This window comes from Loxodonta africana, chromosome 9 (assembly GCF_030014295.1).
Source record: "Loxodonta africana isolate mLoxAfr1 chromosome 9, mLoxAfr1.hap2, whole genome shotgun sequence".
NCBI classification, from domain to species: domain Eukaryota; kingdom Metazoa; phylum Chordata; class Mammalia; order Proboscidea; family Elephantidae; genus Loxodonta; species Loxodonta africana.
In genome coordinates this window covers 84,265,375-84,553,732 of record NC_087350.1, presented here as the reverse complement: position 1 = coordinate 84,553,732, position 288,358 = coordinate 84,265,375, and the positions used below count along the sequence as shown (strand labels likewise).

At 42.5% G+C, this 288,358-nt stretch overlaps 4 protein-coding genes across 8 annotated transcripts; 1 reads left to right on the top strand and 3 right to left on the bottom strand.

Moving 5' to 3' along the window:
- Positions 1-134,465: 134,465 nt before the first annotated feature.
- Positions 134,466-149,822, bottom strand: APTX (aprataxin). 4 transcript variants are annotated; one of them, XM_003407318.4, is made up of 8 exons: positions 149,414-149,822; positions 144,501-144,637; positions 142,748-142,794; positions 141,943-142,245; positions 141,244-141,303; positions 140,220-140,446; positions 135,714-135,817; positions 134,466-134,748 (listed from the first exon to the last, which is right to left on the bottom strand). In XM_003407318.4, the coding sequence occupies exons 2-8, from the start codon at positions 144,631-144,633 to the stop codon at positions 134,594-134,596; spliced, it is 1,029 nt and encodes a 342-aa protein (XP_003407366.1). In that variant the 5' UTR covers positions 144,634-144,637; positions 149,414-149,822; the 3' UTR covers positions 134,466-134,593. The 4 variants fall into 4 exon arrangements, with proteins under 4 accessions (XP_003407366.1, XP_010586180.1, XP_023400974.1 ...); XM_010587878.3 differs by having other exon boundaries at positions 142,159-142,245; positions 149,414-149,821; XM_023545206.2 differs by lacking the exon at positions 141,943-142,245 and having other exon boundaries at positions 149,414-149,819.
- A 13,816-nt stretch (positions 149,823-163,638) lies between these two features.
- Positions 163,639-180,858, top strand: DNAJA1 (DnaJ heat shock protein family (Hsp40) member A1). 2 transcript variants are annotated; one of them, XM_003407317.4, is made up of 9 exons: positions 163,639-163,770; positions 164,876-165,017; positions 165,374-165,551; positions 167,839-167,943; positions 168,592-168,819; positions 171,108-171,222; positions 172,522-172,637; positions 172,958-173,058; positions 173,757-180,858. In XM_003407317.4, the coding sequence occupies exons 2-9, from the start codon at positions 164,886-164,888 to the stop codon at positions 173,973-173,975; spliced, it is 1,194 nt and encodes a 397-aa protein (XP_003407365.1). In that variant the 5' UTR covers positions 163,639-163,770; positions 164,876-164,885; the 3' UTR covers positions 173,976-180,858. The 2 variants fall into 2 exon arrangements, with proteins under 2 accessions (XP_003407365.1, XP_023400972.1); XM_023545204.2 differs by having other exon boundaries at positions 163,652-165,017.
- Positions 165,322-202,264, bottom strand: SMU1 (SMU1 DNA replication regulator and spliceosomal factor). Its single transcript, XM_003407316.4, has 12 exons — positions 202,131-202,264; positions 197,777-197,987; positions 194,724-194,876; positions 193,449-193,559; positions 191,629-191,757; positions 190,105-190,224; positions 188,352-188,468; positions 187,639-187,766; positions 186,943-187,069; positions 183,780-183,947; positions 182,560-182,712; positions 165,322-181,314 (listed from the first exon to the last, which is right to left on the bottom strand). Exons 1-12 carry the CDS (start codon positions 202,154-202,156, stop codon positions 181,216-181,218), a joined length of 1,542 nt encoding a protein of 513 aa, XP_003407364.1. The 5' UTR covers positions 202,157-202,264; the 3' UTR covers positions 165,322-181,215.
- Positions 202,265-222,050: 19,786 nt separating this feature from the next.
- Positions 222,051-280,727, bottom strand: B4GALT1 (beta-1,4-galactosyltransferase 1). The gene is made up of 6 exons (XM_003407315.4): positions 280,158-280,727; positions 247,189-247,424; positions 231,133-231,320; positions 227,412-227,534; positions 225,223-225,327; positions 222,051-225,021 (listed from the first exon to the last, which is right to left on the bottom strand). Exons 1-6 carry the CDS (start codon positions 280,561-280,563, stop codon positions 224,889-224,891), a joined length of 1,191 nt encoding a protein of 396 aa, XP_003407363.2. The 5' UTR covers positions 280,564-280,727; the 3' UTR covers positions 222,051-224,888.
- Positions 280,728-288,358: the final 7,631 nt, after the last annotated feature.

Below are 288,358 nucleotides of genomic sequence, written 5' to 3'. Positions count from 1 at the left end.
CTGATCAAAGGCTTTGCAAGGTGCATGGAGGTCAAAGTAGAGGAGCAGGGTTGTTCCATGTTTCTGGTCAAGAGCATTACAGGACTTGGAAGTGAGGTCACATCACCGCTCTGTGACCCAGGGGTACACCCTCCCTCCCTGAGACCACAGCATAGCACAGAGGATTGTCAGTTATGGACCATGGACCTCGTTGGCCTGGGACAAGCCTAGATTTGAATTCCAGTTCTGCTACTTACTAGCAGGGCGACCTCGTTACCCGACCTCTCTAAGCTTCGGTTTCATTATTCAAGCAGAGCTATCACTACTTATTTCACAGGTCTGTGGTGAGAATGGAAGAAGAAACCTTCCGGAAGTGGCTGGTCTGTAAGCACTCAGTAAGGGGCGGCAAGAAACAGGCTGAGAATTCTGAGCATACAGTCAAAAAATATTAGGAAAACCTTTTTATATCAGTTTTCAAAATGTGGCATCTGAATTCCTGTATCCTTAGCCTAACTTTCGAACTATTCAAGTGCCCATTATGTAAATCAAAAGAACCACTATAAAAGTTAACAGATTGGGGAGGAAAGGAGATAAAAGACAGGTGGAGGAGGGAGAGTTACTTTTCCCTGCTTATAGCCTTTTGTACAATTGGAAAATTTTTCCAGCTTTATTTTTTTTGAGGTACAATTGACATGAAATAAAGTTCACCTATTTTAAGTGTACACTTAAATGATTTGGGGTTACTTAATTAAGATATACAACAGTTCTATCACCTTAAAATGTCCCCCGTGTCCCTGTGTCCCTTTGCACCCTCCTGCACCCCAGCCCAGGCAATCACTCATCTGCTTTCTATCATGATAGTTTTGCTTTTGCTAGAATGTCATCTAAATGAAACCATACAGTATGTAGTCTTCTGCATTTGACCTTTTTACTTACCATGTTTTTTATATTCAACCATGTTATTGCATGTATTAATATTTCATTCCTTTTTATTGCTGAGTAATATTCCATAGTATAGATATATCATAATTTGTTTAGCCATCTTGAGACAGGACTTGGCTAGAGCAGGGCAGTTGGGCCCCCCCAGCACATAGGCCAGGAAAAGGTCAAACAGGACAGAGAGTAGAATAAATAACCTGACCTACTGGCAGTCGTGCAACCATAACCCACCTCCTGGAGATTAGAACAGAACGCACAGACCCTGTGGGGCAAAATATTCCAGCTGTGGGGTGAAACGAACTGAAAGGTTCTAGGATGCTCCAAAACAACTGTTGATGTAGACCTTGCAGGTCTCCACAGGTGCAGAGCATGCGCAAAAGAAGTAAGAGTGACCGCTGTTTGACCTTCCCTGGAACACCGAAGGGGGTAATGTGATGAAGGGAACCAGTGCGCCTGCGTCACATCCCATAATGAATCACGTCAAAGGGAACCAAAGGACTTCCATCTTGAAGAAATCCTGCGTGCGCACCTGCATTTACATACCCCAACCCCTTCTCAGAAATCTCCACCCTCTCCCCCACCCTCCCCAAAACTTCATAAATAAACATCGAGACGCCTCCTTTTGGAAACCTGTGAATTACTGGCTCTTAGATAAATCGGGGAGACAGTCTCTCTGAAGGTTCTAGCCCTTAATATCAACTTTGGCTAGCTGCTGGCAAAACAAATGTGCTTGTGTGACTCCAGCCTGCCTCAGTCTTACTGGGCGGCGCGACTCCGGTTGGGTTCGCCCAAGGTAGGGGCCCTCAGTCACGATTTGGGTTGATGGACATTTGAGTTGTTTTTTGGCTACTACGAATCGTGCTGCTTATATTTGCATATAAATCTTTGTGTTGTACCCTTTAAATTTTGTTCGAAACGCATCATATATTCCCACTTTTAAAATTACAAAGTCAGAAGAATCACCTGTCTGAATAAGAAGGGTCTGGACTAAATAAATATGATTACAATTTGTCTGGTCAAAATTTATATAAGTTCTCTCCACATGCAACACGCAGTGTCTTTTTATGTATTAGGTATGTAAATACACAAGAATTATTTGGCTTCCTCTAACCAATTTTTTTTTTTATACATCTGGTTGATTTTCCCAGCAGACAAGATGAATCAAATCACTGTGATGATGTAAAATGCTTCCCTGTGCCCTTAAGGGTGTTTTTCTTTTCTTGTAAAAATAATCTTTAACAGCTACTTGCAACAACACAGATGCAATTCATAAATACTAAGTTGAAAAGGAACCAGACACAAAAGATACCTAAATTCGAAAACAGACAAAACTAATCAATGGAGATAAAAGTCAGACCACTGGTTACCTCTGGCAGGGGTCAGTGGTATTGACTGGGGTGGGGAGGTGGACAGGCAGGGTTGATAAGGGAGCCTTCTTAGGGTGGTGGAACTGTTCTCCACCTTCATCTGGGTGCTGGTTCCACAAGTATATGCATAACAAAAAATCACCAAGCTGTGCAGTTAAGGTTAGTACACTTCGCTATATATTTGTTTGCTTCAATAAAAAAGTAAAAAGCCAAAACCAACCTTTTTAAACATCTTAGTATTGGTGGTTCAGTCAAATGAGATCATACATATGACTTCTCGGCATCATACCCAGCACATAATAAATGGTGCTTAATAAATGTTTTAGGAATCCTGGTGAGACAACAGTTAAGAGCTCAGCTGCTAACCAAAGTTGGCGGTTCGAACCCATCCAGCAGCTCCACAGAAGAAAGACGTGGCAATCTGCTTCCATAAAGATTACAGCCTAGAAAACCCTATGGGGCAGCTCTAATCTGTCACATGGGGTTGCTACAAATTGAAATTGACTGAATAGCACCTAACAACAGTAATAAATGTTTACTTCTCTCTCTTGCTTTCACTTCCAAGGGAAATCATTGGCAAATGTTAACATGACCAACATAGAGTTTAAGTATTCACCCTTTTTTTTGCCTAAGTAGATGGAGTAACATTGCCTCTCCTGAAGACTGCTGCATCATGGGGTAGGACTGGGGGTGGGGGGAGGCGCTCATCACACATTCTACCTTGTCTTACCTGAGTGGATCCCAGTGCAGATATTCAGCTACACATTGAGCTTGTGTGGAATCTCAAGGTCTTGCACACTACCACCAGGTCCAAGGCCATGCTTGCTACTTCCTGAGCATGGAGAATCCCATGGGCCTCGGACACCCCCAGATACTACCATGTCTGAAAATACATGAAACAATAGCACACTTGAGTGAAGTAAATCAGATTGTGACTTTTAAAGGCTACTGACAGGGGCTTACCATCCCAAACCTTTATGTGAACCTTCCTTGCAGCTTAGAAAGTTCATATAGGGCAGAGGGAGCCAAAAACACTGCCAAGAATAGGTCTTTGAGAGCAAAAGTCACTGCAAGCTTGGACGATCTGAACACAAACTGATCCAATAAATCTCTTTGTCCATGATGTAAACAATTGCCTCTTGGAAGCTCTTGGGCAATGCTTCTTACCTTCAAGTAGCATCGTTTTCTTTGTCTTTCTGAAATAGCATTGTCCTCTCATACTCAGTTTCAAGACAAATAAGAGGGAAACAGTTGGGGGCAAACAGCCTGTATGAATCAATTTTTTATATGTGTCTTTCACACTGAGAATAGGGAGTCTGGGCTGAAGCTACTGAGGGCCTTGAGAAATAATGGAAAGATGCATGGAAGCATCGAATGTTAGTTCTTTGGCTTCCACAAGATCATTTAGTGCAGGAGAGGATATTTGTGGAATAACAACCCAGTAGCTTGAAAGAGTCAATAGTTTTCCAAAGATATGGGAAGTTTATAAAGATCAGGTTCTGGGCTCATGTGCCGAACTATGAACAAAACGAATTTCTTGGCTCAAACCTGAATGATGTATCTTGAAAAAGCTGGCCTTGTTTAGAGAAATATGACACGACCTCAGAAGCTTGAAACAGTATAATCTGTAAGTGGTCCTCCAGAGCGGGGGATACAGGGTGTTAGAGGTTCCTCCAGGAGATGAGGCTAGAGAAATTGGAGGGGAGAAAGTTGATACGGTGGAGTGAGCAGGATCAGAACATTGTCAAATCATAATGGGCATTGGTGCAATACAGAACGAGAACTTAGAGGCTTAGGCACTGGCCTTGAAGTTGTATGACTGCTTTGTTCTGCTCAATACAATAGCTGATTGGGATATTAACGGAAAGAAAGATGCTGAATGATGTATTCAATCTTTTCTGCTATCACAGTTAAAATGGATGGGGAGAAACCCTTTGCTCTGCACACCCACTCTGTTTCTGCTTGGATGCTGAAGGTGCTGCTTCCAGACATCACTCAGCTCGCGCATGTGTGCACACACACACACACACAGTTGTCATGACAATTGAGACATGGTATAAATAAAATACACATTGAGGCCATGTCTTAATGGAGCCAGTAATTCACGTATTTTGGTAAAAACATTTCTGTTTTCTTGGGATTGGGGGAACTTGTTTATCTAGACAGCAACAACAAAAACCTATCTGTCTACATCTGTCCTGCTCAACTACGTGTTGAATCCTGAGATCTTAAGATACTAAAATTGGTACTTAAGGCATCAATTATTTTTCAAAAAAACCTCTCCAGATGAGGTCTACCCCTCTCTTCTAGGTTCTAACCCACCAGGGGCTTAGAACTAGACCACAGTAAAAGTAACTGCCCAATCGGTCTAGCACAAGGACCTGGTTTCAGGGCAACATTTCTGGGCCTCTTAAGGTCCACAAATGTTAACCCACCACTTGCTTTTTCACTTGTGAACATTCTGAAGTTCAATTCTAATTTGATTGCCTTGGGGTTAAAATTAATTTGTCAATCCTTATTAATAAAGATATGAGAGAAACCAACACTATTTTAGCTACCCTTCATGTGGGTGTACCATTCTGTATTCTACTGTGACATTCATTATTGTCTGATGCTGTGGTAATGTGTACAGTAAGCACACAAGTTCACACTGACATAACCAAGTCGTGTAACAACAATAAAACAAGCAATATTAAAGGATGAAAATTCAATATCACGTCAGGCCTTAACTAGAATGCAGCTTAATAAGCACTCCCATAAAGCAAAACAAAGCAGAACTTTGGATACTGCTAGTCCTAGATGCCTAAGTCATCCATTTTTTTTTTTCAATTGTGAGCAAAATTTACTTAAAATTTAGCCAAAGGATTATTTCCTTCATCAGATATAATATTATGACCCATATGTCTGTGTAATGAGTTTACCCTTGGTGAAAGAAGCAAAATCCTTTAAATCATTTGAAAGTCAGCATCTAAAAAAAAAAAGTCAGCATCTAGCACCCTATATTTACCCTTTAACTGTGAGATCTGTTAACAATCATCATCTTGTGCTGGGAGCACATTTGGTTCTAAACACCTCTTCATTGGTTCTGAATTAGAAGGCCAGGGAAGAAAAACCCAACCAGAGATGAGAATGAAATGCAAAGTAAATGTTGTTTAATTACCCCTTGCCATTGAGTCGATTGTGACTCATCGCTACCCAATAGGACAGAGTAGAACTGCCCCTTAGGGTTTCCAAGGCCAATTACTTTACAGAAGCAGACTGTCACATCTGTCTCGTGTGGAGTGGCTGGTGGGTTCAAACCATTGACCTTTCAGTTAGTAGGCCAAGCACTTGATACCACTGACCCACCAGGACTCCTTGCCGTGTATGATGTTTTTGTTGTTAGGTGCCGTCGAGTCAGTTCCAACTCATAGAGACCCTATGCACAACAGAATGAGACACTGCCCGGTCCTGCACCATCCTTACAATCGTTGTTATGCTTGAGCTCATTGTTGCAGCCACTGTGTTAATCCACCTCGTTGAGGGTCTTCCTCTTTTCCACTGACCCTGTACTCTGCCAAGCATGATGTCCTTCTCCAGGGACTGATCCCTCCTGACAACATGTCCAAAGTATGTAAGACGCAGTCTCACCGTCCTTGCCTCTAAGGAGCATTCTGGCTGTACTTCTTCCAAGACAGATTTGTTCATTCTTTTGGCAGTCCATGGTATATTTTTTATGGTATATTCAATATTCCTCGCCAACACCACAATTCAAAGGCGTCAACTCTTCTTTGGTCTTCCTTATTCATTGTCCAGCTTTCACATGCATAAGATGGGATTGAAAATATCATGGCTTGGGTCAGGTGCACCTTAGTCTTCAGGGTGACATCTTTGCTCTTCAACACTTTCAAGAGGTCCTTTGCAGCAGATTTATCCAATGCAATGCGTCTTTTGATTTCTTGACTGCTGCTTCCATGGCTGTTGATTGTGGATCCAAGTAAAATGAAATCCTTGACAACCACAATCTTTTCTCCATTTATCATGATGTTGCTCATTGGTCCAGTTGTGAGGATTTTTGTTTTCTTTACGTTGAGGTGTAATCCATACTGAAGGCTGTGGTCTTTGATCTTCAATAGTAAGTGCTTCAAGTCTTCTTCACTTTCAGCAAGCAAGGTTGTGTCATCTGCATAACACAGGTTGTTAGTGAGTCTTCCTCCAATCCTGATGCCCTGTTCTTCTTCATATAGTCCAGCTTCTCGTATTATTTGTTCAGCATACAGATTGAATAGGTATGGTGAAAGAATACAACCCTGACGCACACCCTTCCTGACTTTAAACCAATCAGTATCCCCTTGTTCCATCCGAACAACTGCTTCTTGATCTATGTAAAGGTTCGTCATGAGCACAATTAAGTGTTCTGGAATTCCCATTCTTCGCAGTGTTATCCATAGTTTGTTATGATCCACACAGTCGAATGCCTTTGCATAGTCAATAAAACACAGGTAAACCTCCTTCCGGTATTCTCTGCTTTCAGCCAGGATCCATCTGACATCAGCAGTGATATCCCTGGTTCCATGTCCTCTTCTGAAACCGGCCTGATTTTCTGGCAGTTCCCTGTCGATGTACTGCTGCAGCTGTTTTTGAATGGTCTTCAGCAAAATTTTGCTTGTGTGAGATATTAATGATATTGTTCTATAATTTCCACATTCAGTTGGATCACCTTTCTTGGGAATATGTATAAATATGGATCTCTTCCAGTCAGTTGACCAGGAAGCTGTCGTCCATATTTCTTGGCATAGACAAGTGAGCACCTCCAGTGCTGCATCTGTTTGTTGAAACATCTCAATTGATATTCCATCAATTCCTGGAGCCTTGTTTTTCGCCAATGCCTTCAGAGCAGCTTGGACTTCTTCCTTCAGTACCATCGGTTTCTGATCATATGTCACCTCTTGAAATGGTTGAATATCGACTAATTCTTTTTGGTATAATGACTCTGTGTATTCCTTCCATCTTCTTTAGATGCTTCCTGTGTTGTTTAATATTTTCCCCATGGAATCTTTCACTATTGCAACTTGAGGCTTAAATTTTTTCTTCAGTTCTTTCAGCTTGAGAAACGCAGAGTGTGTTCTTCCCTTTTGGTTTTCTATCTCCAGCTCTTTGCACATGTCATTATAATATTTTACTTTGTCTTCTCGAGAGGCCCTTTGGAGTCTTCTGTTCAGTTCTTTTACTTCATCAATTCTTCCTTTTGCTTTAGCTGCTCCACGCTCAAGAGCAAGTTTCAGAGTCTCCTCTGACATCCATCTTGGTCTTTTCTTTCTTTCATGTCTTTTCAGTGACCTCTTGCTTTCTTCATGGATGATGTCCTTGATGTCATTCCACAACTCATCTGGTCTGCAGTCACTAGTGTTCAATGTGTCAAATCTATTCCTAAGATGGTCTCTAAATTCAGGTGGGATATACTCAAGGTCATATTTTGGCTCTCGTGGACGTGCTCTGATTTTCTTCAGTTTCAGCTTGAACTTGCAGATGAGCAATTGATGGTCTGTTCCACAGTCGGACCCTGGTCTTGTTCTGACTGTTGATATTGAGCTTTTCCATCGTCTCTTTCCACATATAGTCAATTTGATTTCTGCATATTCCATCTGGCGAGGTCCATGTGTATAGTCACCACTTATCTTGGTGAAAGAAGGTATTTGCAATGAAGTCATTGGTCTTGCAAAATTCTATCATTCGATCTCCGGCATTGTTTCTAGCACCAAGGCCATATTTTCCAACTACTGGTCCTTCTTCTTTGTTTCCAACTTTCGCATTCCAATCGCCAGTAATTATCAATGCGTCTTGATTGCATGTTCGATCAATTTCAGACTGTGCCAGCTGATAAAAAATCTTCTATTTCTTCATCTTTGGCCCTAGTGGTTGGTGGGTAAATTTGAATAATAGTTGTATTAACTGGTCTTCCTTGTAGGCATATGGATATTATCCTATCACTGACAGCGTTGTACTTCAGGATAGATCTTGAAACGTTCTTTTTGATGATGAATGCAACACCATTCCTCTTCGAGTTGTCATTCCCAGCATAGTAGACTATATGATTGTCTGATTCCAAATGGCCAATACCAGTCCATTTCAGCTTACTAATGCCTAGGATATCGATGTTTGTGCGTTCCATTTCATTTTTGCCGATTTCCAATTTTCCTAGATTCATACTTCGTACATTCCAGGTTCCAATTATTAATGGATGTTTGCAGCTGTTTCTTCTCATTTTGGGTTGTGCCACATCAGCAAATGAAGGTCCCAAAAGCTTTACTCCATCCACATCATTAAGGTCGACTCTACTTTGAGTAGGTAGCTCTTCCCCAGTCATCTTTTGAGTGCCTTCCAACCTGGGGGGCTCATCTTCCAGCACTATATCAGACAATGTTCCGCTGCTATTCATAAGGTTTTCACTGGCTAATGCTTTTCAGAAGTAGACTGCCAGGTCCTTCTTCCTAGTCTGTCTTAGTCTGGAAGCTCAGCTGAAACCTGTCCTCCATGGGTGACCCTGCTGGTATCTGAGTACCGGTGGCATAGCTTCCAGCATCACAGCAACTCACAAGCCCCCACAGTACGACAAACTGACAGACATGTGGGGGCCATGTACGTTAGCAACTTTAATTTCAAATGCAGTGTTTTCCAGTAATGAAAGGGAACAGGAGAACTGGATGAGCACAATAGTTTCATCAACATTAACTTCACAATGCAGTATTGTTCAGTAATGAGTGAAAAGAAAAGGGCTTGTGTGAGATGCAGTGACTCATGCAGAGACAGGTTGTGTAATAAAGGAGAAATGGCAGAAGCACCATTCTTCTTTAATGTGGTTATTGGACTCAGTCCTCCTGTTCATTACTAGACTGTAAGCTCCCTGAGGGCAGAGATCCTTTCCATCACACTCAGCCTTATAACCTTCAGAGCTCCCATGAGCCCAGTGCCTGGTAAATAATAGGTTCTTAATAATTATTCACTGGATAAATGACTCCTAAGTATTTTCCAATTCTATTTTCAATTTGGAAACTCTGGTGGCGTAGTGGTTAAGTGCTACAGGTGCTAACCAAAAGGTTGGCAGTTCAAATCTACCAGGTGCTCCTTGGAAACTGTATGGGGCAGTTCTACTCTGTCCTATAAGGTCACAATGAGTCAGAATCGACTCGACAGCAACAGGTTTGGTTTTTTGGGGTTTTATTTTCAATTTGCCTTACGGCTAATGAAATGTTTCATTGTGCCCTTCAACTTCCACTTCTCAATTTGCACAATTAAATCTGAAATTAGACATTGTAATGATTATTGGTATTATAATTTTATCCAATTATTATTCCATATTTTCTATCTGCTCTTTCAAGATTCGTCTCACTGGCCACAGTGAATGGAAAATACCAATGTGGATAAACGGAGGGTTAGAAGTCATTGAGCTAAGTACCTGTGAGTCTGACCATAAAAATGAAAGCCTAAAACCAGTTTGTTCTCCTTATTATTAAATAAAACTGGCTCTAAAGTCAAATCGGTAGATATTTTCTGGGTGCCAAGCGTGAGAAAATCCATAGTGACAATAGAGAGTACTGTTACCGCAAATTGCGGGCTGGAGACACCTGCCGCAAAGCCAATACTGAGACAGGAGGAGGCAAGCAGAAAGAAGGCTTTATTGAATGCTGGTATTCAAGAGACAGAGGGGATTAAATTCCTCCCAAATTCTGTCTGCCCTAAAGGGTTGATGGGAGGGTTTTATATGGGAAAGATCAGGGTTACCTAATGTTTTGAGCACGTAGTCCACAGATGGTCTTATACATCACAAAACAACTACAGAAACACTTTATTAAACTAAAGATAAATATGTCAGGCATCTGGACTCTAATCAGCATATTTGTAACAGGCTGAAAAACTCTCATAAGAATTTTTCGGCTAGTGGAGATGTTTTGCCAAGTCCACCATGGCTGAAATAGGGAGCAAGAAAGAAAGCCTTCCTGTCGGTTTGCAGGCTGAAGGCCATTTCTCAAGAGAACAAAAAAAGAAGAAAACAGACCAAGGCCACAGGAGCTGAGATAGCTCGCACCCCTTTGGAAGAGACTTGTGCAGCTGGTGCAATTGAAAAATGTTTAGAGATTACTTACAGCATCATTATGGCGTTAGTCATGTCAAGCTCTCAATCATCCATTTTGAATAGGGGAAAACATGTTGTAAGGTTTTAGGGTGTTTGTTATGTTTAAGAGTGGAACAGTCTGCTCAGCTATATTTTGAACAGAGCCTGCACCATTTTCCAAGGACTGGAGATTAATCACAGCTTATACAGCTATACTAAAACAAAGGAGAAAATATATCCTCTCTTTGTTTAATGTTAAAACACTAAAGAAAATGCATTTTCACTACTTCACTACCAAGAAGATTTGCTTTCAAGGAGCTTACAACTTAGAAAAGTTAGAATTTTTATAAAAATCATTTTAAAAGAAGTTAGTATCAAGTCAATTCTGACTCATGGCAACTCCATGTATGTCAGAGTAGAACTGTGCTCCACAATGGCTGATTTTTCAGAAGCAGATTCCTAGGGCTTTCTCCCAAGGCATCTCTGGGTGGACTCATATCTCCAACCTTTTGGTTAGCAGCCGAGCATGTTAAATGTTTGCCCAACGCAGGGGCTCTAATATAAATCGTTAGCTTCCGTTTATTTTCAGGTTTGTGTCCACTGCAATTTAATATTTTTCCATGTCTAATTCCACCCATGCATTGACAATGACTTACATGCATTCCTATCAACTCTCCCTTTGTAGACATCATCAAACCCCTTGGCATCAAGTGGATTCTGACTCATAGTGACTCTGCAGGGCAAAGCAGAACTGCCCCACAGGGTTTCCAAGGCTGTAATCTTTACAGAAGAAGATCACCAGGTCTTTCTCCTGCAGAGCAGCTGGGGGGTTCAAACTGCCAACCTCTGGGTTAGCAGCCAAGGGCTTGATCACTGCACCACCAGGGCTCCTTGTGTACACATCACCAAACCAAAAAACCAAACCCAACTCATAGCAACCCTGCAGGACAGAGTAGAACTGCCCCATAGGGTTTCCAAGGAGCATCTGGTGGATTCAAATTGCCAGTCTTTTGGTTAGCAGCCAAATTCTTTAATTACTATGCCATCAGGGTTTCGGTACACATCACAGTGATCTATAATTTCTGGTAAAGGTGGTTGGTAAAGGGTTTGTTCAAGAAGTCCATCACGTAACACGGGATTGTGGTGCTGGAAAGCTGAGTGAAGCCTACAATGTTGCTGGAAAGGGGCAGTGAGGTAGAAAAAAGTTGAATCAGGCAAAATAACCGGCAAGACCTGATTAAGCAACGGTACATCCTTGTTCAGCACAATTTTTTGAAGCTCTCGGAAATCTGAGCCAGGGAAACCAGAAACTGACAGCCCAGTTAATTGTTTTAAGAAAATATTCTTAGTTGTTTGTTGCATGTTTGGTTGGTTTTGTTTCTGTTTTGCTTAGCTTTGTTTTAGACTGGGCTGGTATATTCAAAGCTGGAGCAGACTGCTTGATGGGCACGCCTCCTCTAACATCTGGACTGTCCCTGTTTCTGTCCATCAAGTGAGTGGATTTATATAACAAGAGATTTACATGGATTGAGAGAGTTGTGCAAAGCTGATTGAGAGAGGTCTCAGGTCGAGGTAAATTTGCTTGCCAGTTATCCTGACTTGTACCTGTATCTTAGATCTTTTATTTCTTGATTGTTAGTGGTGCTTTTGGTTCTTCAAATAAGTTACTTTGAGTTTTTATGTGTTTCTTTGCTGGGAACAGGCTCCTCTGCCTTTTTCTCCCCTAGGAGTGGGTCTTCATCAGTGATGCCACGTGGCTTTGAGCCTGTCTTTTAAAGTCTATGTATGCCTCAGTTTCTCCATCAGAAAAAGTCCCTTAAGCCCCAGTTAGGGACTGACAGTTTGAGCGCCTGCAGCAAACTGTTCTTGTGCAAATCATTTCAATGCTTCAACCTTGCAGCTTACAACTTCAATGTATGGGTTTTTCTCTGAACTTTCAAAACTTACCCCTAGGCAAGGCGACCTCAAGTTCTGCCTCTTGGCTGATGTGGCCATTTTTTTTTCCTTTGTTGTGGAAGGGCCTATTTACTTCAGGTTTTAAAACACTTTTCTCTGAGATGAAGTAGTACACCTTTCTAAAGCAATTTCCTGCTGTTTTGCTAAACTGTATGCCTTTTAGCTCTAAGAAATTGGTTTGTGTTTAAAAGAAAAGTGATGGGGGGGCGGGTGGAGAGAGGACCTAACTAAATCACACCAGCCTATTTTATTAACAGTGTGCTTAAGTGGTAAGCTTGCTGCCACTTTACTCAAAAGCCTGTATTTTCTTCTTCGTTTGCAGATATTATTTACTTTCCACCTACTAAGAGTCATGCACAAATTGTATAATACTGCTCCATCTCTCTTACTTTTTGAGATAAAATCCTAACTCCAGTTATGTTAATTTACCTGTAAAAGATGGTGGCATTTAGGTAACTCTGAGCCTGGCAAGGTCTGCCTTGTTGTAAGTTATCGACAACTTGTTTTGGTAACATGACTGTTCTCAGGTACGAATTAAAACATTTAATTATAGTCAAGGAAAAGGACACACCTATCTTCATGTCTGCAGTATCATTAGTCGCCATGGGCACTCTCGATTGTTCTGTCCTCCATACACAGTAAGTAGGGCACTCTGTACTGTTTGCCGTAATGGATTTGTACCAACCTATGCACATTCTATTCTGTGATGCACATTCCCTAGCCCGGGCTCCCCTGGGCCCAGTGCTGAGAAGGGGTCAAGGGGGCTGCCAGGGGCAGGGAAACAAGGGGGGTTAATTGGAGGGATGGAAACCATGCCTGCAATCTCATTGGCACTGGGCTTTACTGACCAGGCACTTTGGTCATGAAGATTGATGCCTCCCCTAACTGGAGACACTATTATGGGAACCGGCAACTCTCAGGGTGAGGGAGCAGCCTCGCTCTTACCCTGCAGGGATATGCAATTTAGTTGATGTTAGCAGAGGCAGCATCCTTAGTTCCTTGAGTTCCAGGGGCGCTTTGCACTTTGGTGGCGCCTTTTGTTCCCAAGAGGCTATTACCTTCTCCACAGGGAATCTTTCCAAAACACGAAGTGGTGCTTGTAAAGTTTTACCAGGTCCTCCTCTAGTCTTGGGAATTAAAATCTAAAGTTACTTAAATATTTAGTCTGTTGAAGAAGCAAACCAGCTAAGACCTCCATTCTGTCTACAGGGTAAAAACAATCAGAGTGGCTTACTGAGCACATTTAGCACTTATTTCACTTGTAAGACCCTCCTCTGGAGGGATAAAGGATGAATATTTATTGGAGTCTAATAATAGTGGAAATTTCGATTTTTTTTTTCAGTGAAAGAAATAGGGCGATATTTTTATATTTCCATCAGGAATTCCTGTCTCTGTAGGCCATTTTTGATATACATATTCCTAATCTACCCTGGCACCCTGGTAATATGCTAAATACTTATAAATGCAGCATGATCTGGCTATATTGCTATTCATTGTTAATTGAGGAATATGCAGTCAGCCTTTCAACAAGTATTTACAGAGTACCTACATGTCCCAGGTACTGGGCTAGGTACTGGGAACCCCAAAATGGACAAAATTCAGTATCCCCCCACCCAAGTATATAATTAATTATAACCACAGGTGCATGCTCATTGAATATAAAACCCTGGCCTGCTATAGCCAGGGAAATATTTAAAGGATGACACAGGAAGTATGTCTGTGTGTCTTAGGCTGTGTTCTCTAGATAAGCAAAACCAGTAAAGTGTATAAATGTATAGATATAGAGAGAGAGATATCAAGGAAATGGATCACACAGTTGTAGAAGCTGTAATGTCGCAAGTCATGGGTCAGGATAGAGGCTTCTCCCAATTCATGTAGCTACAGGGGCTGCTGAACCCAAGATCAGCAGGTCAGAGAGGAGGGCTGTTGCTCACAGGCTGTGAAGATCAATGATTCCCAAGATCGGCAGGAAAGACCACAGGTAAGCTGCTAGCTTACCCAAGGACTGGAGATCAGATGGACAGGAGCCAGTTGCAGGATACAGAATGAGCAGAAGCCCCCAAGCCCTGTCAGAACATCTGCCCACACTCAATGTAGGCAACACGCCCAAGGAAACTCACCTTCAACTGATTGGCTACTCACAGCAGATCCCATCATGGGGGCGATCGCGTATCCAGTCTCAACAGGGAAGTGATCACAACATTATATGACTGCCAAAACACTGAGAATCATGGCCCAGCCAAGTTGATACAAAATCTTAGCAATTGCACTGTGCCTCAAAGAGGATACCTTTTCACTTCAGATAGATTTGGTAAGTTAGCCATCCCACCAAGAGGAAGAGAATATCCCCTCCGTGTCTACAGAGCAGGACTGGTAAAAACCCCAAAAGCCGATGGAAATGAACTGCTCAGATAAGCTTGGTTCTTCATTCTTGAGTCCCTTTTAAGAATATGATGAAAATTATGGACCCTGTACCAGCAAATGCACATATACACGTACAATCTTGCATACAATTTCAAGGATTTATGAACTACCTGAATCCAGTTCAGTGAGCAGACTTTTTTTATCAAAGTTTTTAATAATGTCAATGAGGGCAAGGACTGAAAAGTAACCCTTGGCATAAGTCATGGCCTTGGTGAGGGCAGTACTGGTGGAAGGATGACGGTGGGAGCAGACAGCAAGGGGTTGAGGAGTGAATGAACAGTAAAGAAAGTCATTGAGAATACACTACTTTTCAAGAAGGTTTTGAATAAGAGGAGAGAGAACAAATTAACTTCAGGATGAGGAAGTTCCAATTAAGAATACCCCTCCTCCTTCTTTGTAGGAAGCTTTGTGGAACTTCTATTATGAAACAGGCAGAAGTTCCTTATTATTTATTATCCTTCTTAATTTTCACACTAATCTTCCACCAGTTGTTGCCTAGTTACGAGTTACCTAGTGCTGCCATAACAAAATATACCACAAGTGGATTGCTTTAAAGAACAGAAATTTATTATCTCACAGTTCAGGAGGCTGAGAGTCTGAATTCAGAAAGTGGCTCTAGGAGGAGGTCCTTCTTTGTCTATTTCAACATCTAACAGCTGCTAGCAATCCTTGGTGTTCCTGGGTTTGTCGATGCATCTGCTTGCATGTATCTGTCTTCTTTGGCATCTTTCCCTTTTTGTGTCTCGGTGTCTATTCTGCTCTTTGTAACTCAGAAGTGATTAAGTTTAGGGCCCACCCTACACTGGTATGATCTCATTAACTAAAAGAAAAACCTATTTCCAAACAAGATTATATTTACAGGTACAAAAAAAAACCCTTTACCGTCAAGTCTATTCTGACTTGTATCTAACCTATCCGACGAAGTAGAACTGCCCCATAGGGTTTCCAAGGAGCAGCTGGTGGATTCTAGCTGCTGACCCTTTGGTTAGCAGCCAAGCTCTTAACCACCGCACAACCAGGGCTCCATTTACAGGTGCAGGGGTTAGGATTTCAATACATATTTTGGCGGGACACAATTCAATCCACAACACCTTGTTAGGGTTATTTCCCTCATTTTACAGATGAAAATACAGAAGCTCAAAGAGATTGAGCCACACAATCAAGAAAGTGGCAGAAGCCAAATCTGAACTCAGGGCAGTCTTCCCACCAAGCTCTTGAGATTTCAACTACATGAAGATAAAGAAGGCTGCATATATTTGTAAACTGAAGAGAAGAAGCTAGAGCCAAAGAAGAGACAGGAGGTAGATGGAAAGAGGAAATAACTAATGGACAAAGATCCTTCAGTTTTTTCCTCTGTATTGGATTTTTCTATTAGCTATAAACAACTGGACCAGTAAACAACATTACGATAAATGGAGAAAAGATTGATGTTGTCAAATATTTCATTTTACCTGGATCCACAATCAACACCCATGGAAGCAGCAGTCAAGAAATCAAATGATGTATTGCGCTGGGCAAATCTGCTGGAAAAGACCTCTATAAAGCAAAAAACCAAAGCTGTCATTTTGAGGACTAAGGTGCACCTGATCCAAGTCATGATATTTTCAACCATCTCATATGCATGTGAAAGCTGAACAATGAATAAGAAAGGATTAATGCCTTCAAATTATGGTGTTGGCAAAGAATATTGAATATACCATGGGCTGCCAGAAGAACGAACAAGTCTGTCTTGGAAGAAACATAGCCAAAGTGCTCCTTGGAAATGAGGATGACAAGACTTTGTCTCACATACTTTGGACATGTTATCAGGAGGGACCAATCCCTGGAGAAGGTCATGCTTGGTAAAGTAGAGGATCAGGAAAAAAGAGAAAGACCTTCAATGAGATGGATTGACACAGTGGCTCAAATAGAGCAACCATTGTAAGAATGGTGCAGGACCAAGCCATATTTTGTTTCTGTTGTACATAGGGTAGCTAAGAGTCAGATCCAACTCCATGGCACCTAACAACAAATTGGGTTTTTCTATTAGCTATAAGCATGCTATCATATCTCTTAAATTTAATAAATAGCCCCTTGCCTCCTCCAGCTACAGCCTCATCTTCCTACTCACCTTTACAACAAAACTCCATGAAATAGTTGCCCATACTTGCTGACTCCAATTCCTCGTCTCCCATTTTCCCCTAAACACATTCCAAAGCGGGCATTCCCTCCTGCACACTCCACCAAAACTGCTTACATTACCAGACTGTGGGAACTTCCACAGTCCCACATTCAATGTTTGGCTTAAGAAACAACCTCATCTCACTGACCAGGACAGCATTTAACACTGTTTTTATCACTCCCTCCTATGGAGACACTTTCTCACCTGGCTTCCAGACACCTGTTAGTCTGAATTCCAGTTGCTCCTCCTTGGCCCCTTTGCTGGCTTGTCCTTGCCAACTTGGCCTCAACAATGGGGGGCCACAGAGCTCAGTGTGCAGATCTCTTCTCTTTTCCATCCATACTCATTGTCCTAGGGGAGTTCGTGCAGTCTCGTGGCTTAAATATATAGTCTAGATACTAATGACTCTCAAATTTGTATTTCCAACCTGGAAGCCCTCCCCAAACTCCAAATTTGTATACCCAACTGCCTATTTGACATCTTCACAGCAACTAGAACATTCCTTTTAAAACAGAAGTCAAATCACATTATTCCTTGGTTCAAATCTTTCAAGTAATTCTCTGAATAATAACTACAGTCCTTACCAAGGCATTCCAAAGCCATGCCTAAGGTTGTCCCTGCTACCTTATCTTCCACTTCTCTCCCCCACTGTCTCAATCCACTGCTCCCTGGCTGTCCCTCAAACTCATCAAGTATGCTTCTATCGAGCACCCCTGTCCCCTTTGCCCACAGACATTCCTCACTTCAATCGAGTTCTGACCACACCATAGAAAATGGCAGCCCCACTTGCTCACATGCCTTATACTGCTTGATTTTTCTTCCAGCATTTATCACCACTTGATATATATTCATCTACATATTTTCTGTCTTCCTCTACTAGACTATAAGCTCCACAAAAGCAGAGACTCAGTCTCTTTAACAAATGGTGCTGGCATAACTGGATATCCATCTGTAAAAAAAAAAAAAAAAAAAAGTGAAACAGAATGCATACCTCACACCATACACAAAAACTAACTCAAAATGGATCACTTACCTACATATAAAATCTAAAACAATAAAGATCATGGAAGAAAAAATAGAAACAACACTAGGAGCCCTAACACATGACATAAATAGTATATAAACCGTAACTAACAATGCACAAACACCAGAAAAGAAACTAGATAACTGGGAGCTCCTAAAAACCAAACGCTTATGCTAATCAAAAGACTTCACCAAAAGAGTAAAAAGAGAACCTACAGACTGGGGGAAAAAAATTGGCTACAACATATCCGATAAGGGTCTAATCTCTAATATCTACAAGATACTGCAACATCTCAACAACAAAAACAGAAACAATCCATTTAAAAAATGGACAAAGGATATGAACAGGCACTTCACCAAAGAAGACGTTCAGGCAGCTAACAGACACATAAGGAAATGCTCACTATCATTAACCATTAGAGAAATGCAAATCAAAACTACAAAGAGATACCATCTCATCCCAACAAGGCTGACACTAATCCAAAAAACACAAAATAATAAATGCTGGGGAAGTTGTGGAGAGATGGAACTCTTATGCACTGCTGGTGGGAATGTAAAATGGTACAACCACCATGGAAAACAATCTGGTGCTTCCTTAAAAAGCTAGGAATAGAAAGACCATATAATTCAGCAACTTCACTTCTAGGAATATACCCGAGAGAAATAAGAGCCATCACATGAATAGACATACGCACACCCATGTTCATTAGAGCACTATTCACAATAGCAAAAAGTTGGAAACAACCTAAATGCCCAAGAAATGGATAAACAAATTATAGTACATACACACAATGGAATACCATAAACGATAAGAAAGAATGACGAATCTGCAAAACATCTCACAACATGGGTGAATCCAGAGGGCATTATGCTGAGTGAAATTAGTCACAAAAAGACAAACATTGTATGAGACCACTATCATAAAAACTCAATGAAAAAAGCGTTCTTTGATGGTTACGAGGGTGGGGAAGGAGGGAGAGGGGAATTCATTAACTAGATAATAGACAAGGATCAACTTTAGTGCAGGGAAGGACAGCACACAATACAGGGGAAGTCAGCACAACTGGACCAAAGCAAAAGCTAAGAAGTTACCTGGGCACATCCAAATACTTTGAGGGACAGAGTAGCTGGGACTGGGGCCTGGGGACCATAGTTTCAGGGGACATCTAGGTCAATTGGCATAACAAAGCTTACTAATAAGATGCTCTACATCCCACTTTGATGAGTGATGCCTAGGGTCTTAAAAGGTTGCTAGCAGTCATCTAAGATACATCAATTGGTCCCATCCCACCTGTAGCAAAGGAGAATGAAGAAAACCAAAGACACAAGGAAAACATAGCCCAAAGGCCTAAGGGACCACAAGAACCAGAGACTCCATCAGCCTGAAGCCAGAAGATCTAGATGGTGCCTGGCTACTGCCAATGGCCGCTCTGACAGGGAACACAACAGAGAGTCCCAGACAGAGCGGGAGAAAAATGTGGAACAGATCTCAAATTTATGTAAAAAGACTAGCCTTAATACTCTGACAGAGACTGAAGGAACCCTGAAACTATGGCCCCCAGACACACTGTTAACTCAGAACTGAAAACATTCCCAAAGCTCACTCTTCAGACAAAGATTAAAAAAAAAAAAACTATTAGACAGGACTATAAAACAAAAATAATGCACTTGAGGAATGTGCTTCTTAGTTTAATGAGATATAAGAGAGCAAATGGGCAGCTCCTGTCCAAAAGCAGGATGACAAGGCAGGAAGGGACAGGAACTGCTTGAATGGACACGGGGAACCCAGGGTGGAAAAGGGGAGTGTGCCAAAAAAAAAAACTAGAAATAGAAATACCATACAATTCAGCAAACCTACTTCTAGGGATACATCCTAGAGAAGTAAGAGCCATTACACGAATAGATATATGCATACCCATGTTCATTGCAGCTTTATTCACAATAGCAAAAAAGACAGAAACAATCTAAGTGCCCATCAACAGATGAATGGATAAACAAACTATGGGACATACTCACAATGAAATACTACACAACTGTAAAGAACAATGATGAATCTGCGAAACATCTCACAATATGGATGCATCTGGAGGGCATTATACTGAGTGAAATAAGTCAATCACATGAGGGCAAATATTGTATGAGACTACTATTATAAAAACTCATGAAAAGGTTTACACAGAGAAAGAAACAATCTTTGATGGTTACGAGGGAGGAGGGGGTGGGGAGAGAAAAACACTAACTAGCTGATAAGTGGTAACTTTGGTGAAGGGAAAGATAATACACAATACTGGGGAAGTCAGCACAACTTGACCAAGGCAAAGTCATAGAAGCTTCATAGACACATCCAAACTCCCTTAAGGACCAAATTACTGGGCTGAGGGCTGGGGACCATGGTCTCTGGGGACACCTAGCTCAACTGGCACAACATAGTTTATGACGAAAATGTTCTACATCCTACTTTAGTGAGGAGCATCTGAGGTCTTAAAAGCTTGTGAGTGGCCTTATAAGATACATCTACTGGTTCTACCCCATCTAGAGCAAGGGAGAATGAAGAAAACCAAAGACACAAGATTATTTGAAACGGCTAATGGATCACAACTACCACAGACTACACACCAAACTGAGTCCAGCACAGCTAGATGGTGCCAAGCCACTACCACTGACTGCTCTGATAAGGATGATAGTAGAGGGTCCCGGACAGAGGTGAAGAAAAATGTAGAACAAAATTCAAATTCACATAAAAAGACCAGACTTACTGGTCTGACAGAGACTTGAAAAACCGTGAGAGTATCACCCCCAGATTCCCTTTTAACTCAGTACTAAAGTCACTCCTGAGGTCCACCCTTCAGCAAAAGATTAGGCAGAACTATAAAACAAACAATAGCACATGTAGTTCAACCATGTATGAAGGACTAAATGGGCACACCAGCCCAGTAACTAGGACTAAAAGGTAGGAGGGGAATGGAAATGGGGAACCCAAGTTTGAGAAAGGGAGAGTGTTGACACGTTGCGGAACTGGCAACCAATGTCACAAAACAGTAAGTGAATTAATTGCTTAATGAGGAACTAATTTTCTCTGTAAACTTTCACCTAAAGTACCATTAAAAAAAAAATTCCAATTGCTGAATCTTTCCCCAAACAATTATAGCAGAATCTCTGAAGGGTAGACCCCAGGCATGAATTTTTTCTTAAAGTCCCAGAAGGTTATAGTGTGCAGCCAGGATTGAGAAGAACTGTGCTATAAGAGGAAATCCTTGTGGCGCAGTGGTTAAGAGTTTGGCTGCTAACCAAAACGTCAGCAGTTCGAATCCACCAGGCCCTCCTTGGAAACCCTATGGGGCAGTACTACTTTGTCCTAAAAGGTCGCTATGAGTCGGAATTGACTCGATAGCTACGGGTGTTACAAGAAGATGGGCTTTCTACAGTTCCACAGGGGGAGCGTCCATGCCTGGCAAATATGCGGCAATCTTCTCCTACCCAACAGGATTATAAACCAGGACAGAGGAAAGAAAACTGTGGTCCTTGGGATGATGGGTACAATCTGTTGAGATGCTGGTGGACTTTGCCTAGACATCTGAGTCTTGGGATGCGATGGCCACCCTCTCTGCCTAGTATTTCTTACTGCCCACTTGATTCCTTGATTTGGAAAATCCTTAAAACAATGATTCTGGTCTATTCACTTAATAAAAATAAGATTAACAGTATCTATTGAACTCATTTCTACCAAGCACTTGCTAAGAGTGTTATCTGTATTATTCCATTTACTATGAATGACAGTCCTACAAAATAGGTAGTTTTAATGTGATTAAGAAACAGACTCAAAAAGTGACTTGCCCAAGGGTCATGCAGCTAGAAAAAGACAGAACTGGGACACTAATGTAGCGCTGGCTCAGCCCAGAGCTCAAGCTTGGAACCATGTCTCTGCCATGCTGTTCCTCTTCACTGCTGGGGAGGGAGTCCCCTACCTGCCTGACCACCTTTCCCTGAAGCTGCCAGGAAGGACCCCTCTCCCAACTCTGCCTTCACATGGTCCAGGCACTTCTTGCAAGACTCATACTCAGCTGCTCAAGATCCAGTGCTGATATTAAATCCTTTCCATGGCATTACAGATAGGGATTTGTCTTCTACCTGAGACTGACACGCAGTAATTTCTGTTCAAGGAACTCAGAGTTGAACAAAACTCTTGTGCAAATGAGAACTGACCCTTAAAAATCTATGCAAGCAGAACATAGGAATTTAAAACAAAGGTGTAAGATTATTATTTCCATTGAAAAGAGCATTTCAGAGAAACAATTTAAATAGAAATACATGAACTAGCCAAATCAGCCTTTATTATTGACATCATTTCTCAGTAAGTCATTACTTTCATACAGCAGGCAGTCAGCTTTTTTGTTTTTTATGCATTAGGCCCTAGGTCCTTTCTGCCACAAGTACTTCCAGGTGTTTACTGTACTTCTCCAACTAAGCATCTGTCACAAAGAGAAATGACTGCATGGGAACATTTTGCTCCCTGTATATTATGTAATTTCTGACTCTGAAAGCTCCTAGAAGGCAGAGGGATCTCCTTAGGGGGCCCTTGGGTTTGTAATTATCATCCCCTTAGATTGCAGTAACCAAGCTCTGTATGAGGGGGTGCACCACTGAGCCTTGCCTTGAGTGCTCTGGCAAATCCATAGCTAAACTGGTAATTCACAATCTGCTTGTTCCCAATTAGTGAGGACTGGGAGTCACCCAAGCTTACCAAAGACATTACCATGTCCACAGGACTCTGCTGGGATTCACCTTGTGTAAAAGCTTCTTTACTTGCTCAAACATAGGTCTTTGAGATGGATTGTTTCCCCTGCACCTCTTGATTAACTGCAGTGATCAAAGGCAACAATTATGCACTGATACATTGATATTTTGAATATAATTGCACCTACTCCAGGGTTTTCTACCTTTTTTAACCTTAGTCCTACCATCCAGGAAGATTTGGTTGAGCTTTACTCCCAGTAGCTTGAACTACTAAATCAATATGTATGGTTTTTGTTCATTTTACAAATATAAAAATTGATTGTAAAATCTGATATTGCTTTTTTAGATTACATACAGTGTGTGCTCTTCTAGGGGCCTGTGAGGGTTAATTTTATGTGGCAAGTTAGGTAGGCTATGGGTCCTGGTTGTTTGTTCAGACACTAGATATTGCTGTGATGGTATTTTGTAGATGTGATTAACACTATCAGTTGACTTTAAGTAAAGGATATGATATGAGTGGACCTAATCTAATCAATCGAAGGCTTAAGAACAAAAACTGAGGTTTCCCAGAGAATAAGGAATTCTACCTCAAGACTGTAGCATAGAAATCCTGCCTGAGTTTTCAGCCTGCTGGTCTGCTCTACAAGTTTTAGATTCAAAACTGCAAAATCAACTCTGGGCCAAGTTTCCAGACTGCTGGTCTGCTCTATAGATTTCAGACTTGCCAGCCCATAATCTCATGAGCCAATTCTTTTTAAAAACAAAAATCTATACGATTTATAAGAGTTATGATGAACTGCACTTACAACCATCCATTTTCTTTTGTTGTTGTTGTACATCTTATCGTTAGTAATATGTACTACATACAATGTTGCTGCATGTAATTTGCTAATGTCATCATATCTGCAGATTTATGTGTAATGTTTCCAACCCCCAAAGACAAATAAAGATCGATTTATAAAGATACTGATAATAAAAGGCAATAATAAAAACTAAAAAGAAAAAATGAGGTATTCAACTTATGTCAAAACCAGCTAACAATGGAGTCATTGGAGCAGAACCCCGATGTAAGTCAGGGACTACCTGTATCTACATCTACATATCCTATTTGTTCTAATTCTCTGGAGAACCCTGTCTGATACAGGGACAATCCCCAATTCTGATATACTACCTGTATCTGCTCCCATGGACTCACTGATGTAATATTCCTAGCGTCCAGAGATGCTAGGATGCCAGAGGTCTGGGGAATTCAAACTCAAAAAGGCAACTAACGCCTCAACTGGCACCAGATCAAAGGGTTCTATAACCCAACTGGCTGGTTCTTTCCACTCTACCACTCACTCCTGAACTGCACCTAACCCTTTTGGTGTCACAGTTCTCATTTCATGTTTTAATAAATTAATTCCTGTTACATAAATTATCATAAGCCCATATGCATGTCTAAATCCCAAAGTGATGGGTATCATGGCACCAATGCTGTATCTGTGGGTGAAGCACGCTCCATATGAACATGCTTGTTTTGTCTTCATCATCCTGTGTGTCACCTTGTCACCCTATTTGTACAGCACTGGAGTTCTAGAGGAATGCTGGGCTCCCACATCCGGATTCTGCCACAGCCCCTCTCTCTGCTCTTTTCTCTCTAGTGTTCATCCAGAAGACTTCATCTCCATCCATTGCTACATTATACCCCTATAGTGATGGTCCCCAAATTTCTATTTCCATTGGAGCCTGTGTCCCAGGCTCCTGACACGTGTCCCATTTGCCTACTGGATTATCTCCACTCAGAGGTAGATTCTGAAAAGCCAGGAAAATGCCATGAAGTTGTTACTTGAGGAAACAGGTTACTCTTGTTCCTATGTCACTTTCCAAGACATAAACATGAGCTCCTGATCAGTAGATGTGATGGCCTCAGAGTCAGAACTCATCAGGTTCCCTTTCCTCCTCACCCCCTTACCTCTGTATACTCTCAGGGGCAAGGACAAAGGTTCTCAGGCTTCCCTGTAATCAGCTCCTGAAGAGGGAGACACAAGGAATGCTCCATAGGGGAGGAAAGAAATGAAGAAAAACAGAAATAACTTAGCACTAAAAATAATCAAAACAGAAGCATGTGCCCAACTGCTCCAGAGCAAAAATATGATTTAGCCCCTCCAAAAGATACTTTCATCTTCACTAATTTATTTCTGTATTCAGTCAACTAATTATTTTTTGAGTACCTACCATAGGCCAGCCATCTTCCAGGCTAGGGATATAGCAGAGAGCAAGGCAAAGTTCCTGCTTTCAGGGCGCTTATAGTGCAGAGGAGTAAGACAGGCAGCAAACCACCAAACATAATTTGTCAATTGGTGATAAAATGACAGAAGAAGAATGTGTAGGCGAATGTGTCAGTATCAATGGGGCAGATGAGGAAGGAAGAGTCAAGGGAGGGAGTGAGGGTTGGTAGGGTAGAGTTGGGCATCTCAACCTAACACATGGATGGAGTTGAGAAACGAACGGAAATTCAGTAGAAAAACAGGAGGTGGAGGTCAAAGAGTGAAATGTTGACATTGAGATTAGGGAGGGGGGCGAAAGAACTGACGGGCCACATCCTGGACATATCATCCTTATGAGTGTTGAAATCACCCAGCATGATAATGGAAATGTTGGAGAGAGAGACACAGGGAGCCAAGGGCTAAATCTCTGTCCTTCCACCAGAGAACTAAGTGGGAGTCGAAGAGAGAGTCGGAGCCTTAAATAAATCTGTTAATCTCTCTTAGTCTCAGTCACCTAATCTGAAAATGAAACAGCACAACTAAATCATCTATAAGGTGACTTCCAGCTAACAGCTCCAGTTCTGAATGCCCCCAAAAGGGCAAGACGAGAGGGTTGGTTCAACCCTCTTTCAGGTAAAAAAGAGTCAAATTAGCAAATGTTTCAATTTATCTGTTAAACAGCATTTAGAAATACACTGTGAGTTAGGCTATCCTTTATGCGCTCCACTCAGGAGTCCTTACTAAGAGCCTTAATTAACCACAGAGGAAAGAAATCCAATTCAGTCACCAACACCTGTTTCTCTTTTCTTTCTTCCACATCATTCCCGCCATTTAAGAGCTGACAGTGGCCCCTTTCTGATCAAGTGTGACTTCTTCAACCTGACACTTAAGAATCTCTACCAAAGGGCCCCTCTTAGACTTCCAGTCAGTCATCCCCAGTGCTCCCAGCATAGACTGAGCTACTCTTAATGCTAGTGGGCCCTTCGGTCCCCACTGTCCCCCACAACCCACGTACTTCCTCCGCGGAAAGACACACACTGCTCATCCTAAGGAGGAGAGAGTCCTGTCAGCCTAGTCCTGCCATAGGCTAATTCCATACATGGTTACTGCCCAGTACAGAAATGAGCTTGCTCATCTGCCCTCATCTGGGAAAATCCACTTTCAGATATGGATGACAAGCAGTGGCTAATATACGATAATCCCTGTGAAGGGTGGTAATCTTTTGTTTGCTTTGTTTTTAGGCTCTGTGGGATTGCACTTAAATTTAAAGGTTGCTGTTAAAAACAAATTTACTTAAAAACTTATTAAAACTGGGTGGTAGATAATAGGGGAATATGGAAGTAGTGTATGAACTAGAAAGCTGTAGTTATTGGCACAAAAAAAATCCCCCACTATAGTCAAAATGTCGTGATTCCTCTGATCTGAGAATTGAGGCAGATTTTCCTACTATATACTTTCATCTCTCCTTCTGCTCTTGTTTGCAATTTACTGCATTTATTTAAGACTACCAAGATTAGTCTATAAAATCTAATTGTCCTAGTTGAGATTCTCACATCCCTTAATTTATCTGTTAAGCAGCATTCACAGGCATATGAAAATATTGGTCTAAGTACACAATTCCCAAGGCGTTTACATTTGAGATAATGAAATAAAAAAAATAATTTCAAGTAGCCATTCCCATCCTTAATCACCCCCTATTTCTCTTACAGACCATGTATTTTTTACAGTTTGGGCCCATGTTGAAAATGTGTGTGATTTTTGCGACCTATTGGAATTTATAAGCCTGAGGGGAAATTTCCTAACCAAATGAAAAACCTCAGGGTGAAAAGCATTTACTTGAGAACTGACTTCCCGGGAAACAAAGTCCATGCCTAACATCATCATAATTGGAATGTAGTCAAATGTAACAAATCCCAAAGAATTGCCATGCTCCAGATGCAGCCGGAATATTTTTAGTTCTTCTCTACTTCAACTCAGCACACCCAGATTTGGGGAAAGGAGGACTCACCCTAATACCCGGAAGGCCTTATGGTAGGGGGTTTTTGTTCAATGCTTTCCCAAACTAAAAGCATATGTTACTCAAAAATATAGCTTATTCTCTGTTAAACATACAGGAACAAATCAGACTCAACATTGCTCTCTGGCTATGGTAAGGCACACTGTTCACTGCTGAGCAAATAGAGAAACAGGCTTCCCAATGTTCACTTAAAAATATGTTAACTAGAGTCCTACCAAGACAGGGTCACTTCTTGGGGCAACCTCCAACAAAATGATGGCACAGCTGCAAAAAATGATGCACAGATCATTTTGATGTGAAAGCTCTCATCCGGAGCAAATTAAAAACTCCCACAATTTCTCTTCCTCTGTGAAATACAGAGACTCTCAGCAGAGACACCAGGGACATTATTTTAGGTAAGCTGGGCTATACTCACATTTGTGAATTCTATGAGGCCAAACTATTCAGAAGAAAAAGGTATTTCTTCCAAACAAATACGATTCACTTTTTTGTGAGCCACATGTAAAAATAAATTTGAATGTTCATAGACTTGATTATAATTACAGGCTAAAAGTTATTTGTTATGCTATTTGCATTGCTAATATCCACTGATCTGTGGATACCAACCCGAACTTGAGTCTCTTTTGTCAGCTCTATTCTATAAGAGATAATGTTAGAAATACTTTCCCCAATTCCTCATGTGCCAGTTAATTTTCACTGTAGTGTTGTGTAATTACATATGGGTAACTGAAATGTTGACAGTTCGGAGCCACAAAGTGCTCCGCAGGAGAAAAGACCTGGCAATCTGCTCCCAAGAGATTACAGGCTAGGAAGCCCTGCAGGACAGTTCTACTCTGTCACAATGGGTCGGTAGGAGTCGGAATCAACTTGATGGCACACAACAACAGTTCCTACTCGTGCTTCTAAAGTTTCTTTTTTTATATTTAAAATTTAAAGCTATCTCTAATTTTAGTTAAAGGTGTGTGTTAAAGGTCTTAGGTTACTTTTCACCAGGTGTTTAGGCAGTTGTCCTGAAACCTTTATTTGAACAATCTCTCCTTCCCTTATTTATTTGAAATTCCATTTTTATCAAATACTAAATTATCATATCTACTTAGGTCCATTAAAACAAAAAACCAAACCCAGTGCCACTGAGTCGATGCTGACTCATAGCGACCCTATAGGACAGAGTAGAACTGCCCCATAGAGTTTCCAAGGAGCGCCTGGCAGATTCGAACTGCCGACCTTTTGGTTAGCAGCCATAGCACTTAACCACTATGCCACCAGGGTTTCCTTAGGTCCATTAAAAAAAAAAAAGTCCATTAGAGACTATTTATTTGGATCTCTTGATCTTTCTATCTACCTGGCACCGGTATCATACTAGTTTTTAAACTTTTTATTGGCATATAAAGGTCCCTGGGTGACTCAAACTGTTTACTCTTACTAACCTGCAGGTTGGTGGATCAAATCCACTCAGCAGCACCACGGAGAAAAGGCCTGGCTGTTTCCGTAAAGATTTGTTGTTGTCGTTGTTAGGGGCCATCAAGTTGATTCTGACTCATAGGGACCCCATGTAACAGAGTAGAACTAACTGCCCCATAGAGTTTTCTTGGCTGTAATCTTTACAAGTCTTTCTCTCACAGAGCCGCTGAGTGGGTTCAAATCGCCAATCTTTCAGTTAGCACCCAAGCACTTAACTGTTTGTACCACCAGGGCTCCTTCTGTAAAGATTACAGTCAAGAAAGCCCTATGCAACAGTCGTGCTCTGTAAGAGAAAAGAAGCATGGCATCACCCCTGTATATTTTTGGCAAACTCCTTGAAGCCAACTTTCTTAAGCTTTATTGGGTTCCACCTCATCTGCTTCCTGAAGATGAAGGGTTTCCATAAAACTGTTGCCTAGAAGAGCAGCCAACAGGATACACCTGGTTCCTTCCGGTTCCACCCACTGCTAAGAATTTGCATTTCCACTCTGGATATACTGAATCCGAATCTACATTTTAACAAGACTGCAGGTGATTCTAATGCACAAATATAGTCTAATGTACAAATAAGAATGAACAGGTTCAAAACCAGGCCCTGGTCCAAGGCAGAAGGGATTTCAAGACCTCCAACCTAACACGGTTGTTGGATTCCCCAGGCTAGATGCTATTCCCATGCACCTAACACATGCCCCTGATGCTACACCCTGTGACGCCCCATCACTGTTCCTTAACTCTGCTTATTTGTCTTTCCCATCAGACAAGACGTTCTTAAAGACAGGGACTATCTATTATTTGTTTTTGCCATCTTCAGGGCCCTGCACAGTATTTGCTGGACAAATTAGTTAGACCTAGCCAGTGCCTACTCCAGAACTGCTTGCTGTTGTCTGTAGCTGTACCCTTTAGATGCTAAACAGGATCTTTTGGCAGTATCTCCACCTATGTCTCCACTGAGCACCAGTGGGTGGGCCTGCTTCAAAATCCTGTCCCCTCCCTTTCTCTCTTTCTGGGTACAATGACCAACCCATTCCCATCCGTATCCCAAGATATAACATGCATCCTCTTCCAAGATAATGCATTCAGATGGCAACAGATCCTTATAAACGTTGATGGAAGGAGGATTTGGTTACAGGAGTTTACCGGTTGTATCTCCTACCATTCAGAGGCCTGGCTTTTACCAGAAACCTCAGCTGATAGGAACGTCAGCATTGAGCAGAACGTCCTCCAAGCCCTTTGGGCGATATTCCATCAGAACAGCCACGTCTGGCACTTCTGTGCAGTCCCCAGTGTATCTGCAAGTGTTTGGATGATCTAATTCTCTGGGAAAATGAAGCAGACCAGAAGGGATTTATTTGGGGCATGATCCCCTAATTCCCACTTAAAAATTTGCCCTAGTTTTCCTGACCACATTTAAAAAAAAAAAAAAAAAAAAGCTATCCTCCTGGATTTAGTGCTATGCACAAACAAAGCTTACAAATCCACTCACTGCTTGCAGCTCCAAAGAAGAATATTTAGAAAAAAATATATCGTCATCATCACCACTCTGTGTGGGCCAAGCACTTTACATCCAATACCTTTAATCTGCACACCACCACCAAGTGGTAGCTATGATTTCCCCACTCTAAATGAGGAAACTGAGGCTCAGAGAGGTGAAGTAACTTGGCCAAGGTTACCCATAAGTGAGAAAGATTCTAAACTGAATTTACCTAAACCAAAGTTTATTCATGTTGTTTTTGTTTTTTACTTTCTCATAGTGCATTCCAATACAAAGTACAAATACAATTCTAAAAATCCACGTTGTGAAAAGTTTCATTTTTCTCAAGACTGTTGTTGCTCTGGGAACAAAACATAATTTTCACAAGCCAAGTAGTCACAGATTTTTCAAGAGTCTTCCCACACCTGCCTCTCATATGTTTGTTTTTCTTTCAGTCGGAATCCCCCGAGCCCCACTGCCGGAGAAGGAGAACGCTCTCCCTAAGTCTCAGGCGTGTGGCTGGCATTTTGGCGTGGTTAATTACTACATCTGCTCTGTCAGCAGTGAGGCACAGGTGCTGCTTTGCATAAATGAAGAGCTGACTTTCAGATTATCCATGGGGAGTTTTGCAGTTGTAACATTTTTCTCCAATCAAAATTCCATTATCTTTTCAGTTTAAAGTATGTTTCCACGATTATCAACTCTTGGATTAGATCACACTTGAGACATCATCCAAGGGATAGCTCAACAGTGTTACTTTGCAAAGCTGATGCTGGTACGGGAAGGAATATATATATATATATATATATATATATATATATATACACGCCTGAGTACAGACCAGCTGGAGTCCCTGCTGGTGCAAATGGTTAACACATTTGACTGCTAACCAAAAGGATGGCAGTTCAAGTCCACCCAGAGGTATCTTGGAAGAAAGGCTTGGTGATCTACTTCTGAAAAATCAGCATTGAAAACCCTGTGGCGCACAGTTCTGCTGTGACATACGTGGGGTCAACACGAGTCAGAGTCCACTTGGCAGCAACTGGTTTTTGTACAGTCCCAGCTGGTAGATGAAGAGTTTTCTGCCCTTTCTCCACCTTCTTAGGAGTATTGGAGGGAATGCTTCTGGTTTCCCTCTACCTCTTACTCACTTTCCACCAAGGGAGTGGCTTATCTGATCAGTGAGAGCCTCACACGCGTCATGCCACAATTACTAGTGGGCAGTATCGCTGTATTAAAGGCCAGCGGTCACATGAAGCACATTGCTTTGCAACCTCTTCCATTTCTGCTCCCACGTATTAAGTACCCTTGGACAGTCCCTCCTGGGTGAGGCAGTTCTGCCATTCTTCTTGTAGTCCTGGTGGATGGTTAGATAAGCGACTTTATGTCTACCCTGCAGCCCAGGTCACTCGCTCACTCTCTCATGGGGCTGAGTGTGTGAGTCTGATGACTTAGATTTGGGCTGACTGAAGGAAGCACATGCTTCAACCTCAAGTCAGTGTCAAGCTCTCCAGTCCAGCTTTATCAGAGTGGGCTTTGGGATCAGGAGCTTGTCTTATAAAGTGCTCCTTTCCTCTCTGGCTATCATTCGGTGCGTGTCACCAATGATCAGATACAGAAAGAAAGGAGAGGTAAGTGTTAATGTGAACATCTGACAACTGAGAGTTCCTGGAAACCAGGTTCTGAAAAATATTCGCCATCAACATTAGAATGGCATCAAGTCAAGGGCACACAAGGAAACCCCTTCTGACTGCAGGATGAGATGCTTCAGTATTAAAAAACAATCCTTTGTGGCCTGCTTTTTAAACTACAAAATGCTTTTTGCATACTCATCAATTCAATGGTGCTTTGGTTTTTTTTTTTGGTTTACTGAGCCTGGTAAGTAAGCCACAGAGCCCTTTGCAAAGGTGAAGAATTGGGAGTGAATAGTACAGGGCTGCAAGATACTGCTGGCTACTTTCTTACCTAGAAGACTAGTTTCAATATCAGAACTATTTTGCAGAGCTGCAAACTTTAATCAAACCCAGTCCCCCCCCTCTCCTAACCAATATAAAGTGCTGCCAGCCAATGTCTCTCCGTTCATCCTCTACCCTTTTTTATTTGGAGGAGAGGAAAATAAAGGCTGACATTTTGTCAGAGGAGTCTTTTAGAGTAAGAGAGGGGGGAAAAAAGGGGCAATGTGCTTACTCCCCTTCTCTCCTCCCTCTCCTGAATATAAAGCCAACCAGATGGGGTAGGGAAGAAGGGGCAGGGAGTTGGAATGAAGATGAATCGTTAAAGGAAAAAGCAATCATTATTTCCGTGATGGTTAAGTTTCTGGTATAACCATTCACAAAATCAGGCCTTAGATATGTAAGAAAATGAAACCCGTTGCTGGCCAGTTGATTCCAACTCATAGTGACCCTATAGGGCAGAGTAGAATGCCCCAGAGAGTTTTTAAGGTTGTAATCTTCAAGGAAGCAGGCTGCCATTATCTTTCTCCTGCAGAGCGGTTGATGAGTTCAAACCTCTAGCTTTCGGTTAACAGCCAAGTGCTTAATCACTGCGCCACCCGGGCTCCTTAAGAAAATGATGACTGAAGAAAAAAACGAACTCTAATAGTGCAACGGTTAAGCGCTGAGCTGCTAACCAAAATGTTGGCAGTTTAAACCCACCCAGTGTCTCTGCAGGAGAAAGACCTGGCGATCTGATTTCGTAAAGACTACAGCCAAAAAACCCCATGGGGTAGTTCTACTTGGTCACATGGGGTCATTATGAGTGGAAAATAGACTCAACACCACCTAACAACAATAACACAATTTATCTGGTTATGTAACCCACTGGTGTACATACCTGCCTGCCACTACCGTGGTGTGCCTGCTGCACCCAGATGTCAGGCTGGTAGGCTGGGATCAATTAGCAATTGTAATTAAAGCTGAATCCAGTTAACCATACAATAGTGAGATGTTCTTTTTTAATTTCCTGAAGTTGGGAGACTATGAAGTTCCTGACCGAAGATAAATATAAATAAATCTCCCAAATTCAGGTGCATACTTGAGTCACATCATAGTGTTTGCCCACCAAGCCATTGTTACCAATTAACAATTTACTTGGCCCACAAACATGTAGATTAACGATTTTGTGACCCACTACCAAAAGACTTTAAATGTTTAAAAAAAAAATGCTTTAAAAAAAGATAGCATAGGGTTGAGATAAAAGTACAGGTGTTTGAGCCAGTCAAAAAGGAGTTTAAATTATGGCTGTACTGCTCACTGGCTCTGTGACCTCAAGCAGGTTGCTGAACATCTCTGAATCCCAGTTTCCTCTTCTGCAAAAAGGGGGCAATAATGCCTACCCATAGAATGAGATGGTAAATTGTTGGGAGTAGAGATGACGTGTTAGGAAGCAGCCCAGTGAGTGCTATGTATTGTTATTAAAGAGCTGGCAGCTGAGGCTGGATGGGTAGAAGTTACAGGAAGACCCACTGGAGCTCAAGATAAGGAAGATTTGCTAATTCAGAGCTGTCTAACAATGGACGAGGCACCTCCACAGAAAGACTGACACTCTGCAAAACTACAACCCTGAAAACCACAGCTATGGAGAAACACACAAGCAGGAACCAAAGGTTCTCAAACAATGTTTCACTCCCCAAGACTGAGGCTCCCCAGACGGGAATTCCATAAAATGAAGGGGTCAACTGATAAGAGCAAACAGTCATTATGCAGCATACGCCTCCCTACGGGGGTCATTCCTCAAGGCCACCGAAAAAAAAAACCAGTGACCGTCAAGTCGAGTCTGACTCAGGGAGAGTCCCTGTGCATCAGAGTAGATCTGTGCTGCCTAGGGTTTTCGGTGGCTGATTTTTTGGAAACAAATCACCAGGCATTTCTTCCAAGGCAACTCTGGATGGATTCCAGCTGCCAACCTTTCAGCTAGTAGCTGAGCACTTAACCCTTTGTGCCTCCCAGGGACTAACTTCAAGACTACCAGCCCCATGTTTCTGCTTGACTTCCCTATGGATAGATCACCTTAGAGAGAATGTCTTCTTCCTGATTCTCTTTATGGCCACGGTCCTACCATCAGACTCTTACTTATGGGGGGTCAGAACTGTGTTCCCCCTCTCATCCGTGGAATCAGTTGAATCAGTGTCCTCCCAGGACAAGCTGGTTTGACAGGCACAGCGATTTAGTCAAGAACGTGAAAGCCACTCACTGGAGGAAGGGATCAGGAAGTTGGAACAGCTACAAGGTGTATTATCGAAGCTGTAACTCCTCTCTCTGAAAATGAAGTAACATAAATTAGCTCTGTGCTACTTTCATTCTCAAAAAAGTGATGGACACCTTTGCAGTGAAAATACAATTGGGAATAAATTACAATTTGCACTTCTGTTAAAGCTAAACAACTCTAATGATCTAAATTCTAGCATGCTCATGTGAAAACTGGGTTAAAGAGAATTTGAATTGGCACCACCAATGGAAAGATTATATCCTCCTGTCAGAGACTGTATGTATTTTCACCAAATCATGCCACTTTGTAGTGTGCATAGCATTTTAATATACATTAATTATTAGATATTTTCATCTTTTAATGCAGACAAATCTATCAATATTTTCCTTTCAAGCATATCCATTGCTTTCAGCTTATAAACTGTTTTCTAAAAATTCATTTCACTTTTTTTTTTTTTTTTTACAGTGGATTATTTAAACCATCCATGAGTTGGAATCAACTTGACCACAACTAACAACAGAATTATTTTAGAAAATTGAGTGTGGTGAGGCTATAATTTTCGTTTTCCAATATAGCTGATCTGTTGTTCAGCACAAATGATTGAATAATCCTTCTTTCCTTCACTGATATTTGAGTTTTCATCCCGCATTTATTTCCTGCATATCCATTTGTCCATTTCAAAGTTTTCTATTCTATTCCAAATCAATCCACCCAGTCTGTTTTCAGTAACATACTCTTTTAATTACCTTAGTTTTCTATTATTTTTTATACCAAAAAGTAAAAGTATTTTGGAACTATTTTTCAAAAAAATTTTTTCTAGTCATTTTTATGTGTTAATTTTTCCAAATGAAACTTAGAATCATTTTGTTAGCCTGGCCCCAAGGCCTCAGAGGATGGGAGCAGGCAATGGGGGAACTACAAGGTATCTTCCCACCTTCTCTCAGGTAAGCACCACTGCTCTTTGACATGCGTGAAACAAGGGTGGACTTTGAAATCTTTTTCTCAGCCCTCCTTCAGTGTTCTTACATCTGTCGAGTTCTATATTTTCAGAAGCTTCTCTCATGTCAAGCAGAAATTAGCAAAACCTGTTCTAGCTAAACCTGTGCTAGGCCTATTAGAAAGGGAACAGTTGGTTATGATCAGTGCAGGGGCTGTCTCATAAATATCATTCTCAGGTGCCGTCGAGTCAGCTCCGGGTCACAGTGACCATCTGTGCAACAGAACGAAACACTGCCTGGTCCGGCGTCATCCTCAGAGTTATTGTTATGTTTGAACCCTTTGTTGCAGCCACTGTGTCAATCCTTCTCATTGAGGGGCTTCCTCTTTTTCACTGACTAGTTGAGAAACAGTGCTGCTTAACTACAGGGTCTGTGATGCGTGTAGCAGACAATAACAAAATTACTTAGAAATCTAAAGGGAAATATTGTCAGAGCTCTACCTTTTATGCGAATCGTTTCACCATAAAAACCTGACTGTCTTGTCTTGGGATAAGAGACTGTTTTTAGTTACATGGACTTTGTCCCCAGTCATTGTTGGAATATTGGCCAAATGGTCTCTGTAGCAGATTTAAATCATACTAAAAACTGTCCATTTGAGCTGTGAATATTCATCTTTTTCTTTGCTTTTAGATATTTTCTTTGGAAGCTGGGTAAAGATGCATCAGGGGCTGTTTGCCACTTAAACCAAAAATCTCTTCATGAGTCTTTTGGTGGCAAGTTGGGAGAATGCACGTGGGGTGCTGGTAGTCTGCTACCATGTGACCCAAAAGTCCGAGATTTTCCAAGTTATATATGCACCATTTTTAACCACCTTGGGAAAAGTCTGGCTTAATAGTAAAGGAATGGGCTTAGAATTCAACAGACTTGGGCTCTAATCCTGCTCCACTTTATGCTATCTGAAAGCCCTGGGAACACTTATTTAACAGCTCTCTGCTCCAGTTTCCTTGTATATAATGTTAGGAAAATAAAGCTTACCTTGTAGAATTCAAGGATTAGAGGTAACACATAAAATGCCTTGCACAATTAAAAAAACCGTTGCCATGGAGTTGGTTCTGACTCATATCAACTCTAAAGGACAGAGTGGAACAGCTCCATAGGGTTTCCAAGACTGTAATCTTTACAGAAGCAGACTGCCACGTCTTTCTCCTGCACAGTGGCCCGTTTGAACCACTGACCTGTTTGGTTAGCAGCCAAGCACTTTAGCCACTGTGCCACCAGGGCTCCTTTTCCCTTCCCTGATATTTGATATAAAGCACATACTTAATAAATGCTAGTTATTTAATGCCAACAATAGTATGAATAGTCCACATTTCTTTATTATTTCTAGTCTAAGAGCTCACCCAGAAAAATTAAGAGGATATCAGCTACACTGAGTAAAGGAAAAAGATTCCAGGTGCTTCTCTGAGTCTACAGGGCTTCTGCCTAAGAAACCAAGTTCTTGCCTCTGGCTTGAAAGGCATCCAAGGGAGCCCACCGACTGCAGCTGAAGCTTAGCACAGTGGTGGGAACATCCCCCCTGCCCTGCACTGAGACACACACTCAGGAGCCAGCCCAGTAGATCCCAGTCTGGGGGAAGTACTGCTTCCTAGAAGATGCAAGAGCAGCTGTGCAAATGCTGCCCCCAGTGCCTCAGGTGGCATGGGGCTCCTTGGCCACTGCTGACCTTCAGCCCAGCTCCCATCACAGGCCACTGAGCCACATCCGAGTGGAAGAAACAAAACAGCAAATTCAGTTTGTGCACCCAAAAAAGGAACAAACACATCAGCAGATACTCACAGAATAAAAAAAGAGCCCCTAATGATAATAATGGCTGCCATTTATGCGTCAGACCCCTGCCTGGGACTTTTCAAGCATCTTCTTATTTAGTCATCACAAGAACCCTGTGAGATAGGTATTTGCCTCATCATTTCACAGAGCAGGAAATGAGGCTGAGAGAAGTTCAAAGTAACTTGTCCAAGATCTCATAGCTGATAAAAGTCAGAGATGGGTTTCCAACCCAGGTCAGCCTGACTCCAAAAGCTCAAACTCACTCTACCATACCATGCTGGCTCTCCAAGAATCCACGTGCAAAGAGCCGAACTGTCCTCTGCATGGAATTCAGAACCTGAGTCATGGACTCAAACCTGGAAGGAAGCTTAGGGATTATACAAGTTATTAAGCTGTTGTCGCTCAGCTTCAAGCCCACCATCAACACCTCTGCTTTGTGATGCTGGGGACAGGACTCTGCATACTCCATTTCTCCTTTGCTGGCTGCCTGTTCCCTATGAGGGTCCCCCAGTGGGGGGGGGGGGGGAGCGCTAGAGGGAGACTGAAAGGAAGGCGAAGGGAGTGTTACTTCCTGCCTACTTCTCAGTTAGGTCAGCAAGGTCCCAGCAGGGATTCTTCTTTACTCTGGCCACAGCAGTTCCTACAGCAGAGCAGTTTTCTCAGAACCAGCCACATCACATCCCCTCACCCCCAGAGGCACCAGCACCCACCATAGCACTCCCTCCTGAGTTCTGCCAAGCCACTCCTCTAGGCTTCTAAATGTTAGTAGTCCCAATGTCTTAAGTCTGTCCCCACAGCCCTAAGGGTAGTAGCTGCTTCCTGCAGTTGCTACGTCTCTGGACCCTTAGTGCTCCTGTTTGCCTTTCCAGTTCTCTAATATCTGGTTAAGAATTGTTATGTATTAACTTTCTGTTAAAATAACTGGTATGATTTCTGTCTGCTGACTGGACCCTGACTGACATAAAGAATCATCTACTCTAATGCCTTTCAAATGAGGAAACTGAGACCTAGAGAAGTAATGTGACTTGCTCAAGTTTGTGCAGCTAGTTAGCATTATAATAACGTGCTACAACCCAATGCAGTACATACCATCATTCCTATAAAACAGACATGGAAGTTGAGACTCAAAAGATATGTGATTTCCCTAATTTCATCCACCTTATGAGTGACAGAGATACAATTTGAATTGAGTTACTTACCTCCAAAGTCAGAGCTCTTAGCCACTTCTCCCTACCCAGGGTCTTGTCTCTCCACCCCACTAGATTGGGTAAACATCTGCATCGTCAAGGCTGAGGGAGCTCCTAGCTGTGGTCTCACTCTGCTTCTAGAACTGCTTACTCTTGAAGCCGGTAATCTTCTCTTTGCGCTCCTGGCAAAGAATAAAGATATAAATACCTTTCCATCTATTAACATTTCTTTAGCCAAGTCCCCAAGCCAAAGCGAAGAAAGTAGCTATCTTTTACATGCTATGATGTGTCTCCCAAGCCATCTTCAGGATGACTGAAGCCCATCTCATAGTCAATCACGATGACTCTGAGTCCTGGGTGATTCACATGAAAAAAATGTAGCAGGACTACCTGACAATTAGAAAGGAGTAAGATCACAGGTCCGAAAGCTATAAATACCTATCATATGCCTCCTGTAGACCGGGCTGCAAAATGAGAAAGTGGCAATATGCTATTTACTGGTCATCAAAAAACACAAAGTTACACCTCAAAAGTAACAATGAGTCTTTCTCTATTACCTCTTGACAGGTGGAACCCAATTAGGCACTTCCAAGGAGCCAGGTTTGGAGCCCAGCCACTCCCTGGATCGGGGGAGCTCTGCTGACCACAGCAATGCTACAGTCGATTAATCATGGAAGCACACTGGATGGCTCTTATGCCAGGGATGCTGCAGAGCCATGGCAGGAGGAGGGGCTGCTTATTGTCTCCTAATAACTCAAACTGGACGGGCAGAGGGCTCTTGTTGGGCTCGATCCCCTTGTTTGTAGGAGGAAATGTGTAAGAAACACCTCAGAGGGATTCATCTTTGTTCAAGCTTAGAGAGGAGGTTAAGGCAGGAGCCACCAGAGCATGTAGGAGGCTTTGTCACCATCCCAGGGTTGAACCCATCTACGAATCCAAAATTAGAGAACATAATGAGAAAAAGTTACAGGCCTTTTAACATGTCCTGAGCTTTGGTGGACAGCTCCCTGAAGCCCTTGGAAGTTGTGCTGCTTTCATTCAATAAATGCTTAAGGGCCACAAACTAGGTATCAGGCACTGATGGCATTGCTTTGTTCAAGTCAGCAAACATTTGCTGAGCACCTATCACGTGCAAGTGATTTACCAGAGAAAAAAGGACTTATAACTGAAAGAGGTGGCCTTCTGAGCTCACATGTGACTTCCTGCTCATCTCAGTACCCTGGTTTTCACAGGTTTTCTCACTGCCCCACAGCAGGAGGCGTCTGGTTTACTAGAAAGAGCGCTGGACTAGAAGCCAGAAGGTTCATGTCTGGACTCTGCCACTCATCCCTTGTGTGATTTAGCCACTCCACTGCAGTTTCTCGTGTGTAAAAAGGAGTGTGCCAGGTTAAGATCGAATAGGATAAATGTAAGGGACGGTTATTATTGAAATCTGCGGGAAGGAAATGGGATGTATTTTAGTTCTACTTAATTTAACCATATAACAGGCAAATAAAATTCCCTGGTGGTTATTAAGAAAGACATGTGGTTGTTCTTAGGTACTGTTGAGTCCAGTTCCAACTCATATCGACCCTATAGGACAGAGTAGAACTGCCCCATAGGGTTTTCAAGAAGTGACTGGTGGATTTGGACTGCCAAACTTTTGGTTAGCAGCTGAAACACAAAAATCATCCCCAGGAAAATGTGGCCACAGATGGGTTTATCTTCAGGGCTGCTTTACCTTCCTTTTTTGTGTCCTATCTTTTTCAGTGCCTAGTCTCGACATGGAGAAGAGCCCAAGTGCCACCCTTCCTGAGTCACTGTATCTTAGCAGTGGGAGGGCCCTCAGAGCCCACCTCACCTGGTCTCCTGCTCCCATGGGACTCCAGTCACCAACATACTGGTAGAGGCTTCCCAGTCTTTGCTTCCATACTTTCAACGGTAAAGTGCTCATCATTTGCCAATATACCACTCCAGTTCTGCTCAGCTCCGATGGGTAGAAAACATGGAACCCAAAACCTCTATCTACTTTCACTGGTTCTAGTTCAGCCCCCGCCTAAAGCTACCCAAACTCACCTGACCCCTATTCCCCAGGGAAGCCTTTGGCACAGCCCCTCATTCTCCTTCCTTCATAAGAACTCTTGCCTAGAAAACTTTTGGGGTTTACAAAGCACTTCCTTATGGGTCATAAGCAAAATGACATTCTAAAGGAAAACACACACACCCTCTGACATTGACAATGCTTGGACCCTATTAACAGAAATGACTGCTTCATTCTGTTTATTTGGAAGTTAACATTAGGCATAAAAAATAGGTATGACCTTTTCAGCCAGATCCCAAGAAGGAGATACTAAAAATATGTTTATGTCCTCAGGCACCATGGTTAGAGCCGATACTATGAATAACCCTCTGTGCTCCCTGGAGACTCAGATAGGCAAAAAGAAGGGGCCTTTATGGGGGTGGGGGAGTAGGGGGACAGTCACCAGCCAGGGCTGGCCTTTGTCCTCTAACAGATGAGGCGTGGCCCAGAGCAATGGAGGCCTCATCCTATCCTGAGCCCAAGGCAGACAGGGGCCATTAATGATAAAGTCGGAATTTGGCCATATGCAATCCTTTTCAGGGGTAGTCCAACACTTAAAAAAAAAACACTTACATTTCCCTCAATATTTGAGATTTATGAGCAGGGATTTGGACTCAAACCAATTTATGGTTAAATTCAAGTAATGTTATGGTATTGGTGATTAAAATGAAACATCTGGCTATACTAAGCCTAGGTCACTTGGTAGTACCAAGGCCATTGTGGTCAAGTCGATTCCTACTCATACCAATCCTATAAGACAGAGTAGAACTGCCCCATAGGGTTTCCAGGGAGCAGCTGGTGGATTCAAACTGTTGACATTTGGCTAGCAGCTGTAGCTCTTAACCACTGCGCCAGCAGAGATCCCACTTGGTAGTAGAAGGTCTTAATCCCACATAATAATTATCAGTGGATAATAACAAGAATAACACTTACTGAGCTAGTCACTCTGCTAACTGCTTTGTCTGTAAGATCTCATTTAATCCCCTCAAAAACCTTATAAGGAGGTGCTTTTATTATCTTCATTTTACAGATGAGGAAACTGAGGCTTATAGCAGTTACATAACTTGCCTCAGGTCGTATAGCTAGTTAATAAGTGGCTCTTTGGCCATGTTACTCAGAGCCTGAGCTCTGAACCACCATGCTGGAAACAAGTTTAAAAAAGAGAAAGACTGAGGCCAGCTCCATCACCAACCAGTTATAAAGCCATTCAGACCAGACCAGGGTCTCTATTTAGATTCCCTCCACCCCTACACATAGACTTCTTCTAAGAAGAGAGCAGACGCTTTAGCGAGAGGAACAAGTGCCTATGCTAGGTCAAGCAGGCACAAGTGACAGCAGGTGGCAGGGAGCTTGGGGATCCAGGTATGGCATGACTGGGCAGCTGAAGTAATGCCTAGATTGCAGGTGGCAGAGCTTCTGGGACCAGAGTTACCCAGAGACTCCACATCAGTCAGAGGCCCACCAAGCAGGGTGAGTGTGGCACCCATGGAGGGCTGACTGGTAAGGAAGAACAGATGGGTTGTGTTTTTCCAGGTAGACCTGCTCAGTTTAGGGTCACAACATCTGCCTGCCCCTCATCACCTGCACCGAACTCACAGATCTGCAGGCTGCATTCCCATCCCCATCTAGGACCTTAAAAAAAAAAAAAAGGACCTTAAGAGGCTGTAAATCACAGTGGTTACCAAACTAATCCCATTGCCATCAAGTCAATTCCAACTCATAGTGACCCTATAGGACGGAGTAGAACTGCCCCATAGGGTTTCCAAGGCCGCAAATCTTTACAGAAGCAGACTGCCGCATCTTTCTCCCACAGAGCAGCTGGAGGGTTTGAACCACTGACTTCCCAGCAAACAGCCAAGCTCTTAATCACTGCACCACCAGGGCTCCTTACAGTGGTTACAGGACAATCGAATTTAGGTTCAGGTTCGCCATTTTATTTAGTAGCTGAGTGACCTGGGGCAAAGTTCTTAGCCTTAGCCTCAATTTTCTTATCCATAAAATCAGAATTAAAAAGATCTATTGCAAAAGATTACTTTGGGGATTCAACGAGGTAGAATATAAACTGAGTTGAATGTACTTGGTCTTCAGTAAATGTAAATTCCTGTCTCCACGTTCATTTAAACTTCACTGACTAAGCCAGTCCTGACCCAAGTCTTTCCTGATGCTTCCTACTCAGATGCTGCCCAAGACCTAGCTCTGAGCCGCTGTTTTATTTTCAGTGGCACCTTACAAAGATAAGCTTCCCTGAACTGACTGGTAACCCATAATATCAAACCACATTGGAGCAACCCAGTTAGCCTAGGGCTTGTTCACAGAGACCTAGAGGGCAAAAACGCCTTAGAGAACAAGCCCTGCTTTTCAGATGCCACAACTTCCCCGAGATCACACACCTGGTTGGTGACAGAGCTGAAACTAGAACCTAGGTTCAAATAATTTACCTACTTGCAGCTACAGTCTAAAACAGATTTAAAAATAAACAGCACAGATTTAAAAATAGAGGTATAGTTTCTTGGTGAATAGATACCATTTATACACGCTATTAGCCATGGTCCTCAGAAACCTGAAGGACGGACCTTCTAAAATCTTTTTCCTTCATTTTTGTTACATTGCATTAGGTTTTGGTTAGGCTGAGACTCAAATTAATTTGAATTCCCTGAGCATGTATGAAACCAAAACTAAACCCAAAAACCAAGCAAACCTGTTGCTGTCAATTCTAACCGATAGCAACCTTATAGGACAGAGCAGAATTGTCCCATAGGGTTTCCTAGGAGCGACTAGTGGATTCGAACTGCCGACCTTTTGGTTAGCTGCTGAGCTGTCAACCACTGTGCCACCAAGGCTCCAAAAGCAAACCAGTTGCCAATAAGCCAACGCCGACTCATGTCAACCCCATGCATGTCAGGGAACTGTGTTCTATAAGGGTCTCAATGGCTGCTTTTTTGAAGGTAGATCAATCACCAGGCCTTTATTCTGAGGTTCCTCTAAATGGGTTTCAACCTCCAACGTTTTGGTTAGCAGTCAAGTGCGTTAAATTTGGTTCCCCAAGAAAGGCCTGGGTGGCAGAAGAAAGCCAGTTAGGGATTCTATGTTGTTGAACATAATGACCAGTAATTGAGAAGTGACCATAGACTACTTAGATTCAGTGGCTTTCAGAGTTGCAAGGGACCGTGGAGGTTATTGGTCTGTTCCTTACTCTGGTGATTCCCAAGCACCAGTCGGTCACGTGCTACCATCACACTTTTTGGTATATCCGTATTATCTACTTAATGTTTTCTGTAAAATAACATTTATTTTTACATAGCGTTGTCTAAGAATAATATCTACGAAATCACTAGTTAATATAATGGTTAATTATTTCTAATATGCATTCAGATAAATGTATAACTATTAAAGTTTTTTTAAATTTGCTATCAGTAATACTTAAACCAATCCTGGCAAAAACTGCCTTATCAGATGCCCAAATTCATCCACAATACTGTAAACATGTGATCAACCAACCTCCCCTTTAATAATGCTAGTGAGAGGCTCACCACTTTCTAGATATTCCCTAAAGAGCCAAATAGCAGGAAGCTGTGGAAGGGCACCAGGCAGTACTAAAATGACCCATGGAATAATGTGAAATTTTTGCATTTTTCCAGAAGGAACCTCATGAGCGAACATGAGGCTTTGAGGTCAAAGACGGTTAGACAAAGAAAACTACAAAGCTCTACTACAAGAAATTAAAAAGGACATACTTTAGTGGAAAAACATACCTTGCTCATGGATAGGAAGACTTAACATAGTAAAAATGTCTATTCTACCAAAAGCCATCTATACATACAATACACTTCCGATCCAAATTCCAATGTCATTTTTTAAGGTGATAGAGAAACAAATCACCAACTTCACATGGAAGGGAAAGAAGCCTCGGATAAGCAAAGCATTACTGAAAAAGAAGAAGAAAGTGGGAGGCCTCACTCTACCTGATTTCAGAACCTATTATACAGCCACAGTAGTCAAAACAGCCTGGTACTGGTACAACAACAGGCACATAGACCAGTGGAACAGAATTGAGAACCCAGATAGAAATCCATCCACATATGAGCAGCTGATATTTGACAAAGGCCCAGTGTCAGTTAATTGGGGAAAAGATAGTCTTTTTAACAAATGGTGCTGGCATAACTGGATATCCATTTGAAAAAAATGATACAGGACCCATACCTCACACCAAGCACAAAAACTAACTTCAAGTGGATCAAAGACCTAAACATAAAGACTAAAATGATAAAGATCATGGAAGAAAAAATAGGGACAACCTTACGAGCCCTAATACAAGGCATAAACAGAATACAAAACATTACCAAAAATGACGAAGAGAAAGCAGATAACTGGGAGCTCCTAAAAATCAAACACCTGTGCTCATCTGAAGACTTCACCAAAAGAGTAAAAAGACCACCTACAGACTGGGAAAGAATTTTCAGCTATGACATCTCCGACCAGCGCCTGATCTCTAAAATCTATATGATTCTGTCAAAACTGAACCACAAAAAGACAAACAACCCAATCAAGAAGTGGGCAAAGGATATGAACACGCACTTCACTAAAGAAGATATTCAGGCAGCTAACAGATACATGAGAAAATGCTCTCGATCATTAGCCATTAGAGAAGTGCAAATGAAAACTACGATGAGATTCCATCTCACTCCAACAAGGCTGGCATTAATCCAAAAAACACAAAATAATAAATGTTGGAGAGGCTGTGGAGAGACTGGAACTCTTATACACTGCTAGTGGGAATGTAAAATGGTACAACCACTTTGGAAATCTATCTGGCGTTATCTTAAACAGTTAGAAGTAGAACTACCGTACAACCCAGAAATCCCACTCCTCGGAATATACCCTAGAGAAACAAGAGCCTTCACACAAACAGATATATGCACACCCATGTTTATTGCAGCACTGTTTACAATAGCAAAAAGCTGGAAGCAACCAAGGTGTCCATCAACGGATGAATGGGTAAATAAATTGTGGTATATTCACACAATGGAATACTACGCATCGATAAAGAACAGTGACGAATCTCTGAAACATTTCATAACATGGAGGAACCTGGAAGGCATTATGCTGAGCGAAATTACTCAGAGGCAAAAGGACAAATGTTGTATAAGACCACTATTATAAGATCTTGAGAAATAGTATAAACTGAGAAGAACACATACTTTTGTGGTTACGAGGCGGGGAGGGAGGGAGGGTGGGAGAGGGTTTTTTACAGATTAGTTAGTAGATAAGAACTGCTTTAGGTGAAGGGAAGGACAATACTCAATACACAGAAGGTCAGCTCAAATGGACTGGACCAAAAGCAAAGAAGTTTCCGGGATAAACTGAATGTTTCAAAGGTCAGCGAAGCAAGGGCGGGGGTTTGGGGACTATGGCTTAAGGGGACTTCTAAGTCAATTGGCAAAATATACTATTATGAAAACATTCTGCATCCTACTTTGAAATGTGGCATCTGGGGTCTTAAATGCTAACAAGCGGCCATCTAAGATGCATCAATTGGTCTCAACCCACCTGGATCAAAGGAGAATGAAGAACACCAAGGTCACATGACAACTATGAGCCCAAGAGACAGAGAGGACCACATGAGTCAGAGACTTACATCATCCTGAGACCAGAAGAACTAGATGGTGTCCAGCCACAACCGATGACTGCCCTGACAGGGAGCACAACAGAGAACCCCTGAGGGAGCAGGAGATCAGTGGGATGCAGACCCCAAATTCTCACAAAAAGACCTTACTTAATGGTCTGACTGAGACTAGAGGAATCCCAGCAGTCATGGTCCCCAAACCTTCTGTTGGCACAGGACAGGAACCACTCCCGAAGACAACTCATCAGACATGGAAGGGACTGGACAATGGGTTGGAGAGAGATGTTGATGAAGAGTGAGCTACTTGTATCAGGTGGACACTTGAGACTGTGTTGGCATCTCCTGTCTGGAGGGGAGATGGGAGGGTAGAGAGGGTTAGAAACTGGCAAAATTGTCACGAAAGGAGAGACCAGAAGGGCTGACTCATTAGGGGGAGAGTAAATGGGAGTATGGAGTAAGGTGTATATAAGCTTATACGTGACAGACTGACTTGATTTGTAAACGTTCACTTAAAGCTCAATAAAAATTATTAAAAAAAAAAGACGGTTAGAATTTCAGCTCAGCTACTTGTTATAAGGAGCCCTGGTAGCACAGTGATTAAGAGCTATGGCTGCTAACCAAAAGGCTGGTAGTTCAAATCCAGCAGGTGCTCCTTGGAAATCCTATGAGAAAGTTCTGCTCTGCCCTATAGGCTCACTATCTGAGTCAGAACTAACTTGATGGCAATGGGTGGGTTGGTTGGTTTTGTCTTTTTGGACTTGTTATAAGTTCCTTAGAATTTTAGCTCAATTACTTGTTAGAAGCAAGTGACAACTTTTTCGAGCCCCAGTTTCTTCATTCTACAAGAAGACAAAATTATCTGCCTCACAGAGTTGTGGTATGGATTAGATCACATACTAGAGCATCTAGCTCAGCACCTGGCATAAAGTAATCACCCAGTAAATATCAGATTCCTTCTTTTCCACACAGTAGTGAGTAAAATAAGGAGCTCTGGTGGCGAAGTGGTTAAAGCAATCGACTGGTAACTGAAAAGTCAGTGGTTTGAAACCACAAGTGGCTTCACAGGAGAAGGATGTGGCAGTCTGCTTCCACAGAGATCTACTGCCTTGGAAACCATATGGGGAGGTTGAGTCGCAGTCAACTTCACTGCAATGGGTTTGGGTTTGGTTAGTAAATAAAATAACTTGGAAACGCTGACTCATGGCTTTCATTATAAGAATTTGCCTGGTTTATCTCCTAGAGGCGTTCAATCACTCACTGCTCTGTATATGAATTGAAGCACTATTTTAATTCAGACTTGTCTGGGAGCCTGATTATCTTTCCAGACTATAACGGGGACATGGTCATTCCGAATATCAATTAGATTTCTGACTGAAATGGCAGAGCCCTCACTATTGATTTCCTAAGGTCAATGGGTTTCCATGATCCCCAGGGAAAAATTGGCCTGCCTTTGGGAGGCACCTGCGGACTCGTTGGGGGACAGGGGTGGGCTCTAACCTGGGAGACACCCACTCTAAGCCCGCCTGGGTGCTTCAGCTGTCAGAATTTCAGCAGAAAAGCATCAACCATCACTGTCAAGAGTGCTAAAGCCTTTGTACCGAGGATAGGCGGCTCACGGAAAAAGCAGAGCTGGAGCTCAGACAGTCCTAATGAGTTGGGATGGTGCTCAAAGCCTTATTTGCATCAGTTTTCACTCATTATGTGGCATTAAGAAAATTTTATGCTGAGCAGAGTGACCTTGACATGTGATTTCCTGTGCTCTTCTGGGCATATGCAGAGCGTTTTAAGTAATGATTCCCGAAAGTAATGATTCCCAAAGAGCCCAACTAATATGACAATTTTCATCAGTCTCGAAAGGGAGATTCTACCTTTTGTCCATTTCTCCTTTTTTTTTTTTTTTGTATGTTACTATAAAAAAGAGAGAGAAAACAAGATCTATGACCTTCAACAGTGCCCTTGCAGAAATTTAGAGGTGTGACATAAGTGTTACCTGTCCCTCATCTTTACTCCTGTCAGCGTTTCTCAGCAGGTGAATTAAATATACATGTGGCAGAGCTCTCACCTTTCTCTAAATCTTGGTGGTACCCTCCAGGCCCTCATGTGAGTTTGGCTTAAGAACCATGGGCACTAGAGTATAGAACCAAATGGCATGAATCTACACTGTCAGGTCCTGACTAATCTCAACCAATTTTGAGTTAACATTTGGGAATATGGGTTATGAGGAAGTGGATTCTGATCCTGGTCATTTACAAACCTTGTTAAATATGAGTAAAATCTATTATCCAACTTTCATCCCAAAACATCTTTTTTTCTGATACTAAACCACTAAAAAGAACAAGAAAAGAAAAGAAAAATACGACTTAAATGTTTCATGGTAAAAGTTAATTAAAACAATAGCATTTTGTACAAAATCAATACTTAATTATTCACCATTTGCAACAATAAAAATACCAGTAAGATCGTAGTACTTATGAGTAAAATTGATTCCAATGGGTTTAATAAGGATTTCAATTAAAAAGTCATATTAGGCAAAGAATAATCTGAGAAGAAAATTAAGAAAACAATTCCATTTACAATAGCTTCTAAAAGAGAATAAACTACTTTGGAATAAATTTAACCAGGGAGGCAAAAGACTTGTACACTGAAAGCTATGAGACAGTGTTGAAAGAAATTAAAGATCTAAATAAATGGGAAGACATCCCGTGTTCATGGATTGGAAGACTTAATATGGTAAAGATGTGAACACTACCTGAAGTGATATACAGATTCAATGCAATCTCTATCAAAATTATAACAGCCTTTTTTGCAGAAAAAAAAAATCCCCAAATTCACATAGAATGTTATTCAGTCATAAAGAGAAATGAAGTTCTGATACATGTTATGACATGGATGAACTTTGAAAACATTCTGCTAAGTGAAATAAGTCAGACTCAAAAAGGACAAATATTGTATGATCCCACTTATATGAAATATCAAGAATAGGTAAATGCATAGAGACAAAAGTTTATTAGTAGTTACTAAGGGTGAGTGGGTTTCTGGTTTAAGGGTGAGTGGGAGGGAGGGAGAAATGGGGAATTAATGCTTAAGGTATATTGAGTTTTGTTAAGGGTGATGAAAAAAATTGGAAATGGATAGTAATGACAGTTGCACAAAATGGTGACCATAATTAATGTCACTGAATTATATGCTTCAAAATGGTTAAAATTGCAAATGTTTATCATATATATTTTAGCACAATAAAAAATCATATAAATGTCATAAAACAATATATGTACTGTTTAATGAGAAGCTCGTTTGTTCTGTAAACCTTCATCTAAAAAACAATAAAAAGTAAAAGAAAAAATCACATAAATAAAAAGCTGAAGATTTAAGAATTTGATACAATTTTTAAAACATTATCTGACTATTTCATATTTATCAAAATCCTTAATTTTGATAAATTTCAGCTTTGAAATAGACAAATATTTTGTTTTCCAGCCCTTAATAGCTATTGCTATGCTTTCTGTCTACTCTGCCCTATTTCTTGCAATCATCCTTTATTACTCCTGTGAGCTTCCTTCCATTCTCTTACTAAAGGCTCTAAGAAACTACTTCTCTCACACACACATCCCCCCACACACCCTGCCTCCAGAGTCAACAATCCCAAAGGAGAAAAAGCATTAGCATCAAAAATCCAAAACAACGGAAAATGCCAAACCATGGACTCTTGGGTTCAGAATATACTATACAATTTGAGGCGACATAAGTGTTGTCTCTAATAATAGTGTCTGGAATAATAGAACTTTGTCAATTTTCTAGATACACACACCAAGCAATATGAAGAGCAGGAACTCACACGTTAGAGTATGGCTGGTAAGAATTTGGGATTATAAATTTGCCACACTGTGGATGAACTTAAAGTTGGTTTGACAGAGAGGGAAAACGCATTAAGTATCCCCAGTCTCTTCCCCAAACCACTCTCTGACCCCTTTCTAAGGAGAAATTATCTTAATTTCTGGGTCAGCTCCTGGGCCTTTCTTTATTATGCAAAATCAAGATAATGGGGGAAGAAGGAAAATTAATGTGGCCAAAAAGCCTAAACTGACCTATAAAATGAAAAGATGAGCAAAGCAGGGAGGGTGGAAAGACAATCAAGTCTATGTGGCCTCCACTGGAGTGAAGATTTGGGGAGTAACTCAAAGTGTAGAAGAGAGATTCTAGAGCAGCTTCAGTGTTAGGGAGATCCTTTGAGATCGAATGATGGGATTTTTAAGAAGTTCTGCTATGGCATTTTCAGGAGAGATAGCCAGAGCGTTTTAATTCCTATCAGCTGGCCCGTTATTCATTGAATGAGACTCCAGGCTGCGCTGGACCACAAAGTGAATGAGTTTTATATACGTCCCATAGATTATTCCTGTCTGCATAATATCAAGTGTCAACAAAGATTCTAGTTAACAGATTAATTGGCAATCACTTATATGGTGTGCATGTGTATGTGTGTGTGTGTTCGTGCGTGTGTGTTGTTCTATTAACATAGGGTTCTCCTCTCTACTAGACATTAAACTCTTTGAAGTCATATACTTTGCCTTTTGTAAAATAAGAATAAAAAGTACAGAGCACTATACACAGTGTGGCAGGATGTGGGCATTAAAGTTTATTGCTTAATGCAGAGAGAGGATTGAGGTCATTTAGCTACAAATTGAATGTACTGCAAGCCCTGTTCCCTCTCTGAATCTCTGGAAAAGGTGGAGAAGTTCCAGCTGCCAATTCTGAAGTCCCTAGGTACTCCACTCCCATATTATTTTAACTGTTATGAATTACTGGCACCTCACAATGCATTGCTCCACATTAAAACATAGGGTTGCCGTGAGTCAGAATCAACAAGACAGCAACTAAAGGCAACAACAGTGCATATTACTAGCACTGTTGAGAACTATGGATCTAAACATTTGCTTCAGTTCAACCAAAGAACCTACTTGAAAGCCAGAAATGTATGTAGATCTTGATCCCATTGGCCAGAGAAACAGTTCCCAAAAAAATAGGTCCAGAAGGTGATGGTCAAGCTTACTGCTAGCCTTTCCAAAGCCTCTGCCTTTCTCCAGTCCATAGGGGAATTAGGGCCTGAGACTGTCTTCTCTGATCAAAGCTAAAGTGTGGTAGGAAGAGCATTAGACTTGGAGTTCATAGAACTGGATTCAATCCAAGCTCTGTCACCATCTTACCAAGAGGCAACACTGTGGGAATGTGGTGTGCAAAGAAATGGACTTTGGGGCCAGAGGACCTGGATTCAAATCCCAGCTCCATCACCTACTCCTCTTGTGACCTTGGATAAAGCACTTCACTTTTTTGTGCCTCATTTTCCTAATCTGTAAAAAGGGATAAAATATCTACTTATGAGAATATGTTGTAAGAATTAAATGAGATATATGTTAAGTACCCAGTTACGGTCAATTTCAGCTGCGTAGCTTTGGGCAAGTTACTTAACCTCTCTATACCTCAGTTTTCTCACTTGCGAAGTAATGGGGATGGATTTGATAATTTCAAAGACTCTCAAAAACAAGGAACCCTGAGAAGATGGGAGATCTTGGCAGATAATCATAAACATAAGGAACAAATAGCTAAGGAAAATTCAGCATGAAATGTTGGTTAAATCTTACCAGAATGGTCAAGGTGAAGGCGGTAGAGACAAAGCAGATTGGAAAGGCAATCGTTACCTAGGTGTTTGCAGGAAGTGAACATTCCCCATGGTAAGCTGGGCGCATGGAGCAGTTTTTGCTCACCTCAAAAAGGCCATCTCCACAGACTGTGCAAATGGAGAGAAAGAAAATGAACACTAGACCAAAAAAAAGAAAAAATTTCAAGACTAAAAGAAGTAAATTCAATTAAAAAAAAAATTTTTTTTTGATGGAGGAAAAAGCAAACTGATCTAAAACTGGGTTCCTATGCTAGTTCTGTCACTAGGTTGGTTCCTAATTTTGTTTTGTCTACCAGGAAGCTCACAGCCTACTTTATTACTCACTTTTAATAACTCTGTAGAATTCTGTGGACCCCTGGTGGCACAGTGGTTAAACATTCAGTGCTAACCAAAAGGTCAGCAGTTCGAATTTTACTCCTTTGAAACCCTATGAGGCAATAGAACTCTGTGACCTACATATTTTCACTGTAACTCCTCTCCCCCTTTACTTTGACATTATACTTTAACTTTATTTTCCATAATCACAGCTTTGTTTTTATTTCAGATTTTTCTATTTCTTTGTCTTTTTTTTTATTCTTATAATCCACTTGAAATTCTTTATGAAACAACAAAAAAAAAACCTATTGTCGTTAAGTCAATTCCGACTCCTAGTGACCCTATAGGACAGAGTAGAACTGCCCCGTAGGGTTTCCAAGGAGTGACTGGGTGGATTTGAACTGCCAGCCTTCTGGTTAGCAACCGTAGCTCTTAAACACTATGCCCAATAGGGTTGCCTTATGAAACAAGTTAAGGTATAAATAAGTAGAAATCATTTGGCAAGTCACTTATTAACTTCACATGTCATTTCTCCATCTATAAAACAAGAGTTTTGAACTTAATTTCCAAAGTCCCTTTCAGTTCTAACCCTGTTAATGCTAATCTTTCATTTCTATAGGTCAAAGGCCTTATTAGGCTACCCATAGAGCCTTGACTTAATAAATGTAGGTACCAATAAGTTTTCCAACGTGTTTTAAGTTTTCCTTACATTTTTATCAGGGGCCATTTACACTAAGGAAGAGTCTCCTAGCAGTAGAGCTAATAAATTTTAGTTGGCTTATTTTGTAGATTCCCTCCCAATCTATTACTATTAGGTGCTCTAACAATATCTTGGGGGTCACTGTACATTAACAGCACTCTAGAATTGGAGGTAGAACTCTAACACTTGAATAGAGCTTAACATTTGTATAGAACTTATCACCTTGACTAAGAGTTTGATTATGTCACTTTGACCTTCAGCAACACTGTGTGACAAGTGAAGCAACGACACATCTCCGTGTTATAGACGAGGAAACTAAAATACAAAGGGACTTGCTCAAAGTCACGTAGGTAATGACCTGCACAGGGACTTGAACTCTGATTTTCTGACTCTAAGTCCTTGGTCCTCTTCAACCCCCCAGCTCCCCCTAAACATTTCCAGGCCACACATCTCCTGGGAATGTGGCTTCTTTAATATGTTGCTTTGGAATTAGTCTTATCCCTCTTTGATATAACAGGTCTTCTAATGTTTGAAAACAACTGTCCTGTACCATTTAAATCTTTTATTCCTGATCCAAACATCAGAGTCAAATTCCCTCTGATTTTTGCCTCTAGAATAAAAGATTTAAAATGTACGGGGCTGTTATGCACAGGGCTGTTAGGCCCAAGAGGCCCAGTAGCTGGGGCCCACAAGATTTCCAGGGGCCTATTTTTTTTTTTAGGAGAAAAAGATGAATTGGCTCCAAACTACAGAACAGCAAAACTGAAGTTAGTAAATGTTTAATTAACTGCCTGCAAAATGTAACATTGTCAACCTCACTGTTAAATTTATTACTCATAAAAATGTTGTTACATTTGAGAACAATTTGTGGATTAGATTCTTTCATTTTGCAAGAAATTCCTGAGCAGGCACAATGATTGATTAGAAGATATAGCCAATTATAGTCATTCATCAGCAAATAATTTCAAAGGCACAATTATAAAGCTTCGACATTTTTGTGGAAAATTTTTACACCTAATCCGAGATGTGTGCTCATTTTAATATTTGATATGATAGGTGATGAGGCCTCCAGAAGAGCCGAGGATATTCGAAAACCTTAAAAGGGTCCCAAGCCTCCCACTGCCTAAATTTTTCCATGCAGGCACCAAGATATCCTTTAATAAGATTGTTCCCTGTGGCTTCTAAGTCAATTGGCAAAATAATTCTATTATGAAAACATTCTGCATCCCACTTTGAAATGTGGCGTCTGGGGTCTGAAATGTTAACAAGCGGCCATCTAAGATGCATCAATTGGTCTCAATCCACCTGGAGCAAAGGAAAATGAAGAACACCAAGGTCACACGACAACTAAGAGCCCAAGAGACAGAAAGGGCCACATGAACCAGAGATCTACATCATCCTGAGACCAGAAGAACTAGTTGGTGCTCGGCTACAATCGATGACTGCCCTGTCAGGGAGCACAACAGAGAACCCCTGAGGGAGCAGGAGATCAGTGGGATGCAGACCCCAAATTCTCACAAAAAGACCATACTTAATGGTATGACTGAGACTAGAGGAATCCCGGCGGCCATGCTCCCCAGACCTTCTGTTGGCACAGGACAGGAGCCAGCCCCGAAGACAACTCATCAGACATGAAAGGGACTGGTCAGTGGGTGGGAGAGAGATGCTGATGAAGAGTGAGCTAATTATATCAGGTGGACACTTGAGACTGTGTTGACATCTCTTGTCTGGAGGGGGGATGGGAGGATAGAGAGAGAGGGAAGCTGGCAAAATTGTCACGAAAGGAGAGACTGAAAGGGCTGACTCATTAGGGAGAGAGCAGGTGGGAGTACGGAGTAAGATATATGTAAACTTACATGTGACAGACTGGATTTGTAAACGTTCACTTGAAGCTTAATAAAAGTTAATAATAAAAAAAAAAAAGATTGTTCCCTGTGGCCTAACCGCTTATATCCACCACCACAGCTGCTATGGAGTGGATTCTGACTCTTGGTGACCCATGTGTGTCAGAGTAGAACTGTCCTCCATAGGTTTTGTTTTGTTTTGTTTCGTTTTTAATGTATTTTTTAAATATATATGTACAAAACATTTGACAAAAATCTTCACACATATAGGTCAGCGACATTGATTATGTTCATCATGTCGTCCACAGGGTTTTCAGTGGCTGATTATTTGGAAGTAGGTCACCAGACCTTTCTTGCAAGGTACCTCTGATGGACTCAAATCTCCAACCTTTTGGTTAGCAGCCAACGTGTTAACCATTCTAACAGGTTCTTCTATTTGCTTAATTTGCCCAGTAAATGAACCCCGTTGGTTTGGAAAAAAATGAAGTTGCTGGGGAGCACTGTGGACCCTACCACAATAGGAGCCGACATGGATTGCAATGTGCCAGGGATGGCAGATAACCAGAAATTCAAAAGAACCCCATCAGAAGCTTCCTCTCTCCACAACAATCAGCCTCAACCTCTACCAGACATGGTGAAAAAGTGCTCTAAAAAACCCAAACTCTGGCAAAAGAGGAGCTGCAGGCTGCCACATTGCCAAGGGCATGGTTTTAATCGCCTCGGGGAGGCTTGAGGTGCCCGGGCATAAACCTAAAAATATTGTAGGTTAAAAACTGTCTTGCATGCAGGCACACAGACTACTGCTAATTCTGTTCAACTTCTTGTATTTAAGCGATACACTTGGCATCCAAAATGGGCAATTCTTTAAAGGATCAAAGGCTCTGTGAGCACCTCCTGCACAGAGCCTTAGGTGGGACCATCTGGCAGGAAGTCTTTATCCTCAGTGCCCTCGGATGCCATCAAGGGGAAAAACTGTAGGGATCAGCTTATGAATCCCGAGGGCTGGTAATGATGACAAACCAGCTTCCTGGGGGGGCGGAGCCTGTGACTCTTGGCATCAGTGTCAAACCTTCAGGGAGTCCTGGGGGAACTGGAATACTGAGGCAACATATTGATGGTACCTGCTGAAGGCACAGCCAATTCTAGAACTTGCTTCCCTGCAAGTTGGGAAAGGAAACCCTGAAACCTATTTGAGTTCTACGGAGACTTCTCAGACCTAAGCCAGGAAATAAAGCAAGCTCCTGAGAGCGCTGGGGTACAGGACATGTATGTAGAGAAAGTTTTTACCCAAAGGGACTCTGTGTCCCCAGAGGCTGAACATCTGGATGAAGATGAATTTGCCTCATAAAAACCTCTGCATCCCAAAAGAACATATATCATATGATACCACTTATTTGAAATATTTAGAATAGGCAAGTGTATAGAGACTCAAATTTATTCATTGTTACCAGGGGCAGGCGGGAGGGAGGAAGAAAGGAGAACTCAATGCTTAGGGGACACTGAGCTTCTGTTAAGGGTGATGGTATAATTTAGGAACAGATAAGGATGGTGGTTGAACAACATGATGAATATAACTAAAGTCACTGAACTCTACATGTGAAGATTGTCGGAATGTCAAATGTCTTGTTACATGTATGTTTAACCACAATAAAAAATAAATTTTTTTTAATCCTCCTGTGTCCATCTAGGAGCCCTGGTAGTGCAGTGGTTAAGAGCTACAGATGCTAAGCAAAAGGTCAGCAATTAGAATGCACCGACCACTCCTTGGAAACCCTGTGGGACAGTTCTACTCTGTCCTATAGGGTCAGGGACAGAATTGACTCCATGGCAACAGGTTTGGTTTGCTTATGGTTTGATGTCCATCTGGCACCTCGGGGACTCTGTCCAGGGATGCCTCCTACCCAATAGTCCAAGCCCACTTGGTTCATCTCTGTGTTTCTAGTTGAAGTCTCATTGCCTCAATACTGAGTTTGCCTCTCTGCCCAAGTCCGTCAGATTGATGTCCAAATCATCTTGGTTCTTGGCCTGGCTTCCCTGATACTGTCTGCAGACTTCCCTTGTCTGAACTCCTACAGCCAATCTTGGCCCCAGGACCCAGCCAGGGTTGCAGAGCCACACCTCTGGTTGTCCAGGCAGTCACTCTGGACACTCTATTGGAGAGATCACTAGTGCTTAGGTAGAGACTCAGACAAGGCCACGGAACAAGAAACACCTTTAGTATTCCATAGTACTTATTGGATGCCTATATTGTGCACATAGGGTTCCCGTGAGTTGGAATCGACTCGACAGCAACGGATTTTGTTTTGTTTTTGTTTTGGGGGGAGGGATTTGGTACCATACAGTGCCTGTACAATGTACTAAGGATACAATGAGGAACAAGTCTGACCTGGGCTTTACCCTCACAGAGCTTCGAGTTACCTTCTGACCTGCCGAGCAGACATTCTGCTTCCTTTACCTGTTGGTGGTAGCACAGTAGTTTTGGCTTCCAGAGCAGCTTACTCCTCTCCAATTCTGAAATGGGCCAACACCACTTGGAATAGCAACAAAGAAAGTAATCTGCACAGCTAAGGTTGTTAAGTCATTCCATCCTTTCTAACAGAGTCCCTTCCGTTTCATGTATTGCTGTCCTGGGATACCCGTGATCTATGGGTACCTCCTGCTTATATAAATCAGTCACTTCAAGTTGTAGCTCTAGTACATTGTTGTTGGGTGCCATCCAGTCAGTTGTGACTCATAGAGACCCCATGTACAACAGAACGAAACACTGCCCGTTCCTTCCCCATCCTTAGAATTGTTGCTATGTTTGAGTCCATTGTTGTGGCCACTGTGTCAGTCTACCTCACTGAGGGTTGTAATGGATTGAATTGTGTCCCCCCAAAATATGTGTCAACTTGGTTAGGCCATGTATGGTTGTCCTCCATTTTGTGATTTTCCTATGTGTTATAAATCATAATTTCTGCCTGTGGTTGAAAGGATTAGGGTGGGATTCTAACACCAGTCTTACTTAGGTCACCTCCTTGATTCAAGGTAAAGGGAATTTCCTTGGGATATGGCCTGCACCACCTTTTATCTCTCAAGAGATAAAAGGAAAGGGAAGCAAGTAGAGAGCTGGGGACCTGAAACTGCCAAGAAAGCAGCACCAGAAGCAGAGCGCGTCCTTTGGACCTGGGGTCCCTGAGCCTGAAAAGCTCCTCAACCATGGGAAGATTGAGGGTAAGGACCTTGCTCAAGAGCTGACAAAGAGAGAAAGCCTTCCCCTGGAGCCAACATCTTGAATTTGGACTTTTAGCCTACTTTACCGTGAGGAAATAAATTTATCTCTGTTAAGGCCATCCACTTGTAGTATTTCTGTTATGGCAGCACTAGATCACTAAGACAAGGGTCTTCCTCTTTTTTGCTGACCCTGTACTTTACCAAGCATGATGTCCTTCTCCAGGGACTGATTCCTCCCAATAACATGTCCAAAGTATGTGAAACAAAGTCTTGTCATCCTCGCTTCTAAGGAGCATTCTGGCTGTACTTCTTCCAAGACAGATTTGTTCATTCTTCTGGCAGTCCATGGTATATTCAATATTCTTCACCAACACCAAAATTCAAAGGCATCAATTCTTCTTTGGGCTTCCTTGTTCATTGTCCAGCTTTCATGTGTATATTAGATGATTGAAAATACCATGGCTTGGGTCAGGCTCACCTTAGCCCACAAAACAACATCTTTGCTTTTCAACACTTTAAAGAGGTCTTTTGCAGCAGATTTGCCCAACGCAATGCATCATTTGATTTCTTGACTGCTGCTTCCATGGCTGTTGATTGTAGATCCAAGTAAAATGAAATCCTTGACAACTTCAATCTTTTCTCTGTTTATCATCATGTTGCTTATTGATCCAGTTGTGAGGATTTTTGTTTTCTTTATGTTGAGGTGTAATCCATACTGAAGACTGTAATCTTTGACCATCATTAGTAAGTGCTTCAAGTCCTCTTCACTTTCAGCAAGCAAGTTTGTGTCATCTGCATAATGCAAGTTGTTAATGAGTCTTCCTCCAATCCTGCTACCTCATTCTTCATCATATATTCAGGCTTCTCAGATTATTTGCTCAACATACAGACTGAATAAGTATGACAAAAGGATACAACCTTGATGCACACCTTTCCTGATTTTAAACCATGTGTTATCCCCTTTTCTGTTGGAACAACTTCCTCTTGGTCTATGTACAGGTTCCAAATGAGCACAATTAAGCATTCTGGAATTCCCATTCTTCTCAGTGTAATCCATAATTTGTTATGATCCACATAGTCAAATGCCTTTGCATAGTCAATAAAACACAGGTAAATATCTTTCTGGTATTCTCTACTTTCGCCCAAGAGCCAAACTCTAGTACAAAGGATAAAAATATGGTAGCTGACAAATAACCGTATGGCTTTTCAGTGTAGTACAAGTTGAATCTGATCTTTGTACTAGAATAAGTATAAGCAATTTACCTCTTTGAAGTATATATGACAGCAAGAAAAAATATAGCTCATGAAACCGTGTTTGTTTTCTATTGATCATATAACAACATCCATCATCCAAATTAAAATACTCAAAACCAAGATTCATAGTCACCTGCAGTGCATATGACTGATTAGAAACAATTATCCCCGAATCATGGCTTTGATTCCTTGAAGGCCAAATATGCTGGAGACAGACTGTCTGCCCTCTTCTTATAGATCCCAAAATAAGGCTTCTCCCACCTGTGGACACGGACACTGGTTTATCTGAACTTTTCGAAGCTTCTCATGTCCTACCTAAATCGCTGCTAAATACCATTTAATCTTTCCCCCTCTAGTAAACTTTAAAGATCGAATATATACCATTTAAACAATATAACCTAATAACCAAGAGTTTGATTTCACAATTTTAATGTGGGGTATTTTGTGGTCTTCCCTTATTTGCTGCAATCAAATGCACCCCCTTTATGGAATAAATGCATCCCAGAAGGCTCACCTTTAAAGTGAATCTTCCTTCTCTGAACATTATGTAAGATTGGTCTCAAAACAAAATAAAATCACCTTTAAGGATGCAGAAATCCTTTTTTAAATCACACATTTAAAGGAGAAATATTTCTGATAAAATATCCATAATGCACATATGACGGCTCAAGTTTCCGTTGTTTGGCAGAATTACTTGGAGAGTTAAGGGAAAACAGCAATTATAGCTAAGAACAGAACATCCTAGACTAAAAATTCGTTCAAGCTTTTATCAAATCTCTTTGCCATCATTTTACAGGAGAATAACAGGAGACTGTCTTTGGGTGTCCAGACCTTGTTTCCTAGCAATTTATGGATGCTGCAGGCCCCCTAAAAAAGAAAAAAAAAATTATTTTTTTTCTTTTCTTGCAGGCCCCCTAGGAATAAGCAATTGAGCTAAGGCTGGAGGAGAGTACAGACCACTATTTTGAATACCACAGGAAGTGGATCATAAGGGAATTATGGAAAAGTAGGGCCTCCCTTATATGTATTCATACTGCTACCCCGTTACCCAATTTAAAGCTAAGCTTTAGAAAACACTTAATAAGTCCTTTAATCAACCAAAATCCATATGTATCTCCTAGCTATCTAGTGCTGGTACAACATATATACCACAAATGGATGGTCTTAACAAACAGAAATTTATTCTCTCACAGTTTAGGAGGCTAGAAGTCTGAATTCAGGGCACCAGCTCTAGGGGAAGTCTTTCTGTCTGTGTTGGCTCTGGGAGACGGTCCTTGTCTCTTTCAACATCTATAGGCCTGGTGTTCCTTGGAGATCTCCATGTGTCTTGGCATCAATCTTCCCCTGGGTGTAGGAGGTCCCCAAGACAGGGATGCTGGATCCAAATAACATTCACCTCTCCCAGCTCTCCTTTCTTGGCGGTAGTGAGGTCCCTCCTCCCTCTGCTCACTTCTCTCTCCTTTTATCTCCTGTAAGATAAAAGGTGTGACTCAAGCAAGGGCATGACTCAAGTAAGTGTGTGACTTAGGTAAGGGTGCTTGACTTAAGCGTGTGACATGAGTAAGGATGTGTCTTGAGTCACACTCTTTTGTGAGGCTGTGACTCAAATACACCCCACACTGATCCTGCATCATTAACATATAGAGGTCAGGATTTACAACACATTAAAAATAGAGAATAATTACATCAGATCACAAAATGGAGGACAACCACACAATGCTCAAAATCATGGCTTAGCCAAGTTGACACATATTTTTGGGGAGACACAATTCAATCCATGACAGTGTCCTTAAAGGTTTAGAAAGGCGAAGGGAACAGGGACAGAAGTTAAGAAAAAAAAAAAAAAAGTAACTATCTAGAAAAAGGGGGTCAAAATGTAGAGTGTTGTGACTCAAGCTGTGAAGTGGCCAGAGGTTCAGCACTTGGTCCAAAAATACCAAGTAGACAGTGTGTGTATGTGTTGGTATGTGTATATGTACATGCGCATATAAGCACAAATAGCAATGTAATAACAGCATCATGACTTTGCTAAGGGTTGGTACAGAGTCAATCAGAAGGAAAGATAAGGGGGGATCAGAATACAGATTTAAATATACATTATAACTGCGATCATGTGAAAGTGAAGGAAATTTACCAAACTTTGTGATTATTTCCAGAATTGTGGATAATTGTCGAAGGTTCTTTGCAGTTTTTTTTTTATTTTATTAATTTCCACAGTAAGCATGCATCTTGATCTCCATGTAAGTTGAGAAAATGTTTTGTCTAAAAAAGAAAGAAAATATTTGGGATCAAGGAACAGCAACCAAGGAGAAATTTTCCTGACAAGCGAAAACAATAGAAGAAAACTCCATCAGGACACTGTGGATGGAGGTGGTGGAGAAAATGTTAAAATCCGCCTGAAAGGCTGCAAGTAAACAAAGGCCAGCATTTGGTTTAAAGATGGCTCTGGGAGTGAAACAAAGCAGGGGCTGTAAAAGCAATGGACTAACTAGTGAAGCTCTATACTGTTGCACATGGTCGCTATGAGTCGAAATCGACTATGTGACACCTAACAACAATGATACTGTCATTTACCCACCTGTATGTACTAGTATCTCCAAAATTGCCTCACACTGTAACAAAACAGATTTTTTTTTAATCAGCTGAATATGTGAACTAAAGACATGCTTCAGAAGAAGGTCATAAAAGGAGTGGAGGAAAAAGACAGTCATCCCAAAAGGTGCCACATACTGGGGATATCCCTGATGCCTGTGGGAAAGAGGCCAAGACAAACACATCCCAGGATCAGATTGGCAGGAATCCAGAGCCAGTTACCAAAACACATGGCCCAGAGCACCAGCTCTAAACTCAGAGAGACACAACAAGGAGCATCAGGAACCCAAGGACAGACCCGGGTGTGGGTGAAGGAGGTTCTGCAGAGTGAGAGGCTCCCCAGTGAGACAGCTGCAATCCAACACTTTCCACAGTGACTGCAACACAATGCAGTTGCAACCCACCAGATTCGACAACCTGAAAATGAATCTTTAAGAGATGTGCTTGATGTAGTTCATGCATGTTAAATAGTGAAAATAGTTGACGTGTGTCAGTTGCCAGCATTTCTCCTCCTCCCATGCTTATCCCACCTATGGATAGTCCTGCTGTGCTAAATAAGTTCTCTTGGGGCTTGTAATGTAGAGGAAAGGGCTGCTAAGGAAGACAAGAAACATAAGAGTGAAAACAATAGGTTGGAGGGAGGGGTGAGGAAGAAGAGGGAGTAGCAGATTCAATGTCAGAGAAATGGATGGAAGACAGAGGACATTTTAAAGAAGTATTGAGGTGATCTCATCTCCCCTTGCAGAGTTCAAGAAAGGCAAATCAAGGGCTGCAATCTTTGGAAATTACTTTTGAATGCTGGACTGCATTATTTTAACAACAGACAGTCCCATGAGGGCACAGGCTTTATAAAAATTATACATTGATGAGGCACACCTCACTCCTATAGGGACCTTGTGGCTCAGGTATGAGGCTAACTTCAGGTAGAGTCCAATAAAACCACAGCAAACAGCTTTGCTTCTTAATGTTCTTCTGTGAGTTGGCTAAGAGTCTTTAGCCTTTACTGTTTCCCTGTGGGGTTTTTTTCCTAGCATAATTGTCCTGGAAGCTTCTAACTCTGAAAAAAAACATTTCCATCAGGTTGATTCCAACACATAGTGACCCCACAGGACAGAGTAAAACTGCCCCAGAGGGTTTCTAAAAAGAGCAGCTGGTGGATTCAAGCTACTGACATTTTGGTTAGCAGCTGAGCTCTTAACCACTGTGCCACCAGGGGTCCCTAACTCTGAAAGCAACTCTGAAAACTACTCAAATTTCCCTGACAGTACAGAAGGTATAAAAGCACAGAGTGTTAGAAGTGACAGGGAAATAAGTGATAATATCTTGCCTAAGCTTGAGCTGTCCAGGAATGTCTACTGGTTTTTAGTGGTGGGTATGTTTTAAAGAATGAATGAACAAATCTGAAATATTCTTTGTATCTAGAGCACAGTGTTTGACACTTTCATACCTTGGTGCTCTATAGCAAGTCTCCCTAATGAAAGCCCTTTCATGGAATCAATTAAACGTAGCCTAATCGGTAGAAACAGTGAGCCATTCTGTGTACACCAAGATGGTGCTAGTAATCTTATATGCATAGTCATGGTTATATTGCATAAGGTGCACACTGGTACCTGTTGTGAGTCCTGAGAATTCAATAGGAAACCCTCAGCCTTGGTGAGCAATTAAGAGATAGGGCTAAATGATGACAAATGACTTTCCTGATATACAGCAGGGATATTCACTGCCATGGCACAATTTGGACAAAGATAGCAATTACATGGGATGTGTGCTAAGATCCCACCTCCAGTGACCATGACAGACATCACTAATCAATATATTCTTTCCCGTTGAACCAGGTGTGCCCCCAGAAACCTTCTCATTATAGTGCTCCCAGCAGTCACTCCCAATGGACTTGAGCTGTCATATAAGGTGAAATTTATTTGCCATTCCTGGTCTTCAGGAGAGGAGACCCTGGTGGCACAGTGGTTAAAGCACTCAACTGCTAACCAAAATGTTGACACTTAGAACCCACCAGTTGCTTCATGGGAGAAAGATGTGGCAGTTTGCTTCTATAAAGATTATACCCTTGGAAATCCTGTGGGGCTGCTCTATTCGGTCCTATTGGGTCACTATGAGTGAGAATCGACTCAATAGCAATGTGTTTGGGTTGAGTTGGTTTTGGTCATTGGGACAGCTAGGGCCAAAACTTCAGCTTGGGTATGAGTGTCCAAAGTTCCTAACCCCAAGGCTCACAAGAGGCATTAGAGTTAATGGTGCAGAGAGAAGCTGACAGCAGAGCTGGACTTCTGCAAAGGACAAGGAGAGAAGACTTACCAGGGGCCAGAAAAGCCCTCCTGCCCGTAATCAACCCTTGTAATCTCCAAACTTCTTCCACTCTCACTTCTTGGTTTTAGGCACATAAGCACTGCTATTCAAACAAGGGCATATTCAGGAAAGAATAACATTTTGAACCATTATCTTTCATAATAAACACTTTGGTTCCGATTAATTTTTCTACATCAACAAATCAGACACCCAGATAGACCCTGAAAGGTTAGGGTTCAAGCTGGATTGGGTATGAATAGACAAATGTGATCAGGGATTATTTAAAGAAGGTGCCAAGGCTTGGGTAAGAGGACCAGCCCTGTGACCAGGACCTTCTCCTTTCCTAACTGAGGAACAGATCCTCAAATAGGAACAAAATCCCATAGTAAACAGATGGGGAAAAACATTTGATTTGGGCTTTAACTTTAAAAAATGAAAGTAAAATTCATAAAAAATATTTATGTTGGGGGGACACAACTTTTTCAACAAATAGAGTATAATAGCATTATGTGTTGGCGAAGAATATTGAATATACCACGGACTGCCAAAAGAATGAACAAATCTGTCTTGGAAGAAGTACAACCAGAGTGCTCCTTAGAAGCAAGGATGGAAAAACTGCGTCTTACATACTTCGGACGTGTTGTCAGGAGGGATCAGGGTCTGGAGAAGGACATCATGCTTGGTAAAGTACAGGGTCAGCGGGAAAGAGGAAGACCTTCAAGGAGGTGGACTGACACAGTGGCTGCAACAATGGGCTTAAGCACAACAACGTTCATAGGGTTGCTATGAGTCGGAACTGACTCAACAGCAGATAACAACAACAACATAATATCCTTCACTTCCTACTTGATTTTTCCAATATGATCATAAAGACGGTCACTTCTGCAAAAATACCCAAAGGCTTATTAATTTATCAACATCAACATCCTTTGACATTCAAATAATCTGAAGATCTGTCATGTCACAACTCTTGTTGGCTATCTCTTCTTCAGATGTTAACTAACCTGACTTTCCCAAGCCTCATTTTTGTGTAATTTGAACAATACTCCAACATCATTTTCTTCAACTCCATGAAATCCTGAAATTTTTGCAAGAGTGACAATTTCACTTCACAACTTATCGACATTGTGTTTGCATTTATACTGGCAGATTTTACAACATCTAGCAGTGAAACTGACTGGAAAAATATGTTGATAGGTGAGGTGAAGTAGGTGCTAGCATTAAGCAGTGTGGATACTTCCAAGAAGACAGATTTTACAAGCTGATTTTCTTGTGATGATAAATTTTGTTTCCCTATGAAATCTTATCATTGTTTTGACTGGATAATGAACATTCAGATATTAAGAATGCCTGTAGTATTCTACCCTCCTCCCTGGGCCACAGGTTGATTAGATCAGAAGTGGGCCTGGCATTGAGCCACAGTTAGGTGTACAGAGCATAATCGCTCAACTTTTTTTGATTGATCAGTAAAAAAGTTTAACTATATACTTTGAATACATACCTTTTTATTTATAAACTATATTCATAAATTATATTTATTTGTAAACTACATAAACATAATTTCTAAATCTTTTGTAATTTAAAAGATGAGTTAGAATATTTCTTCAATTTTTTATTTTATGACTAAAAAACCTTTTGATCGCCTTTAACAAAAATGATTAATTAAAATATTTTAATTTTTATTTTTCATTTATTATTTGTTGTTTTAAAAGATTTCATTCAACCAAAAATTCACATGTCTAATCTCTATTCTTTTTATTCCCATACTTAGCTGTAATGGAGGAACAGCTGAAAATCTAACTGCAAATGACGTAAACAAAGTCACTAAATTGTACATGTAGAATTGGTGTATGTTCTGCAGTGCATATTCTCAACAGTAACAACAAAAATAAATTATATTTAAAGAAAAAAGATGCATCATTGCTCAGACTTTCAACATCATGATTTTTTAAACCCCAAATACCAGTTATGCAAAGGCTGTTGTTAAAATTAGGCTTGTAAACTCCTCCTTCTCAGATGTCAATCAATTCTTGCAAATTAATCAAACCCGCTGACATTTTGTCCTGGAAATTTTCAAACCAGTTAGAAATTCAGTTTTTTGAAGTGCAGAACTATCAAGAATTTTATGGGTGAGACACATCATTTTCAACAACAGAATCCCACAATGATGAAAATATTTACAACCATTTTTAAGATTTTTGTGTATGTCTGCTTTAGATGAAGGTTTACTGAGCAAATTAGTTTCTCATTAAACAATTAATACTCACATTGTTTTGTGACATTGGTTGCCATCCCCACGGCATGTCAACACTCTCCCCTTCTCGACCTTGGGTTCCCTGTTACCAGCTTTCCTGTCCCCGCCAGCCTTCTCACCCAAGCCCCTGGGATGGTGTGCCCATATAGTCTCATTTTGTTTTACGGGCCTGCCTAATCTTTGGCTGAAGGGTGAATCTCATGAGTAACCTCAGTACTGAGTTAAAAGGATGTCTGGGGGTCATACTCTGGGGGTTCCATCAGTCTCTGTCAGACCAGTAAGCCTGGTCTTTTTTTGTGAGTTAGAATTTTGTTCTACATTTTTCTCCAGCTCTGTCCAGGACCCTCTATCGTGACACCTCTCAGAGCAGTCAGTGGTGGTAGCCAGGCACCATCTAGTTGCACTGGACTAAGTCTGATGGAGGCTGTGGGGTAGTCAGGGTCCATTAATCCTTTGGACTAATCTTTTCCTTCTGTCTTTGGTATTCTTCATTCTCCCTTGTAGTAAGAGTTCTTTGGAAAAGCAGATAATTTCTCTCTCATTGATAAAAACGTCACCTTTACCTTAAAGAAGCAGAATGAAATTTTTTAGTATGACAGATGTAGTCACAAATTGACTACCTCTGTAGAAAGAGACGATGGAGAAGCTCTATGTCATCAGTCAGAACAAGGCCAGGGGCTGACTGTGAAACAGACCACCAATTGCTCATATACGAGTTCAAGTTGAAGCTGAAAAAAATTAAAACAAGCCCTCAAAAGCCAAAGTATGACCTTGAGTATAAACCAAAAAAAAAACAAACCCAGCGCCATCAAGTCAATTCTGACTCATAGCGACCCTATAGTATATCCCACCTAAATTTAGAGACCATCTCAAGAATAAATTTGATGCATTGACAACTAATGACCAAAGACCAGACGAGTTGTGGAATGACATCAAGGATATTATACATGAAGAAAATAAAAAAGGTCATTTAAAAAAGGCAGGAAAGAAAGAAAAGACCAAGGTGGATGTCAGAAGAGACTCTGAAACTTGCCCTTGAACATAGAGTAGCTAAAGCAAATGGAAGAAATGATGAAGTAAAAGAGCTGAGCAGAAGATTTCAAAGGGCAGCTCAAGAAGACAAAGTATTATAATGAAATCTGCAAAGACCTGGAATTAGAAAACCAAAAGGGAAGAAAACGTTCAGCATTTCTCAAGCTGAAAGAACTGAAGAAAAAATTCAAGCCTCAAATTGCAATACTGAAGGATTCTATGGGCAAGATATTGAATGAAGAAGGAAGCATCAAAAGAAGGGGGAAAGAATACACTGAGTCATTACACCAAAAAGAATTGGTCAACATTCAACCATTTCAGGAGGTAATGTATGATCAAGTACAGACGGTAGTGAAGGAAGAAGTCCAAGCTGCTCTAAAGGCATTGGCAAAAAACAAGGCTCCAGGGATTGATGAAATACCAGTTGAGGTTTCAATAAATGGGCGCAATGCTGGAAGCACTCACTCATTTATGCCAAGAAATTTGGAAGACAGCTACCTGGGCAACTGACCAGAAGATACCCATAGTGGTGCCCATTTCAAAGAAAGGTGATCCAACAAAATGTGAAAATTATCAAATAATATCATTAATATCACACACAAGCAAAATTTTGCTGAAGGTAATTCAAAAATGGTTGCAGCAGTACATAGACAGGGAACTGCCCAAAATTCAAGCCAGATTCAGAAAAGGATGTAGAACAAAGGATATCATTGCTGATGTCAGATGAATCTTGGCTGAAAGCAGAGAATGCCAGAAAGACGTTTACTTGTGTTTTATTGACTATGCAAAGGCATTCAATTGTGTGAATCATGACAAATTATGGATAACATTGAGAAGAATGGAAATTCCAGAATACTTAACTGTGCTCATGTGGAACCTGTACATAGACCAAAAGGCAATTATTTGATCAGAACAAGGGGATACTGCATGGTTTTAAATCAGGAGAGGTGTGCATCAGGGTTGTATCCTTTCATCATACTTATTCAATCTATATCCTGAGCAAATAACCAGAGAAGCTGGACTATGTAAAGAAGAACATGGCATCAGGATTGGAGGAAGACTCATTAACAACCTGCGTTGTGCAGATAACACAACTTTGCTTGCTAAAAGTGAAGAGGACTTGAAGCACTTACTGATGAAGATCAAAGATTACAGCCCTCAGTATGGATTACACCTTAACACAAAGAAAACAAAAATCCTCGCAATTGGACCAATAAGCAACACCATGATAAATGGAGAAAAGATTGAAGTTGTCAAGAATTTCATTTTACTTGGATCCACAATCAGCACCAGTGGAAGCGCAGTCAAGAAATCAAACAACGTATTGCACTTGGCAAATCTGTGAAAGACTTCTTTGAAGTGTTAAAAAGCAAAGATGTCACCTTTGAGGTCTAAGGTGCACCTGACCCAAGACATGTACTTCCAATTACCTCATATGCATGTGAAGGCTGGACAACAAATAAGGAAGACCAAAGAATTGATGCCTTTGAATTTTGGCGTTGGGGAAGAATATTGAATACATCATGGACTGCCAGAAGAATGAGCAAATCTGTCTTGGAAGAAGTACAGCCAGAATGCTCCTTAGAAGCAGGGTTGCCGAGACTTCGTCTTACATACTTTGGACATGTTATCAGGAGGCACCAGTCCTTGGAGAAGAACATCATGCTTGGTAAAGTAGAGGGTCAGCAAAAAAAGAGGAAAACCCTCAAAGAGATGGATTGATAATGTGGCTGCAACAATGCACTCAAACATAGCAACAATTGTGAGGATGGAGAAGGACTGGGCAGTGTTTCATTCTGTTGTACATAGGGTAGGTATGAGTCAGAACTGACTCGATGGCACCTAACAACAACAACAGTATCACAGAAAAGGTCAGTGAATTTAGAATACTTTGCTTCTTAAAAAACCTATAATTCCACTTTACAAGGGACCACTCTTTTGTCACGAGATGGTCAGTAAACTTCTTGTGATACAAAAGATTTTCATAGTCGCTTCCTTTCTTTTTACAAAGTGTTGTTATGATTGTACTATTCAAAGTCCTTGCTTGTATAACAACTAACCATGTCAATGAACTCTTGTGGCATTTTGTACTCTTCTAATTTCAATTCTTTCCTGCAAAGATTGTCTATCAATATGATGCAGTGAATGAATTTCACGTGTGGGGCTAACGCTCTATTCTCACCCCAGAATTATTTTCATTCCATCCAAAACGAATGCTCCGTTAGGGGTTGCACTTAGGTACACATTTATTTTTTTTAATGAAGTCATTTCCTGTGTGACTATGGCTGACACTTGCATCACCTGTGCAGTGTATTCAAGCAGTTGCCTTATGCCTTGGATGTCCAGTTTCACTGGGTCATTTTGCCAGCAGCAGAGAGGGTGTGGGTGAATATCTGCCTATCATCAGGAATCCAGGGGCCACATATTCCACCTTTCCCCTTAGCAAAAAGAAAGAAGCTGTTTTATTAACAACAGAGAGAGAGGATAAAGCCTTATATACAATGACAAGGAAGTGCAGAGCAAAAAGCAGGTGAGGAAAAAAATGATCGCTGGTGGGATTATTTCAACCCTGTCTCCTAATCAAGGCTACTCCACAACAAATGTCCTGTAATGGTTCTGAAGAGCTCTGAAATGGGTTATTTTAACGCCCTAGTCTTAAAGTCTAATGCAACTGAATGGAATTCATCTTTTTAAAGGAAAAAAAAATCCTTCTCTGTGTCTTTTGTTCTCAAGGAATATCACAATAATAAGCTGGCCACCCAAAGTATAGCTATTATTTTTAAAGCTCAAATGGCTCAGCCTACAGATGCTCTGAAAATTATTTGATTCACTGGAGGGAGGAATTAAGAAAACATACTAGGTGTGAGAAGGGATTTCCAAAGGAATCACATTTTCACCTCATATCAGAGACTCTTGACCTGCCATAACGACAAGCTTTGGGTCTTATTCTCACCTTATACGAAATATGTTGGATGTTTTTTGTGGTTATAAAAATTGGTTAATTTCAAGCAGCTGCACCTGAATGATATTTACCAAATTAAAATTAAGCACAATCTTCAGACAAATATCTTCTTATCTTAAAATTAACCAAGCTCCTCTAATTTCAAATGGAGTTTAAACCAGAAACTAGTGCCATACCCTGGTAGGTCTGTCTTTCTTTGCCTTCACTGAGGGAGTGGAGTCTGGTAAAGGTTATCAATCCTGTATATATTTCATTAGCACAATAGCTTTCTGTTTCTGAGGATAAACCAAAAACCAAAGCCGTTGCCGTCAAGTGGATTCTGACTCACAGTGACCGTGTAAGACAGAGTAGGAATGCCCCGTAGGGTTTCCAAGGAGGGCCTGGTGAATTCAAACTGCCTACCTTTTGGTTAGCAGCCTGAGCTCTTAACCATTGCACCACTAGGGCTCCAGTTTCTTAGGATAAGGTGCCTAAAAACTTTATTTCTCATGCCTGTTTGGAGGGTGAGAACTTTCAATTCAGCAGATGTATGTTGAGTTCCTGCTTTGTGCAAAGGCTTGATCTTAGTTCTTGAGGGGTTCAAAGATGAAGAGGTCCCTACCCTCAAGAGCTTCCTCAGGGAAGAAGAGGTATGCTCATTTTTTTTTCTTTTTTTTCTTTTATTGATGCTGAAAAGCTCGATATTACAAGTATTTACGGTTGTAATTAAAGTTTTAAGTATTAAAGTTATAACTGTCTTAAAAGTGCTTAGTTCCAAAGTTGTAACATTTAGTTAGCAGAATAATCCAGGCTAAGACTAAATCCTCTTTCCTCCTTCCAACAAAGCTAAAGTTTCTGTAGGTTGAAAGTATAGAAGAAAAAGGTATAAGGAAGCAGAAAAGAGAAGGAAATGGGATAAGTATACCTAACTGTTAAACAAGCTTTTAACCCTTTAATGAATATCAAATTCTGTGGTTGCATTTCAAAGGAATAAAAAGCAGGGATGGGGGGAAGTGTCTAAGAGGGGCTGACTTTTTAATGACAAGACCTCAAGGGCAGCCCTGCAGTTGAATCATCGAAACCCATTGTCTAATCCTTCTAATCCTGAATCAGTCAGATCCAGAAACTGCACCCATGATGAGAAGCCTCTCAGTGACAAGTTCATACTAAATGACCAGACTAATTCCTAAACCCAGAAAGCAAATCTATTCATTCTTCACTCAAACCACACCTTACCCCAAACCAAATTTAAGGCTACTTAGAAAGATGCAAACAGATTTTAAGATAAAATAAATCTAAAAGAAGAAGGAAAATGAGACAAAAAGGAAATAAAAATAAGATGGAGCTGGGAGTGAAGCAAGACCATGAAGTATAGCAGGAGGCCGTATGCTCTTGCTTAAACAGCGCTAGAATAAAGAGGCAAGAGTAGTGAGGTCCATGGTGTGCCATATCTGTAAGGGAAAAACAGCCAGTTGCTTAAGGAAAGCACAACTCTCTCATGTCCTAAGGCCACAGAGAAATATCTGAGAGGTAGGTACTTACAGAAAGGACAGTGTAACATAAAAAGAACTGTATTCTCAACAGCCTTCACACTGAAAACCCAGTGATGATCTCATTGAACTGTTTTAATAGCAAGCCAGGATCCAAGATACCTGAGAAGCCAAACAACAATCCAAAGATTGTTCAGAACACAGGAAATGTAATGGGTTGAGGATAAACAGTCCCCTAAACTCTAGGAAAACCTGCTATTTCCATCATTAAGCAAGACACATAGCCCCAGTTACTCGGTTACTGAGTCCCCCATATCCAGCGTCTCCTCCCTGGTCCAGAGATGCAGAGCTGCTGCTCTGCACCCACTTTCCTGTGCTCATACTCGCCCTCACTGATACACGAATTGTCGTCACTGAGGACATGTGTCCACAAACATTTCAATTAAGTCCTATGTGATTCTTAGACACATTCTGTCTGGTCCCGTTTTTACCCTTGATTTCATCAGACCTACAAATTTATTAAGGCAAAACACACTAGCAGTGAACTAGATAGATCATTCCCCTAAAGGCAGCACCAATGCTTTCAAGCCATCAGAGATCTTGGCATCAGATTAAACTAAGAAGAATGGTCTCAGCTACAAATTCTTTTTAAGAGATCCTACTGCAAACAGCATGGCATACTCTAAGCTTCTGCAGAAAAACAACGTACAAATTCAGCCAGTGTGAATGGGTTCTAATGAAGAATGTAAGACATAAAAATAAATAAATAAATACGTCCAAAGGTATTCATTGTTCTATTGTTTATAAAAATAAACAACCTAAATGTCTAAGAATTCAAAATTAATAAGTAAACTATTGTGTTAACTCAATAATACATTATATACTGTTATAATGATGTTTGAAAAATTCTGTTGCACAGCTGACAATGGTTTATGAAAGTCTTATAAAAAGGAAAATAGAAACCTGGTGTACACTAAATTGCAGCTTTGGAGAAAAGTTTCTGTACACAAGATGAAAAGGTTGAAAGAAAAATCAACCAAATGTTAATGATTGCCTTAGAATGACGGGATGAAGGGTGATTTTCTTTTTAATTTTTACTGTGCTTTAAGTGAAAGTTTACAAATCAAGTCAGTCTCTCATATAAAAATTTATATACACCTTGCTATATACTCCTAATCCCGCTAATGAGACAGCACACTCCTTCCCTCCACTCTCTTTTCGTGTCCATTCTGCCAGCTTCTGACCCCCTCTGCCCTCTCATCTCCTCTCCAGAAAGGAGATGACAACATAGTCTCATGTGTCTGCTTGATCCAAGAAGCTCATTCTTCACCAGCATCATTTTCTATCCCATTGTCCACTCCAACCCCTGTCTGAAGAGTTGGCTTTGGGAATGGTTCCTGTCTTGGGGTAACAGAAGGTCTGGGGACCATGACCTCCGGGGTCCTTCTAGTCTCAGTCAGACCATTAAGTCTGGTCTTTTTACAAGAATTTGGGGTCTGCACCCCACTGCTCTCCTGCTCCCTCAGGGGTTCTCTGTTGTGTTCCTTGTCAGGGCAGTCATCCGTTGTAGCTGGGCACCATCTAGCTCTTCTGGTCTCAAGATGATGAAGTCTCTAGTTTATATAGCCCTTTCTGTTTCTTGGGCTCATAATTACCTTGGGTCTTTGGCATTCTTCATCCTTCTTTGCTTCAGGTGGGTTGAGGCCAATTGATCCATCTTAGATGGCCGCTTGCTAGCGTTTAAGACCCCAGATGCCACTCTCCACAGTGGAATGCAGAATGTGTTCTTAACAGATTTTATTATGCCAATTGACTTATATGTCCCCCGAGACCATGGTCCCTAAACCTCCACCACTGCTACACTGGCCTTCGACACATTCAGTTTATTCAGGAAACTCCTTTGTTTTTGGTTTTGTCCAGTTGTGCTGGCCTCTCCTGGATTGTGTGTTGTCTTTCCCTACACCTAAAGTAGTTCTTATCTACTATCTAATTAGTGAATACCCCTCTCGCTCCTCTCGCAACCATCAAAGAATATATTCTTCTCCATTTAAACTATTTCTTGAGTTCTTATAATAGTGGTCTTATACAATATTTTTCCTTTTGCAACTGACTAATTTCACTCAGCATAATGCCTTCCAGATTCCTCCATGTAATGAAATGATTCACAGTTTCATCATTGTTCTTTATCGATGTGTAGTGTTCCATTGTGTGAATATACCATAACTTACTTATCCATTCATCCATTGATGGGCACCTTGGTTGGTTCCATCTTTTTGCTATTGTAAACAGTGCTGCAATGAACATGGGTGTGCATATATCTGCTCGTGTAAAGGCTCTTATTTCTCTAGGATATATTCCAAGGAGAGGAATTGCTGGATCCTATGGTAGTTCTATTTTCTAGCTTTTTAAGGAAGCACCAAATCGATCTCCAAAGTGGTTGTATCATTTTATATTCCCACCAGCAGCATGTAAGTGTTTCAGACTCTCCACAACTTCTCCAATGTATATTATTTTTGTTTTTTGGGTTTATGCCAGCCTTGTTGAAGTGAAATGGAATCTCATTGTAGTTTTGATTTGCATTTCTCTAATGGCTAATGATCGTGAGCATTTCCTCATGTATCTGTTAGCTACCTGAATGTCTTCTTTAGTGGGAAAAAAAAACCTGCCATCAAGGGCCTGTTTATATCTTTTGCCCATTTTTAATTATATTATTTGTCTTTTTGTAGTTGAGTTTTTGCAGTATCATGCAGATTTTAGAGATCAGGCACTGATTGGAAAAGTCATAGCTAAAAACTTTTTCCCAGTCTGTAGGTAATCTTTTTACTCTTTTGGTGAAGTCTTTGGATGAGCATAGCTGTTTGATTTTTAGGAGCTCCCAGTTATCTAGTTTCTCTTCTGCATTGTTGATAATGTTTTGTATACTGTTTATGCCATGTATTAGAGCTTCTAACTTTGTCCCTATTTTTTCATCCATGATCTTTACCGTTTTAGATTTTATGTTTAGGTCTTTGATCCATTTTGAGTTTGTTTTTGTACATGGTGTGAGGTATGGTTCTTGTTTCATTTTTTTGCAGATGGATATCCAGTTATGCCAGCACCGTTTGTTAAAAAGACTGTCTTTTCCCCATTTAACTGATTTGGGGCATTTGTCCAATATCAACTGTTTATATGTGGTTGGATTATGTCTGTATTCTCAATTCTGTTCCATTAGTCTATGTATCTGTTGTTGTACCAGTACCAGGCTGTTTTGACTACTGTGGCGGTAGGTTCTAAAATCGGGTAGAGTGAGGCCTCCCACTTTGTTCTTCTTTTTCAGTAATGCTTTACTTATCTTGGACCTCTTTCCCTTCCATATGAAGTTGGTGATTTGTTTCTCCATCTCATTAAAAAATGTTGTTGGAATTTGGATCGGAATTGCATTGTGTCTATAGATGGCTTTTGGTAGAACAGATATGTTTACAATGTTGAGCCTTCCTATCCATGAGCAAGGTATGTTTTTCCACTTACGTAGGTCTCTTTTAGTTTCCTGCAGTAGTGTCTTGTAGTTTTCTTTGTATAGGTCTTTTACATCTCTGGTAAGATTTATTCCTAAGTATTTCATCTTCTCGGGGGCTACTCTAAATGGTATTGATTTGGTGATTTCCTCTTCGATGTTCTTTTTGTTGGTGTAGAGGAATTCAACTGATTTTTGTGTGTTTATCTTGTATGCTGATACTCTGCTGAACTCTTCTACTAGTTTCAGTAGTTTTCTTGAGGATTCTTTAGGGTTTTCTGTGTATATGATCATGTCATCTGCAAGTAGAGATACTTCTACTTCTTCCTTGCCAATCTGGATGCCCTTTATTTCTAGCCTAATTGCTCTGGCTAGGACTTCCCGCACAATGTTGAACAAGACTGATGATAAAGGGTATCCTTTCTGGTTCCCGATCTCAAGGGAAATGCTTTCAGACTCTCTCCATTTAGGATGATGGTGGCTGTTGGCTTTATATAAATGCCCTTTATTATGTTGAGGAATTTTCCTTCTATTCCTGTTTTGCTGACAGTTTTTATCATGAATGAGTGTTGATCTTTGTCACATGCCTTTTCTGCACCTATTGATAAGATCATGTGATTCTTGTCTTTTGTTTTATTTATATGATGGATTACATTGATTGTTTTTCCAATGTTGAACCATCCCTGCATTCCTGTTATAAATCCCACTTGGTCATGGTGAATTATTTTTTTGATATGTTGTTGAATTCTATTGGCTAGAATTTTGTTGAGGATTTTTGCATCTAAGCTCATGAGGGATATAGGTCTGTAATTTTCTTTTTTTGTGGTGTCTTTACCTTGTTTTGGTATCAGGGATATGCTAGCTTCATAGAATGAGTTTGGGAGTATTCTGTCCTTTTCTATGCACTGCCATACCTTTAGTAGTGGTGGTGTTAACTCTTCCCTGAAAGTTTGGTAGAACTCTGCAGTGAAACCATCCGGGCCAGGGCTTTTTTTTGTTGTTGTTGGAAGTTCTAAGATTACCTTTTCAATCTCTTCTTTTATTATGGGTCTATTTAGTTGTTCTACCTCTGTTTATTTAGTTGTTCTACCTCTGTTTATTTAGTTGTTCTACCTCTGTTTATTTAGTTGTTCTACCTCTGTTTGTGTTAGTTTAGGTAGGTACTGTGTTTCTAGAATTCATCCATTTCTTCTAGGTTTTCAAATTTGTTAGAACATAATTTTTTTATTTTAATCTGATATGATTCTTTTCATTTCATTTGGGTATGTTGTAATATCACCCATCTCATTTCTTATTCAGGTTATTTGCTTCCTCTCCTGTTTTTCTTTTGTCAGTTTGGCCAATGATTTATCAATTTTGTTAATTTTTCCAAAGAACCAGCTTTTGGTCTTGTTAATTCTTTCAATTGTTTTTCTGTTTTCTATTTCATTTAATTCTGCTCTAATTTTTATTATTTGCTTTCTTCTGGTGCCTGAGGGTTTCTTTTTTGCTCTCTTGCTATTTGTTCAAGTTGTAGGGACAATTCTTTGATTTTGGCCCTTTCATCTTTTTGTATGTGAGAATTTATTGATATAAATTGACCTCTGAGCACTGCTTTCACTGTGTCCCAAAGATTCTGATAGGAAATGTTTTCATTCTCATTGGATTCTACGAATTTCTTTATTCCATCCTTCATGTCTTCTACAACCCAGTCTTTTTTTGAGCAGGGTATTGTTCAGTTTCCAAATGTTTGATTTCTTTTCCCTGCTTTTTCTGTTATTGATTTCTACTTTTATGGTCTTATGGTCAGAGAAGATGCTCTGTAATATTTCGATGTTTTGGATTCTGCTAAGGCTTGGTTTATGGCCTAATATGTGGTCTATTCTAGAGAATGTTCCATGTGAACTAGAAAAGAAAGTATACTTGGCTGCTGTTGAAAGGAGTGTTCTGTATATGTCTATAAGGTCAGGTTAGTTGATTGTGGCATTTAGATCTTCCGTGTCTTTACTGAGCTTCTTTCTGGATGTTCTGTCCTTCACCAAAAGTGGTATGTTGAAGTCTCCTACTATAATTGTGGAGCTGTCTAGCTCACTTTTTAGTGCTGTTAGGGTTTGTTTTATGTATCTTGCAGCTCTGTCATTGGGTGCATAAATATTTAATGTGGTCATATCGTCTTGGTATATTTTCCCTTTAATCATTATATAGTGTCCTTCCTTATCCTTTCTGATGGATTTAACTTTAAAGTCTATTTTGTCAGAAATTAATATTGCCACTCTTGCTCTTTTTTGATTGTTGTTTGCTTGATTTTTTTTTTCCCCATCCTTTGGGTTTTAGTTTATTTGTGTCTCTAAGTCTAAGCTGTGTCTCTTGTAGGCAGCATATAGAAGGATCATGTTTTTTTATCCATTCTTCCACTCTCCGTCTCTTTATTCAACGTAATTATGAATAGGTATTAATTACTGCTGTCATTCTGATGCCTTTTTTGTGTGTGTTGTTGACATTTTCTTTTTCCCATTTAATTTTTTGTGCTGAGTAGTTTATCTTTGTATATTGTCTTTTCCTCTTACTCATTGTTTTTGCTGAGTCCCTTTTTTCTTTCCTAGTGTTTTATTTTATGAGTAGGACAGTTAGTCTCCTTTGTGGTTACCTTAATATTTACCCCCATTTTTCTAAGTTTAAACCTAACTTTTGTTTCTTTACATCACCTTGTCTTCCTCTCCATATGAAAGATCTATGACTACATATCTTAGTCCCTCCTTATTGTTTTAATGTTGCCTTTTTTTTACATAATAACATTGCTGTTTCCCTGTTTTGAGTACTTTTTTATCTTAATTTATTTTTGTGATTTACCTGTCTGGGTTGACATCTGATTGCTCTGTCCAGTGATCTAGCCTTGGGTTGATACCTGATATTATTGATTTTCTAACCAAAGAACTCCTTTTAGTATTTCTTGTAGTTTTGGTTTGGTTTTTACAAATTCCCCAAACTTCTGTTTATCTGGAAATGACCTAATTTCATCTTCATATTTGAGAGACAGTTTTGCTGGATATATGATTCTTGGCAGGCAATTTTTTTCCTTCAATGCTTTATATAAGTCATCCCATTGTCTTCTTGCCTCATGGCTGCTGACGAGTAATCCGAGCTTATTCTTATTGACTCTCCTTTGATAGGACTTTTCATTTACCCCTAAATCAAGACCAAACCCAGTGCCATTGAGTCAACTCCGACTAATAGTGACTCTATAGGACAGAGTAGAACTGCCCCATAGAGTTTCCAAGGAGTGCCTGGCGGATTTGAACTGCCGACCCTTTGGTTAGCAGCCACAGCACCTAACCACTACGCCACCAGTGTTTATCCCTAACTGCTCTTAAACTTCTCTCTTTATCTTTGGTTTTTGCAAGTTTGATTATAATATGTCTTGGTGACTTTCTTTTTAAAATCTACCTTATGTGGAGTTCAATGAGCATCTTGGATAGATATCTTCTCATCTTTCACGATATCAGGGAGTTTTCTTCCAACAAATCTTCAAGAATTCTCTCTGTATTTTCTGTTGTCCCTCCATGTTCTGGTACTTCAATCACTCATAGGTTATTTCTCTTCGTAGAGTCCCACATGATTCTTAAGATTTCTTCTTTTTTGTTTTAATTATTTTACCTGATTTTTCTTCAAATATATTGGTGCCAAGTGCTTTATCTTCAAGCTCACCAATTCTGCTTTCCACTTGCTCAGTCTACTCCTCTGACTTTCTATTGTGTTGTCTAATTCTGTAACTTTATTGTTAATTTCCTGAATTTTTGATTGCTGTCTCTCTATGGATTCTTGCAGCTTATTAAATTTTTCATTATGTTCCTGAATAACCTTTTTAATTTCTTCAACTGCTTTATCTGTGTGTTCCTTGGCTTGTTCTGCAGATTGCCTGATCTCTTTCCTGATGTCTTGAAGGGTTCTGTATATTAATCTTTTGTATTCTGACCCTGGTAATTCCAGGAAAGCACTTCCATCTAGAAGACCCTTTGATTCTTTGTTTTGAGAGCTTGTTGAAGCAATCATGTCTGTTTCTTTATGTGACTTGATATTGACTGTTGTCTCCAAGCCATCTATAAGTTATTATATTAGTTTATTTTATATTTGCTTACTGTATCCTGGCTTCTTGCTTTGTTCTGTTTTGACATGCCCAAATGGGTTGCTTGGGTGAGCTAGCTTGATTATTTTCACCTGTGAAGCTCCGATGTCCTGTCCTCAGATAGCTAGAGCTGTTATCAGGTATATCAGTCTAGGAGTTCATTCACTTTTCTTGTATGGATTCAACTCAGGTGTCCAGGTAGCTGGTCATCAAGTGTGTGGCACAGGCTTTGTCCTACAGTCTTAGAGGGTCAGGGGTGATTGGTGTAGGGACCAGTATCTGGTTGCAGCAGGAGGTCATGCTCTGAACAAGGCAGGGCTGAGAATCGCCCCCCAAGTGTCTCTGAGAGAGCGCGTCCCTCTTCCCCAGAGTGTACAGGTGGTTGGGTTCTGCAGACAGACCATGGGCACCTAATGCTTTTGGTTGTAAAGTTTGGGGGATACCAGTTATCCTTGGACCTCTGTCGTGGGTGGCTGGGTGACCTGAGTGGAGCCACCAGTCCTTAGGCCCCTGATGTGGGTAGGTGAGGACCCTGTTTAATAGGCAAAGTGGTGTCAATCATCAAAACCCACCCCTCCACCACACAGCTGAAACAGTTGCAGTCTGCCAATAAGGACCTATTCTCCTGAAATAGGCCCACACAAGTCCATGAAGGGGAGAAAGGTATTCAAAGTCCACAGACCATTTACGCCTGGACAGGAGCAGCTTCTGTCCTGAGCTCCCCAGGTTAGTGGAGCTGGAAAATTATCTTTTCCCCCAGTTGCATATTTATTCCTTCTCCAAGGCAGGGAGAATGGTTCCGGCATTCAACAGGACCTATCTTAGGCCCAGGGAAATCGACAGCCCCTGAAGCTGGCTTGTGGGCGGGGTGCATGGTAAAATGTATGCAGGTACTTAGCTTTTGCCGAGAGCGCCGTTCTTCTCTGGTTCTGTAGGTATGAGTAGGCCGTGTGGCTGGCTGCTTCCCCCTGAGGAAACTGCAGCTGAACGCTACTAGCAGCCCACTACAGCCACTTCTGGGAATGGTGCCTGAGGGATCCTGGTGATTCAGGTCTGGCAACCCCTCTCTGCTTCTGAAACATCTCTCCTTCCCCCTACCACTCAGTTCATTTTCTAACTTTGCCTTTGATGTTCAGGGCTTCTAGCTTGTCATAAATATAATCGTTTTTCTTGTTTTTTCAGGTCTTTGTTGTAAGAGGGCTCCTAGGAAGCTTCTGGTTATTCCGTCATCTTGGCCCCGCCCATGGGTGATTTTTTTAATCTAGCTGCTAACCAAAGGGCCAGCAGTTTGAATCCACCAGGCACTCCTTGGAAACTCTATGGGGCAGTTCTACTCTGTCCTATAGGGTCGCTATGAATCGGAATTGACTCAGCAACACTGGGTGTGGTTTTTTTTTGGGGGGGGGTTATTTTCCAAATTTTCTTTTATTGTGGTTATATTAGTTCTATCATGAAATATATGCACACAAATAAAAACATCCAAACTTACTTAAAACTTATAAAACATATTGAACAGGTCTTTAAAGTATTTGGAAACCCTGGTGGCGTAGTGGTTAAGAGCTACAGCTGCTAACCAGAAGGCCAACAGTTTGAAACCACCAGGCACTCCTTGGAAACCCTATGGGGCAGTTCTACTCTGTCCTATCAGGTCATTATGAGTCGGAATCTACTCGACAGCAGTGGGCTTGGTTGGTCGTGGTAAAGAGTTTAGGTAGATAGGTAGGTAGATGATGGATAGAAGTATAGCACTAGAGATCATGAGAAGCCTGTGTTCGTGTGGACATAGAAGAATCTCTCCCTAGGAATCACATGAAATAGGGAGGAGGGATAATGAAGATCATATCAGGGCAGGAAATCCTACAAGAGCTGATGGGGGGCAAAAACAGATATATACTTACTGTTCTATTACCACAACCATATTTTTTCCTGAACATTGATGAGACCAAGCTCCAGCTATAGACTGTACTATTTAAAATCACTGCTTAGACTAGACAATAGCAGATATCTGTCATTTCCAAATCTCTCTCCAAGGTTTTTTTCTCAACATAATCTCTACTAAGCCCTTAATTGCATCAAAGTGAACCAGAAGTCCTTCCTCCACTTCCCTCCAAGGACTTACTTATGAAGGAGTTGAGATCTTCAGATCTAAAATAAAAGATTAATAAATTTGAGATCCCATCTGATTCCGCCGACTTGATTCCTAGACCTTAAATACCATAAAAATAAAATTAAAAAAATTATTGCTGTTCAGTCAATTCCTACTCATAATGACCCAATACTTGCCACTAAAAGGAGGAAAAAAGAGGTAAAAGTAAGTTCTGTCCATCTGTTATATTTCTACCTGCACCATTAAATGCATCTATTTTAGTATGGTTTTGAGACAGGGCACTATTCATTGAAATTTAAACAGGCCTGAACCCTGACTTCTAAGAAACTAACATAAACTAACATGGGATGAACAAAAATCTAACCAAGTAAGCACTAAGGAACCCCTGAACTGTGTTGCTTTGGGGTGGAATTAACGTTAGTTTTAAGTGTTGGAAACCCTGGTTGCATAGTGGTTAAGTGCTATGGCTGCTAACCAAAAGGTTGGCAGTTCAAATCCGCCAGGTGATCCCTGGAAACTCTATGGGGCAGTTCTACTCTGTCCTATAGGGTTGCTATGAGTTGGAATCAACTCGACGGCAATAGGTTTGGTTTGTTTTGGGGGGGGTTTACATGAGACTTTCATTGTGTGCAGCTGCCATGGATTTGCCCTCAGAAAATCTGAATCATATAATGAATGTCACAAAAGAGTTCTTGGAGTCACTGCTTTTCTGTCCCCAAATCCAACCTCATGACATGGCTGGTGTGAGTTCATGGATGCCCTTTGTTGGGCCCAGAACATGTCTTGTAACTAATACTTCATTCTCCCAGAGGGGACTTTAAAAACTGTTAAAGAAGGCACAATTTAATCATTCCACAGACACTTATACATACCTATTGTGTGCATAGAGAAATCCCTGGGTAGTGCAAACAGTTAACTCACTCTGCTGCTAAATGAAAGGATGGAGGTTTGAGTGCACCCAGAGGTCCTCAGAAGAAAGGCCTGATGGTCTACTTCTGAAGAATCAGCCATTGAAAACTCTATGGAGCACAGTTCTACTGTCATACATGTGGGGTCGCCATGAGTCAGAATTGACTTGACAGCAACTTGTTGGTTGTTGGTGTACATAGTAATCTCTCCTAGGAGCTTAAGGAAACAAAAGCAAGACTGCTGATGGATTTGTTTCTGCCTTCAAATACCCCTGAGGCTGCTCAGGAATAACAGCAGAAGGGAGAAGGCTACCATTAGGTGTCTACTGAATCCAAAGCAAAGCAAAGTTATTGTAGATGAAACAAAATGAAAGGAAAAGACATTCAATGAAAAGAAAAGATGGCTGTCCCCAGCACTTAGTATCCCTCTTCTTTGACATCTCTTTCTAGTTTTTTCAGCAGGTAGGTAGAGGACTTGACAGCCTGGATCGTATCATATCTATTCCATTAGGTTTCATGCTTTTCCTCTCCAGAGAACAAGTTACAAGAATGTTCATATGAAATACCTTTTCCCAAGTCTCATTGCCATATTTTTAAAAATACTAATCCTTTGTTTTGACTGCAAAACTTCTCCACTAATAGATGGCTACCACATGTTTCCGCCCAAAAATATGTGTCAACTTGGTTAGGCCATGATTCCCAGTATTGTGTGGTTGTCCTCCATTTCGTGATTGAAATTTTATGCTAAAGAGGATTAGGGTAGGATTGTAATACCACCCTTACTCAGGTCACCTCGCTGATCCAAGGTAGAGAGAGTTTCCCTGGGATGTGGCCTGCACCACCGTTTCTCTCTCAAGAGATAAAAGGAAAGGGAAGCAAGCAAGAAAGTAGCCCCAGGAACAGAGCATGTCCTTTGGACCTGGGGTCTCTGAGCCTGAGAAACTCCTCAACCAAGGGAAGATTGATGATAAGGAATCTTTTCCAGAGCCAACAGAGAGAGAAAGCCTTCCCCTGGAGCCAGTGCCCTGATTTTGGACTTTTAGCCTACTGTACTGTGAGGAAATAAATTTCTTTTTGTTAAAGCCATCCACTTGTGGTATTTCTGTCACAGCAGCACTAGATGACTAAGACAGATGGCTACCACATATAAACCAAATACTTAAAATATTGACTTAAACAAAAGATATTTTTGCCTGTAAACTACCCATCATTGAAAGCATCCTCAACAAGCTGTCTGAATTTGTCACTCTATTAAAAGGGTACACAATATGAACCTTTCCAGAGCAAGTTTTCTTCCCTTCCACCCAATCCAGTATCACTTCCCCCTGCCCACCCCCAATTTATCAATTTTCATAAATAAACCTATGTGTAAATCAACGTATACCTGTAGCTTGTTTTTTCAATCACTGAAGCAAAAAGTGCTTGTTAAATGCTCCCTCTGTGCCTAGCCAGGTTCTAAGTGCTTGGAGGCACACAAAAGAAACAGAAGGAACCTCTCTGGATCCATTTAAAAACCAATGCTGTTACACTGAAAATGTCCCAAAGATTTTGAAGAAAAAAGAGACACAGCCTCTTTGGGAATCTTTTCATTTGTGAGCCTTTGAAGCTCATATTGAATACTACAGAAGAGTTTTCAAAATGTAAGATTTTTAAAGGGGAGAAAACAAAACATGTTAGTCCAAGGTTTGAAAGACAGGCTGTAACGGCTTCAGGAGGCATTCTTCAGGGAAAATTGTGCTTTCAGTGTTTATGAGTTATTCATTAGAAAGGCAGGACCTAGCTGGCTGACACTGTGGGTGTCAAGGCAAAACTTTCATCCTGGCTAGAAGGTAAGAGCTATGAAGTCAGGTTTGGGCTGTGTTTCTGGAGAGCAGTCCTAAATTGCAAGAACATAGAGAGAGGATGGGGAGGGAATCAGAAGTAGGGAAGTCTTTGCTGTTTTGTCCATGAAAGGAAATGATATATATCAGAGGAAGAGCAGGTAAAGGCCTCATTAGTGGAAGTAGCAGGCAAGCAGGAGACCTCATTTTGAGAAGACAAGTAGAGGGATCAGAGCAGCTGCCATAATTTTAAACACAAAACAGAACAGCCTCAAGACTCTGACTGAAACAAAAAATTCAGAGTGAGTCTGTGACCCAAGATTATTAAGTAGAGAATTATAGTAAGATAGTGTATTTGGCATTTGTATTCTGTTTAAAGAAAAGTGGTTCATTGAAATAGATTACAGGCAGCCCTTACTTAGCACAGCTCTGATATGTATGAATTTCTGTTACCCTGGTTTAGTTAAATAATACCAGTTCCCCAACAACATGGTTCAAATTTCAGTTACCATGGTATATTAACTCTGTGTTAATATACATAAAATATACATAAAGTACATAATATACATAAGTAGATACACATTCATAATACGTAATATACATAAAGCACCAACTTGACTGCAAACCCTTCAGTCCACAATTCACTATGAAACTAACAGATGTACATCATGATCAGTGACCAATCACATCACTTCTTTTAAAGTCTGTTGGTGGTGGGTCACTGTACTTCTGTAATTCAGTTCATGCTTCATGCACAGACCATAAAGCATATAGTTATGTTACCTCCTTGTCTCCCAGTGATAAACTCATGCAACATTTTACAACAATGATTAAACTGCAGCCAAGAAACAAAAAATGATAATGCTGGAAATAAAAGTGGTTGTGATGAGAACATAGAAAAACGAAAACAGAAAAGAGAAGCTGGGGTGAAACTTAAGCCTCTATGAAGCTACAGTATAAACTATATTGACAAAGTTTTATGAATATAAAAAACATGGTAAGTCAGATGAGGATGCCAGAGCAATTAGGCTAGATAAAGAAATAAAGGGCATCCAGGTAGGCAAGGAAGAAGCAAAAGTATCTCCATTTGCAGTTGACATGATCTCATACACAAAAAACCCTAAAGAATCCTCAAGAAAACTACTGAAACTAATAGAAGAGTTCAGCAGAGTATCAGGATACAAGATAAACATACAAAAATCAGTTGGATTCCTCTACACCAACAAAAAGAACATCGAAGAGAAAATCACCAAATCAATACCATTTACAGTGGCCCCCAAGAAGATAAAATACTTAGGAATAAATCTTACCAGAGATGTAAAATTCTTATACAAAGAAAACTACAAAACGCTTCTGCAAGAAACCAAAAAACGAGACCTCCATAAGCAGAAAAAACATATCTTGCCCATGGATAGGAAGACTTAACATTGTAAAAATGTCTATTCTACCCAAAGTGATCTATAGATACGGTGGAATTATGATCCAAATTCCAATTACATTTTTTAATGAGATGGAGGAACAAATCACCAACTTTGTATGGAAGGGAAAGAGGCCCTGGATAAGTAAGATGTTACTGAAAAAGAAGAACAAAGTGGGAGGCCTCACCCTACCTGATTTTAGAGCCTATTGTATCACAACAGTAGTCAAAAAAGCCTGGTACTAGTAAAACAACAGATACATAGAACAATGGAACAAAATTGAGAATCCAGACATAAATCCATCTACATATGAGCAGTTGATACTTGACAAAGCCCCAAAGATCAGTTAAATGGGGAAAAGGCAGTCTTTTTAACAAACGGTGCTGGCATAACTGGATATCCATCTGCAAAAAAATGAAACAAGAACCATACCTCACACCATGCACAAAAACAAACTCAAAATGGATCAAAGACCTAAAAATAAAATCTAAAACGATAAAGATTACAGAAAAAAAAATAGGGACAACATTAGCAGCCCTACTACATGGCATAAACAGTATACAAAACATTATTAACAATGCAGAAGAGAAACTAGATAACTGAGAGCTCCTAAAAATCAAACACCTATGTTCATCCAAAAACTTCACTAAAAGAGTAAAAAGACTACCTACAGACTGGGAAAAGGGTTTTAGCTATGACATTTCCGACCAGCGCCTGATCTCTAAAATCTACATGATACTTGAAAAAACTCAACTACAAAAAGACAAATAACCCGATTAAAAAATGGGCAAAAGATATAAACAGGCCCTTCACTAAAGAAGACATTCAGGTAGCTAACACATACATGAAGAAATGCTCACGATCATTAGCCATTAGAGAAATGCAAATCAAAACCACAATGAGATTCCATCTCACTCCAACAAGGTTGGCATTAACCCCAAAAACACAAAATAATAAATGTTGGAGAGGCTGTGGAGAGACTGGAACACTTATACTCTGCTGGTAGGAATGTAAAATGGTACAACCACTTTGGAAATTGATTTGGCACTTTCTTAAAAAAACTAGAAATAGAAGTACCATAGGATCCAGCAATCCTGCTCCTTGGAATATATCCTAGAGAAATAAGAGCCTTTACATGAACAGATATATGCACACCCATGTTCATTGGAGCACTGTTTACAATAGCAAAAAGATGGAACCAACCAAGGTGCCCATCAATGGATGAATGGATAAATAAATTATGGTATATTCACACAATGGAATACTCAGCATCGATAAAGAACAGTGATGATTCTGTGAAACATTTCATAACATGGAGGAATCCGGAAGGCATTATGCTGAGTGAAATTAGTCAGTTGCAAAAGGAAAAATATTGTATAAGACCACTATTATAAGAACTCAAGAAATAGTTTAAATGGAGAAGAATATATTCTTTGATGGTTGCAAGAGGAGCGAGAGGCGTATTCACTAATTAGATAGATAAGAACTACTTTAGGTGTAGGGAAAGACAACACACAATCCAGGAGAGGCCAGCACAACTGGACAAAACCAAAAACAAAGGAGTTTCCTGAATAAACTGAATGTGTCGAAGGCCAGTGTAGCAGTGGTGGAGGTTTAGGGACCATGGTCTCGGGGGACATATAAGTCTACTGTCATAATAAAGTCAATTAAGAAAACATTCTGCATTCCACTTTGGAAAGTACTGTCTGGGGTCTTAAACGCTAGCAAGCAGCCATCTAAGATGCATCAATTGGTCTCAACCCACCTGAAGCAAAGGAGAATGAAGAACACCAAAGACACAAGGTAATTATGAGCCCAAGAAACAGAAAGGACTACATAAACCAGAGACTCCATTAGCTGAGACCAGAAGAACTAGATGGTGCCCGGCTACAACGGATGACTGCCCTGACAAGGAACACAACAGAGAACCCCTGAGGGAGCAGGAGAGCAGTGGGGTGCAGACCCCAAATTCTTGTAAAAAGACCAGACTTAATGGTCTGACTGAGACTAGAAGGACCCCGGAGGTCATGGTCCCCAGACCTTCTGTTACCCCAAGACAGGAACCATTCCCAAAGCCAACTCTTCAGACAGGGGTTGGAGTGGACAATGGGATAGAAAATGATGCTGGTGAAGAATGAGCTTCTTGGATCAAGTAGACACATGAGACTATGTTGTCATCTCCTTTCTGGAGAGGAGATGAGAGGGCAGAGGGGGTCAGAAGCTGGCAGAATGGACACGAAAAGAGAGTGGAGGGAAGGAGTGTGCTGTCTCATTAGCGGGATTAGGAGTATATAGCAAGGTGTATATAAATTTTTGTATGAAAGACTGACTTAATTTGTAAACTTTCACTTAAAGCATAATAAAAAAATTTTTTAAATGGTAAGGTTGCTTCAAAATCTTCTAGTTTAAATTGCAGTAGGAATAGAAAGCCACTTTTGGGTAAAATACAGTGCTTACTTTTACTTTGGATTGAAGCCCAACTAAAAAATAATGCCAATCACAACTAGATGGTGACCGGCTACCACCACCAACTGCTCAGACAGGAATCACAGTAGAGGATCCCAGACAGAGCTGGAGAAAAATGTAAAACAAAATTCTGACTCAAAAAGAAAGACCAGACTTGCTGGCCTGACAGAGACTGGAGAAACCCTGGGAGTATGGTTGCTGGATGCCCTTTCAGCTCAGTAATGAAGTCAGTCCTGAGGTTCACCCTTCAGCCAAAGATTGGACAGACCCATAAAACAAAACAAGATTAAAGGGGCACAACCAGCCTAGGACTAGAAGGCAGGAGGGAACAGGAAACCTGGTAATAGGGAGCCCAAGGATGTGAAGGGAGAGTGTTGACATGTTGTGGGGTTGTTAACCAATGCCACAAAACAGTATGTGTACTGTTTAATGAGAAGCTAGTTTGTTCTGTAAACCTTCATCTAAAGTACAATAAAAAAAAAAAAAATGAGACTAACTGGGCATACTAGCCCAGGGGCAAGGACCAGAAGGCAGGAGGGGTCAGGAAAGCTGGTAATATGGAACCAAGGTCAAGAAGGGAAGAGTGTTGACACGTATGGGGTTGACAACCAATGTCACAAAACAATGTGTGCACTAACTGTTTAATGAGAAGCTAGTTTATTCTGTTAACCTTCATCTAAGATACAATAAAAATAATAATAATAATGCCAATCAGTTTGGCTTGCATTCAGGTCAAAGTTTTGAAGGTAGTTGGCATATGGAAAGGAGATTGAAGAAACTATTGTTTCCAGTAAAGGCTGGTTTCATCACTTAGGGCAGGCAGTTAAGTTATAATGACCCAAAATATGAAAGTGGTTGTGACGAAAGGATGAAAATGTCCAAGAGAAAGTGACACTGGCAAAAAACTTCATGTTAAAGGAACTCTCAGCAATATTTTATGACATTGAAAGTACAAAGGATAAAATGTTGAAAGTTTACCCAAACTTAGAAAGGATTATGACAATTCATCAAGGCATAGAAAAGATTCTCCAATCAACAAGAGGAAGGGAAGACTGTCCAAACTCTCCTTGATACATTTTTACAAAGAAACAAAAAACTTTAATTCTCAATGTTTCTAATATTTTAAATTATACTACTTTTATTTAATGTAATAAACATTGGTTTTACTTTTTTTTCCTATACATTTATAGCCAATAGTAAGGAAGTTTTTAATGTTTTAACAAATAATTTTAAAGATCACGGAACAACCCTAATTTTTCCCATTGATTGTTAAGATCACTTGGCATGGTTTCTACTTGCGCAGCCATTTTTACAACTGCACACTAACACACAAAGTGAGGACTGTCTGTTTTTCCAATCCCCCTAAAAAATCGAATTATTTCATAGTATGTCATAAATGCTTTTAAATGAAATTCATTTTAATTCCATTTAATTTAGAAGAAAAAATGTCACCACACTATCTACATTGCACTCCCCAGAAAAGTGAAGACAGAGGTGTTTCCAGTCTGCCAAGAACAGACCTCCTTGGTTCTCAAACTCAATGTGGTAAAGAAAACTGACAGATCCATACCAAAACAGCAACAAGTTTCTCTCCAAATGAAGAGCCAGGAATTGCTGAAAGCAATGCTGTTACCACATACCTAGAGCCACAATAACAAACTCTTAACTAAAGAAGGTAAGACAACAAAATCAGGGTAAGAGAGATCTACTCACAGCTCATTAACAAAGCTAAGTTTGCATCAAGAACGCAGACTGAACACACTCATCTACTTACCTCACCCTGAAATCACTAAAATTATACTAAAAGGATTCCCCTCCTTCCCTTAAGGCACAATTCCATGAGGATGGAGAATAGAAAAGTAGATAACAACAAAACTTTGGAAGCTTAAAAGTAGATGGTCTCAACAAAATACTAGAAAACCAAATTCAGCAACACACGAAAAGGATTATATACCATCATCAAGTGAGATTTACCTTAGGAATGCAAGGTTGGTTCAATTAATGCAATGCACCATATCAATAGAATAAAAAGCCAAAAACATGATCATCTCGATAGATGCAGAAAATCTAACACTCTGTCATGATAAAAACACTCAACAAACCAGGAATAGAAAGGAATTTCCTCAACCTGATAAACCCACAACTAACACATTTAATGGTGAAAGACTGAATGCTTTCCCTCTAATATCAGGAATAATTATATTTAACATTGTACTAGAAGTTCTAGCCAGGACTATTAGGCAAGAATACAAAATAAAAGGTATCCAGATTGAAAAGGAAGAAGTAAAACTATATTAACAAATGACGTGATCTTGTATATAGAAAATCCTAAGGGATACACTAAAAAACTATTAGAACTAATAAATAAGCTCAGTAATATTATAAGACACAAGATCAACATGCTAAAAAAATTATTTCTAATACTAGCAGTGAACAAACGAAAAATGAAATTAAGAAAATAATTCTATTTACAATAGTTTCAAAAAGAATAAAATAAATAGAAAAAATTTAACAAAAGTAGTGAAAATTTATATTCTGGCTCTTAGTTATCTAGTGCTACTATAACAAACACCCAAGTAGGTGGCTTTAACAAACAGAAATACATTTTCTCACAGTTCAAGAGGCTAGAAGTCCAAATTAAGTGTGCCGGCTCCAGGGGAAGCCTTTCTTTCTCTGTCGGCTCTGGAGGAAGGTCCTTGCCTCTTTGAGCTTCTGCTCCTGGGTGACCTTCATGTGACTTGGCATGTTTCTTCAGCTTCTATTTTTTGGGTACAAAGTGATAAACACGTGGTGTGGCATCTATTTTTCTCCATCTCTGGATTGCATCTCAAAAGAGGTTGATTCAAGACACATCCTACACTAATCCTGCCTCATTAACATAACAAATGCAACCCATTCCAAAATGGGACTATACCCACAGGCATAGAGGTTAGGATTTACAACACATATTTAGGAGCGGGGGGGGGGGGGTGCCTGGTAGTGCAGTAGTTAAGAGCTATGACTGCTAACCAAAAGCTTGGCAGTTTGAATCCAACAGCTGCTCCTTGGAAACCCCATGGGACAGTTGTACTCTGTCCTGTAGATTCATTATGAGTAGAAATTGACTCAAGAGCAATGAGTTTGGTTTGGTTTTGGTATTTTGGGAGGACACAATTCAATCAATTCAATCCATAACACTCTGAAAGCTACAAAACATTGAAAGAAATTTAAAGAATACTTATATAAATGGAAAGGCATCCCATGTTCATGGATCAGAAGACTTAATATTGTTAATAGGATAATATTCCCCAAATTGATCTATAGATTTAATGCAATCCCTGTCAGAATCCTAGCTAACTTCTTTATAGACATTGTCAAGTGGCTTCTGGTGAGCATCAGAGGGCCAGAATTTGATGTAGCACATGTACTAAAGACTGTTAACGCCTCTCTTCTACCACTGCATCACTACATAAGTTGACTATTTGAAAAAATGATTATAAATATAACAATGGATTATTAATGTCTTTAATTTAGAAGGAACATACGAATATCAATCCAGAAGACTTCTAAGATCCCAATATACAAATAGTCAATGATCCTAAACAGAAATTACAGAAAAGCTATTAATATAAATGTCCAATAACCATCTGAATACGGTTGCCCGCAGTAAAATTTAAATTTAAACGAGTTACCTGTTTTTTGCCAAACATATAAGCAAAGATCTTTTTTTAAAAAATAATCACTTTCAATGCTGTTAAGAGTAGAGTCACCCATGTGTCTGTCAGTTTGTCATATTCTGGGGGATTGTGTGTTGCTGTGATGCTGGAAGCTATGCCACTGGTGTTCAAACACCAGCAGGTCACCCATGGCAGACAGGTTTCAGCTGAGCCTCCATACTAAGACAGACTAGGAAGAGGAACATGGCAGTCTACTTCTGAAAACAATTAGCCAGTGAAAACCTTATGAATAACAGTGGAACATTGTCTAATACAGTGCTGGTAGATGAGCCCTCCAGGTTGGAAGGCACTCAAAAGATGACTGGGAAAGAGTTGCCTCCTCAAAGTAGAATAGCCCATAGAGAAGTGAATGGAGTCAAGCTTTCGGGACCTTCATTTGCTAGTGTGGCATGACTCAAAATGAGAAGAAACAGCTGAAAACATCCATTAATAATCGGAATGTGAAATGTACAAAATATGAATCAAGGAAAATTGAAAATTGTCAAAAATGAAATGGAACACATAAACGTCGATATCCTAAGCATTAGTGAGCTGAAATGGACTGGTATTGACCATTTTGAATCAGACAGTCATATGGTCAACTATGTCAGGAATGACAGCTTGAAGAGGAATAATGTTGCATTCATCATCAAAAAGAACATTTCCGTATCTATTCTGAAGTACAATGCTGTCAGTGTGGTAGGATAATATCCATATGCCTACAAGGAAGACCAGTTAATACGATTATCATTCAAATATATACACCAACCACTAAGATCATAGATGAAGAAATTAAAAATTTTTACCAGCTTCTGCAGTCTGAAATTGACCAAACATGCAATCAGGATGCATTGGTAATTACTGGTGATTGGAATGCAAAAATTGGAAACAAAGAAAAAGGATTGGTAGCTGGAAAATATGGCCTTGGTAATAGAAACAATGCCAGAGACCCCATGATAGAATTTTGCAAGACCAATGACCTCTTCATCGCAAATACCTTTTTTCACCAACATAAACAGTGACTACGCACATGGGCCTTGCCACATAGAATACACAAGAATCAAATTGACTACATCTGTGGAAAGAGACCATGGAAAAGCTCAATATCATCAGTCAGAACAAGGCCAGGGGCCGACTGTGGAACAGACCATCAATTGTTCACATGTGAGTTCAAGTTGAAGCTCAAAAAAATTAGAACAAGTCCACAAGAGCCAAACACGACCTTAAGTATATCCCACTTGAATTTAGAGACCTTCTCAAGAACAGACTTGATGCACTGAACACTAATGACCAAAGACCAGACGAGTTGTGGAATGACATCAAGGATGTCATACTTGAAGAAATCAAGAGGTCATTACAAAGACAGGAAAGAAAGAAAAGACCAAAATGGATGTCAGAAGAGACTCTGAAACTTCCCCTTGAACTTCAGAAGCTAAAGCAAAAGGAAGAAACAACAGAGTAAAAAGACGGAACAGAAGATTTCAAAGGGCAGCTCAAGAAGACAAAGTAAAGTATTATAACGACATGTGCAAAAACCTGGAGATAGAAAACCAAAAGGGAAGAACACGCTCGGCATTTCTCAAACTGAAAGAAGTGAAGAAAAAATTCAAGCCTCAAGTTGCAATAGTGAACGATTCTATGGGGAAAATATTAAACGATGCAGGAAATATCAAAAGAAGATGGAAGAAATACACAGAGTCATTACCAAAAAGAATTGGTCAATGTTCAACCATTTGAAAGGGTAGCATATGATCAGAAACTGATGGTACTGAAGGAAGAAGTCCAAGTGGTACTGAAGGCATTGGCAAAAAACAAAGCTCTAGAAATTGACAGAATATCAACTGAGATGTTTCAACAAATGAATGCAGTTCTGGAAATGCTCACTCGCCTATGCCAAGAAATTTGGAAGACAGCTACCAGACAACCAAATAAAAGAGATCCATATTTATGCCTATTTCCAAGAAAGGTGATCCAACTGAATGCGGAAAATATTGAACTATATCATTAATATCACAAGCAAGCGAAATTTTCCTGGAGATCATTTAAAAGCACTGCAACAAGATAAAGAAATAAAGGGCATCCAGATTGGTGAGGAAGAAGTAAAAGTGTCTCTATTTGCAGATGACGTGATCTTATACACAGAAAAACCTAAGGAATCCTCCAGAAAACTACTGAAACTAATAGAAGAGTTCAGAAGTGTATCAGGATACAAGATAAACATACAAAAATCAATTGGATTCCTCTATGCCAACAAAAAGAACATCGAAGAGGAAATCACCAAATCAATGCCATTTACAGTAGCCCCCAAGAAGATAAAATACTTAGGAATAAATCTTACCAGAGATGTAAAAGACTTATACAAAGAAAACTACAGTACACTTCTGCAAGAAACCAAAAAATGAGACTTACATAAATGGAAAAACATACCTTGCTCGTGGACACGAAGACTTAACATTATAAAAATGTCTATTCTACCAAAAGTAATTTATACATTTAATGCAATTCCGATTCAAATCCCAACGAAGTTCTTTAATGAGATGGAGAAACAAATCACCAACTTCATATGGAAGGGAAAGAGGCCCCGGATAAGTAAAGCATTACTGAAAAAGAAGAGCAAAGTGGAAGGCCTCACTCTACTTGATTTTAGAACCTATTATACCACCACAATAGTCAAAACAGCCTGGTACTGGTACAACAGATACATAGACCAATCGAACAGAATTGAGAACACCAACATAAATCCATCCACATATGAACAGTTGATATTTGACAAAGGCCCCAAAACAGTTAAATGGGGGAACAGACAGTCTTTTTAACAAATGGTGCTGGCATAACTGGATATCCATCTGCAAATAAATGAAACAAGACACATACCTCACAGCATGCACAAAAATGAACTCAAAATGGATAAAAGACATAAATATAAAATCTAAAACGACAAAGATCATGGAAGAAAAAATAGGGACAACGTTAGGACCCCTACTACATGGCATAAATAGTATACAAAACATTATCAGGAATGCAGAAGAAAAACTAGATAACTAAAAAAAAAAACTAGGATCTCCTTAAAATCAAACACTTATGCTCATCCAAAGACTTCACCAAAAGAGTAAAAAGACTACCTACAGACTGGGAAAAAGTTTTTAGCTACAACATTTCTGATCAGTGCCTGATCTCTAAAATCTACACGATACTGCAAAAACTCAACACAAAAAGACAAATAACCCAACTAAAAAATGCACAAAAGATATGAATAAACACTTCACTAAAGAAGACATTCAGATAGCTAACAGATACAAGAGGAAATGTTCGCGATCATTAGCCATTAGAGAAATGCACATCAAATCTACAATGAGATTCCATCTCACTCCAACAAGGCTGGCATTAATCCAGAAAACTCAAAATAATAAATGTTGGAGAGGCTGTGGAGAGATTGGAACACTTCTACACTGCTGGTAGGAATGTAAAATGGTACAACCACTTTGGAAATCAATTTGGGTCTCCCTTAAAAAGCTAGAACTAGAACTACCACATGATCCAGCAATCCTACTCGTTGGAATATATCCTAGAGAAATAAGAGCCTTTACACCCATGTTTATTGCAGCACTGTTTACAATAGCAAAAAGATGGAAGCAACCAATTGCCCATCAAAGGATGAATGGATAAATTATGGTATATTCACACAATGAAGTACTATGCAACAATAAGGAACAGTGAGGAATCTGTGAAATATTTCATAACATGGAGGAACCTGCAAGGCATTATGCTGAGTGAAATTAGTCAGCTGCAAAACGGCAAATATTGTATAAGACCACTATTATAAGAACTTGAGAAATAGTTTAAACTGAGAAGAAAACATTCTTTTGTGGTTACGAGATGGGAGAGGGAGAGAGGGTGGGAGAGGGGCATTCACTAATTAGATAGTAGATGAGAACTACTTTAGAAGAAGGGAAAGACAGCACACAATACAGGGGAGGTCAGCACAATTGGACTAAACCAAAAACAAAGAAGTTTCCTGAATAAACTGAATGCTTCGAAGGCCAGCATGGCAGGGGCAGGGGTCTGGGGACCATGGTTTCAGGGACATCTAAGTCAATTAGCATAATAAAATCTATTAAGAAAACATTCTGCATCCCACTTTGAAGAGTGGTGTCTGGGGTCTTAAAAGCTAGCAAGCAAAGAACACCAAGGTCACACGACAACTAAGAACCCAAGAGACAGAAAGGGCCACTTGAACCAGAGACCTACAATATCCTGAGACCAGAAGAACAAGTTGGTGCCCGGCCACAATCGATGTCTGCCCTGTCAGGGAGCACAAGAGACAACTCCTGAGGGAGCAGGAGACCAATGGGATACAGACCCCAAATTCTCATTAAAAGACCACACCTAATGGTATGATTGCGACTAGAGGAATCCCAGAGACAATGCTCCCCAGAACTTCTGATGGCACAGGACAGGAACCAACCCCGAAGACAAATCATCAGGCATGAAAAGGACTGGTCAGTGGGGGGGAGAGAGATACTGATGAAGAGCGAGCTAATTAAATCAGGTGGACACGGGAGAGTGTGTTGGCAACTCTTGACTGGAGGGGGGATGGGAAGATAGAGAGAGATGGAAGAAGGTAAAATTGGCACGAAACGAGAGACTGTAAGGGCTGACTCAATAGGGGGAGAGCAAGTGGGAGAAGGGAGTAAGATGTATGTAAACCTACATGTGACAGACTGATTGGAATGGTAAATGTTCACTTGAAGCTTAATAAAAATTTAAAAAAAAAAAAAGCTAGCAAGCAGCCATCTAAGATGCATCAATTGGTCTCAACCCACCTGGATCAAAGGAGAATGAAGAACACCAAGGACACAAGGTGATTATGAGCCCAAGAAGCAGAAAGAGCCACATGAACCAGAGACTACATCATCCTGAGACCAGAAGAACTAAATAGAGCCCGGCTACAACCAATGACTGCCCTGACAGGAAACACAACAGAGAACCCTTGAGGGAGTAGGAGAGCAGTGGGATGCAGATCCCAAATTCTCATAAGACCAGACTTAATGGTCTGACTGAGACTAGAAGGACCCCAGTGGTCATGGCCCCCAGACCTTCTGTTGACCCAGGACAGGAACCATTCCTGAAGTCAACTCTTAAAGACATGGATTGGACTGGACAATGGGTTGGAGAGGGATGCTGGTGAGGAGTGAGCTTCTTGGATCAGGTGGACACTTGAGACTATGTTGGAATCTCCTGCCTGGAGGGGAGATAAGAGGGTGGAGGGGGTTAGAAGCTGGCAAAAAGGACAGGAAAAGAGAGAGTGGAGGGAGAGAGCAGGCTGTCTCATTACGGGGAGAGTAATTGGGAGTCTGTAGCAAGGTGTGTATGGGTTTTTGTGAGAGAGACTGACTTGATTTGTAAACTTTCACTTAAAGCACAATAAAAATTATTTTTAAATTTTTCAAAAACAAAGAAAAAAGCACTGCAGCAGTATATCAACAGGGAACTGCCAGAAATTCAGGCTGGATTCAGAAGAGAACACGAAACCAGGAATATCATTGCTGATGCCAGATGGATCCTGGCTGAAAGCAGAGAACACCAGAAAGATGTTTACCTGTTTTATTGACTATGCAAAGGCATTCGACTGAGTGGATCACAACAAATTATAGATAACATTTCGAAGAATGGGAATTCCAGGACACTTAATTGTGCTCATTTGGAACCTATCCATAGATCAAGAGGCAGTTGTTCAGACAGAACAAGGGGATACTAAAAAAAAAAAAAAAAACCTACTACATGGTTTAAAATCAGGAAAGGTGTCTGTCAGGCTTGTACCCTTTCACCATACCTATTCAGTCTGTATACTAAGCAAATAATCTGAGAAGCAGGACTATTTGAAGAAGAACGGAGGATCAGGATTGGAGGAAGATTTCTTAACAACCTGCATTATGCAGATGACACAAGATTGCTTGCTGAAAGTGAAGAGGACTTGAAGTGCTTACTAATGAAGATCAAAGACCACAGCCTTCAGTATGGATTACATCTGAACCTAAAACAAAAATCCTCACAACTGGGCCAATAAGCAACATCATGATAAACAGAGAAAAGACTGAAGTTGTCAAGGATTTCATTTTACTTCGATCCACAATCAACAGCCATGGAAGCAGCAGTCAAGAAGTCAAAAGACGCATTGCACTGGGCAAATTTGCTGCAAAAGACCTCTTTAAATTGTTGAAAAGCAAAGATGTCACCTTGAAGACTACGGTGCGCCTGACCCAAGGCATGGTATTTCCAATCCCATCATATGCATGTGAAAGCTGGACAATGAATAAGGAAGACCGAAGAAGAACTGACGCCTTTGAATTGTGGTGTTAGCAAAGAATATTGAATATTCCGTGGACTGCCAAAAGAACGAACATATCTGTCTTGGAAGAAGTACAACCAGAATGCTCCTTAGAAGCAAGGATGGTGAGACCACATCTTACATTCTTTGAACATGTCTTCCGGAGTGATCAGTCCCTGGAGAAGGACATCATGCTTGGTAAAGCACAGGGTCAACGGAAAAGAGGAAGACCTTCAAGGAGATGAATTGACGCAGTGGCTGCAACAATGGGCTCAAACATAACAATGATTGTGAGAATGGTGCAGGACGAGGCAGTGTTTCACTCTGTTGTGCATAGGGTCGCTATGAGTTGGAACCGACTGTATGGGACCTAACAACAACAAGAGTAGAGTGAGATGGGCACTCTCATATCCACTGGTGGCAGCTTATTGATAAATCTTCAAAATCTGTATTGTAAGCCCACTTAAAAAAAGCTTAATGGACAAGTAGAAGACCCTGACAGGATAATTCTAACCTAAAAGAAACAAATGTTGGGGTGGGGGTGTAGATGTAATATATTCTAGTCCACCTCACATCTAAATAAATTGAAACAGCCTTTACTTGAAATAAGTACTGCCCTCCAGCTATAGCCAGTAGGAAGACCGGCCTCTTCATTATGCTGTTGACCTGGTTTTTCACTCATGATTCAGGAATAAGTGAGAGTTGAATCTGCTTGAACTTGTTTCAGCATTCAGATTAAAAACACTCCCAAGACAGCACTCCTGTGCTACTGTTTCCCTCTTTCTCTTTGTCTCTCTTTCTGTCTCACACACACATTTTCTGAAATTCTTTATTTTCAAAACATACCTCTCTCTTCACCCTTCAGCTTCTTCTTTGATCACTTTCCCCTCTCTGCCAGCTAGTTTTCTTCTGCCTGCCACTCAGGCTCCCAGAAGGTTTCCATCCTTGGCTTCCTTCACTTTCAGACTTACACCTTCTTGCTGAGTGATCTCAGACTCTACTGTTGCTTCAGTAACTATCTCTACACTGACAACTTCCAAATCCATATCTCCAACCCTTCATGTACTTTTCTCACAACTACTAGATCAATATCTTATAGTGATATTTATATATCTAAAATTGAAATTTCTTTTTGACCCCTACCCTACCTACTTTTCCTCCTATAGTTATTTATTCCATTCATTCATTCATTCAATAAATACTGACTACGTTCTAGGCATTATTCAAAACTCATTCTGAACCTTAATTCTTCTCAACCCTTGTTCAGGTAACCTATGTACTCTATGTACTCTAACTCAGATCTCTTAGATGCATCCCTTCTCTTCACTTTAGCCCCAGTCCTCAACATCTCTCACTAGGATGCCTGCAGCAACCTCCTATATATTTTCCCTACCGGTGAAGTCAGTCTATCTTCCACGCAGTTGATAGAATTATTGTCCTAAAAAATAAATCAGGTCATATCGTTCCCTGTTCTTAAAAGCCTTCACTGCCCATAGCAATGATGGGGTCTGTGGACCAATCACATTAGAATCAACTGAGGAGCTCATTAAGCTCTCAGTTCCTAACCCCAGACCTATCGACTATCTCCTTTGAGATGAGCCCATTTTTAATGAGCTCCCCAGGTGATTCTTGTGCCCACGAAAAGTGGGTTCTCCACTGGCCTGCAGGAGAGAATCCAAGCTCCTTAGGCAGACAGAAATATAAGACCTTTCACCCTCTGGGCCCAGCTGGTTCCCTCCAACCTCTACCATACACCCTATACATAGGCACTTCTGACCCTCCATGCCTGTCTCTGTTTTATTCCTCAGCCTCCTTTACCACCTAGCAAAACACTGTTCTTGGTCTAAATGTCACCTCCTCTGTGAATCCTTCCCTGATCACCTACCTCTGTCCCATTAGAGTTGTCTCTTCCTCATTCGTTCTTCCATAACCCTTTTCTCACATCTTCATGCTAGCTTGGCACCAGCCCTTCTGTTCACAATTTAGGCTTATGTGCCAGTCTTACAAATAGACTGGGACCTAATGGCATTATCTGGCAAATTAAAAGAATCTTTATCAATTTCTAATGATCAATAAATTAATTAATTTCATTCAACAGGTCAATTAATTCATTTATCTGGATGGTAAGTAATTTGGGTAGGCCTACTGGCTTCAGCACTACTTAAACTCGAAAGTTCTGTAAAAGCCAAGCACATATCAAGGGGCAGAACTTATTACATCCACTCAACAACATTCTTATTGATTTACTGATTTCTCATTGATTCATGGATTGATCATTCTCATAACCACATTTTGGTTACAGATAAATGAGCCAGGGTCTAGAGAAAATTGTCATCTTCCTTTAGAGAATTCGATGAAGATTTGTTAGAGAGTGAGAAGGCAGAAGTAATCTGCACAAAAAAGAGAACTTGACTTGGTGAGTTGGACGGGAAGTATACTGCAGACACAGCTGACAACAAGGCTTAGCAACAGAAAACCTAGAAGGGGTGAAGAGTTCTACCAGAAAATTTCCCTGGGAAAAACTGACAGGTAGAAAGTGAAATAAAGGAGGGAAAGTAATTTGAGGTTCCTGCAGGGTGAGAGGGGGTTGAGGGAGTCCTTAAAGGTTGAAGATACTGATGCAGATCTTGCTGGAGAAATAATGAAAGACTCTTGGTCGAGTGGATCAGAGTGAAAGGAGGTGTGATGAATTTTGGATTTAAAGGGATGTATGCAATAGAAGCTTTCATCATTAGTACTGAATGAGGACTAACTGGAGTGGGGACCCTGAAGATGTCCCCTTAATCTATCTGCAGCCTAGACTGAGGTTAGAGCAGACAAGATAGAAAAAAGTAGAGAGGGGGTGAATTCTGTTTCAGCACCCAGAACTTTCTAATGGACACTGTGCTCAGACATTAATGTCTACATAGTGGCCCAGAAATAGCAGGGACAAAATGTAAAGTTTCATCTGAAAATTGTCCCAAATAACTGCATGTTAGTCAGAGTGACTTATATAACACATCAGACTTTTTTTTTTTTTTCTTCAATGTTCTCAGAATACAATTCTGCTTTGCTGAGATACCTTTTCCAGAGCAGGAAACAGATACAAGAGCAGTTCTAACATACGAAGGAGAGCACATTTGCTCAGAGGACTTTTGCTCTAATAATGGACCGGGCCTAGCCCCACTGATGTCTTCAAACACCCTTGTAAGCATTCATTAAGTGGCACCTTATTTACCTACCAACCCGAGCAGGCTGCACTGATGCAAAGCTGAGAGGTTACTCCTCAATCTAATCAGCATAGGCAGGCCAAGACGAATAAATTCACAGAAAACCTTGGAAGAAATGGTCCACCAATGGCTTCTACTGCCCTCTTCTTTATACCTGTAGAGGCACAGCCATACCCATACAAGATGCCTGCCATCATCAAACCACACGTTCTTTCAATATTTACCATGTTCCAGGCACTATGTTTACATCATCTCATCTAAGGCTTCCAAAGGCCCTCCAGGGTAGGTACCAGTATTACCTGCATTTCACAGATGAAGAAGCTTTCCAAGGTTAAGCCCTTGCCCAGTTGGTGAAATTAGCATTTGGACCTGAGCAAGCTGACTCAAGAGTTCCCATTCTTAGCCTCTAAGCTACACTGCTTCCCACAAGATGGCACAGGCCCTGATGGGGGGAGATGCCAAAATGAGGCACATTTTCCCAAGCAACCACCTCTGAAGAGCAAGGAATGGTTGCATCTGACGAGGAGAAATGGATTTACACATCAGAGGCAGAGGAGATGGGCCCTCTTCAAGCTCTGAATATAATAACTCTGAAAATAACTTTGCTTGCTAAATTCGACTACAGTTGGCTGAAATTACAGCAATGCAGGAGCCCCTTTCACTTTGATCTAGTTTATAATATTTGAGGTTTTCTCCTAAAAAAACAAACATTTGGTCTTAAGAAACCACCTCCCAAATGATCTCTGGAAAGATGAAACATTTGGAAAGATTTTACAAATTGATCTCAATGCAGAGATGTTTTTAAAACAAAAACTCTTCTTAAGCCTTGGATCTTGGATCTCTGCACAAGGCCACACGCACACACTAGCTGCTGTTAAGTCAATTCTGATTCATGGCGACCCCATGTATTGCAAAGTAAAACTGTGCTCCATAGGGTTTTCATTGCTGTGACCATTCAGAAGCAGATTACCAGGTCTTTTTTCCAAGGCACCTCTAGGTATGTTTGAACCACCAACTTTTCAGTTAGTAGCCCAGCATTTAACTGTGTGTGCCACCCACGACCCACACATATACACACACCACATATTTATCACATGCACATCACAGCTGTGCACATACTAGACATTTCACGCATACACACATGCCACACACATACACATACAGCACAAACATATACACCATACATAATATATTTACACCACAAAGACACACATGCATACACAACCCACGCACACCACGTATTCATCACATACCAAACACACGCAATGCATTTATACGACAAACACGCAACCCATATGCACATAACATATGCACATCACATACTTACAATTCATCACACATAGGTACATCATAAACACATTCACACACAACACACACACGCCCAATATGTATTTACCCAACACACAAACCACACATACAACACAGATATACACATACACCACACACACAATCCACACAGACCCCAGGAAGCCTTTTAACAGTAAGGTGGCATGTGCTGCCTCTAGCTGCGATCTCCTCCCATATTCTTTTAAGGTATAGTTGCCCCTTTAATTTTCAATTTGAAGCCTACAGCTCTGTAGGGACAAATATTTTAAACTTAACAATACCTAAATTAAATGATAATTTTTGTTAACTTATCGTTGAAAATGCATTTTACATTAACCAAAAAGAAAAGGTATGGGGCTTCAAATATCATGCCCTTAAGCTGCTGAGTCATTTACCTAAGCTTACTGAATAACCATAATTTTAAATCTTGAATCTGCCATTAGGGGGAAAAGGATGTCTATTTTGCACTCTGGCACATTCTTAGAATGAGTTTCTACTGTGACTCATGCCATAGATGCTTTGTGCAAATGTTAAATACATACATATCGAGACTGATATGTAAGAAGAATTTCAATAATGGGAGAGAAGCAATTTGGGTGAATCAAGCCCTTCCTGGCCTTTGCTGACATTGGGCTCCAGGAGGACCACCTACACCATGCCAAAAAATAATATCCTCACAGAGTGGGGAAGAACTGTGTGAACCATCAGTTTAAAAGGGAGAAGGTTTTTAAACTTGCCCTGACCAACACTCTCTGTGTCTACTAAAAACACCCTAAAACCTAAGAGCCCATTCTTTGTTCCTTTCCCCCCTCCCCCCCCAATGTAAAACATTTATGGCTAAATGTAGCATGGGATCCTGAATTGGAACCAAAAAAAAAAAGACATTAGTGGTAAAACCTGAAAAAAATCTATACTGCAGTTAATAGTGTTGTACCAATGTTAATTTCTTAGTTTTGACAAATATACCATGGTTATATATTAACATCAGGGAAAGCTGGTTGAAAGATATATGGAAAATCTCTGTACTATCTTTATAAATCTTCTAAAACATAAAATTATTGTAAAATAATTTTTTATTATTTATGGCAGAGAATGCTTTCCCTCTCAAACTGTACTTTCTTTATGTAAAGAGAATACCTGGAGCAAAAATGATTTTGATGAAATTTATAGGATATTTGAGCATAGTGTGAACATGGCCTATTATTTCTTGGATAATTTAAAATATCTGAATAAACTATTTCAAAAGCCTTTTTTTAATTCTACTTTTATGCTCTTACTCATTTCCTATGCAAACTCTCTTACCATTTAAAATGCGAGTTTTATTTTCACACACGAGAGCCAACAAAGCGCAAAGTACATTACCAAAGCCCCAGTGACCATTTAAATGAATTTCACATGAGGACCCAGAGAGCCATTGTGCCCAGACAAACCACATAGGTATTTGCTTCTTTTTTCTGAATTGGGCACCAGCTCCAATTAAAACATATACACAGTTTATCCTTATTTCTAGAGAACTAACATCATATTGGAAACCCTGGTGGCATAGCGATTGAGGGCTATGGCTGCTAACCAAAAGGTCGGCAGATCAAATCCACCAGGTGCTCCTTGGAAACCATATGGGGCACTTCTACTCTGTCTGTAGGGTCGCTATGAGTCGGAATCGACTTGAGGGCAATGGTGGGTTTTAACATCATATTTCAAACTTTTGTCACTCATCAAAGCCAAGGGTTGAATTTAGGTTGTGTCATTGTTGTTAGGTGCCATCAAGTCAGCTCTGACTCACAGCAACCCCATGCATAACAGAATGAAACATAGCCCGGTCCTACCCTATCCTCATAATTGTTGGTATGTTTGAGCCCATTGATGCAGCTATTGCACCAATCCACTCATAAAGGGTTTCCCTCGTTTTCACTGACCCTCTATTTTTTTTTTCTACATTATCAGGAGCCCTGGTGGTGCAGTGGTTAAGCAAAATGTAGACAGTTCGAATCTAGCAGTGACTCCTTGGAAATCCTATGGGACACGTCTACTCTGTCCTATGGGGTGCTATGAGTCAGAATCAACTCAACAGCAACAGGCTAGGCTACATTATCAAGCATGATGTTACTAACTCATAATACAGGATCACAATATTTTAAAGTTTTAGTTCTTTTTTATACAAACATATATTGGAGAAAAATTTAAAGAGACAAGAAGAAAAAGAAATATAATCTTTTTTAAAATGACCATCATCTCACCACCCAGAAATAACCCTGGGTAACACTTTGTTGAGTAACCATACGGGTTTATTTTTGCAAACCTCAAGTTGGTTGCATATTTTCAGCAGCAATTTTAAAGACTCCCTGCACCTGGTGAGAGATATAAAGAGTTGCCGGACTGTAGAAACTTAGCCCTAGAAAGTAACTTAGAGATCGACTAGCAAAATTTCCTCATTTTACAAGGAAATACGAAACAAAAGATGAAAGAGTCTAAATAGATAGGTAATAAGAAAACTAGACATTGAACATGTGTTAAACAATTCAAAGGAGAGAATTCTGAAGACCAAATAAATAGAATGTTGGATTTGTTCTGTCCTAGAATGGTCTAGTGGTTAAGAGTACAGGCACTTACTTCCCCCAGCTACCTGGGTTTGGATCTGCTGTCCATTTATTAGCTACTTGACCTTGATCCATTTGTCCAACCTCTTAAGCTTCATCTGCAAAATGGGGAAAATAACAGTGTTTATTTATAGACCATTAGGATTAAAGAAAATAATTTCATTCATGCACAAAGTAAGCACTTATAAATGCTAATTATAATTACTGTTATCAATAAGTCATCCTCATAACCAAGGATAATAAAGAGTGAATCTTTCTCACACCATTTTCCCTACTTGCCCTGAACTCTGACTGTTCACCCAAGGCTCTTTGAGTACATAGAAGCAATGCAGCCTGTTGGGGGAAAACTGAATTGTCACCTCTTCTCAACTTCATTTCTATAAGTGGGTCATTCTTTCACTAACAGAAGATTTGGACTGTCACAGCACAGGTAAACTCATGACACTTGGAGAGGCCCTGGTGAGGTCATACCTGTAGAGGAGGATTTCAGGCCTGACAGCCCAGGTGTACAAGTCGTCTGAAGCAAAGACTGTGTAAGTCATGTTGAAGGGCTCTCCACTGACCACGCTCTTGAGGGGTAGGCCTCTAAATCCAGGCAATCTCTAAGCCCGGAAGAAAGGTTGAGCCAGAGTGGGTGTTTTATTTTACCTTGTACACCAAAACAGGATAATGAAGTGTTGAGAAGAGGATTTTTAATGATATATCATGTGAGAAATTCACCACTCATCTGTTAATTTATTGTACTCTAGTGGCTTGAGTGCTACCATTATGCTGTAAGCTATATGTCTTAGGCTGGGTTCTCTGGAGAAGCAAAACCAGTGAAGTGTGAGTATATAGAGAGAGAGAGAGAAATTTATATCAAGGAAATGTCTCATGCCATTTGTAGAGGCTGGAAAGTTCCAAGTCTGTGGGTCAGGTGTCAAGCTGGAGGCTTCTCCTGACTTACATAGCTGCAGAGGCTGACGAACCCAAGAGCAGCAGGTAAGACAGCAAGCTGCTGGCTGAAGTCCCAAGAACTGGAGGTCAGATGATAATGAGACAAATGCAGGATCCAGATCAGAGCAAAAGCCAGAGAGCTTTGCCAAAGTCCGTATATATTGGATGCAGGTCACACCTCCAAGGAAACTGCCTTTCAACTGATTGGTTGCTCATAGCAGATCTCATCATGGAAGGGATTACATTATATTAGATCTCATCATAGAGGTGATTACACATTATATAACTGCCAAACTGCATCATAACTGCCAAACTACTGAGACTCATGGCCCAGCCAAGTTGACACACAACCTTAACCATCACACTATGCAACAAGTATTTCAAATGCCAACACTGGAAAAGTTTCAGTGGAGCTTCCAGACTTAAACAGACTAGGAAGAAAGGCCTGGAGATCTACTTCTGAAAAGTAGCCAATGAACACTTTGTGGATCACAACAGAATACTGTCCAATGTAGACACATTATCAGGAAAGAGCAATCACTAGAAAAGGGCATCATGATTGGTAAGTAGACGGCAAAAAAAAAATGGGAAATCCTCAATGAAATGGATTGACACAACAGCTGCAACAATGGACTCAAACACACCAACAATCCTGAAGACAGCACAGGACCAGGCAACATTTTGTTTTATTACACATAAGGTCACCATGAGCCAGAGCCAACTCATTGGCAACTAACAACACCAATATGGGAAATCACTGAATATAAAATGTTACTGCACTTCTGGGGTCTTAAACACTAGCAAGTGGCCATCTTAGATGCATCGATTGGTCTCAGCCCATCTGGAGCAAAGGAGAATGAAGAACACTAAAGACACAAGGTATTTATGAGCCCAAGAGACAGAAAGGGACACATAAACCAGAGACTACATCGGCTTGAGACCAGAAGAGCTAGATGGTGTCTGGCTACTACCGATGACTGCCCTGACAGGGAACACAACAGAGAACTCCTGAGGGAGTAGGGGAGCAGTGGGATGCAGACCCCAAATTCTCATAAAAAGACCAGACTTAATGGTCTGACTGAGGCTAGAAGGACCCCGGTGGTCATGGCCCCCAGACCTTCTGTTGGCCCAGGACAGGAACCATTCCCAAAGCCAGCTCTTCAGACAGGGATTGGACTGGACAATGGGATGGAGAGGGATGCTGGTGAGGAGTGAGCTTCTTGGATCAGGTGGACGCCTGAGACTACGTTGGCATCTTCTGTCTGGAAGGGAAATGAGAGGGTAGAGGGAGTTAGAAGCTGGCAGAATGGACACAAAAAGAGAGAGTGGAGGCAGTAAGTGGGCTGCCTCATTAGGGGGAGAGCAATTGGGAGTATGTAGTAAGGTGTATATAGGTTTTTGTGTGAGAGACTGATTTGTAAACTTTCACTTAAAGCACAATAAAAATTATTTTAAAAAATAAAATGTTACTCCACATATCTGTGCCATACCCATTCCATTAATTTACTCTGAAAATACTGCTTTTGTAGGAGTGGTGAGAAGGCCAGCCAGCCACATTTCCTAATACCTGATATCTCTCCTCCACGTGCCACCCTAGTTTCTTCCATTTATTAAAAGATTAGAATTACTGGCCCATGGAATTTCATTGATCACAATCAATTCCCAATTTTCAGAAAGGCAAAGTTTCTTTACATGTCCCCTAGAGAACAATTGCTCCAACAGTGCTCCTTACAGGAAAACCTCACAGCTCATCTTTGGAATTACCAAAATAAGAACCAAAATTATTTCCTCTGGGAAGTTTTAAAGCTGACATCAGAGATGCCATCTAGTCTTTGAAATCACAATGTGAAGCACAGGGTCACAGTCAACATTCACTCAGCCGAGACCACATGCCTGGCATGGTGGTAGCTCTGTGATTTCAAAGTTAATACACCAATGACTGAAGGTATAACTCAAATAAAATTAACATGCCCACTGTTAGCCTCCAGGTATAAACCTGGACTGATATAAGCCATTCGTGAATATTGGAGATGTGTTACAAATCATTTTTAAAATGATGTTCAACTCAAAAAGCATCTGGCAAACTAACCTGTAAGATGTCTCAACTACCTCTAAGCTTAAATCTGGGGAGATCAAGTGGAGGAGAAGGAAAAGAAAGAAGTCAGGAAACAGGCTGAGTAGGTCCCTCCACGAGATTTCTCGAAAGGAGAAGCAGTAGTGGAGAAGGGAAGAGGAAAAAGCATCAGGCTGAGGAAGGTGGGAGATGCACATAACGTAAGTGTGCACCTATTCCAGTCGTTATGTGTGCCAAATACGTTTACGTAAATCTATTTTGTATACTGTCTTGTCTTGGTCATCTAGTGCTGCTCTAACAGAAATACTACAAGTAGACGGCTTTGACGAAGAGAAATGTATTCTCTTAGTCTAGTAGGCTACAAGTCTGAATTGAGAGTGTCAGCTCCAGGGGAGGGCTTTCTCTCTCTGTTGGCTCTGGAGGAAGGTCCTTGTCATCAATTTTCCCTTGGCCGAGGAGCTTCTCAGCACAGGAACCCCAGATCCAAAGGATGCACTCTGCTCTAGGTGCTGCTTGCTTGGTGGTATGAGGTCTCCCTGTCTCTCTGCTCACTTCTCTCTTTTATATCTCAGAAGAGACTGGCTTAAGACACAGTGTAATCTTGTAGATCCCATCAACATAACTACTGCTAATCCACCTCATTAACATCATAGTGATAGGATTTACAACACAGGAAAATCACATCGGGTGACAAATTGGTGGGCAATCACACAATACTGGGAATCATGGCCTAGCCAAATCAACACATATATTTTTGGGGGACACAATCCAATCCATGACATGCCTTAACAGGTTTCGTTTGCATTGTAATTTGGGGTTATCCATGACTGCATGATGATCTCACCTCATTATTCATTGCATTGTGTGTAGGTTTCTGGGGGCAAAACTGTGAAGAATTATGTCTTCTTTTGTTTTTTTTAAATCTACTATTGTAGAAGGAATCAAATGTATGCTTTTATGTAAATGGTGATTACAATCCACCTTTATGGAAGGTCTTAGAAGTTTACTGTGACTCATTTACATCCACTGAACAATGTTTGAGCCATTTATTATTCATCTTTATAATAGCCACTACTAAAATAATATAATTTATCTAAATAATATTTCATAAGTCTTTGAGACAAGTAATTTAAACAAAGGGTCTATTGTGTGCTACAGCAAAGAGCAGAATTTTTTAGTACTAAAAAAATTCTTATCTTCTTGGGTGTTAGGAGCTGCAGAACAGTTAGTTCAGTCAAAGCAAGTGCAGACTTAAACCTTCAAAATCGAGCTAACAAGCACTTTACTGATAAGTTAACTTCCATTCTGAAGGGGGAAAATTGTATTTCTGTTCTTGTAATTTTCTTTCTTTCTGAAGAAGGAAATGTGTGATTTTCTTCCACACCCCAGTTGACATAATTTGAAAATAACACACTTCCAAGGTACAGATAATTTCCATGTTCTGCCATCCATTCCAGAGTATTAAACTTATGAAACAGTTTCCTACATTTAACAAAACTCACATTTTCCTGAACAGAAAAACAAAATGAGAAATCAAGCTTCTTACAAATATAAATATACGTTTTTAGGATCAAGACAAGGACATTCAGCACCACAGAATTTAATGTTGTCCTGCATATTTTAACAAATGGAGGGAGGGGAAGGCAATAAAAATAAGTAAGCATAACTATCAGAAAGGAGAAAGAATTATCACTTGATAGTCTACCTAAAAACTTCAAGAAATCAATAGCCAAACCATCAGAACTAATCAGAACATTTGCTAAAATGGTTGGCTATGAAATAAATTACCCAAATCACTGATTTTCTTATATATGAGCAATAAGCCAAAAATATGATAAAAAATATAAATCCCACTCTAACGGTAACAGGATCTCTTCCCAGGTAAAGAATAAGAACCTAGGAATAAACTTAACAAGAAATGTGTAGGATATAGACTGAGAGAACTACAAAGCTAGGCTGCTAAACATAGAGGAAGATTTAAATCAAGCTGTTTCCAGGGATGACCAACTAAAGTCCACCTAGGCCCACTCAGACCCCACTCAAGGTCAAAGCCAGTGACTATGTGATGCCCAGCCCAAGAGAGCTGGGCTATCTGCAGGTTCCTAGTCATCAGTCATTGGACAATGGGGAGAACAGTATGCCAAAAGGTGTCAGCAGGTCCATTTGTTCCATGTTTTAGTATATTACAACTTCACACAAAAGAATACAAACAAATGAAGCTGGATTGTCTCCACAGATTTTCTTGGGGTAGGAAAATGTTGCTCTGTATTAGTGAAGGTAATGCTAGCAAAGTAAAAATAAACTCCATCATCTCAATGGCTGAGCAAAATAAAAATGACTTTATTCTTTATTTAAAAGCCCAATCAGCCTGGGGTAGGGAGAAAGGAAGAGACCAGGTCAACAGGGGCCCTCCATCTTCAACACAGAACTTTTTAGGTTGCCATGTTTTTTTTTTTTTATGTTTCAGGACACTGATGGTGCCACCAGCAGAGGGAGAAGAGTGTTTATGGGTCAGATCTGAATAAGGTGCCCTTCTCTTCTGCTTACATTCCCCCAGATACAACTCAGTATCATGGTCAAACTAACTGCAGGGGAGCCTGGGAAGTGGAGCCACACTGCTTCCTCACCCCTGACTAACAGAATGGGCTGTTGGATTTAGCTGCTCATTTATGTTCTTCATATAACTGGAGCTTGCCCTTTAAATGCTTATTTGCTTAATTTTACATACTGTAATAAAACTTTTCCTAAAATACATACCTGTTTTCTCGCTTCAACAGAATGGGCAATAAAGGTCCTTTTTCTCTAGCTTACGTCCTTTGTTAAGAAGAACATCAACTCCTTTACTGGGCCCACCTTCCCGAACCCTTGAGGAACTGCTGATCCCTTGCCAATACACTAGAAGATCCTGGATTGCTGTATGTTTTTTGGTTTCTCTGTTTTTTTGTTTTGGAGGTGTTTGCTTATTTGTTGTTTGTTTGTTTTTAACTCTTGGGTCTTCTGAAATGCTTTTTTTCTGAATCTTTCCTCAGAGTCAGAAGCATCTGTCACTTCTTGCTGCTGTCATCATACAGGCTTCTAGCAGCTCCTTTTCCCCCTCTCATGTCTTGCTTTCTACCAAGAGTTTCTAAGGACTGCATTTAAACTGAAAGCAAAAAGTTGGCTCAGACTCCTAAGAGTATGAATTTTTATATCCAGTATCTTTTTAAATATTTTTCCAAGTTTTTACTATTTTCAGTAATTACAAATGAACAATTATGTTGATTTATGATACAACACTAGAAAAGAGAACAAAATTATACCTAAGAGGGAATCACTTTGCAAATAGTTCTCTCTCTGAAGAAAATTCTAAAAAATGAAAAATAACAAAACTAGAATATTGACTAACAAGGAAAGAGGCGTGAAATGCACTGTTATGTAAAAAAAGTAAGCTGCAAAATGGCATTTCTAATGTAATCCTATTTTTTGTTAAAAATACATATGCTTGTATATACATAGAAAAAACCATTCACCGGGAGTAGTTCTCTCTGAGGTACTGGATTAACGAGAACGTTCACTTACGTGTCATTTATGTAATGTTTGACTACCTTACAGAAAGCAGGTGTTATTTTTTGTATGCATAAAAAAACAATTAAGATTTAAACATACGGCTAATAGTGTGTTCTCTGAGCATAAGCTCCTAGGAGACGTGGATGACAGATGAGCACTCCTCTACGTGCTGCCTGCTGCCACAAATGACAGACCTCTAAATAAACACTGATCTTACAGACCGAAAAAAAAAAAAAAAAAAAGCTAGGGTGCAGGTAGTCCCCAACTTGCGATGTATCTGAGTTATGACGTACCCCACTTGTAACAGTCCATTTTTGTTTTTTGGTACATCTTATATTAGTAATACGTACATCTGTAACTTTCTATGTAATGTTTTCAACCCCCAAAGACAAATAAAGATCAGATTTATGAAGATACTGATAACACAAGGCAATAACAATGAAAACTAAAAAAAAAAAAAAAGAAGGTATTCAACTTATGTCAGAACAGACTCAACAGAGTTGTCAGAAGCTAGCCCTGTCCTAAGTCCATGACTATCCGTATTGAACTCAGAGTCAATCTCATAGACAGGGCAAGTTTCAGGAATGCGTTGATGACTTCCCCCTTGGAAGATTTCTGCCTAGAAACCTGCTCGATACCATATTAAGCAGTTTCAAGAGCCCATCAAAGCCCTGGTAAGCTTGTAATAACCACAGACACACTAACCCATACTAGCATTACGAAGAAAGTGTACTTAGCTGGGAAAGGATTCAACTATACTGAGTTAGAAAGGCTTTTCAAAACTGACTTCACTTTTCTAAAAAAATGTTCATCACAAAATCACTACACATTTTAGGTTTTTCCCTTCTGGTGTGTAATGAGGGGACCCCACAAGACACCATCTGCCCAGGATTTTTCTCCACTCTGCATAAATCTCTATAAAACAGTCACGTCAATTAAGGCATGAACTCAAGAATGCCCTAGTTTTAATGAAATACATTCATTGGTAAAAGTAATGTACCAGTTAACTGCTGTCACAAAAGTGCTTCTCAACAATTACCAGAAAATTCAGGAGCATGCAACGAGAGGCGTTTATTCTTTTTTTTAATTGTGCTTTAGGTGACAGTTTACAGAGGAAATTAGCTTCTCACTCAACAATTTATACACAAATTGCTTTGTGACATTGATTGCAATCCCCACATTGTGTCAACACTCTCCCCTTCCCCACCCTGGGTTCCCTGTTTCCATCTGTCAATTCTTCCTATTCCTTCCTGCCTTCTTGCCATTTCTTTGGGGCAGGTGTTGCCCATTTGGTCTTGTATACTTGATTGAACCAAGAAGCAAGTTCCTCATGTGTGTTATTGTTTTATAGACCTGTCTAATCTTTGACGGAAGGATGAACTTCGGGAGTGGCTTCAGTTCTGAGTTAAAAGGAAATCCAGGCAATGGGTTGGAGAGGGATGCTGGTGAGGAGTGAGCTTCTTGGATCAGGTGGACACTTGAGACTATGTTGGCATCTCCTGCCTGGAGGGGAGATGAGAGTGTAGAGGGGGTTGGAAGCTGGTGAAATGGACACGAAAAGAGAGAGTGGAGGAAGAGAGCGGGCTGTCTCATTAAGGGGAGAGTAATTGGGAGTATGTAGCAAGGTGTATATAAGTTTTTATGTGAGAGACTGACTTGATTTGTAAACTTTCACTTAAAGCACAATAAAAATTATAAAAGAAAGAAAGAAAATATACATTAAAAAAGAAGAAGGATATCTGGGGGCCATAGTCTTGAGGGTTCCTCCAGTCTCTGTCAGGCCGCTAATTCTGGTCTTTTTTGTGTGTGAATTTGAACTGTGGTCTACATTTTTCTTCCACTCTGTCCGGGGCCCTCTATTGTGATCCCTGTCAGAGCAGTCACTGGTAGCCAGGCACCATCTAGTTGTTCTCGGCTCAAGTTGGTGGAGGCTGTGTACTTGTGGTCCATTAGTCCTTTGGACTAATACTTCCCTTATGTCTTTGATCTTCTTCATGGTCCTTCACTCCAGTCGGGATGGGACCAGAGAGGTATCTTGGATAGCCACTCTAAAGCTTTTAAAACCCTAGACATTACTCACCAAAGTTGGATGTAGAACATTTTCTTTATGAACTGTGTTATGCCATTTGACCTAGATAACCCCCCAGCCCTGGTAAGAAGCATTTATTCTTGTGCTCACAGGTCTGCAGGTTACTGGGTGGCTCAGCCTCAGGCTCTGGGTCTGTAGATTAGCTGAAGCAGCTCTGCTCCATCTGTCACTCACTCTTCCGGGACCAGCAGGAAACTCAGGAAATGTTCCTCTCGTGTCAACACAGATGCACAAGAAGACAAGACAAATAAGCAAACACAATTGAGTCCTTTGCTGTCATCATATCCACTAACATTCCACTGGCCAAAGCAAGTCACATGGTCAAGCCCAACCTCAATGGGGCAGGAGAGTATACTCCATTTTCAGTGGGAGAAACTGCAAAGCCATCTGGCAGAGATTGGGGATACAGATAGGGCTAAAAATTGGGAACAATAATGCAATCTTCTGAAGGTAATATTAACTCGCTGTTATCCAATAACACAGTAGCACATCTGTTTCTTATTTAAGGGATCTTAAAAGGAGGACACACAGGAATAGGACAGAAGAAAGGGGGACATTTGGAATCTGGAAATTTGTAGCGTATTGGGCTTTAGCCCAGGAAGGAGGAAGGCCTGGAGGAGCTGCCACAGTGGAGGTCTCTGGGAAAGAACAAAATAAAACAGAGCAGCCTCATGACTAAAATCCATTGATAAAAATTCAGAAATGAAGAAAAACAAGATAAGCCAGCAGGAAGACACTGATAAACGAAGGGTAAAAGAAAATCACAGAGAAAGAAAACTTTTAAGAAAATTTCACCATGAAGCTGTTCAAGCAGAATGTATTTGTCCATTTGAAACCGGCATGTTTTGTATGTTGTTGTTGTGTGCAGTTGGGTTGATTCCAACTCATAGTGACCCTATAGGACAGAGTAGGACTGCCTGATAGCATTTTCTAGGCAGTAAATCTTTACAGGAGTGGATTGCCAGGTCTTTTCTCCCCAAAGCAGCTGGTGGGTTCAAACCGCCAGCCTTCTGGTTAACAGCCAAGCATTTAACCATTGTGCCACCAGGACTCCTTATGTTTCATATGGTGAACCCTATTCTGATTACCTATGGCTTATGATTTGTAATCTGAAAGAAGTCATGAACCCCTATAAGAATCTCTCTGCAAGAAAAAAAAAAAATGTGTGTGTGTACCTACACAGAATTTTTGTTTTTTATTTCAAACCGAACAGGTCAGAAACTCCTTGGAATTTGAAACTTGAGCATAAGGACACAAAACTGAAAATGGTAACAGCATCCTTTTGATAGTCCTGAAGACGTTGTCCGTGATCACTGCTCCCCAGATCCTCACACTTACTCCATGTTCCTGGCTCTTCCAAAGTCCACCTCTTCCACTTGTCCTTCAACTCTATGAACCATCCCCAGATCCTACCAGTAAAAAAAAAAATTTTTTTTTTTTTGCATAAGTGAGCCAATATTGATTTATGTTGCTTTCAAAGAATTGTATCAGATACAGGTCCCTTTCCCATTTTCTTTTCCCCAAGAAATAAGGGGCAAAGAGAGAGAGAAGTAAAGATGCCTCAAAGCAAAGGAGGCAAACCATCACTCAACAATCTAGCAACTAAAATATCTAAAATCACTTCATGAAAACTGCTGTTACTATGGCAACCTTTCAGTGTGCATTCAGTGACTTTATATTAATTATACTTTAATTTAATTCAAACTGTATGTGCTTATTTGGCTTGGGTTCCTTTTTAAATATAGATTGTTTTGTCTGATTATAAACATTATCAGAGATTCTAGTTCAAGATGGCTGACTGAACCAGCAAATTTACTTTGACCTCTAAAATTCCCATTGCAATGTCACAGAGATGAGATTATATAACAAGAGTGTGTAGAATAAACAGAGTAGTTGATTAAGAAACACCGTAAGTGGGAAAAGGAAGCCCAGGCAGTGAAAAGAAAAGGAACAGCTAGTTTCAAGAGGCAAAAGAGTGCAATGTCACAGAACCTAGGGAAGTAGGAAGTTTCAAAGGAAACAAGGAAAAGAAAAATAAAAGACTAAAAACATCCGTTGGATTAAGCCATTAGGGGGCCTTTGGTGACCTCAGTAGGAGCAGTTTCAGGGCAATGAGGGAAGCAGAAGCTAGAGGGGATCATGGGTCAAGCTTCCTTGACAGTACTTGTCATACTGTTATTGTTGTTTCGGATGGAAAGAACTTTAACAAGTTTATAGGCCAAGAAGAAATAGCCAGTAGAAAGGGAGGTAAAAGAGAAAAAGGTGGTGAAACCTATGAATCGAGTTTCAAGCAAAAAAGAGAAAATGAAGTTAAGAGCATAAAGTAAGGAGTTCGATTTGAACAGGAAGGGGAACCCTCCATCCTCTAGAAGAAAGCCAGGAACGTCGTGTGTGTAGATGAATGGTAATAAGGGGGGTGGAAAGTTGAGCAAGAAAATGCCTCTTTTTTTTGTTGTTGTTGTTGTTGAAGTAGGAAACAGTGTAGTCTACTAAGAGTAAGGGAAGTGAGCACTTAAGAAAAGTGGTATAGACACAGCATATTTGTTGAGGGGAATGAAGGGGGAACCTGACGACAGCCAGGCAACAAACTAAAGGAAAGTGAAGAGAGCTCAGAAAGAGCCTAGGTCGTGAATGTGTAGTGGCACCGATCTGCAAAGTTGTTGTTTTTTTTTTTTTTGGCATCAATTGGTTAATCTGAAGATAGGAGTTGTTGTTGTTGGCTGCTATAGAGTCAATTCCAACTCATGGTGACCCTTTGTGTTACAGTAGAACTGCTCCGTAGGGTTTTCTTGGCTGTAGTCCTAAGGGAAGTAGATCGCCAGGCCTTTTCTTCCACAGAACCACTAGGTAGGTTTGAATCACCAACTTTCAGGTTGGCATTCAAGTGCGAACCATCTCAGCCACCCAGGACCTGAAGATAGGGGTGTTGTTGTTGTGTGCCATCAAGACCAGTCATTTTCGACTCATAGTGAGCCCATGCGACAGAGTAGAATTGTCCCACAGGGTTCTCTTGGCTGTAATTTCTACAGAAACAGATTGCCAGGTTTTTCTCCTGAGTTGCTGTGAATTTGAACTGCCAACCTTTCAGTTAGTAGCCAAGCGCTTAACCTTTTGTGCCACTAGGACTCTTTGAAGATAGGAGTAACCAAACCCAAACCCAGTGGCGTTGAGTCAATTCCGACTCATAGCAACCCTATAGGACAGAGTAGAACTGCCCCCACAGTTTCCAAGGAGCGCCTGGCGGATTCGAACTGCCGGCCGTTTGTTTAGCAGCCGTAGCACTTAGCTACTAAGCCACCAGGGTTTCCTTGAAGACATGAGTAGAGGAAGCAAATTGTAGCATTGCTCCAGGGTTGAGATATAGTAAGTAGGGTGGGTTTGGCAGTAGAAACGAATTAAAAAGATCCCCCAGGTGATTCCTATGCACACTAACGTTTGAGAAGCACTGGTGTAAATACCACTGTATTATCTGTTCTTTAAAGGCAGGTAGAACTCAGCTGTGAAGTCATGTGGTACTAGCGCTTTTTTAGTGATGGAGCTTTAATCACTTTTCCAATCTCTATTATGGTCACGAGTCTGTTCAAGTTTTCTGCTTCTCCTTACATCGCTTTTGTTCATTTATATTTTGCTAAGAAATCTTCCCTTTCCTTGAGGTTTCCAAATAGCTACCACAGATTTGAGGTGAATATTCTCTTAAAATCATTTTAATCTCTTCTATTTCTATGGTTATGTCTCTTTTCTCATTCAAAATAGCATATAATTATGCTTTATTTTTTCTATAACGTGGTGAAGCAAAGCCAAACCCATTCCTATCAAGTCAATTTCAACTCATAGCAACCCTATAGGACAGAGTAGAGCTGCCCCATAGGGATTCCAAAGGCTGTAAATCTTCACAGAAGCAGACTGCCACATCTTTCTCCTGTGGAGCAGCCAGTGGGTTCAAACCACCGACCTTTCGGTTAGCAGCCAAGCACTTAAACCACTGCACCACTAGGGCTTCTCTTAACCTGGTTAGTGATGGTGTATTTACTCTTTTTCACAACACCAACTTCTGGATTTATTTAACCTTCTAATAAGTCACTTCTGTTTTCCATTTTCTTAATTTCATAACTCCCCTTTTCCTAGTTTCTCTTGGTTAATTTTGTTTGTATGTATTATATTTTTCTCTTTCTAATTTCTTAAGATAAGTCTACGTTATCTTTAAATAACTTGTCTGTATAATGAAGGCTCTGAAATTAATACATTTTATACTGAGAACAGCTTATGCTGTATCCTATAGATTTTGTGTAAAATGTTGAAGTTTTCATTGCTTTCTTAGAATGTAATTTCAGCATTGATTTCTTTAATAATCCAGCATAAGTCTTCATTTCCAGGTGTTTAAGAACTTTAGAAACTTTTTAAAGAACTTCAGACACCTTTTTAATTATTAATTTATAATCTTAATTGTGGTCAAAGAATGCGGTCTATACCAGGGCAAAGTCATAGAAGCTTCACAGACACATCCAAATGCCCTGAGAGACCGACCTTCTGGTCTGTGGGCTTGCAACCATGGTCTCGGGGGATACCTAGCTCAATTGGCATAACAGTTCCTAATGAAAGTGTTCTACATCCTACTTTGGTGAGTAGTGTAAGGGGTCTTAAAAGTTTGGGAGCGGTCATCTAAGATACATCTGTTGGTTCCATTCCACCTGGAGCAAAGGTGAATGAAGAAGACTAAAGGCATAAGGGAAAGATTAGTCAAAAAGACTAATTGACCACAACTACCACAATCAGTTACCACCACCAACTGGTCTGACAGGGATTGCAAAAGAGGGTCCCAGACAGAGCAGAAGAAAAATGTAGAACGAAATTCAAATTTACAAAAAAAAAAAAACCAGGCTTGCTGGTCTCACAGAAACTGGAGAAACCCCAAGTGTATGGTCCCTCAGGCACCCTTTTAACTCAGTACTGGAGTCACTCCTGAGGTTCGCCCTTCAGCCCAAGATTAGACAGGCCTGTAGGGCCAACAATAACACACATGAAGGACTTGCTTCATAGTTTAATGATGCATATGAGACTAATGAGCACATCAGCCCAAAAGCAAAGACAAGAAGACAGGAAGAGACAGGAAAAATGGATAAATGGAAACCGGGAACCTGGGGTGGAGAAGGGGGGAGTGTTGACATATCACGGGGTTGGCAACCAATGTCACAAAACAATTGTGTATTAACTGTTTAATAAGAAAATAATCTGCTCTGTAAACTTTCACCTAAATCACAATTTAAAAAAAAAAAATGTGGTCTATAATACCTCTTCGCTTTTTTTTTTTTTTTTTCTTTTTCAATGTATTTAGGGTCTTTTTTTTTTTTTGTACAAATACAGGACCATTTTAAATGTTCCAAGAACATGTGGGGGGAGTATGTCTTCTCTATTCAAGGATGTAAGGATCTTTCTCCCACCTATATGAGTTGCATATGCACCCTTACATATATAGACACACACACAGACACACACATTTATTTGTTGTATTGTTCAATTCCCACATGTCCTTATTTATTTTTTCTTCCTGGAGATGCCCAATTTATATATATACATACTAAAATCTCTCACTATAATTATTTTGTTTTATCTCACTAGTGAATAAATTTGAGATTAAAGAATCCGACAACAATGAACAGAGAGGCAAAAGCTAAATCCCTTTGTTAAGCACCAAATGAATCAGAAAAACATTAAACGAATTCTGTCAATAGAACTGTCTATATCTAGACACATTGTTGATTAAATTACAAGATTTTTTTTTCCTTCAGAAAAATACTTTTTCTGTTGATGTCAAAGTAAATCCCGCGAGCACATGAGCTACGTATCAGATCATTTACCCCTTCCCAGGCTGTAAGACACAATGACTTCCTTTGACTCATTTTTAATGCTGGCTTTTGTAGGGTTGAAATTGACTGTGCAATTAGGTGATTTTGTTAAAAAGACAAAAATTTGGCTTTTCTCTCAAGAAACAGACGCCATCATGAATACAGTGGTGAGAAACTAAAAAGCAGTCCAGAAACGCTTTTAATTATAATGCAAAGTCCTGTTATATAAACCTACAAATATGGTTGTAAGCAAAGAACCTGCCTGCATTGTTCATCTTTAAAGGTCCTTTGCTTTTCTTTTTGTTAACTCTTCTTTGGGATTTTAATGAAGGAGTAGGTAATGTACAAAACACAATTATGTTTTGTCAATAGAGTAGCACCACACAGAAAGAAATCAGCCACAGGAGAGAATTGTTACTATTAGTCACATTGGTTTAAAGCCTGAGAGGCTCTGTGGGGATAGAATAGGTAGAAAACTGTAGGAAAGGGCCCAGAGTTGGACACTACAATAACCATAGCTGTTTATAATTACTATTATCATAATAGTTATTTAGTGATCATCCACCAAATGCTTTACCCTCATTATTTCATTTAATTTTCATAGTAATCCTATAAAGTAGACGGTATTACAGTGTCTCTGTTTTACAGATGAGAAATTCGAGTATCAGAGAGTTTGAACAACTTGCCAAGTGTAGCGCAACTGCTAAATGGTAGATCAGGGACTCGAACCCAGTGACTCCAAAGCCTCCGGTGTGGCTGTAATCTGGGGCGTGGGTGGCTTTGGTTAATCTGAGAGACTAAAAAAGATCAAGATTGGTCACTGCGGGTGGAAAAGGCACAAATATTTCGCCACCAGGCCACGGAAAAGCCACTTTTAGACTGGCCACCTTGGAGCCACGAGGATGAGGAAATGCTGGTTTCCTCCGGACCCAGCCCGCGAGCATTCAAGCCTGCGGCTGAAAGACGCAGTGTAGGAGGGCAAAGGCGAACCCCTCGGCAGCCGCGCGGCGAGTTGCAGCGCCGCCTGCCGGACGCACGGAAAGCCTTCCGCGCTCCACCCGAGGGGCCGCCCTCCTCATCGTCCAGCGTGTTGCGGTGGTGCAGGGGCTGGCAGTCGTAGTCGTCGTCCAGACCATGCCAGGCCCGGGTAGGAGCCAGAGCCTCTCTGAGCCGGACCCACGGGGCGTCCGGATTCCAGAACCCCAAACCCCGGGCAAGTCCCCACACCAGCCGCCTCAAGCGCGCGAACTTGGCAGTCGAAGGTTCCTCGAAGTTTCCTGCGGCCACTTGGGGGAGGGCCAGGGGTTTATCCTTGGCTGTCCCCGCGCCCTAAGCCCCCCTGGACACCCTTCCGCGCCTACCAACCAGTCAGAGAGCCCGCAGGGCCGGGTGCCGCTCTGGTGGTGAGGATCCCGGCGGAGGCTCCGGCAGCATCTCCCCCACTCAGGGCAGCCAACCTGCGTCCGTTCTCGGGTCCGTTCTCGGCGGTCTCCGCGGGGCAGGAGGGGAGAGGAGGCGGGCAACAGCTCCACAGCGGGCTGGACCTGCAGCCCGTCGTCCAGTCACTCTTCTCCCCGGGACATTGCCACACTCAGCGCGGTGCCACTCACACCTGCCTGCACCTTCTCCCAGGCAGGCCCGTCCACTCCACCTCGCCCTCATCACTGTTTCCCCGGCCCAGGGAAAAAAAAAAAAAAAGGAGAGGCAGAAATTAAATCCACTGGGCCAGGCCCTGTGGTGGGCTCCTTACTTTATTCCATTTACTTCTTACAGCACCCGCCTGATTAACGTCTGATTTTACAGCGAAGAAAACCGAGGCTTGGAAAAGCCAGCCAGAACAGGGAGGCCCCAAACCTGCTGTCTCTGTGCTCTCCTGACCTTCCCACTTCACCTCGCTCAGTGGCAACGGAGATTTTACAGACGTCAACCATTTTTAGCTTACATTTTCACCGTCCTCTCTGAATTTGATGAAAATTGGACCATTGCCTTCCATTAGGAGGAAGCATTTCCCACAGTTTATGAAGCGGACTGAGGGAAGAAGACCTGTTTTCCAGAAAACGTGCCCGAGCTTTCAGAGTTCTTGCCCTTTAGCTCTGGGGCTTTGTCATTCTCAGCTCGCCTTCTAACATACTCTGAGAGAAATTCAAGGCTTGGTAATCAGTTTAAGGGAGATGTTATACGTGTGTACACAAGAGGAGGCATCTCGGCCTGTGGGAAGAGTTCTATCTTCTCATTTCCGGACTCTTCTTCACTCGTGGTGTCACAAGGGTTGGTGTCATCCAGTGCGATAACTCATGTTGTCACCTCCCCATGGACCTCTTCCCATACTGGACCATACAGAATCCTTGTAGTCATCGTTAGGTGCCCTGAAGTCAGTTCCGACTCATAGCAACGCTTTAGGACAGAGTAGAACTGCCCTGTAATGTTTCTTGTATTAATGTTTCTCGTAAATCATAATTCCTGTATATCACTCCTTCTTTTGCTTTAATTACTACTTCATTCTCAAAAAAAAGTTATTGATATAGGTTCACAAATACTAATTACCACAATACTGTAGCTAAAACACCAGTAAATTTGACAAAATTAGTGACTATAAAATCACAGGCAGCAAGGAAAACAACATGTCATTTTATTTGGGTAATGACAGCTCTGACCGCAGTGCATCAGAAGGTTTAAACAGTAAATTAGCACAGAGTGTTAGCCTTAGGTATATTGATACATGTAAGCTGGGCTTACAAAAAATGTTTTTGATGTTATAACTAACTACAGGGATATTTTTATAGACAGTCATTTTGGTGTCACCCCCTCTGACAGTGTCACCCAGTGCCATCTGCACCCCTCACCCCCCTAATGACATCACTGCCTTCACCTTGACCTGTGAAATAACCACTCTGAATAGTAAATTCCACAAGCAAAGTGAAACTAAAGCTGCCCACCTCATAGCGTTGTTGCCAGGGTTAGTGACCGGCACAGAGTTAGCCTCGGGGCTGTTTAGTTAGTGCCTCTATACCCGGCAGGCAGTCCCTGGGTGGTGCAAAGGGTTAAGACACTCCCCTGCTAACCAAAAGGTTGATGGTTCGAGCCCACCCAGAGGGGCCTCAGAAGAAAGGTCTGGTGACCTATTTCTGAAAAATCTGCCATTGAAAACCCTATGGACCACAGCTCTGCTCTGACACACATGGTTCACCATGAGGCAGAATCAACTCGATGGGAACTGGTACTGGTAATAACCCGCAGACCCTATTTCATAGGCCTCAGCAGGGGGTAAAAATCTCATCTTGAAGAAAACAGTTTCTGTATCTCTTGACAACCCTAGCATGGAAATTACTTTTCTCCTTGAAGACCTGCCTGTTCTCACTGCTGGTCCACAGCCAGGGCAGCCTAACACTCTCTTTACCCTGCTCCCTTTCAGGAATGAGTTCCCACCTCTTTCTCAAAAAGTAGATGTGGCTCTGGCATTCCTCCCACCATCAGTAACTGAAAAACAAATGCTAGGCCTTTACAGAACCCTGTGCTCAGCAGGTCAGCCCAGCTCCTAGGAATGCAAACTGGAGTTTCAAAAAGATTATTGGAGGATTTTCCAGCGTTTTGGAGAGTCCCTCTGGGCAGATCACACACTGTAACAAGTTCTTTCCAAATTGTGACAATTCAATCACACCTTCCACAAAGAATTGACTTTTCACACTTAGCGCAGGTGGTGGCTGCCCTTGCTCACTTTTCCCTAAATCTTGAAGTGGATTTGGAATTATGTATGATACTGAAGCGAATGCAAGGTACTCTGAACACTGCTCCCGTTCTGTGGCTTCTGTGCACAGGCAGGAGGGGAGGGTCCTCTGCAGAAGGTTACTTTGCAGTTAGAAAGTTTGTCGCATCCAGCCACATCCACCCAGAAAAGCCAGTAGCCCCTGCAATCCCACCCCACCGCCAGCTGTTAGGGAAAGAGAAACAAGCAGCTGGACAAGGGGCGGAGGCCTCACATCCTAGGCATGGCTTTCTGCTAGCAGTTGTATTCTTTTCTCTCGAAATTCTCTTTAACCGCAATTATCTTTATCAGGAAATCGGATATTGGGAGGAGGAGAGAGACATGTACTTCACGTAAAAAAAATTTTTTTTCCCCATCAGGCAATGCTTGAAAATCCTTTGACTGGGGACAAAGCCTTTTGTTGTACAAGTATCAGACTTGAAACGCAAAGTCCTATCTGGGAGAGATAATAATGAGATTTAAAATCATACTAAAGTATAAAATATAAAAGACCGATGGCAGATTCTTGCCTCAGACAGATTGTTCCATTGTTATTGCTGGAGAGGGAGGGAGAAGAGTGTACTTGTAAGAAAATAGGAAGAAAGAATATTTGTGACGTGTGCAAGGAACAAAGCCTTATCCTAGGGATAAACATCCCACTTTTACTTTAACATTTGACACGGGGCTTCTCTGATGGACACAACGAAACCTGATGGCTCAAGTCTTGAAACTAAACTAAATATTTCCTTGTTACCAACAGCCAAGGCAGTCTCTGTTTAAGTCTCAGGTTCAACCCAGCATTCAACTCATAGCCTTAAATATGTCCATCATTTTAAAAATTCAGTTATCAATAAGAAAGAGTAATTTTAATATTAAAGTATATGAACTCAATGTTTGGCTCAAAACTCTAGAAAAAATAATAAGCAAAAAGAAAAAGATAAAACAAAAGAATTATCAAGACAATTGTAAAAAGTAACTAATAAATTCAAGAATTACTATTCCAAAAAAAGAAACCCTACAATACAAGCAAACCTCTATCAAATGCAATCAAGAAAAAAAAAGAAGAAACATAAAATGCAGTAAATGAGAAATGGGAAAAGAACAACAGAAATCAAAATTTCAAAAAGAATTCTATGATCTTTGCTTTCATTTCTTTAAAAAAATTTAAAGAGTGTCCTGTTTATGTTCTCTAAATCCCCTTCCTCTCTTCAAATTCCCTACCACTCCAAGATTCTCACTTCCCAAATCCCTCAGAATCTTCTCAAATATTCCCCTCACCCGTCTTTTTCAGTCTTTTTCCTCCCTATTATGTAGATTGGTTTGGCTTCCCTGGCTTCTTTTTGTAGCCTTTCCACTTCTTCCATCATTTGAATTTTCCACCGCAAAGGATAGCCCAGGAACTGACCCAGCGAGCCAAAATTCTAACCATTCTCCTCCTGATTTTCAGGTCCCATTTGCTCCTCCCCTTCTCCTCATACTTTGTCAAAAGTCTAGGAGCCTAACCAAAGCACTCACACCTGAACCAATCTATAAATCTTCTCTCTGGCACCTAACCCCATCACAAATATTTCCGAGTTGAAGTCAGCATTGAAATAGTAGCCCTAAGAAACCAAGAAGATTCATCCCCAGAATTCAAGGGTGGTTCAGTATTCGGAAATCTAATATAACATGCTGCAACAATATAACACCCAAAGAAAATCACAGGCTCTCCACGGGTGGTGGACAGCATTTGTAAGTACAACTAGGAAGTCACTATGGACAACAATTTTGAAAACTAAAATATAGTTGCTGAAAGAGGCAGAGGTTGAGAGTGGGGACAGAGACTCTGCTACTTTTCTAGATACAATGATAGGGAACTCAGATCCAGAACGTGAATTACCTTAGTTTACATCATCCTAAATTCCAGTTGAACCTGTTAAAAGTTTAGGGTTTGGCCTTGCAGAGTGCCTATTTGTTTCTGAAGGGCTGGAAAAAACACAAATGGAGCCAGCATGACTTTCCCAAATAATTCAGAAATAGGCAAAACAGCTTAACAAAATTTAAATTGCCCAAATTCTTGCATCCAGAGAGAACCACTAATTAACATTTTAGCATATTGTCTCCCACCATGAACTTGGAAATGTAAGCACTCTTGATGATTGGTAAGGACAAAAGTTTTGTCTCTGAGGCTATAACAATCACTTCTGTGTCCCCAACCCCTCAATGGGATACCACAGACTACTAGACTTGGGAGTTTGAATAGTTTCCTAAGGCAAGGGATTAACCATTTGTCTATCCCAGTGGCAGGAGGGATTAGATGCACTCTCATCAGTAGCAGAGCTACTTTCTGTGTGTGGTTTTGGGGAAAAAAAAATACTATCAGATGGGGGCCAAGGGGGCATACCTACACACACACACACACACACACACACACACACACACATATACACACCAATTGAGAACTTCCCTAGGGAATCCAGGGATGATTGGTTGTGGGGCATTTTCCTTGGTTTTGTATGCAAAATGGATGGGGAGAGGGTCCTCACCTTTCACTAAATTCTGAGAGTCTGTGATTCTCTCAAAATGTCAGGAACCCCTATTTGTAAAGTCTTTTCCAGCTCTAATACTCTAGCACTGTTTGGGGTTAGGGCATTTATTCTGCCTGGTCACTAGACGGAAGCCTTGGAAAAGCTGGAGGACAGAGAGAAAGCTAGGGTCTTACAGCAGAGGGAGGTTTGGGGAGCAGGAGCTGGCCCATGAAAAATGCACACAGACCTTAACCTTCTTGATGTCATTTGTCTTGCTTTTACAGCATTTCCTCTAATATTTAGCCATCAGAGGCTTAACAACAATTATGTCAACATAAAAAACACATCCCTTCTCGATAAGATGCCTAAGATAAGTCCCTGCTCCCAGTGCTACTCCTAGTTATACTTGTGACAAGGAAAAGAGTCACTAACCTTGGGGTCAAATTATGAAATAAGAGGAGACAAGAGCTAGCATGTATTCAATGCCTACCATACACTTGACTTGCCCCCAAACCCTCATCTGATCAGTGCCAGAATCAGATTTCAACCTCAGCTCTAGCCAATTCCAGGGTCTATTTAACCTCTAAGCTGAACTACTTCCCCTATCAATCAATTTTGTCCATTTTGTATTCTTACCTACACCCTGGTTTTCTCTCAAATTTCTATACTCATGTGAAGCACACATTAACTTGATTTAAAATCCCCTTACATACTTTATTTGACTCTGAAACATAAAAGAATTATGTAAAACTTTGAATAAGACTCTGTAAAAAACGTTCTGGATTATAAAAACAGAAGAATTTATTGTTCAAAGGCTGCCATCAGGTGGCCAGAGATAGCAAACCCAGAAAACAGACCCTTCACAGAAAAGACATGGGAAACTCCAAAAGCCTTAATCACATTTGTTAGCAAAGATTGATAATAGGAAATATCTGGAACATTGTGTGAGAAAATGTTAACATGCTCATGTTCCACTAATTCTGACCTGTCAGAGCTACTCTGCCCATAAGCAATGGCAGCAAGATGTTTATCAGAATCCGAACCAACACACTTGACAGTTGATAGCTCTAACAGAAAGAGTTCTGTTTTCTCTATGCTTTCAAAATGTATGGCACAGTTTTCAAATTTACCCATCAAAATTTTATGGAGATACTGCTATGGCCCAGGCTCTCTGAATTGTACTCGGTATGTGATAGAAAAGCAAAGAACAACATCTGTCCTAGACAGCCTCAGTCTGGTGAGAAACAGGGTCCCCACCCTGTAAAGTGATATACACTCTGTATTCTTACTTACTCCCTGGGGCAGGGAGGAGTTTTCTGGGAAGGTAGAAAAGAATGGTGATTATACAGTCGTAAAAATGAAAACACTTAAAATCTGTGTCCTTTACTGCACATAGATTATACAACCACTTTAAAAATGAGAAAAAAGTTTAAAAACATGAATAATCTGGTAGCCATGAATGAAATTGATAGTTAGGAAAAAATTCCCGCCCCCCGGAGAAAGAAAGTGGCAACCTCACTTGGTTTTCATAGGCCAGTAACATCAAGACATGTATGAGTATACATAAGGGTAACTATGGATATGGATATATATATGTTATATATAAGAATAACTATGGGTAGGTGGTTTAATAAAGTGAGGATTACATTCTTGGAGTGCAGAGAGGACAGAAAACAGAGATGAAAGATATTGGGTCGTGACAGATAGACAAACCAAAAAACCAAACCCACTGCCGTCCAGTCGATTGCAACTCATAGCGACCCTCTAGGACAAAGTAGAACTGCCCCATAGAGTTTCCAAGGAGTGCCTGGCAGATTTGAACTGCCAATCTCTTGGTTAGCAGCTGTAACACTTAACCACTACGCCACAAGCATTTCCACAGATAGACAAAAGAGGTATTAAAGACCTCAAGGAAATCGATGAAACCCCATAGAAAGCTTTTGGTTAGCACAGCTCAAGGCCCCTGGGGTTTAAGATCCCTGCTGGTTAGTACTGCATTTATATTGTTCAACTCTTGGAGAAAATAATGAGTTTGATGCACCAGAGCCAAGACTGACTTTGGAACAAGGGACCTTTTATAGATTATTATACCCTTATCCATAAAAGGGGGAAAACAAAATTATGTATGATAAGGATTAAATGAAATTATTTTAATAAAGTCCTTATCATTATACCTGGCACATAGGATTTAGACAAATGTTAGCTGCTATTATCATTAACTATTACTAGTTATTACTACACACACGTTCACAAGCAATCACTGCGGCATCTCATTTTTGAAAGGCAATAAGGTCAAATGTGGTCTCTAGGATAGATGTTTCCCCTCTCTAGACGTAAGCTTGTTAAGGGTGTTTTATTTTTTTGTTTTTTTACAAACTCAAGAATAAAAGAAGACACATTCCCAAATAGATCGACAATTTGATCAAAAACAATTTTTTATTTTCCCTTTACCTTCAGTTTGATATTATCCAAAAATTGACTTGATTAACCATAAAGACAAGTGAAATTCTGATACATGCTATGACATGGATGAACTTTGAAAACATCATGCTGAGTGAAATAAGTCAGTCACAGAAGGACAGATATTCCTTGATCCCACTTTTGTATCCTATTTATACATAAAATATCTAGAATAAGCAAATACATAGAGACCAAAGTTTACCAGTGGTTACCAGGGACAGGTGGGAGGGACAAACAGGGAGGTATTGCTTAAAGGGCACTGAGTCTCTGTCAAGGGTGATGAAAAAATTTGGAAACAGTGGTGATGGTTGCAAAACAGTGAGCATAATTATTGTCTCTGAATCACACACATGAAAATGGTTGAAATGGCATTTCGTTATATATATTTCACCACAACAAAATTAAATTTATAAAAAGTCAACTTGATCCAACCGTTGCATCCAAGGTTGTTCTGAGGGAAAATTGAGGCTTTGGTTCTGTGCAATCTTTTCATTCAATAGCTACCTTTTTGTACCTCAGAACTCATTTTGTGATTGCCAGCTGAATTTCCAATACTTTTCAACTACTTAACAGAGATGCCTCAAAGGAACTTTATTTTCAAGCAACAGATCCAAGCAGGCCAGCAAGACTTTACAGCTGAACTGTGAACATATGGCTGAGTATTTCCTCACCAATCGGGAACTTTATTAGAAGTTCCTATATTAGAAGAAAACTCCATTCCCCCGCCCCCTCATTCTAGACTCTTTGCTCAGAGTGAAGGAGAATTAATGACACAGGCTTCCTGAGAAAGGAACATTTAGGTGGTCTTGGATAGGAGGGAATGAAAGGACGAAAGAGACTAAGCCTCCCCACAAAGGAGGGAAAAAGAAAGTTACAGAACAAGTTAAGGCCAGTTAAAACCTATCAGCACCTTCGGAATAAAAAAGAGACCATTCAGACTGCTCTGATGAAAGGGTGCCACATAACCCGAGGGAGGAAGGGTAAATGAAAAGTAAGGAATAGAATTACTATATACACAGCCCTCTGTTTCTATACTCTGCATTAGGTCAGTTTGGACACGGCTTTGCTCCCATTAGTCAGACCTGACATGGAAAGACCAAATTAAGTACAATAAATGCTAACTATATGGTCTGAAACTAGAATTGCTTGACACATTTGAGCAACTTTTACAGATCAGGAAGAGGGCCTGCTGCAAGTACGAGGGTTGATAACTAAAGAATAGGCCTGACCCGGTACCATGTGGGATTATTTCATGAGGCTGAATTCCCATGCCCCTTTTCAATGGAGATAGCTGCTCAGTCACACACACTTTGGCTACATGGGGCACATGCAGAGTAGTGCAAATCCACCCCTCAATACCAGAAAGCACAATTATATATGAGTCCCAGCTACGCTCACCAGAGAACACATTCACAGCAAATTCAAATTTCTAATTCCTGAACTATTTCGAGTCACCCCACATTGTGGCCACTCAAGACTAGAACAAGCAACTTCTAGAATAGAGGAATTTAGCAAAGTTGCAGGGTACAAAGTCAACAAAAATCAGTTGATACTATAGATTGAGTTATGTTCCAAAAAAATATGTGTTGTAAACCCAAGCTTCTATGCCATTTGGGAATGGGTTGTCTTAGTTATGTTAATGAGGCAGGATTAGTGTAGGGTGTATCTTGAGTCAATCTTTTTTAAGATATAAAAGAGATTAAACAAGCAAGCAGAAGAGAGATGGTGGCAGAGGAAAAGACAGATGCCAACCCACATAAAGATCACCCAGGAGCAGAAGCTCAAGGGACAAGGACTTTTCTTCAGAGCCAACAGACAGAGACAGGCTTCCCCTACAGCCAAAATCCTGAATTTGGAGTTCTAGCCTCCTAAACTGTGAGAAAATAAATTTGTTAAAGCCACCCATTTGTGGTATTTCTGTTATAGCAGCACTAGATAACTAAGACAGAATTTGGTACCAGGAGTGGGGTGCTACTTAACGGATACCTAAAACGTGGAAACCGTTTTAGAATTGAGTAATGGGTAGAAACTGGAAGAGTTTTAAGATCCATAATAGTAAAAGCCTAGATTGCCTTAAAGAGACTGTTGGTAGACTTATGGACATCAAAGGCAATTCCAATAAGGGCTCAGAAGGAAGCGAGAAGAGCTAAAGAGAAAGTACCCTCTTAGAGAATACATATGGCACCAGCAACAGAATGTTGCTAGAAATGTGCACCTTGAATGTACTTCTTGTGGGACTTTAAAAGAAAAATGATGAACATGTGTTTGGACAATGGCGGAAGGGTGATGCTTTTTATGCAGTCGCAAAGAACTTGTCTCAATTATGTTCAAAAGTTGGTAGAACTTGTAAGTGATAAACTTGGATATCTGGCTGATAAGATTTCTAAACAAGTTGTTAAAGGGGCCGTGTGCTTTCTCCTTGCCACTTATAGCAAAATGCAAGAGGAAAGCGATGGACTTTAAAAAGAACCGTGAAATCTGAAAACAGAACTTAAAGATTTGGGAAATTCTGTTGTTCAAACTGAGGACACCTGTTCTTGAATATTCACCAAGGACATGGCTACACAACCTATTGTTAAAGAGATTAAGCCTGTGAGTAATGGATCTAACCAGCTACTACAGCAGAAAACCCAACAGCCAAGACTGAAGGGGACAGAGAAAAAAAGGGAAAGAACTCTGTCTGCTTCTTCCTCTACAGGCAGGAAACAGCCCCAAGGAGCTACACCTGTTGTCCTTCAAGAAAAGAAAAGGACCATCCCTGGAGCAGCTCAGAGATCAGTAGAACTGTTGGAAGGAGCACAGGAAGTAGAGCTGCCTCAGTCTCAAAGGGTGGGGCCATGGCCTCTAGGATTTCAAATGGTGGAGTCCCAGTCTCCTGGATCTCAAAGGATAGGACCACAACCTCCTAGGTTTCAGAGTCAAATCTTCACCAACTCAGCTCTGGAGTGTGGGGCTCCTGGTAAGGTGTGCCGGTGGATGGGGACGTTGCCCAAAGCTGAGGGGGCAGGGCTTCCATGCCCATGGGGCAGAAGAATGGGCCTGTCAGGCCCAACAGGGTGAGGTAGCCACTTAGATGGACTAGGAGAATGGGGCTGCCTAAAGCTGAGGGAGCAGAGTTTCCAACCCAGAGGGCCTGGAAGGTGGAGCTGAAACCCAGTGCAGAGGGGCCTCCACCTAGAATTCAGAGGGCATGGCCAACACCCAGAGTCTGGAGGGTGGGGTCATTGCCCAGATGGTCTCAGAGAACTAATGTAATTTGTTCTGCTCAGTTTTGGACTTGCTTGATGCCTGTTATCCCTTCTTTCCCTCCAATTTCTCCCATTTGTAATAGAAATGTCTACCATGTGCTTGTTCCACCATTGTATTTTGGAAACAGATAAACTCTACATTTCACAGGTTCACAGATGAAAAGGAATTTTGTCCCACAATGGAATATGCCCAAAGTCTCACCCATATTTGATAAGATGATTCAGAAGATGAGAATTTAGACTTGAAATGGATTTAAGACTTTTTGGATGATGTGAGGGTATAAATGTTTTGCATGTGGCAAGGACATGAATTTGGGGGGGATCAAAGGGTGGAACGATATGGATTGAATTATGTCCAAAAATATGTGTTGTAAATTCTAACCTCTATGCCTGTGGTTATTAATTCCATATGGGAATGGGTTGTCTTTGTTATGTTAATGAGGGACTGCTAGTGTACAGTGTATCTTGAGCCAATCTCTTTTGAGATATAAAAGAAATCAAACAAGCAGAAGAGAGATGAGGGAAGAGAGATGCTAAGCCACAAGATCTCCCAGGAGCAGAAGCTCAAACAGACAAGGACCTTCCTCCATAGCCAACAGAAAAAGAAAGTCTTCCCCTAGAGGAGGTACCCTGAACTCAGATTTCTAGCCTCCTAAACTGTCAGAAAATAAATTTCTGTTTGTTAAAGCCACTCACTGGTGGTGTTTCCATTATAGCAGCACTAGATAATTAAGACAGGTTTCTATACATCAGCAATGAAAAATCTGAAAGGGAAATTAGAGAAATAATTCCATTAACAATAACGTCAAGGAGTATAAAATACCGAGGAATAAATCTAACCAGGGACATGAAGGACTTATACAATGAAAAACTATAAAGCACTGCTTAAAGAGATTAAAGAAGACTTAAATAAAGGGAAAGGTGTCCCATGTTCATTGATCGGAAGACTTAGTATTGTTAAGATGTCAATACTACCCAAAGCAATCTAGAGATTCAACACAATTCCCAATTAAAATCCTAATAGCCTTCTTTACAGAAATAGAAAAACCAATGCTCAGCTTTATAAGTAATGGTACCAAAACCCAAAACAAACCCACTTCTGTTGAGTCAATTACAACTCATAGTGACCCCGCAGGACAGAGTGGAACTGCCCCACTGGGTTTCTAAGGCTTTAAATCTTTATAGAAGCAGACTACCACATCTTTATCCTGTGGAGGGAATGGTGGGTTCGAATCACCAACCTTTTGGTTAGCAGCTGAGCACTTTAACCACTGCACCACAATGGCTCCTATGGAATCCCAAGAGGCCCAGGATAGCTAAAGCAATGTTGAAAGTGAAAATCAAAGGAGGAGAACTCAGACTTCCTAATTTTAAAACATACTATACAGCTACAGTAATCAAAACAGCTCAGTATTGGTATAACAATAGACACACAGAACCATAGGATAGAATTCAGAGCCCAGAAATAACCCCACACATCTATGATCAACTGATTTTTGACATAGGTGCTAAGTCCATTCTATGGGGAAAGAAGTGTCTCTTCAATAAATGGTGCAGAAAAACTGGATTTCCACATGCAGAAAAAATGAAACAGGATCCATGCTTCACACCGTTACTAAAAGACAAATTCAAAATGGATTAAGGACCTAAATGTGCAAACTAAAACCATAAAATTCTTAGCAGAAAAAGCAGGGGCAACATTGTCAAGCCTCGTTTTTAACAATTTTATAATAGCAAAAGCACAAAATGCAAAATAATAAATGGAACCTCATAAAAATTACTAACTTTTGTTCATCAAAAGACTTTGCCAGGAAAGTGAAAAGACAAGCTACCAACCAGTAGAGTATCTTCAGAAACCATATATCCAACAAGAACCTAATAACCAAAATATATGTATCAAACTTTGACAACTTAACAAAAAGACAACTCAATCACCAAAAACAACTCTTCACCAAAGAGGATATTCAAATGGCCACCAAACACATGAAAAGATGCTCAGTGTCAACGGCCATCAGAGATATAAATCAAAACCACAATGAGATGCCATTTCACTTCCACTAGGATGGCTAAGGTAAAAAAAAAACAGAAAACAACAAATGTTGGTGAGGATGTAGGGAAACTGGAATCCTTACCCATAGTTAGCAGGAATGCAAAACGGTACAGCCATTGTGGGAAAAAAACCACCATATGACCCAGCAATTCCACACCTAGGTATATACCAAAAAAACTTGAAAGCAGAGATTCAAACAGAGATTTGTACGTGAATGTTCACTGCAGCACTGTTCACAATAGCCTAAAGGCAGAAACAACCTAAATGCCCATTAACAGATGAATGGCTAAACAGAATGTGGTACATATATACAATGGAATACTGTACTACTCAGCCAGTACATGCTACAATATGGATGGAGTTTGAAGAAATTACGCTGAGTGATATAAGTCAATCGAAAAGGACAAATATTATATGACCCGACTCATATAAAAGAAATGACAAATGTATAGAAAACAAAGTTTATTAGTGCTTACCAGGGGCAGGAAGAAAGGAGGAAGAGGGGAGGTTAACGGTGATGGAAATACCACATTATTTGAATAAGGGTAGGGTTGTACTGCCGATTATTGTAACTGCTGTCAATAAGTTGTACACCTGTAAAAAGTTGAATTGGCAAAAGTTGTGTAATAGATGTATTTACAACAAAGACAAAAAAGGAAGAGGAGCTCCTGAAGCTGAACATGTAAAACCAAAAACCTCATGGGATTTGGTTTCTTGATTTGGAGGTTCAGGGTCATGATTTCATGGGACATCCCAGTTAATAGGCCTAATGTAACATGTTTAGTGCCTCTGTTCTACCTCCTTGTTCGATGTGTAGTCCTGGGGTCTTAAAGCTTGTAAGCGGCCATCCGAGGCACAACAATTGGTCTCTATTCTCCTGGAAAAACAGAGGAAGAAAGACAGTCAGGAACACAGGGAGGCTATGGACTGTGTGGCTAATTGCCTTCATTCACAACCATCTCCGTTGTCATAAGACCAAAAGACCTAGATGACGCCCAGCTACCATTACTGAACATTTTGATCAAAGATTCCATAGAAGAATCCTGGTCAAAAGGGGAATATGCAGAACCGAATTTCAAATTTCCAATGATCTCCAGACTTCCTGGAGCCAGGAAGGTTGGATGAACAACAAAATAAATAATATTAAAAATAAAAAGACAGATAATAGAACAAACTTTCTGAACAAGCTGCCATGTTTTAATTCAAGAAATAAGTAAAAGTTCACAAGCAATCCAAAACAAGTGCCAGGAGTTCGTGCCAAAGGATTGGCCACACTTGCTGCAGAAGTTCGGTCTCCTCAGAGTCACTTCGGCCAGTGCTTCCTGAGATGCTCCTTCAGCTGAGGAATAGAAGGTAGCAGCTGCCGACACTCATGACAACGAAGGGGCAGCTTCAGGAGCTCGGGCATCCCATCTCCAACAGTCACTCTGCCAGCCTCTTGTACCATCTCGATCACAGCTGCAGGCAAGAGAAAAAGTTCAGATTCCAGCTACTCTGGAAGGCTGGTATATCAAAAACAGAAAATGTGCCTCCAAATCAAGATATGCCAGATACCTTAAAGTTTTGAAAATCACATTGAGTAAGGGTAGGGTTGCACCACCGATTATTGTGAACTGTTGTCAATTACAATTGACAATTGACTCCCTGCTAGGAAAACGGGCTTGATGAGCTTCTAAAATGAACAACCTATCTTGAGATGACTCCATGTCTTCGGACACACCCTAAGCAATCCATGGAACTATGTCGAGGGCTTATCACAGTGCTTTACCCCTGCTGGCCCTTGGTAAATGGTAGCTATCATTGTTAATACCCCAGCATACTCAAGTTCTATAATATATAACCAGGAAATGTCACCTTCTACGTGTGTAATGGTTAAGCACTACGGCTACTAACCAAAAAGTCAGCAGTCGGAATCCATCAGCTGATGGGAACCCTTTGGAGCAGTTCTAGTCTGTCCTATAGGGTCGCTACGAGTTGGAATCAACTCGACAGCAACGAGTTTGAGGGTTTTTTTGGTACATATACACAGCCTTCCCCTGTCAAAGAACCACTTTGGACATGAGGTAACCCCTGAGCTCCCACCCAGCTGATGGCAGAAGAGACAAAGGACTGTTGAGAGCTTTCCCATCTGTGAACTCCAATAATCCTCAGGACAACTTAAATCCCCTCCTGTTACAATAGAACACCATTTAGACCCTGATGAAACAGCTTTCTCAGTCACCCAAGAAGGCTGTTTACAGCAAAATGGCAATTCTACTACAATCCAAATAACCCGGTTTCTCTTAATGGAGCTCTCTTTACAGAGAACACAGAGTTGCACATGGGTTTTTGAGGTCAGGTTATTATTTACAAAAACAACTGAATCAAATAGAAGAACAGCTGAGAAAGTGAAACAAATGTGGAAATCAAAGAACACGGTTTACCTTGTGATTCTAAGAAGTATTCCGTATTGAAAGAATTCCAATGTTTTTTGTTTTTAAGGCAGGGGGAATCAAAGTCCTGGCTGATCACATGAAGGTGCACATGGCTAGTTGAAAGGAAAAAAAAACTGACCATTAAAAACTACGGTTAAATCAAAATGACAAACAGCAGAAGTAGGGGTTCATACAGTATGGATAGTATGAATCCAATTCATTCATTCATTCACTTAACAGTATTTAATACTTAAGTACCTACAAGGTGCCAAGCACTATTCTAGGCACCAGGAATTTAGCAATGAGTAAGACAGGAAAAGCCTCTGTCCTTATAGAAATTACATTCTAATGAAGGGAAAAATACAATAAGCATATAAATAAAGGAAATTCAAATCGTTATCATTGCTAAGAAATAATAAAACTAGGAAATGGGACAGTGAGTGTCTGGGGTTGAAGTTGCCTCTTTACTAGTTAGTGTGTTCACAGAAGGCCTCTCCCAGGCAGTGATTTCAGCTGAGAAAGTAGCCAGGCAAACAAGGTCTGAGGGAGGAGTGTTTCATGGAAGAGGGCAGGACAAGCACAAAGGCCCTGAGATGAGAAAAAGCTTGTTGTAATCAAGGAACATAAAGAAGGTTAATGTGGTCAAGCGTGGTAAATAAAAAAGAGAATGGTTAGAGACTAGGTAGAGGCCAGATCATAAAGGCTCTTACAGACAGACAAGGGATTCGCATTTTATTCTGATCACAGTGGGGAGCCACTGAAGGATTTTAAGCAGAGGAGCGCTGATATATGATTCATACTTTTGAAAGATCACTGTGGCTGTGGTGTGGAGTAAGGACTGTAAGGAAGGTAAGAGGGACACAGGGAGACCAGTTAGGAAGCTGTTGCAGTAGCCCAGGCCAGAAAAGAGTGTGGTTTAAACTAGAGCTGTAGCAGCTGAGAGGGTGAGAAGCAGTCCAATTTCAAATATATTTTGGAATAGATCCAGCAGGGCTTACTAAAGGATTAGTTGTGGGTTTGGTCTAAAACACTGGCTGGTCCCACTTGCTGAGATGGAGAAGGCAGGGAATAGCAGATTTGGAAAAGCACATCAAGAGTTGTGTTCTGGGCTTATTAAATCTGATAGAATGCTTTTTTGTATAGTTTTGACTCTTGGAATGATAGTAATGTTTCACATTTCCCCAGTAAGTTATCAAAATCAACCAGTATATGGGGGAAATCAAAATGGAACGTAAGCAGTAACAAATAAACTTAATTGGATTATAAATGAATAATGAAACCACACTGAAAAGGATGGGAAAAAAATAGCTAATCTAAGTAACTTCAGAAAACAGTATTAGAACTGGATACTGTAAGGCTAAAGACAAAAAGAACTGTACACAAATTATGTACTAATTAGTAATGTCTTTCTCACAGGTTAGCAGTTCTGTAACTATTTTATATGTATACTAAGATTGAACAAATAAGTGAATCTATTATAGCTAATGAGAGCCAGGTTTCTCTGTTGGAGAAAGAAGTTACAAATAGGGAAAGGGGGAAGACTAGAATGAACCCTGTGGTGCTGGTCTGAAATCAATGCAGATGTGCTATTTATGTTTTAGTATTCACTCATATATTTCCTAGCTCTATCTGCTGAGAGGGCCTATGAGCAATGATACCCCAGAATCAACCACTTCTCTCATTACAGAAACCTAGTGCCCAGGTCTTGGTTTATATATAAATACTACTCTCCAATAAAAGTAACCAGGGCTCCTTGGAGAAGTGGTCCATCCCATAGCTGGGACAGGACGAATACAAGATGAGCCTGGACATCTTGTGGGGCCAGAAAATAAGGAAGAGCTAAAAATATATAGGATGATCATGTAACTTGGGAATGGATAAGGGTGATGGTTGAACGATATGATGTCATTTAACTGTACATGAAAACAATGTTGAAATGGGAAATGTTTTGTTACATATATATTAACCACAATTAAAAAAAAAAAAGTTGTGGGGGCATGTCAAAATGACACAGGATCCAAGCTTAAGGAGTTCATAACGGCTAAGGATGAAACACTTTGACTAACAAAGTAATGATGGTAATGAATTATAACCTATGTAATAAGTATTCACGAGTCCATAGTGATAAACAAACAACTGAATAAATAATGGAGAAAGGACAGTGCTATCATACAGAAAAATTCCAATTAATAATCAGAAGGAATGAGAGAAACAGAAAATAATCATTGGGCAAACATCATATTAACAATGTTGCGGGCAAGATCCACCAAGAGATACCAAAATCACCGGGCAAAAGTTTAGTGAGAAATAAGATAATAGTGTAATCTCAAAACATATCTCCTCCACAATATTTATCAATTACAAATGGAAAAATAGTAACTTTGAATGGAGAAACCTGGCAGACACCACCTTAACCAAGTGATCAAGGTTAACATCACCGTACCAATGGAACACACTTCTAATAGGATGCACCGAGAAAGACATAACATCACTTCTATGGAGTTTTCGGCTAAAAAAAAGCGCAACCTCAGTCTAATCATGAAAAAACATCAGATAAGCCCAAAATGAGATACCGTACAAAACTGGCCCAAACCAAAACCAAACCTGTTGCCATCAAGTTGATTCCGACTCATAGTGACCCTACAGGACAGAGCAGAACTGCCTCACAGAGTTTCCAAGGAGCAGCTGGTGGATGTGAACTGCCAACCTTTTGGTTAACAGATGTAGCACTTCATCACTACGCCACCAGGGTTTCCACAAAACTTGCCAGTACTCCTCAAAAGTCTCAAGGTCATTTGAACCAGGAAAGAAAGCAAAACTAACACCAATTGAGGGAGACTAAGGAGATGTGAAAAATAAATGCAATGTGTGATCCTGGAGTGTATCCTGAGCAGAAGGACATTAGAAGAAAACCAGTGAAATTCAAATGAGGTCTAAAGTTTCAGTTATGAAGACGCTGTGGAAGATCTTCGTTTTGCTACATACTTTCCCCTATTATGTTTTCAAATTGAAAACATATTACTTTCACAATAGGAAATATTTGTTTACTACGTTTTCTTTTCTATAATGTCTATTCAAAATCACATCCTGAAGAGTGATCATAAAAGGGTAGGTAAGTGGTAGCTTACTGACTTACTGCTCATTTTGCTTCCCACCCACACCTGCCACAGCGCTTGCTTTTAGCATTCTCCCTAACACAACAGCACTCATATGAAAAAAGGTACAGATGCCACGGTTACTACGTGAAAACAGCTAACTAGTCATGGGCTCTGCTTTTACAGAAATAGGAATATGGGTGAGTTTTCTTCCTAAAATTTCAAATACAGTTTAACAATGTAAAAATATCTGTCTGTCTGTCTGTGTCTGTCTGTCTATCTATAAAATGAGATACAGCATACATCTACCCTATGACTCAACAAATCTACTTCTAGGTATTTAACCAACAGAAAAAAAAGTCTGTCCATGATATATGCAACAACATGAAGGTCAAAATTACACTGAACAAAAAAAAGCCAGACACAAAAGAGTGCACATTGTATGAGCCCATTTACATGAAGTTCTAGAATAGACAAAACTAACCTATGCTAAAAGAAATCAGGGCAGTGTTGGGGGGTGGGGGAGGACTGACTGGCAAGGGGCACAAGGGAATCTTCTAGGATGAGATGGTGAAAATGTGCTGTATCTTGACCAGGGTGATAGTTACATGGGTGTACACGTTTGTCAAAACTGATCAAACTACACACCTTAAGCATTTTACTGTATGTAAGTGATGCCTCAATTTGAAAGAAAGAATTTGATGGGGAGGATGGCAAAAAGGTTCCACTTGGTTAAAGCAGTCAGTAATCTAAGTCATAATTACCTACTTAAATAAAATGTAAGAGTATCGAGTGGTTAAAAAAAAAAAAAAATCAAGGTAAAAACTCTGAAATCCCATTAGTCTGATGATCTTGTTGATGCTTAGCTCCAAGGAACTGTGGAGATCCTCCTTGCCTGCATTCTCTGAAAAGAATCCATCAGTCCTTTCCAAGTCCTTCTGGGAATGAGCCGAAAGGAAACCAACTCTACACTTCTCTCTCGTTTTATTTTAAATCTGAGATCTACGAAGCTGCCGTTATAGAAATCTATGGTGTTTGTTTCCTTCAGAGCCATGGTCCTTAAGCATTTTGGAGTTATGATCTATGGGCTCTTTTGAAACATCTGACAAAAGTCACTGACCACCATCCTTAACCTGAGTATGATGCAACTGCTTCATCTAGTGCTACGTCAGGCCCTCAAAGGTTGAAACTTCTGAGAGGAGCAAATAACCACATGTGATTGAATTACAATTAGAAGTAGAAACTCAAGGCTTGCCAGGAAGTCAGGCAGAGGGTGGAAACTTCAGCCCATCTGCCTTAGAACCATCCCACCCTACTTCCCTGGGCCTTGGGGCTATCAGCACACTCAGCAAGCCCAGCCTGTTTCCACCTGTCCACCTTGGCAGAACCAGGAGGCACCAGCACTACCCACCAGGTTTACCTCATGCTGGGGATGGCATGGTAGCCCAATCGAAAGCGGAGTTTGCTGGAGCCAGCACAATCTGCAATCACCTTTTCCCCCACAGTGTGCATGTGTTTGAGGAGCTCAAGGTGTTCCCGGGTCACAGCCTTCAGACTGGAAATGGAGGCCCATGGTAAGACCAGCCAGTGATGACGCGCCTTGGGATATTTATCCTTAATCACCACCACCTGCTCATCTTTGTAAACCTAGCAGAGGCACAGAGAAGGAAACAGACATCTACTGAGCATCTTCTGGGTGCCTGGTGCTGTTATATTCATTAATTTGCTAAATCTCCCCCACAATCTTGTACAAAAGGTTTTAGTATCCCAATATTTTTAGATGGGAGTGCTGAGACTCAGATAAGTTGAATGTCTTGAGCAAAGTTACCAAGTGGCAAATCTAGGACTCAAACCTAGATCTAGCTGACTGCAGAGTCAGCGTTCTCAACTATCATACTATACAGAATACACAGAAGATACGGAATACAAAATAGTTCCATGGAGCTGATGTGAAATTGCCACAGGCATAAATCTGAATATACTCTTCTCTACTCCAAGGGTAATGTGATGCACACACCTGTGTTCCAAGAAGCCCTATCAGCCCTGGCCCCTCACTAATCCAGGATATAATTTAAGAACTCAGAGTTCCTTCCAGGATGATGCCTAACTATTAACCCCAGGGTAACCCAGTAACTACAGTCACGATACAAAGCTCCCTTGAAAGGGACCACACTAAGGTTAACACAACTTACTAGTACCCAGAAGTTTAGGAGGGACAAGGGGAAGGAAGATTCATTTGAAGTATTTAGCTTCTTTCCAAAGAATTCCAGTTGCTACCATTACTGCCAATGGGAAAAGCCATTTGTTCTCACAAAACAGCCCAAGAAAACAAATCTCATTCAAAGAACTGATCTCCTTTGATTTCATTTGTAGTGTAGATATGACCTCTGTGGAAGGGTCATTTAAAACATGAAATAGACTTTAATCCCGAAATTTATTCTTACCTGCATTTTGGGATCCTGCATAGAAATCTTCAAACCTTGACTCCAGTGGCCTATTGATACCTAAGACATAAAAAGGGCGATGTAAATTACAAAAGCCAACAGCTAAATCTGGCATTAGTTAATCTAGGGGGTAACAGCAAAGTCCCAGCAAACTTGGAAATAAGGTTAGTTTTTGAAATTAAACTAGCTGCCTTTGCTTTCATCGACTACCTTGTAGGACTAAAAGCCCTCCCCACTCTCTTCCTATTTTGGAGCTGGGTGTCATGATAGAGGCCATAAACGGTACACAATGTGAACTGCGTTATCTTCTTTGCCCTCTCACTTCTATCTACAGCCTGATTAAGTTTCCACTTTCATATCAGGATGGGAATTATACGACCTAGGAAATCTTTTCCAGTGCTAAACTTTTATACGTATATAAACGATCGACCCATTTTTAAATGGTTCAATGTTAACTCCACTGCCATTATCGCTCTACCTTCAAGTGGCTTACCTCAGGAATTCAAGAGAAAAATAAATAAAGGGACATTCACCCAAATGATTTTCATCCCACAAACAAGTAACTCTTTCATCACGGTTAATAACCCTCGTCGCGGTTAATAACCCCTTTACATGACTGGGTTTTACAGTGTACAAAATGCTGGAACCGTCATTGTATCTTTTAATCTCCACATCATCTGTCAAAAACCCTACCCTCACCTTTTTGGTAGCTGCATCTTCCTCCTTCTCTGTGGGCACAGAGCATTGGGTAGGGCTGCTCTTGGGATCCAGTCCTGTCCCTGGCTCAGCTTCCTGGGCAACATCCCTTTCTACAGAATCACTGTCACCTGACCTCTTTCTCTTCCTGTGTGTTTCCAGGCCAGGGCTCTTTGCCTCTTCCTCAAACTCTACAATATATGGATAAAGTTCATTCACCATGTGGAGAACCTGGCCAGGCTGCAGCTTCACCTCTTGGTCCTTCCCAATTATGACTGAGTCAATGCTGGTGGGATTGACCCCTACCTATAGAGTAAATCATCAGAAGATAGTTTTAACAACAGCAGTAACACCTTTTATAATTCAGCCATTTACAAAACAGGGTCTGTTTCCAAAAGTTCATTTGTAAACTGGCTACAGGAAGTTTAGAACACATTTTCCCCACAGAAACAGTTTCCTAAATCAGCTATAATACCAAGCTGACCCACAGAACCCTTGTTAATCTGTACTGTGGCGTGCTACCATCGCCCATTTTTCTGCAGAAAATCCAAGAGGCTGGAACACATCTCCCAGGCCATGGTCCAGGGTCAAAAAACAATTTCTCCCTTTCCCCTGCCCTACATTCCTTTGACAGAAGCAACTCCTCCCCCATTTCCCAACACTCCCAGAATTTAGGTTTGTTGGGAGAAGCCTTCAAAAGGCAGGAGACCTTTCCACACATGAGAGAATAGCCTTCATTGGCTGGCACAGACACTCTAAATTCAACAGCATAAGAAAACCATCAAGTGTAACATCGAAATACACATACCTGCTTTACCTTGACATATCCCTTGTTACACTCTGCTTTCAACTGTACTGAAAGAGATTGGGAAAAAAGTTAAACTTAAATGTTACTTAGAAGAAGCACCTGCTTCTGTTCTCCCTACAAGACAGTGAAGCCTCACTCCAGAGAGCAACTTGACAGATGCTCCCCCAAGGCCTATGAGCGTGTTACACAGAGGGCTGGGGCTCCAAACCTCACCAATTTCTAAGAGCTTCAAATCCTCCATAAAATGTTCAACAGTGTACATACTCCTTTAGCTACTGCTAATATTCCAACGGGAAACCCTGGTGGTACAGTGGTTAAGTGCTATGTCTGCTAACCAAAAGCTCAGCAGTTTGAATCCACCAGGCACTCCTTGGAAACTCTATGGGGCAATTCTACCTGTTCTATAGGGTCACTACGAGTTGGAATTGACTCAACAGCAATGGCTCTCTTGGCTCTAATATTCCAATAGGCAAGCTTCATCGAACCCCCACATATCTCCCTATTCCAGAGCCCCTGACCCACCTGGGATCAGACTCAGCAGTCAGGAAAGATGACCCACCTCCCTCACAAGCTACTGACTCAGGATTAAATCCGACTTCCACTATTATATGAAACTATCAGATGCCTTCAACAGACACCCTGGTGGCATAGTGGTTAAGAGCTATGCCTCCTAACTAAAAGGTCGGCAGTTCAATCCACTAGGTGCTCCTTGGAAACCCTACAGGGCAGTTCTGCTCTGTCCGATAGGGTCGCTATGAGTTGAAATCGACTCAACGGGAATGGGTTTGGGTTTTTTTCTTTTTTCGGTTCAACAGACAAAGAGGTAAAAGATACATTCCTGGTAAACAAGCTCAGCTGGTCCTGGGTAGGGGAGTGGAGGGAATGTTCTGGAAAGAGGATTGTAGTGGTAAAACAGATGTAACATTAAACGTGCAAGTTTAGGTAAGTGTCTGGGGTGAGACAGGGAGAAAAGAAGAGACCCCACAGCTGCTCACCAGGGAGAACAGCAGAGGGCAGACCTGCATGCATGTAGGTCCCATGCAGCTGATGCTGTGAGGAGGGGAAGAGAGAAATGCAGCGTCTCCATCTGTCTCTTGGGCCTAACCACTCAACCGTGGCTTTACTCCCATTTACATTAACTCGTGGGAAAGTCTGTAACCAGTGCTGCAGACTCCAACTCTCAAAGTCCAGAACGCTTGGAAAACCCTGCTATTGGGGTCACACTGCAGATGTGTTAGCAGTGAGTACATGCAACTATCAAAAAATGAGGTACATGGTAAGGCTTTTCCTGAGAGCAAGGACTTTCATTTCATTAAACCCCAGGAAAGTCATTTCAAGAGCTGGAAGCTATGGTCTTACTGAGACACCAGCCTCTTGCGGGGCAATATGTATAGGACAAAACCACTTCATCACTTCTCAGACACAGTTTCAACCTAAAGACCTCAGAATTCATCTTGCCCACTGCCCAGTGAGGAATTTCCCTGGGCAAAGCAGGATACAGGCCTCAGTTCCATTATCCCGTGCTAACAGGATGGAGTCTGCCTGCCTCTAACATTCACCCAACCCATCCTGAATATCACCACGTGGGAAGGCAGAATTAGGAATGAATGGGGCCCAGGTGTTGGCCAAAAGAGTTCAGTCCCTGAGTTTTGTTTATGGCAGGGGACAGGTTTTCATCAACAGCACCCAGGAAATGTGCATCTTATCCTGGGGAACCAAGCATGGTCATCTCCACATTTCTATGGCCAGCTACCTTGCTGTCGAGAACATTTCTTATCAGTGATCTTGGTCTCGGGGCTGCGCCCAATCACAACTGCTTCCAAATGTGGGAGCCTGATTCGCTGGTGCCGGCTGTCCTGTCTCACCAGCCAGCACACCCGCATCATTACCCTGAGACAAAACAGAAGAATAAGAGAATCGCTGGAAAAACAACTGCACCAGCATGGCAAGTCCTGCAGGGCCACACCCCAGCACCATCTCACACACCATTTACCAGCTGTTCATCTTAAGGTAAGTGACTTCACCCCTCTAGTCTCAATTTCCTCCCCTGTAAAATGAGATAATGACAGCCCTCATGAGGCTGTTGTGGAGGTTAAATGAGATACTATGGGTATTTACCTGATATTGTGCACATTTACCTGTGTCTGAATCATGCTAAACAATCAAATATTTGTAAAAATCAAAAAAACCAAATCTGTTCCCGTCTAGTCAATTCTGACTCATAGCAACCCCACAGGACATAGGGTTTCCAGGGAGCGGCTGGTGGATTCAAGTTGCTGACCGCTTGGTTAGCAGCCATATCACTTAACCAATGTGCCTAGGTTTGGTGATATACCCTATGTACTGGATGTTGGGCTCCATGCTAAGAATCAAAGGATGAATAAAGGTGCAGCCACTGTAGAAATCTGTTGGCGGTTCCTCAAAATGTTAAAGATAGAATTACCATATGACCTAGAAATTCCACTCCTAGGTATATACCCAAAGGTACAGAGCAGGGACTCAAACAGATATACTTGTACACCAACATTCATTCCATAAACAGATGGATACACAATATGTGTATATATGTGGTATATATATGCAATATTTTTCAACCACAAAGAGAAATTAAGTTCTGATATACACTATGACATAAATGAACCTTGAAAACATTATGCCAAGTGAAATAAGCCAGACAACAAAGGACAGCTACTGTACGATCTAACTTTTGTGAAATATCAAGAACAGGCAAATGCATAGAGACAAAAAAATTAGTGGTTACCAGGGGCTAGGGAAAGAGGAGTTATTGTTCAATGGGTATAAAGTTCTTACGGATTGAATTGTATCCCCAAAAATGTGTGTCAACTTGGCTAGGCCATGAGTCCCAGTATTGTGTGGTTGTTCACCATTTTGTCATCTGATGTGATTTTCCTGTGTTGTAAATCCCACCTCTATATTAATAAGACTGTTATGTTAATGAGGCAAGACTCAATCTACAAGATTAGGTTGTATCTTGAGTGAATCTCTTTTCAAATATAAAAGGGAAACTCAAGCAGAGAGATGGGGGACCCCCTACCACCAAGAAAGCAGAGCCAGGAGCAGTGCACATCCTTTGGACCCAGGGTCCCTGTGCTGAGATGTTCCTTGACCAGGGGAAGATTGATGACAAGGACCTTCCCCTAGAGCCAAGAAGACAAAGAAAAACTTCCCCTGGAGCTGGGTCCCTGAATTCAGACTTCTAGCATACTAGACTTGAGAGAATAAATTTCTGTTTGTTAAAGCCATTCACTTGTGGTATTTCTGTTATAGCAGCACTAGACAAATAAGAGTTTATGTTTGGGGTGATAAAGTTTTGAAAAGAATAGTAGTGGCAGCTGCAAAACATTGTGAATATAATTAATGCCACCAAATTGTACAATTAAAATGGATAAAATGGCAAATTTTACATTTTATGTATATACATCTTACCACAATTAAGATGAAAGATGACTAAAACATTGTCCCTGTCTTTAAGGGGCTCAGGGTGCAGGGGGCAGACAGACTCATATTCCAGTTATTACTATATAATATGATAAGCACTGTTAAGAAGGGATTAACTAAATTGTGCATTAGCTCAGGGAATTGTTCTCTTGCAGAGAGTATCAAAAAAAAGGCTTCAGGAGGAAGGAATACTTATGCTGGGTTTTAAAGGATGAGGAGGAGTTTGCCTAGCAGGCAACTAAGGGTGTAAGAAGAGAGAATGTTCTTCAGGCCATAATGTGTCTTCATGTGTATCAGAGAGTTTCCCTTCCTTAACTGCCATAATATACCGATGTTAGAACAATACATTGTACTGCCATCTGCCAGAAGAGTGTCATGATAAATATACAAATGTACAGTTTTTAAAGTGTGAATGTGGCACCGATACACAAAATGCACATCAACAGTGGAGGTGCTGATGTCCTAGGCACCTGGAAGAGCACATGCACTAAGACGCCACGTGGCACGACTATGGGGCACAGGGGTTGGAGGAGAGGGACAGGAGACATGGTTGTAGAAGCAAGAGATCAACTTGTGCAAGATCTCATGACCATGTTGAGAAGCTCAGACCTGATGCTGAGGGCAACAGAGAGACAGCAGAGGTCTGAGAACAGGGAAATGACAAGACCAAGTGTGGTTTTCACTGGAAAACAACCTTTATGGCCATGTAGGGTATCAGCAGTAGAAGATAAAGAGGCAAGAAATTCAGGAGACAGATGAGGCCTGAATAAAGGCAGAAGCAAAGGGGGTGGAAAGGAAGAAGAATCAGGAGAAATCATGAAGATGCTTAATTACTGACTGGATCTGAAAATGACAAAGGAGTAAAGAGAGACACCAAGATTTCTAATTTGGACGCTACCCATTAGTTAAAATGAGGAGTACACAGGGAGGCATTATTTGGGGATAGAGAGGTAGGGGACAGAGAAATGATTTCAGATCGAAACAGAATTACAGTACATTAAGTTGCTTGCGGAACATCCCAGGGTCAAGCTGGGATAGATGGGTACGGTGCTCAGAAGAACATATATATTCGAGAGGCATCAACATGTTATTAGAGCTGAAGCAGAGAGAGGATGAAATCACCCAGGGAAGCAGCAGGGAATTATGGGCGAGGTCAGGGCTGGATTTTGAGATGCCTCCCTAGACTCTTATCAAAGCTGAAGCCACTAACATCACCTCTCTAGGAAACGTAGCCTGCAGTCGATACAGCACTTATCATGCCCTCTGCACAAGCACTGTGTCCATATACCAAAAAACCAAACCCACTGCCATCAAGTCGATTCCGACTCATAGTGACCCTATAGGACAGAGTAGAACTGCCCCACGGGGTTTCCAAGGAGCACCTAGTGGATTCGAACTGCCGACCTTCTGGTTAGCAGCTGTAGCACTTAACCACTATGCCTCCAGGGTGTGTGTCCGTAAGTATTAGGAAAAGAAACCATATTTTTAAAAATCAGAATTGCATTACCCTCTGCAAAGACAAGCTAATGCAAAGCAGAGTGAGCATATCACTGCTGAGGATGTACAAATCCACAGGAATTGGATTAGTCAGGAAAAGCTTCTGGAAGCCACCCAGTTAGAAAGGGCCAGGAGCCAAAGCACTGATAAGTAAGAAAAGGAGTGCGAGGGAGCATTCTGCTTTAAAAGGCACAAATAATGGCACAGATTCAGTACAGGCAGGCCATGGGTTGTGGGTGGAAAGCAGGCCTTAGTTAACTAAACCAGAGGAGCTATACCAGGGAGTCATAAAAAGGCAGAGGTGTTGAAAGAACACTAAGCTAAAAAGTTTAGACAATATAATCAACAGGAGACAAATGCCAACATTTGAGCTACACAGTAAGGTGAAACAGCAGAATTCAAAGAATACTGTGCCAACAGTTGTGTATAGGCAGGCTAGAGAGGAGAAATCTGGAGTCAGGGAGATTAGTCCGGGAGGCTGTTAATGTAATATAGACCCAAAGAGGAGTCCAAAAGGCAGTTTCTTTGTGAAGGAGATGATGCAAAGAGCATGAGGAGTCAGCTATAAACGTAAAATCATAAGCTTGATGTCTCCAATGATAATGATGCTATAAGCAGGTCCCACTTTTAAATGCTATGTGTTCTGAGGACATCTGTTTGCATTTGCTGGAAACTGATGAGCGTGCAGTAACGGATCGAGAAGTGAAGCATGTGTCAAGCATTGGCAAATAGGACATGTGGTCACTACTGAAGTTGACAATAAAAGAAGCCAGGACAGAATGCAGTTTGGGAGCAAAAAACCAAACCCATTGCCAACAAATTTGATTCTAGTTCACAGCGATCCCATTGGACAGAGTAGAACTACCCTATCGGGTTTCCAAGGTGTGGCTGGTGGATTCCAAGTGCCAACCTTTTAGTTAGTAGCTAAGCTCTTAACCACTGCGCCACCAGGGCTCCTTATTCGTAGTGAAGGTAGAATGAAAGCAAGACCTAAGTAGCTCATGTTAAAAAAAAAAAAATCACGGGACAACACTGATGGTACAACTAAGGTGGAAGGGCACAAATCTGTATCGTCTACTCATATGAAAAATCCTGTTTCTAAGCATTCCACATGATTCCCAAAATAGACAAATTCCCATAAGGCTTCAAACCTGGACCAAATTAATTCCAAATGGAAATTATATCCCTGCCTTGGTGAACCTTCCACTGATACCATAGGGAAAGGCTTGCTTGTTCCGGCCTTCCTACAAGGCCCGCTGAGAACGCTGTCATCTACGATGTACAACGTCTACTGTAAAGAGCCCTCAAGATAAGTTTCTCTCAGCGAACGTTTCCGAAGGAAACACTATCCTTCCCGACAAGCTGAGCCGCCTCCCTGTGTAGGCTAGTGCCCACTCTCTAATTAAACTTTTTTCTACTTGTGTTGAGACCAAGCTAGATTCAGATGTCCGGGCACACGTGAACAAACCAGAAGTGGAGCAGAGACCAAAGTGAGCGCCCACTGAAACACCACCCACGGGAGCTTAAGGAGGGAAATAGGGAGCCAAGAGCCCTAGAGCCCGAAGGTGGGGCAACGCCTACCGGGAAACGGGAAGGAAGCTTTGAGCACGTTAATGAAGGCACATTCCTCAAGGGCTACCCCGGCCTAAGGCCTCAAACCCTCAGCTTTTAACGCGGCCAGCAGAGCAGGCAGGCCAGCGACTCCCTTACCTCAACACAACCGAGACCGACACGATCTCTCTGTTCCGGCCGTGCCACACCGTTTCCGGCGCTGCGGGATGACGTCACGAGAATGGCTGGAAAGCAACCAATGACGTTACGAACGCCTCTCAGAAGATTGGCTAAGACGGTCTCACCCAATTCCGGGTTTGGGAAATGTTCTCTATTAGCGGTCTTTTTGTGGGCAGTGGGCCAAGTGTAGCCCCTGACAGTTATCCTTGTGGGGACGAGGTCTCTCAGCGTCTTTCTGCCCGAGGGCTGCTGCCTTGTCACCGCCTATCAATCTCTGAATTGGGAGAGACTTCATGCAGCTGTCCCTTCTGTGTTTCTAGCCGGCCGTGCAGGCTCTCTGCACTCCCTCCGCGCGGCCATCTTTTCCGCTGCTAGTGCCAGCTGTAGCATTGCTTCCCCCTTTTCTAAGCCACAGTTGGCTTTCTCCTATTGTTGGGAGGGTTGAGGGGCGGGGGAAACCTACTAAGATTTTTTTTTTTTTTTAGTGCTGTCTTCGCTAATAAGGAAACCCTGTTGGCTAGCGGGAAACCCTGGTGGTATAGTGGTTAAGTGCTAGGGCTACTAACCAAAAGGTCAGCAGTTCGGATCCCCCAGGTGCCCCTTGGAGACTCTATGGGGCAGTTTTACCCCCCTGTCCTATAGGATCGCTATGAGTCGGAATCCACTGGACAACACTGGGTTTGGTTTGGTTTTTTGGTTGATGGCTAGTGGTAAAGGGCTAAGGCTGCTAACCAAAAGGTCGGCAGTTCGAAGCCACCAGGCGCTCCTTGGAAACCGTATGGGGCAGTTCTACTCTGTATATATAGTAGTTATGAGTCGGAACTGACTCCACGGCTAGGGGTCTTAAGGGCAATCAGAGAAGAGAGAAGCAGGATGCTGGGATGAAGTGTGTTTACTGATTTTTATAGTAATTCTAGGAAGTTCCTTAACAGTCGTGTACTGCAATTATCCAAAGGCATTTTCTTAGATAAAAGAATTCCTACATCGTGGGTGAAAGAATAATCGTTTTTGTCAAAGACAATAGAAACTGAACCTTTAAGAGTCAAGTTTCTTGATCAAGATGGATTATTGTTTTCTTCAAATATAAAATCAGACACTCAACGGTATAACATCAGAGCCATCAAGACAGACTGGGAGGATCTTCCGGGAAACAGGGAAGAGAGATTTGCTCTTGTTAGAAAAGAAGATGCAGGCTTAAATTAGGGTCACACCAGGAAGTGGGGAAACACAGGAAGCATCTCAGGAGCCTCAGAGCCAGGGTTCGTGGCAGTGGAATGTGGTTCACTACTCAAGATAAAAAGCAGCAGCTCTGATAACCTGGCTAGTTTTGTTGTTTGCTCAGAATTAAGCTTCTCTTTGCTTCTACCTGCTTTGTCCTTGTGGGTCCTGCATTCAAATTTTGAATTGTATCATTCTAATTGGATTATTCACCCTATAATATGAAAAATTGGGCAGTTTCCACGCCCGGCCTGTTAGGTCTAGCCCATTGTCTATAGTACAGTAGTGGCATAGCTAAGGGGATGGCAGGCACTTAAGAGTTTCCAGACTCCGCTAGAGAACCATAGAAAATTTATCACAAACATAAATTAATAGAGTGGTCTGCAATACTATCTAAGGCAGTAGTCCTTAAGTATAGTTCCAAGATTGATATATTTATGAGTGGCTTTGGCCAATGGCACATTAGCAAGCATGATGCAGAGGCTTGGTAAGTGCTTACACATTGTTGTTGTTAGGTGCTGTCGAGTCCATTCCGACTCATAGCGACCCTATGCACAACGGAATTAAACACTGCTCGGTCCTGCACCATCCTTACAAGCCTTGTTATGCTCGAGCCCATTGTTCCATCCATTGTGTAAATCCACCTCGTTGAGGGTCTTCCTTTTTTCCACTGACCCTGTACTTTACCAAGAATGATGTCCTTCTCCAGAGACTGATCCCTCCTCACAACATGTCCAAAGTACATAAGACACAGTCTCGCCATCCTTGCTTCCAAGGAGCATCCTAGTTGTATTTCTTCCATGACAGATTTGTTCATTCTTTTGGCAGTCCATGGTATATTCAATATTCTTCGCCAACGCCACAATTCAAAGGCGTCAATTCTTCTACAGTCTTCCTTATTCATTGTCCAGCTTTCACATGCATATGATGTGAATGAAAATACCATGGCTTGGGTCAGGCACACCTTAGTCTTCAGGGTGACATCTTTGCTCTTCAACACTTTGAAGAGGTTGTTTGCAGCAGATTTACCCAATGCAAAGCATCTTTTGATTTCTTGACTGCTGCTTCCATGGCTGTTGATCGTGGATCCAAGTAAAATGAAATCCTTGACAACTTCAATCTTTTCTCCGTTTATCATGATGTCGCTCATTGGTCCAGTTGTGAGGATTTTGGTTTCCTTTATGTTGTGGTGTAATCCATACTGAAGGCTGTGGTCTTTGATCTTCATTAGTAACTTCTTCAAGTCGTCTTCACTTTCAGCAAGCAAGGTTGTGTCATCCGCATAACACAGGTTGTTGATGAGTCTTCCTCCAATCCTGATGCCCTGTTCTTCTTCATATAGTCCAGTTTCTTGGATTATTTGCTCAGCATACAGATTGAATAGGTATGGTGAAAGGATACAACCCTGACACACACCTTCCCTGACTTTAAACCACTCAGTATCCCCTTGTTCCATCCAAACAACTGTCTCTTGATCTATGGACAGGTTCCTCATGAGCACAATTAAGTGTTCTGGAATTCCCATTCTTCACAATGTTGTCCATACTTTTTTATGATCCACACAGTTGAATGCCTTTGCATAGTCAATAAAACACAGGTAAACATCCTTCTGGTATTCTCCGCTTTCAGTCAGGATCCATGTGACATCAGCAATGATATCCCTGGTTCCACGTCCTCTTTGTCATACGGCCTGAATTTCTGGCAGTTCCCTGTTGATACACTGCTGCAGTCGCTTTTGAATGATCTTCAGGAAAATTTTGCTTGTGTGTGATATTAATGATATTGTTCTACAATTTCTGCATTCGGTTGGATCACCTTTCTTGGGAATAAGCATAAATATGGATGTCTTCCAGTCAGTTGGCCAAGAGAGCTGTCTTCCATATTTCTTGGCATAGATGAGTAAGCACTTCCAGTGCTGCATCTCTTTGTTGTAACATCTCAATTGATATTCTGTCAATTCCTAGAGCCTTGTTTTTTGCCAATGCCCTCAATGCAGCTTGGACTTTTTCCTTCAGTGCCATCGGTTCCTGATCATATGCTACCTCTTGAAATGATTGAACGTCAACTAATTCTTTTTGGTATAATGACTCAGTGTTATTTCTTCCATCTTCTTTTGTTGCTTCCTGCATTGTTTAATATTTTCCCTGTAGAATCTTGACTATTGCAGCTTGAGGCTTGAATTTTTTCTTCAGCTCTTTCAGCTTGAGAAATGCCGAGTGTGTTCTTCCCTTTTGGTTTTCTATCTCCAGCTCTTTGCATATGTCATTGTAATACTTTACTTTGTCCTTTCGAGCCACCCCTTTGAAATCTCCTGTTCAGTTCTTTTACTTCATCAATTCTTCCTTTTGCTTTAGCTGCTCGACATTCGAGAGTAAGTTTCAGAGTCTCCTCTGACATCCATCTTGGTCTTTTCTTTCTTTCCTATCTTTTCAATGACCTCTTGCTTTCTTCATGTATGATGTCCTTGATGTCATTCCACAACTCGTCTGGTCTTCAGTCATTAGTGTTCAATGCATCAAATCTCTTCTTGAGATGGTCTCTAAATTCAGGTGGGATGTACTCAAGGTTGTATTTTGGCTCTCATGGACTTGCTCTGATTTTCTTCAGTTTCAGCTTGAACTTGCACATGAGCAATTGATGGTCTGTTCCACAGTTGGCCCCTGGCCTTGTTCTGACTGATGATATTGAGGTTTTCCATCGTCTCTTTCCACAGATGTAGTCAATTGATTCCTGTGTATTCCATCTGGCAAGGTCCATGTTGGTGAAAAAAGGTATTTGCAATGAAAAAGTTGTTTGTCTTGCAAAATTCTATTATTCCATCTCCAGCATTGTTTCTATCACCAAGGCCATATTTTCCAACTACTGATCCTTCTTCTTTGTTTCCAGCTTTTGCATTACAACCCAGGTGCCTTATCTTCTGGTGCTATATCAGACAATATTCCACTGCTATTCATAATGTTTTCACTGGCTTATTCTTTTTAGAAGTAGACTGCCGGGTCCTTCTTCCTAGTCTGTCTTAGTCTGGAAGCTCAGCTGAAACCTGCCCTTCATGGGTGACCCTGCTGGTATCTGAATATTGGTGGTATAGCTTCCAGCATCACAGCAACACATAAGCCCCCAGAGTGCAACAAACTGACAGACACGTGGGGGATACACATTGTGGTCTGACTTCTTGGGGTGCTGCCTCTCAGACCCCAGATGCTCTACTGTGAGAAGCCCAACTTAGCCACATGAAGAGGCTACACGAAGGAGAACTGAGGTCCCCACCAACAGCCCAGGTGAGCTCCCAGTCAACATTAATTTCCCAGCCATGTGAGTGAGCCACCTTGGAAATGGAGCCTTCAGCCCCAGTCAAGCATTTCAGCAGTGACCTGAAAAGACCCTGACACACAAGAGGCACCCAATCAATATTTTTATAAATGAATGCCCACCCTCTAGCTATACTAGTTTCTCTGAGCAGGATAGTAAATCTTATGATCATTATTAGTAGTAGTAAACATTTATATAATGTTTACTACATGCTAGATATTCTTCTAAGTACTTTAAATGTATTTACTCATTTAGTCCTCACAGTAACCCTATGAATTAGGTACTATTATTAGCTCTTCTTACAGATGAGGAAACGGAGGCACAGAAAGATTGAACAAGTTGCTCGCGGCCGAGCCAGCATTCAAATTCAGGGAGTCAGGCTCCTGCATGCATATCCTTAACTACTACACTGACTCTGCCCTAGGTCTGGTAGTGCCGTTGCTATTTGGAGCAACAACAAAGTAAGTTTACACAGCAGAAGATGACTAGCAAGGAGCATGCTTCTGTCACAGCTGTGACTATACACATAGAAAGTTGCACATAGGGAGCAAGCTCCTGCTCCAAAATGCCAGAAGAATGAGAGTCAGATACGAGAGGTGGTAACACCCACCAGGAAGAAAGACCCTTACCCCCCGCAAATCTCAAGTCTGGCTGCTAAAACAACTGAACCTCAACTTGTGGGCTCAGCCAGCCCAGTCTTCCAACAGAACTGTAAAAATCCACCAAGTGTTTACTTTACTCAGCACTGAGTCCCTTTGTTGCTAGTCCTACTGTGACCTGTGGCTGGGCTTTCCTGATGCTCAGTGCAGAGACCGATGGCAAAGGTCCACCCTGGCACCCTCACCAGCCCTGCCTTTGCTCTGAGGGGCAGCCTGGATATGGGAGTCTGAACCTAAGCCAACAGTACTTTCAAGGTCACCAGCAGATTTGCCTCCCAGTTTCATGAGTGCAGTACTTTCTTGACTCAATACCACCACTCACACCACCAGCAAATGTGTACACACACACAGACACACACAGTCACAAATACCTCTGGCCTCACTCCCACATTTGGAGAAGACATGAGAAATTGAACATAAAAATATTGAAATGGCAGTTTAACCCAACCATAGAAGAAATATTCCATAACTGTATTGTTTGATAGCTACAAAAGGGGTATAGACTGGAAGGTAGGACTTCAGGTCCCGGTAATCAGGGGAGCCTTTCCAGTGGGAGTCTTTCAACAGGGTCTTCTCCATACAACATTCATTCAGCAAACAGTTCTTGAGCACCTGCCAATGTCAATGACTGGGCTAGGTGCTGGAGATAAAATGTTGCTGTTAAGCTATGATCATCAAGACAGCCCTTCCACCCTGAAGCATTGCTTTAACTGCCTGAATCCCATCAGGCTCTAAGAGGCATCCCTGCGAACTGGTCACCCTGTAGGGGATGCTGTCAAGGACACTGCTTCTCACATCACTTAATGTTCTCTTTATAGGCATCCCTGGGAGACATTCCAATCTGATCTCAGTTCCAGGAATAGTTTTACTTCTCCAGAGTAACAGGTTTGTTTTTTATGTATGGGCACCATGAATTATGGGACCAATGAGACTGTCAGCTTAAGAGACAAATTCATGACCCAGCAGTAGCATTTTTAGCCTCACTCCAGCCTATATTTTGTTTCTACCCATGTTTTTATTTCTTCATCCTCCCCGCTTTTAACTTATGCCATTTTATTGTGTTTTTTAATATCCTTGGAAGTGGCCATGAACCCTTTCTGGAAGAAGACATGTCTTCAATGTTTATAATACAATATACACATTATAGAAATGCTGTGATAGAGGTGTGTCCACAGGGTGATGTAGGAACACAAGAAGGGCTTACAAATCAGTCAAGTGGAGTAGAGAAGACCTTGCATGGGAGCCACTGCTTAAACTGAATTTTTTTGTTTTGTTTTGTTGAGGATATTGTAGTTGATTCACAATGCCACAATTCTCAAACAAAATTAAATTGTTGCCAAGTACAAGAAGAGACTAAAAATATGTCTTTCAGAATAGATTTTGATGTCATGTCATGGATTTATGGGACACCATAGAAATTATTTATAACGAATTGAAGCTACTTGCACAAGAGGTTTCTTTCACCAATGTTTTTCTGACAAAGATTATGGGGGAAAACAATTCATATATGTGCACAGAAGGAAATTCAGATGAAATCTCAATCTTAAATTACAAGATATTTGATAAAGTGAGGAAAAAATTAAGGTAATTATCTAGAAGATGTATATACCCAAAATGTTATCAACTGAATTATTCAAATAAATGATATCAAACAGGATTTAAGAGTTTTAATTATTTAGGTCAGGTGTCTCTGATTTGGAAGGGATATTAAAAGTCACTTGCTTCGATTTCATTCCTTTGTAGCAGTATTCTTAACTCGTCGTTTCACCTTGCAAATATATCTCCAGTCTTGGAATCTCCCTTGGTTGTGTGATTGCTTGTGTGAAAACAGAAGGAATAGCTGCTGACACATTGTTTTAAGTGTGCTGAATCAGCAAATTATTTTTAAATAAACTCAATTTACATCCCCCAACACACACACCTTTTTTTCTTCTTTTTCTAAGAAAGAGCGCCAGCAGAAATTCATGTTGACAAACTGCATACAGAGGACCTCAAGAAATAGGTCGGGATTTTGTAGGTGAAGCACTCCACAATTTACAAAAATCGACAATAAACCTGTTTGCTGCCCGTCCTTCCACTCTTCAATAGTATGAAAAATGACAACCAACTTCCTTCAGGTTTAAAAAAAGAAAGAAAAAGTAAACCAGATGTGATGTATCCCATGACTTCTTTCAGCTTTCTGCTAGGCCTGGCGGTTTAAAGGGAATACTCTCTGTCCTTGCATTGGGGAAACTTGTTGACTTTTAACTTTGACTGAATGGAATGCATTACTCTTTTTTTCCCTCTCTCCACATTTATTAAAAATTTTAAAACAGAAACAAAAACACATAAAATCAAAATTACCTGACAAGCGCTCACTGCTAAGAAGAAAGGCTACTCTGGACTCAGCTATTAGTCAATGTTTTAAATGTACCCGGAATTTATTGTATCAGATACAGTAAGACACACAGGCTCAGAAATGACTATCATGAAAGAAGCAGTTTATTATATTCATAGTTCCCTGGGGAGAACACAGCAGGCCACAGGACAGGGCCACACTGGGAGCTGAACATGGGGACAAAGTAACAACAAGCTGGAATTGTAGGAAAGGGCTTATGTATGGCAAGCAGGGTGAGCTTAGCTAGGTTTCATGGGCTTCCTGGGGTTTGGGCATTTTTAATAATTCTGCAGGCTCTGAAGGCATAGCAGCTGTTCCTAGTTGTTAGGTACCTGGCCCCAAGGCTATTAGGGCAGGTGCATAGTGGCCCAAGAGTGTGAGAACTCAAAAAGGGGAGTGAATAGAGGGTGGACTTAATCAGCTGCTCAAGAAAGGCAGTGACCAGCCTCTGGCCAGGACCTCAAAACTGTCAAGACAACATTTTCAAAAGAAAACACTGTACAGGTAGTCCCAAACTTAGAACTGGGGTCTGTTCTGACAATTCCATCATAAATTGGTTTTGATGTAAGCCAAATACCTTTTTTTTTTTTTTTTGGTTTTCCTTTCTAGCGTTTTATTATTAGTATCTCTATCAATCCGATCTTTGTCTTTGGGGGCTGGCGTGAGAATGATATAACGTCAGCAAATAACAAATAGCATAATAACATCAGCCAATTATGCGCTGCAACATGTAGTACATATTACTAATGATAACATGTACAAAAAAAAAGTCATGAGTAAGTGCCAAACCAAAAACCCACTGCTGTCGAGCTGATTCTGACTCATAGCGAGTCTATAGGACAGAGTAGAACTGCCCTGTAGAATTTCCAAGGAGCGTCTGGCGGATTCAAACTGCTGACCTCTTGGTTAACAGCCGTAGCACTTAACCACTACACCACCAGGGTTTCTGTCACACGTGCAGTTTATCATATTTTGAATACACTGCAAGTTGGGGACTACCTACCTGTATTAAAGTTACTCTGATGTCTCCTGCCAGCTGGGCACCAACACACTGAATTGAGTAGAGCTAGGCCAAGTGCGTCAGAGCTCTCCAGCAAGCAGCTGGAGAACTCATAAACACATGTGTTCATTCAGAATGGATTTTTGGAAACTTTTTATTATGGACATCTTCAAACCTATACACACAAGTAGAAAGAATGGTGTAACTGGCTTCCATATAGTTTTCACACAGCTTCAATAATTGTAAACATTTTCCAGTCTTGTTTCGTCTATATCCCACCAACAGTAACACTATCGATTTTTTTTTTAAAAACCATTCTCGCTCCTAACACAAGTAACAGTATCTTCATGTCATCTAATAATATCCAATTCTTATTAAATTTTCCCCAATGGTCTAAAAATGTCTTTTTATATTTAGTTTGCTCAAATCAGTATCCAAACAAGGTCAAAAATTGCATTGAACTGTTTTGCCTTTTAGAACCTTTTATTCTGTAGCAATCACCCTTCTACCCTTCATTCCCCCTTCCCCCCCCCTTCTGTTTATTTGGACAATGGGTCATTCGACCTGCAGAATGTTGTGTGTTCTGCATTTGGCCAATTGCTTCTTCACTGTGTCATTTAACTCGTCATTCTCCACCTCATGTTTCCTATAAACTGGTGTTTAGATTTAGAGGCTCGATTATCTTCAAGTTCAATTTTTCAGGCAAGAATATTTCATAGAATGATGCTAAGATTCATCTGTGGATTCTGATAGTATCAGCCTGATTCCTCCATTTGTAACCCATGCCCAATAGCTTCAGCACCATTGATAATCCTTGCCTAGAGCCATTATTTGAGGGTTATGAAAACGATGGCTTTCTAATTTCATCACTCGTATATTCAGGACCTAGTACTCTTTTAGAAAGAAAAGTTTTCTCTCTGCAACTAGGTGATTTCCCTGAAACAGTTCTTAAAAGTAAGTTATGATAAATTCTTGATTCTTCCCATTATTGATTAATTTTCAGAACGATGAGTTGTTGTCCTAGCTAACCAAAAGGTTGGCGGTTTGAGTTCATGCAGAGACACATCAGAAGAAAGGCTTGGCGATCTACTTCCCAGCCCAATGGAGCACAGTTCTGCTCCGACACACGTGAGGTTCCTGTGAGTCAGAACTGATTCAAGCGCAACCGATAACTACTGTTGGGAGTGACAAGTTACTAGTTCAAAGCTTGAATTGGGAGGGGAAATTTTATACTTTTTTCAAGTTTAATGTTTAGCAAGTTCTACATTTACATGGATTAAGAATTATAAAAAGGCATATTGTGACATGTCTCCCTCTCACCTGTCCCCTCCCCCCAGCACCCAGCTCTCACCACAGGCAACCATGTTATAAGTTTTTGTGTATCCTTCAGAATTATCCCATGCACATTCAAGCAAATAAGTATACAGTTTTTCTTTTTCTTAGCCAACTTTTATGCCCATTATTTCATTCACTTAATATATGAGCCTGCATATTTTAAAAGTATTTTCTGTATCAGGTTTCGTTGTCTTCTTTATTTTGGTGGTCTCAAGAGGTTATCTTCATATTTGCATCACACTTACATTGTTCTCAAAATTGTGGAAATTTCTGTTGGGTCCCTGAGGCAAAAAGAAACACTAAACATGGTAATATTTATTGTAGAAACTCTTGGGTGAAGTGATTTGACATACATCATTGTTGTTGTTGTTAGTACCATCAAGTCAGTTCCAACTCATAACAACCCTATGTACAACAGAACAAAATACTGCCCAGTCCTGTGTCAACGTCACAATTGTTGCTATGTTTGAGCCCACTGTTGCAGCCACTGTGTCAATCATCTTGTTGAGGGTCTTCTTCTTTTAGGCTGACCCTCTACCAAGCATGATGTCCTTCTCCAGGGACTGATTCCTTCTGATAGCATGTCCAAACTTCGTGAGATGAGGTCTCGCCATCCTCATTTCTAAAGAGCATTCTGGCTGTACTTCTACCAAGACATCATACGATTCTTATTTCATGTGCTTAATCAATGTTAGGTTCACAAATACATAAATTCATGTTACAGTAAGGTAGGAACTTTTAGACAATTGTTCTATAACACATGAACACTATTATCTACTGATTTTATTGTTTATGCCTATTTCATGCCTTCACACTTGCTGGTCTGCCCGGTAAACCCATCTGTATGTTGTATGGCTCTCCTACTCAGCAGTCCAATACGCTCCCTTTACTAGCAGTTATCACACTGAACTTTTTTTTTTGTACTCTTTTTAATAGTGCTTTAAGTGAAAGTTTACAAATCAAGTCAGTCTCTTACACAAAAATTTATATACACCTTGCTATGTACTCTTGGAAACCCTGGTGGTGTAGTGGTTAAATGCTACAGCTGTGAACCAAGAGGCTGGCAGTTCGAATCCGCCAGGTGCTCCTTGGAAACTCTATAGTGCAGTTCTACTCTGTCCTATAGGGTTGCTATGACTCAGAATCGACTTGATGGCAGTGGGTCAGTGGGTTATGTGCTCCTAGCTGCTCTCCCCCGAATCAGACAGCACACTCCCTCTCTCTACCCTGTACTCCCTGTGGAGATTCAGCCAACTTGGTTTCCCCTCAGCCCACTCACCTCCCCTCCAAGCAGGAGATGCCCACATAGTCTCATGTGTCTACTTGAGCCAAAAAGCTCTCTCCTCACCAGTATCATTTTCTATGTTATAGTCCAGTCCAATCCCTGTTTAATGTCTTAGTTATTTAGTGCTTCCATAACAGAAATACCACAACTGGGTGGCTTTAACAAAATTTATTTTCTCAAAGTCTGGTAGGTTATATCCGCCAGACGCTCCTTGGAAACTCTATGGGGCAATTCTACTCTGTCCTATAGGGTCACTATGAGTCGGAATCAACTCCACAGCACTGGGTTTGTTTGTTTCGTTTTTTTTTTTAGTAGGTTATAAGTCCAAATTCAGGGCATCGGCTCCAGGGGAAGGTTCTTTCGGCTCTGGAGGAAGGTCCTTGTCCTCAATATTCCCTTGGTCAAGGAGATTCTCAGGTGCAGTGACCCTGGGTCCAAAGGACGCACTCTGCTCCCTGCTTTCTTGGTGGTATGAGGTCCCCAACTCTCTGCTTGCTTCCTTTTCATCTCTTGAGAGATAAAAGGTGGTGCAGGCCACACCCTGGGCAAACTCCCTTTACCTTGGATCAGGGAGGTGACTTGAGTATGGGTGGTGTTACAATCCCACCCTAATCCTCTCAACATAAAATTACAATCACAAAATGGAGGACAACCACACAATACTGGGAATCATGGCCTAACCAAGTAGATGCACACATTTTTGGGGGGACATAATTCAATCCACGACATCTGAAGACTTGGTTTTGGGAATGGTTCCAGTCTTGGGCTAACAGGTCTGGGGCGAACTTTTTTATGTCTCTAGTTCCCTTACTATGTGGTGAGCTCCTTGAGGGCAGGGACCATGACTTAGATAATTGTTTTATCATCAGGCCCTAGCACACTCCCAAGGAGCCCTGGGGGTGCCACATTTAAGCACTCAGCTGCTAACTAAAAGGTTGGCAGTTGTAAACCACCCAGTGGCTCCACGAGAGAAAAACCTGACGATATGCTTCTGAAAAGATTACAGCCAAGAAGGTCCTATAGAGCAGTTCCACTCTGTCACATGGGGTTGCTGAGTCGGAATTTTCTGGACAGCACCCAACAACAGCACCCTAACCAAAAAAAGCCAAACTCACTGCCATTGAGGCAATTCTGACTCATACTGACCCTATAGAGCAGAGTAGAACTGCCCCATAGGGTTTCCAAGGAGCACGTGGTGGATTCGAACTGGCGACCTTTTGGTTATCAGCAAGCTCTTAACCACTGTGCCACCAGGGCTCCAACAGCACATTACCTGGCAATATTAGATTTTTAGTGTTGGTTTAAAGAAAAAAACTATACACCATAGATGATAATTCAGAAAGCAACATCTAAGACCAGAAAATTAGCTGCTGTTCAGGCAGAGCAAACAGTACACAGAAGTGAAACAGTGCATTTGGAACCTGACAGCTCTGGTGACTGGTATGCAGTTTAAATAAACAGAGAATGATGAGGTAACCAGGGACATGCTTCCAGGGTAAAGTTCAAAAAGATAACACCTAGCGTGGAAGATGTTTCCCAACTTGCTCTGAAGCCTCACCTCCAGCTACTCCAGCCCATTAGCTCTGGCTATATCCAATTACTCGCAGTTTCCAAAAGACACACTTCTTCCACACATCTCAAGGCCTGCCTTTGTGCTTTGTCCTTTGCTGGGAATATTCTCCTCCCTTCTTCAAAACTCAGCTCAACTGTCACTTTCCCGGGGACGTTTTCCCTACTCCATCAGTCTAATATAGACCCCTCCTCCCCTGCTGACCTGCCTCTTGCTGTTATAGTTCAATGACTTCTCCGGCTCCCTCACTAAAGACTAAGTGTCGTGGACCAGGCTTTTCCACCTTTCCATTTTCAGCTTCTCCGGTGCTAGATATTCACCATATGTTTGTTTATGTAACTGAATAACCCAGGCCCCTATTTTCCATTATGCCCTCGTCCCAAAATTTGAAAGCGCATGAGCTCACTTTATAGACTGTAGATCCAGGTTCACATACTAACAGAACCTGAAATTCAGATAAAGTCATTAGAACAACTTTTTACATTTAGCCACTCTCGATGGTACTGCGTCCCCAGCTAGCCAAACCAGGTGAAAGCCTGGCCAGAGAAGGGCTCAAGGCTCTCAGCTTGCGCCAAGACATCCTAAACGTTTCCCTATTTATTTGCACAATCCCCTGAGCTCCATGTGTAGGAAACAGCATGGCCCAAGGCTGGGACCTGGACTTGCACAAAGAGCTCTTTCAACCTCCCATTTGGTGAATTACAAGATCCTGTATGGAAACCCTGGTGGAGTAGTGGTTAAGTGCTACAGCTACTAAGAGGTTAGCAGTTCAAATCTGCCAGGCGCTCCTTGGGAACTGTATCGGTTAGTTCTACTCTGTCCTATAGGGTTGCTATGAGTTGGAATTGACTCAACAGCAGTGGGCTTGGGTTTTTTTTTTTTTTTTTTTGTATTCTGCGTGAAATACAGCAAGACCCAAGGCCTCTGACACTGGTCTGAAGGCCAGGCCCGCCTTGCTCAGCATTTCTTGCTCGGCATGTTCCCATAACCTCAGGGCTGAGGAACTAAACCGCTTGAAGACGCCGAAAGACGCAAATGAGGCGAATGCAGAGAGGAGGGGCTGCAGGGCTTTGTTCTGAAAGGTTTCCGTTCAGCAGACCGCATTCGCCAGGGGCCCTGCTCCAAGCTCTCCCTAACCCTACGAGCGGCGGCGTCCACTTCACCGATTTGAATTCTCCGAGTTGCCTCCGAATTGCAGAGCAAACTGAATAATCCCTGCTTCCGCCCGAGACTTCCGCATCCCGGGTCCGCCGGGTAAAGGAAAGGGGCTCCAGAAGGTTCCATGAGCTTCAACAACCCAGGCTTACGCCCACCCCCCCACAAGGCCTTTCGGCACAGCGCCTCCCACCCCGAGCGCCCCCGCGCCGTTGCCCAGGTAACTGCGGGGAGGTGGCAGCGGCCAAGAGGGGCGGGACTTCCGGCGAGTGACGCGCCGCGGCTCGGCTACAAAAGACGACGGCTGCGGCGCTCCGAGGGGAACTTTCCAGAACGCTCGGTGAGAGGTGGAGGGGTGGCGGCTCCCGAACTGCGTACAGCTACGCGCTCCGTCCCGCTCCCCCACACCAGCCTCGGTCCGCTCAACTGTGAGTTTCAGTCCTCGCGCTTCCCCTTGTCTCCGCCTGGCGCCATTGGTGGCGCCGGGATTCCGGATGGAGTCGCGGGCGGGAGGCGGTTGGCTCCGCGTGGGCGAGAGGGTTGTCGGTACCCATATCCACGATTCTCAGTCTGGAGGGCTGGTGTGTGACTCGGCAATGTATCTCCGGCTCGCAGTGAATGGGCCCGAGACCTTGAACTCTCCCACTCCTCATCCAGTCTGTGGACCCAGAGGAGGCGCCGCCTTCCTGCCCCTCTGTCCGCGCCCCCGACCCCCCCGTACCGTACTTTCTCGGGGTGGGCGGCCTCGCGCGCACGCGCAGAGGGAGGCAGGGGTCGAGGGGCTGCGGGAGGAGCCTGCGGCTTTCGTTTCTTTCTCCCCACCCTCTCTTTGTTGAGGGCTGGGCTTCGCTCTCCACCCCTTCGATCCGTGGTGGGCGGGAGAAAGGAAGGAAACCTTAACGGTCGGCGCCAAATGCAGGGGAGAACCTGACGAGATGTAAAGTACCCTGCCTTATGGGGAGAGGGGGTTGGACGGTTAAAGCGGAGGAGTGTAAACCCTGTGATTGAGAAACATCTCTAAGGACTTGGGGGAGGGGAGCTGTTTCTCTGGATCTGGTGTTTCTGATTATTTCTGTAAACCAATTCCCCCTATCCCCAATTGTGCCCAAACGTCTTTTTTCTGGGGAGTATATGGCGTTATTAGACTTACCAAAGACGGTAAAACGTGAGAATCCACGGACCGAACCTACTATGCTTCTTTTTATTGTGGCTGGCTGTCACCACCTTTGGGAGGGGGAAACAAGCAACCCAGATAATAATGTGTTAGTTCGGATACTTAGTGTGGGAGAGTGGAAGCCAACTGCTAGAAGGAGCCCTTGAGTTATTCGTTGGTAATTACTGTTTTATGTTTAGTCTACTAGAATTTGTGGTTGAGTTATCCCAGAAATTGTTACTTTTATTGTGAAGTTTAGATAGTGAGGTGGTATTCCTCTAATCAGATTTGGCGAAGGACTCAACTTTTGTCTTAACTCTGATTTTACTAATTAAAACTACAATTTGAAAGTCGGTTAAAATGGCATTTTCTTATTTCAGGCTGTAGAAAATGGTGAAAGAAACCACTTACTATGATGTTTTGGGGGTCAAGCCCAATGCCACCCAGGAAGAGTTGAAAAAAGCTTATAGGAAACTGGCCTTGAAGTACCACCCTGATAAAAATCCAAATGAAGGCGAGAAGGCAAGTAGTACGTCCTTAAAGGTATCTGAATAGTTCTTTCCCAGGTGTCTAGTTTTTATAGTACCACGTGAAATTGAGTGTATCTGACATAATGGCAAAAGGAGCCCTGGCATGATATAGTTAAGCGCTGTGGTGCTAACCAAAAGGTCAACAGTTCAAACCCAACACCCACCAGAGGCTGCATGGGAGAAGAGATCTGGCAATCTGCTACCATAAAGATTACAGCTTAGGAAACTATGGAGCAGGTTGCTATGAATTGGAATCAGCTTGACAGCACAACAACATAATGGCTGTGCTTTGTAAGTTTTGTTTTAAAAAAATGAAATTTATTCTTTTTTTTTTTTTTTCTCAAACAGTTCAAACAAATTTCTCAAGCTTATGAAGTGCTTTCTGATGCAAAGAAAAGAGAATTGTATGACAAAGGAGGAGAGCAGGCCATCAAAGAGGGTGGAGCAGGTGGTGGTTTTGGCTCCCCCATGGACATCTTTGATATGTTTTTTGGAGGTGGTGGAAGGATGCAGAGAGAAAGGAGAGGTAAGACAACCTAGTCCACATGCAGCAAATTAAAGTAGCCATTGGTCAAAACAAATTGTTGAGAAACCATAAGTTTTAAATGCATGTTTATGTTGGTATAATGTTGGGTACTTAATTTATGGTGTAGTTTAGATTGAGGTTTGATGTAACAATATGCTAAAAAAAAAATTTGCTAAACCAATTAAGCGGTAACAGATTATTCGTAAAGGTCTTGCATGTACTATGATTAATCAAACACTAAAGAAACAAAATAACAGCAACATAATTTTCAAAGTGCTTTTTTACAGATACCAGGCTCATAGCGACCCAGTGTTAAATACCGTAAGTAGCCTCTTCAGTCAAAGGTGATCTGAAGTAAATTTTATTAGGGTCATACAGCCAGTCAACTGTAGAGCCAGAATCAGAACACAGGTTCATTGTCTTCACATAGCTTGTTAGCTGTAATCTTGATTCAGCTTTATTTTATCAAAATACATGAATTTTTATTTAGCAGAAACGTAGTCTGCAGGCTGTAGAAATATTGTTCAGTACAGTGTTCTGGTCAAGAGAAGACAGTCTCACCTTATTTCCTGTATGCTTTATACAAACAAGGGCTAATGAGTAGAGGCCAACTTTAGAACAAATGGGCAAGTCGTTAAATTTCACTCTGAGCTTTTTAAGAAGTTGTTTTGTTTTACTTTTTTAAATAAGGGATTGACCTAATAGCTATCACTGGCAAATTTTTTGTGTGGATTAAATCAACGAGAGGTTGCTTTTTGGCGTGAGACCAATTGGACCAGAAAATACATGCTTCATTAAGATCCAGAAACTTTATTTTCTTGTACTCTAGACTCTGTATAAAGTGAGCAGGGCAGTTTTCATCATGCTAAAACCATTTACGTAGGGTTGTGTTTATGATATTCCAAAGTTGGAGCTAAGAACAGAAGGGTGTGTAGTAAATGCCATGTAGCATTTCATTGGAAACTAAAAGTGTTTACATGTGCAGAAGGGAGTTTGAAAACTTTCAGTTAGGTATAAGGAAGTACTGTTTGGTGGATAAAGTCCTTGATGGAAAGACTACTGACTAGGAACTTATTACCTAATCATTGGCAGGTGAATTTATTTCTGCACTCTCAGAATCCTCATATGATCTCCACCTTCCACTTCACATTTTAAGATTAAGTGAAGTATGCAACTCTTTGTAGGTACTGACCACGTGGCTCTTAAAGTTTGGATTGACAGTCAAAATTCAGTTTTTCAGTCACGGTAGCCACATTTCATGTTCTCAGTAGCCACATGTGACTAGTGGCTACTGGTATTGGGCAGCAGAAATATAAAATATTTCCATAAAATATATATTTTTTTTTTTGTCATTGCAGAAAATTCTATCGGATAGCAGTATCATAAGGAATATGAGAATGTAACTTTTAAACAACTAGTGTAGGCTAAGCAGTTTTTTTTTTTTTTTTTTGCTTTGCTGCTGTTGATTTAGGAAGAAATCGGAATTTATAGTTTTAAATGGCAACTCAGTGAATACAGCAGCCACATCCCTGGCTAATAATGATTAGCAGCATTTTGTTATGCTGAAAAAACATTGGATGAAGTAATTGGCCATGTTGCTCAATACTGTACTGTCTTAGTTATCTAGTGGTGTTATAACAAACACCACAAGTGGATGGCTTATACAAACGTTTATTTTCTTTCACAGTTCAGGAAAATGGAAGTCTGAAGTCAGGGCACCAGCTCTAGGGGAAGTTTTTCTCTCTTGGCCCCAGAGGAAGGTCCTTGTCTCTTTTGAGTTTCAGCTCCTGGGTGAGCTTTATGTGTCTTGGGATCTATCTTCCCCACCTCTGCTCTGCTTAAAGGAGATTGACTCAAGATACACACTGCACTAATCCTCCCTTCTTAACATATAGCAAAGACAACCCGTTCCCAAATGAGATAACCATAGGCATAGAGATTAAGATTTACAACAGTTTTGGGGACATTCCGTCTATAACACATACTAAGTGAAAAGTTCAAAGAAGATGCTGGGACAGAAATGCAGGTTTGGATTCATTTCTCGTGAAATGTGTCTGTTTAAATAACATTGGTTTTCTGGAGTGATTTTGCAGGTAATGTTTTTTGATTGCCATCATATAACAATTTGAAGATCCAATGTGGTAATGTGACATTTTGTGTATGTAAATAGATGTTCAGTAAATGTATTCTCTGTGGTTCATCTCTTATTCTTTACCGTTTTTGTAATGCCTTGGACTCAGAAAAGATGTAGTAGCTTAGATTTTTAATGTGCAATGTTTTGTTTTAGGAAAAAATGTTGTGCATCAACTGTCAGTAACGTTAGAAGATTTATATAATGGTGCAACAAGAAAACTAGCTCTGCAAAAGAATGTGATTTGTGACAAATGTGAAGGTATGGTATTCCTAACATCTTAAGAAAACTCTGGGTATGTAAAACTCGCAAATGTATACTACCCAAATCGTGGAGTGTAAAAGTATAGAAAAAACCATGTGACCGTACCACCTAGAGAAAATTAGCAGAACGTTAGCATTTTCTCTGTGTATTTTAAATGTATTTGAGACTGAACTGACCCCCCCAACAACATTTGGAGACAGCGCTTGCTTATCTGATATTTAAGAAACATTTTTTCATAATCTGTAGTATGTTTTAAACTGTCTCTTTTTGGCACTTTATGTGTTTCATTTATAGACAAATGACTGGCTGTGAACCTCTAAGCGTCTTTATGAATAAAGGTTACTTGGTATCTTGTAGGCTTAAAAACTCTTTAAAATGTTCTGATCTCACAGATGAAGTAGTCCTAAATTCAAGATTCTAAAATGGCTCCTTCGGAAGACCAGCAGACAAGATGTTTATAGATATTTGAAGGTGATTGTGGCTATGTTTTATAAAAAAAAAAACTGGATTGTAGATTCTTAGAGCAGCATTTTATCAGATCTTTAAAATCTTAAAAGAGTGGTGTTTAGGAATGGTCTTAAGTGTTCATTACTGTGTTTGCTACTATATTTATACCTAACTTCATCTTCTTTTTAAACTATTTAGGCCGAGGTGGTAAGAAAGGAGCAGTAGAGTGCTGTCCTAATTGCCGAGGTACTGGAATGCAAATACGAATTCATCAGATAGGACCTGGAATGGTTCAGCAAATTCAGTCTGTGTGCATGGAGTGCCAGGGCCATGGGGAACGGATCAGCCCTAAAGACAGATGTAAAAGTTGCAATGGAAGGAAGATCGTTCGAGAGAAGAAGATTCTAGAAGTTCACATTGATAAAGGTGAGTTTGAGCCATTTTTCATTCTGAAATCTTGGGTGCTATGGGGTGTTTAGTTTCATTAGTGTATTATATCTTATAGTTGATGTATCACCCAGAGATAGGGTTTAGCTCCTCGGTAAATAATAAAAGGCACACATTTGCGATCTCCCCAGTAAATACAAAGAACCACCTTTTTGACATTCATTGGTGGCACTGTAAGTGATTGACTAGTGTTCCCGTTATGTGGCTATACCAAACTTAGTACATTCTCCTTAGTACTTTCACCAATTTGTTTTTTTTTTTTTTTTTTTTAATATATATATATAGCAATTAAACTCTCTTTGTATACATTCTTAGTTTCCTCAGGAATTAACTAGATTAAGAGATGTATGCATACTTCAAAGGATTTTGGGAGGGAGGCTTTTTGTTGCTTAGCTTTGTCACTTTTTAGAATACGTGTTTGTTGTAGAGATTTTAGAAAATTTGTATAATCCCAAAGGAAAATAAAATCCGTGTTCTGTTACTCTGAGTAATTGATTTTATATCTCCTTCATACTTTGCTATCTTAAGATAAAACTATTACAGCACGTATTATTAACCTGGGACTAACATCACAGTATTTTTCCATGTTAATACATGTGTCTGCGGTAAGTGACTGTAGTAGTATTTTACCATATGAGTTAAGCTGCTCCCCTGTTTTTGCTCGATAATCATACATTGAGAAGTAAATTTTTTTTCTCAGCCAATTATTGAATTCAACAAATCTTCTTACTGTTAATTGGCCAGTGTTTAGTAGGGTGTGTGTTTTGAATTTTTCTAGTGGTAGCCCCCCTGGCTACCAGCAGCATGTACTTAGGAGGGCATTGGTTGCAAGAGAAACCATTTATGCTGTGCTTACCCATACTTTTTACGGTAATATGGAACAACTAGCAAAACCTGAGTTTAATTTTGCTGCACAAATGTGACAAGACAGTTACTTTGCCTTGTACATTGTTGAAGGCAGATTGTTTAATTTGGTTGTGTATGATAATTTTTTTAAGTCTTTCATTTTTTAGAGGTACATACTGAACCATTGGGATAAATTGATAGTCTGGGTTTTGCTTCGAAGTAATACATGGGGGAATTGTAAGTGGAAGTATCACAGGAGAAACGAATAGTCCTGAGTTGATAACTGGAGAAACTAGATATATGGAGATTCATCTTACTATTTGGTTCTGTACAGGTTTAATGATTTCCATAATGAACAGTGAAACAAAGTTGCTTTTACCTAGGCAACTTTAATCATTGGTTCAGGAAATAACGAGGGCGTACTGCTACAATGTAATGATCCGCAAACACAGATTTTCTTAAGTTTTAAGGTGATGCCCAAGCTATTACTGAACTATATTGCAGGACAGAGGTTGGTGGGGTGGAATCTCATTGAAATATGTTGGCCTTTAAAGAATTTTTTGCAGTGTTGGGAAATAACCTGTCTCTCTACTTTTTACATTGACCACATAGACTAAGAGAGTGGCAAGCAGTGATTATCCTTTATTTTGTTTTTAAAGGGTACTAAACTGAATGGTTCTTTAACAAAAAGATGTATAAAAGTTTTTCAATGGTTGAAGAGTTATTCCAAATAAAAGTTAGTTGATGAAGAAAAAACGCAAACCCATTACCCTTGTTGATTCCAACGCATAGCAATCCTATAGAACAGGGTAGGACTGCCCTGTAGGGTTTCCAGAGAGCAGCTGGTGAATTCAAACTGCCAGCCTTTTGGTTAGCAGTCAAATGCTTATCCACCACCAGGGCTCCATGTTGATGAAGGTTTTCTCTGTATAATTACTGGTAGTACAATATGTAGAAGAAAATCTTGGTTTATGCCACTCTTGCACTTTACAAATAACCCGAAATAGGTTCTTACATATAAGTGGTGAGGTGGCACTCTGGTTAACGTTTATTAGTTATAATATTTGACATTTTATTTAATTTTCACAACAGCCATAATGGGGTTGGTCTCAAGGGAAAGTGGAAGCTTAGCAAGGTTGTGCCTTGCCTTCCTGGGTAATCCAGCTTGTAAGTAGCAGCTCTGTGATTTGAAGCCAGGTCTGTTGGTCTCTACAGTTTGTGTTCTTTAGTATGTAATAGTTTCCTTCTTAGTAGGAAAGTGGGTTGATCTAACCAAGTAGCCATTTTTAACTATTTCTGTGATGCTTAGCATTCACAAAGATTTTTCAGGCACACACAAACCTGCATTTGTGTGTCATAATAGATTTTGGGATTCTAAATTTAATTAGAAGTTCAGTGACAAAATTAACCTTTGTTTTTAGGTATGAAAGATGGCCAGAAGATAACATTCCATGGTGAAGGAGACCAAGAGCCAGGACTGGAGCCAGGAGATATTATCATTGTTTTAGATCAGAAGGACCATGCTGTTTTTACTAGGTAAAAACTCAGCCTGTCTTGCGTGTTTGGTTTGGTGGTTTTTAATTTTAATGAGCTTTTTATTACTCTTAGAACATATTTCCTAGAAGTACCTTGGAAAAGCATGAAAGTTAGGCTATGGATAATGTATTTTGTAAAAGGTTGTTAAAACCATAGTTGTGACTATATGCTTGTTTTGAAGGAGGCTGTAAAAAAAATAGAATCTGATGTTAGCTTTTGGTCTCAAAATTGTTGCCTAATCTGGAACTTGAAGGGTGTGCTTCAATCAGGAGATACTTTGTAGCTTTTATTACTAATAAATATAGTCAGGCAGGCAGCAGGTGGGATGGGGAAAACTTTGCCCTCAATCTTAGTACAGGCAGTTAATTTGAAGTAAGTGCCCTAAAGCTGTCACCAGTTTCAAATTGAGTTCATGATAAACTGGATTGTTTCCATACCAGGCAAAACCAATCTCTGTAAGAAACTCAAATTGGCACCCAACTTTAAGTATGTTTAAAAACACAGGTCCATTGCTGTGTAGTATTTAATGCTGATTTTACGATGATTTTAACACTGAAGCACAAAGATTGGTGGTTGACAATGAATGTGTTAAATATATACCCATGACTAATTTCAAAGTATACCGGACTGAAGGTAGAGTTCCAGTAAATGTCTTGGTAGTGTCATCTAGAAGGAACTATCTATTATAACTAATTTTAAATTATAATACAGACATTTCCCAAGTCTTAAGAACAGTAGGAAATGACAACAAGGTAAGGACTGTTGTGCTGTCGCCAGTCATTATTACAGATTCACCATGAATCAACCTGAAGGCAACTGACGACAAATTGGTTACCTCACAGAGATCAGGAAATCCTTACCGTCCCTTGAAGTTGCTCGTATCCCCGTTATTTAATTTCATAGAACCTAAATAATCCTAGACTCAGCCCAGGTCTGTCCAACTGTTACACGATAATGCCCTGTTGTGATAGTAGTGTTTGTTTACTGCCTTTTAGCCTCATTCTTGTGAGAATTTTCTTTTCTCACTTTTTATGGGAAAACAGATTAAAAATGAGGTAATGAGGCAATTTAGGGATGGTACATGGTAGAGGTTGCCTATAGAATGTGCTGAAGGATTCTGAAGCTTTGTAGATACAAGGCTGGCAAGTCCCGTATGTCTGCTGCTTCATTCTTAGCATGGGGAAAGGAGGGTGTCTTTGTGAAAGACGCCATTGATGTTAAAACAATCGCCTGCTCTGGGCCTTCTGATAATTGATGATTTAAAAGATGTAACTATGTGCCATATTTACATCGATACAGACGAGGAGAAGACCTTTTCATGTGTATGGACATACAGCTGGTTGAGGCATTGTGTGGCTTCCAGAAGCCAATATCTACTCTTGACAACCGAACCATAGTCATCACTTCTCATCCAGGTATGATACCTAGACTAGCTCCTCATTCTAGTCGAGTGGTTTTTTTTCGTTGTCTGCTGATAACTCAGTAGTGTTACAGGAACTTGGTGAAAACTGAGGTTCTTCCTTCATTGCATACCCTTCATGAGGCTGAGCTGAAGTCATGTGACCTTGGCTCTTTTTTGTTTTGATAGCCACTAGAAAACCCATAAGTGAAAGATGACAAAATTGCTTCAGCTCACAGATTTGTTCCTATCAGTGAACTCTAGGATGTTGTCTACTTGTCCTGCATTCTAAAAATCTGACCATACTTATGGAAGAACTGGGCTTCAATGTTTTAGGTCAGATTGTCAAGCATGAAGATATCAAGTGTGTGCTAAATGAAGGCATGCCAATTTATCGTAGACCATATGAAAAGGGGCGCCTAATCATCGAATTTAAGGTAAGCTATAGTCTGAATACTTGAGAATGATTAATTTTTTAAAATCCGGTACAGAATTACATTTTTCTGAATGTCAAGAAACACTAAAAATTTATTGTTATGTTCTTGTTCAGGTAGAAATACTCTGATCTGATAGTACTCCTGCCGCCTTGTGAGCGTTCTTTGTTAACAAGTTGGGGGTGGATTTGTTTGCATCATTAGCTGGCTATTTAAAGTGTTGGTGGGGGTCTTAAATTGATCTTATTTTATTTCAGGATCTTAAAATAACCGTTGTGGATTTTTGGGTTGAATACTATATTAAATTTGCTGATTCATTAAAAATGTTTTTTGGTTAAGAAAGGAACTACCTTTTTAAATAAGAATAGTTTTGTTTAAATTAACTGTTACAGAGGATCAGAATGTATTTTAGGATGGGCTTGTGTTAAAAAAAAAAAAAAAGTATCTGCTGAACAGAATAGTGGTTGTTTAGGTGCAGTCTTACTAGGATCACAAAATAAAACCTGTGTCATAAGCCTTAAAAATGCCAATTCAGAATGTCAAGTGCTACTAACCTGACCTGGGATTGGTAGCTTTCCCCTACAAGTTAGATATGGGTATATGTGTTCTTCTTGGGAAAAATTGAGCCCACAGTAATTGGTCTACAGAACTAATGATGAAATCAGTCAAATTGAACTTACAGTAGAAATTTCCTTCTGTAGGTAAACTTTCCTGAGAATGGCTTTCTCTCTCCTGAAAAACTCTCTTTGCTGGAAAAACTCCTACCTGAGAGGAAGGAAGTAGAAGAGACTGATGAAATGGATCAGGTAGAACTGGTGGACTTTGATCCAAACCAGGAAAGACGGCGTCATTACAATGGAGAAGCATATGAGGATGATGACCATCACCCCAGAGGTGGGGTTCAGTGTCAGACCTCTTAATGGAGGCCGCTGAATATTGCTCACTCTTGGCATTTTATATGCCGTAGTGAAGAAGTGAAGGACTGTAATCATAATATGCTCACTACTTGCTATTGTTTTTGTTTTAATGTTCAACTATAGTAGTGTTTTAAAGTCAAGAATAAACTCAAATATAAAAGCTCTGACTTTGCCCTGTATGTACGATGACTTCAGTGTGCAAGATAAAGTCTAATACTTGTAAAGGCTACTTTTGGTTTTTAAAAAAGAAAAAATCTTCTCTAGTGTTTGTTGGGCCATACCTTGTAATTGTTTTCAGCTGTGCACATGGACTAGCTTAGACTGAAATGCTAGGTGTGTATATTGACTTCAGTCTATGACCCTTAATTGTTAAGCTGTAAAATTAAAACTGTACTTAACTGGCAACCAAAAGAAAATCTGAATTTGTGGAGAAGTGTTGGTTTGTATAATTATTTGTATTAACGTGAGATTCGTTGTGATGATTCTGCATTTTTCTGTTGCCTCAACTGTTTCTTGAAGATGGCTCAAGATATAATTTAGCATGTGATATAAGTGGTGGAAATGATACCTTTCTAAAGAAGGGATTTATCATCCTATACTGCTTCTTGAGGTCTTGTACTTCTAGAATTGCACTTACTTTGGCTGTGCCATCTTTTTATGTATATATTATATGAAAGTATGTTGATTGGTTCTGGTTTTTTTGTTTGTTTTAACCCCTTGTCTTTGGACCATGATAAGCCCCAGAGTAGGGACTCCAGGAGTTGGGTAACTTAGAAGACAAAGTGAAGATACCTTTACATGGAGAAGTAATATGCATGTATGAGATAGGAAAGGTGTTCCTTAGCTATGTTACAGGCTTCTTTAAACCGTATAACTTCACGCTCCAAAGTATTGTAATGATGGTAGTATAGCAAATTAGGATGAATAGCTTTAATTGTATGTTTAAACGTCATCATATGTTCACATGCTTAAATCTGGATATTAGAATTCAGGCAATTCTTGGTATGTATGAATTTCTCCTTAATACACTGATTGCAAAGCATTTCCAATGTGTGTCACTACAGGCTTTTTTTTTCCCAGCTCGAAGCCTTGGCTTTTCCCTAATTAAGATAGGTAACTTTTCCTTTAGCTAAAATGAGTAATACCAAAAAATACTTAACTATAGTTAAATGTTTAATATCATTTAAACCTGGATGGGGAGTGATAATGGGGGTGGGGGTAATGTGCCAAGGGTGGTTTAAAACTTGGTAAACACTGGAGTAAGAGTGAGAGAGCTTTTTGCCTATTCTAACCTATCCTCAGGTTCTGCTCTCTGTCCTGTAATTGGGAAGCTTAAATATTTCCAACCTGGAAGTGGCCAGTATCATAAGTTCCTCTATAGAGAACACCAACTTAAAAAGATACTAAAACTTGATGTAGAAAATATCTCCCAAGTGTTCTGTGCTTCTTGTCGATTCTCTGTTGACGGCCTCTTCCCTCTCCCATTAGCATTAGTGTTGGGCTGTCTCTTAGTTCCTTTGCCAGACAGCTACCTTAATACAGTTGGTAGATATGAAAGAGATGTTCTGGAAAGGAGAGAGAAAAGCCAAGGCAGTGAAGAAATAGGAAAAGGTGACCTAGGTGCCTGGTATAGGCTCTCAGTAAACAGTTAGTTGCCCACGCCTCATTTAAGTAGCATCCCATGTAGACAGCAACACTGACTCATCAAAGTATTCAAAATCATACATGTGACAGATTTTAATTTTAACTGAGCTTACATACAGGTTCTAAAAGCTGCAATGAGTATGTATTGTGGTACATTTAAAGAGCTTTGAAAAATTACAATATAAAAATTGTAAGGACACTTTAAAAACAGTTAATTTTTCTAATTAGAGAAGCAGAAACTGACAGATATCATCTGTGTAGTCTGTATATACAGTCATGTGCCACATAACATCCCTTCAGGTAACATCCAACTGCATATGTGTCTGTGGTCTGGCTTGTGGCTGCTCGGAGGAGTGGGCACCCAATCCTGCTCCCAAAGGGTCAGCAGGCATAGTGGGGCCCAGCTAGGGCAGGGGTCCTAGGTCACTGATAACCCCCCTGCGTCCCCACCATGACCTTCCTAGGGCTGTGGCCACCGGGTGGTACTAGCCAAGTAAGTGCTTACCTGAGGGATCTGCAACAGGAGCTGCCCAAGCCAGTACCCCACAGACAAAGGTGTTTATACAACATCCGAATCACATAACATCCTGTTTCACAGAACATGTCCTGGATGTTAAGCAACACATGACTATATACGATACGTGTCTTAAGTCTCTGAAGACAACCAAGGTCATTGCTCACATAAGTATACGTATAGTTCCTCACCACAGCAGTGATTAATGCTTTCTCTGTGATGCTTCCCCTCCCCTGCCCATTCATTCAGACGTACACAGTCGGAATAGAAGTAGATAATGTCTTAGGAGGGTGATCTTGGAACACTTTTCCTGTATATGAAATTAGCTTCATAAGTCTGCATATGGTACTGGTTCCCAGCCTTGGCTACAATGGGAATGACCTGGGAAGCTTTAACAAATACTGACTGAATCCTACACTCCAGGGATTTTGATGTAATTGAGCTAGTGTGGCCTAAGCGTCGGGACAATTCTTAATGTGCAACCAATGTTGAAAGCCACCTGGGACAGGGTAATGCCACTTTAAGAGCACTTGTGGAAGGTCAAATAATGGCAGCCAGCCCTAGCTATTGCAACAAGTTCAGACCAGGAAGAGCTTAGATGAACACTTGATGGCAATTTCTTTTTTGAAATAACATGGGAAAAGGAATCATAAAGCTCTCAAAGTGCAGTGAATGAGCATGCTAGCAAGCTGCAGCAATACAAAAATGCCATTCCCAGGGTTTCTGAAGTCTTGGCACCTTTAACACAATTTGATTATTGTAGCAACCTTGTGAGACACAAAACACCTACTTTGTAGTGGGTTCAAGTGATCAAGTGTTTCTCAAATTTGAGCGTGTTTGCCGGACCACACCACCAGTTTTTAGTGATGTAGGCCTGGCGTGGGACTTGAGTTTGCATTTCAAACAAGTTCCCCATGATGCTTTGAGAACCGTTGTTCTACCTTGGGTGGCATGAACAGTTAAGAGCTCCGAGCTCTGCCGCTAATGAAACAGTTGTACCAGAAGAGGCTAGCAATCTGAAAAATCAGACATTGATGTCACTGAATGGGACACAGTTCTACCTTGACACACATGCAGTCACCCTGAGTTGAAATCACTTCGCAGCTGGCAACAACTGGTTCTAGCCCAAGTAAAAAGAAACTTGACAGCAAAGCCTGGAATCCAGGTCCTGTCCTGTAATTCAATTCTCATCTCACTGCCGGTAGCCAGTGTAGATAAACGTTTTTAACAGAATGTGGAGAAATAATCCATGGTTTCTTTGCCTCTGCCCAAACCTAAAGTTTGAGTGACGGCAAGATTCAGAGAGGCAGAGAAAAATGATAAATATTGGGATGACCTAATACAGAACCTTCAAAGAGTACCGCCAACCGATTCAACAGCATCCAACCCTCATATACTTCACCACTATCTCGGGCATTGGTTAAGAGACCAGCACCATCTGACTGCCAAACCTGTGAAGTGAAAATCCCATGGTGCTACCAGATGTCTCCAGCCTTTGGCAGTTGGCTCCGGCGGGTGCTCAGCGCGCTCACCGAAGCCTGTGTAGGGCTTCCCTTGTCCAGGTTCCAGTTCCTGCGCTGCTTGGCCTTGCCCCGACTTGGAGCAAAGGCGCACCGGGAGCAGGTAGGGACTCACCGGGGGTGCGCGGCACCTCGCGCATGCGCGGCCGGCCACCTGCCTCAGCTCCCGCTCGCCGGGCTACGGCGGGGAGAGCCGGGCGGCCGGTGATCCCGGTGGCCTTAGTTAACCTCGTGGATGGACGCGCGCTCCTGCTTAACAAAGGGCTCCCTGTCTTCACTATTGGAGCGATGGCCACATGGGTTTTAGAAGAAAATCTAAGCAGAGTAATGATAAGAGCATGTTCCCATTTTTTAACAAAACTTGAAATAACAAACGCTGTTTTCAGTTTTAAAAAAAAAAATTCATTCCCGCGGAGTCGATTGACTCACAGTCCCTATAGGACAGTAGAACTGCCCCACAGGGTTTCCAAGGAGCAGCTGCATTCGAACCGCTGACCTTTTGGTTAGCAGCCGTAGCTCTTTAATGAAGAAAGTGGAAAGATTTACCTGGTTGAGGCAGGAGATTGATTTTCATCTCTGTTTTCTTGGTATACCCAGTATATCACTTTGTTACAAAGAAAAATATATGTAAGGGCACCCACCCATAGCTAGAGGATTAAAATCAAGGCCCCTTCCCCTGGCCTCTTCCTACACTGCCGTATTTGCCCAGCACATACCTTGCTGTTGTGCCACACTGCTCCTAGTAAGGTTCTCTCTGCTTACTCAACAGTGCCAAAACTACCACCAGCTCCTGCTGGTCCTTTTACAGTCACCTCCAGGAAGCCTTTCCTAACCCTGTGGGGCTTATTAAGTGACCCTCCTCCCATTAGCAAAAAAGCACAAGCTTTTTTCTTAGCACACTTTTAAAAATTAACACTTTAAGACAGTTTTAGGTTTACATAGAAGTAAGAGCTCCCACGTAACTATTAGCATCTTGCATGTGTGATACACTTGTTACAACTGATGAACCAACATTGATACATTAACTGGTCCATAGTGGACATTAGGGCTCACTCTTGGTGTTGTACAGTTGTTTTGATAAATGCATGCAATATATCCATTATCGAAGTATCATACATAAGATTTCACTGCCCCAAATACTCTGTGCTCCACCTATTCACCCTTCCCTTACCCCAGCGACCTTTGAAGTTTTCACTGTCTTTGTAGTTTTGCCTTTTCCAGAATGCTGTAATCACACTACATAACTTTTGGGGGCTAGCTTCTTTCACTCAGCAATATGCATTTAAGGGTCTTCCATGTCTTTTCCTAGTGTGAGAGCTCGTTTATTTTTATTGCTGAGTAATATTCCACTGTATGGATATACCAATTTGTTTATCCATTCACCTACTGAATATCTTGGTTGCTTCTAAATTTTAGCAGTTATGAATAAAGCTGCTATAAACATTCCTGCGCCGGTTTTTGAGTGGACGTAAGTTTTCCACTCACTTGAGTAAATACCTTGGAACACGACTGCTAGATCATATGGTGACACTATGCTTAGCTTTTTAAGAAACTGCCACACTCTTCCGAAGTGGCTGTACCGTTGCGCATCCCCACCAGCAATGGACGGGAGTTCCTGTTGCTCTATGTCCTCACCAGCACTTGGTGCTGTCGCTGTTTTGGATTTTAGCCATTCTAAAAGGCTTGCATGTTGCCATGATAACAGACAAGTTTCAGAGTAACTTCCAGACTAAGATGGATTAAGAAGAAAGGCCTGGTGATCAACTTCCAGAAATCAGCCAATGAAAACCCTACAGATCACACTGATCTGATCCACAGCCATCATGGGGATGGCACAGGGCAAGCAGTGCTCCGTTCGGTGGCGCATGGGGTCGCCATAAATTGGGGGCCAACTCAACAGCAGCTAACGATAGATGCCATTGATATCTCATTGTTGCATTTTAATTTGCAATTCCCTAATGACAAATGCTAAGCATCTTTTCATGTTTATATGCCATCTGTGTATCTTCTTTGGTGAGGTATCTGTTCAAATCTTTCGCCCACTTTTTTTTTTTCAGACCATTTTTTTTTTCCTAAGATTATGGCACATTTTTAAAAAATTTTTATTGTGCTCTAAGTGAAAGTTTACAAATCGTCAGTTTCTCATACAAAAATTTATATGCACCTTGCTAGCAGTTTCTCATACGAAAATTTATATGCACCTTGCTACATACTCCTAATTGCTCTCTCCCTAATGAAACAGCCCACTCTTACCCTCCACTCTCTGTTTTCGTGTCCATTCCACCAGCTTCTGACCTCTGCCCTCTCATCTCCCCTCCAGACAGGAGATGCGAACATAGTCTCAAGTGTCTACTTGGTCCAAGAAGCTCATTCTTCACCAGCATCATTTTCTATCTCATTGTCCAGTCTAATTCCTGTCTGAGGAGTTTTGCCCACTTTTTGATTGGATTGTTTTTCTTATTGCTGAATTTTAAGAGTGCTTTGTATATTCTGCATAAAGTCTTTGATCTGATCTGTGTGTTTTGCAAATAGTTTCTCTGAATCTGAGGCTTGTCTTTTCATTCCCTTGGTTTTCATAGAGCAGTTTTTAATTTTAATGAACACCCAACTTGACAATTTTTGCTTTCATGGATCATGCTTTTAATGTTGAATTTTACTCACTGCCAAACCCAAGGTCACCTAGACATGAAACAGATACCCATGTGCAAAATATATTCAAGGGTATCACAGGGTTTTAAGTTTTTTCCTTTAGCTAACTGATGATGCACACTGCAAACAAGACTCGCTAAGTCTCAGGTCCTTTTCTAATTACTCTTCAGGACAACAGTACACTTCATTGCCAAATCTTCCTCCACGTACAAAAGGATAATGTCAAAACTTTAAATTCTCAGAATGGATGCTGAAACCAGTACTACTCCGAAAGCTGGCCAGAACAGCTGAAAAGGCACAGCTGAGAAGAATGAGTGGAAGGCTGAGAGGGCAGTGAAATGAGATCTTACGTATCACCTGACCTTTCTACATACCAGTCTACTCTACTATCTCAGGAAATGCCTTCCTGCTGTACTTGAGATTCAGGGATAATAATACTGCCACCGCCACTTTAAGTAAATCAGTTAAATGGATAAGCACATATTAAAAACAACACCTCCAGACAGGTGGAAAGTTTATTAACATCTTAAAAAAAAAAAAATGAACAGAAAACAGCTAGTGAACACGGGATAGTTCCTTATTTACAAGTTCTACTGTGAGAGGTACAATTTAATCAGCGTTTCCAATAATCAAAAGAGTAGAATTTCTTTCTAGAAATACCAATATTTCACTCTCCAGGTAAAGGATTATTGAAAACATTATGTAATTGCCCCATTCAGAAGCAAACTAATGCCGTAAAAATACATTAAAAAAAAAAAAAAAGGTAATCGCTACTTAAATGAACTTTCACAAAATTATTCTGTGTGTGACCTAACTCACTTTGTCTCCTTAGGAAAGCTAGAAAAAAAAGAGCAACACACGTGAATGTCTTCACTGACGTGCATGCTCCCAAGCTAGTTTAAAAAGAAAAGTTGCCTTAGGGTTTCCAGAGTTTTAGGAGTCCATCTTCACTGTAGGTAGCAATCAGGTTCTGATGAGGGTGATGGGCAATGCCAATCACATCCTTCTCATGAACCTGGAACAGGGAAGCACAGGGTTAGGGTGTACTGGTCTATAACAATCACCCTGAAGAGGCTCCACGAGCTAAGTAGTAGGAAAGAAGGAGGTAAGTTTCCACTTCTCACTGAAACAATTGTGCCCAAGATGGCCTCACCCAGAGCTTGAGGAAAACAAGAAAACGGGGAGGCATCAAGGGGTTAAACGAACATACACAGAGCATTTTTTTTTTGTTCCGTTTTTCATAATATGTAAATAACAATGCTTTGTCCCAAATCATTTCTGCACTATAGCTAATCCTACTCGTTAATACCATTCTGTAAAATTCTAAAACAGTGGTTGACAACAAATGACTCCTCCAGTTCAGTAAATCTGTGTCTTCCAGGCCCCTGAGCTAGAGAACATTCCAATCTCATCTTGTTTTGCCCTGATCTTCAATCTGTACCTGAGGCTTCACAGGGCAGTTGTGTCAAAGTTCACTCAAGAATAATTCCAGCAAAGAGATTATTTTCTGACACAGGCATGTATAGGACTTGTTATATATACACCATACCATTTTTTCCTGAACCACAGAAGACTACTACATTTGGGGTTGTAGCCAGGTGACTGAATTCTGACCAACAGAATGAAGAACAAAATAATGTATCTTCCAGATGTGGGTCTTTAAAACAGTATACCCTTCCAGCTACCTTTTCTCTTCCTGAGATCTGAGATGCCACATATTACAAATGGCACAGCTAAGCGATGAAGGAGGGCTACCCGACTCACATCATGTTGTGACATGTTAAGAAATAAATTTTTATTGTGTTAAGCCCCTGGGATCTGAGAATTGTTGGTGTTAATACTAATAGATAGACTCCCCTTGCACTGACTCTCAAAACACAGAACTGCAAGTTTTTAACAGACCACAATCAATTTGATAGGGTAATATATAAATAATTTGTCCTCAAAAAGACATGGTGAGAACTAGCTTCCTCTGTCACTCTCCAATCCCCATGGGGAAGATCTGGCTAATCCAGCTGGCTAATGGAGATAGGGAAGTTCCCTTCCTATTCTCTGCTCTATTATACCCATCCTATACTCTTGAAGCTGAGGGCTTCCTGACGGATGCCTGTTCCTGACAAGGAAAATACTTACAGGTCCTTTGTTTTATTTAGTGATAAAATGCCTCCAGTCAGTCTGGAAAAGGTGTGTACTTCAGAGTTCAGAAAGACACACGCACTAACACAGTTTCTTCAGACGACCTTACATCAGTAATACTCACTGTCAAAGTTCTCTCCAGTTTACCAGTCACTGTGCTGAAACAGTAGAGCACGAAGTCCTCGCCCACACAGTAGATCCACTCACCACGCGGAGAGAGGGCACAGCAAACAAAGTCACCACCTTCTCTTTTACCAGAGCTGAAGCTTCTAACAATCTAGGTAATACCACACGCCAGGGAAAAAAACAAAACATCCTCATTAGCAGCAGCTCAGCCTCGTGTATCATTTTAAAGGGACATTTTCACACTGTTACTTCATACTCTGCTTTATTGTCATTTATAATTAGATCTCCAATTCCATTTATCACATGCTAAATCCTCTTACCTGGGAAATATTCAACAGAGAGCTATCTAAAATCAGTGGCAGACAAAAGTTTAGAATCCACATGTTCCAAGTCACCAATCCTGCTCCTTAGTCTACTGAGTGAGCCATATTCCCCTGAAGCACATTTACCACCACATATACAATTTTCTAAATTAAATATTACTGGCTCTCAGAGGTTTGTGGGCTTGTGCTCCCCAGCTTCCTCTTTCTAACAGAGTAAGATACGCTCCCACACAGGATTGAACTTCGCTCCAAAAACTTGCTTGCTCTTGCTCTATTCTATAGGACATTAAAATCATCATACGTTAAGCTGAGTATGACATGCGCCTAGGCCAACATGTCAATAGCATCACAACACAGGACTCAGGGCTTGAAACTCAATCTTGAAGTTGCTAATGCCCCCCATGCTACCTCACAGTCCACAAAAGTGAGGTTCTTTGGGAACCATGCAGATGTCCTGATTCTTGATTAAATAACATCATGAGGACACTGTTGCCCTTCCCCATAAATGTTCTACCTTAGATCACAGTAGCTAGACGTCCCGATTTGGTAATCCCCACCACACTACATCTCCCTACAGACAGGGATGGCTACCTGATCATCTTCACTGCGGTTCTGAAAGAGGCTTAAAGACGGATCAGAGCCTCATTTTATTCAAAGGACACAAAAGAAAGAACATAATATACAAACACTCTGATGAAAGGAGATAACTTCTGAGACACCAAAGAAATGCTTTGTAGAACTACAGTTTAAGTAAGTGTCTGAAAAACAAGTGCAGTGTATATGGAGTGGTGAAACTCTATTTGGTTAGTGCCTTGTGCTGAGAGGCCAGGACCAGGATAGGATGATTTGGGAACAGCCCACAGACCCTGCGCAAAAATACTTTCTGAGCACTCACCTGCCCCTGCATGTTCATGATGACCACCGTGTTTGATCTGTTGCACACCACAAAGTGCTCTGGGTTTTTAGGAAGCAGGATGACACTGTTGACAGTGATGTCTGTCCCTGCAGTGCTGCCCAGGGACTTAAAGGTATTCGAACATTCTGTGGTCTTCATGTTCCAAATCTACCACACAGAAATTTAAGGCATAAACATTTCTTTGGTATAAGCATTTCTAAAGTTTTAAGGTTTAAAAGACTGAAAATTAGGATACTAAAAAGAAGAGTAAAACTGAGAGGAAAAAAGCTTACTGGTTTGTAAGTCCAGTCAAATACCCAGTAACCACTCATCTATCTGCTGATTAACTGATGTAAACTAAAGTCCCAAAGCTAAGTCATAAAGGCCTTTTAAATCTATCAGCTTTTCTTGCAATTTTTTTCTGGGCTCACAGAGCTATCTCTCTTTAAAATTTGCTATGTGTCAACACTGCTACTGTCATATACAACCAGAAAGCTATCCCTGCCTGAACACCAAAATCAAATGAGGCTGACATGGATAGGACTGGAAAATGGGTTGGAGAGGGATGCTGGTGAGGAGTGAGCTTCTTGGATCAGGTGGACACTTTAGACTATGTTGGCATCTCCTGCCTGGAAGGGAGATGAGAGGGTGGAGGGGGTTAGAAGCTGGCAAAATGGACATGAAAAGAGAGAGTAGGGGGAGAGGGTGGGCTGTCTCATTAGGGGGAGAGTAGTTGGGAGTGTGTAGCAAGGTGTATATGGGTTTTTGTGTGAGAGACTGACTTGGTTTGTAAACTTTCACTTAAAGCACAATAAAAATTATTAAAAAAAAAAATCAAATGAGGTACTTCATACCCATTAAGATGGCTATTATCTGAAAAACAGAAAACATGTGTTAGTGAGGGTGTGGAGAAACTGGAACCCTCCTGCATAGCTGGTGGAAATGTAAAATGGTGCAGCTATTGTGGATAACACTTCTAGCAGTTCCTCAAAAATTTAAACACATAATTACCTTATGACCCAGCCATTCCACTTCTAGGTATATACCCAAAAGATTTTAAAAGTAGGGACGCAGGTACTTGTACAACAATCCTCACTGATGCGTTATTCACAATAGCCAAAAGGCAGAAACAACAAATCTGTCCATCAACACATGAACAAATAAACAAAACGTGATATTATTCATACAATGGAGTATTATTCAGCCATAAAGAGAAATGAAATTCTGATACATGCCACGTCACAGATCAACTTTGAAAACATTATGCTGGGTGAAAGAAGCCAGACGCAAAGGGATAAATATATAATCCCACTTATATGAAATATCTAGAACAGGCAAATGCAGAGACCAAAGTCTATCAGGGGCTGCCCGGGACTGGAGGGAGAAGGAGATGGGGAGTTATTGCTTAAGGGGTACTGAGTTTGTCTGGGGTGATGAAAATAAATTTGGAAATAGTGATGATGGTGGCACAATACAGTGAATCTAATTAATGTCACTGAATTGTACACTTAAAAAGGGTTAAAATGTAAAAAATTTTGTTATATATATTTTACCACAATAAAATGTAAAATATCTCTCTTAGGAAGAAAAAAAAATCGAATGAGAGTTTTTTAGATTCACATGCTTGGAACCCTGTCCTGAGATTCTGATTTGGCAGGACTGGGGTAGGGCACAGGAAGGTGTATTTTTAAAAGGCTTCACAGATGATTCCCATGTGCAGCCTGTACTGAAAGCCACTGAACAGAGGTCACAACGTTAGCACACACATGAGAATCCCTGAAGTAGAAGCCACTCTCGGCCACTTGTATTACTTTTCCCAGTCCAACCTCTCCTTCTGGTAACAGTTCTCCACCCTAATGCCTTTCACCTTGCCCTTCTGGGCTGTAATGAAGTGGTTATGAATCAGATATCACAGTTACTGAAATGTGAGATGTGCTTAAAGAAGAGATGGCCATATATTGCAGGGACATCACTCACTTAAGGAGGTATAAAAGCCTCCAAGGCATGGACTATGCTGTATGTTCCCTGTGTCTTCAACAGAGCAAAGCATAAAACAGATGTTTAATACCTATAAGATAGGAGGAAACAGTTGACCCACTAGCCCTAGTATTTATTTTCTTAATAAACACTATCTCATCCACCTCAGTCTCCTCTCTGAAGCCCAGCTGCCTGGGAGAGAAATGACTATTTCAGGGATCAGGTGTAACAAGGCTTCTGGTGTTTTCTGTCTAAAAGGTCAGTGAGATGCTTTACTCACTGCTTTACTCACACTGCAGAACCAAGGGAAAAGGCAACAAAACAGAGAGACCTAGACAAACCAACTCCCAAGGCCATTTACAGGGTATGAGGCCCATACATACAGCACAAAGAGGGCAAATCCCATGACTAAACTACTAAAGCCCCATGTGTTTCCCCATCCTTCCTGCAGGACAGCACATCTCCCGCCTTCGGGTTCTGGTCTGATACCCAGAAGAAGCACTTGCGGAGGGGGCTCTGACTTTAGGAGCTTGTGTTAAAATGTTGAGGTCTCTTCCCAAAAGGCACTCACATAAGGGCAACTTAAAAGAAGCAAGTCCAGTATGTAAACGCAATGTCTCAAACATTTCTAGCAATTTTCTACTTTGGTTTCTCCTACCTTTTGTAGGAAATGAGACCCTCTCTTCAAATAACTAAACTTTTAAGCTACCTGAGATCCATCACTCTCAGCTGAGAGTTGAGGCCAGAAAGTACCTAAGAGAAGACTTAGTTCTACTCTGCACCTCTCCTCCCCCTCTATAAATGCTGTTAGGATTGTGAGGTTGTGCAACAAAACAGAGAGCTATTTGGCTCTCTGTGAATCTCTTAGGGGATGGACCCTGCTATCTACCTACAGCACGGCAGATTTTAATCACTGTGCTTATCTGTGAATTGGAAATGACTTAAGTTTAGGATTCCACACTCTTTTTTCCTACACATGATAAAGTCTGTTTGGACTTTTTAGGCTTGAGATTTGAGGTCCTTACGACAACAGGGGTTACCCACAGGCGTGTCTCAGACTCACCTCATTTATGGCATAAATAGCTAATAAAGAAGTTTTCTCCACCACAAATGTCACCACTGATAACTCATCAAAGGACAAAGATGGAAGAGACACCCCAAAATAAACCAGCATCAAATACTTAACCTTTACAGTGCCATCAGAGGATGCACTAATAATATAATGTCCATCTTGTGTAAATGTTGCTTCATTAACAAACGAGGAATGGCCACGAAATTCCTTCAGAGTTTTACCAGATTTTAAGCCATGAATTCTATCACAAATAAAAAGCAAATTAAAAGAACAATTAATATTCTATATATTACGGCTGGGACCAAATGTTGAATGTATTTTAGATGAATTATAGAAGCTCATGTTGTAACAGTAAGTGAAGAAAGAAGGCTATGCAATTGTGTATGCAATATATTTTCCATTATGTCAAACAATCAGACAAAATCAAAACCAAAATTTTTGCACAAAAAGAGGCTGGAAGAAAATATGCCAGTAATACTACAAGCTTGTGTTCGAGGACAGGCCTCTAAAAAATTTAGTTAATAAGAGATTCAGGATCAGGAGGTCTCAGCTGGGTCCCAGGGATATGTATTTCAGGCAGGGCCTCTAGGGAATTTTCATATAGGTGGGTCAGAGACCACCCTTTGGGTAGAAACTCAAACAAATGGATAGCACAGCCTCAGCTGTGCCCTGACCAGGGAAATGAGGTCTTACACACCCTTCCCTTCCACATCACACTGCCCTGGGGAAGGCATATCCAATCACTAGTACCTCTTCCTGGGCCTCATCATAGCATACCCAAGTGATGGGAGTTTTGGGATTCTTACTTACCTAATTGTCTGGTCAAAAGAGGCACTCAGGATCTGACTACTATCCTTAGAAAAGCTTAGACAGGTGACACCTTTACTGTGTGCCCTTTCAAACCTCCTTAAACACTGTCCACTCTGAATCTTCCACACCTTTATTGAAAAAAAAGAGTAAAAACTTGTGAACAGTGTCCACTATAGTTCACAGAGCCAAGCAAGATGCAATGTTCACTAATGTACTCAAACATTAAAAAAATGCACGCTAATAGCTGAATATATGTATGCTTCCCATAGTACAATAACTGAATCCTTTGAAACTTAAACTTTTTTCCTTGTAAATTATTAAAACCCAAATTTAGATTCAAAGTTCACTTAGCAGAGATCATTTCTGTATTCTATCTAGCCCAGGGTGTTTTACCAGCAATTAAATACAAATCACACCTAAACAGCTATAGCCCACCCTAAGAAAATAAGGTACCTCACATAAGGCGAGGCAGGGTGGTACAGCAGGTCTATCACTTACCAACTTCAACAAGTTGTGACCTCACAACAAGCTACCGGACTTCCCCAGGCAGTTATCATTACGATTAAACAAGAAAAAACAAAGTGTTTAGCATGAAGTCGGTGCTCAACCAACAGCAGCTATTCCTGTGCAGAGCAGCATGTGCAGGACACCACCTCACCAGACAGGAGCAGTCCGAATGTTCACAGACAGGAGTCCGTGTCACTACTGCATACCTTGATTTTTCCATCTTGGGCCCCAGTCGCTAACATTTCTGTGTCTCTGCTGAAACACATGCAGAGGACTGCATCATCCATCATCATAAAGTTGTCCTGGGCCTGGTACTTAAGATCCTAAAGGAAATAAATGATGGTGAGCGGTTATCAAAATAAATAAAGCCAAGGCCCCAGTTGTCCCAGGTCTCCACAAACTCACTAAAAACAGGATAATGGATTCTACAAACTATAAATCTACAAACTATAAACCATGCAGGCATGGTTCCTAATAAACAACTGATAATGATGGGATAAATAATTTCATAATATTCAAATTAATATTGTAAAAAATGCAAACATAGTACCCTAGATCTTTTGCTGATTCTTATTTAATTTCAATTTGGCTTATTTCTTTCCATCTTTCCTAGGCAACATTTCCCTATAGCTCCATATTTTCTACATGGCTCTTTAATAAATCTGAATTTATCTACTCAGAGGTATGAGATGAGAAAGTCAACTAATGGTTTTCCCAAATTGTCAGCTACTTTTCCTAAAACCATCTATTTATTTGTGATGTTCCTTTTATCATCCATTATTGTTTAAATGAAAATATCTTTAGCATTTCTTTCTAATTATAAACTGATATTGCTTCATGTTAAAAAAAAAAAAAAGCAAGTTCTATAGAAATATATAAAGCAGAAAGTGAACACCATTCATAAATCTACTGTGCAGGGTGTGGAATTGAGCACTCTATGATAAAGATTACATTTTAAATCAGTGGACCAAAGATAGCCAATGAACAGATTTTTGAGAAGAAAGTTAAGTTGGATTTATATCAATTTTATCCTCCTAAACAAATTCCAGATGGATAAAAAAACTCAACGTAAAATGAAACCAAAGAAGTACTAGAAGAAACCAGGGGAGGATAGGTGGATAAACCTGATAATACAAAAAAAAAAATTTTAACTCTGTAAAGCAAAATCATAAGCAAAGCCAAAAAGGTCAAAATGGAAAAAATATTTGCAATTCACATTGCAAAACTCTGACTGACTTCCTCAAAATATAAAGAGCTTCTACAAAACAGTAAGAAACAGGGCAACAAACCTAATAGAAAAATGGGCGCAGGATATGAACAGGCTTCACAAAACAGGAAATAGTGGTGGCTTTTCACACATAAAAAAATGTTCAATTTCACCCATACTAAGAAAAACACAATCAGTACTATAATCAGCTTAGAATGGAAACAATCTTAAATAGTGGTTAAATCCATGTATTGGAATATAATACAGCAATGATCTTCAAGATAAAGGGAGAAGAAGAACAAGGTACATAGTATACTACCATCTGCATAAAAAAATAGATTTCAAAAAGGGTATATATTAAGTAATTGCTTGCATAAACAGAGAATATTCCAGGAAGGTTACATAAGAAACTGGTAACCATGGATGGGCTCAGGAAGAGAACTGACTGGCTGACAGACAACAGCTGGAGCAAGACCACTCAGTAACTTTTTCTATATTTTAAATGTTGTATCAACTGTACATATTACCCACTCAAAATATAAACTCAATTTAAACTGTAAAAATAATAATAAAATTCCTCCCTTAATCACTAATAGTTTAATTAAAAATAAATGGATTTTTTAAATTACGAAAGTAATACATGTTTATTACAGACAGACCCTTCCTCAACTCATCTGACTTAGAGACAGAATAAGTAATGCAAAGTCAGTAATTCTCCCACTAGGGAAGCTAACATATTTAAAATACTTTACCTTCCTGATTTTTCCAGTCGTAAAGTTCCACACTTCAATGAATCCATCAACAGACCCAGTGACTAGATACTGACCATCTGGAGAAAATCGAGCACACTCCACATGTGATTTCTGACCAAACTGTTTCAAATGAAACAATGAAATAGATGCATTTTATCTAGTGGCCTTAGAACAATTCTCATTTTAACCTTGTGACAAGCCCTACCCTAGCAAAAAGTAACAGTCATGGCTGGTCCCATATCAATGTGTATTGGAGGGGAGTTTCTGTACCTGGACACAGGGAAATGATGGGTGTATTTTCTCTAACCAGTTTTATTATGTCTAGGCTCTCAGTTGAAAATGGTTTTCTGAATGTGGAATTAATAGTTCCAAAGGAAGGGAAAATACTATTTTAATATAGAATTCAGAACAAATACTCCTGTTAGCTCAGACCTTCAGTTTTTGTTAGAACCTGCTACTGTGAGCGTGGCTTTCACACTCAACCTAATACGATCTAGTATGTTCCTGTTGTGCATCTAGGGGAAAAAAGAATTCTTTCTAAATTAATGTATGTTCTTCCTACACTATTTTATAAACAAGTTTTCCATTACCATTTCTTTTCATGATTTTCATTTAACCTAATCGTAGTGTGTGGCTGCCTAATTCTGAAACAACTAATGAAAGCTGATAGACTGTTTCATACCCGGTAAACGCATACTGAGCGTTTACCAGCAATGCTGCTCCCAATAAAAGATGAAAACTACAGAACATCAGATATATGGGAAGAACAGGGAAAAGATCTACTGTGAATTCATTTTAAATGCCAAAAAAGGAGAGTGTTTATAACAGAAAATTTGGCCCAAAAGCATAATTATAATGGGCTTCTACTATTTGTTTCAAGGCTTCAGCCAGGGTAGATAAAGGTACTCCTAGAAAGTATCTTTATATGCAAGTTAGAAATTTGTCTCTGGAAGAGACAAATTCAAAACACTAAACCAAAGCCAAAGAGTTGAGGAATATAAAATTATTTTAAAATCCATTCATTCAATTAGAGCACAAACCCAGAGAGAAGATGAAGTGAAAACATGGTTCTAATTCTGGAAATGCAGCGATTATCTCATTATGCTTTTTCCTAGAAAGGCTCAGATATTTAAAAAAAAAAAAGAACCACCAGAACCAGCTAGAAGAGGATAAATCCACTTCCTATTCCATATCTGAGACTTTGCCTGACATGTAGTAGGCAAACACTCAAATGTTGAATAGGACAAATATATACAAAGTTCACAGTCAGTCCCAGGCTAAATCCAAATGCAGGCTCCTTGGGAATGAGTTAAATGTCAGGTGTATGATTACACTTGGTAACAGGTCTGAGGTATACCACTGCCAGGCCCCAGCAGTACCCTAGTGGACACCAGGAACAACCTCGAATGATCTTCCAGACCTAGTGAGGTCTGCTTAGCTAAGCTCCTGGCACAGCGCCTGGCTGACCACATGAAAATTGCTCAACAAATGCTTACTGACCACCTTAGTATCTAAGAATCCTACCTTAATATGCCTACTCAGCTGCGTAGGAAACTTTTCTTCTTCTACATCTTTGACAGCTGCTTTGCCTCGGAACAAATCTATGGTCATGCCAGGAGGAAGCAATCCCTGGTGCTGCTGCCATTTCAGTGCCTGTGAGAAAAGAAATAATACTGCAATCCACCCAGGTGCTTTTAAGGGCTGATCCTAATTGCTCAAACAAAGCCAAGCCTGCAAAGAATGAAGTTCAAAGAAAACCGAGTCATTCAGGCCCCCAAACACCGCTGATCATCCAGACTCAGCATAATCTGTGAGTCCTAGAGACAAGGCTGACCTCAGGGTGGGAAGGGAGCCAACTGAGAGCCAGTGAGTTGATCTGTCCCACACTGATTTTCTTACAGTTGTGGCTTTTCTATTAGAAACAAAATTTGGAAAACAGGTATCGCCTGTAGTTCCAACACACAAACACAGCCACTGTTGACAGTTTTTTCTGAACTACCATGTAGCCTCCCCTGCAACTTATACAGGTGTTTAATTAACACAATTTTAATTACACTATATGTAAAACTTTATGTTCTCTTTTTTTCACCTTTCATCGGATCATGCTATGAATCATCTTAATGGCTATAAAATATAGCCGATCTAGTGGATGTTTTGTAGTCTACCTAATCCATATATGGCGGACATTTACACTACTTCCAATTTTTCACTCATCCAAATAATGCTGCAGTGAACCTCTGTTTGGTGGATCTGGGGATTTTTCCCCTTAGACTACATTCCTAGAAGGGGAATTGCTGAATCTAAACAAGATCATGAAAAACTCCGGATACACACTGCCAAATTGTTTTGGCAAAAGGGTTCCTTTCCAAAAATGTTGCAACTGCAACAATATGTAAGACTGCACTGTGGGGAATGGAAAAATCATAGACTTTGGAGACAGATGGTCCTGTGCTAGACCATTTGCCAACTGTGTAACTCTAACCCCCAATTTCACCCAGTGAAAAAGCCTAAATCCTGGAGCTGCTGAAACGATAAAACAAGACAGTATAAGTAAGCCATATAACAGGCTGAAGAGAGAATGGGCCAGTCAGTGGTAGCCAAGAACAGAGAAAACTGAAACCTAATTATCTAAGGCTGTCAATCCACAAGACGCAAGCCAAACTACCTGGCCAAACTCCAATAAGGCTCAAGAATTCGAGGCACCATATATCCCTGAAGAAGATACGGCATGAGGCTGAAAACAGGGGCGATGGTTAATAGTCTATATAAGAAGCAATTAGCTCTCCCAAACCCTACGCATCAGGTGACTGCCTCGCCCCATCCTAAAAAGAAATCAAGTGGTTTATTTCCTGGAAAGATTGAGGTCTTGGGCTCTGGAAAACCAGGTAGAGCTCAGGGTGTAGGTGAGAAGCCATGATGAGAACAGAAAGATTAAGAGCAAATCGGTATGCTAACCAGTGACATCATTTGCCACATAGCTGATAAGTGAGAAAACTAGGCTCTCTCGCAATAGCTCTAATGTGCCCGGGACAGCTCCCACTTGCACCTGGTATCCTGACATAATGATCAATAGTTCCCCCTTTCAACCTCAAAAGTATCCCATATTGGATAATAAATTCTATGGTCACCCTTATTCTAACCATTCTAAAGCTTCTGCTATTAACCACTAAGTTATGTGCCTCTTTCAGGAGAAAGGGTGGGTAGCACAGTATACAGCTCTTGGTATAAGACAAGCAGGTCCAATTCTTAGGATGTCTGATTTATTTCACTCATATATACAATTAATATAAAGGAAATAGTACGGGGAGTTCAGGATAATTTTAGCTCCACCAGCATTTAATTACCTGTCCCAGCAATGCCATGAGACGAGACGGAGGGACCACACTGACTTCCCCAGCTAACGCCTGGGCAATTGCTGCTCTTCTCTTCTCTTTGCTACTCCCATCTGGGTATGCCTGAAAACGAGAGGAGAGAACGTTATTTCCATGAGGCAGCTGCAAGATATGACTATGCTTATTTAAACAAACAAACACAAGGAAGCAGAAACACTCCAAGACGAAAATATGAATAGAAATTACCCAGTTAGAAAGATTAATTAAAATATCACTTTTTGGATACGTTTGGTATCTTAATTGTGGTGATGGTTTCACAAGTGTATACATATGTCAAAACTTATCCAAGTGAACACATTAAATACATGCAGTTTATTGTATGTCAATTATACCTCAATAAAGCTATTAAAAAAAAAAAAAAAAAAACACTTTTAAAAGCAGCCGTTCCGAATCTGCCAGCGTATGTATCAAAAGCATGAGTCGGAAGGTCAATCTATGCTACTACTTCTGAAAAGAGTCCAGGTAAACCATGTCAAAGTCAGTTGTTTTCCTGTTCTTGAAAAATCTGCAGAGCCAAGGTTTCTATTATATTCCTTGGTAATTTCAGTTAAATCACTCCCAGCCCAGAAGTTCTGCACACTTCCAACTCAAATCCTATCCTAGTAATCTAAACTCCTTTCCTTTATCCTCATGGTTTCTGTGAGTTTAACTTTCCATTATCCAGTGCCTATTAAATTCTTCTTCATCCTATTTACATAATCCCCTAGTGAAAGGAGGGCTGGGTAGGAAAGAACGAAACTACACATATAGTAAGGTGTGGGAAGAAGAAAAGACTACCAGCCACCATGTGCTACCAGTCAGCATGGTCAGCTAAGAACCATAAGCGTGAACTTCTAGGGACCTGAAGAGCTGAGAGAAAGCTACAATTGTCAGAGGCAAGGGACACCAATGCAGTGAACATACCAGCAATCAGGCAACACTTCAGGGCCAGAGAAAAGCACCTGGGCAGATGTGGAAATGGTATCAGAATAAAATTTTCTGCTTCTTTACGAAGCAAATACACAACACTCTAAAATGGAGAGTGTATGGGAAGGAAGATCCTCGAACACTCAGAAACTGAACAAGATTATTCTAACATATGCGAATCTCAGCTAACATATCTGGACAGAAAATACTGCCAAAAATTAAATCAAAATCATAATAAATATCCAATAAAAAGGTTAAAAGACCATATTATTGCATATTTTCAAAGTGAACAACAGTTTCTTTTCATTACTACAGTCATACCTCACGAGGATCAAAGTAAGACCTGGCCAAGAGGTTCTCCAGATGAATATACCGCTCTGGCTGTGTTTGTTTCAACATGATCATAGGGTCAGTCTGTCTCAGAAGTGACCTGGCAGCACCCAATTCACGGAGCTCTATCAATTCTAGAACAACCTGTTGAAAGAAAATGGCTATTTCAACATATTCTCTCATATTTCTTTTCAACACAATTTTTGATGGAGATACGGCCTGCCAAAGAGATTTCCAATACTGGGAAATGCCCCTTCTTTTTACTAGAAATTTCAGGTGGGCAACTGAAGTAATTATTGGTAATAATTTCTTCAGAACTTCAACCTCCATCCTTCTTTAAAAAAAAAAAAAAAAAACTTTATAATTTAGGGCAGTTTTAGGTTTTCAGAAAATTACCCAGCAAGTACAGAAAGTTCCCATACACCCTTCTCTGCACTGCCACTGTTTCTCCTGTTGTTAATATGTTACATTTCCGTGGTGCATTTGTTATAAGTGATGAATCAATATGGACAGATGATTAACTGAAGTCCATCGTTTACACTAGGGCTCACTCTTTGGGTTGTAGAGTTCAATGGGATTTGACAAATGCATAATGTCACATATCCACCACCACAGTATCATACAGAATAGTTTCACTGCCCTCAAAGTGCCCTTTGCTTCACTTATTCATTCTTCCCCTTCTTCCTCTGACCCTCTGGCAAGCACTGAACTTTTTACTGTCTTTATAGTTTTGCCTTTTCCAGAATGTCATATAGTTGGAATCACACAGTATGTAGCTTTTCCAGACTGGCTTCTATCACTTAGCAACATGCATTTAAGGTTCCTCCATGTCTTTTTGTGGCTTGACAGCTCATTTCTTTTTATCCCTGAAAATAATAACCGTTCTTCGTCTTTAACCTACCAATCTCCCGTCCTCTCAGGCCCCTTGTTCAGAACACACATGCTAAAGAAAACTGAAGATGGGACTATCTCCATGGGTTCCTGAGAGACCTTTCTCCAGTTACTGAAATTTCCTTTGGAGAATTACTGAACTTATGTTGTTAAAGAAATAGAACAACTTCCCTATTTTTACTTCAAACAACACTAAATTCTTATTTCCGAAAAGCCCATTTTGCTCATTTAACCATCACTTAAGAAACAATTTCAATTTGGGAAAAGTCTTGACTTTTCCAAGAAGAGAGGGAAAAAAAAAAAACAAGGCAGCATCCAAGACTTGATAAAATAAAAAAAAAAGAAAAGAAAAATTTTTTAATTGTGCTCTGTCACAACAAAGAACCCGAGGGAGCAGGAGAACAGTGGGATGCAGACTTCAAATTCTTGTAAAAAGACCAGACTTAATGGTCTGACTGAGACTAGAAGGTCCCTGGAGGTCATGGTCTCCAGACCTTCTGTTAGCCCAGGACAGGAACCATTCCCAAAGCCAGCTCTTCAGACAGGGATTGGACTGGACTATGGGATAGAAAATGATACTTGTGAGGAACGAGCTTCTTGGATCAAGTAGACACATGAGACTATGTGGGCAGCTCCTGTCTGGAGGAAATATGAGAAGGCAGAGGGGGTCAGAAGCTGGCCGAATGGACACGAAAATAGAGAGTGGAGAGAAGGAGTGTGCTGTCTTATTGGGGGGAGAGCAGCTGGGGGTGTAGGGCAGGATGTATATAGGTTTTTGTACAAGAGACTGACTTGATTTGTGAACTTTCACTTAAAGCACAATAAAAATTAAAAAGACTATACCTTTTGGCATAGGAAAACAGATACCTAGTGAGGAAAAAAAAGGCCAATTAAAGGATAAAGCCCATAGTTATAAAGACTTGTATAGAAGACAAAGCAGAGGGTTAGCGAACAAGACGAGGACCTCAACAAGACAGACTGACACAGTGGCTGCAACAAGCTGCTCAAGCATGACAATGACTGTGAGGATGGCGCAGGACCAGGCAGTGTTTTGGTCTGTTGTGTACAGAGTTGCCATCAGTTGGAACCATTTCAATGGCAGCTAACAACTAACAGAAGAGTACAAGTCTTAATTTCACCATCATAAAGTTTTGCAAAGCTTTGAAGGAGTATGTGTGCTATAAAAATCAACACTATTGATTCAAACTATTAATTTTTTTTTAATAAAGCCTTAAAAAGATTTAAAAAAAAACTGCTTTAGGTGAAAGTTTACAGCTCAAGTTAGTTTCTCATACAAAAATTTATACACATATTGTTACGCGATCCTGGTTTGCAATCCCTGTAACGTGACAGCACACTCCCCATTTCCACCCCAGGTTTCCCATGTCCATTCAGCCAGCTCCTACCCCCTTCTGCCTCCTCATCCCGCCTCTAGACAGGGGCTGCCCAATTAGTCTCGTGTATCTACTTGAACTAAAAAGCACAGTCTTCGTGAGTATTATTTTATGTTTTATAGTCCAGTCTAATTTTTTGACAAAGTAAATTTTAATGGCTGAGTTGTGCACTGAATTGTGTCCCCCAAAAATGTGTATCAATCTGGCTAGGCTGTGACTCCCAGTATAGTGTGGTTGTCTACCATTTATATCCTATGTGTTGTAAATCTTAACCTCTATGATGTTAATGAGGTGGGATTAGAGGCAGTTATGTTAATAAGGCAGGACTCAATCTACAGGATTAGGTTGTATCTTGAGTCAATCTCTTTTGAGATATAAAAGAGTGAGGCAGAGAGGAGAGGGACGTCATGCCACCAAGAAAGAAGCGCTGGGAGCAGATTGTGTCCTTTGGGCCTGGGGTCCCTGTGCTGAGAAGCTCCTAGGCAAGAAGACTGATGACAAGGATCTTCCCCCAGAACTGACAGAAAGTCTTCCCTGGGAGCTAATGCCCTGAATTGGGACTTCTAGTCTCTGAGACTGTGAAAGAATAAATTTCTGTTTGTTAAAGCCATTCACTTGTGGTATTTCTGCTAGCAGCACTAGATAATTAAGAGAGGCTATTCCAGTCATACAGCTCTGTAAGGAATCCTCACTGATGCTTCCTAGACGGTGGGTCCACGGTAAGCCAACCCAAGGGATCGGAATCACCACCACTCTTACCTGTTCATAGAGGTCAATAAGGGTTTTGTCTGGCAATTTCAGGGACTGTATAGCCTGTAAAACAGTATCCCAATGGCCACTATTAATGTCCGCCACAAAACTCTCAATACTGTCCACAGTATTCAAAGACACCGTAGTTTCCTCCTGCAACGTGGCTAACGCCCGATGTAAGCTGTTCTCCTTCAGGTATTGCATGATGAGACGGATCACACTGAAAGAAAAAAGCAAGTTAGACAGCTCAGGGATCCTCACTCACCAAAGAGGCCACAAAATAAAGCCCATCCTAAATTATTTTTCCCTACTAGTCATTCTCCTTTCACCACCTACTTGTCATTTCTTTTTCATGTGAGCAAAACTTTACAATAATCACCAAATCTGAGTTAAAGGGACCTTGGGATCATCCAGTTCTTCTCCCATCTCAGAGATGGGAGAACTGGGGTTCAGAGAGGGAAAATAATTTGCCCAACGTCTTACAACCAGCTAGAAGGAGAGCTGATACCAAGGTGGCTTTCTTACTTCCTAGGTCAGGGGTCTTTTTTATTATGCCCACTTTATTAATTCTTACAATTATACTGTTATACATTTTGGTGAGGTATTTTAAACTCGGCCTAGTCACTCACACAAAATGACCTACTACAGTATAATTCAATCAATTTTTTAGATGACAACCAAAAAAAAAAAAGTAGGAATTGAAACTTTCTTAAAGGGAATTTGTTGAACACAAGTAAGTAGAGCTGTACCATAAAAACAAAACAAAAAACGATGCTTCCTCATTTGCCAAAGTAACACCTCCTCACTGCCTTTATCACCAAACTTGCAGGACAAATGAAAAAAAACACTGTGGATTCAGTTTCCCAAGGACAATTTCCAAATACTGGGAGAATAAGCAACATTTTCAACATATGACAGAAAACTAATTATAGTTAAAACTTCTTGACCTTGGACTAAATAACAGGGATTCTTGCGAAGAATGGGTTCACAAAGACTGTACATGTTCACTGAAGGACACTGTGATACACTGTTTTCCTTCCTCTCTGCTCCCACCCATCTATCTGCAAAGAAACCAAGCATATAGTACCTCTCCTCAGGGCACGAGCTTTATTGTGGCTTGTATAAAGGCTGTTGGCATAAAGCTGCACTGGCGAATATGGCAGCCACCTGCCATAAGTGGCTACTGAACACCTGAAATACGGCTAGAGCGATTGAGGGACTACGTTTTTAACTTTACTTATTTGAAATTTAATTTTGAAAACCAATGTTTGACTCAGTAGTGAAAAACCTTCAAATATGTTTGGAACAACTTGGGTATAAGAATCTACTTTTTTTTTTTATTAACTTTTATTGAGCTTCAAGTGAACGTTTACAAATCAAGTCAGACTGTCACATATAAGTTTATATACATCTTACTCCGTACTCCCACTTGCTCTCCCCCTAATGAGTCAGCCCTTCCAGTCTCTCCTTTCATGACAATTTTGCCAGCTTCCAACTCTCTCTATCCTCCCATCCCCCCTCCAGACAGGAGATGCCAACACAGTCTCAAGTGACCACTTAATATAATTAGCTCACTCTTCATCAGCATCTCTCTCCTACCCACTGTCCAGTCCCTTTCATGTCTGATGAGTTGTCTTCGGGGATGGTTCCTGTCCTGTGCCAACAGAAGGTTTGGGGACCATGACTGCCGGGATTCCTCTAGTCTCAGTCAGACCATTAAGTCTGGTCTTTTTATGAGAATTTGGGGTCTGCATCCCACTGATCTCCTGCTCCCTCAGGGGTTCTCTGTTGTGCTCCCTGTTAGGGCAGTCATCGATTGTGGCCAGGCACCAACTAGTTCTTCTGGTCTCAGGATGATGTAGGTCTCTGGTTCATGTGGCCCTTTCTGCCTCTTGGGCTCTTAGTTGTTGTGTGACCTTGGTGTTCTTCATTCGCCTTTGATCCAGGTGGGTTGAGACCAATTGATGCATCTTAGATGGCCGCTTGTTAGCATTTAAGACCCCAGACGCCACATTTCAAAGTGGGATGCAGAATGTTTTCATAATAGAATTATTTTGCCAATTCACTTAGAAGTCCCCTTAAACCATGGTCCCCAAACCCCCGCCCTTGCTCCACTGACCTTTGAAGCATTCATTTTATCCCAGAAACTTCTTTGCTTTTGGTCCAGTCCCACTGAGCTGACCTTCCATGTATTGAGTGTTGTCCTTCCCTTCACCTAAAGGAATCTACTTTTTCAACTGTAAATTTTATGAAATCTAAACACATCAAGAATTTCCTACAAATCTGAGCAAATTGAGATGTACTGTTAGTGTAACATACACACCAGGTATCGAAGACTTAGTACCAAAAAGAAATGTAAACTTTCTCATTAATAATTTTATATTGACTACATGTTGAAATAATAATATTATATATACTGGATTAGATAAAAATATGTTATTAAACTGGTTTCACCTATTTTGTTTTGCTTTTTTAAAATGTGGTTACCAAAAAATTTAAAAGTACATATGTGGCTTACATTTCTATTGGACCACACTAGTACTGAGGACCAGACATCTTGGCTGGGAAGAATTTCAGACAGGAATTTAGTCAATTCCTTTCCCTAGAGGAGAATAATCATAAAACAATAACCAATGTTTATATTTGCTACATACCGATGCTGTTCTAATCATTTTAGACAGATTAATTCATTTACTCCTCAAACCGACCCTATCAGGTAGGTTTTATTATTATCACCATTTTACAGATGAAGATTTGACCAAGTGGAAAAATGAGGATTCAAATCTGGCGGCCTGGCTCTTGAAAATACATCCCTGACAGAAAAATTCCTGGAAAACGGAGCTGACTACTATTACTGTCAGCTCTCTCTCGTGTCCCCTTTAGAGGTGCCCCAGGCTCAGGTCCCTGCTACTCTGGTACCATATTATCCTCCTCAGCACAGTTACGTTGACCTCCATTTTGCAGTCCCAAAATGAGTCCCTCACCCAAATACTTCATACTCAACATAGCCAAGATCAAAGCCCCTACCTTCCAACTCAATGTAATACATAAATCACTAGAAGTTTTAGAAATAGTCTCAGATTTCAATCAGAGCTGTCACTTACTAGCTGGGAAAATCAGTTAACACCTCTGAGGTGATTTCCTCACCTGTTTAAAAAAAAAAATCTACCCTGTGGGGTTGCTGAAAGCATTGACTATATCACTTATAGAGTGCCTAGTGAAGAAAGTGCTTAGTAAGTAATAGCTATTACTGATAGTAAAAACACGCAGCAACCACTGCTGCTACAGCCAGGGTGCTAGGGCTGGAAAATGACCAGTGTCCGCTATCATCCACGCACCAAAACATGCAGTCCATTCAACTCTTGCCCTGACCTGGTTATCTTAATCTCCAGCACTCCGTGTCACCTTTCTTTGCCTTTTTTTCTCCGCTGCACTACTACCATCTGTTACACTTCATATTTTACTTATTATTTTTGTTTGCTGTTTCTCTGTTTTGTTCACTTCTGGGTGCCCTACGTCTGGAACAGCAAGTGGCACACAGGCTTTAATATGTGTTGAATGAATAAACCTCCTTTCCTCCTATGACACGTCTTCAGGGCATGTCCTCTCCCCTCCTTACACCAAGGACACAAACGTTATGTCTGCTGACTTAATTATCGAGTGTTGGCAAGGACAGGACGGAAGGTGCAGTTCTGGAGAAGTCCACAAAAGAGTTTCTTTAATCACTCATTAATTCCCATCCATCCCTAATCATTCTCCAGCTTCTGTCTCCCCTCTGTGGCTACACATAGTTCACAGACTAGCCAAAGTTCAGCACCAGATAGAGAGTGATAGAGATAGGCAAGTGAGCCTCTACCGTATGCCCGGTACTGGAACTATAAGTACAAGAGGTGCCTACTCAGGTTAGTGGGTGGGCGGACAGACAAAACAAGTGCCGGGCAGAGGAGAGCAGAGGGGCCGTGTAAACAGAGAGGAGGAAAAGGAATTCTCTGCTTAAGGCGGGCAGAAAGAGAAGGAAGGCTTAGAGTCCATCCTCGCCCGCCCGCCCGCCCCCCCGCCCCCTTGTACACATAGTTAGATTGGAGTCCGTCATTTACGTAGAGTCACAGAGCGAGGGCTAGAACTGGAGTCTTTAAGGTGTTTCCTTCCCTCCCCCCGCGCGGCGTCCCGCGGGGTTTTGCGCTTCACGTCTGAGAGTTGCGGGCCCGCCTCCGATGCAGTCAGATGCAAGTAGCAGCTTTGTGGGCAAGGAAAACCGTACCACTCTCTGGCCTCTCGGACGACCCCTCCTGACCATCCTCAACTCACACCCTTCACCTCCAGTCCCCGCCAGTCCGCGAATACCCGCTACTGCAAGACTTACTCCGACGACTCGATTTCGATCGACATTGCGATGGCTTTCCGGGCTCAGGCCCAGCTCCACGGTCAGGTCCCGCTTTCCTCTCAGGGCCGTCGCGCAACACACCAACGACACGTCCGGCGGCCGCTGCGCGTCATTTCCGCTCTTCGGCTCGGCGTCCGACGCCAGCCACGTAGGCGGTGTGCGCAAAGAGGAGGGGCCGGGAGAACTGAGGGGCGGGGCCTCGGGGGCTTCCAAAGGCCGGAATCCAAGAGCTTGCCTCGCAGGAGGAAGCGTCCAGTCTCCTGCCTGGCGGGAGACTCCTGCTTGAAATTACTGGCTTGGAAATTTTGCTTTTGAAATGAATTTTGCAATTCATTGGTTACATTTAAAGATCTAACAAATTTACAGTACCGAATTGGACAATTAATACATTCGAAACCGATGGAACACTATCCAGCATTTCTACAACGAGTTCATTGAGCTTTAAAAAAAAAAAAAAAAACTTTGAAGGCAAGGAACTATTTAATCGATCTAATTTTGAAAGTTTTGGAACCCAGTTAAGATTTGCATACCCACTTCTTGGAAAGAGCAAAATTACAGCATGTTTAAGAATTTGGCTGAAAAAGTTTTACTGCGGTGGCGCCTTTACTAAAAGTGCAATGAAGCCAAATGCAAATGTGTAAAGAGAGATTTGCGACTCCTTTTAACAGACTTAAATTCATATCTTATTAAACTGGCAGAGACCAGTGAAATGTAGGAATATCAATGAGTTTGAAAAATAAAGGCCACTTAAACATTTTATTGCCATCCAATATAAATTTTTAAAAAATATTTGGAGCACAATGATAAGAAATGAATGTGTGAAAATCACTTGTTGAGATTATTCATTTGGGGATTTCCTGCTGCATTTCAGTTTAATCCGATACTACCCCCAAAAGGCTGCCACACATCTTTTCTGTAACCTCTTAAATACTACTTGTTTATTCAAATCATCTATTTTCCATCGCTCTTGAAGGACATGGCCTCCAAGGTCTCAAAGGTATTAGAGTCTAAATATTTGCCTCAACATGCGGCAAGATACCAAGATAGTTTATAAGATGTCTGAGATATTCCTTCACGCTCCCATCCCATGACACGACTAGAAAGTTATTACAGCACTTTCCTTGGAAAGCAGGCCCAGCACATTTGCAACAATAGCACCTGTCTTCCTTTTCTCTACTTCTTGTCATGTTATTTGTATAACGTTATTTGTCATTGTTATTTGTATAATGGTTACTTTCCTATTGTTCTTATACAAGCATGTTTGCTCTGTAATTAATACAGAGGTCCCCAGGCTGTGAAAATTCCACTGCAGCTTGCTTGGCTGGCCTCGCCATTTCCAGTTCCGTTGCTTGGCCGGCCTCACAATCTGCATCAGAATTGCAGTTCCTTTGCCCTGCTGCCTCACCATTTTCAGTATCATTGCTTGGCAATCTGCATCAGAATTGCAAGTCTTTTGCTTGGCCTACCCCGTGAAAATCCTGGCGCTTGCATGGTATGATTGAGTGTTGCTGAAGTAACTTGTATGAGCTCCCTACTTGTAATACCCCTTAAAAGGAGCTGTTCCTCACCAGAGTGAAGCAGTCTTGGAGGCAGCAGCCCTGATTGCTTCCTTCCTTGCACAACGAAATAAAAGGCACCTTTACGTTCTCTCACCTCAGTTTCTTGTTTATTGGGTGATACGAGTCACCGTGGGGCAAAACCTGGGGTTTCCACCTGATAACATAATTACTTCACACTAGGTTTTATTCTAGTGTCCATCCCACCTTTGTTTTTTCACTTTGAATGGCATGGCTTCCGTTCTTATGACTCCTATTAAATCCAAACTTGTTCGTTGTACATGGATGCAAGCATCTCATGCTTTCATTATTATATAGTAATGTTCCAGGATTTAAATATTAAAATACATATTACTGTTTTTTATGACAAAATAATTTTTTATTTTTCCTATGTATTAGCCATTATATTGATTTTTTTTCATTACCTGTGTATGTAGATTATGTTATCTGTGGACTTCATTCCAGAATATAGCAATGTTACAAAATACTTGGAGAGCGTTTGGCTTGATGGTACTGAGAACATGTTGGCAAGAGCCTCATTAGAAATGATTCCAACAGAATGATTTCAAGCTCTTAATGTTTTTCTTTGTCTCTTTTTTTAACTTTAGAAAGATCAGTTAGAAAATAATATCCTTGTTATAAAGAAACATTTATGTACGATGGAAAAATTGGGAAAGGATAAGGGCGATGGTTGAACGACATGACAAACATGCCTCTGAACTGTACAGCTGAAGAATGTTGAAATGGCAAATGTTTTGCTACATATATATTTACCACAATAAAAAAGAAAAACATTGAGGTAAAGTTCAGCATTTCCTTTAGTTTCACTTCAGTTTCTATTTGGCCAATTATAGGTACTGTTAAATTGATTACATTTTCTCTAAAAGGTGGCATGTATTGTATGATACCATTACAAAAGCACAGTTCCACATTTCCTCCAAATCTGTAATCTAAAAAGTGTGAAAATCAAAGTTTTGTTAATAAAGCTATTTGACAGAAGAATCTGTCCTGACTTTAAGTGAAGTTATTTGCTGTCTTTTATAAATCTCTCTTAGTCTGAATATTCACATGCAGAAATGTTAATGTATCTAATTATGGAGTACTTCCCAAGACCCTACTGGGAGATAAGATACACAACATGTTGTCTTTCCAAAATACAAAAATTCTGAATTTCAAAACACGTTTGGCCCCAAAATTTTCAGAAAATATCTTGTGAGTCTGTTTGTTTTCTCTCTCTCTCTTTCTCTCCCTAGCTATATATATATCTAATCTTATGTACACATAAAGGCTACTTGGAGTGATGTTCACCTAACATTTGGGTAATGGGATTTGGGTTAATTTTTTAATCTCTTCATATTTCTGGAAACCCTGGTGACATAGTGGTTAAGTGCTATGGCTGTTAACCAACAGGTCAGCAGTTCAAATCCACCAGATACTCCTTGGAAACCCTGTGGAGCAGTTCTCTCTGTCATAGAGTCACTCTGAGTCGAAATTGACTCAGCAGCAACGGGTTTGGTTTTGGTTTTTTCATTTTTCTGCATTGTTTAAATCCAAAATGAAAAATTACGATTACTTAATGGTGCAAATCTCAGTTATCTGTAAGATAACATGTGGAAAAATTCAGTTCCTGGTAATACTAATTTCAGAGAAAAATGTTTATCCTAAACTAATAAAAAAAAAGCTGTAAACTCTATTTGATCTATGTTGCTTGCTGGTGGCAAATGGCCTGTTTCAACTCAATACTTGTGACTTGGTGCTGTGCCTCTGGTTTATGCATACATCTCAATGAGACCATCGTATACCACTCTTAAAAATTAAAACTTGTCTTTACAGTTAGCAGCCACAAATGTATCCTCATCCATTGTTTCTTCAAAACAAAACAAAAAAACCCATTGCCATTGTATTGCATTTTTTAATCTTGGATTTTTTAAAATAATGTGTTTTATTTTTGTGGTTGTTGAGAATATACACAGCAAAACATAACCAATTCAACAATTTCTACATGTACAATTCAGTGACGTTGATTACATTCTTTGAGTTGTACAACCATTCTCAATCTCCTTTTCTGAGTTGTTCCTCCCTCATTAACATAAACTCGCTGCTCCCTAAATTTCCTATGTGATCTTTCAAGTTGCTGTTGTCAGTTTGATCCCGTATAGATAGATTTGAAAGACCACAATGCTCAAGGCAGACATTCTTTAGTAGTTAAGCTAAACTACTGTTTGGTTTTAAGAAGACTTCAGGGAATATTTTTGGTTGAAGGTTTAAGGTTTAAAGATTATCTCAGGGCAATAGCTTCAGGGGTTCTACTAACCTGCATGGCTCCAGAAAGTCTGGATTCCATGAGAATTTTAAATTATGTTCTACATTTTCCCCTTTTTGATATTAATCTTGGGTTTTTAAATCTCTAATTGACAGCCAGTGCTCCTGGCATTGCAGACCGTCCTGATCCACACCCCCTCTGTAATAACTGACTTGAATGTGACATTTTGCAGCCATATATAACAAAACTGCAATCTTTATCTAGTTAGAGATTTACTCTTCACTCTGCCCTTAAGCTAGCTGTGTACACAAGTCCTCTGTATCCCAACTATGTAACTCATCAATTTCCATACCCCTCAGAACTGACATGCACTTTTGTCACCTTGCTGATCCCTTGTTAGCAAGTTGATCAACTTTAGCAAGTCCTAAAGATCAATTTGTCTAGGAAATTTTGTTTTTAGTGCTAGACAAATGAGATCTCTCTTTCATCACCTCTCCATCTCTTTATGAATAAAGAAACTCAAAACAGGTGCATACAACTTCTAACCTTTTCTAAGCTAGTCAGTCGTATTTTCCAGGAAGCTTCCCACCCTACACTATGATTGGATCACAGTCTCCTGGACCTGATTTCTGGTGAACAAATAGCTTAGAGTGACCTAAGGGAAATTCGGTCTCCCGATCACACACCCTTTCCGGAAAATTGACCCTTCCCAGAAATCCACGTCTCTGCAATCCCTTCCTAATCCAGCAGAGGGCAGGACAGCCACAGAAAAAGTACCACTGTAAGCCTGGCCTACAGGTTATTAAGGAGAAGAGGTGGGTGGTGGGGTGGGCAAGAGAATATCCTGAGTCAAAAGGGCAAAGGAAATAGAAGGCAGGGGCTAGTCTGAATGCCAACATGAAGCGAAAGATTGACTTTATTTCTTATTAAATTAGGCCAGTTTCATCAACTTCATAATGGGGCAGATTCTAGAGAGAAATTCTCTCTGGTGTAAACGGTGAAGTGCTCAGTTGTGACACAAAATGTTGTCTCTTCAAACCCACCCAGCAGCTAAGCAGGGGAAAGACCTGGCAATCTGCATCCATAAAGATTACAGCCAAGAAAACTCTATGAGGCAGTTCTACTCTGTCACATGGTGTTGCTGTGAGCCAGAATCTACTAAAGGGCATTCAACAACAGCAACAACAAGAGAAAAGCTATCACACAATTCTACCTGCTTATGGCAGGACACGGTTTAGAGGTCTTCTATTTCAACTTCCTCTTTCTAATCCCCACACTCCACGCCAGGGCAGGAATCGCTGAATCATTTCTCACAAAGGGTTTCCATCCTTTTTGATACCTACATGAATGAAAGCCACCTGTTCTACCTTGGGACAAAATCTGCTGTTTCTTTCAGAGACTGCAGTGTACTCCCAGCCCTAGAGTAAGAAAAAAGGAGTTTCTCCTCATGGATCAATTTTTATCAAGGGAAAAGTATCTTTCCCAGAAGCCCTTCCCCCTTCAGCTGATACTCTGCCTAAGGTGGCATCTTATATCCATTCTTTAGCTCAATCATCACTGGAGTTGTGAAAAGACCACTTTCCTGAGAATCCAAACAGAACCACAGGTCATCCAGCAAGGAAGAGGAGATGGAACTGGTGGAGTGGCTGTTGGGTGGGCAGCTCATCTTGTTGGCCGTGGTCTGTGAGGCCAATAGGGAGCACTTAAGAGTCCTACCACACAGACAAGACAGTGGAGGGGAGAAGCCGAAGGGGTCTGCCGGGTCTCACAGTGAGTGAATCCCAAGCTTGTGAAAATCCAGTTCTACTGACTGCTGTCCCTTTGCTTTCCTTCTTCTGACCAGTGTCCAAATCAATGGCTACAGATGCTGTCCTCTCTGGACTAGCCAAGTAAGTAGAAGGTTCTCAGGACTAGAGGGAAGCAGAGTAGAAAGATGCCTTCCCTACAGAGGTGTGTAGTTGGCAGTTCCAATACACCAGGTGCTCCTTGGAAACCCTATGGGGCAGTTCTACTCTGTCCTATAGAGTTCTACTCTGTACTATAGAGTTGTCATGAGTTGGAATTGACTCAATGGCAACAGGTATAAGTAAAAGCCCTTCATTTATTTATGCTGCAGCTGATTTAGAGCTGAGAAAGTAGCTCTAGCCTGAAAACATGATACTTCGGACAGAACCTGAGCCACAGGTTTCTATCATGGAAGCACCTTCTAAGGAAACCGCTTCATCTACGTCACTACCTAAAAGGACAATAGGTGGCCATGTGACCCCAGTCCCCACCGCAGTCCCAACTGATTGGACTAGAGGTAGATGCCAGACCCAAGAGCAGCTGAGCTATACAATAGCCCCTTCTGTCCTTGAAGTAGCTTGTGGGAGGCTCTGTTTCTTGCTTTCAAAAGAGCCTAAGCAGTCTACACCATTGGACTCAGTCAGAGCTGCGATACGGAGAGTCATTAAGATCCCCTGGGTTAGAATTCGAGCTCTGCCACTTACCAGCTGTGTGGCTTTAGGCAAGTTGTGTCACTTCTCTGTTTTCTCATCTGTGAAAGAAGGATAATGATAGTATCTACTTGAAAAGCTGTGAGAATTAAGTGAGATAATACACATAAAACACTTAGAACATGGGCTGTCATACAGTAAGCACTGAATAAAAGTTTGCTATTATTATTATGGAGTCCCTGGGTGGTATAAATGGTTAAGTGCTTAACTACTAACTGAAAGTTGGCTGTTTGAACCCACCCAGAGGCACCTTGGAAAAAAGGCCTGACAATCTGCTTCCAATAGGTCATAGCCTTGAAGATCCTATGGAGTGCAGTTCTACTCTGCAACACATGAGGTCATCATGAGTCAGAATTGACTTGATGGCAACTGGTTTATTATTACTATGAGTAAATGGAGACCCTGATGGTGTAGTAGTTAAGAGCTACAGCTGCTAACCAAAAGGTTGGCAGTTCAAATCCACCAGGTGCTCCTTGGAAACTCTATGGGGCAGTTCTACTCTGTCCTATAGAGTTCTACCCTGTCTTATAGAGTCACCATAAGTCAGAATCAACTCAATGGCAACAGGTATAAGTAAAAGCCCTTCATTTATTTATGTTTCTTAACATGATAAGAAAATACTGAAAAGTCAAAATAAAGTCTAAAACTGGTCCCTTTGGGGTGAAGGACTAATCTCCTCTTTAGTGTGATGTTGCTCTTATAGATGAGTTTATGCCCTGCCCATGTGTCACCAGGTGGTGGCCAGCTGGTCATCTTAATGTTCAACTTTGTCTTGACCCCGGGATCCCTGTCTGTGTCCCGCTGGCCAATTTGGCCTCTGTGACACAAAGCCATGGTGGACTGCGTGGCCAATACCCCTTTATTTACACAGAGAAAGTTCTTCCCACAAGGCTGAGCTGGGGCCTGAATGGGAGGCCACATGCAGACTCCAGTTCCCCACACCATGACTTGTTAGCACTTGTGGCTTCCAGAGGCTTCTCTCAACATGGCTTTGATATGAGATCTGTGCAAATAGAACCCTCAGGGCTGGGCCAGGTTAAGCCCCAGCAACTTCCTGTACTTTCCCCACCGGGATTTCCCACTGTTTTGTCCCTTTCTTAAATGGCATCTCGGACCTTCTTATCCAGATGACTTTCCTACAACCTCTGGGGACTCTAGGGCATAAAATGCAGTCTAAATGTGTGCATCTAGAATGCTTGGCCCCTCTTTATCTAGATATCTAGATGGAAGTGAGAGCCCCAGCTCTCTCCCCATATTATTCCTACTCATAGCAGACTGGGATTTTCCATTCTCTATTGCAGCTTTCAAGGTGGCTAAAAAAAAAAAAAAAAAATCCGTTGCCATTTAGTCAATTGCGACTCTTAGTGACCCTATGGGATAGAGTAGAACTGCCCATATGGTTTCCAAGGAGCACCTTGTGGATTCGAACTGCTGACCTTTTGGTTAGCAGCTGTAACTCTTAACCACTGCACCACTAGAGTCTCCTGAAGGTGGCTGGCAGCACACAATTCCCCTTTCTCCCTGTGGTGCTCCAACCACCCCAGGGGTGGGTCTGCAACAGCCCCGTTCTATCCGTTCTACCAGGCGTTTCTCTTCCCACCATACCTGAATAGCCCAGGGGTGGACATTGACCCAAGCTAGGGCAATTGGAATCAAGAATCGAGACCGAAATATTCTAGTTCTGACTGGGCTGATATTCTGAGGAGCTATGAGTGGTTACTTTATCTTACAGAACTGGGGAACAAAGAAAACCAGACTGCAGAAAAAAAGAATGAAACCATCTATATAGAGAAAAAGAGAGATGAGAGTGACCACAAGTGCTACCACATATTCTTTGTGCTAGGGACTAATAACGTCCCATTCTACAGATAAGAGTATTGAGGCACAAAATTGAGACATTGTCCAGATGGCTTCACGTGAGCTCTTGGAATTATTTGTTCCTAGAATGAATAAATGGACATTGTAATTATGTAAGCTGATAAAGGGTTCTTTTTTATCTCCTCAAGCTGGTTTGGGTTGGGAATCTGTCACTTTTTAATCAAAAGAGTACTGACAAAGCAGAAAGTGTCCAGAACCTAGACGAATTCTTTCTGGGTAGATCAAGCTTTGGATGTGAGGAAGGACGCTTAGATAATAGAGGAAAGGAGGGAAGAATGGGTGTGGCTGCAAACACGTTCGGAGGTGGGAAGGGGAAGGAAAATGGAGGAAGTTCATACCCATTAACCTTGGCGTTTTCTGTGAGGTGGTAGAGGGCAAAGTCTTTGTGTTGAGATCAACCACAGCACTTGGGGTGAGGGAGAAGAGTGCAGCTGGACAAAAGAATAGTTGTTTACATAAACAGGAGAAGGAAGGTGGTTTGCATCAGGTAGAGGAATGCCCAGCTGTGGTTACAGGTGATGAATTTTAGGTAATACCCATCTGCCTGGCTGTATATATGATTTTTCTCCAGCTAGGATTAGCTGCATGGGGCAAAAGTAGGAAGAGATTGGGACTTTGAGGGTGCTGAAGAGAGAACCAGGAGGTCGAGGCTGAAGGAGGTGGGGAACCATGAAAGGCTGAGGTGGAAGATAGATGTGGTGAGATTCGGAGTTTGAGAAAATGGGAGAGAGAGGAGGGTATAAGCAGAGCGGAAGCACTGGATTTTGAGACTTCTGAGGTGCAGCCCTTCCCACTGATGACAAGATTTAGGACATGACCACTAGAGCAAGTGGCTGAAGTGGAATGAAGGAGAAATGTCGGAGTAGAGGAGATTGTGGAACTTTGGGACTAACTACATATAAAGACATAGGCATAGAAATGCACGCAAACATAAATCAAATACAGCCAGACTCACTCCTCACAGCAACCTGCTTTGGAGAGAGATTGAGAATGGGAGGAGTGCGGATGGAGAGGCAGGTAGGAATTAAGGCTTTGTTAAAAATATATATATATTTTCAGGTGACACCTAGGGCAATTGGCATAACAAAGTTTATGAAGAAAATGTTCTGCATCCCACTTTGGTGAGTGGCATCTGGGGTCTTAAAAGCGAGTAAGCAGCCGTCTAAAATGCATCAATTGGTCCCAACCCACCTGGAGCAACGGAGAAGGAAGAACACCAAAGACACAAAGAAAATATGAGCCCAAGAGACAGAAAGGGCCACATAAACCAGAGACTTCATCAGCCCGAGACCAGAAGAACTAGATGGTGCCTGGCTACCACCAATGACTGCCCTGACAGAGAACATGACAGAGAGTCCCTGATGGAACAGCAGTAAAGTGGGATGCAGAACTCAAATTCTAGTAAAAAGGCCAGACTTAATGGTCTGACTTGGACTAGAGGGATCCCAGAAGACATAGCCCCCATACTCTCTGTTAGCTCAAAACTAAACCCATTCCTGAAGCCAACTCTTCAAGCAAAGATTAGACTGGACTATAAGACATTAAATGATACTTGTGAAAACTGTGCTTCTTGGCTCAAGTAGGTGCATGAGACTAAATGGGCAGCTCCTGTCCGGAGGTGGGATAAGAAGGCAGAAAGGGACACGAGGTGGTTGAATGAACATGGGAAATACATTATTTTCAGATATTAGGATAGTGTACATAAAAAAATCTAGAAGAATCCAGAGAAAATTATTAGAATTAATTAACACAGTTATTGAATACAAGGCCAATATAAAAAAAAAAAAATCAATCATGTTTCTATATACCAGCAACAAAAGAAAAATAAAATTTTAAAGACTATTATTTTTTTTAATCGTATAAACATAGCAAATACCTAAAAAAAATACAGACCTATACGAAGAAATTAAAACCAACACAGAAAGAGAATTATATCGTACCTATAGATTGAATTATAGATTGAAGCCTCATTTTTTTAAAGATACCAACTCTCCTCGTATTGATCCATAAACTCATCATCATTTCAATATGAATCTCAAGCGGTGGTGATAGTCATGATTGTTTTTTGGTAGGACTTGACAAACTGGTTATAAAGTTTATATGGAAATGCAAGAACCAAGAATCGCCAAGACACTGTTGAAGAAAAAGAATAACCTGTTGCCACTGAATGGTTTCCAACCCCTAGTGACCCTAGAGGACAGAGTAGAACAGCCCCACAGGGTTTCCAAGGAGCGGTTAGTGGATTTAAATGGTTAGCAGCCATATCACTGAACCACTGTACCACCAGGGCTCCAAGAAAAAGAATAAAGACTAATTAAAAAGGTATACTAATTAACACAGTGTGGTGATGGCAAAAGGATGGATAAATAGAGTCCAGAAACAGACCCTCACAGGCACATGTACTTGCTTTATGACAAAGTGGCACTGCATTGCAGTGGGGTCAAGAGGACAGTCTTTTCAGTAAATGGTCCTGGAATAACTGAATTTCCACATGGAAAGAAGTAACTACCCCCAAGGTCGCACAATGGCTATGTGATGAAGCCAGGTCTTTGGACCCAAAAATATCTGGCTCTAAAGTCTATGACCTTTGCACTCTGGCATTTGCCCTGTCCACTTCCTAAAGCTGTCTTGAGCAACAGGGCCCACAAGTTAGGAAAGTGCTTTGTGCACCAGGAAGTGCTGTGAGCACCAGTGGGACAGGCTGTGGCCACCATGATGATTACTGCCGCCCAGGGAAGAACAAAGGCCTTGTGCCATACCACCAAAGCCCCTGGTGGACCCTCCACCTTTCTCTTAAAGTGAAGCTGGCACCTGAGTACTGAGTCCCCTTGGAAAGCAGTGGCCTTCTGTTTGGCTACAGACTGCAGAGGACTGAGCTGGGCAGCAGAATGCTGGTGTTGCTCAGAACTGGAGCACTCCTGGAGTGCCTGAGAGGCTGGTGCTCTCTTGGGGTCTGCCTCAGGCTGTGTTTGGAAGAAGGAAGGAGCTGGCCCTCCAGAGGCCCTGGGGACAAGTTCTGTGTTTGCAAGCTGAACTTTGTACTTTGCAGCTTCAGTCCAAGGGGTGAGGCCTAGTGAAGTGAAAAATCAATAAGACCTTCCAGGAAGGCTTGCAGCAAAGGCCTAGTTCCCTTTGGAGTCCAGACCATGCCCCTGGGGGTCTCTCCAGGCTGCTAGGGACTGCTCTTCCTCCTCTTCCCTGGTTTCCTGGATTGACAGAGGACCTTTGTTCCTAGCCTTGGGGGGAGGATAGGAGTCCTGCCTTAGGCACCCCAGGCAGCAACCTCAAACAGGCAGGGGGCTGGAGGAATAAAACTCAAAAACACTCATAAGAGTTTTCTTAGAACCACAAATTGGCAGCTCCAGTGGGCCCTTACAGCCTCTCCACCCCCACCTTCTAGATTGGCACCAGAGAGAGATGATCTGGCCTAAGTCATGCAGCAAACCAACCCTGGTCTTCCAGTCCAGGGCTTTCCCAGCTCTATCTCCTGTGTCTCCTGCCTGCATCCCCCCAAAGCGAGTCATCCCAGCTGTATGCTAGGACTGGATTGTACCCTCCCTTCAGGGTTGGCAAGGGGCCAGGGAAGCCTTGTTTTCCATGAAGAAAAGTCCTGGAATAGTCTCCTGGAGGTTGTGGACAGTGGACCTGCCAGACAGAGGAGGCCAAAGACAGGGAGAGTGCCCGCTGGGCCTTGGGGAGCCAGCCGGGCAGAGCTCCATCCGCCAAACCCATGACTGCCAAGCCCAGGGCCTGGGAGGGGCAAAGTTGAGTCCCCGCAGCTGAGCCAGAGGCAGAGCATCCAGAGCTGGTAGGAATAACCTAGGCTGGCATCGAAGACATCTTGCCCAACAGACAGGTTGGTCATGGTCTTTTTGTAAGCTGAACTTTGTGCTTTTGCAACTTCAGTCCAGGAGTGAGGCAGACTGAAGGGGAAAAACAACGGGGCTTTCCAGGAAGGCTTACAACAAAAGCCTAGTTTCCTTTGGGGTCCAGACCATGCCCCTTGGGGTCTTCTGGACTTTCCCTTGTCCTCAGCATGCAGTTCTTTTCTTCCTTTCCCACCCCTCATTGTAGCTGAGCCAGAGCAGAAACACAAATCATTGAGGTCTGGAGTCTGATAAAGTTAAACACAATGGTCTGCTTTGAGAGCTTTTGGTTCAGCCTGTCTGAAAAACATGAATCATGAAGACCAACCCACAGTCCCTGTTTTCACTTAGGAAGATGCCTTTGGCTGAGATGGTGTGCAGCTGCCCTCCTCTGGGGACAGGGTGTGCAGTGCGGGGAGGAGAGGTACCAAGAGGGAAAGCGAGAGCTGAGCAGGAGCCTAGGCCTCAGCACAGCTGTCTGTGCTCCGTTGGACCCCGTGTACCTTCAGTATTGGGACAGACCTGTGTCCAGCCCTCCTGGACACCCGGTGTTGGTCCAGGGCAGGGATGGGGTGAGAGGTAGGCTGAAGAGCTGTGCTCACTGCATACTGGAGCCTGGGTTGTTGCTGCCCAGAGTGATGCTTAGAGGCAGGGAACAGCCCCACTTCTTCTTCAGGCCCACACAGGTCCTCGGGCACCCAGGGGACTCCCTTCTCCCTCCTTCGCATGCCTAAGGCATCCTTGCATCCTCTCAGATAATTTCAGTGTTAACCACTCCCATATGTCTTAGAGGCTGAGGCAGCACTGATGTCCTTGACATAGGGAACTGCTGCCATCAAGTATGTGAGGCTCCCAAGCCCTCTAAAACTGTAAAGGGAAATAAAATGAAACACAGGATCTCCGTGAAGGGGGCTGTTGGGTGTCACCCTGGGTGGTGGCTGCACTTCTCTTGGTCATGCTGCTGAGGCCAGGCTCTAAGCAAGGACCAAGCTTTCCCTGGGGCTGGGGGCCGGACACGTCTAATTCTTCAGCTTCTGGCTCCCTTATCATCTTGTGGAGGCAAGGCTGGTGAGGTTCGATGAATGGTTGTGTCATGGTCCAGTGGCTGGACCCTGGGCTGGGACATAGGAGGCCTAGGTCGAATATGCCCTTCCGTGTGAACTTGGGTCAATCTTATGACCTCCCTGAGTCTAAATTTCTCGTGATGGGGATTATGGTGATTAGTTACCTAGTGCTGCTAACAGAAATACCACAAGTGGATGGCTTTAACAAAGAGAAATTTATTCTCTCACAGTCTAGGACACACAATAGAAGTTTGAATTCAGGGTGCCAGTTCCGGGGGAAGTCTCTCTCAGTCAGCTCTGGGGAAAGGTCCTTGTCAACAATCTTCCCCTAGCCAAGGAGCTTCTCAGCGCAGGGACCCCAAGTCCAAAGAACACGTGCTCCTAGCTCTTCTTGCTTGGTGGTAACGAGGCCCCCTGTCTCTCTGCTCGCTTCTCTTTTACATCTCAAAAGAGATTGACTCAAGATACAACCTAATCATATAGATTGAGTCCTGCCTCATTAATATAGGAGTCCTGGTGGTATAGTGGTTAAGAGCTTGGCTGCTAACCAAAAGGTCGGCAGTTTGAATCCACCAGCCACTCCTTGGAAACCCAATGGGAAAGTTCTACTCTGTCCTATAGGGCGCTATGAGCTGGAATCATCTCGATGGCAACAGGGTAACAGGTCATTAACCTAAGTGCCTCTAATCCTGCCTCATTAACATCATACAGGTAGGATTTACAACACATAGGAAAATTGCATCAGATGACAGAATGGTGGACAATCACACAACACTGGGAATCATGGCCTCGCCAAATTTACATACGTTTTGGGGGGACACAATTCAATCCATAACAGTGATGATCAACACAGATGGCAGGTGGGAAAGTGCTGTGTGAGCTGGTAAGGGGTGGCCCTTCTTACCCCTTGAGGGAGTTCAGCCTGTAGCCTCCCACCTTCACCTCAGACATGTCCTTGGTGAAGCTGGGACCAGAAAGTAGGACACCTTCATAGGCAGGAAGCACTCTGAAAGCCCCGTGGAAGGCCCACAAACCTCTCCCCAGGCTGGATAACCTCTGGCGGCTCCCCTGTCCTAGGCTTCCAATGCAGGAAGCTCCAGCAGGCTGGCCTGTGGTGCTGAACAGGGTGGAGCAGGGCTGGGCACACAGCACTTGGCACCCCACCACATAGGACTCAAGGATGGAGGCGTGTACTTTTGCTGGCAACGGCCTAGCACCCACCCTGCTCCTGGCACGTGCCTCCCAGACAGAGACAAGGTCCAGGAGCAGCTGGTTACCCGGCATGCACATCTGGCCCAGAAATGAGTCTGTGACAATTTTAGGCTCCGGTATGTATCAAAACCCAGATACCAGGGCCCTCCTTCAGTAAGAGGGCTCCTGGATTCTGGGGCCAAAAATCCATGCGCAAGGGGTTCCCCTCACTTCTTTCTGGGCTCATGCTTCTCACAGGCCCAAACCAAGGGCCCCAGGCCAATCTTGCCCCCCCCAAGTCAGGCATATGGCTCGCCCCACTCCCTTCTTTCCATTCTTTAACAGAAGTGTATCAGGCACAAGTGTTCCATTGCACTCAGGAAAGAATGGCAAGGAATGTCATATCCATACTTTTCTAAATCTGAGAGTTGCTAGAAGCCCCTCAGACCACATCGGGCTCCTGTCAAGCCTCCATGGTCATCCCCAGAGCCCTGCCAAGCCCCTTCACATGGAAACAAGTACAGGCCTCTACCATTCTCCAAAGGAGGAGCCCCTTATCTCCCCCTAGGTCTGGGGAATTGCGGGATATGCAGCCCTTCTGGGGGACACACCTCATGGTTCTCTCAACAGGGCCACCACTCTTAACAGAGGCCTGGGTGGATGGCCCTAAGGCAGCCCCTGAAACACAAACCACTGTTAACCCTTTTTGGGGCAAGGACACCAGAACAAGAACCCCGCTGCTGGCCTGTGTAGAGAAGGGAAAACCATCTCTTCATCCTTTTTTGCTCCTGCATCTGTTCCCACAATTACAGAGTAATTTCTGCACTAAATTATTCATATATTTCCCTGCTACATATGGAAGTACCGTTCTGTAATTTGCTTTTCCTCCTTAGACCTCTTTTCAATCGATAAACATAGATCCCCTTCATCATTCTCAATGGCTGCATAGTATTTAATTGATGGATGCACCTTATTTTACTTAGCTCAGTCTCCTACTGATAGTGGCTCCTAATTTTTCAGTGTTACAAGCAAAGCTAGGGTAAGCATTGCTGCATACATCTTGGCACACGCATTTGATTATTTTCTTAGGATAAAATCCCAGAAGCTGAATCGCAGACTCAAAGAATGGGTCCACTTTTAAGACAGTTTCTTTGGGAGACCTTGGGTGGTGCAAATAGCTAATGCACTTGGATGTTAACTGAAAGGTTGGCAATTTGAATTCATCTAGCAGTGAACCAAAGAAAGGCCTGGCAATCTACTTTTGTTAAGATTACAGCTATTGAAAACCCTATGGAGTGCAGTTCTACTCTGACACACATGAGGTTGCTGTGAGTTAGAACTGACTCAATGACAGCTGGTTTTTAGTTATTTCTTTACTGCCCATGCCCAGGAAGGTTGTGCCAATGTAGCAGCGTGAGGGCGGTGATTTCCCCACTGTCATCAACAACAAGTCATAGTTTCTTCTCACCAGCATTCCTCTCACTCTCCAAATTCCAGCTGCTAACACAGAGCTCACGCTCCCCTCCTGACACCAGGGGACCCTCCTTCCCATCTAGACCAAACCTCGGTCACTTAGACCCTCTTTGTTCTCACCCTGGGTATAATCTGGCCCTAGCTGGTCATTTCTTTCTTTAAAAAGTCTCCGGTGCAACCTCTAGTTTCTGCCTACAGAAAATGGGACCCAAGGGGGTACTCTGGGAAAAAGAGCCTCCTTACTCTCCAGTCCCGAGAGCTTCCCTAAGTTCAGGCTTCACCTTGCCCACCAACCCCCTCCTGGTTAAGAGATAGCTGTGCTTGTGTCATAGCTTTGTCACATGCTAGCTTTTTAGGAAAGCACATTTGTCTTGGAAAAAGATAGCAACTGAAAAGCCAGTCCCCGAGGCAGGGTGCCAAGCTAGATTCAGCAGCCAAGCTAAGTACCTGTAACTCATCAGTCTTGAGGCAGCACATAGCACGTGGCCAGCCTGTGTCACTCTCAATCTCAATCTCCAAGTGGGTGCTGGATTTACCACCATCCTCTGCACCTCCAGAGAAAGAGGTAAAGCCTTGGCCTCAGGGGGCTTTCTTGTGGTCTTGGGGCATACGTTCCATTTGAAAGGAACCTGGATACGGAGGCTCCTCCACCATTCTTAATCCTACCTCCTTCACCTTTCTTCTCCCAGGAATTGAGCAGAGACTCAGCCGCCCCTCCCTTCCTGAGCTTCTACCTCAGGTCAGCTAGGTACTGAGCCTGTGATCAGGAGGCCTGAGTTTTGGGAGCCCATGGGGAGACTGGGAGGCAGTAGTGGTTGAGTGGTAGAATTTTTGCCTTCCATGAAGGAGACCTGAGTTTAATTCCCAGCCAGTGCCCCTCATGGGTAGCTACCACCCATCTGTCAGTGAGGGCTGAATGTTGCTATGATGATAAACAGGTCTCAGTTAAGTTTCCAGACTAAGAGGGACTAGGAAGAAAGGCCTGGTAATATATTCCAAAAAATCAGCCAGTGGAAACCCTATAGATTTCACCAGTCTGATCCTCAACCAATCATGGGAACCAGGCAGTGTTTTGGTTTGTTGTGCATGGGGTTGTCATGAGTCCCAAACTCACAGCAGCTAACAACAAGGGGAGAGCAGATGAGAGGGAGAGGAATGGAGACAAAGAAGACTTCTGAAGAGCACACCAAGCATGGGCAGGAAGAGACTGGCAGAGCCCTCCCTTCCCAGAGAGAGCCTTTAACAGTTGACCTTGAGATGTTCAAGGCAGCTCTGGGAAGAAGGCAGGCAGGCAGGGGTGATCCCACTGTTTCTACAAATGAAGACACAGAGATCTTGACTTACTTCAAGGTCACATAAAAGGTTAGCTTCAGGGACAGGAGGAATACTCAGACCAGGGCACTTCTTGCTGAGGGAAGGGCAGGACTGTGGGAAGACCATGGGTGGAGTCTGAGAGCAAGTCCTAAAACAGAAGAGCAAGCCCAGGCTCAGAGAGGGGACCCAACTTGCCCAGAGTCACACAGCAAGTGGGAAGGCAGAGTCAGAAGTAATGCTCATGGTTTATATGGCTTCTTGTTGGCCACCTTCCCAGGCTCTCTGCCTCCTGACCTGGCACACTCTGCCCAAATACACCGTGACATTCTCACACCCTGTCTCCCAACTTAGCGACCCTGGCATGTATCTTGTTGAAGTACAGATGCCCTTGGAGCGCCCACATTCCCCTGGTCTCCCGGTCTGTTGACCCTATCATGTCCCATAACAATCGTGCCCTGTAGGATCCCTGGCCTCACATCCCACGTACCAGTCAGGTCCTGAAGCCCAAAGGTAGCAGCCGCCTTCCCTGCCCAGGGACTCTGCCAGAAAAAGAAATGAGGCTTGTCTGGTATGACCAGCTCAGCCACACAAACCTTCTTTCCTTCCTGACAGGGCAAGAAGCTCCAGTTCTAAAAAGAAACCAGTTCCAAGGAATGTTTGAACTCCTACCTCCTGAAAGAAGCAAGAGGGGGCCTGGGAGTACGCTATAGACCTGGGAACACCTGGAACGTGGTCATCTTCTCACTTCCTCACCATCCTCCACTCGCCCCCAGCTTCCCTCTGTCACCCACAGCACACACCCCTTGCCTGGGAGGCTCCTTCAGATACCTCCATGGACACTGACCTATCTGGGATATTTTGGGGTTAGTGATTTGGCACCCAGGTTACATCTCCCATAGAAAAGAGGCACTAATGGGGGACTTGATGCCTGCCAAACCCATACTCATGTTTAGGAGGCTCTGCCAGGCTCAGACTTTGTTCTGGGTCCTGTGTGAAACGGGAGATTAGAAATAGCGCTTCTCAGGGAAATAGCCAGCCCAGGAGCCTGTTCCTGGCTTCCTCCCTCCTTCCTTTTCCCTTCCTGGCCCCTTGAGCCCACCAAGAGGGTTCAAGTCCCCCCGCTCCCCATGGCCACCATTCCAAACTTCCTCCATCAGGTGGGGCAGGGAGCGGTAGGGAAACACCACTGGTGAGGCCCCAAGTATCTCTGGAAGAGGTGTAGTCACTTACCCTGGGATTCACCTGCCCATTGCCATATAGTGAAGTCCCAGGCATGTGAAGAGGAAAAAGGAAAGCCCCAGCCCTGGGGTATGTGCCTAACGTGTACACGGCATGATAACGTGTACACGGCATGATAACGTGTACACAGCAGTCTGTTTGTACATGTCAGCACACGTGCCCACAGGCATTATAACAAATACATATTATACCTACAACGTTTATTATGAACCAGACACTGTTCTGAAGGCTTTAACCCACTCAGTCTTCACCACAGCCCTGTGAAATGGGTACTGCTTATATCCCCATTACACAGATGAAAAGACTGAGGCACAGAGAGGTTAGGTCATGTACGTAAGGTCACAGAACTAGTAGGAGGCAGGGGCAGGATTTGAGCCCAGCATTGTGGACTCGCATGCAGGCGCATCAGGTGTGTCATGCATGTTGTTTGTGTATGTATCTTTGTGGCTGTGCCTTTGGGGAGGGAAGGGTGAACTTATGTTTCACCCAGGTACTCCACCTAACATAGACCCCAGAGCTTGCAAAGCCCTGTAAGGCAGTACTTTGTCCTGAGGACCAGAGTCCTCAGGTATGATGGGCAAATCTGGGCCCCCAGGAGACCTCCTCTGTTCAGGCCTAAGGCACTGAAATTCCACAGCAGCCCTGCAGATGTGTGGTCGTGGCCTGGGGTACTCTGGGGTGAATACAAGGGGCTGCCCCTCCTGCTGTTTCCTAACTGGTCCCCCCATTTGCAGCTTCCAACCTGAGAGGGTCTACAGCTCCCTCAGCCTGGACATCATGGGCAACCCATCCTACACAGTGGTTTCCTCGGGCTCACTGTGAAAGGCTGCTCCTGCTGGATCCCAGGGGTGCCAAGGAGGAGGGGCCGGGGTACTTACTGTCTTGAGTAACCCTTTGGGTCCCCTTTGGAGCATCTGGTTAAAATTTCCTGGGGCTGATAAGAAATCTTATTTTGAATAATGCCATGGAAGTCACACAGTCAGCACCTTAAAAAGCGGTTCTAGAACTACCTCAGAACTATCCTGGCATTTGCTGAAAATAGCAGAATGTGGCCAAAGAACTCCTAGGAAAAATTCTACTTTGCAGTGGCACTAGCTACTACATGGAAACCCTGGTGGTGTACTGGTTAAGAGCTATGGCTGCTAATCAAAAGGTCAGTAGTCTGAATTCACCAGGCGCTCCTTGGAAATTCTATGGGGCAGTTTTATTCTGTCCTATATGGTTGCTATGAATCAGAATCAACTCGCTGGCAATGGGTTTTTGGTTTTTCAGCTACTACATAGTTTGAGTCATCAGGCACTGTTTTAGACACATCATCTTTTTTTAAGCCTCAAAGAGGTAAGTGCTATTAATTCCATTTTATAGATAAGAAAATGAAGCTCAGATGAGACACCACCTCACCTCCCTGCCCGTAGTCCTGGACACCCCTCGATGGAGGTGAGAGGAGCAGACATAGGGACAGGGCTCTGTTTTCCTCAGAGATGCCCAGGAGGCAGCCCCCGTCACCACCCTCCAGCTCTGGGAAAGCCCAGACCCATCAGTCAAAAGAGGAACGACCTGTGGTTACAAAGATAGGATCGTTTATTCACGTTATATTACTGGATTTTAAAGGCAAAAATACAGTTTCTGTCTGTTTTTAACACCAAGGTCAGACACACACCCTCCCTCCATCACAATGGTATACACACACATTTGCATACACAGGAAATCAAAATACACAGCAAAACAGGTCTCGAGGACGTGAACTGTGAATGCTGTCGTCTGGCTGTGAGGGCACTGCACTCCCCACTTGGACGTCAGCAGACCCTGCCCTTGCTGAGACCCAGCACCAGCACTTCCTTCACCCTCCTGTGCCACAGCTGCCCTCTGATCTGTCCCAAAGGCCACTTTAAAACAGGGTCACCAGCAACAGGCTAGACAGGAGCAGAGAAAGGCATAGCACAAGGCAACTTCACGATACGACTCCCAGGCAAAGGAAATGGTCCCTGCGCCACAGCCCTGAAATCGCCTGGTGGAAACAGGACCTGCATCTCATAGATGTGTGCTGTGGGCCTGGGGGGGGGGGGGGGGCGGGCAGGAGAGCACCTGAAGGTCTGCAAATGGGGTGGGAGGAACAGGTGAATGAACCACATGCTTGACTATTCCCACTGAACATGAAGGAATACGTACCAGAAAAAAAAGAAAGAAAAAGGAAAAGTCAGAATTTTGTTTTAAGAGTAAAGTTACAGAGACATTACCACCCAGGGCATTTGTCTCTTTTAAGGCACTTTGGAAAAGTTGGGATCCGGGCACAGAAAGAAGGTCTTTGTTCTTTGTATTTTCTCAAGTTCCCTCTTAGTGCACTCATTCCTAGTTCTAATAGCATCATTATGAAGGAGCAGGGAACTGACAGAAATACTCTTCACATAACCCAGCTGCTTCTGCAGTGGAAAATAATTTTTTAACTAATACCAAGCCTTCTGAAACAAGAACCAAGTTAGCATCTGAGATGCTCAAAGCAATAAAGGCACAGGTAAGACTGGAATCGGGCACCAGCTCAGCCTTCACACTGAGGGCTGGTGCCTAGGGGCAGTGGTGGGAGTCCCCCCCAAACCTAGGATGAGGCCTGCTGAGTTTGGTGATCTGAGGTGAGGCTGGGCCTGGGGAGGGTGCTCAGTGGTAGGAACTGCCTCATGCCATCTTGTCCCAGGCGACTCAACATCATCTCCCAGAAGAGGTGGATTTGGGGAAGGCATCCCTAAGAGTTAGCCTGACTAGAGTGAGGCTGCTCACTAGAGCACCTGCTAAAAACTTGAGGGGCAAGGAGAGGCATTAGGCACCAGAGTTCTTGTGAGGAAGTTGGGAATGGGTTCAGCTGAACTTCTTCGTAGATCCCTAATTAAAAGGCACATTCACACTGGAGAATGAATAGTCTGTTTAACCCTGAGTGCCACAAGTAAGTTTTAGGGAACAGGCAAGAGGCAAAGTAATGAAAAGGGAAAGGAAGGAAGGAGAAAGGCAGGGGAAGAGAATGGGGAGGAAGGAGAACAGGAAATTCAGGGTGGGCCAGGGAGTGTGGGTGGTGAGCCTGCAGCCTCTGAGGGAGGCGGCCCCCAGCCTCCACATGTACCAGAACTTGACGGTCCCCTCAGCCTGCCCCCGCGGGAGGCACTAAGGGCTGGTAAACCTGATTGCTGTTATTTACAACTCCACAGCCATGGGCCCTGAGAGGAGGCCCAGGGGTCAGTCCAAGGAGGTTGAGATTCCCTCTGCCCTGCCAGCGGAGGTGAGGGGGGTGGCCCTCTGCCCAGCAGGCAGAGGGCCCCAGGTCACAGAGTCCCTGCCCCAGAGGTTTGACAGGATAGAGCTGATAGGGAGGCTTTGCCCTCCTTAAGGGACCAGAGGCAGCTCTTCACATAACCTGCCCTGACAGCTAAATTGAAGGCCCATTCATGCCCACAACAGCATACATTATTTTTTTCCCTAAAAAATGCTCAATCCCCTCCCACATTTAAAATATCATAATAAAAATACATAGGAAATTCAAGTTTACATAGCATGGTCAGAAAAATAGTGATGACCTAACATTAAACAGCTATGCAAATTTGGATCAACAAAAAATCAAGCTAGATCATAATTAGAACCTGATTTGTTCTTTCTTTAAAGTACTACAAACCGCTAATGAAAAGAAAAAAAAAACAACTTTACATTCAGAAATCAGACAATCTGGAAATAGGCCACTGAATGTGAGAACACCCAAGCCTTTTGCTCTGATGGCTAAACTTGCCTTGGAATTCACACTTTAGCAGAACAAAAGGTCCAAGGCTCAAGTTTTAAAATTCTTTTGCTAAGAAAAGACACACACAGTGATTGTAATAGTTGCATACCACTGAAAGAAGGTGTGTGGGGGGAGGACGATAAAAAGAGAATGGCTGAAATGTTGTGTTTGTTGCTAAAATACGACAACCAAAAAAATATCCGCCAGTCCAATTTCAGCAGCACGCTCCAATCTTTCATGATGTAACGAGAACACTACAAACCACAATTTAAAGCAAAATTCTTACGTATTTCATAATAATTTAACAGTTTTATAGCTGGGAATGAATCCCAGGCGCCAAATTTTTGGCTGTGTATACAGTTCTGACTCTTTGGGGTGACACTGTGAGCATGATGAGAAGCCCCCCAAATGCTGACAGTTGCTACAGTTACAAACACCGTGTACAGCTAAGAAGTCACATGCCAAGCCAACTTGGGGGCAAAATATCCCACTCGTCCTGGTCATCTGGAAAGGCATCTGAATGATGAGGGGGGCCTATCACTCTGATTGGTAAAAATGAGAGTGGGACCAGCCCAGAGGATTGGCAGGGACACAGCAGAGGTCCCTGGCCATTTTCAGTCTCTTATTAGTGTATCAAAATGCTAGCTCGGCTTCCCGACATCCACTGTGATTTTGGTATACAATGGGTATCTCTGTGTGTCCAACACCTTGTAGGTGAGTGTGTTCAAACCATCCAAGCGCATTGTCTCCTTCGTGTGTGCAATTCGGTCAAACCTACAGATAAGGAGAAAAAGGTAAAGGGGATGGGGTCAAAACAAGGCCATTAAACGCTTGCATTTCATTCCTCCATCCTTCTCCCCTTCCCTTCCTCCCCATGGGCTGAACCCTCCATTTCTCTTGAGCCTTATTCCCTCATTCCCGCAGCCTGCCCCATCCTCTAGGGAAAGAAGGACTATGAACAGACCCAGAACATACCTCTGAGGATTGGGTTCATTTTTTTTGTCTCTTGAGTGGCGGATCATCCGACACTTCCCGACCGCAGCATTTGGGCGAGATATAGACATGCCTTTAAAAACTAATCTGCAAAGAGTAAAGGAACAAGTCATGACCACAGAGCTACCTCAAGGCTTGGGTCCAATAACTCAGCTGCAAGATTATTTTCAGGCCCAGTGGGTCTCACCCACTATCCTGCTTACTCTTCTCGCTGGGCCCATACCCCAGCCATCATGCCAGAACCCAGCCCAGTGCAGCACTGATTGGAACTCACGCTCCCTTCCCGTGTCCTTTTACCACTGGTTCTACAATAAGTGTCAAAAAAAAAACCAGTTCCCATCGAGTTGATTCTGATGCATAGTGACCCTGTAGGACAAAGTAGAGCTGCCCTGTAGGTTTTCCAAGGCTGTAAATGTTTACAGAAGCAGGCTGTCACATCTTTCTCCCACAGAGCAGCTGGTATGTTCAAATCACCAACCTTTTGGTTAGCTGCTGATCACTTAACCATTCACAATAAGAGTTAAGCACTTTATCTTTGAAGAAAGTTTCTCCACACACCACCCCACCCCTCCTTCTAATTCCTTAGGGTGCCAGCCCTCAGCTGGCCCTCCCTCTCCAACCTGTAGGTGCTGAATGGTCTTCAGGAAAATTAAACACCTGACCATTCACATCTGTGCTGTCATAACAGCCCTGTATACTGCCACGTGGGAGTCCCTAGGCTATGCAAATGGTTAGGCACTCAACTACTAGCTGAAAGGCTGGCAATTCAAACCTACCCAGAGGCTCCTTGGAAGACAGGCCTGGTGATCTGCTTCTAAAAGGTCACAGTCTTGCAAACCCTATGGAGCAGTTCTACTCTGTAGGCCTGGGGTTGCCATGAGTTGGAATCAACTCCCCAGCAACGAATGACAGCAACAGCACTACCACCATCTGGGCCCAGCTGTGGTTACCTACGGAAGTCGGTTTGTTTCTGGCTGGACTCCATGTCCAGGTCTTCTGTGTCCTTCCCACTGAGCCTACCTGTCACAGTGCTCTGTTCAGTTAAGTTCACACTTGATAACCAATCTGTACACCCGAAAACTCAAGTTTTCCTTAAGGTTTATATTAAAGGCTTAGGTCTGTGAAGTTCTTATGCATTGCTAAGCTTGGATGACTTAGGCTGCTGCCCTGACAGAAACCTTTTGTTCACTGATCAAATAAATGTACTCCAATTCAGGACAGATGCACCACGGTGTATTCTGTTATCAAACTCAGTGACAGGTTCATACTGGCTCCCAGACAGAGACGGTGCTTCTCACCTGTGGCTGGCAGAGTTGAAGCCTCCACTGAAGGCTACCTTAGATTCTTTAATGAATTTCAGGTAACTTATCTGTCATGTAAGGAACCCTGGAGGTGCAGCAGTTTGAACCTACCCGCTGCTCAGTGGGAGAAAGATGTGACAGTCTGCCTTTGTAAAGATTACAGCCTTGGAAATCCTATGGGGTAATTCTACTCTGCCCAAGAGGGTAGTTATGAGTCAGAATCAACTCGATAGCAACGGTCTGGCTTTCGGATTTATCTGTAATGTGGTTTCAAATGCCAATGATGGATGGCTTTTTACAATCTACAATGACAACCTATGCGATTAAGGTTTACTGTCTTAACAAGAGCCCGAGGGTGTGGATGGGGCAGGGTTGGCTGTGGGGTAATGATTGTTGGGAGTGAGGTGGATACACAAAGATTCATTATGCTACTTTGTCTTCTTTCATGTCTGCTAAAAATTGCCACCCCCCCCCCGCAAAAAAAATGGCCTAAGGATTCTGTGAAGAAACTTAGGAATCTGCCCAAGGGAATTTGTTTCACACTGAAATGAGACCACAACAAGATGCTGAATTTTTGCAAAAGACACGTCTACTCCCTCAGTACAAAAATGGCATCTGGTACAGTCAATGTAAACTCACCCTCTCACTTGGTTTCACATTTTACCTTTTCCAAGCCTCATCCAAAAATCTCCGATGCTAACTTTCCTAAAGACCATCTTTAGTACCTACAGGAGGACACGCCTAAGAACTTGGGCTGAGTGGGAACTGCATCCCTCCCAAGGGCCAACCCTTGCAGAAAAACCAAGCACTGACCCAAAACTTAGAAGTGAGGGAAGGCAGGAAGGGAAAGGTCTGAGAAGTGACCATTACCTGTTAAAAATGTCGTCATCTTCACCTCCCCAGCCCCAGTAATTATTAGGAAATCCATTGATGGTGAGAAACTGTTGTTTACTTAAAGCAGAGACACCTCCAAAATACTGAACATAAGGTAGGCTGGGGAAAAACACACACGCACAAAGGACCAGTGGTTAGTAGGTTTTGACATTCCCAAAATAAAACTTGCTGGAAATCTAAACAATTTTAAAAGTTTTTCTTTGTTCACTGGGAGTTGTTTTTTTAAAAAATAATTTTTATTGTGCTTTAAATGAAAGTCTCTCACTTATATACACCTTACTGCATACTCCCACTTACTCTCCCCCTAATGAGTCAGCCCGCTGCCTCCTTCCAGTCTCTCCTTTCGTGACAATTTTGCCAGTTTCTAACCCCCTCTACCCTCCCATCTCCCCTCTAGACAGGAGATGCCAACATAGTCTCAAGTGTCCACCTGATACAAGTAGCTCACTCCTCATCGACATCTCTCTCCCACCCATTGTCCAGTCCAATCCATGTCTGATGAATTGTCTTCTGGAATGGTTCCTGTCCTGGGCCAACAGAAGGTTTGGGTACCATGACCACCGGTATTCTTCTAGTCTTAGTCAGACCATTAAGTCTGGCCTTTTTATGAGAATTTGGGGTCTGCATCCCACTGTTCTCCTGCTCCCTCAGGGGTTCTCTGTTGTGCTTCACTGGGAGCCTTTGATAAGGGATTTATGAGAGGTTTATTTTGTTTTTATAGTAGGACTCAGATTATCTTAGAGAAAACACAGATATCAAAGCGAAGTCTTCATCTTTCCAAGAATGCAGGGCTCCTTCTGTTGTTACCTAGAAAATTAAGTCAGCGGCAAGAGTGGGAGAAGCCCAGCTCTTCCTCACCAGCTCAGGAGTCTGCTCTACATGGCCCTACTCCCCCTGCATCCTGCTCTTGAAAAGGAAGTTCTTTAGCCAGCATGTCCTGGAATCGAGATTGTTTTAGAAAGTCTCTGAAAAATCATCTTATGCCCACCTGTCACGCCCCCTCCCATTCTACTAGCCTAGTTTTCGTTCTTCAAGAGGTGTACTGGAATTGGTCTCAACCCACCTGGAGCAAAGGCAAAGGAAGAACACCAAGGTCACACGACAACTAAGAACCCAAGAGACAGAAAGGGCCACATGAACCAGAGACCTACATTATCCTGAGACCAGAAGAACTAGTTGGTGCCTGGCCACAATCGATGTCTGCCCTGTCAGGGAGCACAACAGACAACTCCTGAGGGAGCAGGAGACCAGTGGGATACAGACCCCAAATTCTCATAAAAAGACCATACTTAATGGTATGACTGCGGCTAGAGGAATCCCGGAGACAATGCTCCCCAGACCCTCTGATGGCACAGGACAGGAACCATCCCCGAAGACAACTCATCAGGCATGAAAAGGACTGGTCAGCGGAGGGGAGAGAGATGCTGATGAAGAGTGAGCTAATTAAATCAGGTGGACACTGGAGAGTGTGTTGGCAACTCTTGACTGGAGGGGGATGGGAAGATAGAGAAAGAGGGAAGACGGCAAAATTGGCACAAAACGAGAGACTGAAAGGGCTGACTCAATAGGGGGAGAGCAAGTGGGAGAAGGGAGTAAGATGTATGTAAACTTACATGTGACAGACTGATTGGAATGGTAAATGTTCACTTGAAGCTTAATAAAAATTAATTAAAAAAAAAAAAAGAGGTGTACTGGCACGGACACCAAGCCTTAGAGTCAAGGTAGCATTTCTGAAAACTTGATAAAATAAATTTTTCTTGGGAATTTCCCCATTACCCTGACTTAGCAAAATGCACAGGACACACATGCATAACGTGAATCTATTTTATGTATGTCCAAGCAGTAGGGCACATGGGCTCTCATCCTTCCAAATCTTTTGTTATTTCAATATTTCAATGGCTATGAATAGTGTTCTCCTGAGGAATGCAGAGTAAGCTCTGATGAGAAATGTTAAGATTCAAGATGTGCTCTCCCCGTAGGCCATGCAGAAGCCTTCCTTTGGGTCCTCTTAAGGCCTGCGATTTTATGACTAACCAGTGTGCAACTTCAAACTACACTCAGGCTCTTAATGGAATCCAAAGAGACCAAAACCATCACACAAATTGAGGAAATCTCTTACTCAGATTTTGAGGGGGAAGTCAGCCAAACCACCCGAATATATGGAAAAAAAGATGCAATTATTATTTTCAAATACATTCAGGAATCCTGATTGCAAGTATTTGCAAGCAAAGATCCCTGCAGGCATTCTTTAATGAATATCTGTAATCAGGGGTCATCACTTAGGTGTCGGATCAACTGCCCTTTGGTACTCCTCACATTACTGTTTGCACTTTTAATGTGAAGGTTTGAACAGAGATACCCAAGCCAATAAGGTTTGTTGGTAATCAGTGTTTTTACAGAAATGAACTTTTGACTCAGCTACTTTAAGGATAAGTACACTCTAAGTTGACAAAATTTGGGTTTGCTGTCTCTGCTGCGTTCTCTTACCTACCTGCCCCATCCCCTCTAGCCTGCGGGTTCTCTGTAAAGCAAAGACGATGCTGTGGTAAGGAATTAGGTGATCACTTGGGCCCTATCTTGGTTCAAAACCATTCTTTGGAGGAGGAATTAAAAGGGGGTCAGGGTATGAACCTGTATATCTCAAAGAGAAGAAGATACAGAGACAGAGGGAAGGTAGGAGGGCACAGAGTGATTACTGAAGAGTCTAAAAGTGAAGTTTAAGTTCAATTTACCCTCCCTTTAAGACAGCGGGTTTAGGGCCTGAATACCTTTGATCTGGTGAAGGACTTCATAGCACAAGCCTAGATTCATCTCATAGCCCTGACATCCCCCACCAAGGGTGGACAGAAAGAAATGGTGAGAACAAAAAAAGTCTGAAGGAAAGTAGTTGCTGATAGGTGTATCTAAACAAAGGGGCTATTATTCACACAGGCCAACCACACTGTGGTACTCAACCTAAGCCAGAGGTACTCAACACACAGGATACCTGCAACACAGCTTCCCAGAGCTTCAAGTTTACTTAGAGCAGGGAAGGAAAGATTAGGTCACTGAACTGATAGGTGATTTAAATTAAAACAATTTTATGTTAACACAAACATGGAAAAGTTATGGAAGAGAATGCAAACTTTACTTTTAAAAAATAAATAAATAGTTGTATAAGGCCATTTTCCACCTTTGGTGGTACTTGGGATCATGCCCCGCCTACCATATATCCCCATGGGCAGAAGTCCCTTGGCCTCTTCACTAGAGGCACTTTAGTGGGGAAATAAGAGGGGCTCCATGGTTACACAAGAAGCCTGTGCTCTGCTGAGAGATGTAATCACGCTCCTCATAAAGCACCAAGGAACATCTGCTGAGGTGTCCAAGCCCAGGAGGTCACTGGGGAAAAATGATTCTTGATTTGCCTTCCAAGTTGTGTGAGAAAAGAAGAGAAAATACAGCATCTGTTTGGAAACTAAAAACAAGAGCCACCCCAAGCATTATAAATGCATCTCATCTGGATGTGCAGTGATTACAGCGGTTTCTGGGCTCCTCTTTTCTTCTCAAATAACTGACTCTGGGCTTGAAAAGCACCCATTTCTGTGGAGGCATTCTCCCCCAGAGCCACAGAGGTACTCCTGGGCTGGAAGAATCACATTTTCTAGTTGCCAGATAAGAGAAACATCCTTTGTGAGGACTCTGGCTGAACAACTCTTACCTAAATCCAAACTTATCCATGGCTACAGAAATGTGCCGTGGCTGTGAAAAACACCTGTAGGTGTTATGGTCATCCATTGGAATGAGGTCCACGTCGCTAAACACAAAGCAGTTGTAGTCATAATCTTTCAAGGCCTCTTGAAAGCCAATGTTGAGGAGTTTAGCACGATTGAACATGGAGTCTCCATCCTGGTGTAGAAACAAAGGAAGTGATATCAGATGCTGTAAGGCCAAGTATCTTCAAGCAGAATACCCATGTGGATTGGTGACTTGTCGCTAGTCATGGTCATTTGTCCACTCTTGGGCCTCACTTTTCTGCCCTCGTTTTACAAATCAATACTAAGCATCACACCCTTTGACCCAGCAATCCCACTTCTAGGAATTTATCCTACAGTAAGACTTGCACATGTGAGAATGACATGTGAACAGTGCTGCTCACTCACCGTGGGGTGCTCCTCATAGCAAAAGATCATATACAATGATATAAGTATCACTAAAGAACTGGTTAAATAAAGCCTGGTGCACCCACATACAATGGTGTGTTTGAAAGAAAAAAAAAGAGGAAATGATCTTGAAGATAAATTGTTAGGTGTAAAGGGCGTTTAAACACAACGTCATTTGTTATACAATACGTAACTAATTCCAGGAAAGATACCCAGGAAACTGGTGACACTAGTTAGATACCTGGAGGACTTTTCACTTCTACTGTCTTTATATGGTTGACTGTGGTTTGATTGCCACATTGCGTGCCTTCCATGTCTCTGTCAGGCACCGAATTAGGTACCAGAGAGATGTGGCAATCACACTCAATCCCTGCCCTCATAGTGGTCACGGTGTGTGTGTGGGAGAGCAGTGTGATATAAGCTACAATAAAAACAGGGTATACAGGAGAGAAGAGAGACATCTGCTTCAGGGTGCTGGCCACCGGGTCCCGAAGCACCAAGTCTACTAGTGCAGAGATATTTTATATATTTATTTTCAGTTTCCCCCACTAAAATGTAAGCTCAGTGAAGGTTGGAATTTTTACTCACTGCCTTGAACACTACCTGGTACATAATAAGAGCTTAATAAATAGTTGCTGGATGAGTGAATGAATGAATGAGTAGACTGATGGATGAGTTTCAACATATGATGGCAGAAGGCAACCTCTTCTGGGAAGCTCCAACTACAGCAACTCCTCAGGGGTCACTACCATAGGTCTCTGCTCTTACCAAGTCCCATAGCCCCAGGTCAGTGAAGGCAGTAATAGCATCGACACTGCTACCCCTCACACCTGACATTCACAAAACCCTCCCATACACATGCTCTCGCCCTGACTGGAGTCCTCATCTGGTGCTCTTGCCCAACCTCTCTTGGGATCACCAAGATTATGGCCCTCTATTTTGGAGGAAAAAGTGGTCCACAAAGGACTGTAACTGGTTCACAATCTCAAACCTGGGATGCTCAAAGTTCTCCCTCCATGGCCCCGAGAGAAGATTTGGGAACTGGTGCTCCACAAGGCTGCCTGTGTGAGTATAGACTGCATAGACCAGCCTCAGGTGGTTGACTCAGTGAAACAAACCATTTAAAGACAGATAGGTTATCAGGAAGTCAGAAAAAGCAGCCAGGAGAATAATGAATGACTGGTAGATACATCTTACACAAAAGCCCCTTTTCTTCAGCTCATGACAAAGTTTTCTAACCATGAATGGTAAAGGAGAAGGCTGCGCCCACGGGCACACTGTGTTCTTCGGCTACTCCACCCATTATGAGTCAATTTAAAATTTTGCTTTCAGCGAATTCTGTATAAGTCATGAAGCAAAAAGAAGTTCAGAGTGTAGAAACTGCATGTGGGAGCCTTTGAAAACTATGAAGTAGTTGCAATTACTATTATTACAACAACAATGCATTGTTAATATCCACTAGGGGATGATCGTACACCATGCACAGGTTAAGTGTTTCATGTGCATGGCATATAATTTAATCCTCTCAACAATCTTGTAACAACCTTCACCTCAACCCAGTTTACCCCATTCACCCCCAAAATCTTCTACCTTTTAGTGATGGGAAAAAAGGCTACACCAGGTACTGTCCATCTTGTTCCCCAAGTCCCATTACGGCCCTGACAGAGTTAGCTTTCTCTGAACCATTTTTCAAGCACAATTCAGCCCCATTGAACAACTAGTTCCCAACAAGTTAAAAGAGAGGTGTCCCAATAGAGCCTTTTTACACTGTCTAGTAGACTTCCTGAGGGTGGCTGCCCAGCTCATGACAAGTCTCACCATTCTTGGAACACTCGCCAATAACAGGAGCAGGAGGCTCTTGGTGGTCATATGTGTATCTGCTGGCATGGCTGCTTGATCTAAACAGATCCTGACTGAGGTGATCTACACAGTTTCCCTCTCCCAGGAACCGAGAATTTAGAACCGTGAAAGGGCACTTCTGGAGCCAAGTCCCAAGAATGACAGCAGGCTGGAGGAGAAGCCCAAGGAGCAGAGCTTCTACCCTGTGTCTTCGCCTCCCTCCCCTGGGATTACAGGAAAAAGTCCAGTCTTTTTAGCTAATTTTCCAGCCTTCTTTGAGTGACACGTTGTAGTACCTTGGCTACTTATCTTTCTTGATGAACAGGAACAGAGCCTGGCATGTCTACCAGTGCCCACTATTAACAGGAGGTGCTCCTCCTCTACAGGGGATGGGGAAGACACCCAGCCCTCATTCCTGCCCCTCCTCATGGAGCACATGCACCTTGTGCATCTGCCACTTCACGCACTCAAGTAAACATTATCAAGCACCTACTGTCAGGCCAAGCCAAGTGCACAACTGTGACAGACACATGCATTTCTACCCCTGGAGGGCTGGCTTCCTCACTTATTAGCTATGTGACTTTGGGCAAATGATATTTCTAGACCTCAATTTCCTCATCTGTGCCATGGGCATGACAATAGGTAGGTTGTGAGGATTAAATGAGATAATTCATGAAAGCTCTCAGCACACTGGCAACAAATGTCAGTTGCTATCATCATTACAGAAATAGGTTTCCCCATCCATCTCGAACAGTCAGACTTTTCAGAACATCTCTTGGACTATCGGATGCAATAGGATCCTCTTAAAAGGCATTTGTGTGAGGGTGGAGTAGGGTAGGGGACACGGGTGGGTTTGCCAACAAAGGCCACTCCACGGATCTGGAAAACAGGCTCTGAGAAATGGAGCAGGTGAATATACAGTGATTGGGCCAAATGATCTGACCAAGGGGATCATAAAAGCTTAGGTCTGCAATGTAGGTGTTGCCAACTAGAAGACGGGCACCTACTAGAATATCACCAAGCCCTACAAATGGCTTCCCATGACAGCTGCAGTTATTAGCCCCTCATTCAGCTCCTATCCTCAGCTCCCTGTCCAAGAATCATGGACTGAATGGGAAGGAAAAGAGCCTCCATACTTAAGGAAGAGGAGATCCAAGGCTAAAATAAAAAAGTGGCTCTAGGCTCTCAACAGTTCCAAGCGTGGGATGCAGACATTCACAATGACCCATCAGAATGACACCCTCTGGTCTTCGATGATAGGCATGACCCACAGATGCTTTTAAGAGCTAAAATCAACACTTGTGGACATGAAGCCAAAAAAGCCAGTGAATGAAGAGGCTCTGCATCCAACTCCGACTTTATCACTCAGGGATCCAACCCGGAGATTCCGTCTTCTCTCATGTTTGTGGCCTTCCCAATCAGCTTCAGGACTCCTCCCAAATCCTGCTCTTCTGATGGTGGGAGAATTCCAAAAGAGGATTATGGCTCAAGTGAGTTGGCCTGTGGCTCACACTCTGAGAGTCTCTATCACAGCAGAAGAAAGTCAGACAGGAGTTTAAAGACCTGTGAAATGTACATGGCTTGGAAAGTCACAGCTCAGTAAAGGGAGCCAGCATGCCGTGAGCAGGTGTTCCTCTGAAGACCTAGCTTTTTAAATTCCTTCTAGAGCAACTGGAAGGAATAAGTATAACTCTTGTTGACCAACATAAGATGAAGCCCACACTTTAAAAGCTACGTCTTCAGAAAAACACCTGCTCGCAGCATGCTGGCTTCCTTTACCAAGCTGTGACTTTCCAAGCTATGTACATTTCACAGGGCTCTAAAGGCAACTGGGAAACCCTGGTGGCGTAGTGGTTAAGAGCTATGGCTGCTAACCAAAATGTTCGTAGTTCGAATCCACCAGGCACTCCCTGGAAACCCTCTGGGGCAGTTCTACTCTGTTTTGTGGGGTCGCTATGAGTCGGAATTGACTCGATGGCAACACATTTGGTTTTTGGCTCCTCATAACAGAGGGACAGGACAGGAAGAAGAAAGGGTAAAAAGTATACAAAATCCCCAAATGACAGCAGAAGAAGCTGCAGGAGGGAGACCAAAGAGAGCAGGCAGAAGGCAAGAGTCAGACCAGACACAGACCCTGGAGGTGACAGGGGGAAAGGCTCAGAACAGAGAAGGTGCTCCACACGGTGAGGAGGTCTGCTCCAGTCTTACTACGTGCTTACGCCAAGGCCCAGGTGAGAGGAGCCAGTGCTGGAGACGGATCCAGGAGCCTGGAATTTGACAGGCCTCAGTACTGTCTGAGCTGGCATCTGGCTCCTTGAACTGAAGCTTCAAAGCCCGGAAGTATGGCATTCCCACACTTGGATGGGGCCGCCATCCCATTGACCAAACCTCACAGAAAAGTCTGAAAGCCTTTTTGACTGGGCATCTGTTCCTGACAGTGGGTGTATCAGTCAGTTAAGCAGAGCCAGACACTTCCGGAGAGGACAGGAGTCTGGGTTGGTCAAGCATGCTGGCCTGGAGTAGAGTAAGCAGACTAGGTAGGAGGCCTGGCACAGGCCTGCAGGGCAAGCTCCTCAGAGGAAAGGAAAGAAGACACTTCACACAGCACACCCAGTGCCCTTCAGGCAGATTTGGGTGGCAGGAAAGGATGCCTAAAGAAGCAGCAGATGGCTCTCCAGGGATGTTGAAACCTTTTTTTGAGAACTTTCATTTACAATAAAGATAAGAGAAAACCCAACCCACCCGCTGCCATCCAACAAGGACCACATATTGTATAGTTGTATTTACATGAACTGTCCAGAACTGGCAAATCTAGAGACAGAAAGTAGATTAGTAGCTGTTAGGGCTAGGGTAAGAAAGCCATGGTGGCACAATGGTTAAAGCACCCTGCTGTGAACCAAAAGTTGATGGTTTGAACCCACCAGCAGCTGCATAAGAGAAAAGGCCTGGGGATCCGCTCCTGTAGATTCCAGCCTAGAAAACCCCTTGGGGGCAGTTCTACTCTGTCATATAGGGTCACTGTGAGTCAGAATTGACAGGATGGCATACTACAAGAAGGCTGGGGTAGGAGAGGATAGGGGAGTTGGGAGGTGATGGGGGTTTCTTTTTGGGGTAATAAAAATATTCTAAAATTGATTGTGGTGATGAATGTGCCACTCTGAATACACTACCCACTGAACTGTATACTTTAAATAGGTGGATTGTATGGTATGTGAATTATATCACAATAAAGCTGTTTTTTCAAAAACTCAGCTCTAAAGAAAGGAGAGACTCAGTGGCTCCCACTCTCCCCTCTCTCATATATTCATTCTTTCCAGCAAACATTGACTGAATGTGTACTGCACGCTTAGCAATAGGGACACAGAAAAGAAAAAGACACAGGCCCTGCTTTTGAGGAGTTCCCAGTTAAACGGCAATTGTAATGAGATTTTAAGGAAAAGAGAGCAGGGTATCTTCAAAGGAACTGGGAGAAATTCAGAAAGCAAGAAGTCTTTATGAGATGTGAAGGTGGGGGGTGGGGTGTGGATTGGGGAGCCTTTGAAGGTTTTAAACAAAGACTGCGTTTTGCATGTAAAGGAGGGATTTGTGTCCCACCTACCCCCAACTGACAAGGCAGGAAAACCAATTAGGAGGCTCTTGTATGATTCATGAGACCCAGGAGGCCAGGCATTAATGGTGGGCAAGTAGAGAATGCCTCCCCAAGGGCTCCACTTCCCCATTTCATGCCTCAACTGCTCTCTGGGATGTGAATCCCACTTGCACATGGTACCATGGTCTGCTTCAATCCCCAGCCAAATCCTTACTGTGGCTAAGGCAAGAATGACCTTCCTCTCAATGTAACAAGGGACTGATGATCAACTATAGAAAGCCACAGCCCCCTGGCCCAAGTCCTAACAGTCTCTAGAAGATCTGTTCCATCAAACCACTCTGCCTCCCCTGGATGCCAGGCCACTGTGTGTATACAGCAGCCATGAATATTTCCAGACTATTGCAGTCTGGGGACTGACCACATCTGGCCTCTCCTCTACTAAAAGACACAGAAGCGACAAGGTTGGAAACATCAGCCCAAAGTTAAAAGCCTGAAAGAAATTTCTGTGTGAGAGAGATACTGTCGCTCCTGAACACATTCCCTGGCCCGTCACAAAACACCTCTCCCCTGTGCTTGCAGATATTCCCTGGCTCTTAGCACCACAGATTCAGGTGCAGGTCTGCAGCAGTGGTAATGTTTGCTGAATTGCCGCCTGAGTGGGTAGAGGTCAGGAGCAGAGGAAGCTCTGGCTCGAGTGGGACTGGCCTAAGTGTGGAGCTTGGGTTGGTAGACAGGGTGGGCAGTGATCCTCAGAGAATTCTGGGAGGGCCTGGGATTATAAAAATGTTGAGTTTTGGCTGCTAACCGAAAGATCGGTGGTTTGAATCCACCAGTGCTCTACGGGCGAAAGACGTGGCAGTCTGCTTCTGTAAAGATTTACAGCCTTGGAAACTTTGTGGGGCAGTTCTACTCTGTCCTCTAGGGTCGCTAAGAATGGGAATTGACGCGACAGCAATGGGTTTGGTTTGATTGTAATAGCATGGTTATATGCTCAGCTACTAACTGAAAGCCTGGCAGTTGGAACACACCCAGAGGTGCCTTGGAAGAAAGGCCTAGTGGTCTGCTTCTCAAAGGTCACAGTCCTGAAAACCCTATGGAACAGTTCTACTCTGCAGCACATGGGGTCACCATGAGTCGGAATTGGCTTGACAGCAACTGGTAATAGTAACCCATGAGTTAACAGCAGTGGCACCTCTAGTTTTTAACCGTAATAATATGGTAGCCCTGAGCTTGGTCAGTGCCCTCAACAAAACTTGGATCTAAGACTTAAGCTGTCCACCAGGACCAACCAGAGGGTATAGTCCTCTGCCTTCCAAAGTAATCACTCACAAGAATGAGTATATCCTTGGGCCCCTGCCAGACTGTAACAGAGGTCAGAACACAGTTTGCAGTCCATAAGACTGCCTTCAGGGAGAACAGAGTTAACATGACAGCCCAGCAGGAATTCTGGTGCAGTGAGCACAGAGGAGAGATTTAAAACCCCAGCTACAGGAGCCATAGCAGGATGTCTGCCTCTGTGCCCGGACCTGGTAGCTTTCCTCGTCACTGAGACTTGGCATTCTGCAGAGCATTAAGAGGGTGGCACTAAGTACTTTCAGCATGTTTAAGATCCAAATCAGAGAAAAACATCTTAGAAAATAAAGACTTATCTTTCAGAAAGCAATTTGGCTGTTTGTATTAAGAACCATAAAAATATTTAGACCGTTTCTGAACCCATTCTCCCATATCTAAAAATCTAGCCTGGGGAAATGATCCTAAATGAGGTACATGCAAACAAAGAATAAGCTTCTGACGCAAAGATGTTCATTATGGCATTATTTATACTACTGAAAGGTGGAGATTATCTAAATGCCCCCTAATAGAGGAATGGTTAAGTTAATTATGGTGCAACTATGTAATCAATTACTATGAAGGAATGAGAAGCGATGATTATGAAGACCATGAAATAACATGGGAAGATGCTGATGATATAGAATTAAAGAAAAGAGCAGGACACAAAAGTATATATACAAACAGTATGAGCTCAACAGTGGTTTAATTCTAAGAAGGCAAGGTACCTAGGCCTCTGCACAAAGGGCTGGTTCCGTTGTCCTCAGCATTTCCAAGCGAGCCCACAAAGGCCCTGGTCTTGCCTGGGAGACTCCAGGGCCTGAGAATGGCACATTTGCATGATTATTTGCACAGTTTCGCCCGACCAGCAGGGCCTCGGCTCTGGGCCTGCTTTGGGTGTGTGTGAACATTACCAGGGTGGCAGCAGTGGCGGCGGCAGCAGCAGCGGTGGCAGCAGTAGTTAGGTCGACACTCCTCTCTCTCGCTCATTCTTTATAGGAGGCAGAAGATACAGAAGAGAAGGGAAGTGGAGAGTAAGAAGCAGATCACAGAGAGGAACTCCTCCTTCAGCTTGCTTTGCTACAAACAGGATTAACAAGTAAAGGCAAAGGGCCCCCACTGGAAGGAAAAAAAGAAGAAAAAAATAGAGAGAAGGATGGATGCGAGGGAGAAAGGTAAGGAAGAGAGAGGCACACGTCAAGGCTGCAAAAAAGGGGCCCGTTCTGACCACGCTTGTTCCAGGCAATGGCAAACCCCCAATAAGCTGTCATTCTCTGTCACGGAGTCAAGGGTGAACAGAGAAAATGGCATTTTCTAGAGCAACGTTCAGGGAGGCAGTTTATCAGCTCTGTGAGTACCTGTAAGTGCTTCCACACCTTCCCCAGGAGAACGGAGAGAGGCAGCAACAGAGAGGGGAAGATGTGCGGCATTCAGTGGTGGGACATGGAACTCCCCCCCAAGCCTTCCCCTGACCCCCAGCCTGGCCCACATATTCTGAAAGGAAGGGGTGCCGCCAGACAGCATACATTAATCTGGGTGCTGACAGCTCAGGGAGAAAATGGAATGGGGGATGGTAAACAGAGGTGATCAAGATCGACACCAAAGCAGTGGGGGCTACAGGCTGAGGCAGCTGTCCTCAGTAACGGGTGGACCCACGAGTCTGACAGGCCCCAGCTGAACTTGGCCTCATGTAAGAACCAGCTGCTTGGCCCAGTGAAAGAGATAAGCTGCTGGGGTGGGGTGAGAGGTCGCTTCACTCACTGAGGTACAGACAACTGTCTCCACACATGGTCTTAGGGCAAGCAGCCTGGAACTGCCTCACACTGTTACCCTAAATCAGGGCACAAATGAAAAGGAAGAGGGAGAAAAACTCCAAGCCAAAGACTCCTCAGGGCAGTGAGCTGGGTCTTCCCCCTGCTTCCCTCACAGCCTTTCATGCCAGGATTCACCTGTTAGCATGACAATTGGGAGAGCCTCTCAGAGGGTTCTGAGGCTGTTACTCAAAAGCTGTTATCCCCTCTGTGACCTAGCAGGACTCACAGCATTTGCAAGTATGTTTTTTTTTATGGAGCTTTTTTTTTTTTTTTATGGAGCTGGTCCCCATTGAGGGGAATCAAGTGTTCTGGAAATAAACATGGCAAGGCGAGGCGTTCATTAGGCCTTAGCTGACCTCTGTCCAAATCCCAGCTCTGCCACCAGCCGTCACGTGACCCTGCGCAAGCTGCTTACCTTTGTGATCCTTCCCACCCTTGGCAGGAACAGTAAGAATACCCATTTGCCTCTCTGGGGGAGTCATGAAGGTCAAAATCTAAAGGGAGCCCATAAAAGATGTTGAGTCCCACAAGACCATCAAGGAGCTTTATGGCCATTAACAACCATAGGGCTAAAGTAGGTTTTCTGTGTTCTTCCTGAAAAGGGACTGTGTCACAGCCTGTGCTCTGGTCAGCGATGGACAGGAAGCTCTGGGGAAAAGCCAGGGAAGGGGCTGTGCACACATGACCAGGCCTGACTGGGAAAGGAGGCTTCACTTCCAAGACGCACAGACCTGGCCAGAGAACCAAGGAGCAAGGAGTCCTGTGAGTGGGTGTAAATAAATGGGCAGAAGTCTCAGCAAGATGCTCTGTGCTTCACGTCCTGGCTGAATGCATGCCCACCTGTGCAAGGAGGGAGGTGCGTGGTCTGGGAGACAGAAGACAGACCCAAGGGACTCAGAGTCCAGGGCCGGTGCGGCTCACAGGTAATCGTCCCACACTAGAAAGCCTAAGTGGCCTGGAAGCAGCAGGAAGGGAGGAGTAGACTCCGCTCAAGGGGGCTGCACAGGGCTAATGAGTTTTTTTTTGGAGGGGTGGGGGAGGGGCACAATGATGGCCAGAAAGAGAAAACAACTAGGGGAGGGAAAGAAAGCCATGCCAGGCAGAGAAAACAGCAAAGCAGAGGCACAGGGAAGGGAGAACAGAAGTGGGTCTGGGTAGTGAGCCTGAGTGGGCCAGTGTGAGGTGAGTCTGGGTGGCCCAGTGTGGCTGTGGCATGACAGGTGTAAAGGGAGGCTGAGGAAGGAGGAAATGGCTGGGCTGCAGAGTCTCAGATGACAAGCTCAGGGCTTAAGGCCTTTCAGACCCTTGCCTGTACATTGGGAATATAGCACATACGTGAGGGTTTAGAAAGAGGAAGTGGCACGCTCTGATCTCAGACAGATGACTGAGATGAGAGGAGCCAGAAGAATGAGGAGGCCAGCCCTGGGTACCAGTTATTCTGGGGCAAAAGGTTATTACAAACCCACCCAACCACCTAGCTAGCATTCCTCACCTTTCCTGTGCTTTTTACAACAACTAATCCTACAAACATCCTGCATTTCTTTATTTAGAGCTAATGCTGCCAGGTGGCAACCTGCCTTCCACTTTGCCTTGGGTGGTTTTACAGTCTCCATTTCTGATAGGCATGAGGAAGTGCAGTGCGCACCCCCCCCACCCCCCGCCCCGTTTGCAATGACATATTGATATCCGCCTCCACATGGAGGGCTGGATGCTGGACCTCAGGGAGGTCGTCTGTGCCTCAGAGCAGCCCCCTAGGCTCCAAGAGGCTGGACTTGCTGGGATCCTAATAGGGTCATTAAACACTGGTGGGCTAGGGCAGGAGGAGGGACAGAGAGACCAGGGGACAAACAGCAACACTGGTTCTTCTCCATCTCAATTGGTAAAGCCCCCCACGCCCCCCACCCCCCACACACACTTATTGTGAGATGTAAGTTGTTATGGTGACCCAAAAGGGAACGGTTAATAGTTTAATATGGACAAGAGTATGAGCCACAAAAACTTGGAAAGCTCATCCCTTAGTATGGAGCTTTAGACACAACCCAACTCTAAAGAAGCTGGAAAGGCACAACATGGTCTCCAAATCCCCTGAGATTCTGTCCGTCAACTGGAGGGCCTCTGCTTTACACCACTACCCATTATCCTCTGACCCCATGGAGACCGCAATGAATGGGAAGGAGAGTCCCGATAGTGGTACTGAGCAGGGGTGTAGCAGGAGGCAGGGTGAGCAGTAAAGGGTTTATCACATAGCACCAGGCAGAGGAAACAGGCAGGAAGAGTGGGTGGAGAGGAAAGACAAATGATAACAGTAACAAGCTAACATTTACTGAGGCTGCACTCTGAGCCAGACACTTCACAGCCCTGTGAGGTAGGTGCTAAAACCTGCCCCATCCCGCCAATTCAGTAACCAAGGTCACTGCCTAAGGTCACTGAACTGTGAAGTGGCAGAGCTGGGAACTCGCCCAGGCACTGGAGCTCTGAGCTCACTCCCTGCCCTGGGTACCTTCCTGAGAAACACTGAGGGAGGGGCTAAACGGCCTTGAGGAGAGTTACTGTGACAGTGAGGGGGCACTAAACTTGGAGACAGGGGTTGGGGTTTCAGCAGTCCTGTTGTTACTTATGTGACTTCCTACCAGTCATTTCCCCTCCCTGAGCCTCAGTTTTCTCACCTGTGAAATGGAGCAGAGGTTTTCACACTGCAACCTCAGGCATCCCAGCAAATCCTAGCAAAGACTGAAGGGGAAGCTAAGGAAGTAGAGTTGGGGACATGGCACACTTCAAGTAGAACAGCACCACTGTGATCCCTGTGAAGGGGGCGGGGGGTGTTGTATAGCATTCCACGGGGCAGGAGGTTCCGCTTTTATAGAACAGTTTGGGAACCACTGGACCAACTGGACCAGACATCTCAGGAGCCCTTCCCATTTTAAGTATCCTTTCTCTCTAATCTTATGTGGGGGAGAGGGAGTAGAGAGTGAAGATTCAAAATGACAGTGGGGTTTCTGGCCTTGGGATGGCAAGACCAGGAAGATGTTGAGGGGCTCTAATGAAGCCCAGTGTTGTTGGGTGCTGTGGAGTTGATTCCAACTCCTAGCAACCCCGTGTGGCAGAGTAGAACTGCCCTATAGGGTTTTCTTAGCTATAAACTTTATGGGAGTAGATCATCGGGTGTTTTTCCAGCGAAGCCACTGGGTGGGTTCGAACTGCCAACCTTCTGGTTAACGGCAGAGTACTTAACCATGGCACCACCAGGCCTCCCTCTAATGAAGCCTAACAGCCCATAATGTGGATACGCTCAACAACGGTTCCCAAAGGTCAAAGCCATATGCTATAAAATCCCTTTCTTCCTCTCCTAGAATAGGACCATAAGACAGAACATAGGAAGTTTCTAACTGCAGATGGGGCATGCTCCAAATGTTTCTTCCTCCTCTTCCTTTTCAAGCCTTAGGTTTCCTATTTCTACTTTATTATGTGCTCTTTATAGGCACCATACAGCTAGTATTCTTCACTGGGAAGAGGTGTGGCATACTTCTTCCTTCTTGGCTTGGGTTATCTGGAAACTCAGGCTATATTTTCCCAAAGAAATAATTAGGGTGGAGGTAGGCCAGAAAAGATAAGTTTGGGGAGTGGGAGAAAAAAGGGAAAAGATTCTCCTAAGGTGGACAGTTAACCCTTGGTAGAGAAGGAAAAGATGAAGGGGAAAAAAGACATGTATGGGAAAAAAAGATGATACTAACGAGATTAGGGGAAAAAAACACATGTAAAAACTAAAAATATTTCTGACACTATATTAACTAACAAAAGGAGCCCTGGTGGAGCAACGGTTAAGCGCTCAGCTGCTAACTGAAAGGCTGGCAGTTCTAACACGCCCAGCAGCTCCACGGGAGAAACACCTGGAGATCTGCTCCCACAAAGATTACAGTCTAAGAAACTCTATGGGGCAGTTCTATGTGTCCTACAGGGTTGCTATGAGTCAGAACCGACCTGACGGCAAACAACAACAACAATATATTAACTAAACTGCAAGTGGGAAAAGACAGAGAAGAGGGAGAGAGAATGAGGATTCTCTGTAACCTGGGAAAGTAATGAGGTGGTAAGGAGAAGGCGTTAATTTAGGTCTGCTTTACCCAAAGTGTGATTCACAGAACACTCATCACTGGAGATGATTCTTGGAAAACATTTCTCTGGTCAGACAAGCTCGGGAAACACCGCTACGTGGGCTTCTAAATCCTGCCACAATCCACATGTGCTCGTTGGCACTGGCAAGTGTTCCTTGAGGATAGGGCTTTTCTTAAACAAATACTTCTTAGCTTGATCCAAAATGACCCACAGCTGTCTGGCTGAGTACTTCTCCTGGAGGGTCACAATGTAGACTAGTGTACTGAAGGCTCTGCAGGAACAAGACCTGCTTCTCATTGTTTAAGCTGGTGTTGCTCACATTTATCAGGCTCAGTTCTCTATTTGGAAAGCACTCTTTGGGAGAAATGCCAAGTTAGGCACAGCCCAGCATTAGCCATCACAGCAGGGGCACTGGTCCCAGCCAGCTGGGTTAGCTGTTCTGCCAGCTTGGATTGGGGAGGCGCTGGTATAGGACAATCTGTTGTTTGAAACCTGGCGAGTATCTATATAAATTGTGTCACAGGAAGTTGATAGCTAGATTTCACTGGTCCAATATTTGTTTGAACTTTATAATTGAACAGGAAAGTTTCGCATTCACCTAAAAAACAGCATGTCTATACATGAAGGCCCTGGGTGGTACAAACGGTTAACACACTTGCTGCTAACCGAAAGGTTGGCAGTTTGAGTCTACTCAGAGAAGGGTTTGACAACCTACTTCCGAAAAATCAGACACTGAAAATTCTATGGAGCCTAGTTCTACTGACATACCTGGGGTCACCATAAGCTGGAATGGACTTGATGGCAACTGGCTACTGGTTATATATCATCCAGACCACGGCTGTCTATCTCCTGCTCAGAGATTTGTGGGAGACCATAAAATGCCTTGCTAAGTAAGATCTGACAACACTATGTTGGGTTATCACTCATCTACTGGTATAAGAACTGTTAGAAAAAGAAACGAAGGCAGCTGGCATGCCTTGTTCTTAGTAATCCCTGCTGGCTCCAGGTGATGGTACTTCCTTTCTTCAGGTGCTCACTGCCACTGCTTTAATAACAAGCTCCTGAATCTTGCCATGATCAACATGTGCTCACTGGCATTAGACAAAAGTTCCTGATGACAGGGCTTTTCTGAAATGAACAGTTGTTGGCTTGAAGTGGCCTGCATTTTGCAAAATTCTTCCAAGATGACCCACAACTGCCTGGCTGTCTTGCCTACAGTTTTCTCAAGGCTCTAGTCTGTACCTCACTTAGCCGAAGGACTCAACCTCAGCCTCAAGGGATTTGCCTTCCATCTGCTCTCCTAACTTGAGCTTTGGCTCTTTTGTAACAGGATTTGTTCTGCTCTACCCTGCCTGACAGGCTTAGTTCGGGTGCCTGGTCCCACAGCCTCTGCTGCTTTTCTACCCCAATGATCATCTTGATCTCCAGGAATAAGCAATGTTCCTTTCTGCCTTGAAGTTTTGTTCACTGGCCCCAGCTGAGATGCCCATCTCTCCCCTCAGCCTTTAGAACCTTGTTTATATCCTGGTTCTTTTAGGTCATTGAGCTCCCCTTCTCTTGAGTCTCCAAAGCATTTGGTAGCCAACATCCAATCACATGATAACTGGGACTTTACCATGTGTTTCCCGTGAGGATCCCACTTAAGAGGGGGTTGAAAGCTTCAGAACAGGTAGGACTGGGCCCTTATACTTCTTTAGAACCTCTCTGTAGCAACTGGTGCAGTCCTCAGAAATGCCAAATGGACAGGACTGCTGTTGCCTGCTTTCTTTCTGGTCCAAGGTGACCTCAACATTGAAGGAAGATGTAAACTGCCAACATGCTTACTACCTCAAACAGATCCAGCGTTTATCTTGAAATGGACATTGGGCCTTTCAGAAATGGCCATACTCTATCTCTTCAAATACAGTTCACTGAAACCTGATACATAAATAAGTTAGACATGGGATTGCACCTAGGCGGTCACGGTTTACGTAAATTATCAGTAAAGACATGGATTTAAGTATTTGGGATAAACTTGAAATAACAAAATTAAAGTCTTGGAAAAATAACAATGCTCCTCAAAATGGAAATAAGCCAAGTTATTTCAGTAAAAATGCCTCTTGGATCAGCCTTATTCTCCAGGCTGTGGTAGTAAAGGCTGACATGTCTTCTGCATTAGTTTCTTAAGTGGGACTAAAGCCCAACACATACACAAATAAGACACACAACGTGCTCTCCTTTCTCAGGCCCAGTCCGCATGACTCTCAGATGGCCCACGGGTCAGACATCCCCAGACATTTTGCTGGGGACTAGCATGCAGGCATATGGCCTGAACTTAGGGCGCTGTCTCCTGCGGGTGCCACAGAAGACACAGAGTTTGACTGAATAAGCTTCCACGTTGCCTAGTGGTCTGACATCTAAATGGAGGTTGTTTTTAAAAGTAAAAGGGAAAATACACAGGCACCCGAAGACAGGAAATAATCAGGGCTTTTGCGCAGTGGTTAAGAGCTCAGCTGCTAACCAACAGGTCTGTAGTTCGAATCCACCAGCTGCTCCTTGGAAGCCCTATGGGGCAGCTCTACTGTGTCCTATGGTGTCGCTATGAGTTGGAATCGACTAGACAGCAGCAGGTTTTTGTTTTACTTTGGGAGAATTAGGGTTGCCTTTTTTCTCTGAATTTTTCTTGAAAGACACTTATAAACAAACAAACCACAACAGCCCAGCAATTTCCCTCAGGTGAAAGAGTTGATAGCAACATATTGTCACCCAGATCCCCTGCACTGTTAAAATAAAGATGGTGGTAGGTGGTGTTGGCTCCTCACTGTAAAATGCCAGGATGTCCACAAAACTGTTCCCCTTTCCTGCCCCCATTTACTCACTTGCAAACGTGCATGCACGCGCGCGCACACACACACACACACTTCCCCTACATTTATCTTCCCAGACTTCACCTGGTTGATAACATAGACACCATAGTCCAACTGCTGGCGCTGCAGGATTGGGTGCAAGTAATATAGCCAGTACTTGAGGTGCTCCTGCCGGTTGCGGAACGGAATAATGATGGCCACCTTGTGAGGAGAGACACAGTTCTTGGGGGCATAGCGGCCGCCCACCTTCACCTCTGGGTTCTTCTTTGCCACACGGTCCAGGTCCACAGCCACGTTAAACTCGATCACCATGGGGCCGACTGGAGAAGTGAAGGGAAGGAGAAGTTAGCAGGTCACAAGACTTTCTGCTCCACAGGTGGGTCAGTTGGCTAGCATACAGCTACAGAAGAGATGCCTCCGGGGAGGCATTGTGGCCATGGAAAAGGCACTCACATGTGGGCACCCAACCATCCTGAGAAACCCCTTGGCATTGAAAGTCCTGTATCCCAGGAAATGCCTCCATCCTGGGGAAAACTGGGATAGTTTGTCACCCTATGGCACTCCCCGCACCCTTCGGACTTTGTGTTTCTCATTTGTAAAACAGAAATGGAGATAATAATTCCTGCTCAGACTTCCCAGCAAGGCTGTTGTAAGGATCAGAGGTAACGGATGAGAAAGCACTTCCTCAAAAGTCCTGAGGTTGAGACCTAGCTCTGCTATCTCCTGGTTATACTGCCTTGGACAAGTGACGTCATTGCTCTGAACCTACCCTAAGTTGGGGAAAGGTTGAGGTGTGTGGGGGCTGGGGAGGTCGGTGGTTGGCAATGCCAAGCTGAGGAAATCGGTCTCAAATCAGAAGGTAGCAGAGAGTGGCATGAGTAACCCATGTTTCAGGAAAGGACTTGGTACACAGGCGAGACAAACTAGATGGCAACAAGACCCAGGGAGAGACTGAGGCTTAGAAGAGAGAAAAGAAATAGCCGGGAAGAATGTCAAAGAAGAATGCTTAGTAACAAAGCAGACAAAGGGAGTGAAGAAGAGAGGAAAAGTTAGGGTGAGATGACCTGGAAATTTCTGACCTTGATGTTTTTGACCTGGAAGGGAGAAATAGGCTAGTAAGAGGACACTCGGCTTAGAAGGAAAACTGATGAGATTTGGACAGTGGATTTTGAGGCAATAGCAGGTTAGAAGTACAGGGAGGGGAAAAGGTCAAGATCAAGATACAGGTATGGGGGTGAGAGGACATATGGAAGTACACCCACATACATATATATGCATACATGCTACAAATATACCCATACATGCAATACCATGCACAGGGGACACAGCCATGAAAATTTCTTAGCCATAACCATACATCTCCTGGGACTGAGATACTGGGCTTGAGGGCTAGGGACCACAGTCTTAAGGGATATCTAGGTCAACTGGCATATCATAATCCATACAGACAATGTTCTACACCTTACCTTGGTGAGTAGTGACTAGGGTTTTAAAAGCTTGCGAGCAGTTATTTAAGATACAACAATTGGTCTCTTCCCATCCAGAGCAAGAAGAGTGAAGAAAACCAAAGACTCAATCAAGGAAACAATCAGTCCAAAGGACTAATGGACCACAGGAACCATGGCCTCCACTAGATACAAGATCAGAAGAACTAGATGGTACCCAGCTACCACTATGACTGTGACCACAATAGTAGGTCACAGAGTGAATGATAAATGTAGAACGAAATTCAAACTCTTAAGACTAGACTTACTGGTCTGATAGAGATTGGTAGAACCCTCGACACTATGGCTCTTAGACACCCTTCCAACTTGGAACTGAAATCACTTCCAGAGATCACACAATAGCCATACAGTCACATCTGTGAGTAATGTATACCTCAGAACAATCAACTATGAGACCTACAGGGCAGCATTTGCCCAAAAGCAAAGTCCAGAAAGACAGTAGGGGCAGGAAAGCTGGGCAAATGGACACAGGGCACCTAGGAGGGAAGGGAGGAGAGTGCTGACACAGGTTTGCAACCAATGTCATGAAACAAGCTGTGTATAAATTGTTGACTGGGAAACTAATCTGCTCTGTGAACGTTCATCTAAACCACGATAAAATGTTCAAAAACAAAAAAAATGGATGTGAGTGTGAAGTACTTCTCTCGTAAGTAGAAACAGGTGAAGCTGAGAGGAGCACATTCCCTGAGAGCTGAGGACTGTCCCTCATGTGGTACACATGGTGAGGGCAGTAGAAAGACGACAGGCCCAGGGACACAGAGAGAATCAGGGACAGACCCAAGATTTCCAGTATTCCCTGTATACCAGACTTTCTTAAAGTGGGTTCCAGAAAACACTAGTCCCAGCAAAACACTCAATAAAAAAAGAAGTCCCCTGGTCAGATAAGAGTAGGAACCCTGCATACTAAATCCTGCTTCTGGGAAGTCATGATGCACACAAAGGCTCTGAGAGTTGTGCAGACAAGAAACCTGCTTCCTTTATTTAATTCATCATTTCCCAAACCTATTTGGCCACAGAACCATTTTCTCAGGGAACACACTTTGGGAACTGGTACTCCAGTATAATCAGCTTCACCTGTGAAGCAAACAAGCCACAGGAACAAAAGAAGGAACCTACAGAACAGAGAGGAGAACCTGATAACAAGCTCAGAGACAAAGTCAAAGCCCCACTCTGGTCTTCTCCTTTTGTACTCTTCATTACCACAGAGTTCAGATAGCAGATGCTCACGGGTCACGGAAGGGACTCCAAGGGCCCTGGCTGCTTCCTGGCCATGCACCTCCCTCTCTGGAGGGACAAGTGCCTCACATATCAGCCCCTCACACCACTGATGTAGCCTCAGCCTCCAGGCACTACTCCAGGACTAGGTAAGAGGTTACCCTGGTCCAGTTTTCCCCAAACTTATCTGCTCATCAGAATCACCTGAGGCACTAAGTAAAAACAGGAATTTCCAGCCCTCTCCCCTGGAGAGTCTGATTCAGATCTTGGGAAGGACCTAGGTGGATAATTAAAAAAAAGAACCTAGGTGATTCTTATTAGATATGTTGGGCAGTATGGACCTAGACCTCCCATCTTCACAAGACCTGGGGCTTTCAGGTGAGAAGGGTGCTTAGCGAGTCCTATAACTTACACCTTCATGGGTGGCCCTTCCCCACAAGGTCTGCTGGGCCTGAGCTCCCGACTCCCCAACCCTGGGGGCAAAGCCCTCTGGGAGGCCCTGCTGCACAGTAAACTTGTGAAAAACATGAAAAGAAGATCTGTACTGGGCTCTTCTCACTTCAGAGGGCTAACAACACCTGCGACCTCCCCCACCCCCACCTTTGGTTCTGAAGATGCTGCTGCTAAACATAACTCCATTTTCAGGAACCCAAGAGGCATCTGGACTGCCACCCTACCAACCAGCTTGCACCTTCTGAAACCAACCCGTAACACAGGAATTCACACTTGGCCCACCCAACTGCCCAGAAGCAGACACCTGTAGGCTGGATAACTGTCCTGATTTTGCCTCTTCAAGGGTTCCAGAAAGGCGTTCCTTAGGTGGAGTCCTAGACAGGAAATGAGACACCTGGGCCCTGGTCCAGCTCCACCAGTGACTTTCTGGATGACCTTTGTACCATCTACTCTTCGGGCACTGGTTTCACCATTCGTAAACTGCAGGGGTTGGACTAGATGATCTCTACTGTCCCAGAAAGCCCTGACATGCCCTGAGGTAGATGGTAAATCAGAAGGAGTCCTGGGACTCAAAGCAAGATCCTCTGAGAAATCCTTGCTCCCCACACCTCTTGCCCCCCAGAGTGCACAAATGACCAAGCAAGCAAGCAAGCAGAAAGTGACATGAACCAGAGAAGCAGATGCCTTAACCACCCAGCATCATGCTCACCTAGGTTTCCCCCTTCTACTTTCCACCCACACTTTCTCAGCCTCTTTCCTTGATGCCCACCGTTGCCTTATTCTCTTCTCAATCTCCCTGGACGATCTCACCCAGGCCTTTGGCTTCAGCACATGTCAGTTCCCAAACCTCTTTTTCTATTCTACGTCTCTCTCCTGACCCCACTGCTAACAGGACATAGCTGTCTATATGCCCACCAAAAAAAAAAAAAAAAACCGTTGCCATCAATTTGATTCTGACTCATAGTGACTCTATGGGACATAGTAGAACTGCCCCATAGGGTTCCCAAGGCTGTAATGTTTACAGAAGCAGACTGCCACATCTTTCTCCTGCAGAGCAGCTGGTGGACGCAAACACCGACCTTTCGGTTAGCAGCCGAAGGCTCCTTTCTATATGTCCATAAAAAAAAAATAGATACCTTAAATTCATCTTGCCCCAACTGAACTCTTATTCAAACCCCACCACCACCACCTGAGGCCAAACCTGCTTCTCCTCCATGGCTCTCTCAGCAACTGACACCAGTGTTCACCCAATTTGAGAGCTGACTCCTGGATGGTTGCTCATCTATTCGCCCCTCTCCTTCCCCCAACCCATTGACCCACCAAGTCCTTAGATTTTTCCTCCATAATATCTCTCACTCCTTCCCCTTCTTTCCACTCCTACAGCTTTGACCTAGGTCATATGTAACTGATCTCTGCCTCCTAACTCACCCTGGCCAATCCATTCTCCACACAGCCCTCTGAGTAAGGATCCTCAAATTAAAATCTAACCACAAAACATCCTCCTGTGACCCCTGTTTGAATGGAACCTCAATCCTTTTGAGGGAGGGGTCATGATCTGGCTCTGATAATTTCACTTCTCTTTGTTCCCCTGCACATAGACCATACTCCAACCATACTAAGCCTCCCATGATTTTCCCCAAGGGGCCTTGGCCTGACACATGGAGGCCTGGAAGATCATGCTGTTTGTTCCCTCTCCCTAGAACTGCCCCCTTCCCTCAACTCCCATCCTTATGTCAAATTCCTACTCATCCCTCAAGATCCAATTTAAGTAAGTATCTACTCCCCTATGAAGCTCTCCCCAACCCATTCAAGGAGAATGGGCTCTTCAACTGCCATTATCATACCATGCTGCCATTACCTGCCCCTCTTTTCACCCTGGCTGGAGAACCACAGCTGTGATGTATTTGTCTCTACACACCCAGTGCCCAGCAAGGGGCAAGGCACTAGCGTGTGCTCAACAAATGGTTGTGGATCTCATAAATGGTGGTGTAGGAGGAAGTGGAAAGAGCCCAGCACTGCACTCTGGTTCTGCCATTCATGAACACCTTGCCTTTGGCAAGTCACTTCACTGTGGAGACTCTTGTCCCACAAAATAGGGACTACCAACCTCCTCATGTGGTCAGTGTATGATTAAAAGACATGCCACTTCCTGTATGTCAGTATGGATGTGCACGCACACACACACTCTCACACGCACAGGTGTCAAGAGCATGATGATGGTCTACAGGAGCCTACTAAAGGGCCAGACTGAAGCCTTTATTCTGAAGTGTTTGGTTAATGCGACACTCCCTGTGATATGCGTCAAGGTCACTTTCAATTTGTTTCCATCAATACTTTCTGGGCACCTACTGTGTGCCAAGTTATGCATAGGCAGGGAGACAGATAAGACCATTACTGCCTTCAAGGAGTTCCCTGCTGAGCAGCTGAACCAAAGTGAAAACTGCCTAGTTCAAGATTGGCCGAGGAATCTTGTTCCTCAGATGCTCCCTGCAGCTTTATCACTGAACAGCCTCTTCTTATGTTCCTGCTCCTCTCTTTGCCCCTCTCACAACCTCTACCCTGCCCCCAGCATGATGAGGGCACCCCGACCCCCCAATCCTGCCCTCCTTGCCCATCTGGCCATTATTTGCCCACCTTCTCTTTCTACAGCTTCCACAGCTCTGAGAACCCTGCAGCTCACACCTCTGAGATTAGACAGCATTTGGCAGCCCTCTACCTGGAGCCAAACACCTTCCTGGGTCCAATGCCAGCCAGGAGGCCTCCCAAGTGTCCTGCACACCTCCTGCCACCTGCAGGGGCCATGCTTCACTGCACACTTGGCTCTGACCCAAAGGAGAAAATCTTGAGAGTTCAGACTCCAGGAGGGCAGTGACCAGCTCTGCCCAGGACCATGAGGACCTGCTGCCAGGGCACAAAGCCACGGCCTGAAGCTGGAGGAAGAGGATGTAGGAGGAGGTACAGGGCTGAGGGCTTGCTGACAGTCCTCAGGCTAGGAAGGGCTCCCCTGCTGTGCAGCACATGGCGTGTGCTACCACAGGCCCTCAGCCCTGCTGGGCTGGCTTGTGTGTTTTCTTGGCTCTGGGAGCAGGGAAGCAGGGTTACATAAGCAGACGAGCAGATGTGAGCCTGTCCTTGGCTCCCCCAGCTCAAGCCCTGCCATGTAGACCTCTCGGCTGGGAGTCCAGGTCGTGGCCTTGCGTGTAAGTCGCTCAATCACTTCAATGTGTGAGCTCAACTCAGACAAATTCCACTGCTCCCTTGCCTGGCATGCCAAACACATGTCCCTCCATCAGAAGCCCCACTAATCTAGAGCCAGCCCCAACACAGCATCCCCGCCTCACTTTCAGGTGGAGCCACTGGTCCAATCTTCTAGCCTTAGCCTTGGAGGCTAGTTCTGCAAAATGCACTGGAACATCTAATCACAGCTTCCCAGTGGATTGGTCAATGTTGAAGACAATCCTTGTCCTGCTGCTGGGTTGTGACAATGTTTCATCAGCCTGGACAAATGATAAAAGTAAGGACAATGTAGGTGCTTTTTCATCAAGCTAAACTAATGCACAGGAATGCCCTTTCTTCCAAGAGTAAGTGCTTCCTACTCTTCAAATGTTAAAATGGCCTTTCTCTGATGACTTGATCATGGTGGATTTTGGTGCTGGATTGATTTTTTTTAATCTTATTTATTTTTAATTCTTACTTGGCCTTGGATCAGACCCCTAAATTTCTTTAGTGATTGCCTGGACAATGAAATTCAAACATTTGGGAATCATGGGACTAGGCAGTACCCAGAGCTTTGCATTACCAAAGCTGGAATGTTGAAATGTCTTCCTCAGCTGGGCTACAGACCTGACAGTACATGGCATAGTCCCTCTTCAGACCAGCTCCCCCACTACAATTCTCTTCACAGGCTCATGTGGGTGGGCCATTTTTCTCTGTACACATCTTCCTAAGGCCAAGCATGCCCTGAGCCAGGCACTACCACACTCCTAGGATTGGGAAAGACTCTAGTTTGCAGTGGTCTCACAAGCTCACAGTGTCCCTTGTAGCCTCTTAGATTAGAAACGGGAAGCATCATCTACTCCATGGGGCTCATCTCAAACCTTTTCTCCAGTCCTTCAGGGAGGATAATAAGCTCTCTAGAGGTCTCCAAGGACTTTCATGTCACCAAATCCAACAGCTGCGTGGATCTAAACATCACTTCCCCTAGGAAGCCTTTCTGGACCACTTGAAGTAGGTTCTACTTCCTCCATATCCCGTAAGTACTCACAGCACCATGTCCATTCAAACATGCACCCAGTTAGCACACACCATGTGCCAGGTTGTACCAGGTGGTGCCCAGCATGCAGAAGTGGGGCTGAGTTAAGAAGAGGTCTTTGCTTTCAGAGGTTCACATTCTAGAGGGGAAGGGAGACCAGCAAAGCACATATCAGTGGTGAGTGTGACAGTAGTGAGGACAAGCCTCAACTGGGCTCTTCAATTCCTCTGGGGAGGACTTATCACACATACTTGTGAGTGTCCACTTGCCGGTAAGCTCCCTTGGAGGCCATGGACATGGCATACGCCAACGAATCTTAGCTGAGTGGACAGCACGTAGCTATTCCCTCTGCTTCTCTGCCACTGACACAAGGAACAAAGAGGATTTTGATAAACCTAAGAGAGAACTTGATGGAAAAGCAGGGCACAGAGAGCTACCAGAAGGAACTCTCAATTCCCATGTCAACCATTTCTCATTGAGTTTTAAAATCTAGCTCATGAAGGCTTCAAAGGTACTGAAAATGACTTACACGTAACATCAGATATTCATGGTATTTTTTCCTCATACTTTTAGAGATATCTTAAAAAGTACACAATAATAAAAAAAGTCAAGTCGATTCCGACTCATAGCGACCCTATAGGACAGAGTAGAACTGCCCCATAGTTTCCAAGGAGTGCCTGGCAGATTTGAACTGCTGGCCCTCTGGTTAGCAGCCGTAGCACTTAACCACTACGCCACCAGGGTTTCCACACAATAAATATGTTAAAATATAACCGAGGAGGGGAAGGGTGACTCCTCCTTATTCCCTTTCCCAATAAGGAAGTGTTTCCCAAAATAAAGATTAGGAAATATACAACACAGTGACCAGAAAACAGGAATAAGCTATTAGAAATGCCTGACTTTATGCTCTTGGGCAGAAAGAGAACACAATTTCAACACTCTAACATCCACTGTTCTGCCAGCTCATCATCCAAGCCACTCACTACTGGACCCAGGGAAAGAAACATCTTTTCAACAGGAGGTAGGTTCCTGCTCTTCCTCTGCATTTCTTAAGTACTCACTGTGGTCTTAGAATTCTGCATTTGGGGGCATAGAGGAAAACAAAGTCCTTGCTCAAAAATGAAGGAAGCTACCAGAGGAAGTCTGCAAAGTCAACCCCGGGTAGTCAGGGGAAGCTGGACCGACTACACACAACAGGGCCAGTTGCTTCTCTATCTATCACTTGCTCGAGAGCAGCACTGCCATGTTTCTGAGCTGCCACATTTTGCAGGTCTTCCAAAATGCAACCTGAAAGTGATCTCGCCAGCAACGGGCTGCCAACGTCAACAGAACTGCCCTTTTTTGTATCCGGCTCTCTCCCTCCTTAAGGTCTCACCCAACCTTCAAACAAAGGTCAAACACTAACTTGTCACAACACTTCATTTGCTTTCAAAATGCTGGTGAGGTTTGCATCTATTGTAGTGGTTCTCAAACTGTGGACTGCATGAAGGGTCATCTATGGAAGCATGTAAACTGCAGATGCCCAAGTCCTACTCCCCAGAGATTCTGATTTGATAAGTCTGGGGCTGAGGCCCAAGAATCTGCGTTTTAACAAGCACCCTAGGTAATTCTGGAGCCCCTCCATGGTGTGTTCAGCTGCTAACTGAAAGGCTGAAAGTTCAAGTCCACCCAGATACACCCTGGAAGAAAGGCCTGGTGATTTACTTCCAAAAAATCGGTCATTGAAAACCTTACAACTAGGAGTATATAGCAAAGTGTATATAAGGTAGGTTTTTATGAGAGACTGAGTTGATTTGTAAACTTTCACTTAAAGCACAATAAAATTAAAAAAAGAAAGAAATATCCAGGTACCGAGTGGGGGGACCTACAAGCCCATCAACAGATGAATGGATAAACAAAATGTGGTACATACAAACATACAATGGAATACTACTCAGCCAGTAGGAGAAATGAAGTCTTGGTATGTGCTACAATATGGATGGAGTTTAAAAACATTACAGAGAGAAATAAGTCAATCACAAAAGGACAAATACTATACGACCTCACTTATATAAAAAGATAAGTCAAATGTATAGAGACCAAGTTTAATAGTAGTTACCAAGGGCAGGAGGAAGGGAGAAAAAGAGGGAGGGGTTAATGGTGATGGGAAGATCACACTGATTAAGCGTAGGGTTACACAACCAATTATTGCAATTGCTGTCAATAGTCGTACACTTGTAAAAAAGTTGAATTGGCAAAAGTTGTGTGATAGACATACTTACAATAATGACAAAAAAAAAAAAAGAGTAGCTGCTAAGGCTGCTTATGTACAAACAAACACTTCATGGGATTTGGTTCCTTGGTTTGGAGATTTAAGGTCATGGTTTCATGGGACAACCCAGTTAAGCGGCCTAATAATGTATTTATAGGGTCTTAAAAACTTACAAGCAGCCATCCAAGGCATAATAATTTGTCTCTATTTGCCTGGAGCAACAGAGGAAGAAGGGGAGGCAGGACTAAGAGGATGATATGGAATGTGTAGCTAACTACCTACATCAACAACTGCCTCCTTTGCCATGAGACCAGAAGAACTAGATGGTGCTCAGCTACCATTACTGAACATCTTGATTAAAGACTCTATAGAAGAATCTTGATCAAAAGAGGGAAAATGTAGAACAGAGTATACATACTCATGGACTCCAGACTTTCTGGAGCCATAGAGGCTGGATGGAGCCACAGAGCCATGGAGGCTGAACTGCTGCCCTGAGTTAATTTTTAAACCTTAAACCAAAAATATCTCCTGAAGTCTTCTTAAAATCAAACAACAGTTTAGCTTAATTAGTAAAGAATGTCTGCCTTGAGCACGTGTGCTTTTTCAAGATCTATCTGTATGGAAATCAAACTGACAACTGCAACTTGTAGACAGGAACCTTAGGGGGCAATGAGTTTATGTTAGTGGGGGAGGAACAACTCAGAAAAGGAGGGTGAAAACGACTGCACAACCCACAGAATGTAATCAGTATAACTGAATTGTATACATAGGAAGTGTTGAATTGGTGCTTATGTTCTGCTGTGTATATTCTCAATAACAACAAAATAAAGAAAAAATTTAAAAATAAAGAAAACCCTGTAGAGCACAGTTCTACTCTGACACACATCGGGTTGCCACGAGCTGGGAATAAGTTGACAGCATCTGGTTTTCCAGGTAATTTTAACGTAAGTCCCTGGACTATATTTTGAGAAACACTGGTTTACAGGTTCACTCACTAACCACTGCCTCCCCCTCCCCCAGTGAAGTTCAGGAACAGCTATGGTTTTCTCCTCTCTGACAATGTATAGTAACAAAACATGTTTCACTTTTGGCTTTTGCAAAAGTGAACAGATGTAATAACTGTGTAGCACACCATAGCCTGAATATCTACATTTTAACTCTTCCCCTGTCTTAACTTTCTATTCTTCTAAGTTACAGTTCCTCTTTTTCTGTTTTTAATTTATTTATATTGGTCCTTTTTATGGTATGCATTCTTATAAGCCATCTCAAAAACCTTTTTGGAAATGGAAGGTAACAATCCTTCCAAATTCAAACCCAATGTCATCCCTTCTTCAAAGTGTTCCCCAAGCCCTTCAGAGTCAGTCAATTCCTTTAGGGATCTGCATTAGAATCTTTACAACCCTGAATTAGAGCCCCATAGAGGTGAGCCTGCCTGTCTGTCCACCTGCTTCCTTCATTAGACCATGACCTCTTCAAGGGCAGGGCTTGTGTCCCATTCCTTTCTGTACTTGGGACAGCTCTTGGTGCACAGCAGGATCCGTAAACGTGTGGTGACCTACACCGCACTCATTCAACTAAGAGTTAAGAGGCTGAGCTAACAGAGCAGGAAACTATCTTGCCTTTGATGCTTTAAATCTAGGTTTTTGCCCTAATTACACTTATACAACCAAATCAAACCCCGTTGCTGTCATAGCGACCCTATTCCAATCCATAGCAACCCTGCAGGACAGAATAGAAAACTGCCCCATAGGATTTCCAGGGAGTGGTTGGTAGATTCAAACTGCCAACCATTTGGTTATAGCAACCATGCTCTTAACCACTATGCCACCAGGGCACCTTATATAACAAAAGCAAGGGTAAAAACACTCTCATTTCTGATGCCTTTTGTTTCCAGGTATAGCAGCTATAGACTCAAGATCTATAGGCACATTCCCCACCCTCAATTTTAAGTTTCCTCCAGCTTCTATGTCTATAATTTGAGACTTTGTGTCAAGGGATGGCCTAATCTCTTAATGATAAATGTTGCATTTCCTCATCTAGGCTTCATACCGCCACATCAACAGGCTTGCCATCAAACACCACTTGTTCCTTGAGCGAATAACCCCAAAATTCAAAGCCTAACATGGGTCATGAGATCATCAGAAAAGCATCAGGTGGTCACTAAGACCAGGAACCTGTCACCAGAGGCACCAAAGCCTAAGCCAAAGAGAGCAAAGCCATGGTCAGATTCCAAAACCTCAAATAGTCAGGATCTACCCTGAACAAGAATCCTGACATATCAGGGCTGGTAGAGCCTTGAGAATTATGTTTCAACCCCAGGGTTACACACTGAAGCTCAGAAAGGTTGACAGACTTCCTCAAGGACAAAAAAAAAAAAGAATAGAAAAGCGCTTCTACCTTCCCCTTTGGATTTGTTAGTGTGGATGTTCAGGGATACATCTACACAGTGGATAGCACCGCAGCACACACCTCTCCCCTCTCCACTGTGCCCCCAGGGATTCTATTCTGCCTTAGAACCCTTCTCAACCTAGGGTCCCAGGGAGCCACCCCCAACTGATCCAAGGTGGCATCAAAAGCAAATATTATTGACATCACTGATCTCAATTCCTCCCAAAGGTATGTCTATACCATACATAGTCATGGCTCCTGAATTCAGTGAGGCAGTGGGAACAAGGAGAGAGCACTGGGAAACCTTGGGGAGACCCCAGAACTAGAGGCATGACAGTCCTTCTGTCCTGGAGTGATCCAAGAAGATGCTTTCCACCAGCAGAGACTCAACTACAGAGATGTGAGGTCCAGAAACAGTGCCTGGGGGTTACAGACTTTTAAAGCCTAGTAAACAGGCTCCCCAGTGTTTGTCCTCTATGGAGAATTTCTGCTTTGTTTGGTTCTGGCCCAAAGGCAGGCTTCTCCCTCATCCAGTCCTTCTCCTGGCTAGCTTCACTCCACTCCTTCCTCTAGCATTTGTGGAAACCTTTTATCACTACCAGGAAAGGCTTGAGAGGCCAACTTGCCTGGAAACTCCATGCTAGTCCCAGGAAGATCTTGCTGCATTTCTCTCCTCCAAAAACTATAGCACATTTGAAAGGGATGATCTGAGCTTCTCAGAAAGGATTAGAATGATATACCCAACCCAAACCCCTTGCTGCCGTAGTCAATTCCGACTCATAGTGACCTTACAGGGCAGAGTAGAACGCCACATAGGGTTTCCAAGGAGGGGCTGGTGGATTCCAACTGCTGACCTTTTGGTTAGCAGCCGTATCGCTTAGCCACTGCACCACCAGGGCTCCAGAATGATATAGGCAAGGTGATACAGGCAATTCCCCTGCTTCCTCTGGGTCCTCCCCTCTCAGTCTGGAGCTGAGGAGAACTCCAGGGCCTGCCATGTGACAACTCCAAGCCCTGGAGAGCAGGAATCACACTGTCCTCACTTCCTCTTCTGATTACTTTCCCCTCCTTGAGGACGGACATGTCCCTGCCGAGTCAGGATGCAACAGAGGACACTTCACCCTGCATCTTACTAGGCCATTTCCTGGAAGACATGTAGAAATTTGGCACACAGTTTACAGGAACTGAATGCAATTTCCAGGGAAGCAGCATGGTAGGGAGAGGTCATAGACCAGGGTTCAAATCCCTGCTCTACCTCTGAAAAGCCACAGGCAACTTTCATAGCCTCCCTGAACCTTTTTGGGGATAACACAGTACTAACACACAGTAGGCCTACAACACATATTTGCTGAATAAACACATGAATAATACTTGGATGCAGCCCTCACACTCTAACAGGCAAAGTCATCCCTAATAGGTGTCATAAAGATACACCATACACTGAGGGGAATCAGCCAAGTTCAGCTATACCACCATACCCAAAATGTGGAGAAATAAAAGCTATTAACACAGTTAAAGAAGAGTGCTGGTTAGAGACTGCCAAAAAAAAAAAGGCAAAAAGAGTCTGTTCAAAAAAAGTTAACAGATAGATGACAGATTCAAAGAAGACATCTATAATGTCTGAGACCAGCAAATGAATATCCAGGATGTACAAGGAACTTCTGCATATATTGAGAAAAACATAAGAATCCCAGTGGAAAAAACAGGCAAAGGGTTATTACAAATAAGCAATTTATGGGGGCGGGGGCGGTGGCGGAGAGAGAAAGAGAGGGAGAGAGAGAGAGAAAAGGAGTCCTGGTGGTATAATAGTTAAGCACTCAGCTTCTAACCAAAAGGTCAGACCTGGTGATCTGCTCCTGTAAAGATTTTAGCCTAGGAAGCCCTATGGGGCAGTTCTATTCTGTCCTATAGGGTTGTTATGTGTCGAAATCTACTCGATGGCACATGATAACAACAGGGAGACAGGAAGAGAAAGAAAAAGCAAATATGGTAAAATGTTAACATTTTGGAAATTCAAGGGAATCCAGGGAATATCCAGAAATTCTTTGTATTATTCTTGTAACTTTTCTGTAAGTCTGAAATTATATCAAACTTAAAAAAATTTTTTTAAAGACAGTACTGGCTGAAGTAAATTAGAATCAGAATTAGCCATTAAATAATACCATTTATGTAAGTTAAAAATACATGTACATATGGTTCCACTTATATGATATTCTCAAAAAGACAAGACAATAGTAATGGAGAACAGATCGGTGGTTGCCAGTGGTTAAGGGTAGGAGGAGAATGTGACTACAAAGGGAATGTTTTGGGTGATGGAACTGTTTTGTATTCTGATTGTGGTGGTGGTTACACAAATATACATATAAATGTGATAAAAGTCATAGAACTATACACCAAACAAGCAAATATTACTGTATATAAAGGCTCCTAAGCCCTAGACCCAACCTAAGCCTCTGAGGTAGGTCTGTCCCTATTGTGGGACAGCCTGACACCATGGTACGTTAGAGTACAACTCACTTCCTGCTCTGACTCCAACTCACCTGCTGCCTGATTATATGGTGGCTTCCCTTATTTTTTTCCCTTATAGCGCTCCTGTAGGCAGAGAATTCTGAGCCTCTTGATATCAGTTCTAATCTTCCCCATAAAGCAACAATTTAGCGTTTTCAGCACGTGAATAAGTCTCCCGTGAGTTTTATAAGTCAGCTGCCCCTCTGATCAGTTCTGAAGCAATGGCTGAATTCTAGTTCTGCAATGCTGGTTACAAGTACATGCTTCTCTCCCCATCTAGAGCCAGACCTTGGCCTGTGGCAAGCCTGCTGCCCTATGGGCCATCTTGGCAGGCAGCCAGCCATGCACTCTTAGCAATACTTCTCTGTTATCAAGACCACTTTAAAATGCAGCCAGCTCCAATTTCTTCCTTTAAGGAGTAGGGATAAGAACATCTTCCTTCCAGATGGTAAATGACACAACAAATACACAAACTTATTACAGTGCTTGGCACTAATAGATGTTCAATAAATGTTACTTTGCCTTCTCCCGATTCCTTAGAACATCAAAGCTTACAGATTATTACAACTTTATAAACACAAGTGGCCAAAATTTCACATTTCTATGCTGACGCACCAGCACCAGTGACAATTTGAAAGAAGAGTCTTGGACTACAGAGGGCCCTTGGGGTATGATATAAGGCTTCTTGCAACACACATGGCTAAACGGTGAGTTTGTTCATCTTTTATTGTCAGGGACAAGGACTAAAGTGTTAAAGAACTGGTTTAGATGAAAAGACAGCAGAAAAAATTTTATAAGCTTAGGATAATAAAACCTTCCTAAGTGGTTTTAGCACAAGTGACAAACAACATGAATCATAAAAAGATAAATACATAAAAGTTCAAAATTTCCATATGGCTAAAGATACCAGAGATAAAAGACAGGTGACAGATAGGTAGACCACTTTGCAATCAGTATCTAGTAAAACAGTAATATCCGTAGTATTAAACCTTCTATAAACATGAAAATTAATAAAGAATATGAACAGATGATTCACAGAAGGAATACAAATAGCCAATAATAAACACATAAAAATAACACTCTTGAACACCATACTGGCAAAACTTACAAAGACTGATAACATCTGGTGCTGGCATGTGTATAACTTGGAAAGCAATTTGACAGTATCAAAATGCTAAAAGTTAAATGTTAAAAAATGTTCAGATCTCTAAATCTCAAATCAATAAACTAAACTTCTACCTTCCAAACCAAAACCAAACTCATTGCCATCAAGTCGATTTGAACTCATAGCAGCCCTATAGCCTTTAGAAGAGAGAGAGAACAAAAACAAAACAAAACACTGTTTCATAAAAGATTGAAGGTCTAGGGTACTCAAGGTTTGAGCACAGGCAGAGAGCTCTCTGGGCACCATGCTTCTTTAATAAATTGGAGTATTCCTACGATGGGGAGGAGGCAATTATAGGACAAAGTAGAACTGCCCATACGGTTTTCCAAGGAGCGGCTGGTGGATTCGAACTGCCAATCTTTAGATTAGCAACCAAGCTCTTATCCACTGTGCCACCACCAAACCACCACCAGGCCTCCTTAATTACCACATACCTAAACAAACAAACAAAATATATATATATATACTTTTTTTTTAACCTCATTTGCACCTCTCATGAATTTTTCCAGATAAGAATTACTTCCCCTATTTTACACAGGAAATTTGGAAGACAGTTACCTGGCCAACTGACTGGAAGGGATCCATATTTCCTGCCCATCCCAAAGAAAGGTAATCCAATGGAACGCGAAAATTATCAGACAATATCATTAATACCACATGCAAGAAAATTACACTCACAATAATTTAAAAGCTGTTGCACCAGTACATCAACAGGGAACTGCCAGAAATTGAAGCCAGATTCAGAAGAGGATGTGGAATAAGGGATATCATTGCTGATGTCAGATGGGTCTTTGCTGAAAGCAGAGAATACCAGAAAGATGTTTACCCATGTTTTATTGAATATGTAAAGGCATTTGACTGTGTGGATCATAACAAATTATGGGTAACTTTGCAAAGAATGGGAATTTCAGGGCACTTTTTTTTTTTTTTTTTTTTGAGCTCATACACTGTCTTTAGAGGTAAGGAGATGTGTGTGAGGGTAGGGCAGAATCACCAAAGGAGGCTGGGTCTTTGGAAGAACCTACAGCAGCCTCTGGCACCATGCAATCATAAAGACCCTCGGGAGTCTGCAGTGAGATACCAGCGTGGAAAAGGTGAGGGCAGACAGGCTATCCAGAAATCACTCATCATGAGGAAGAGGCCTGGCCAAGGGGTAGTCACCGTACCCATTGCCCACACTCCCTAGCCCTTCCTGAGCCAGGCTGTGGCTCACCGTGTAGGAACATTATCTTATGACGTTCTTGACACATTACTAACTCCACAAACAAGGAAGGGCCCTGCCTGGAACTCTCACAACACCTGGCCTTTGGTAGCTAGAGCTTTCGGATAATACTTCCGAGGCCTCCCCAGAAAAGGAGGGGAGACGGCAGAAAGAAAGCTGGTTTAAGGGAAGCCCAAGTATGGCCAGACCCATACCTCAGGCTTTCTAAATGACCATAAGTCCCTGTGGTGACAGCTATATCCTGGAACAGAAATGTCAGCCACCCAGGAGAGGATACCTGAGGCTGGAACCCACTCCCACCAACCTCAAAGCTGCTCCAGTTTGGAGCTCCCAGGGGCCTTCAAAGCTCCCCTATCCAAGTCACCGAACCCTCAGAGCCGCCCACCCTCAGCTTTTCTTTCCCTTCGATCTTTCACTCCTACTATCCACAGCCTCCTGGAAGAGCCAAACCTTTCCCACTGCTCACCAAAGTGACCCTCCTCCTTCTGGTGGCAGGTGGAAAGGGACCAGTCACCAGAGGGTGAAGTGACAGGGCTATCAGTCCAGACAGCTCCAGGGGAGCTTGTCCCAAATAGCATGGTCCACTGTTAACACATCTGCCCTTTGCTCTCACTCCTCTCAATACTATTCTTCACCTTCCCAATCACACCAGGTACCTGCAGTTCTCTGGAGATTGTCCTTCCTGTTAGCCACGGTGAGACCCCTCATCCCCTCCCCCGCCAAAAGAGCTTTCCTTCTCCTGCTTGGAGTACTAGCCTCTTCCTTCTGAATATGGGTGGAGCTGGTCACCTAGGAGAGATACCAAGAACTCTAAGACAGGGACTCCATTCTCCAACCCACCTCCACTCCAGCCCAGATAGCACAAGGGCAGGCACAGACAAGCTACACCCCATCTCCATGAGAAGACTGACTTTAATTCTCACTTCCAGAAGTCCAATTGCCCCTTGCCAAGACCTCGCTCTCACAAAAACATGTAATAGGTCCTCACAAGGTGGGTCTAGGACCTGAGCCTGATCAACAGATTTCAAAAGCAAAGTCACTTCAAAAAAAGGGCAGATCCTAGAGTTAAATCAGCAGCTACCAGGGCCTTGATGTTCCTCCCTGCCTCACCCAAACGCAGGTGCCAGAAACAAAAGGTGAACCATGTAATCAGATGGTGAGAGAAGATGGTTATTTTAAACCTTGTCAGTTCTTAGAACAATATAACAAAGACATATGTATATATATATGACACAATGTTAATTCTTTAGGGACACACACAAATCTTTCCCCAGCTCTTCAATCTAGTCCCTTCAGGAATCACTCAGCATTTGAATATTTCTCTGCTAGTTGATCACCCAGAACCTCCACTCAGTCAATTCAACCAATGTATTGACTGCTCAAAATGTGGTCCCCCAAACTGGCACTCTCATACATTGCCAGTGGGATTGTAAACTGATAAATGGCTGTAAGGACATTTTGGCAATATCTAACAAAATCATAAATGCATAACCCCTTTGACCCAACAATTCCACTTCTAGCGATTTAGTCTATTGGATACTTTCCCACATGTAAAATGTATTATATAATTGTTTGTACTAAAAACAGTCAGGAAACACCCAAATGCCCATCAATAGGGGTTGTTCAAATAAATTACAGCTATGAAACTGTTAAAAAAAAAAAAAAAAAAAAGACACAGAAAGAATCTTCTATGCACTGATTTAGAAAGATCTCCAGCATTCATTATTTGGGGGAGAAAAAAAAGAAAGCACAGTAAAAAAACATTGTGTGTAGTACATTATACTTTGTGTTAAGGAAAAAAAAAGAAAGGAAATACATAATATATGCTCATATTTGCTTGTATTTACATAACAAAACTAAAAGGATACCCAAAAAACTAATAAAAGTGCAGGGAGAGGGTGGTAACTGGGTAGATGGGGGCGAAGGAATAACTTTCTATATTTAAATTTCTTTGAACCATGTAAATACATTACTTAGTTTTAAAGAAAGCTTCTTTAAATGTGGTTCACTAGAAAACATTTATGAAAATCTCTTCCAAGAAATGGCCACTGAAGGCTTTAGGAAGGAGCTCTTTTGAGTGTCTGATATTGTCAGGCAGATGGTTTGATGATTCTTCTGGAGAAGTGTGTCTTTTCTAGATCGGGTTCCAGAAATAAGAGCTGGGGAACATCCACAGCTCCAGTAACAGGAGCCCTCTACTTCAACAGAGAAGGAAGAACTGAGGCCAGCAGCCTTTCCCGGGAGAGCTGAACCCTGATGGGCCTGGATTTCAGTGCTGGGATGTGGGCACGCAGGAATGTAGGAACACCGGCTGTGGCACCTACCTATAGACTGAGTAAGTTAACTCCCAGTCCTTATAAGGCTGTGTGTGAGCTCATAGTCTCTGGCCAGAATAGAAACACAGATCTTGGGGGCCAAAGGCTGGCTAACAGGAAGAAACAACAGAGAAGCTAGCTGATTCTTCCTGGGCTGGACCAGTTTGACCATCCTGTTCGTTCCTGATAAGGGGATGCTATTTCAGACCTAATAACCCAGACTTTGAGGAATACTGAGTCCAGAAGGGCACTGTTCGCCCTCCTGGGAATTTGTAAATGGGTTGTTGTTATTTCTTAAGTGCAGGGGTGATATGCGATCACCACGCATACACAGAACTCGGCTGGGAGCCTGTTAAGTTTACTCTCTGGTTAAAGTACATAATAAGATGTACCTAACTGGGAACAAGGCCAGTCTATCCGTGGAGGCCTGATTCTTCCCTAGAGGATCAGGTCATACCTGGGGAGGGGCCTGAGGAAAAGGTCTGTGCCTCAAACCAGAAACCAGAGCTGAAAAACCACTCAAAGAAAGTTGCCAAGTGGGAATCTCCTCATTTGGACTGGGCTGTGGTCCAGAGGTATAGAAGGCAGGTCCCAGGGAAGCAAACCCAAAACTGTGAGCAGGAGTCCTCGGCCAGTGCCAGCCTGGCACTTCTGAGCATGAGCCACGACCCTTCTGACCATCAGAAAAGGATCACCTCAGCCCTGTACTTTGTAAGCAGGGATGCTTCTATATTTCTTTTTTGGTCTGTCTTTTTTTTCCATCTCTTTCTCTCTTTAGGAGTCTTTGGATAGTCATCACCTGTCTCAGACGTGCAAAGAAGAAGCAAAAGCACTCAGTGTAGTTCCCTTTGAGGCAGTGCCTTTATGGGGAGAGGGGCAGTGTATACCTGAAGGCTGGTGCAGCGATGGCAGTCATACCTGGATCGAGAAGACCCAGAATGGGAGGAAAGACTCCAGAGACAGAGTGGACGTGGTTTCATTTGGTCCACCCCTCTGTACCCTGCCTGCAAAATCTTTTTCTGATAGTGGACCTTGGAGGTTTGGCAGCTTGTTTCAAGAGCCAATTATTTTCTGCTTTGAATTTTTTGTTGATACCATGTGTTTTCATTAGTGGAAACATGCTGAATCATTGAGAGTGTCTGAATTTTTGGTAGGTAGTATGGATTTTTTTTTTTTCTTGCCCTCTCCCACAGGAGTCTCACCAGAGTCCACTGGTACATATGTGTGCCACATTAAAAAATTCTATTTTCCTACCAAAAATTTAGACACCTCATATAATACTCTGTAAAAACAGTAATTTGCAGCACACTCCCATTTCTTCCTTTTCAACAGTTATGCAGGTCCTCACCTGCTGGCAAGACGTATAACCAGTGGAACAGGAGCTTCCCAATGAATCCCAGCAGTAGAAAAAGTGGTAGCAATATGTACTGCCGGGCAAGAAAGGGTTAAAGGAAGCAAGCTCTACTGCAGTCATCAATGTCCCAGCAAAAAAGGGGGCCTGCTAATTTCTAGGGTTTTCATAAACTCATCCTCACTCAAGAGCTGACAAACAGAATCCCCATATCTCAGTCTGATCAGAACTGGAGGACAGGCTGAGACACTGGGCCTCCCTCTGGCTTAACAAATCCCTCTCTACTCAGAGGGCCTGATCCAGGTTGAGCAAAGCTCCAAGAAGACCCCAACCCGGAGCCAGCCCTGGGGAGCTCAGGTCAGAGGACTGGTCACTTGCTCTTTCATCCCACAAATACTCCAGCCCTGGCAGCCAGAGTTCCCTTCAGAGGAAGTGGGGAGGTATAAACTGTGGTTAGCCACCAATTCCTAAAGACATGTTCCCTTGTTAGCATCCCTCAGATTACTTCACCAGGATCCAGCTTTTCTACGTTCATCAAACTAAATTCTCACTGAGCACTGACAAGGACCAGCCACTGTGTGAGATACCAGGGACACGAAAATGAACAAGTTCTTCTCTCTTGTAGCTTATAAACTATAGGAGAGACAGACATAACAGTACAATTCAGGTAAGTGCTTAGAAAGAAAAGTATAATACAAAACCTAAAGACACATGGATTTTGGTAACCCTCGTTGATTTTTGTTAAAAAATGTTATGATTCTATGAAAAGAGACAATCTTATTATTTAAAAAATTTTGCTCTGGGTTGCCAGGAATAAAATACTGGCCAGCTGCTCTGGCCTGGTTCTAAATGGACCCAGAAAGTACCCTGTTAAGTTACAACTGCTGTAGAAGGCAGAAAAGAAGCCACGTGGCATGGGTGAGATGGAGGGCGTGGCTGTCAGATGACCAATGCCCCATGTGGTTGACCTGTGAACTTTCGGTCAATGAAATCACAGGCTCTAAAGTCACTCTATAAAGGCAGTGGCAGTTCAGTGGTAGAATCCTCTCGCCTTCCATATGGGAAGCCTGGGTTCAGTTCCCTGCCAATGTACCTCATACACAGCCACAACCTGTCTGTCAGTGGAAGCTTACAAGTTGCTATGATGCTGAACAGGTTTCAGCAGAGCTTCAAAACTAAGACGGATGAGGAAGAAAGGCCTGGTGATCTACTTCCGAAAATCAGCCAGTGAAAACCTTGTGGATCACAACGGTTCAGTCAGCAACAGGTCATGGGGATGGTACAGGGGCCGCCAGTGTATCACTTCATTCTGTTCCACTGTGTGTGGGGTCGCTATGAGCTGGGCACCAACATCACAGCAGCTAACAAAAACAAAGTCATTCTACCAGGTATGCAACTCAGGAGGCTCCTGTTTATTCACAAAAGTGGTACATGCATGGTGGTGGGGAAGGGAGGCGACAGAGACAGAACTGGCAATTCATATTTGCAGGTTTTAGGCTATTTGGATCAGCTTATTTTTATGCAATATAATTTAAATGCCTTTCTTTATTTAGGCCCTGTTTCCAGAACCCATAAGCCAGGGCTGTCAGGTCCGAGTTCATTCACATGGGTTAAATGGTCAGGAGTCCAGGATAGCCCATCTGAACCTAACATGGTTTTTGTGGTTGGGGGCATGCAGTATTTCCAGCACCCAACCCACAAGGCTCGGGATCAATGCCACTTTTAAGCCAGGGGTTTCTCCCATCCTTCAGTTCTGTCTCTGTACATAAAGGAAAAATGAAAGAAGGTTCTTTCCTTGTGTAAACCAACTCTTTGGCAAAGGTGCGTGAGGTGTTGTAAGAGCCACCCGTAAGGCCCCTTTTGTGGACGTTGAGTGACCTCAGCAGGAAATGCCCAGAGGGCAATCGGTTACAGGAAAAACCTCATGTCCAGAGCATCCGCAGTGTCCTAAACAGGAAACTTCTCTCTCTCCCTCTCTCTCTCTCACACACACACACAAAATGTTGGGAGTGCGAGAGGCTCCAGATAGATCCAACTCTCCCTTGGAATCCACATTCTCATATCCCTGCCTGGGGATTTACAACTTAGGGCCTGTGAATTATTCCAACCCCTCTGGAAAGCAATGTGACAATCAGTAACTGGTGCTATAAAGATGATCATATCCTCCAGCCTAGAAATTTCCCTCCAGGAATTTGTCCCAAGTAAATAATTCACCTGAAGCAAGAGCTACACACAGCAAAAACGTTCATCTCCAGGTTACCTATGATGGTAAAACCTGGAACGCCAAACCCTACGGGAGTATCCATAAGGATATCAGATAGCCACAGCTAAAGATAATTTGGAAAATAACCAAACTGTTTTGGTTTTGCTGAACAAAAATAGCAGAATGCAAAATAGTTTCATACTATGATTGCAACAGAGTAATCTGTGTATGCGTTCAGAAGGTAATATGCAAGTTTTATAACAGCTGGTAGATAGTGGAATTATGGGTTTGTTTTTTTTCTTTTGCCAATTCAACTTTTTACAGGTGTACAATTTATTGACAGCAATTACAATAACTGGCTGTGCAACCCTACCCTTAATCAGTGTGATATTTCCATCACCGTTAACCCTGCTTTCCCTCTCCCTCCTGCCCCTGGTAGCCACTAATAAAATTTGTTCTCTACACATTTGCCTTTTCTTGAAATACAGTTTTTTAAATGTTTAATGTGGTGACATCATTTCTTCAACAAAGCAAAAGCCAAAATCTTCAGAAATAAGAACTATTACTATTACCAATAATGGGTAACACATATTCACAGCTTATTCTGTGCCAGGCACTGTTTTTTGTTTTGTTTTAATTGTGCTTTAGGTGAAAGTTTACCCAGTAAATTAGTTTCTCATTAAACCAGGCACTGTTTTAAGCCCTTTCATGCTACTACCTAAACATCACAATGTCTGTGAGGTAGATATTATTATTACCCCCATTTTAAAAGTGACATCACTGAGGCATGCAGAAGATAACAACTTTCCCAAGATCACACAGCTAGCCAGTGTGACAGGAAGAAATACTCTCCCTGTGGCATTTCTAAGAGTCATCCATCTGTTACAATATTTAAGCCTCCTTAGACAGAGATGGCAGCCCCTGTCGCATGGTGGTTAAGAGCTCGGCTGCTAAGCAAAAGGTCAGCAGTTCGAACCCACCAGGTTCTATGGGGCAGTTCTACTCTGTCCTACAGGGTGTCTATGAGTTGGAGTCAACTTGATGGCAACGGGTTTGGTTTTTAAGACAGAGATAAGGAGATAAGAAAGACCTGGAGATCTCCTTCCCAAAGGTCATCACAGCCTTGAAAACCCTTGGAGTGCAGCTCTACTCTGAAAAGCATGGGGTCACCATGAATTGGAATCAACTCAATAGTAACTGGTTCCAGTTTTTTTTTTTAGACAGAGATGTCAAGATCCTCAGCAAAAGCCTCGCCACAAGGGCCTTGAGCATAGTGAGCTCCACAGGGAATTCCAGAGGCCCTTAACGTTGCAGATATGACCAGGTTTTCTCCCCGCATCGTTCTAGAAGCCAGGAGGCAGGGTCGGGAGGGTGCTAGAGACTAGCAGGTCCAGCCTTCAAATTCAGAGAGGGGAACACAGCCCAACGAGGACTCAGGACTTGCCCAAAACGATGTAAGGAGATAAGAGAAGGAGTACCATAACACAGAAATCATGACGCTAGTGGCCTTCCCAGGCTTACCCCACCCTCGGTAGACCATGAAGCCTCTCTCGGTCTCTCTCCCCCGGCACCTTTCCTCCCTTGGGTCCCTCAGTCCAGACATCCTCAGAACTCCCCTGTCAAGCAGAGCTCCAACTACACCACCCTTTCTCTCTTTTATCATCTCCTGCATACCCTCTTTCATTTCCTTTTCTCTGCGGCCCTGCTGGTAACTGTACACAGTGGCTGGGACTTCAGCAATGGCATTCTCATGTGACAGCAGCTAGAGGAAATCACTGGTAGCTTTCAGCAGCAGACCCCTGCCCTTCCCAACAAGGGACACTGCTCAAACATGCAGAGAGACAGGGGTGCTAAAATCAGTGTCTGAAAGAGATGTCCTTCATCTTGACTCTGGCCCTAGTCCAGTCCACCCATCTGGATCCCTGCACCTCCTCAGTGGCCTTGGAATACCCAGGCTTCCCCTCTCTGACCACACCATCTTGCCAGTCTGTCTACTGCTAAAGGGCTCGCTGAGAGGAGAGGCCAGCCCTTGTTCCTGTCTTTCTCCCATGCATCATGTAGTGTAGTTACCAACAAAAGTCTGCTGAATGAACAAAGGTGTCCCCATTCGACTTCCTCCTTGGGGCCACACTTGACTCTAGTGGGAAGATGTGAGTCTACTCATTCTCAGCCAGGCCAGGATCCTGCCCAGGCTGCCTGCAGTGTGCATCTGAATGCCAGGAACTACCTACCACCTCAGCACTGTATCCCCATGCTCCTATAATACAAATACCAGCTTCTCTCAGTCCACCCGTAACTCAGTGTCCTTTCCTGTTTTTTTCAAGCTGGCTATGTCCTGCAACGCCAACAACAGCTCTGCAGTTTCAGGACATCAAAGCCAAAAGGGCCTTATGCAAAACAGGAAGCAACTTTTAAAGGCGTTTTTAGAATGCACCCTGTCATGGGGCCAGGCAATTATCAACCCCCCTGCCAGAAGCCTCCGTGACCTCCAGGCCCATGTGGTGGGGCGGGAAGGAGCCTGACCTCACACCATACCAGTCACGCTGGTCTGTCCCTCAGTGCAGCTTCACCCTTGGTCACCAGGTTCTTATGACCCCTAGCAGATTCCAAAACCCAAACTGTCTCTGCGAAGGGGAGACTGTAGCTCCTCTGGGGATTTCAAAATGGAGTAACTTCACAATACACTCCTTGGAAGACCCTGGCACACTGGTCTGGGGCTTACTGAGCTAACTCAACAAAACAAGCCCCCAGAGAGAGCATCAGACTCTCCTGGTCTCTGAGGCTTCTCCCTAAAGGAATCCCTGGAAACCTCAAGGTTCTCACTCATGCCCCCTCCCAAGATCTAAGAGCCATCTGGAGGTGGGTGAGCTGTTCTGTGTGAATCACAGTCTGATTTGCTAGCTTGTTCCCATACCTCCTGTAGAAATAGTCACATTTCAGTCAGGTCAAAAGCACTGAGTGAGCTAGCTGGTGTTCACCCCAGCACCAGAGCCCTGCTCCACAGTCCACGTAAGCCTAGCCTAGAGACCTGGCTACTAAGGAAAAAATGGAGAAATTACCAAGAAAGCTGACTCCTGGTATATCACTTCCCTGATTCTGTTCACAGCAGATTTCTGCTCAGCTTGATCCCAAGAGATTGTCTTGCAGCCTGGCCTTCTGTCCTTGCCCCAAGCGCTTCCTGGACATAGTTTCCTTTTTAATCAGAATTCTAGACACATCTTTCATTCAGCAATAAGTGATACTCATCTGCCGGCTCCAAGTAAACCTTTAATTTACAATGGGTCTACCCCTTAGTAAGAATGGCTTAAAAACCAAACCCTTCTCAAAAAGCATTCACCCCTTTTCTTCTTTTTAGAAAATTACCCTATGGAAACAATCCCAAAAGTGCATAAAGTTTTATGCACAAACCTCACCACACCACTAAGAAAGAAATAGAAGCAAAATAATTATGCATACGTACATCATATATACATGCAATTTTATATATACATATATATCTCCAAACCCTGCCATCCAGTCGATTCCAACTCATAGCAACCCTACAGGACAGGGTAGAACTGCCCCATAGGGTTTCCAAAGAGCAGCTGGTAACCAACCTTTTGGTTAGTAGCTGTAGCTCTTAACCATTATGCCACCAGGGATCTATACATATATATATATATACTGAAGCCAACATAAACGTTCAACAATTGAATGATAAAAAAAAAAAGCTACAGCATATTCAGCTGACAGAATAGAATGCTGCCTTTGTTTTTGAAAGGTATAGGACCAAGCTATGGGGACCAGTTCTACTCTGACACTCCTGGAATTGCCATGAGTTGGACTCAACTCGATGGCAACTGGCTGGGTTATGGGTCTTAGGACCAAGCTTGTGACAGAATCTTAAACGAAAAAAAGCTTGACATCAGGCTGTCTATACCCATCTACATAGTTCTATCTATCCATCTATAAAGATATCAGTGATATTCTAAAACATGTACAGAAAAAAAAAAAAAAACTAACAAGAAATATGCCAACAAGTTTTTGTCTGGGTAACAGGAGTATGGGTGGGATTTTCTACCTCTTTTAATTTTCCAAATTATTTTCAATGGGCCTGTATTACTTTTTTATAAAAAGGGGGAAGTGATTAGTTCCTGCCCCCTCTTTAAAAAAAAAAAGAGGTAAAAGCAGAGAAGACCACAGCTCTAGCCCGCAGCATTCCTGTGAGGAAAACCATTCTCCTCTCTCTGGACTTTGTGAGGGGCTCTGGAGAAGCAACAGGGGGACAGAGGGACAGTTACATATCACGCCCAGCCTAGACATTAAAATCACTGCCAAAGGATTCAGCAACAACCAAGTACATAACCCCCAATCTTCATTTGGGCAGGGAAGAGGCAGGCTGAGACCAGGCTGAAAAGTGGAACCCGGAACAGAGTGTGTGACTCACCCCTTCTGTCTTCTAAGTACGAATTCCTTCAGGCTACGTTCACCCGGAACCAGCTCCCAGCCACCCTGCACCCCCCAAGATAGCCCAACCTTCCAACCTGGAGGTCTCTGATTTATAGAAGAGGATCCAGAGATCTCTGCCTAAGCTGGTGACCCCCTCACATCAGCCTGCATGGATCCAAGTAAACACAGAGCCCATTCCCACCTCCAACCACTCAAGTCTTTAAAATCATAGCCACAGTCTGGCTCCCAGGATCCCTCTTCAAGTTTAGGGGCAAAAGGGGCCCCATGGAGGTCGCTGAGTCCAATCCTGTGGCTCGTTAACTCCCCAGGAGCCAGGGTCTGGCTAGCTGACCTTTCCAGTGACCTCACTGCCCAGATACCACGCCAGAGCCAAATGTCAAAACACCACAGTGCCAGACCCATAAAAAAAAAAAAAAGCTGCAAGGGTAGATCATTTGTTCTAAGACAGCTAGATAAAGAAAACTGGAATTTCCATGTGGACTTGGATTCAAGCAGAATCCAGTCTCTGATTCTTTGTCAGGAACAGGCAGGGAACAGTGAGTTGGGAACAAGATGCAGGAGGCACTGAGTAAGTGGGCAGTGGAGGAGTTACCAGATTTAACTGCAGGATGACTGGGCCCCTTTCATGCACACTCACAGCCCAGCTGAGCCCAGAGGGGATGACCTGCCAGCCTTGTCCCCAAGGTCTGGATGGTCTCCAGGGCAGAATCCATGGAAGGGCTTGAACTCCTTTGGCATTAACTGCCCTGTCATTCCCAGCCCATAAATTAGCCTAGTCCCAGCCTGGAAATCCCTACCCAGCTGCTGTCCAAAGACAGCATTAATACCCAGGCATATGGCTATTGATGTCTCGTTATAATCATTATAAAACAGCAAGTTAACAATTACCCAGCAGAGCTAGTCCATGGCTTCAGAAAGAAATTAGAGGAAAATTTTCACACAATCAAATAAACCAGGAATAGAGAACTCTGACATCAACCTCTGAGGTTCTGAAAGAAAGAAGAAAGAAAGAAATTACATGCACACATTTTGGTTTCCCTAAATGACATCACTACTGTTTAATTATGCCTCCCCTGCCTAAATTATAAGTTCCTAAAAGGGAGGTACTTTGCCCTCTTCCTCTTTGTAGCTCTGGCACCCAGCACAGTGCAGCTACATTGTAGGAACTGAATGAAAAGAATTTACCAGATGCCTTAGCCACCAAGGACACCCAGGTAAGCTGCCACAATATAAGACCTTTCAGAAGGATGCACAGAGACACCTACGGGGAGTTTCCAAACTCTAAGCCACATCAGACCGCCTGTGAGCCTCTACACCTCAGTGTCTACTCAACAATAACCTCAGGGAGAAGTACTGGTTAAGAAACAGGATATCCGAGTTCCAGTTCTAGCTGGCCACTCCCTGGCTATGTGGCATGAGGCAAGACCCCTCCCCTTTCTAACACAATGAGGGATGGGGGCCATCCTGGGATGCTATGGTTCCAAAAACCTGCAGTTGAGTCCAATCCCATGTTTAACTCTTGCTCTTCTCTGTGCATTGTCTAACTGTTCACACCCCCAAGGAGCTGTCACCTGCAGGAGAGGGAAGTGCCCTCGCTTGCTCAATGTCTGGGATGAATCACAACTGACAAGCACCATTAGGCTGGGTGGGAAAAAGCAACCAAGTTTCCCCATGAGAGTGAGCCTGATAGTTGTGGATTGTATTTCTCAATCTCAGACTCTTAGACAAGAAAGCATGTCCCTGTGTACGCCAATAATTTTTTTTTCCCTAGAAAAAAACAACAGGACAAAATTGGTTCAAAGAACTAGTTTCCTAACCTCCCAAAGCCTCAAGATCTGAACACAAGTGAGTTTCTCTGCACCCCTCACCCATAGAATAAGGCCCCATCCGAAGCACGGAAGGTAACATGGCTCCAAAAACCCATCCCCAAGGGAACAAGAGAGCCCTTCCCAGACCTGAGGCCAGGACAGATGTGCTCAAAAGACACTATGTCCTGGGCAGCCTGCTTGTGCCCATGTGTTTGTATATGGAGAGGATGGTGTGCTGATGGAGAATCACCTGAGAGCCAAGCCCAGCAGAGACCCAGCAAGTGCTGTCTTCCCAAGGGGCCAGATAACCCACAGCAGAGACTCAGCTGATTGCCCCCATAAAGCCAGGAGATTGGCTCATGAACAAGTGCTCTCCCAGGGTCCTGGTTACCAGCAGCTTCTGTTTGATGGCCCAGGTCTCCAGGACTCCCCAGTGCCCACCACAGAGTCTTCCCTCTTGAACATATGAAGGTCCCCTCAAAGCAGAGCTGGGCAAGAGGGGCCTCTGGGTTTAAGCAGTCCTGTGGTCACCCCCATGCACCCTGAGGGGACTGTCTCCTCCAGACCCGGTCCGCATTGAGCCCGCAGGCCAGCCCTGCCTGTCCTAAGCTGTTCAGTCTGATGTGTTGCCCACCCCCCACCCCACTCCCCTCCGGGCTGTCAATGCCACAGCTGATTAAGTCCCATGAAGCTGCTGCCAAATCTGAGCAGAGATAAACATTCTGGGAAAAGAAACACAAAGCCGCTGCTCCTCCCAGGCTGACTAGATCTCAGGTACACACCCAGGCTGCCAGATATGGAGCCTCACTGCCAGGGTCAGCAGAGTAAAGGGCGCCCAGCCCCTTAACGGGTCTGGGACAGGGCTGGGGAATGGGCAGTGCCTGCAGGCCTGCCCTACCCTGAAGAACTCTCTGGGGAAAGTTGTAGAAATCATCAGGAACAGCCCACCCTGGAGGCCTCACACTGTTTCACGGGGGACAGGCCTACTAGGTCACACTGCTAGTATAGACGGACGCAGGATTCAAACCTGTCTACCTGAGATCCAAGGTCCCTGGGTGGCACAAATGGTTTGTGCTCAACCAGTTAGAGCCCTGGTGGCATAGTGATTAAGAGCTCAGCTGCTAACCAAAAGGTTTGAATCCACCAGCCATTCGCCACATGAAAGATGTGGCACTCTGCTTCCATAAAGATTTACAGCTTTGGAAACCCTATGGGGCAGTTCTACTCTAAGAGTTGGAAGAGTTCTAAGAGTTGGAAATGACTAGACGGCAATGGGTTTGGCTTGGTACAGGTTTACCCAAAAGGTTGGTGGTTCAAACCCAACCAGCAATGCCTTGGAAGAAAGGCTTGGTGATCTTCTTCCATAAAGATTACAACCAAGAAAACCCTATGAAGCAGTTCTAGTCTGTAACATATAGGGTCAACAAGAGTCAGAACTAACTTGACAGCAACAGGCTTGGGTTTTTGGTTTTATCTGAGGTCTAGTCCATGGCTCTGACCAACCCAGCAACAGATCAAACAGTGACCCATCAAATACAGCCCAGTCTGATGCCAGCCTCCTACAGGGAAGGGCAGGCCTTTACCCATCACCTACCAGCCGGGACAGGGTCGAAGCATCTGGCCCAGATACCTGGACACTAGAAAGTAGAGCCAAGTCAGGGAAAGAAACTGCAAGTAGTGAAAAGGCTACAACTCTAAACCCCACGTATGCTTTCCCCACCAACCTCAAAACCAACCCACAAGGACTCTGGCTGACACCTGCCCAGTGGAACAGATGGGTTCCATTCCCCTCACCCACACTACCTCAGGGAGACTTTCTGCTTTCTCAAGGCCTCTCCTAGTCAGGAACCTCCACTCCGTGAGCTGCTCCCAACCACTCGAACCAAAGCACTCAATTAAAATGAAGAACCCTCGGCCCTCACTTTCTAGGGTTGCCTCAGCAGCAACCTAAACTTCATGGTCCCATGCATTGCACACAAAACCAAGGCAGCCAAGCTAGAGAAGGCACAGGGCCTCTCTGTTGTTCCTCCAAAACATTATCTCTCAGGAAGTACTTTCCAGCTCTCAGCATGCCAACCCAGAGCCAATTCAAAATCACCAGGAACTGGTGAGCAGCTAGCTGATCACGAGCAACAGTTACAGAACAAAACAAAGCAAAGCTATCATCACCATCTCTCAGGCTTCAGTGAGGATATCCTACACTTCAAACACCAATCTAATGAACTTTGGGGTGCTTTTCTTTAATTTCCTATTCATTTACCTTTCTGCAAAACATCCAGGAACAATTAAAAACAAACAAAAGCATAACAGCTGTCCTCTCTGTGGTTTGGGGACTCACTCTCTTCTGTTCAGAGCCATTACCATGGGAGTCTGAGAAAATGAAACTTTAAGGTCTCAAGCAAATATTACTATTATTAGCCGTACTTAGCAGGCACCACATATTTAGTCCTAAATCTCACTCAGTTCTAAAAATAACCCTATAGGTAAGTATGGACAATCCTATCTTACACCTAAGAAAGAGGCTTGTGAAACTCTGTAAGATGCCTGAGGTCAGACACTTAGCAGCAGGGCAAAGATTCTACTTCATTTTATAGAACCAGTCTGCTTCTCAGACTAAGTCCGAAAGAATTTCGTTTTCTGCTTTAAAAAAAAAAAAAAGGCCCCCTCATTACCACAAGTCATGTCTGACCAATTCCAAGAGGTTCCTCCCCAACTTGATATGAAAATATTGAAGTAATTATTGGAGAAATTGAGCAAGAGCATGTAGGAGGCCTGCTCTGCCAGGGCTCTGCGGGAAAGTGACAGAGCTCCGACTGGCAGGATGCCTGCCCGTCTGCCAGGGCCCCTCGCTCAGAACAACATTCTCTAAAACCTGGCATTAGAAAGGAGCAGTCACCTGTCTGGTAACCCTGGCACAACCTGTAGCTTTCGTGGGCCTGAGGGCTTGTGGGTTACCGGTCAAGGAGAAGTCCCAACATAAGCTCAATCAACCTCCTCCTGACTTAAGGAATGCAAACCCAAGCTCAATGCCTTCACTGAAACAGAGGCTGGGGGCCAGAGTTCCGGCCAGAATTCAGACTCCAGGCCACTCTCAGGAAAGGGCAATCTGGTGCTGACTGGTTATATTTTGGCTTTCCAGTCCCCAGAGTACATTACACATGTATGTATGTACACACATACACACACAAACACAGCCTCTTTGCCCTGGGGAGGGCTCTGCTCACTTAGGTTTTGGGGACTTTCATGAACAGGAAACAGGGGAGGGAGCCCAAAGCGAGGACCTACACAGAGGAGGAACTGAACACAATGTGACAATATATTGAGGGTTTATCTTCATTAATTACAAACTCTTGTTTACACTGTTTCATTTAATCTTCCCAAACAATCCCCTTGAAATAGGTACCATTTATTATCCCCAGTTACCAGATGAGAAACCAGAGGGTTAGAGAGGTTAAGTCACTTGCCCAAAGGCTCAAAAGAAAAGTTAACTCCCACACTCAAGAGGGGATGGCTTTATGGGAAGACAGAAGTGAACTGGGAGGCCAGCTCCCTTCCCCACTAGGGGTCTCATCTTCAGGCTCCCAAAAGCAGGAAGGTTACTCTGAGCTGTCTAGAGCTCCCTACCAGGGTTAGGAGGGCGCAGGCTGCTCCAAACCGAAGCGTACACAAATTCCAAAACTTCATGAGGCTTAGGCCAGCGCAGGGATGTCTCCAAAGCCTTCTTCGGTTCTGTAGCCTGGGGCTTCCCTACACAGTCCCCTCCCCAGCTTCCAACAAGAATTCCAAGGGACCAACTTCCTTACTCTCTCCCCTATCCAGCCTGGAGTTTCTGTTTGAGATTAGGCATTCCGATCCGGAATAGGGAGGAGGGCTGTCGAGGAAGAGGGCATGGGGGACTGAAGGGGGGGCCCTGCGGGGAAATCCGGAGAAGTCCCAGCCCCCGAACTGGCGCCGACCGAAGTCCTTACCGAGCAGAGGGGACTCCTCAGGGCAGGCGGGCAGCGACAGTGCTGTGGTGAGGGGCACTGGGGCCGTAGTTAAGTTGCTCGCGGCGCCGGCGCCGGCGCTGGGGCTGGGGCTGCGACTGGGGCGCGGCTCGGAGGAAGCGTCTAAAGGCAGCGGTGGCGAGGCCCCTCCGGGCCGGAGTTCCCCGGAGGGCTGCCCGAGGGTGGCGGCGCCGTTCGAGCCCCCCTGCAGCGGTGAGGGGACTCCGATCAGCCGGGGCAGGCGACTCAGGTCACGGCCGGACAGGTAGTAGACGAGGGTGACGCCGAGGTGCAGCGCGCAGACGGCCACGAGCAGGCGGCAGGCCCGTTGCAGGGACGCGCCCGGCATCGCTGCGCTGCCGCCCAGGAGAGGCTCCCGAAACCTCATCTTCCCGCCGCCGGCTTAAGAGGGGGGTGAGCGGTAAGTGGGCAGGGCGGCCCGCCCGCGGGCCGCCAGCCAAAAGCTACCGATCACACCGACTAGGGCAGGGGCAAAGGGAAGGCGAGGAAGCGCGGCGCCGGCTAGCAGGCGGCGAAACACGGAGACTCCGGCCACCCCAGCCGCTGAGGGAGGAGAAGGGCGCCCCGGGCGCGGGCGGGGGCGGGGCGGGGCGGCCGGCGGAGGCGGGGCCGGCAGCGGGGCTCGCGGGGGAGAGGGGGCGGGGCCTCCGGGGCGCGGGATCGAGGGGCGGGGCCTCTGGGGCGGGGCTGAGCTGAGAGGAGGGCGGTATCTGGGAGGCGGGGTCGAGCTGCGAGAGGGGCGGGGTCGGGGCGGGGCCTGGGCGGGCCGTCTGAGGGGGTGGAGCGGAACCCGTAGACCAGCGCTGAAGGTTTTAGTCGCTGGTCCTGTTGCTCTCCGAGCTCTGTGTCGCGCTGTGCCGTGCACTGCCCTCCTCCCGGGCCTTCGCCGTGGGGCCTCGGTTGCTAACAAGCCTCCTCCGAGCTGCCCTCGAGAGGCACCGCCACTTCCATGGGTGCAAAGAACTGTAGGGCCAAGGCGCGGCCGGCTCTCTCCCCGGCCGGTGCGGCCTAGGCCTGCAGCGCGGCGGCAGAGAGGGTGGAGGGAGCAAGCAACGCGCTGCCTTGAGGGGTTGGGGACCGCGGCTGTCCAGCCAATGGGCCTCGGTAGGCCTGTTGGGGTAAGGAAGAGGAACGGAGAAAGGTTGCCTAGGAAACGGGCTCCGACGGTCGGCGGGTGTTGGGAATGCCACCCAGGGATTCTCTGGAACATTCGGAACTCGCCTTTCTTAGACCAGCTAGCCTCCTCTGCCAATGTGGGGGCCCTGCAAAAAGTCGGGATAAGGGATCTCAGAGGCCCACCCAGCTCGCTTCTGCCCCTTTCCCCCGTGAGGATACATTTCAGTGAGAAGTGAGAGGGTTGAAAGAAGTTACAGTAATTTCCCACACGGGCATGCAGAAGAGCAACCGGTTTCATTTACTTCCTACCTGGACCTGGTTTTGTCGCTAATCTCTATATCTCTTATCTTCAGACATTCTGTTTAAGTGTTTGCAGGTGAAGAATTAAATGCTCAGAGAGGTTATAAGAAACTTGCCTGAGGTCCCACAGTCAGTAAGACACCGAGGCAGCATTCTGGCTTTAAAACTTTTATTTACCACACCTTTTCAGTCTTTCAGTCAGAATTGAGGGCAATGGGCTTTTCCCCATGTTTATTTGCAAGTAAGGGCTGGAGACTGTGTTAGTGAGAGGCCTGGGCACTGCAGCTGCTTCACCCAGAGGCTACTCCTCAGGCCAACCTGGTGCCTGAGTGAGCAGACACCTCACTAATGAGGTCATTTGTGTCATTTAAGGGAACAAGGAAGCTGCCCCCCGCCCCCCACCACACAAACCTGTCAGCTCAGGAGGAGATGATAATACTAAGCTAGCCAGTTGCCACACAGTTGATTCTGACTCATGGTGACCCCATGCATGTCAGAGTAGAACTGTGCTTCCATAGAGCTTTCAATGGCTGATTTTTCAGAAGTAGATGGCCAGGGCTTCCATCCAAGGCACCTCTGGGTGGACTCAAACTTCCAACCTTTCAGATAGCAGTGAGACCATTAACACAAAGTGAATTTGCACCTCCCAGGTACTCTAATGATAATACTGTTGTAGAACAGAGTAGAACTGCCCTAGGCTGTAATCTTTATGGGAACAGATCTCTAGGTCTTTTCTCCCATGTGGGTTTGAACTGCCAACCTTTTGGTTAGCAGCTGAGCCCTTAACCTTTGCACCACGAGGGCTCCTAATGATAATACTAGCTAGCACGTATTGAGCATTTACTATGTGCCAGTCAGGCACAGGCCTAACTGCTTTATGTGCTTTATCTCATTTAATTCTAACAATGCCATGAAGTAGGTGTTGCTACTGTTTCCATTTCACAGAGGAAGAAAACTGAGGCTTGGGAGTTGACACTTGGTCGTGATAATACAAAATTTACTTTCTTCTTATGGTTTTCTAAACACCACACCCTCCTGATCTTGCTTCACTGGCCACTCTTCTGTCTCCTTTCTGGGCTCCTTCTCTTCTCAAGTTGTTGAAGGCCTGAGGCCATAGTCCATGATGCTCTTTTCTGTCTACACTCCCTAGGACTAATGTGTGTATAATATCTGTATGCTTATGACCCCATAGTTTCTGTCTCTGACCTGGACCTCTTCCCTGACCACCAGATTTATATATTCAGCTGTGTATCTCAAACTCAACACACCCTGCCCACACAACTCACTACACTTCGCTCAAGTGCTTAACCACCTCAGAGAATAGCACCGTTGTTCAAAACCAAAAAGGTGTCCTTGGCATGTCTCTCTTACTCTGCAGTACTATTTCCAGTCCCTCAGCTGGAAGTCTTATCAGTGCCACCCTTCAATCAGTGCCAGAATTCAACCACTCACTAACTCTGCTATACCATCCTGGAACAAACCACCACCACCTTGGCCTGGATTATACAATAGCCTCCTAACTGGTCACCTTGCTTCTACCTCTTCCATGCACCCTCCCCAGTCTTCTCCACACAGCATCCATGGAGATCTTTGTAAGCCTAAATAAGAGCATGTCATTTTAGTTAGAACAAAATCCAAATCCACAGAAGCCCTATCTGATCTGGTTCCTATCTACCTCTCAACTCTCATCTCCAACCACTCTCTACCATGCTCTTACCACTTTAGCCACACTGGCCTAATTGCTGTTCCTTGAACTTGCCATCCTTCTTCCTGTCTCCGGGGCGTTTGTACCTGCTGTTTGCTTAGCCTGAAACACTCTCCAAGTACTTAATCCAAGTCTCTCAAATGTCGCCTTATGAGAGAGGCCTTTCCAGACTACCCTATCTAGAATCGTCCCCCACTCAAATCTGCTTAACCTGCTTGATTTTTTTCAGAGCAGGTATATCACTACCCCATATTATACAGCTAATTTTTTGTTGTTTGTCTCCCTCGTTAGATCAGCTCTGTGAGGGCAGGAACTTTCTCTCTTAATACTGTATCCTCATTCCCTAGAACAGCATGGCACATAGTTGACACTGAATAAGAATATTTAAAAATACCTGTTAAGTGGCTAGCACGCAGCCATCTAAGATGCATCAATTGGTCTCAACCCACCTGGTGCAAAGGAAAATGAAGAACACCAAAGATACAAGGTGATTATAAGCCCAAGAGCCACATAAACCAGAGACTGCATCAGCCTGAGACCAGAAGAACTAGATGATGCCCAGCTACAACTGATGACTGCCCTGACAGGGAACACAAGAGAGAACCCCTGAGGGGGCAGGAAAGCAGTGGGATGCAGACCTCAAATTCTCTTAAAAAGACCAGACTTAATGGCCTGACTGAGATGAGAAGAACCGCGGAGGTCATGGTCCCCAGACCTTCTCTTAGCCCAGGACAGAAACCATTCCCAAAGCCAACTCTTCAGACAGGGATTGGACTGGACTATGGGATAGAATATGATGTTGGTGAGGAGTGAGCTTCTTGGATCAAGTAGACACATGAGACTATGTGGGCAGCTCCTGTCTGGAGGGGAGATGAGAGGCCAGAGGGAGTCAGAAGCTGGCCAAATGGACATGAAAATAGAGAGTGGAAAGGAGTGTGTTGTCTCATTAGAGGGAGAACAACTACGAGTATATAGCAAGGTGTATATAAATTTTAATATGAGAGACTGACTTGATTTGTGAACTTTCACTTAAAGTGCAATAAAAATTAAAAACAAAAAACCTGTCAAGTGAATACTTAAAATCATTTGATGATGGGACAAGGAGAGAAGGGAGGAACTATTGCCGAGTTATTTTAGAACACAGAAGTATAGAGTTGTTCACCAGGGAGTCAGTGAGGGTGAAACTGAGCCAAACAGCTTGTGCCTAGAGGAAAATTCTGCTTAGCTGATGAGTGAGGATGGATCAGATTAGTTCCCCATCTGTCAAATGAGAGGAAAGGGAGATGTGCATTCCACATGTACAGATGATAACCAGGAGACAGGATCGAGGGAATACCAGGGGTCAGAGACCTGTCCCAATACCCTCTCTGTGGTCAAGAATCCAGGAAAAAGAACAACACTTGTGAGTTATCTACCCCTGGGGAACATGTAGAGTTCACTGAGGCATGAACACCAGCCTCACCAGCCCCTGACCCAGAGGCACCTAGAATTGGGACGTTTCTTGCTTCAGAAAGGTCCAGAAGGTCCAAAAACCTTCAGAACAGTGTTGCCTACCTGTCCAAACATGAATTGGTGTTAGAGAGAAAAACCAGGCAACCTTCTTCCCCATTGTCTCCAGGTCTTTTTGCTTTAGCAGATGAAGAATCAATCTCATCAGGTGAGATACCTAGAGGAGGAAGTTGTTGACTGGCTAAATGCTGGGAACTAGGCCTGGCAGTCAGTTTGACTCTCCAATGCTCATCTGCCCAGAATCATTCAGCTGCTTTTCCCTGCAGGCTGCCCTAGACTGGTTAATGACCTCTCTTCTGCTCTCTTACAGTACTTTGTTCTGTACCTGTCTCAGAGGCAGATTATCCACTAAGCAAGGTATGTGCAGGCTTAATTGCGCTTACTCACCAATCCGTAGTGCACAATTTCACCTGTTTTTCACCACGTCTAAGTGCATGCATACCTCGCTTATGGGGTAATCCATCCCTGAGTCAGTTTACACTTCTTTTTCATCCCAATAGATCAGAATGGCATGGAATAGTGCCTGGCACATGTGGACAGTTATTTCAGTTATCTATTGCTGCATAACACACCACCCCAAAACTTAGTGTCTTAAAACAGCAATTTATTTCTTACAGTTGTGTAGGTTGACTGGGCAGTTTGGCTTCATGTGTCAGCTGGGACACTGGAGCAGTTGGAAGTTCCAAAATGGCCTTACATGGCTGGCAGTTGGTCCCGGCTGGGGGCAGGGAGCTCAGAATGAATGGTAGGTCAGGAGGCCTCGATTTTTCACCACATGGACCTTTCCACAAAGGCTTCTCCACATGGCTGCTTGAGTGTCTTCACAATCTGGAAAGTACCTTTCAAAAAGGAACATTTCAAGCATAAAGTAAGAAAATGCAGATTTCTTAAGGCACAGCCTAAGCATCACTTCTGTGGCATTCTATCAGTTAAAACAAGTAACAGGGCAGCCCAGAGTCAAGGGGGAGTGGAAATAGACTCCACCCTCTTGATGGGAGGAAGGCCAGAGAACTATCTATAATCCACCATAGTTTGCTCAGTGGCCACAAATTAATTACATTCCTCCCACGTATAGAACATGTTCAACTCCTACCAAGATCCCCCAAAGGCCCATCCCATTACTACTTCAGGCTCAGAATCTCAACATCTAAATCAAGTCCAGGTATGGTTCCTCAGGTGCAGGGACCTATGAGCTATAAAACAAGTTATCTTCTTCCTCTTCCTTTTCTTCTCCCTCTTCCTGAGCAATTCAGTCCAAAGGCATTAGGTAGGGTTGAGCAAAGAGTCCAAATGGCCTAGACAGGGTGTCAGAACCCAATCAGGATGGGAGGGTGGGGTAAGGGATGGGGAGGGTGACAACCCAGAAGGGTGTCAAAGCCCAAGCAAGGATAAGAGAGCATCCAAGGGGTGTCAAACCTGGGTGGGGTAGGAGGGTTCTGCAAAGCAGAGCAGCCCAGCTCAGAGTGTTACAGCCCAAGTGGATGAGGACATTATTAACTACAAACAAAACCAAACCCATTGTCATCGAGTCGATTCCAACTCATAGCCACCCTATAGGACAGAGTAGAACCGCCCCATAGAGTTTCTGAGGAGTGCCTGTGGATTCAAACTGCCAACCTTTAGGTTAGCAGCCGTAGCACTTAACCACAACAGCCACTAGTGTTTTCATTAACTACAGGGAGAGTGATTAAATAAGCAACTAGGTATGTGGATAACTACAGTAACCTAAATTTCTGACTGTCAGAAGTTACCAGCATGGACAAGGAGAAAACTAAAATGAACCCTGTGGTACTGCCAACCTTTTGGTTAGCAGCTGTAGCACTTTATTTGGTTAAGTGCTACAGCTGCTAACCAAAAGTTCGGCAGTTCAAATCCACCAGGTGCTCCTTGGAAACTCTATGGGGCGGTTCTACCCTGTCCTATAGGGTCGCTATGAATTAGAATGGACTTGATGGCAACGGGTTTGGTTTGGCACTTTATTGGAATTGGAGAAATTGGTTATGAATTCATGGTTTTCAAAATACAGATAATGAAATAAATATAGATGTAAATGTGTGTGTGTGCGCGTGCGTGTGTGTGTATGTCAGTGGGTGTCTTTAGAAGGCCTGGAAGCAGAAACTTCTGGACAGCAATGAGCACATCTAGTACCCAAATCTTGGTTTCTAAATACCATTCTCCAATAAAAGGAACAAGGAATTCATAGAGAAAAGACTAAGTCCAGGGATGGACCAGGGAAATGATAAGATTACCCTGGAAAATCTTATGCCAGAAAGTAAGGAAGAGCTCAAAGAATAATGAAGATATGTCAAAACGACACAAATCAATTTAAAGAGGCTCCCATTGGCCACATCTTGGACAATTTGAGCATGACAATAAATATTGATAGTAACAATTCATATTGATAGCAACAGTTTAAAATTGGGTCTATACTAATGTAAATATAGGTAAATAAATGAAATGAATAGTGGGATATTTATATAATTCCAAAGTACTTCCTCACAAAATACTTATAATTTCAATGGAAAATGAGTAATTTTACCATACAGAGGCCTGGCAAACACACCTTAATCAAATGACCAGAATAAATATCATCTACATTTTGACAAATTAAAACTGTGTATCCTTGAGGTGATGTAGTACATAGAATATAGCATCACTTCTAAATAGTCCCATCAAAAATGCATAGGCTAAATCTAATTACAAATAATCCAAATTGTGAGATATTTTACAAAATAACCATCCTGAAATCTTCAAAAATGTCAAGGTCCTGATAGTCGAGGAAAGACTTAGGAGCTATTCCCTATTGAAGGAGACTAAAAAGAAATGACATCTAAATGCACCATGTGATTCTGAGGTGGACCTTTTTGCTATAAAGGATATTATTGGAACAATTGGTAAAACTCAAATAGGGACTAAGGATAAGATAAAAGTATTGTACGTGTTAATTTCCTAGTTTTGGTGGTTGTGCTGTGATTATGTTCAAAATATGCGTTAAAGGATTTCATGGTAATATATCAGAAATTTACTCTAAAATAGTTCAAAAAATTATTTGTCCTAAATTTGCAACTTTTCTGTGAGTTTTCTTTCCTACACATCTCCAACATACAATGAGAAGACAGGGACAGAAAAGCCACAATAGACACTTCTGTTGGGGGTGGGGGAGGGAATAATAAGAGGCACATATTAGTCACTGGTCCTTAGCAAATCTGAAATCCAACCATGCACATGCTGCCAACTCTCCCCGCTCTGGAATCAGGGAATGTATATTGGTTAGAGCAGAGATATGCTCCCTGTGAGTGAGTCTCTGTGGCTCTTATCTCTACTTTCTGGGCTCTTGGCTCCCTCCTTTGAGTCAGCCTACCTTTTCCATAAGAAATAGCCCCTGTCTGCAGCTGAGTACCTTTTTCAGGCTGCTTCTCACCAATAGAAAGTTGGGTGCTCAGTGTTCTCTTTTCTTTTTGAACTGTCTTTGTCTTAGTCCAAGCCAGTGGTTCTTATGCTAGTACAATTCTCTCTAAATACAGTTTCGTGG

Coding starts and splice junctions, on each gene's coding strand:
- APTX (XM_003407318.4), bottom strand. CDS start 144,633: ATGATGCGGGTGTGCTGGCTGGTGAGACAGGACAGCCGGCACCAGCGA. Junction 142,246..142,747: donor GATATGTCAAGGTAAAGCAG/GTATGTGTATTT, acceptor TTTACTCTATAG/GTAGGGGTCAATCCCACCAG. Junction 140,447..141,243: donor TGCAGGATCCCAAAATGCAG/GTAAGAATAAAT, acceptor TGCCTCTGCTAG/GTTTACAAAGATGAGCAGGT.
- DNAJA1 (XM_003407317.4), top strand. CDS start 164,886: ATGGTGAAAGAAACCACTTACTATGATGTTTTGGGGGTCAAGCCCAAT. Junction 171,223..172,521: donor GACCATGCTGTTTTTACTAG/GTAAAAACTCAG, acceptor ACATCGATACAG/ACGAGGAGAAGACCTTTTCA. Junction 172,638..172,957: donor AGTCATCACTTCTCATCCAG/GTATGATACCTA, acceptor TCAATGTTTTAG/GTCAGATTGTCAAGCATGAA.
- SMU1 (XM_003407316.4), bottom strand. CDS start 202,156: ATGTCGATCGAAATCGAGTCGTCGGA. Junction 193,560..194,723: donor CTTACTTTGATCCTCGTGAG/GTATGACTGTAG, acceptor TCTCGTTTTCAG/GCATACCCAGATGGGAGTAG. Junction 183,948..186,942: donor CCTCTGATGGCACTGTAAAG/GTTAAGTATTTG, acceptor TCTGTGTGGTAG/ATTTGGAACATGAAGACCAC.
- B4GALT1 (XM_003407315.4), bottom strand. CDS start 280,563: ATGAGGTTTCGGGAGCCTCTCCTGGGCGGCAGCGCAGCGATGCCGGGC. Junction 231,321..247,188: donor GTGTCTATGTTATCAACCAG/GTGAAGTCTGGG, acceptor TTTCTACACCAG/GATGGAGACTCCATGTTCAA. Junction 225,022..225,222: donor AATGAACCCAATCCTCAGAG/GTATGTTCTGGG, acceptor CCTTATCTGTAG/GTTTGACCGAATTGCACACA.